The sequence below is a fragment of the Xyrauchen texanus genome, chromosome 2, assembly GCF_025860055.1.
Source record: "Xyrauchen texanus isolate HMW12.3.18 chromosome 2, RBS_HiC_50CHRs, whole genome shotgun sequence".
In the NCBI taxonomy this organism is placed as follows: Eukaryota; Metazoa; Chordata; class Actinopteri; order Cypriniformes; family Catostomidae; genus Xyrauchen; species Xyrauchen texanus.
Genome location: NC_068277.1, coordinates 59452391 through 59732754, shown reverse-complemented (window position 1 = coordinate 59732754; position 280364 = coordinate 59452391). Strand labels below are relative to the sequence as shown.

Sequence of the window (280364 nt, the reverse complement as noted above, 5' to 3'; positions counted from 1 at the left end):
TGTATGCATAAATTGTGACATAATGCAATTACAAATCGTGTATTACCATTTGCATTTTCCTTTACATGAACATACAATGTCTGCCAAATTTCAAATGAAAAAGCAAGTCCATTTGCCATTGCATTTCCTATGTCTCACAAGTTATGACTCTTTCATATCAAAATAGTAAAAGCAAAATACCCTGTTGCTATGGCGGCTAACGATACCACTAGCAACAAGGATACACCTGAAAAAGACAATATGGATAACTTGTCTATGAGTCAGCTGGTCTCCGAACTGGAAAAACAGCGGGCCAATATAAAAGAGGACATGGCAAGTAATTCAAGATTCAATCAAGCCGTTACAAGCCTCCCTTGACACGCTACGTGAGACAAATAGCTTGTTTCAGCACTGACTTGCATCTACTGAAGTATTTATCGGCGGAAATTTCGAAAGGCTAGTCGTCGCAGAAGCGACGTTTAATTCTTTGAAGGCACAGCATTCATCTCTTCTTGACCAAATTGACAACCTTGAGAATAGATCCAGAAGGACTAACCTGCGTATTATCAATATTCCAGAAGGCACTGAGGATGGAAAAGACCCCATCGGATTTATATCTGGGCTGCATAAAGATACCATGGAGAGCGCGTTTGACTAACCTCCTGAACTTCAGCGAACGCGTCATGCGCTTAGCCCCAAACCTGGAGGAGGGCAATCTCCAAGACCATTCATGGTCTGCTTCCACCGATTTCAGGAAAAGGAAAAGGCCAGTGAAGTACTGGGCCAGGCAACATGATATTAAATTCAACAGAGTTTCACTGAGGCTATACCCGGATACGAGCACAGCTTTAGCGAAGTAACGTGCCAGATTCAAAGAAGTCAAACAATCCCTTATCAGAAAGGCATAAAGTTTAATCTTATGCATCCTGCCCGCCTTCGTGTGAAATTCGGAGAGGAAATTTTTTTTCTTCTATCGCAAGTTATCTAAAACTTCAAGAAAAGACTGCATGTTTGTTTCTGTTTACTGCCTTAAAGCGCATTCAGTACAATGCGTAACAATGAAGCTATGCTGAACTCCATGTAAATATTGTGGTTTGGGGTCTCTCAAAAATATTGAGAGTAAAAGACTGGATAATCACGAGCCATGCAATTTAAATGGGGTTGAAAGTTAGATTTGTTAGTTGGAATGTCAAAGGCCCAACCAAAAGAGGCAGAATTTTGCATACTTAAATTTTTTTTAATCTGAAATAATATATTTACAGGAAACCCATCTGCACATTGTTTATCATCTCAGAATTAGGAAATCATGGGTGGGACAAGTTTTTCATTCTAACTTCCTCTAAGGCAAGGGGCACTGCTATATTGATACACAAAAGCATCCAATTTACTGGCTCTGCTTCTATTGCAGATCCTCAGGGAAGATATGTTGTAGTTTATGGGATGTTATATAATGTCCCTGTTATGTTAGTTAATGTATATGGTCCTAACTGGGATGATGTGAGTTTTATTAATAAGCTGGTTTATTTATTGCCAGACCTAAACTCCCATCTCATGATTTTTGGTGGTGACATAATCTGAGATATGGATCCATCCCTTGACTGTTCTAATCCCAAACCTTTATCCCGTTCTAAGATGGCCCAAGCCTTATCTACATTGATAGATCAAGTGGGGGCTGTTGACCCTTGGCGATTTCTGTTTCCACACAGCAGAGTATATTCCTATTTTTCACATGTTCATTACTCCTATTCAAGAATGTATTATTTCTTTGTAGATAAATCTCTCCTTCCTTCTGTTGGACAAATCAGATATTTACCCATTGTAGAATCAGACCATGCTCCCTTGCAATTAGACCTTATTTGCAATTTGAGGAATAATGAACAGACTTTGTTGAGACTAAATATGACTTTGTTATCAGATCCTGCATCCTGCAACAGCTATAGATCATTTTCTATTACACAGCAAGTCCCACAACCAGTGTAGAGATGAAACACCTCCCTAGGGAGGCCCCCAGGTGGCATCCTTACCAGATTTTCAAACCACCTCAACTGGCTTCTTTCGACACAAAGAGCAGCAGCTCTACTTCGAGCTCCTCAACGGATGACTGAGCTCCTCACCCTATCTCTAAGGGTGAAGTCCGCCACCCATCTGAGGAAACCCATTTCGGCCACTTGTACTCGCGACCTAGTACTTTCCGGAGTAGGGAAGTAGTTAAAGTTTAAGTACCTTAAAGTAGACGATCCGGGGACAATGACGGGCTCCGTTTCACCGGGTGAACCCCCTCAAAACCCCCCGCCTCCCCAGGACGCTTGCTTGTTTCCGTCCGAGCTCGGGATGAGCATTCTCTCCAATGGGTTATGTTTTCAGTGTGAGAACATAACCGCGGCAGCATTGCGATCTCTGCTTTCTCTTGTAGTGAGAGAGAGCCATTTCAGCTGCCCCCCGCGCCTCGCCTCCTTCCTACGGGATTGAGGCAGGTGCCGCGGGCGATGAAAGACGATCTGGGGAGAATAACGGGACACTTTCGCTGGGTAAGTCCCCTCGAAACCTCCCGCCTCCCCGGCACACTTGCCTGCTTCCCCTGAGCTCGGGATTAGTGTGGTCCGCTTAACGGCCTACTGTCCGGTCCCTCGAGCTCCACAGCATTGGATGATGACATCACCGCTGCATCGGAGAGCGTAACAGCGGCGTCGGATGCGGATAACTCGTCTGGGCCGCCACCTTCGGGTCTGCTATGCTTAATTGGTTCCGCGGGCATGTGCGCCGCTCACAGACGCACCCCCCCCGGTTCCTTCCCGGATGTGCATGACGAGCTGAGCAAGCCCAGCTTCCTCACTCCTCCGCTCTCGCTACCCTCGGTGGTAGAACGGTCCCAGACCGCTCCCCCCTGCACGCCATGGCCCCCTCCTGCACGTCCACCGGGCCAAGGCACTTCAAAATCTGCACTTGGGTAGTCCTGTTCTTGATGTGCTGCAGGAACGAACCGTGGTCCAGAAACGCAATGCATGGACAGGACCTGGTCGCAGTACAGGAGGCAGACAAAGCACGCTTTCTCAAAAACGCCCCCGTCTCCCAGCTCCGTCCATTCGGCGACACCACTTGACGACTCCGCCCAGCAGTCCTCAGTGGTGAAGAAACAGACGGAGGCTATTTCACACATCTTGCCCTGTCGCAAATCTGCCGCCAGGGCCAATGCCCTGTCTGCTCGCCGAGGGCGTCCTCCTGCGGCTTTCAAGAAATAAAGAAAGTGGTGCTCCGCCTCAACTAACAAAGAGAGTGGGCCCAGCTCTCAGCCCCAGCGTCGAGCTCCCCGCAGAAGTTGGACACGCCTCGTCTCACGGACCCCCTCGAGGACCCGGAAGGCTCCCAGGCACTCCTGAGATGACCGACCCAGAGACTGAGACGGTAGCTCCGGAGCTGGTAAGACCGCTCCGTTCCCTGGTGGAGGGCCGGGAGGAGAATCTTTTGATAAATTCTTTACATTCTATAGAGCTATTTCCTTTTTTCTCTGGGTCACCTGGCCCGCAAATGCCGTTCTCACAGCACTTTGCTTTCAGGTCTCAACAGTCCCGGCTTCTTGAACGCGGTGTCCCCGCCCTCAGCCCCACGACTGTTCCCCAGCCGGCTGGTTCAGATGAGTCCAGAGGACGCCAACACCAGACCTCCTCCTCAGTCACGAACCCGCCCCCTGGCGTTGACCTAAGACCGCGACCGGGCTACGTGCCCAAGGTTCCTACCACGCCCTTCAGGACCAGGTAGTGATCCTGCAAGCGCTGCCCCGGGAGGAGGCAGACCCAGCCCTTTCGTTGCTGTGTCCGGTACGTGCTTTGCATATCTATTTGGACCGCACGCAGAGCTCTAGACGTTCTGAGCAGCTACTTTGGGGGACAGCAGAAAGGGAACGCTGTCTCCAAACAGAGGCTTGCCCACTGGGTTGTCGACGCCATCTCACTGGCTTATCACACCCAGGCTGTCCCCCCCCCTTGCGGGTCCGAGCTCACTCAACCAGTAGTGTTGCGTCCTCATGGGCACTGGCCAGGGGCACCTCCCTAGAAGACATCTGCAGAGCAGCAGGTTGGGCAACACTTTCGTGAGATTCTAAAATCTCCGAATTGAGTCAGTATCGTCCCGTGTTTTCTCAGGTCCGAGCCCGTAGAACTCGATAACACGCTGACAATCTGGCCGGGTGAATCGCTTGCGCCTAGCGCCCTTTCCCTCAGCCGAGGTTAAATAGTGCGCCTTTGTTCCCAGGAGACCCCATCTTCGGATCCCTGGTTGATTCCTCCCTAGCCCTTTTGGGTCCGCAGTTCAGTGGAGGAACTCGCCGACCCAAGCCACTATGGGTAGTCAATCTACCCTTTACTGGAATAGGTGCTCCACAGGTTAAGGCCTCCTGTTCGGACTCCCCCTGTGTGTAATTCCGCGGTACTGTCCCCTCACGAGCGGACTCCCGTGTCTCCCTTAGGCAGTTACAGCTGCCTCGGTCGCCATGCTGTAAGCATCCCCCCTCTATGAGGCTGGATCTACCACCGCGCCAACTTTCCCACATAGGTCCTAAGCGGCCATGTGATGTATTCGCCACTCTTTGCCTCCCCTGCAGGGTAGATGTGGTCTCTGCAGGGTCTTCTCCCCCTGAAAGAATAGGAAACGGGGTAAGACCCCCTTCCCTTAATGCATGTAAGGGCCCCGGCCGTAGTTGCTCTATGTGAGAAACATAGAGAGAAAAGAGGCCCAGCCAGGCTTGGCCCGTTCCCAGGTTGGCAAGCATCACCTTGTTCCCCTCTCCAGGGTAACCAGAAGGATGGCTTTAATGGGGCATTGGGGAAGGGTACGTGCAGCCTGATACAGCTGGTCGCCTTTGCACGTAAGAAATACCTGCCCGCTCCTGTATCAGCAGTTCACGTACACGGCTCAGCGCATGGCATGTTTAAAAGTGGACCCCTAGTATCGCTTCTCTGACACAACGTAGAGAGAGCGACAGAAGGGGAACGTCTAGGTTACGTATGTAACCTCCGTTCCCTGACGGAGGGAACGAGACGTTGTGTCTTCCCCGCCACGTCGCTGAGCCGAGCCACTGTTGTGGCCGGACCATTTCTGGCTCCTCAGAAAAATCCTGAATTAACTCCTGTATTCGCCCCGCTTAAATACCCGTATGTCCGGGGGCGGGATATGCAAATACCGTCTGCCAACTTCTCATTGGCCTTTTTTCATAGAACAGAGGTATATATCGGCGCTCAAGAGAGACCCCTAGTGTCGCTTCTCTGACACAACGTCTCCTTCCCTCCATCGGGGAACGGAGGTTACATACGTAACCTAGACGTTACTGCAACACTTCGCCAGTTTGCTGAAGCTATGGGGAAATGTATACCATCATGCCATGCCACTGATCCGCACATATAAGCAAAACTAGCCGATAGTTAATGGCACAGACAGAGCCTCAGGAACAGGACAGGAACAAGGAACTTCGTTTTCAAAATAAAAGACATGAACAAAAACACACGAATTGATGTAACCTCCGATTAATTAAATGAATATATTCCATGTTCTCCATTTTGCAGGACCCCAATAGTAATTAAAGCAGCATGTAGTTTATTCTAGACTTATGATGCTTCCAGCTACGTTTATCTGCTTTTCCCCATTACTGAATCTCCAGCATCACAACTAAAGAAATATTACTGTACCCAAGTTTTGATGTTACAGTTAGAATGAGGATGTGAACAAATGTCAAAACAGCACATTTTTCAATTGTGTTCTTTGCTGCGCTCAAATGATGAATGGATCTTATGAGCTGGTACTTCGACAAATTTATTTAAACGACTCACGAGTTATTGGTTTGAATCAGTCTAACGAATGTTTCACAGTATGTGTATATATATATATATATATATCTAACTCCCCAAGCCTGTATATATATATATATACAGGCTTGGGGAGTAACAGATTACTTGTAACAGTGTTAGGTAATCTAGATAAAAGACTAGCAGGAATAGCTGCCAATACATGATTGCGCATCATTGCTGGTACGGCTTAGAAATCCCCTGGTTTGCATGGTTGCAAATATGAACTGTACTACATAAGCCAGGACATCCTGTATGCTGTTCTGTTATGTATCGAAGGTGAACAGTACTTAAAACTTCATCATTTTTTTTTTTAATACAACAGTACAAAAAACAACTGAAAAAATACCCCTGAAAAACCTGCTATGACTTTCTCTCCTTTTTCACCTCTCATGATTTTGCATCCCTGATCATCCTTTACAAATCCAAATTGTACACATAAATACCAAATTAATTGAAATTGTGTTTTAAGTTAACAGGAAAGAAAGTTCAATGAAGAATTTATCTGCTTTTGATAAATTATTGTTGAGAACAGTTTAAATGTCTGGGTGAGGGAGACATTCTTGCAAATGTAACGTGTTCAACACATAGTAATTAGGAATAAGTAATTGAAAAGACACACTAAAAGTTTAAATCTGTTTTGATCTATTCTTTAAAACTAGATTTTGTTTTCTTTTTGGAATCAAAACTTATACCCCCTTTAAAATCCTCCTTAAACAGAAACATAAACATAGAAATCAGACATAAACTGATAGATCATGAGCAAGCAGAGTAAAGACACTCTCCATTATTTAATTATGACAATAATAACGATGTAGATGACGATGATGATGATGATGATGATGATAACATGTGATCTACCTATTGAACACAGTCTGAAGTTAATTAATAGTGCAAATTACAATTGCCTAGACACACTAAATGCAATATATGGCAGAATTACACTTTGCAGTGTTTTTGAATCTGAGGTATATCAGATTTAGTTTAATGTTAACCAAGACATAATTCAGTGCATGTGTTCTTGTTATATTTGCTTTATGAGAAAGTTTCTTTTTCTGTAGCAGTTGGAGAACTCACCTGATTTCTATAAAAAAAAAACTGGTGTCCAGAGTTGTTCTACATTAACAGCTCATGTTTCTTTTCCTTACAAGAATAACAGCTACAACATATAATAACAGCTACAACAGTACTGATAATATTACTCAAACATGTTCTGTTTGCATTCAAGGCATAATTAAAATGTTTAGAGATCATATTGATTTTATCTTGAATTTATTTATATATTTGCCAATATGTGTAATCCAAAAGTAATGAAAACGAATCTGATTACATTACTTTCATATTGCTGTAATTTGGTTACATTACTGATTACATTTATTGTTACGTAATCTGTAAAGGATTACATTACAAAAGTAACCCTATTAATATATATATAATATAAATGCATGTATTAACAGTTAGGCCCTCACACAGTGAGTCTTAGTCCAATCCGGCACTCAACCTAAAATTAGTTTAACAACCCTGTATAAGAGGAAGCCCAGCCCACGGCTAGGCAGATATCCTCTAGAGACACACCATTAGGCCTTGCCTAAAAGTAGACCATGCCTCTGGTCAATTGTAATGCAAATGTGGCACTGCATGTCTTGCTATTCGCATGTGAGCACGATGGCATCCACGATCCAATGGGAAAGTCTTTGGTTGGAAACAGCCAAACTTTTTGAATGCCTGTGACACAGACAAAGAGCTGATCTGTCAGCCTCATTTGACATGTACGATCGACATATGTACAGAGCACCCTTACAGCTGACGTGTTGTCAGATTCGATCAGGCCATGAAAGCCAGAAGACTCAAGGCTAGAAAGACTGCAAGCAGTTCTAGGCGATTTATGTGCCAGGTCATCTGCACACCTGACCTGGTGCCAAAAGCCTTCCATAGCACAAGACTCCCCAGCACATGTTGGAGGCATCTGTTAAGACCACTCTGCATCTGGCAACTTGACCAAGCGCCACAAACTTCTGATTGAACCTGGCCATTTTTCAGGTGGTTAACATGACCAGACAATGCCGTGTTAACACAAGACATGAGTGAATGTGTTGCCATGTATAACATGGCACCCTCAATTTGAGCCAGCATTGGAGAGGTCTCAAATGTAGTAACCCCAGTGGGGTGACTGCTGCTGTGGTGCTTATGAAGCCCAGAGCCTGTTTAAAAAATCATTAGCAGGAATGCCTTATCCCGCTTGAAGGTCTTGAAGCACCGGATAATGGATTAAGTGTGATCCTTGGTCAGGCGCGCTGACAAGGGGAGCGACCCCTGGTGACTGGGCATCACTACACTTTTCACCATATAACCTCTGAGGCCCAAACGCTTCAAATGTAGCTATGTGAACCTGAGCGTATGTGAGACAAAATCTGTCCCTGAGTTATCATCTTGAACGGAGACTCAGCGAGTATCCAATTCAAGTGTCTCACATCCAGAATATTGCACAGTCCACCATTCTTTTTGGTGACTAGGAAGTAACAGCTGTAAAACCTGCTCTGAGTGTCTTACACTGGTACCATCTCAATCGTATCATTCATGAAGATATTTACTTCCTCTGAGTTGCCTCCACATCTGGTTTGCACACTGCCCACCTTTGAAGTGCGGTCGCGTAGTGAAATGATATTATGCTGTTGAAACAAGGCGGCCGCCTCGCAAACTGCAGCACGTAGCACAGCCTCATTCCTGGCTCATGACAGCGGGGAAAGCAAGAAGGCTACTAGGCAATATTGAGGCACATAAAATGTCTGCGTTGCTACATGGCCATATTCTGGCATCAACAACAATAAAAACAGGCATTGAAATGACTTGTGTTTTGACAAACTCACAGCGGTGGGGAAAACAAGATGTATATTATGTGACACGGAGTTGCCTAAAATCTTCGTGTTCTGACATTGGCCGTCTCCTAGCATTTCACCAACGATAGAAAAAACTGCATAAACTCTGCTGCATTACAGAAGAAATTACTCACTCTATTCCCGGCTCACAATGGCAGGGCAAACGAGAAGTGTGTTTAATAAGCACTGTAAGGCACCAGAGACCTGAACTCTCACTGAATAGGGAGAACGACAATCTGTTTGTGCCGCTCTGTAATGAGTGGCACCACATGAAGAGTCTGCTCTTGGGAGCTTCACATTGTTGCTTTGTGTCTGTTGTTTCTCCCTGGTATAGGGACTCAGAACTTGTTTTGTCTCCATTCTCTTTGTAATGGAGACTCAACATCGGATGGTCTGTTATTGTTTCCCTCTTCTCAGTGAAGCGGAGACTCTCTCGTGGAGCAAGACTGATCTGATTGACTGTTAACATCATAGGTGACCCACACAGTGTGGCCTACCCTTCCTTCTCAGTGTGGAACTAATTTGTATAGTCTTAAGTTTATTAATATAATTTAAAGTTTTACCTATACATTGGCCACTTTCCAAACAACTTCCAAAACACTCATGGCTCTGTGCTGAACTCAAAGTGTCTAAACAGTAGTCACATCAAATCAATAACTAAATCAGCCTACTATCATAAAGAAATATAGTGTGAATTATGTGTTTTTTTTTATCCAGTCAAGATGTATCAACCTAACAGACCTCTCAGATCATTAGGATCAAGAAATAATTTTTTTAGTATCTCCTTTTCTCCCAATGTGGAATGCCCAATTCCGACTACTTAGTAGGTCTTTGTGGTGGCGTGGTTACTCACCTCAATCTGGATGGTGGAGGACAAGTCTTAGTTGCCTCCGCTTCTGAGCCAGTCAATCCGTGCATCTTATAACATGGCTCATTGTGCATGACACCACAGAGACTCACAGCATGTGGAGGCTCATGCTACACTCTGTAATCCACACTCGACTTACCACACAGAGCGAGAACCACTTATCGTGATCACGAGGAGGTTACCCCATGTGACTCTAATCTCCCTAGCAATCGGGCCAATTTGGAGACCTGGCTGGAGTCACTCAGCACACCCTGGATTCGAGCTTGCGACTCCAGGGGTGGTAGTCAGTGTCTATACTCGCTGAGCTACCAAGGCCCAGGATCAAGTCAGTTATAAAAACAAAGGGTTCACTCAAAACAAGGAGAGACTGCATTTAGCTATTATGGCACTTGCAGATGGAATCAGCTTCCAGATGAGGTCAAGTGTGGTCCAAAAGAAGCCACTTTTAAATCCAAACTGAAAGCACATCGGTTCAGCTGTGTATTTATTCACTGTGCACTAAATGTGCTATATAAATAAACTGTGTATTTATTCACTGTGCACTGTGCTGCACTTTCTGATTGCACTGCATAATTTTGTCTGTATTCTTTTTATTTTTTATTCATTTTAAGAATTTTTACTTTTTAATTTATCGTATTACTCTTTATTCGTCTTTCTTTTTTTTTTTATGAAAGCACTTTCAATTGCTATTGTGTATGAAATGTGTTATATAAATAAACTTGCCTTGCCTTGCCTAAACATGACGTTGAAAGGTTGAACAATCACCAACGCATTAATTTATAGATTAACAGCTCAGTTTGTGTGAACTGTTGTCACAAATAGTTGTTACTATGCATACACCATTCTTTAAATGGATATGGACTATTTGTAATGTAGTTGTCCATTTGAGGATTAAAAGTATGTATGTAAAGATCTGCGCTTTCTTTTCATCTCTTTGTTTCAGTTGCTCCGGCCAAATAACCAGGCCAATCAACAGAACCTGCTGGATGGTCCTGAGACATCCTGTAGTCGTTCAATTAGGTCTTAGGGATGTTTAGCCTTGGCGAACAATGGGGGATCTGGTGATGGGGTCAACTTCACTCCAAGGCCCTTTGTATCACAAAGAGTGGCTGGAAATTATATTTTAATATTCTCTGATAGCAAAAGGCATTTGTTTATGTAAGGCCTTATCACATCAGAAACCTGTGTGCTTCTGTGGTTACTGAAATGTACCTTACATAGGCTGAAAATATTTGATTTCTATCACAAGTTCTATCTGGACTTGTTTTGTACATCAAATAGTGTTAAGAGTTCCTTTCTCCATCATTTTATCACTGACAGGGAAGCGTTGTCAGAGATTCATTTATTTACGCCTTTTATTTAATTTAAGTTTCCGCCCTTAACAGCAGTGTTTATGCTGTATTAATGGTATATGATTAATTGCGATTAAGAAAAATGAACACATTAAACTTTAATTAATCGCATTCGTCAAAGTGTTATTAGTAATATAAAATAACTAAAACTATAAAACTAAATTTATCTGAGAAATTAGGTGACACCAACGAACAAATTGAGATGAATCAATAAGAAATAGATCCTTTAGGTACTAATTGCAGGTTAAAATATGTTTAGTGTATGAATGATTAATTCCCTTAATTGTGTAATTTAAAGCCCTTATGGAAATAAACCATGGTTTTCTACAGTAACCATAGTTTAACCATGTTATTTGTAGTAAAACATGGGTAACCACAAAATTAGCCATGGTTACTGCAGCCACGGTTACTACAAAATTACTATGGTAAAACCAGGTTTACTATATGGATACTTCAGTATTACTGTAGTAAAATCGTGGCTAATTTGATCAAAACCATGGTTTCCACCAAATAACTTGTTTACAGTCAGTGGCGGTTCTAGGGTCAGTGGACATTCGGGGTTTGCCCAGACCTTTGTGGATACATATGGGGCCATCCTTCAATGAAATATCAAAATATAATACATATTACAATAAATGACTGTGAGATGTCATTCATGTAGTAAATCTTTAAATATTACTAAAACTAAAACTAACTAACACTAACGTTTGTCTTAGCTTCTGATGCACACAAAGACAAAAAATTGTGTGGTTTTAACACTTTGTATATTTTACTCTACTTACCTAAAATCATTCCTAGACTTTTGGCTGCATTGTACCTCATTGGACCTTCCCAACTCCAACTGTGAAGTAGACTCCCTCATTGTCATCAAAAAACTGCTACAGACAAAGCTTTTTTGTGAGCATTTACGTAAGCTGCTCCTGCACCACGAGATCAATGACTCCCTCAGCGTAGCGGTCCTCAGCCAGCAGCCACTTCCAGCAGGCATACCGGAACTGTTGAGTGAAGGCAAATGGGTGGCCGCGCCTATCAATCTTCATTGATAAGAGTTGTAGGTATTGCTCAGGGCTGTGACCAACCCGCTGCAGGATGGTCTTCCTGCAGACGTTGTTGCGTCACGAGTTGAGCTTCCCCAGACAACAGTGGGATGAATCTGGCCACCCACTGAGCACATGGCCAGCCCCAGATCTCAGCCATCCTCTCAAAGAGAGACAGGAAGGCCTCGGGATCATCTTCTGCCGCAATCTCAGTGAGGGCAACCGAGGGTATGGGGGCTGCTCGGTCTGGGGTTGCGCCCGGGGCTTTCTCCTTATGTAGTAGGCTCCGAATCACATGCCGGTCCTCTGCTTGAACTTGGAGTGCTTCCTGGAATTGCTGAATCTTGTCCTGGCTCAAGCAGGGCCTGATGTTGTGCATTATGCATACTGGCGAAGAACTTGATGACTTCCGCCAACTGTGAGGACTCCATGCCGGCATATTTCCTCCAATTCTTCCGGGTTTTGGCACCAATGTAACATTTAAGGAAGGGAGGAAAAGGAGGACACAGGAAACTTGGGCTTCAACTCAAAGGTGTAACTTTAATAACCAAACTTAAAGGGGCTTTTGAGCGAAACACTCTTTAGCTTAAATTCTAGACAGTCTCTTTCAGACAGGTAGCTCTCTCTCTCCCTCGTCTCTGGTGTGGTCCCTTTTCAGGTGTGGTCCCTTTTCATCGCTCTCCCCAGTGCTTACTGCAATCAGAAAGAGTGCTTATAGCACTCAGGTTTATTTATTTTGCATTTAAAACAATTGAGTTGACCAAAGTGCTTCACAGTAATACTATTTAAAAAATTACCAAGTACACAAACACCAGTAATCAAAAATACAAACGCTCCAAAACTGTGTCCTACACTTCATTTGTCAGACTCAAAGATCAGTGTAAAAACATGAGATTTCATACGTGACTTAAAAGTATTCAATGATCACCCTGGACCTTGTCAAGAACTGTTTATACATGAACTGTAAAAGTTACGTTTCTTGGCAAAAAACAATTTTCATAATAAAAGCACGATTCAAAATAAAATCTAGATGTCTGAAATTGAAGAAATGTTATAAAAATATATTACAACTGTATAGTAAAAGGTAATATTCACTGTAATAATTATAATGAATCAATTTCACAAGCAAGACAGCTGTTGAATAAAAGTTTGGCAATACAAAAATGCAATGATTGGTCAAAAAGTTCTATTTTCATTTGTTTAAAAAAAAATACGAAATTATTGATTAGACACCATTTGATTATGAAATTAAATAAACTTGAAAAAATGCTCTGGAAACTTCTGGAAAATAGTAATAATAATTATTAAACTATAATTATTTAATAATGATTAAATATTTTAAAATAACTAAACTTGTGTGTTCAAAAGTGCATTAGAATATTAGCATATTTTTGCTGTGTTATCTAAATTGGTATCGAGAACTGTGAAATTTCACTGGTATCGGTACAGACTACTGAAATTTTGGCACCGTGACAACACTAATTCTAGGTAATATCAACAGGCTGGAATTTTGAGATCATATGATGGTATGCCAATCCTAACTTGACCATTCTCTGCAGCGCTTTTCATGTGGAGTTAAAAGTTAAATGCGCTTGCAAAGTGGATAGTCACAGTCTGCTGACCCAGTAATACTGTGGAGGATGAGGTTTAAGAGATTTAATGTGCATTACAACAAATACACAATCTGTTGGGATTAGTTCTTTCAATTAGTCAACCTCCCAATAAGACTTTGCAAAAACGTTTATTTGTTACTTGAATCGGTACTATTTCAGTTTAATTCTATCTTTATACAGTAGAAGACTTTGTTTGGAAAATGTTAATAAAACATGAAACATATAAAGACAATTTTAACACTTTCAAAAAAGTTGATTACTCGTGATTAACAATGAAATATCATGCAATTAATCACAATTAAACATTTAAATAGACTGACAGCACTAATGTGTGTGTGTATATATATATATATATATATATATATATATATATATATATATATATATAAAAATAAAAAAAAAAAAAGAGTGCGGCCCAAATATTTCAAATTTGTGTAGCTCCGATCTAGTGAGTCCCATGAGCAAGATGTGACCATAGGATGAAGCCCAAGTGTGCTCAAGATAGGTAAACCTTAGTTCAGTCATGACAACTCTAAGAAAGATTTAGCATGTTAACATGTGTATGGCATTGATCTGCTATGCTGCCACTGCTGCTGCTGCAGAGCAAAAACAAAGACTTGGTACTGATTGAGTGTATACAAAGTAGGCTAAGGCCCAGGTGGAGGATTCATGTGCAGAGTTTTAATAAATCAATAACAAACAGTATAAAAAAACAATCCAAAAGAGAAACATCAAAAATCCAAGTGAAGGCAGTATAAAACAGTAAAAGATACAGACAACCAAATCCAATTAGCTAAGCAGAAGACAAATAGCAAAATTCAAATCATGAAGTAACAATAAAACATAAATCATGAAAAAGAACAAACGTTCATAAATATAGTAAGAACTAACAATACTTTGTAAACAAAACTGGAAGCAAGTGCTCTATGTAAAGTACCAAACAGAAGAGAAGGATAGCTGCAGGTAGAGCTCCAAAAAGGGGCTGGAGCTCCAAACCACCAGCAAAGACATAGGGAGCCCCTAACCTAAACCTTTCCCTAACCCCTAACCATGTGTGTAAGTGACGCCCCCTTTTGGGGTAACCCACCTCTTCATAAGTAACCCTGCCCTCTTTAGCGTTTCCGCCCCATTTGGAGATCTCCTCCTCCAACTATACTAGAGCCCATCTGAAGGTGGAGCCTACAAGTTTAGCATAGAACATGTCAGTGGCCAAATGATTCTAATAAGATATATATAACTTTGTAGCCAACTACGCCACCTAGAGTGGAAACTGAGACCCCAGAAACTCCATATTACAAATAGGTTCTTTATCGGAGGAGGGAACAGTGGAAAACAACACCCAAAAATAGCAGTATAAAACTATTTTATTTCAATAAAATTGTTAGCAAGAATGAATGATGAATCAAAGTATTAAAAAGCAGAGGAGCACAAGTCCAAAGTCCCGATCTTCAGTTCAGGGGACCGTCAAAGTTGAACTTAGTCTCTGCTAGGCATCTGTATTACAGCTGACGTCCATTTACACTCCAGTCTCACATAGAGGCCAGTATCAGCCCGATGCTGGAATACAGAGAGAAAACTGCCAGCATACGACGTCCAAATTACATCACTTCACGTCTCTACACAGTTTATTAAGTCAACGAAAACCTCCTTAAAATATCAGCCGATTCAAAAGTCACTCCTATAAAATTATGCAAAGCAGGCTTATTCTCGTCCGTTTATAAGGCAATAAACTGGATTTGATAGGCGCACCAGGATAGAAGTCAGAACGTACTCACAGCACGACTGGACAGCAACCCTGCTATCCAGTCCAATGTGTTCATGGCAGAAGAACCATGTCAGTTTTCTTGCCACTCGTCTCCTCAGTGCTCACGATAATCTCTCGCAGCCGATCATCAGCCCGTCTCACATGCTGCTACTCCGAGAGTGCTCCGCGAATCGCTGACTTTGTGGTTTCTCGTCTACAGTGTGCCGCAATCTCGCATAGCCATAAGCCACCTCAACGCACGTACAACCCAAACCTCTGCTGCAGGCACAACGTAACTTCTTCTCGCTCTCGCTGTGTTGACTTCAGTTACGGATGCACGATGCTGCCACCCTCGTCTTAGTCACAGTGCTTACATTTTTATAGGGGAACATATTCACCGCTCCACCCCAAAATCCATCACTTATTAGTTCATTGAATTATCCAAAATAGAGGTGTGGCTATGGGAATACTGCTTGCAAAAAGAAAACACAGCAATCGACACAAAAGAAACACAACCACTCACACAAAAGAAAACACAGCAATTAAATGTGATCATGCATATATATATGCCCCACAACACCCCCCAACAGTAAAATATAAGCAGTCCCTGCCAAAGTTATTCAATTCACTCTCTATATCTCATGGGTCGCTGTCCAACATTTGTACGTGTAGATCGTCTAACAGTCTCATTTTCCATATTTACAGGTTCAGAAGCCAGAGCAACCCAAACACTATATGGCACAGGGTTCCGAGCCATGACTATAGGCGTGGTATTAAAAGTACTCGGGGGTGCTAAAACTTCCACTTCAGATGCAGCACACAATTTAAGTGCATTACGGTGTAGAACCTTTTCCTTCCCTCCCTTTTCAGGTCTTACCCGATACACCAACCCAGTCTCTCCCAATGTTCCTATTACAACATGGGGCACTGGACCCCACCAGCCACACAGCTTTCCACGACCTTGCCTATTTCGGTCCCTAACCCAAACTCGTTGACCATCTAACAAGGGTACATCCTTAGCCCCACTATCATAAGTCTGTTTCATTTGCTCAGCAGCATGATCCATCTTATTCTTAGCTACAGTGTAGGCCCACTTTAACTTTTTGTAATGATCTTGGACCCACCCTCTATGATCCCACTTCTGCTGATCAACCACTACACCCAACCCTAAATCTACAGGGATCCTCACTGTATGCCCAAACATCAGATATGATGGAGCAAAACCTGTGGCACTATGTACAGTGTTGTTGTAGGCTTGCATCAGCTCAGGGAGGAAGTCAGGCCACCTATCCTGTTTCTCTTGTTCCAATGTACAGAGCATATTTAACAATGTCTGATTAACTCGTTCTATCCATTTCCTGCAGGGTGATAGGAAGTAGTTCGACTTTTGACCGTTCCATATAACAGGCAAAACTCCTGAACCAACTCAGACTCAAAATTTGGTCCTCTATCTGAATGGAAAAAATTTGGTCCTCTATCTGAATGCAAAGGGCCCTCACTGTGGTCTGGGCAGTCTGATCTTTTGTCGGAACTGCCCATGCGTAGCGTGTAAACATATCTACCATAACTAATATGTTTTGGTAGCTATCATTAGGTCGTCCCAAAGACAAAAAGTCTAAAGCCACCACTTCTAAAGGACAAGACACTGAGATGGGATTAAGGGGCGCTTTATGACTGTCCCTACCCTTTTGCAGGCTGCAGGCGACGCACCCAGAATGGAACCCTCGCATCATCTCCTCCATCTTGGGCCAGTAGAAGTGGGACCGCACTCTGGTCAGTGTACGTTCAACACCTGCATGGGCCAATGCTTCATGATATCGCCTCCACACCTCTTCTTGCTGGACAGCTGGACAAACAATCTGTAACTGACACTCATGGGTATTTGGATCAATCATCTTTTTGTACAACACTCCATCATGGATGGCCAGTCGTGATACATGGCGAAGCAACTGTTGTACAATCAGGGGTAATGCTCTTCTCTCAAGGGTGGTTGGTACACCGGCAGACCTCACATACCGCATAACCACCTGAAGATCCTCATCCCCTTGTTGTGCCTCTCGCCACTCATCGATCCCCAAAGCACCAAGAGCGGTGGCACCTCCGTTGACATCAATCTGCTGGACCTCTGCAAGCTGGTTCTGCTCTGTCGGGGGCACAGGGAATCGGGACAAACTGTCTGCATTGTCATTTTCTCGCCCCGCCCGATATTTCACTATAAAGTCACAACTGGCTAGTTGAGCCACCCAGCGCTGTTCCACGGCCCCGAGCTTAGCTGTTTGTAAGTGGACCACAGGGTTATTATCCGTAACCACTGTAAACTTTGATCCAGTCAAGTAATCTTTAAATTTTTCTGTTACAGCCCACTTCAATGCTAATAACTCTAGTTTAAAGGAACTATAATTTGCATCATTTCTCTCTGCAGGGTGAAGGCTTCGGCTAGCATAAGCAATTACATGCTCCCTTCCATCATGCACTTGTGACAGAACAGCACCTAAACCTTGGTGGCTGGCATCTGTATACAGAACAAATGGTAAAGCGAAATCTGCATAGGCTAATACAGGGGCTTTTGTTAGACAAGACTTCAAAGTCTCAAATGCAGCCTGGCATGTAGTAGTCCACTCAATCTGACGGGAACCAGACTTTTTATCTACAGGGATGCCAACCAAGAGAGCATTTAGAGGTTGAGCGATTTTAGAAAAATTTGCAATGAAACGCCTGTAGTAGCCTGCAAGGCCCAGAAAGGCCCTTACCTCACGGACTGTTGTAGGGGCAGGCCAACCTTGAACTGCTGCAGTCTTTTCAGGGTCAGGATGTACGCCAGCCTTGTCCACCACATGGCCAAGAAACTTCACCTGCTGTTGGAAGAGCTGGCACTTGTCAGATCTTAATTTTAACCCATAATGGGACAGCCACTGAAATATCTGTTCAAGGTGGCTAAGATGGGTAGAAAAATCAAATGAGTACACAATAATATCATCCAAGTACACCAGAGAAAAGTCTATTAAATAACCACTTAGGCAACGCTGAATTAACCGCTGAAATGTGGCAGGTCCATTGCACCCAACCAAAAGGCATACGCTGAAATTCATATAGCCCCAAAGGGGTGGCGAAGGCAGTCTTGGGACGATCCTCTGGGTCTACACCCACCTGCCAGTACCCACTTGCCAGATCCAGAGTGCTGAACCACTCAGCCCTCTTCAAAGTGGTCAAAGTCTCCTCAATTCTGGGAAGAGGAAAAGCATATTTGTGGGTGACGGCATTCAATTTCCTATAGTCCACACAGAATCGCCAACTCCCATCCTTTTTCTTCACCATCACCACTGGGGCTGCCCATGGACTAGCACTCACAGAAATGACTCCCTTATTCAACATGTCAGCCAACAAGGCCTTCATTTTTTGATACATCATCGGAGGCAATGGCCGAAATCTCTCCCGAATGGGAGGCACATTTCCAGTGTGAATTCTATGCTGTACTACTTCGGTGTACCCCACATCCTCCTCGCTCTCAGAAAAAAACTTTAGACCATTTTCTCAAAAGTGCATCAAGATCTTGGCACTGCTGTGTGGTCAAATCAGATCTTTGAGACAATTGACATATACCAGGAGACAATGCATCTTCTGCAAGGGGGCTAGCTTCAGTAAGACTCACCTCCACAATACCTTCAGTATCCAGCGTTAATCCAAGGTCTCTGCATCCATAAATATCAGGGCTATTGACTTCATATAGCCGTCCAAGCTTCTGGTATTTTCCGACGAAAACACTGTATGGATGTATATTACAGAGACTCACAGGGATTTTACCATCTCTTACCATGGCAATTGTTCGTGCAGCAGCCACAGGTTGTTCAGACACAGGCTCCACCAGTCCACAGTAATCATGCTGTCGCAGACCCATTCGAGCACGTCCCCAGACTATGACTTCACTCCTTGGTGGAACACGTACACCTCGTCTGTTAGCCAGCCACACATTTCCCAGTGAGCCATCTTCAGGAATGCGTGCTGCAACACGTTAACAAACTGCCGTAACCTGCTGCCATGCTTGTCGTTCTCTGGTACTCTGAAACAACGATGACGAATGCCCCTCATTCTGAAAGAGAGCACTCCAACATTGTGAAATTACGTTCATACCAATTATTAAAGGGTTTGTAGAAAATTCATCTTTTACAATGACAACACCCCGCTCTGGAACTTGGACTCCGGCAACATTAAAATCAAACACAGCATATCCAATATAGGGGATTTCAAGGCCATTTGCAGCTCGTAAAGTCAAAACAGGAGCTTGGCCCAACTTATACTGAGGAAACTTCTCCTCAAACATACTCTGTTGCATCAGAGTGACTTGAGAGCCGGTGTCCAACAGTCCTGTACACTCACCATTGGACAGCCACCAATAAAAGAAGAAATGGTGCTTGAATTTTCTGATGGTCTAACTGGCCCCACCGCCTGGACCTCTGCAGCAGGGCAAATTAGTTTAAATCTCCATTAGGCAGCACACTTTCCTTGCAATACCTTGCTATATGTCCTGACTGTTGACAGCCGCAGATCGGCCTCCCTCTGCATCCCACATATTCGAGGAAGACTGCCCCCTTCGTCGCCTAGAAGAAACATTTTGTGGCTGGAAATGTACATAATTAGGTTTTGCATGATTTAATTGTGCCACTGGACTAGACAACTTCAGCTCCTTCATCACTTCCTGTGTCAGTTCTCGCATCTGTCCTTTAACTTCCTCCAGAATTTCTCGCTTCAATTCAGCTTTCCAGTCAACCCCCTGTGAGCGAGAATCAATCCTACCAGGCCCACTAACAGCAGCACAAGCCAGTTCATACCTTGGTTGACTGTATTCTGCTTCCATCAGTAAAGCCTCTTGATGCAGATCTGTGAATGTTCCTTCTGGGTTTCGGCGTGCATACGTTCTCAAGGCTCTCAGAAAAGGTCCATCCTCCAACCCCAGCAACAACTGCTCCTTCAGTTGATCTTCAACAAGGGCCCCTTCTGGACTACGTTGCCACAACCTGCAATAAAACTCTCGTAGTCGCAACACAATGTCTTAAAAGGTTCATCTTGCCTCTGTCTGCAACTGAAGAAATGTGACCTAAGGACAGGAAGAGGTATTTCTCCAGCATACAAGGTGTCTAAATGCTCAAAAATCTTATTGGCTCTATCCCTATCTCCATCAGCCAAAACACTTATTTCCCGCTTTGCATCACCACCCAGGGCACCCATTACAATTTTAACTTTCTTTGCTTCAGGTACTTCTTGGGCTTCTAAAAGCCCTTGCATTTGTTCTTTCCAGTCTCCATACTTCAAATCACAATCCGTACCCGTAAACTTGGGCACCCAAGGGGCACCAGGAAACACGGGCATCATCATTCTCTTTTTTTTTTTTTTTAGATTTTAAAATATTCTATCAAGTGCTGTTCCACCGTTCCTGTATCCGATCCTGCCGACTGAGCCAAATTATGTCAGTGGCCAAATGATTCTAATAAGATATATATAACTTTGTAGCCAACTACGCCACCTAGAGTGGAAACTGAGACCCCAGGAACTCCATGTTACAAATAGGTTCTTTATCGGAGGAGGGAACGGTGGAAAACAACACCCAAAAATAGCAGTATAAAACTATTTTATTACAATAAAATTGTTAGCATGAATGAATGATGAATCAAAGTACTAAAAAGCAGAGGAGCACAAGTCCAAAGTCCCGATCTTCAGTTCAGCGGACCGTCAAAGTTGAACTTTGCCAGTCTCTGCTAGGCATCTGTATTACAGCTGACGTCCATTTACACTCCAGTCTCACATAGAGGCCAGTATCAGCCCGATGCTGGAATACAGAGAGAAAAACTGCCAGCATACGACGTCCAAATTACATCACTTCACGTCTACACAGTTTATTAAGTCAACGAAAACCTCCTTAAAATATCAGCCGATTCAAAAGTCACTCCTATAAAATTATGCAAAGCAGGCTTATTCTCGTCCGTTTATAAGGCAATAAACTGGATTTGATAGGCGCACCAGGATAGAAGTCAGAACGTACTCACAGCACGACTGGACAGCAACCCTGCTATCCAGTCCAATGTGTTCACGGCAGAAGAACCACGTCAGTTTTCTTGCCACTCGTCTCAGCGCTCACGATAATCTCTCGCAGCCGATCATCAGCCTCACACGCTGCTACTCCGACAGTGCTCCGCGAATCGCTGACTTTGTGGTTTCTCGTCTACAGTGTGCCGCAATCTCGCATAGCCATAAGCCACCTCAATGCACGTACAACCCAAACCTCTGCTGCAGGCACAACGTAACTTCTTCTCGCTCTCGCTGTGTTGACTTCAGTTACGGATGCACGATGCTGCCACCCTCGTCTTAGTCACAGTGCTTACGTTTTTATAGGGGAACATATTCACCGCTCCACCCCAAAATCCATCACTTATTAGTTCATTGAATTATCCAAAATAGAGGTGTGGCTATGGGAATCACAGCAATCGACACAAAAAGAAAACACAGCAATCGACACAAAAGAAACACAACCACTCACACAAAAGAAAACACAGCAATTAAATGTGATCATGCATATATATATATAAAATACATTGTGCAAAAATTTGCCCCACAACAAACAGCATAACGCAACGGTCCCATAGACATTCGATGGGCGGTACACTGGCAAGTAGACAAGAGGCCATTATTTTGAATGGATGTCTATGGACGAGATGCTTCTCGACACTGAATAAACGGCATTTGTGAGGAAAGTTTTACACTAAATCCTACTACGATAAAATTGCTGTTTTATAATGGAAGTCACAGAAATATACTATATATATATATAATACATGTATCGCAAACTCCAGACTCTCAAAATCTGGTCACAATATTCTCAGCGAGTCCATTGTATTTCGCTATGTGGGTGGAATTTCTGGTTGGCTTGCGGAAGAGTGATTTGTTTGCGTTTTGTAGGTGTAGCCGTTTACTGCTTGCTTGCGAGTCAAGCAGTTAGATTCTTGCTTTTTAAATGTTGTAAGGTGTCTTTAAAATTCCCCGCACAATGTGTTCAGATAATGGTTATCCTATAATAAAGCGAAACAAACGTTTTATCTAAAACAGCTATGTTATGATCAGAAACCACTCGCAAAGCACAGTATTCCAGTCCCACATGCTCCTACTATCGGCTGCCTAAAGAAGGATTGACTTCTTCACCATAATTCTGTGATCATTTGTTCTCAAGTTTCTGTCATTTTTAGTGCTGTGAACATAACGATTGTTTACGTTTAACCGGAAGTTCCGCCCACATCGTTCGCAAAACGTCATGGGAACATGGGAATATTGTGGATCAAAAATGTGTTAGCCATGTCTGGGACTTCAATTATGACACATTTGAACCTTTATTGGAATGACATTTCATTGTGTTGCCAATGTATGATGTTAAAAAAAGAGAACAGAAACAATATAATATCCAGTAATTTATTCTCTCTCTCTCTTTGTGGTTAAAGTTTAATAAAAAAGAAGCGTTCTTAAATCAGAATTATGTTTTTTTCTCCTATTGTAATATTAGTAATGAAATTCAGTTGGTCTTATTAGAATGAAGATTTTTAATATTCTAAGTATTATTTACAAACATTTATAATGTCCTAGAGACATGAGAGTAATGTACTTCTTCACTCTAGCTACCATTTAGATCACACTAGTAACCAAACCCCATTGATTTCCATTCAAAATCGCTTGATGATATCTCCAGATCAGAATGTCGTTGAGACTTCTTTGTTGGCTTGTATGACTCAGGATAGCAAGCAGCCTTCTAAGTATCACCCTGGCAACTACCTAGCAACAACATGTGCTTACCCTAGCAACCGTATTCCAAAGCCCATATATCAGCGCCACAAAATTTTTGAATGGAAGTAAATGGGATTTGGTTGCTAGGGTGCTCTAAATGGTTGCTAGGGCATGGCTAGACAGTAACCAGAGTGACTTATTGGCTGCTTAATAACCTGACTGAAAAGAGTCAATCCCAAAGTCTGTACGACATTCTGTTCTGATGATATCCTTCTGAGCCATTTTGAATGGAAGTCTATGAGGGTGGTTGCTAGGGTGCTGTAAATGGTTGGTAGGGTGTGGCGTTGCCATTTCCAAGATGATACTTAAAGACTAGTTGATAGACCATGTGAAATGAGCCCGCCCCCATGTCTCTACGACATTCTGTTTGGGAGATAAGACCCGACAAATGTCTTGCATTGACTTGTCATAGTAAGAAAACAATCCCATCCCATAGTAAGCTATGGGACTATTTGAGAAAGTTTTTATTGCTCCCCAGGGGTGCACCTTACCTCCCATCCCTTAGAAAATTCATAGCACATCTGTCCTCAATCATTTTGATACCTCATTTGTGGGTCTACGACAAATGTTTTGAAATATACCTACGACAAGGTATATTTCTATTTCTTCTGCTCCAAACTTACTTCAAAAGTACTTCTCTGTCTGCTCGTATGAATGCAACATATTAAGAAAGTGTTTCACCGCTGTTCAAATGCACTTTGGATCACATCATTTATATGTATAAATATTTTCCATCTGAAAGGACTAAATATTAAATGAAACAAATGAAAATAAAATGCAAAGTAATCTCTTCAGTAATCAAAATACTTTTTTGCCTAGCAAAAAAAAAAGCCTAGCTATGTGTGGATTTATTTAAACTAATGACCTAAGAAAGCAATGTGTCCCCGGTGCCTGATTTGTCTATGGATTACCTTGATAAAGACACACTTATCTGAGTCTTTGCCAAAAGCTGTTCGAAGAAATAAACCATGCTGCAGTGAAACTGGTTTACTTGCAAACTGAGCAAATTTAAATGTTAGGCAAAGTGAGAGAATGGAAATTTATACCAGTTGACACATAAAAGGACATATCAGTTTACACCATGTCATTGGATTGGCATGACATATCACATGATAGCAAGCTGATTGGCTGAAAGATAACAAGTTCAAAGCACCTATCAACTTGCACCATACAGAGTTTCATGCCTGAATGAGACTGTCTAGTAAGTGCGCATGGCAAACCATATTCTTTGAACCATGTGATATTTTACTTTGTTTAGAAAACCCATAGATTTCAGAAAATGATAAATATTTCCTTTAATCTCTAAATTATTTTAGTCAAAAATGTTATTCACAAAGATAGAGACACTCAAAAAAGCCTTATATACTACATTTTGCAACACTGATCTTAGCATTTATATTGTATATATCTGTTAGCACTTTTTGGGTCTTTGTTGACTGCAGCTTAGGTCGTTTACTTCCTGTGTCAGATGGGTGGCATCTATCTGATTAATCTGGCCAATGAGGTTGTGGGCCAGGTAGTTGGACACTTTTCCCAGTATGTCACTCAATATCACCTTCAATAATTTCCAGTGGGCCGTGAGGTCAGTTTTCAGCCACATGTTGACACACTGTAGTGGAAGACTAGGGAGAGAGAGCTGACACAGATATACACAGGGTTGAGGGCCTAATTGTGGTGTTACAGCTAGATGTTGGCTTCAATATGTGGGGACACAAATGAAGGGTCGTAACATTTAAGTGTTGTTTTCAGTGAATGTGAACAAACAGTGAAGTGTAAATGTTTCTTTTCAATCTGGCAGGATTGACACCATACACCAGTTTATGCGGTACAGTTGAACTGCTTACCACAGATGCCTCAAAGGCATGCAGGGGGGGGAGGAGGGGGGAGGGGGGGGGGGGTGGATTGCGTTGATAAAAACAAAGAAAGTAGTTGCGTGAGGTTAAGACTAGGGAGAACACACAAAATTTGGCTCTTGGTCGAAAGTTTGTTTTCGTCGATGATTTGGACCTCTGTAAGATTAGATAGTTAATGTCTGTATGAATGATGATGTTGGCTTTGAAGCGAGGCCTTCTCATGGAGGCTCCACAACTACTGTTGGGTATGTGAACCGTAGAGAGCGACGCTTCCTCGTGCAGTTCCAGAGAGGAGAGTCAGAGAGCGGAGTCCAGTCCGAAGCAGCGACAAGAAGCAAGAGAAGAGAAGAGGAAGACAGGAAGAAGAAGAGCAGAAGAGCGTTCTTCCTGTTTGGAAACATTTGAACTGCATCCCCAAAGGTGTCCTGCACCAATCAGAAGTGATTCGAGTCTTAATAAGAGTCTTACAAATCTGCCGCTCAAAAATAGTGCATATTTAATCATGAACTTTGATATCTTGAAAATGGTAAATGAGACATGATATTCATTGTCATCAGATTCCTCTATGTAACCAAGCAAGCTGTTGCATACCAAACATGACATTCTTTCATGAATGTTGTACATGTATGTAACAAAACATGGAAATCCCTGGTTACAAATAATACTGGTTTATTCCTTGTTTATACAACATGGATAAAACATTACACTTATTTTAAAGAGGTACATCAGGCTATAATTTGTCATTTATACAAGCTATCACAGTTCAAAGCAATTGTCAGAAAAACTTAGCAAGGCTACATATTGTATAAATTGTGGATTTAAATGTATTCTGTACATTTTAGACGGTTATATCGGTAAAGTACTGTGACTGTGTAAAATGTTCATGGATTAACATGAAATGTTTTAGTGATAGAGTCATGCAAATCTGATGGTCCTTTGGACACCTTTCAAAGAAAATTCCACTTTATTTCTGTGTGGAAGGTCATGCTGAAGGGGCCTTGCAGACTTGAATTATGGTGTTTAGAGTGTCTTGACCATTTTATTGTCCAAAGGTAGGCCTTCAGTAGGACTGCTGATGCTTGGTCCTTTAATTTATGATGTTGATGAATTCCAGGGTTAAAAAGGTTGGGTTTTTTCTAGATTCAAATAATTTTGATGCATCCTCCAAAATATGGCAAACATACATACATACAGCCTTGATGACGTGGCAGTCGAGATAGTCAACCTAACAAGGCTGCAGCCTTCCGATTGAGAAGCACTCCGTGTCTCCCTAACCTTTGGAATCCAGTTGATCCTCTCTGATCTGTTCAAGATGCAATTCGGATACTTTGGTGAAGGCACGGGCTGCCAAAAATCAGGCAGGTTTCCCCTCACTTTGTGCCTTTTGTGAGCTCTGATATGTTTGACAGCCTGAGACATGGCTTCAGCAAATATTAGGCCTTTGTCAAGTTATCAAAGGAAATACTTACCCAGAAGTCACTGTTTTTAAATAAAGCACAGCAGTTCTGTCACACAGCAGAAACACTGCCAGTGTTACAGATTTACACAAACCTGCTAAGCAAATTATCTGCAATGTCTTTTGTTCTACTAGTACATTGCAACATCACAAACAATTTAGTAATTTTCTTATCTTAATATAACTTTTTCTTGAATTTTTGCTGTAGGGCCTATAAACAATAGATGTGGCGAACATTATTTGCATTAGCAAAATAAACTTTAGGTACTTGCATGTCTATTCAAATGATTTGCAAAGCCAAGTGCATATGAATGAGAACACTTCGTAATCAGACATTTTTTTAAATAAGGGAGCAAGAGTTCTGGGAGATTAATGTACTGTAGCTGGAGCTTGAAAATCTTCACTTAAGCACATTTAGTGATTAACTTAATAGGGAGTAAATCCAGACTGGAGCGAAGACTGCTCTATTTACTCAAGCAAACTTAAATTCGGGAAAATAATTGACTCAATAATTGTGAAATTTATCTCATGATCTTAAAAATCTTCTGATGTGAAGGTGTATGCTTAAATGTTTGAAATTAGAGGAATATATTTTATTAAAAAGTAGACAAAAATATATTTGTGCAAACATATTAATTTATTTCATTATAAAACTAAAATGAAATAAAAATGGATGAAATGAATGACCTGGACCAAATAATTAAGAAAAGCAGCCAATAAGTGCCCAACATAGATGGGAACTCCTTCAATACTGTTTAAAAGCATCCCAGGGTGATTCCTCAAGAAGTTGCTTGAGAAAATTTAAAGAGTAAATTTCTGGGTGACTACTATGAAAATGATAAAATATAACACAGTTTTGAGTTATTTTGGATTTTGTTTAGTCAAAACATAATTCCCATAGTTCCATTTATGTTATTCCATAATTTTGATGACTTTACTATAATTTTAAAATGTGAAAAAAAAAAATGTTTTTAATAAAGAATGAGTAAGTATTTCAAAACTTTTGACCGGTAGTGTACATGAACAACGACCTACACACAGGGTTAAACTGTTGTGCATTTAACCAAAACATAGGCCAGTATTTACGAAAATGCTGGATCAATTTTACCTCATGAATTGAATATTATTATTTTCACTCTGTTATAGGGTATTTGACAAATGAACTCTTTTTTTTTCCACCCCAACATAAAGATTTAAGCTTAAAAATGTAAATATCTGAATAAGGGGAAGTTTATATTTTTAGATGCTTTAATTTTCAACTTGAATTTGTTTTTAACCTCTTTGTTAATTAACTTTATGATTTGAACACTATAGTTCATCACAATGATCCATGGCCCTTGCTGACCATCTCTCATTACTTCCATCATTTCATCGAAAACCCACACAGTATTCAGACACAACTATTTCTGGCTCTGATGTAGTATGTGAATCTTTCCTCCATTTCTTTAACAATAAAATGTAATCTACCAACTTTTCAACGTTTATCAGCCCTGCATCAATCCCCTGCACATTTACTCTCACCAACTTTTCTCTGACCACCCTCACCACTATTGCTGAGTCATCATATCCCTCCATCTTATCCATCTTTCCACTTCCCCTTTTTTTACCTATTTCACAACCCTCTAGTGTCTGTGCCCTCTTCCCTGAAATTGGCAGCTGTTAGACCAATCCTCAAGAAGCCTGGCCTGGATTCATCAATCTTACAAAATTGTAGACCTGTTTTAAAATCTTCAGTTTGTGGCCAAAATATTGGAGAGAGTTGTTGCCGCCCAGCTACAAGCTCATTTGCTCACCATTCACCAATAATCTCTATGAACCCCTGCAGTCATGTTTTCATCCCTATCATTGCACATAGACTGCAATTCTTAAGTTTGGTAATGAACTCCTTTCTTTAGCAGACATTGCAGCACTTAATATTCTTCTGCTCTATGATCTCACCTCAGCCTTTGAAACTGTCTGCCACAGCATTCTGCTCTCTTGCCTCTTTTCAGGCACAGCACTTAACTGGTTCAGATCATTTCTGAAGAAAAGACATCAGTTTATTTTTTATTCAGAATCACAAATCATCTACTGCTTCTGTCTCACATGGTGTTCCTCAGGGTTCTGTATTGGGTCCACTCATTTTTTTTTATCATTTGCCTGCTTCCTCTGGGGAAAATCATAAGGCAACATGGCCTTGGCTTTTAAAGCTATGCTGATGACACTCAAATGTATATCAGTTATTGCTCCTCATCAACTTTTCTGTCTCCATTTCTATCTGCATTCATTCAACATCTCAGACACTGGTTGGACTCCAACTTCTCAAACCCAATGCTGAAAACGTCTAGCATCGTTTGTGTTTCAGTTAATTTAATATATTTGATCTAATGTGATGCTATTCTGAAATTTTAAATGTGACTTTTAATTGTCTAAAAGTGTCCAAATGCTTTTGGGGGCCACTGTCCATGCCGGTTCTTTGCTGCCTTTATAGTAAATTTGGCATACGTCTTCAGTCAGAGAGAAAGTGAGAGAAACGGAGGAGAAGTAATCATGTGATTAAAAGGTGACATCCTCCTTTAGACTGATACATACACACTCACACTTCCCTTATCCCTTTTACAGTAACAACTTAGGTGTATAAGAATATGATGCGATTCTACAGGTGCCTGCTGCTTTTACTGTGTAAGTAATATTTACAAACATCTTATATGTGTATAATATTTTAAAGATCTTCCATCTGTTTTTAGTTTTACTTATAGTTCTAGAAGCCAAACTTGTCAATAATTAAATACAGAAGACTTAGAAAGGCCATCTAATGTGGTGTTTTTTCGTTACTTTATTTGTTACTAAGATATGTAAGATTTTTTTTGTGCAGTTCTATTTTAAATTTTGATTAATTCAGACTTTTCTATCCTTCTAGGTTCAAAGTATATTGTTAAATTTCGTTGTGTGCCATTTGCATTATGTGTTACTTTGCTAAACAAATCTAGATGTCGCATGAGCTCATCTGTTTGTCTAACTTTCTAATCAATGACTAAGATTGAGCATCACCCTGTGTTAATCATTTATAATCTCTTTACAAAGGGTTTTTCTCAGTTCCTGATGAGGCAGATGGAATGGAGGGTAAGATTTCATTAATTAAACTGTATTTTTTGTTTTGTTTAATTTTTTTGGGGAATTAAATTACTACCAAAATTTTCAGAGCTCTACAGTGCGAGTATTTCAGTTGCATTTATGAGAGAAAATTACGTAAAAAATATATTAATATTTAATAAAATTACTATTCATCATTCAATCTGAGTATGATTTGCCAGTTTATTAGGGTAAATTGTGAGTGAGGCATGTTTTGTCACATGTATTAGTCTTTAAAAAAAGACTCAAATGAAAGGCATACCTTTCCAACAAAACACTTTTTGCCCAGTAATAGATATGTTTGTGTTGCATATGATAGAAGACAATGTTAGCATCCTTTAATTTTAATTTTAGGAGAAAACATTTTAATTTAAGGATTTTTTGTCTTCCGGGTTTACAATCAACATCGAGCCAACATCACAGGACGTGATGTTTCCATAGAATACATTGCATCATCGTCTTATAATTATTCATGAGACTTTGTGGTCTTAGCTTATGATAATGCACTCATGATTATTCATGACACCAGGTGATATTCAAACGCTCAAGCGCTTCAAGTGAGTGAGTTGTTACCGGGCCGTGACTTTTGTTGTGAGCAGTTGAGACAATATGTGATGTGGTTAACTGCATTAGTTAAATAAAACTGACAGGAACAGACTCCTTTAAACTCCATTGCTGACTACGCCCAATTTTCAGGCATTTTTTAAAACTGTGGAGAAAACTCAACTCCCATCCCCAGCAACACTCAGTACTTTAAATGCTAAAGTTTGTAATTTTTTAAGTTAAAATATTTTCTCCTATCCCCGCTTAATATGCAGAGACACACATAAGTAGCATTTGTTGGGTGATTTTCCAAAAAGCAACTGACATAGAAACATCGCCTGAACCGATGATAGATATTCATTTTTGCAATTTCGTGTTGTGGCGCTAGTGGTGCAGAAATAACACTTCATCTGTCAGATAAAAATTCTAATCAGAACAGAATAAAAATGAATCATGTATGATCAATCTTTTTACTAATCCATGAAACATATTCCAGAAAATGCAGCACGATTGGGCACAACCACCCAGTCGTCATTATATTATGCCTGGTATCCCCAGTATGCTATTGATGGTATACGCACCAGCTGTACCCATACTCAAGCACAGACCAACCCGTGGTGGAAATTGGATCTGCTGAAGACTTACAGTGTGAACCGAGTGCTCATCACTAACCGAATAGAAGTTCCAGAGAGGTTAAACGGGGCAAAGATTTATGTTGGAAATAATGGTGAAAGCATTTACAGCAACCCCATGTGAGTCTCTATTATTTTATATTTTACCAGTGATTTACTGTATATTCAGGGTCCAAAATTAAAATCACCGGATGTGAGGTAAAATAGGTTTCAGGAAAGCAATAGTGACCCCACACTCTTTCAACGGCATTGGTTCCCGAAGTGTTTTTCATATTCATTTTCTCTAGTGATTTAAAAAAACCTTCAATAAATTGATCTAAGCCAAGAACCAAACCAAACATCTTAGAGATTAATAACAACATTTCATTTTGATTTGATTTAAAGGATACCAAATGGAAGGCAGGTGAGTGTTTGTAGGCCAGTGCAGGGTAGTCTCATTTCCTGCACCATCAGAATGTCATTGTTGTGCCATTTCTCAACTTAGTTCAGAAGATTTCATCACAGACTCTGCAATCTTCATATTTATCTCACTCTTAACCGTAATGTCTTTTATTATACTTCTAAATATGATTTTAATTAACATAGATTACACTATCATATTAATATTATAGATCCCCTAAAGCCCAAAGTATACTTTTATACTGTTTGACGCATCACTTAGCACCTGCGTACAGTCGAATATGAGCCTGTCAAAGTAAACTTCATTTTACTGTGCGTGTATACACTGGCATGAGATTCTGTACACTCCTCAGGAGTTTAGACACAAAAAGAAGTCTTTATATTTTTGGAATTTAAGTTACACAAATGCAGGTGTCTCCTGACCTTCTCACTGAAGCTCTCTTGACATGCACATCCATTGTTGTCATTTCCACATTCGCCTCCTAATGTTTAGCAGAGATTACATCTTCTAGCACTTCTTCCTGAACGTAATGGCTCAAATTTGAGTGCTGCCACCTTGTGGACCCACAAATGAGTGCAAATAATTTCAGGCGCATGCGTGTTATGTGCATTCAAAGACATGCGATTAGAAAAATTGGGCTGCACATGGTCAGTGATCGAGCACATTTTGCTAATGGCAAATATTGATCACGTCTGACCGACCAACTCATTCATAAGCCAAACCACTTATAAAAAATATAACAAGGCTGGACTGTTAAATGTTAGTTTTATCAACTAATAAGTCTGTAAATGTATCCAAACATTTTGTATATTTTTAGCAGAGGGTGAACACTGGAAATACGTGGAACAGAACGGATAGAAACATATATAGGCTATACATGTTTCTACCTGTTCTGTTGTACATATTTCTTGGAAATACGTGGGCACGCAATGGGCACGCAGACGCTGGCTCCTGGAAAGGGCCCCCGGTGCATTGGCACATCAACTGCCTGTTGCTGGCTGTATTTTTTGCCCTACGGAGGTTCCTCCTGCTAATTCAGGCAAGCACGTCTTGATTCGTTAAGACAGCACCGCGATGGTAGCATACATAAATCACCAAGGCGGCGTGCGCTCCCGTCATGTCACAACTCGCCCGCCATCTCCTCCTTTAGAGCCAACAGCAACTCAGATCGCTGCACGCCACTCACATCCCGCAACCTCAACATGGCAGCGGACGTGCTGTTGCGACAAGGTACGTTCAGCGGAGAGTGGAGGCTTCACCCCCATTCGGTCCAGCTCATTTGGGAATGGTTCGGCAAAGCACAGGTAGATCTGTTCGCTTCCCAAGAGACTTTGTAATTTGTAAAGAGAAAGTAAGTAAGGTCAGTGCTTCGAGGGCTCCCTCAACTCAGTCGCCTCAAGTCGCAGCGCCACTCCGCGATGCGGCACTCTTTGCCCAAACCCCCCAAACACCCAGCCGAGAAGCCCCACCACCAGGAATCTCGGATGCGAGCCTCTTGCCCGGAGTTTGGACACGTGGCTATCACTTTCCAACCTGTCACGCTGCTTGACCAGATTCATCCGACTCGGCTATGCAATTCAATTTGCCAGGCGCCCGTCCCGGTTTCGCGTGGTCACTTCACATCAGTGAAGGACACGTGCACCGGTCCTTCTGGAGAAGGGTGCAATATAGCCTGTCCCTCCTGCTGAGGTGAGGCAAGGGTTTTACAGCCCTTACTTCATCGTTCCCAAGAAGAGTGGTAGGTTGTGGCTAATCCTGGACATGCAAAGACTCCTGTTCAAGATGCTGACACAAAAGCACATTTTGACGTGCATCCGGCATCAAGATGGGTTCGCGACTGTAGATCTGAAGGACGCATACTTTCACATATCGATTTTACCTCAACACAGACCCTTCCTACAGTTTGCGTTCGATGTATCAGTGCAAGGTCCTCCACTTCGGATTGTTCCTGTCCCCTCGCATCTTCACAAAGTTCACAGAGGCAGCCCTTGCCCCGTTAAGGGAAGTGGGTGTTCGCATACTCAACTACCTCGATGACTGGCTGATTATAGTGCACTCTTGAGAGTTACTGTGTGCACATAGGGACCTGGTGCTCTCCCCGGTTCAGAGCATCTCTTTTCTCGGCATGAAGTTAGACTCGGTGTCAATGATAGCATGCCTCACAGACGAGCGTGCACAGTCGGTGCTGAACTGCCTGAACTTGTCCAGGCAGGAAACGTCGGTCCCACTGTAGTACTTTCAGAGGCTCCTGGGGCATATGGCATCCTCCGCAATCCCCAGGGGTTGATGCATATGAGACCACTACAGCACTAGCTCCAGACCCGAGTCCCGAGCTACACATGGCGCCACGGCACACATCGCGTGGCTCTCACGCCCGCCTACCACAGCCTTTTCAGCCCTTGGACAGACCTTGCATTCCTGTGGGCTGGACTCCCCATACAGCTAGTGTCCAGACACGTCTTGGTTATGCCTCCAAGACAAGCTGGGGTGCCGTGTGCAATGGGCACGTAGCCGCTGGCTCCTGGACAGAACCTCGCCTGCATTGGAACATCAACTGCCTCGAGTTGCTGGCAGTACAGCTCACCCTTCGGAGGCTATTGTCATTGATCCAGGGCAAGCGCTTGTTAGTCCGGACGACATTGATTCGATTAATTGATTATAATATGGAGTTTTTGCAAGAGTGAGACAATGAGTTCACGCTGAACTGAAGTGATTGCCAACTGCAGCTTTGGTTGCTTTCTATATATAAAATAATCACAATTTGACTCACAGTTGTTTTTCATGCTGCTAAGAGGGACAATGTGAAGTTGACCATTTAGTCACTGTCTTTTTACTGATGCATTTTCTGATGCATGAAACAGCAATTAACTAATTTAGGAACACATTACTCAGCTTGTTTGGGATGTGTAGCTACATAAATAATATGTAATGGCATGCAATACATTTATGTTAATCAATATTATTAATAGCAATTACAATATCAAGAGAAATAATCTTGAATTATGATTTTATTCATAATCGTGCAGGCCTACTCCCACCAACAACTCATAAGAATACCGGTCACTCCTGCTTACAATTCCCACAACATAACAAGCTTACCGGGTCCTGTGGCTACCGTGAGTAATGTCATAGCCTCTACACGGCAATTATAACAATATATCACTGTGGAGCGGAGGGGGGCGGGGCCGGGTCGGAATATCGCGCCCGGTCCCCAATCGGCCTGATGAGGCTCGCGAGGGATAAAGGCGGCCGGTGACGATTGTTCGAGAGAGAGAGAATTACGGGCATGTCCGCATGTGTGTTTGTTTATGTTGTGTTTTAAGTTTCTTATTAAATTATTATTTATGTTGACAAGCCGGTTCTCGCCTCCTCCTTGCCCATACTTTAACTGTTTTACATTGGTGCCGAAAGCCGGGAAGGAGGAGGGATGCCCGTCGCAGAGTCCTCGACACTGCCGTGGGGAGCGCCGCTGCCATCTGCCGGGTGACGGAGTAGCCCGACCGCCCGGATGCGGGGTACGGCCGTCGTCCGCGGGGCAAGTGGGGACTGGGTACCCCGACCGCCTGGAGCGAGGGAGCCGCTGCCGGGGTTGGAGGAGTGCCCTGCCATCCCCAGAGACGCGGAGGGGTCGAGGGAAGAACGCCGTCCGCGACGGGAGGAGGGAAGAAACTCTCCAACTGCCCGGAGCGGTAGAGCCGCTGCCAGGGGCGGAGAAGGGTCCCCATTTGCCGCCAGAAAAGCGGAGGCGCGTTCTACCCGCTGGGGGTCGAAGGTTTCACTCCGGTTCGCCCGGGGTTGGAGCGGCTGTCGTCCGCCTGAGTGTGGAGGAGTGTTCGAGGACCACGCGACGGTACATCAGAGAACCGGTGAGTGAGCTTTTTCTCTCTCCTCTCTCTCTCCCTTTTGCACCGTGTTTGCCTTTTCCCTCGCCTATTTTGTTGTTGTTTTTCCCCTCCTGTCTCCTCCCAGGGCGAGGAAGGAGGGGATGACCACGCGGGATGTGAGATACACCCCGCCCAAGGGATAGGGGGGGTGTACGTCATGCCGGTGGCACCCCGGCCTGAGATAACACTGGGAGGAATGTGGAGCGGAGGGGGGCGGGGCCGGGTCGGAATATCGCGCGCCCGGTCCCCAATCGGCCTGATGAGGCGCGCGAGGGATAAAGGCGAGAGATTGTTCGAGAGAGAGAGAATTACGGGCATGTCCGCATGTGTGTTTGTTTATGTTGTGTTTAAAGTTTCTTATTAAATTATTATTTATGTTGACAAGCCGGTTCTCGCCTCCTCCTTGCCCATCCTTTAACTGTTTTACAATCACTAATGACTACTTTTGTTGTTAGACCATACTTTTAGCATTTCCATCCATACAATAAGCGAGACTAGTTGTCACGCCAAATAGTCGTTGAAATAATTATCACATTTAGTGCACTGGTAATACACTGCAGTCTTGACTAAGGCCATAAGCCAAGACCCAGATCCAGACCAAGACACTGAATAATGAGACCCAGACACAGAGTAACGAGATCTAGGGCTGCGAGTCAATATAAACAAGAGTGTCCTGTTACCTAGGCAATAGAATCTGTATCTAGGTTTGGAACTGGAGTAATTCCAATTCCATTACAGTCTTTGTCACGCATTCAGTCATTATGCCACTCTCTGGCGATGTTTAGAAAAGGAGGGTGTTCTCCCTGCAAGAACATTTCACAGGATGATATTTTTCCTTTCTGACATTTGACACAGCTATGTTCTCACCCAGTTGAACAACAAGAAGGTGGTGTCTTACATCAATCACCAGGGAGGAGTGCGCTCTTGTGCCAAGCTGAGGCTGGCACATCAAACGCTTCTATGGGCGCAGGATAATGTACTGTCGTACATGTCCCAGGTCATTTGAATGTGGGGGCGGATCTCCTGTCCAGATAGGGTTTGATACCAGGAGATGGACATTGCCTCCTCAGATTGTGAAACAAATCTGGAGGAGGTTCGGCAGAGTGAAAGGGCAGGGACTTGTTCGCCTTGAGTGAGACATCACAGTGTTCCCTCTGGTTTTCTCTCTCTCCTCTGGCACCGCTGGGCATCTATGCGCTGGCTCATCAGTGACTGACAGCACGTCTTTATGTGTTTCTACCGATCATCCTCCTATTAGTGGTGCCATATTGGCCATCTCACATATGGTTTTCCACTCTGGTCTCTCTGCTAGACGGGATGCCTTAGGAGATTCCAGTCAGAATGGAAATGCTGTCTCAGGCATGGGGCAGCATTTGGCTCTCCTGGCCAGGCTTTTGGAAGTTATGGATTTGACACCTCAACGGGGCACTCTTATGAATGATGGTTTATCCCCCACTGTGGTTTGATACCATTCTCGAGAAGGCTATATATGTTAAGTGGAGTATATTCGCCTCCTGGTGTTCAGCGTGAAATGAAGATCAAATTCACTGCCCTATTGGTTCAGTGTTGGCAGTTTTACAGGAGCGTTTTGGAGCCGGGGTTGCCCCGGCAATGTTTAAAGTCTGTGCAGCTGAGCACGTGCTTGTGAATGGCAGACACTCTCTTGTTTCTCATTTTATGCATGGCGTGTGCAAGCTTAGACCTTTTCACCCTGTATGCGCACCCTTATGGGATTTATCTGGGATGTTAGAGGCACTCTTGGGTGCCCTGCAGAATATTACACTGCAGTCTCTCTCTCCTCCCCCTTTTGAGTCGGATGAGAGTAAAAGTTTACATATGCTGAGCCCTGTGGGTTTATGTTGACCGCACTAGCCAGTGGCGTAAATCAGAGCAGATGTTTGTATGCTTTGGTAGCGTTTCGGTATCCAAGCAAAGACTGTCTCATTGGCTTGTTGATGCAATTTCGTGGAGTGTGGAATCCTCATGGGTTTTGGTCTAGAGGTGCGTCCTTGGAGGACATTTGTATGGTGGCAGGATGGTCCTCTTCACATACTTTTGTCAGATTTTATAATCTGGGTTTGACTCCTGCTTCTCAGGTTCTCTCTGTTATAACAGCATAGTTTTTATATTTTTAAGCATTATTGTGCGGCAAGGTATGCTTATCACACGGGCTGAAACAATTGGCAGCTACTGTTCGCATGGGGTGAATGTATTTGTTCCCCATTGCATCACGCAATGTAGAAGTTTCAGAAGTGGCCATACTCACTAGTTGCTGCATAGGCTCATGCCGTTTTGCAGAAAATCTGAGAAAATCTGAGGATTTGCACCAAATCGGGCAAATTTAAGGAGCCCCTGACGTAGGTCCTTATGAGCGTTGCTTATTGTACTGTCCCAGTATTTTTTGCACACGTTTGCACATGCATTTTATATAGGTATGTTATTTAGTCTGTGTAGTCTCATGTGGTTTTGTGTTTGTCTTATGTTGTTTTATGTAGCACCATGGTCCTGGAGGAACGTTGTCTCGTTTCACTGTGTACTGTACTAACTGTATATTGTTGAACGACAATAAAACCACTTGACACTTGACTTGACTAAATGCCATCAGACAATGAATTGGCATGATTGTATGGGACATGTCCCCATTGTGTCATCACACAACATCTTGTTCTCTCTTAGGGAACCATTGTTACCTACATAATCAAGATGTTTTCGTTGTTTTATTGTTTATCATGTTCTAGGTCATAATTTGTTTGAAAAATAAAAGTCATTAGGGTTATTAAGTGTCACCTGACCTTTTTAGAGGCACTTGCACACCCTGGCACATCTGTGGCTATACTGGGAGTTATCACATAAGCACATTGTCAGTGTCAGGACAAAAATTAGACAATTTTCTTTCTGAAACATCACATGAACAACAAGACAATAAATTATCATAAATATAATTTTATAAGTGTCGAAATGTATATAAATATTGTTTATTCTATAAACATCAATGTTGTATTATTGAATTATTGATTAATCATCATTGTTTGCTACTGAATTGATTAGTCTCTCTCTCTGTCTCTCTAGATGTGCTGTCATTTTCAGTATTCCATCAGGTATGACCTACACATACTCATGTCGTGGAATGGAAGGACGTTATGTGTATGTAGGTGTTCCTGGAGATTTCAAGTTTCTAACTCTATGTGAGGTAGAAGTCTATGGGGTTATGCCAGGTAATTCAGTGCTATATAGCAATTTAGGATAATGCTTAAAACAAAATATATTTTTTTACAGGGCATAAACACTTTCTTGTGTGATGATACTTAACTTTGGTCTGTGTGTAATGTCCATGTTTTACCTGTAAGAGAAACCATCTTAACCAACATAGACTATGTATCACTCCACCTATCTCCTACCTCATAAAAAATGATCTAGAAAGCACATTTTTGAAGTGTGAATTCCTTTCCAGGTTCACTATAATGTGAGATACTGGTGAACCTGTTGCTTATTATTAATACAAATTATGATTGAGCTTGCATTTTAAGTTGTATTTAAATTAAGTACAGTTCTAGTCCAGGTCAGGTCTAGGCCTCACACAGATCTGGTAGAAACAGTTGGGAAGAAATTAATTCCTGAATGTATAAAAACCTTCACAAACACATTTAAAGCAGGGACTAAAAACGATTTAAGAATGAAAACCAAAAATGAATTAAATGTTTTTGCAAAATGTAATCGAAAACAGGAACGGAGTCTGGAGTGAAAAATTTACTTTTAAATGATAGAAACCAGATAATAACCAGTTAATTTCATTCTAAATTTTTTTATACATAAAAAAAAAGACCAAATGGTTTATCACACAAAACTTTTGGAACTACACCACTTCCTGTTGCTCAGAAAAATTAGCCTTTTCTCTTTTTAGTTCATTTACAATTATTTATTTAGCAGATGCTTTTCTCCAAAGTAGCATAAAGTTATTTATGCTAAGGAGGCAGTAATAAGATAAGTGCTGTAATACAAAGTTGCAAATTGCTCAGAGAAGCACAACTGGAGAAACGTGAGAGAAAGAAGTGAAATATTTATGTAATTTTTTTTAAAGAAGAAAAGACAGCTATTGCATTAGTAGAATTGGGTGAAGTACTCATGAAAGAGATGCATCTTTAGATGTTTCTTGAAGATGGCTAGAGATTCAGCTGCTCGGGTGGAGTTTGGCAGATCATTCCATCAGCAAGGAACAGTTGACGTGAATGTCTGGGAGAGTGATTTTGTACCTTTGCTAGGTCGCTGCTCACCCACTGATTGTAAACTTTTGGAGGCCGCACAGATTTAAAGTAGCGAGTGCAGATAGGGCGTTGCCGAGACAGTGGTTGTTCTGTAAGTGAGCATCAATGCCTTGAACTTGATTCAAGCATCCATTGGCAACCAGTGCAGTTCGAGGAAGAGATGGTATGACGTACACTGTTGGGTTCGATGAAGACCAATTGTGCCACCGGGTTATGGATCAATTGCTGAGGTTCAACTTTGCATGCAGGAAGTCCTGCCAGAAGAGCATTACACTAGACCAGTCTAGATATAACAAGAGCCTGGCCAAGGAGTTGTGTAACATTCTCAGATAGGATGGGTCTGATCTTCCTAATGTTATACAGAGTAAATCTGGATGATCGAGCTGTTCTTGAGATGTGATGTGTGAAGTTTAACTGATCGTCAAACGCAACCCCAAGGTTTTTGGCTGTCCTTGATGGTGTCATTTTTGACGATTCTAGTTGAATGGAAAAGTTATGATGAAATGCTGGGCTCACTTGAAAAACGAGAAGCTCCATCTTTGCTGGGTTGAGTTGGAGGGGTAGAACAGTAGGTAATGATGAGCATGTGCTTTGATTCTGAAGGAAATTGCTGAATCACACATTTCAGTGACTAGCATTCCGTGACAAGCTGAAGACCTTTTTAACAGCTATATATATTACTACATGCAGTATACAGTACATGCACATCTTATCCAGATACAAGGAAAAATATCTACCACCAAATTATTGTTAAATATGATGCATTAATACAGATTTGTTGTTTCTGGGTTTTAAATTAGAAGTCTGTAATTAAAATAAAATCATCCATACAGTAATTTTCTATATTTAGTTAGGCCTTTGTGATAATGTTTGATTTCATATAGTTTATTACAGCGAATGAGCCAAGAGCAATGAGTGTGTGCTTCCTTCTGTTTACTCCTATGCTGGTTATGAAATCAGTTGATTCAGGACTTCATTAGCTCTAGAAGAACATGTTCTGTGCATAATCTCTCAGTGGGTACACCAAGTTTTAAAGAATAAAAATAATTTGGTCTGCATTAGGTGATGTTTATTTCAAAAGTGCCCCCTCACAGTATGTAAACAGGAAATAGAGAGATTTAGGCTATTGATTTTAGATGGCCAGATGTGTATTTTAAATATTTAAGGGGACATATTAAATATTAAGAATGCATTTATTGAAATGACATTATTTTATATAAGTCAATGTATACAATGCTTGTTCTGATTTCTATGCTGATAATTCCCCTACATGGAAAAAAATGTAATTGCTTATTTTAAATAAGTCCCTTATTTTTAACTTGTTTTTCCAGACCAGTTCCCTGGTTTCTCTTGAGACACTGAAACAGGTATATCACCTACTCTCAGGAAAGAGTACTGTCATATTAAAATGAACATTATTATCCGGTCTTTTTGTTTAGTTTTAACCAGTTTCCATTTAAAAAGGATTCTGCGACAGTTCAGCTCAGAACGAACCGAAATTAAAAATATTTTGTTTTTAGTCCCATGCTGTGAAGTATGAAAAAAAGTTGACAAAAAAAAAGTTGACACACTTTTACTCCCTTTTGTAGGTTTAGTCTCTCAAACGCTTGTTACATTTTACAGGAAATTTGGCAGTAGGAAGAAATGCTACACAGTCGTCAACAAATGGCCTCTGGTTTGCAGAACAGGCCATCGATAGTAATCGAGGTCTCTTGAAGTCATCGTCTGCATGCTCCTCTACAAATAATGAGAATTACCCATGGTGGAGGCTGGACCTGCGTCATGTGTACGAAGTTAGCAGAGTGGTCATCACTAATAGAGTAGACTGCTGTCCAGAAGAAATAAATGGAGCAGAGGTTCGCATTGGAAACTCTTTGGAAAACAATGGCAACATCAACCCCACGTGAGAGTCTCTTTCAATAATGGTGTTGGGTTATCCATAAAAGTGACCGATTCCTCAAGCAGGAAAACACATAATAAATTGAAATAAATGAATAAAAACAAAACAGGCAAATATACGAAAGAATAGCATTGAGATAAAATGGAGAACAAAAGAGTCTTTTACTCACTCTCAACAATGTTACAAACTGCACTGTAAAAAGTATATAAGTATATAACCTAAAAGATGAGCTTCATATGGTAACATCTACCTGTGTATTAGCTGGTTTAGTTAAATTATACAGTGTGTGTGTGTGTGTGTGTGTGTCTACATTGAGAAGTCAGATCTTTCAAGATTATCTCAAAGTTCTCATTAAATTCCACCAAGACCAAATTATCTAGGCTGTGTTATCCTCATTAATTGTATAGCTCTTACATTGTAAAATGTTGTAATCTGCAATAAAGCGTAACAGTCTTGTTCTTAAAGAAAAACAAAAATCACATAATTTTTTTCCACAGACAAACTGATTTTCAATGATAACTTATAAAACTTTAAAGACAGACCTTGCTTGATCTCTGGGGTTGTTGATCGATGGTATATGCTTCCTTTGAAGCCATCCGTCTGCGGTATTTCAATTTCATTGTATAAAAATAGTGTTTGATGATGTAATTTATTGTAAACAACTACATTACCCATGAGAGCAGAGCAGAGAAAGCTTCACCAATCGGAGAAGCACGGCCAACCAAGCTGCAAAGCGTGCCTCAAGAGCGACCGCCCATTCCCATAACGCACCATGAATGACACAATTGAGTAAATGTCTCCTCACCCTTAAACTAGTTATTTATTTGTACATATCGGAATATTACACTTTGAGGAATAACATTGTCCTTTAAGAATCTATCTTTTTCTTCCCCTTTTTACCTGTTTTTTAATTATTATTTTTATCTGTCTCTCTCTTTAGATGTGCTGTGATTTCTAGCATTCCAGCTGGTGTGTCCACCACCTTCTTCTGTAACAATATGGAAGGTCGCTATGTGAATCTGATCATTCCTGCTGATTCAAGGGTTCTCAGTCTGTGCGAGGTGGAGGTCTACGGTACAGGTAATTCTGTAGTACTTTTCACAAAATATTCCCTGAATGTAACTACTAAAAATGTATAATATATAATAGTGCGTCATGAGAATAGAATTATAGCCTAATACTAATACAGTTTAGTTTAATTTGTATTGTATTTAATTTCATAGTCATTTTCTTTAACTCATTACATACAGTAGCCCCAAAAAGCATTTGAAAATTTAAGCCACACTTAAACATTTACATTTTTAAAATATAAAAAAATAAGTTATAAACAAAATGCCAAACCAAGTGACATTTATGTTAGAGAAATATAGCACAAATGCAATTTTGAAGCAAAAAGTCAGTGTCTGTTTGATAATTTGATTGTCAATTTAAAGAGAGAGAAAGAGAGAGAGAGAGAGAGAGAGAGAGAGAGAGAGAGAGAGAGAGAGTGAGAGAGAGAGAGAGAGAAATCAGCTTGATTTCTTTTTTTTTTCACTCATGGGTAGAACATAAGTGCTGAAAAATAATGACAAATGTTACATCATGGTGCGGTGGATGGCCGCCTCGGTATGGAGCTCTCTGTTTCTTTTGCTGTTTTTGTTTGTTTATCCTGTGTTTATTTTATTTCAGATCAGTTTTATTTTTATGTCACTTACATTTAAATGTATATGTTTGTGTACTGTATGTATGTATATGGTTGCATTTGCACTGGAAGCTTCTGTCATCATGACAAATTCCATGTGTGTGCAAGTATTTGGCAATAAAGCTCTGATTCTGATCATCTAAAGTTCTAAAAAACGTACTGCAAACTTGTTTACATCATCACTCATTTTGTTCACATGCAAATGAGCTTGCTATTCACCCAAATTTTGCCAGAATTTTGCAACTCTTCACCGGTAGTTGGGGCATGCAAGGACATGTTTGATTTCTGTGTGTACACGTAATATGAATTTCTTGGGTTTATGTTTCTTTATATGTGTGCTTGATAGGTCCTCTTTTAAAGGAATCATTTATTAAGATGCGTTTTAAGCACAGTGCAAGTCTGACTGAACCTGCAATTCAAGTCAACATACTTAAACAGGTGAGAGAGGGAAAAATAAAAAACTATTATATCCTGTTGTGATAGCATTATTAAATGCATACTTCACCCATCATTACACACACTCATGTCACTTCATTACTTTCTTTCTAATGTGAAACACAAAAAGAGATGTTTTAAATGGATAGCTCACCCAAAAATGATAATTCAGTCATTGTTTACTCACTATAACTCTATATGACTTTATATATTTTACATAACAAAGGGACAAATTATGGAAAAATGTTGTGCTCGGTGATGTCATACAATGGCAGTTTATGGTGACCACTTCTTCAAACTTCAAGAGAATGCAAAAGTATAATTCAGATGTCGAACAAATCGAAAAAGTATTCCACAAGACGCATGATTGTTATAAACAAACTGAAATCGAATGTATTATTTAATGAAAAACGTTCACTGTCCGTTGATCTCCTGTGCATGCTCATGATATGGAACGAGAGCATTAATTCACACAGCCCCTTAGTGACATTGGGGCGTTTATCAAAAAACAGGTCCACCACAGCTACAGCGACAACAGAACAAAACACAGCTGCACACAAAACAGAGAACAGAATTTTCTAAACCTGTCTGAAGAGTTGTAGTCTTAGAATTGATGCATTTCTATGCCCAGCCTTTTTTTTTTAACGGAGTACTCTGAAATCAAACAGAAACATAGAGGAGGCTACAGGCAGCCACAGTCACCATGTCCTAACCTGACGGCAAATGACACGCGATAAAATGTTTATTTTGTTTGGTAAACATAGTTTTATCCTAACCAGCCATGAAAAGCGATGGTACATCCATCAATCTATATTCGGCATCACGTGGTTAACTACATCTGCTGTTTCTTCGACTACATCTGCTGTTTCTTCGACTTTTCTCTGTTATGTGTGCAGCTGTGTTGTGTTCTGTTGTCGCTATAGCTGTGGAGGACCTGTTTTTTGATAAACAAAACAACGGTTGAAGGCCCCAATGTCACGAAGGGGCTGCGTGAATTGATGCTCTAGTTCCTTATCATGAGATCAATGCTCATTATATATATATACAGATTCTCACCAAACCTTATCGTATGCTTTCATAACAATCATGAGTCTCATGGAATAATTTATTAGACTTCTGAATTATACTTTTGTGTCCTTTTGAAGCTTGAATTGGTGGTCATGATAAACAGCCATTGTATGACATCACTGAGCACAAAAAAAATTCTCAATTTCTCGCTTGTGTTAATAAAAAGAAATGGTATAGGATTATAACAACACAGGGGTGAGTAAACAATGACTGAATTTTCTTTTTTGGGTGAACTAATCCTTTAATGAATATCACAATCCATCTTCTCAATACAATGTTTGTGGATAGTGCCTTCCTTTAAAGTTTAAAAAATACCCGAAAGTATCATACAAGTAGTCCGTGTCGTTGCTTTGGCCAGTGACAAATATAGAAAAATGGTGCCATTTTGTGATTGGTCAGGGCATTCTACAGCCCACCCTCAAAGTTTGCAACACAAAGCCCACTCCTAAATTTCTTTTAACCAATGCACAAATCGTAAAAAATTAAATATTGTATTTAAAACTGTGTTTGCATAATGTTTGATTGGGTGGGCAACCCCTGCCCATGCCTACACCTGTCTTGTGTTCAAGGGTGAATATGGGTGTATATCAATGTGAAATATGTATTAGGGGCCAATCCCAGAAGGCCCCTATTATTTTCGTTAGTGTTCTTGTTAGGGGCACCGAACATGCTGGAATCCTATAATATTTTACTTTTTAAGCTTGACTGTCACGATCAACTGCCATTGTATTGAAATGATGGACCAGGATATTTTATTTTCAGGTGAACTATTCTTTAAGAAATATGTTCATTTCAGCTTGAAGCTGCCATGGCTAAAATAGGGATATATGATGTGGTGTTACGTTGGTCTATGTTACCTAAATCGGATGTCCAGAATCAAGCTAAACAAGGTGAGTCTGTTCTTACAAGTAAACACTTTAAAATCATCATTCCTTTTAAGTAAAGTAAAAATGCAGTGTACATATTCCAAAATAAAATAGGAAACAATGTCTTTATGATGTAATTGACTATGTTTTGTTTGCAGGTCATTGTGTTCGATACAACTAGGGATTGGAAAATCGAAATTCTCTTCGGGACAGCTTCAATGTTCTCTTCATTTATATTGGCTTAAATATTCTCTGTTCCTTGCTATCATTTACAATGAAACTATTGACTTAAATGTTTTTTTTTATTTGGATCCATTTCTTGCATTAGATCGGCTTCTTTTTCAGCTAATTTTATTATATATGCTAAGGTAAATATCATTAAAATAGTGATTGCAGATGTTATTTTTAGATTGTTAATTATGTTGTTTAATTGTGACTTCTGATTAATAATAAGTAACTTTTGCTTGACTAAATAGTAAAATGATTTACCACTAATGTATATATTTATTTTATGTATTTGGTGTGCTCACTACTAGTTTAGATTTATTAAAAGAGCAAAATACATTGTAGTACACATGGTGAAGGTGCCCTTGTTATGGAGTGACATAAAGGGGTACAACATATTGGATGAATGCTCATAAAAGATGTTTTAATAAAGGAAAATAGTAACATAAAATTAATTTTAAGATCTGCAGCGTTCTGGCACTTTCTTTATTGCTTTGATCTCAATTTGACAAACTCTGTATACAAAATACAGTATTCAAGCACAAATCTATATCAATTAACATGACAATGCAATGTGTTCACAACATTGTATGTGTATTACACTGTAAGCAATTTCCATAAACTTCCAAACCTTTAACACACTTCTGGATTCTTTCAATATCACAAAAACACCATGAATTCAGGCGAATCACAGATTAATATTACCTTTTAAAATGTATTCAATGTCTGATTTTAACCCTCAAAAGTCTTTATTCTGAATGCAGACAAACACATTTTAGCTGCTCCACGTGGACCAAATGCATCAAATAAACTCAATATAACACATAATACAGCTCAACATGTTAGTCATTCACAAAATTCACATGAAATATCTGTAATTGCGTCACATTTCTATGTTTGAAATAACATTTTAGCAATATAATGAATTTTAAACTCTGTTCTTGGGAATGGCGTCAATTAAATTGTGAACAATACAATCAATTTCAAATCAGTTTACCTTAAATATGGAATATAAATCATTACAGTACATTTATGAGTCTCTTAAATGCCCATTTTGTGAAACATTGATACATGAAACAGATTTACATTAAGATCTGCAGCATTCTGCAGCATTGCTTTGACCTTTTGGGCAGAAAGTAACTTCCCCATCATTTCAGCATCATGCTCCACCTAGAGGCTGCTTTGTTTAACACAGTGAACTTGATCAGTGAAAGCGCAAACTTTTTTTCACAATTTCTCTTTTTGTTTTAAGAAAAAGAAAGTCACATGGGTTTATAACAACACAGGAGTAAGTAAACAATTAATACATTTTCATTTTTAGGTGAACGATCAGTTTAAGGGGGTGAACTTGCATACGGTGCAGTGCCGGAAACTATTGATGGGAGGAACAAAGCTTGCTACTTTATTTTAAGAATGTGAAATGTCAGAATAATATTAGAGAGTATTATTTATTTCAGCTTTTATTTCTTTAATCACATTCCCGGTGGGGCAAAAGTTACACTTTGTTAGTATTTGGTAGCATTGCCTTTAAATTGTGTAACTTGGGTCAAATGTTTTGTGTAACCTTCCAAAAGCCTCTCACAATAAGTTGCTGGATTTTTGGCCCATTCCTTCAGACAGAACTGGTGTAACTGAGTCAGGTTTGTAGGCCTACTTGCTTGCACAGGTTTTTTCAATTCTGCCCACACATTTTCCATCGGATTGAGGTCAGGATTTTGTGATGGCCACTCCAATACCTTGACTTTGTTGTCCTTAAGCCATTTTGCCACAACTTTGAAGGTACGTATGGAAGGGCGGAGGGCGGGGCGTGATCCTACATACCCGGTCCCGTATTAGGCTAATTAAGCCTCCGAGAGGGATAAAGGTCGACTGCAGAGGATCGTGTGGGAGAGAGAGATCGTTAACGGACATGTCCGTCATGTGTGTGTTTGTGTCTTTTAAGTTTCTCATTAATATATTATTTATATCGTCAAGCTGGTTCTCGCCTCCTCCTTTCCATTGAATACGTTACAGTACGCTTGGGGTCATTGTCCATTTGGAAGACCAATTTGCGACTGAGCTTTAGCTTCCTGGCTGATTTCTTGAGATTTTGCTTCAATATATCCACATAATTTTAAGTGCACTAGTCCCTCCTGCAGCAAAGCACCCCAACAACATGATGCTGCAACCCCCCCATGCTTCAAGGTTGGGATGGTGTTCTTCGGCTTCCAAGCCTCACCCTTTTTCATAACGATGGTCATTATGGCCAAACAGTAAATTTTTTGTTTCATTAGACCAGAGAACTTTTCTCCAAAAAGTTATATCTTTGTCCCCATGTTCACTCGCAAACTGTAGTCTGGCTTTTTTTTTTTGCATTTTTGGAGCAGTGGCTTCTTCCTTGCTGAGCAACTTTTCAGGTAATATCGATATATGACTCATTTTACTGTAGATATAGATACTTGTCTACCTATTTTTGCAAGCATCTTCACAGGGTCCTTTGCTGTTGTTCTGGGATATATTTGTACTTTACGCACCAAACTACGTTCATCCCTATGAGTCTCCTTCCTGAGTGGTATGATGGCTGTGTGGTCCCATGGTGTTTATACTTGCGTACTATTGATTGTACAGATGAAAGTGATACCTTCAGTGTTTGAAAATTGCTCCAAAGGATGAACCAAACTTGTGGAGGTCCACAATTGTTTTTATGAGGTCTTGACTGATTTCTTTTGATTTTCCCATGATGTCAAGCAAAGAGGCACTGAGTTTGAATGTAGGCCTTAAAATACATCCACAGGTACACCTCCAGTTCAGTACACTGCCATCAGAAGCTAATTGGCTAATTGTCTAAAGGCTTGACATAATTTTCTGGAATTTTCCAAGCTGCTTAAAGGCACAGCTAAGTGTATATAAACTTCTTACCCACTGGAATTGTAATATAGTCAATTAAAAGTGAAACAAGTCTGCAAACAACTGTTGGAAAAATTACTTGTGTCATGCACAAAGTAGATGTCCTAAATTACTTGCCAAAACTATCGTTAGCTAATATGAAATCTGTGGAGAGGTTAAAAAAAATGCGTTTTAATGTCTTCAATCTAAGTGTATGTAAACTTCTGACTTCAACTGTATCTGTCAGTGTTTAAAAAGTGGAGGTGGAAATTAAAACTTTTAAATAACATAGACATTAACCTTGCAACTTTTCTGGGACTACTTGACCCATATAAACTAGTAGTCATACAAGTCCTATGTATAAATGTATTTAGTAAACATTTCTACATTAAAATTTTATATATTACAATTTTATTACACTTGTGTTTGTCATAAAAGTAGGTAATTTGGCTGGGAATTTTCTTGCTGGTGGTGGGAGAAAAACACAGACATTTCAGATTCGGATGGCAATAAAATCAATGACTACCCACTGTAAATTCTGTAATTACTTCATGTCCCCATGTAAAATATTAAGCTTTAAGCTTTAAGACCACTTTGGACCTACTGAAAGAAATGTAGGAGGGTCCCAAAGAAGGTAAATCCAACGTGGTCCAGTATGTCCTCCAGATGAGAGAGCATTTGGAGGGGATGACAATACTGGAAACGTCACCAACAATATTTCCATGCCAGTGAGGTGAAAGAAAAAAACAGAACTTTCATGTCAATCTGTTCAAAGAGTTTCATCCCAGATCTGAGCCAGTACACTCACAGCTGTTTGTTGGAGCGGTTGGTGAAGTGGAAGAACCAGCAGAGCAGTATTTCCCCACAAGAGGCACACAACAAGTTGTGGACTTATATCATCTCCTCTAGAACCACCTCAAAAGGGTAAGCTTGAGCGGTTGTTGGACCCAGAGCTTTTCCATGAGAGCCCGGGATATACCAGCCTGGCACAGAATTACATTATCATCAAGGAGGCCACACCAGCTCGAAAGAAGTTACCCCATCCCTGAACTCCTGTTGGGAATACTGAAGGAGGAATTAGATCTGATGCTCTCAATGAAGGTAATAAAACCCTCGAAAAGTGAGTGGTGCAATTCTAATGTGGTAGTTCCAAAAAAGAAGGAAATATCCGGTTTTGTTTAGGGAAGAGTTTTTGGGGTAGACCTGACCTACTAAAAATAGACAGACACCATCCCTCCAGGGGAGGTGATGCTCTCCTATCTAGTAATTTGGCTCATAGACATAGATATAGACTCACAGGCCCTATAACAGACATAGGGGTAGTATTTGACTAACTGGGGCCCAGGTCAGGAAGCAGACAAACTGGTTAATCAGAACGTCTGCTAGCTGCCTTGTGATGTCGCACAGGTCACATAAACTACAACACATAGAGATTGTATTGCCTAAATTTCATATAGAGTTTGTGTCGGTTCCCCGAACTACCAAACACAAACCCCTCACTAAATAATTTAGAGCAATTTTGATTAAGGTCAAACTTGAAAAAAGATTAAAAATAAAATTAAATTGAAGATAAACATAATATAAAAGGTAGGGCTACTAAACATTAGATCTCTTTCAACCAAAGCACTAATTGTAAATGAAATTATTACAGATCATAGTTTGGATGTGCTCTGTTTGACTAAAACCTCTTAATCTGGATGAATATATTAGTTTACCCCAGGTTATTGTTATAAACATGAGCCTTGTCTAAAGGGTTGAGGAGGAGGTGTTGCTACAATTTCCAATTAAGTTTTTGGTGTTACTCAGAGGACAGGATATAGGTTTAAGTCTTTTGAACTAATAATGCTTAAACATGACACCATCAGATATAAATAAAAAATATCTGTCATTTTTTGCCCTTGCTAAATTATATAGATCACCTTGGCTGTTCTCAGATTTCCTTGGTGAATATGCACATTTTCTACCAGAACTTGTAGTTACAGTAGATAGAACTTTAATTGTTGGTGACTTCAACATTCACATTGATTAGCATTTATTGATATTCTCAAATCTCTTGTAGTTAGACAAAATGTTACAGGACCAACTCATTGGTATAATCACACGTTAGATTTAATTCTGTCATATGGAGTTGATGTTGATACTATATAAATTCTACTGCAGAGCTATGACATCTCAGATCATTACCACATCTCTTGTTTGCTGCGATCAGCTAATCTCAATCTACACCACGCTATCGTTCATGTAGATCTATGTTTTGGACCACTAAAGATAGCTTCACTAATAATCTTCCAGAATTGTCTCACATACTCGGTAAGCCAAAAAGTCAAGAAGAACTTTATGTAATAACAGAATATATAAATACAGTCTTCTCTAGCACTCTTGATAGTGTCACCCCATTCGATCAAATAAAATTAAAGAAAAAAGTCCAGCACGATGGTAGAATGATCACACTAATGCTCTCAAGAGAGCAGCTCAGAAAATGGAGTGCAAGTGAAATACAAAAATAGAGGTATGTCATGGTGCATGGAAGGATAGTGTCTGTAGCTACAGACAGGTACTAAAAGCTGCCAGGTCAGCATATTATAGAAAAGTCATAGAAAAAAAAACACAATGGACCTAAGTGTTAATTCAGTACTGTGGCTAATTTAGGAATAAAGCATTGATTGCACCAGATATTCCGTTGCAGCACAATAGTAATGATATTATGAATTTCTTTACTAATAAAAAAAGAAATCATCAGAAATAAAATTAGAATTATGCAATCAACTGTCACTGCACCTCAGAAAACAGTGTCTCATAAATTTCCTCATGAGCAACTTCCTTCAAAAAATCCTTCACTATCGTAGGTCATGAAAAGCTAAAATACAGTATATATAAAAAAAACAAAAGCCACAACATGTATGTTAGATCCAATACCAACTAAGCTCTTAAAAGAGGTATTCCCTGTAATCTCAGAACTGTTCTTAATATTATTAACTCCTCTCTATCCTTAGGACATGTCCCAAGAAACTTTAAAATGGCAGTTATCAAACTGCTTATTAAGAAGCCACAGTTTGATCTTGGAGAATTGGTTAATTATAGACTGATTTCAAATCTCCCATTTACGTAGAAAATACTAGAAAAGGTAGTGTCATCGCAACTATGTTCATTTCTTCTGGGAAATGGTATATATTAACAATTTCAGTCAGGATTTCGGCCCCATCACAGTACAGAGACTGCACAAATCAGAGTTACAAATGACTCTTATCATCCGATCAGCGACTGCATTTCTCTTCTAGAGTTTTTAGATCTTAGTGCTGCCTCTGACCTGATAGATCATGACATTCTCTTGAACTGGCTGGAGAATTATCTTGGCATTAGTGGACTTGCATTAGCATGGTTTAGGTCCTTTTTATCAGACTGCTACCACTTTGTATGTGTAAACGAGGAATTATGAAATCAAACAAAAGTTAAGTATGTAGTGCCACTGGTATCAGTTTTAGGGCCTCTGTTTTTCTCCTTATATATGCTTCCCTTTGAATATATTATCAGGAATCGTGGAGTACGTTTCCTCTTTTATGCTGACTTTTTTTCCTCTTTCATTGAGTGTATCAATGAAATCAAATATTGGATGGCCAGAAATTCCCTTCAACTCAATTCAGACGAAATGGAGGTACTAATTATTAGAAAAATAAGCAGATAAAATATAATTTGACTCACGATGGATGCACTGTTATGTTGTCTTCTACAGTGAATAATAGAAGATACCAATCAGTCCTTTGAAAATATTCCATCACGCTCATTATGATCACAAACTTCTGGCCTGTTAATAGTTCCTAGAATATTAAAATCCACAAAAGGTGATTTGTTTCCTATTTGGCTCCTAAACTATTGATTAGTCTCCCTAACACTGTTTGGGATGCAGACACACTCACTCAGTATATGTCTAGAATAAAGACTCATCTATTTAGCCAGGCATACACCTAATTTATCCATCAACTCAATTAGGCTGCTTTAGTTAGTACTGTCGGAACCAGAACATTTCTCAGTAACATTTCTCATAATCTTTAATTCTGCAATAAAATGAATGGCATCTACACTAATATTATTCTATTTGTTTCCCTGTCTCAACCCCAGGATTCATATCCTAAGGTTACCAGAACTGGGCAGATCCAGCTCCGTTCCTGCTTGGTGTCAGACTCCCCTGCTTCGTGTCACTGAGTGATGATGACAAAATACTGCCAGTGCTAGCCAGACATCACTTCAGTCTTTTACGGTGGACTGCATAGGATTAACTGATGCCAACTCCAACTGTAAGACATCGGATACATCAAATGCCACTGCCTGAAACTTGGACGTAGGATGGACCCCACCGAGCCTCACTGAAATGACCTGCTGGTTGAACTGCGATGCACCTCATTGATGTCTGCCTGTATCACCTTTGCCTATTGATGGACTACACTCTTGAAATGGAATACATCTATGTATCAGTTAATTGAAAACAAAAGCCTTCATCAGCCAAATAACAAAGGACAATGCATCTATGTGAACTTCTGCAGTTAATTCAGGATGGGCTTCAAAGACATTAGTCATTAATCTTACAGTTCATACAAAATCTTTGTTTAAACACTGGCCCTTAACACTTTCTTAGTTTACAAATTTTAAACCATGACTTGCATTGCACACAAATAACTAATATTGGCATTATATTCATGCTGTTTAGCCATAAGGGAACAGGCCCCAACAGTGAGCCTGGTTTCTCCCAAGATTATTTTTCTCCATTAACCAACATCTTATGGAGTTTTGTGTTCTTTGCCACAGTCGCCTTTGGCTTGCTCACTGGGATTCTAAATACAATTAATATTTAATTATCTATTTTTATACACAAGTTACAATCATATATAATCAAACTACACAATGATGACTCTAAGACTTTATTGTTATTACATGGTCATTGTCTGACAAAGCATGATTTTTTGTAAAGCTGCTTTGAAATTATTTGTGTTTTGAAAAGCACTTTACAAAAAAATATTAATTGACATTTTAATAGCCTAGACAATACAATTTTGACCTCTTTCCAATGCCCAGAAATTATGATTTGGTGGAAAGGCTGGGAAAGGCAAAATACCTCACATCCTTAGACTTGTGTAAGGGCTACTGGCATGTACAATTGACAGCCCAGACAAAAGAACTTAGTGCCATTAGGACACCATTTGGGCAATTCCATTTCCGTGTGATGCTGTTTGGTCTGCAGAGGGAACCAGACACTTTTTAAAGATTAATGAACCAAGTATTACAAGGCACCAGAGAGTTCGCTGCAGCTTACTTTGATGACATCATAATATTTAGTGAGACCTGGGAGGATCATTGTGGCTACCTGCACCAAGTTCTGGGGAGAATTAAGAAGGCGGGTCTCCCCATCAACCATAAGAAATGCCAGGTTGTAATCTATCTGGGGTTCGTAATTGGGGTAATTAGCCCACAGTTGGGAAAGGTGGAGGCTATCTACAGCTATCGTCCACCAACATCAAAGAAGCAGGTGAGATCATTTCTGGGCTTGGTGGGATGGTACCACAGATTCTACAGAGGATCTAACTTCTCTGCTAGATCCTCTATTCTCACAGATCTCACAAAGGCCACAGCCCCAACAAGGTGGTCTTGATGGAGCAGTTTGAAAGTCATTCATTCATTGCTTTTATGGTAGTAGTTAACTGCTCTGCCCAAATGGAAAGTAAGTCAGAAAGGATTAGAATAATAATAGAGCCGCAGGAAAATATTTGGATGCAGAAGGAATATCAATGGAGCAAGTAAATTACATTCTCAATGTACAGGTGTCAAATACACAGCCAGCATGTGGTGGTTGCTCTTAATTGTATTAAAACTACTCCAGTGGAATGCCAGAAGTCTAATTTCTAACGGACATGAATTTAAGAAGTTTATAGATGAATTAGAGAATAAACCTCATGTAATTTGCATACTGGAGTCCTGGTTAAAACCCCACTTGAATTTTGTGGATAGGAAAAGGATAGGAAAGTTGGTAATGATGGAGGGGTAATTACATTCAATAAGCTAGGTATAGGATTTACAAAAGTGGAAGTAAGTAACATAGCACATTGGGGGGTAGCTTGAGCACTCATCAAAATGGAAAAATAGTGGAAGACATTCTACATTTGGAGACCTTGATAGGTGTAAATAATGGAAGTGCGACAAGAATGGATGTGGCTACAGGGCGAAATTCAGCTTTAGATTTGACATATTTGTCTCAAAATTTAGCTAGGATAAGTGTATGGAGAGTGCTGGAGCATATTTGAATGGGAAGTGAACATTTCCCCATATTATGTAAATTAAGCCAATGAATGTTTAAAGAAAGAAAGGGAATAATTCATAGATGGAAGTTCAAATCAGTAGATTGGATTAAGTATAGTGAAAAAAGTGAGGATAGATTGGTGGGCTTAAATGAGGTAAATAAAGATATTGAAGAACTTAACAATAAAATATGTGGAACTATTGGTAAAACAGCAGAAGAGGTGTGATTGGAAAAAGCAAGGGAATACATAAGAAGAAAGTAGTACTGTGGTGGAAGCAGTGGCGGCTGCTGGTCTTTCAAAGAGGGGAAGCTCATTTTCGGCCTACATTATAAACTTATTTACCCTATTTTTTGCACTAAATCAATCTTAGGTGTTGATCTGCCCTGCTGTTTAATTCTAATTTTTTCCTCGTAAGACTTTCAAATGGCTTCGCCAAAATCAGGTCGACAATATTAGCACAGTCTGCCATCGTGCGCAGTTTCACCCGTACGACGCTAGCCTAGCCTACTGTATGAATGAATGAATGAACGAACGAACGAACGAACGAACGAACGAACGCTCTAAAACAAAATATATTAAACTTGGTAAAACTGAAACAAGGAATGTGGTGTATAATTGTGTGAAATGTATTATGCAAATTGACTAGCAATTTCGCCAAACAAATATAAAGAAATAGGTTGCAGCAGTTTGTCTTTCGACTACACTTGAGAAATCCGCGATGGGACTGAGCCTGAAATAGCTTCAGTGACAGTACAGATTCGCTGTCAATCAAAAGGAGATGCAGTCTTTCGACAGATCCTCCAACCATCACGCTGAAGCCCGGAGTCCGGCCAGCCCACTCCTCATTCACCCCCAGAGACGCTGAGCGTCCGTGGGCGGGACATAATCGCAGCATTTATCCAATGACCGCCTATTTTCGAGCACTGAAAAAACTGTTCATAGCAGCCCCATTGAAGTCAATGGACGCTCGGCTTCAACAGGGAAATGCACTGACGCTACGGGAATGTATGAGAAGTAAATCGAGTCAGCCGACCTGCTATATGTAATGTAGCTGATTCTGAACTAACTCGTCTTCGAGATGAACGTGTTCTAACGCATTTTTAGTCAATAAATTGTTTACACAATAGTACATATTTGACCATTATTTTTTTGACATTATAGGGGAAGCTGAGCTTCCCTTGCAGTCTTAAAGAAATCCCCACTGGGTGGAAGGAAGATTGTATTAAGATGATAAGAGCCAGAAACAGAGCATCAAGGAAATTAAGAAATTTTTTCTCATTTGAAGATTTTATTATGTATAAAAGAGCACAGGCACAGCTTAGGAAAGTGATAAGAACTGTCAAAATAAAGCATTGGAGTGAATTTTGTGACACAATTGGAGAGAAAATAGATATCAGTGATTTATGGGGTATAAGGTAAATGGGCGGGAATCATAGGAGCTGCAGTATTCCTGTTTTGATAAGTGAAGAGAAACAAATTTTCAGTGATGAAGAAAAAGCAGAAATGTTAACTAAAACCTTTTGTCAAAGTGCATAGTACTGGTAATGTATCAGATGAGGAGAGGAGATACAGAGAACAGTGTTTAAGAGAGAACCCAGAGGTTTTGAAGAAAACAGTCTTTCTGGATATACTACAGATGTATTTTTTTCCATATATGAGCTAAAACAGGTTCTTGTGAGGGTAAGACCAAGTTTGTAACGAAATGCTTAAACATCTATCAGATCCATCATTAAACATGATTTTAGACATTTTAAATAGGATATGGGAAGAAGAAAAGCGTGGTCCCAATAGCAAAGCCAGGTAAGGATCAGTCTATTGTAACGAATTATAGACCTATAGCACTAACTTCAAATCTTTGCAAATTAATGGAAAGAATGGTGATGAATATTTTATATAGATATAGATATTGCTAAATCCACATCAAAGTGGCTTCAGGAAAGTTTGTTTTATGTTTAGAAACAGATATTAGAAAGGCAATAGTGAATAAAGAAGTACTAATAGGAGTATTCTTTGATATTGAGAAGGCTTATAATTAGGGATGTCGATTTAACGCGTTAATTCAGTGCGATTCATTTTATTAAAAATAACGCGTTAAAAAAATGTATGCAATTAATTACAATGCCCCCGGATTGTAATATGGAAGATTCCTGAGAAATGCAAGCTTGTAGTACAACCTGTTTACTCAAGAGGGCAGTAATCGAATTTTCAGGTGTGTGGCAATGTGCAGTTTATACAGTGAATAAAACAACCATTCAGCAGACAGCGCAAAACAGACATTCGTTAAAACATTTGATAGATTCGAATGAGTTATGAGTTTTTTAATGGATCGGACAAAACAGGTAAGGGTGGGAACATCATATTCAAAAGTATACCTAATAGATAATGGTACGGCTCAAGGTAGTGTCTGCAGTCCCATTTTGCTTAATATTATGATCAATTAAATCTTTAAAAAAATTGGAACTGGGGTAGGAAGATCTCTATATGCAGACGACGGAGCATTATGGAAGTGGGGAAGGAATGTCAAATATGTGGAGGATAGAATGCAGGAGGCAATAGATGAAGTTGGAAAATGGGCTAACAGTTCTGATTCTCAGTAACTAAAAAGCAGATAGTATGTTTATCAAATTGGAAACAAAAAAATTATAATTAAGATGTACACAAATTATAGCAATACAGATGGCTCTTCAGTGAGTGAGGTTCAGCCACTAAAAGTGGTGGTCTGTTCTGACTCTCTTTCTGGCATTACCAGTTTAATGAATGGGAATCTATAATTCTAATAACAATTCAAAAGTGACTAAGGCTGTAATAGATTACCTAAAGACAACAGGTCTGATTAGAAGAATATAACATTAAGTCCTTGAGAAATATGATATTCAGATTAAACCATTAGATTTCAGATTTTTCCTTCCTCTCTCTTTTCCATCTTTTTTTTTTCTTCCATCAATAGCACACACTCATACCAGTAGGTGGCCGAAATGCACCTAAGCTGGTTTGCCAACCGCCAATAAATTTAAAGAAGAAGAAGACGACTTGTACTGCGCATGTGCGTGTTTCCCTTACGGATCGAGTAGTGACAGTGACACTACGCAGTCGTGTCTCGTTTTGAAGGCTGCGTCCTCCTGTCGGCCGCATTTGTCGGCCGCATACGTCATCGAGTCTGTCTCGTTTTGAGACTGAAGTTGGAGTGTCTTTGCTGGTTGAGATTGCTATTATTGAGAGTTGTGGAAACCTGCTTTAAGGTTATTTTTTTTTCTTCCATCTAAATAATTAGACTTTTTTTTGTATGCATCTGTAAATATATATAGGCCTATATATATATATATATATATATATATATATATAAAAATATTTATAATTTTCTTTTCTCAAAAATGTTCCATCGTTGTGGCACTTTTGCACATGCACTGTTTACTGGCTTGGGAAGAAAAAATAAATCCTGGCATTTACACATCTTCCGGTTTCCCCAGTATTTTTATTGACTTGTTGGCACATTATTATACTGACAGAGACTAAAAATGCACCAAAGTTTAAGGGGTTTATCAATAATGCAGTTTTTTAAAATATATTTTTTTTAGCTTTAATATACAATTAAAAACTTAAAAGAGGACTTAATCCAATTATAGTTTAATGCCAATCTTTATTCATGAATGGTCTGCATATTTGTTTTAACATTCTGTTGGTGTTAGACTTAATAGACTTAATGAATGAAGACAGCTTTATATTATTTATATATCTTTTAACAGGTTGGTGGGCTAGAGTTTTTATTGAAATGAAGCTTTGATGTACAGAATGTCAGAACCTTTATTTCTTTAGAAGATGTTGGCATAATGCAGCAGTATTAGCTCCCTCCACTCAACGTGCAATGTATTCATTGGGAAATTGTATGGAATCAATTCAACAAAATAACACCAAAGAGGCAACTTTCACGATTATTCGTAGAACTGTCCAAACATTGTCATCAGAAGTAAAATTAAAATAAATGATAATTGTGCATTCTGCAAAGAAACATTCACACGTGAAACAAAGCTGGAATGATGCGTGTAGAAAAAATGAATGGTAGAATGTTCTCGAAATAGGTTAAATAAATCATGTATTACCTTTCTTCATTTCCTTAACAAAGATGTCAACCTTTAATGTGTAATACATTTCATAATTATGTATGGAAGATTCTTTTTCCATGAGATGAACTACAGGTGAAACTCGAAAAATTAGAATATCGTGCAAAAGTTCATTAATTTCAGTAATTCAACTTAAAAGGTGAAACTAATATATTATATAGACTCATTACAAGCAAAGTAAGATATTTCAAGCCTTTATTTGATATAATTTTGATGATTATGGCTTACAGCTTATGAAAACCCCAAATTCAGAATCTCAGAAAATTAGAATATTACATGAAATCAATAAAAAAAAGGATTTTAAATACAGAAATGTCGGCCCTCTGAAAAGTATAATCATGCATATGTGCTCAGTACTTGGTTTGGGCCCTTTTGCATTAATTACTGCCTCAATGCGGCGTGGCATGGATGCTATCAGCCTGTGGCACTGCTGAGGTGTTATGGAAGACCAAGATGCTTCAATAGCGGCCTTCAGCTCTTCTGCATTGTTTGGTCTCATGTCTCTCATCTTTCTCTTAGCAATGCCCCATAGATTCTCTATGGGGTTCAGGTCAGGCGAGTTTGCTGGCCAATCAAGCACAGTAATACCATGGTCACTGAACCAGGTTTTGGTACTTTTGGCAGTGTGGGCAGGTGCCAAGTCCTGCTGGAAAATGAAGTCAGCATCTCCATAAAGCTTGTCTGCTGAAGGAAGCATGAAGTGCTCTAAAATGTCCCGGTAGACGGCTGCGTTGACTCTGGACTTAATAAAGCACAGTGGACCAACACCAGCCGATGACATGGCTCCCCAAACCAACACAGACTGTGGAAACTTCACACTGGACTTCAAGCATCTTGGATTGTGTGCCTCTCCATTCTTCCTCCAGACTCTGGGACCTTGGTTTCCAAATGAGATGCAAAATTTGCTCTCATCAGAAAAGAGGACTTTGGACCACTGAGCAACAGACCAGTTCTTTTTTTCTTTAGCCCAGGTAAGACGCTTCTGATATTGTGTAGCCTATGTTCAGGACCCGTCTGTGTGTGAGTGGCTCTTGATGCAGTAACTGCAGCCTCAATCCACTCCTTGTGAAGCTCCTCCACACATTTGAATGGCCTTTTCCTGACAATCCTCTCCAGGCTACGGTCATCCCTGCTGCTTGAGCACCTTTTTCTTCCACACTTTTCCCTTCCACTTAACTTTCTATTAATGTGCTTTGATACAGCACTTTGAGAACATCCAACTTCTTTTGCAATTACCTTTTGAGGCTTTCCCTCCTTGTGGATGGTGTCAATGATGGTTTTCTGCACAACTGTCAGGTCAGCAGTCTTCCCCATGATTGTGAATTCAACTGAACCAGACTGAGAGACCATTTAAAGGCTCAGGAACCCTTTGCAGGTGTTTAGCTGATTAGAGTGTGACACTTTGAGCCTACAATACTGAACCTTTTCACAATATTCTAATTTTCTGAGATTCTGAATTTGGGGTTTTCATAAGCTGTAAGCCATAATCATCAAAATTATATAAAATAAAGGCTTGAAATATCTTACTTTGCTTGTAATGAGTCTATATAATATATTAGTTTCACCTTTTAAGTTGAATTACTGAAATTAATGAACTTTTGCACGATATTGTAATTTTTCGAGTTTCACCTGTAGTTGCAACATTACCATACGAATTAATGATGTTCATCCGACGCAATGTACAGTAGGTGGCGGTACCGCTCCAGAGCAGTGAACGGCCACTGAAGAAGTAGAAGAAGAAGACTACTCACAGTGACAACAGGAGTTTTTATGTTGGATCTTCTGGAACGAATAAAATAAGTTTCAGCTGTAATTGCCGAGAGTTTAGTGATTACTCTTATAAAGACTCTTCCGTTGTTGTTGTAACTCATGCCATGAAAATGACAGAGGGAAACGGCGTTGTGGAACAAATCGTTACAGAAGAGGATATTCGTCTGCTTATCAAAAGAAAGGATGAAATTGAAGAACAGATCAAAGCATATTACGACACGCTAGAAGATGTAAGTATAAATAAACTGTGGTATTAATCCCAGAAGCGTTCTTGAGGTTTCAAAGGAAGCTGCTGTTCTCACATGACACGTTCTTTCCACGTTAAAAATATCGTTCAACTTTGAAAAACGAGTCTGCGTTCTGTTCCATTCCGTTGCTTCAAATATAAACACTGAACCGTTGCGTGTCTCGACGGCACAAGTTGTGTATTTGCCGCGCACGCGCTTTTAAAGCTGCACTCAGTAATTCTAATCCAATAATTTTTTTGTCAAATTCTGCAAATATCTCCTCACATTCTGTTAGCTGTCTGTTCTGTGGCGGGCTGAAACAAATCTAGTATTTGTACACAGCCCTTGCACTGAAAATGGGACAAAAACAAAGTGGATCGGAGCGATCCACACAACACTACTCCAGCCAATCAGCAACAGGGGATGGTTCTTGCGCTTGCACAGGATGGTGAGTGGGGTCAGGGCGAGAGGGAAATTTATCAGAAGAGTGAGGGCAAATCTGGCTGATGTGAACTTTGTAAACTCCAAGGAGAACAAATAGCTGAGAAACAGACCAAGTGAAAAAGGTCAGATGAATATAAAGAAAACAAAAAAGGATTCTGATAAGTTGAGGGCTAGGAGCCGCGTCAACATCGGCGAGGCTTTTCAGCAGTGAAGAGACCTCCAAGAGGTAAAAGACTTGAAAACGAATGCAGAAGTTGCTCTTTTTTTTTTTTTCTCAATAGGTGGGTAACATAAATTATGCTATGTGTCACAGAACCCATATGCTGTTGTTGTAATGTTAGATTTAGTAGCAGGAGAGTTGTGAGTGTCTGGTGATGGTGTGTGTAAAAGTCTCACTTGCATGAATTTGGGGGCGGAGCTTCCAAAGGAGCACTTAAGGGAGGGGTGTGTTTGTTTTGGCAGTTGTGTTCAGATATCAACAGTGTTTCTCAGGAATCGCTGAGTGCACCTTTAACACTATTTCAGGGTTGCCAGGTCTGCGTGACAAAACTAGTCCAATAACAGAACTAAAAATATGCCACTCCTTTTACCATATACACATTTTTCACAGGCCCTATTATGCACTTTCAATTTGTATTTCATTTGTAGGGTTAGTAGAGCATGCAAAGTCAGAGCATATAAAGATTTCTGAAAGTAAACACACATTTGAGAAATAGATTTTTATGATAAATTGGCTTAAATCTAATGTACACTTTTCAAAATATACAACAAACACTGAGGTTGATGATTAATGGCAAACACTTCTGTAGATTAATTTAACTTAACGTCATAAAACAAGTTTGTGTTAAATTACTGACTTCCTGATACAACTCTACAAATACAATCTCTATTGTAGAGTTGTATTTGTAGAGTTGTATCTGGAAATCAGCAATTAACCACAATAATACAAAAAAAAGTTTTGCGTAGATGAGCGCAACGCATGAGAGCAAAAGAGCAACTTAAAATAAAAGTGCTTCATGTAAAAGTTTTGTGTGAAATTATGAGTAAATATAATGCTAAAAAAGTTCATAAATTGTTTTAACCAATCGTTGTATATGTAATTTACTGTTGCATTCAGTGTTAAGTTACTCAAATCTCCATTATATCAGCCTATCAGCCACCCTGCTCTCTGGATATAAAAAAATTGTCAAAGCAAGACCGCTGCGTTTACATCAGATTTGAAATAATAAAGGTGTTTACATGGAATGCGAAATCGGGGTAATGGGCAAAAGCATAATCCGTGTAAGAACATAGTGTATATGAAAATATCTTTTAGAGACGTTATTGTGCTTCATATCGGTACGTTTACAATTGCTCCCCAGCTTAAAATCAATGGGCAGGATTCACAATTTTTTTTTAATTAAAACAAGTTCTTAGGATAAATTATAAGAATGTTCTTAATTGTAATTCATGAAGAACTCTCTTCATTACCCCTCTTTTCTAATGTTGTATATGAGAAACGTGTATAAATGCTCGTTGTTGTCCTGAAAATGGTTGTTAAGCTCTGAATGTGTTTTTAAAGATTTCATTGGCTTGCCCAAAATTAAAGGCTTATAACTAAAAAAAACAAGAACAAGGAGTAACAAGTGTTTTGTATAATTTTATATGTATATATATATATATATATCTTATGATACATGATGAGACTCTCAGCTTAAAAACTGCTGAACAATCTCAAAAAAACTTGTGCCAAAAATGTACTTATTTTCTTATTTTTCTATTTCACATTATATATCTCAAGGTGTAAATAAGGTAATACTTTTGTTTTGTTCCCAGTCATATCACCTGTAACTGAGTAAAACTTTGTAAATCAATCAAAAGTTATAGCATTACAAAAATAATTCATCCTAGTGTCCAAAATCATCTAAAAACAAATAAAGCATAATAATTGTTAATAAGAAGTAATTACATATACAAATACAACAATGACTAAAGGTATGCTCTCTCCAAAGCATGAGTAACAAGATCTCATTAAGATCTATTCTGTGTCATTTGAGTCATCATTGAGTCTGTGTCATATACTTGGTGCCATCTGGTGGCCAAATGTAATTAGAGTGAACAATCCTCTCTGCCCATATTTGGATGACTTCCACCTCTTGTTGCAGCAATCTGAATCCTAATACAATTTGTTTAGCATTCCATGACACTGGACAACATACTACATAAATTACGATTAAGTCATCTGATCCAGGAAAGCTAACGTGTTTTAGCCAGATAGCACAATATGTGCTGTGTACACATTGTGCTTTGTGTGGATTATCTAATGATGTATGTTTCTGATTATGTTGTGTGTGGGCTTGTTTTAATAGGAATCCCCTTAATGGTATGTGATATTTTATGTTCTGTTTATTTTCTGTGAAGTTGTAAGAGAAAACGCGGCTTATATGCAACACATGTTTACTTGTAACATGTATCTCAAAGAAATGTACATAGCTATTAGGCTGGTTGTATTCTACTCTTTGAGAACATTCCAACAACATATGACACATATCTATCCAATCAGTTTGATGTTTTTACAGATTACAATAACATGTACAGTGCAAAATTATTAATAAATGATTAAAACAAATTCATATTTCAAAGCACTTGTTCAGTTTTGGTCAGAATGCCTACATTGTAAATGACAGCTTCTAAGCTTTAAAACGATACCTATTTTGTGTTGGTTAAGACTGTAGGTATTAATATTTATTTTGATCCTAATTTATTTCACTGCAGGCCAATCTGAGCTTAAAGGGTTAACTTTTTACTCCTATATTACTCAGCAGGGTGATGTAGGCATGCACGGTCCTTTGGTCGATGCTGAGGGCTTTCCTCGTGCAGATGTGGATTTGTACACGGTCCGAACAGCAAGGCACAATGTCTCCCGTGAGTATTTAAATTTTTTTTTTTACCTGTGTGTTTAAGGATTGTTGTCAGAATATATGTATGATATATGGAGCATGTTATAAGTGGTAAACTTGTGACATCTGGCATGTTTTATAGCAAAAATGTTTATTTCCTGTTCAATTAAAAGTTTACTTGTTTACATGTTGACCTGACATGTGTAACATTTTTACCTAAAATGTGATTAACCCAATATCATTTTTTTTAACTGCGTTAACCTACTGTAGGGTGACCATACGTCCTCTTTCTTCCCGGAGTTTTCCTCTTTTTCGCTATAATTTTGCAGACTTTAAAGGCCGATTTACATCTTATGTGAACCACTTGAAAAATGAGTCAACCTCTTAGCATCAACCCAGACCACAACAGCTGAGATTGGCTGCTTTGTAACCAGAGAACATCAACCCGGATGATAAAAAAAAGATATTGCGTTTGCGTTTATTTCTTTAATCTATCATATACACTGATCAGTGATCGTGTCACGTTGTGTTTGGACTGATTTTGTTTATGTTTCATGAAGTTACAAGCGAAAACTCGAGAAAAGCTTACAACTTCTGAAGTGTTTACAACTTCTGGCCTTTTTCTGTGGGATTTTACTTTATATTTGGTTTGTGAGTGAAACAATATATCATCGCTGTCCAATGAAAAACATGTACAGTGCATCCGGAAAGTATTCCCAGCGCTACACTTTTTCCACATTTTGTTATTCCAAAATTGATTAAATTAATTATTTTCCTCAAACTTCTACAAACAATACCCCATAATGACAATGTGAAAGAAGTTTGTTTGAAATCTTTGCAATGACACTCAAAATTGAGCTCAGGTGCATCCTGTTTCCACTGATCATCCTTGAGATGTTTCTACAACTTGATTGGAGTCCACCTGTGGTAAATTCAGTTGATTGGACATGATTAGGAAAGGCACACACCTGTCCCACAGTTAACAGTGCATGTCAGAGCACAAACCAAGCCATGAAGTCCAAGGAATTGTCTGTAGACCTCCGAGACAGGATTGTATCGAGGCACAGATCTGGGGAAGGGTACAGAAAGATTTTTGCAGCATTGAAGGTCCCTATGACACAGTGGCCTCCATCATCCTTAAATGGAAGCAGTTTGGAACCAACAGGACTCTTCCTAGAGCTGGCCGCCTTGCCAAACTTAGCGATCGGGGGTGAAGGGCCTTAGTCAGGGATGGTCACTCTGACAGAGCTCCAGTATTTCTCTCTGGAGAGAGGAGAACCTTCCAGAAGAACAACCATCTCTGCAGCACTCCACCAATCAGGCTTGTATGGTAGAGTGGCCAGACGGAAGGCACTTTAGTAAAAGGCACATGACAGCCTGCCTGGAGTTTGCCAAAAGGCACCTGAAGGTCTCTCAGACTGTGAGAAACAAAATTATGTGGTCTGATGAAACAAAGATTGAACTCTTTGGCCTGAATGGCAAGCGTCAAGTCTGGAGGAAACCAGGCAGTGCTCATCACCTGGCCAATACCATCCCTACAGTGAAGCATGGTGGTGGCGATCATGCTGTGGGGATGTTTTTCAGTGGCAGGAACTGGGAGATCTGTCAGGATCGAGGGAAATATGAATGCAGCAATGTACAGAGACATCCTTGATGAAAACCTGCTCCAGAGTGCTCTGGACTTCAGACTGGGGTGAAGGTTCATCTTTCAACAGGACAACGACCCCAAGCACACAGCCAAGATAACAAAGGAGTGGCTACGGGACAACTCTGTGAATGTCCTTGAGTGGCCTAGCCAGAGCCCAGACTTGAACCCGATTGAACATCTCTGGAGAGATCTGAAAATGGCTGTGCACAGACGCTCCCCATCCAACCTGATGGAGCTTGAGAGGTCCTGCAAAGACGAATGGGAGAAACTGCCCAAAAATAGGTGTGCCAAGCTTGAAGCATCATACACAAAAAGACTTGAGGCTGTAATTGGTGCTAAAGATGCTTCAACAAAGTATTGAGCAAAGGCTGTGAATACTTGTGTACATGTGATTTTTGTTTTTTAAATACTTACCAACTTCTTTCACGTTGTCATTATAGGGTATTGTTTGTAGAATTGAATTGAGGAAAATAATGAATTTAATAAATTTTGGAATAAGGCTGTAACATAACAAAATGTGGAAAAAATGAAGTGCTGTGAAATCTTTCCGGATGCACTGTATCTCCACTTTTAGCCATTTTTACTCTTTACCATAGACTAAATGTCCCGAATGAACTCTTCCTACTGTTTGAACTGTGCATCGAAATGACCAATGAAAAGTTGTTTAATAAGTATCTCCATTGGCCTTCAGAAGTGTCCATCAGAACCGTGCATGTCCCTCTCTTATTTTTTAGAGAGGGTCAGCTATAGCGTCTACTCATCTATAACATCACTACTAAAGTAAAGTGTCTCTTGTTCTTTGAAAACAGTGTTAAAATATGTCAAACTATGAAAGAAGTCCAAAAGCATAGATTTGTTAAAATAACACTGTTGTTTAGTGAAGAGATTGTGCTGGCCTTGTGATTTCCCTGACAACCAAAGCTATTCATGTATCCAGGTGGCTTTAAAAAGTAGACTATACCAGCCATATACGGTTGACAGATTTCCATCTTCACTAAACCGTAAGTGAAAGCTAATTCTGACAGGCAGTTTATGCGTTGGACCAGAAATCACTTCTTGAAACTAGAAAACCCTAGTCATAAAACTGATTTTGATCTAAAATATTACGTGAAAGCTCAGATTATATCCAAAAATATATTCTCTCGCAATCGGTAACCTATCAACTGATTTTTGGGAACACGAACGGGTAGACTCGTGTCTGTAACTGAACATGCACCATTGGAACAAAAGAAAAGAAAACTGTGTATGCGTCCATGTTCGCTAACAAAAATCTAATCCAAAAGTCCAATTAAAATATCGAACAGTTGATTAATTATAGAATTCTATTTATGGTACTAAAGGTGACTTGTGTTATTTTTGGTTTATTTTGTAAGATTGTTTATGAAAGGTTTCAGTGCTCTTAAAAAATTTTTTTGGGAGATACTTGTCTTTCATCAGTATTCGATGATATGTTGTATTCTACTCTAGATCTTTCCGATCTGTATGATGTTTTTGACCATTTGTTTGACCGTGTGCCGTTCAGTAAATAATCATATTTCATAAGTTATGAAAATTAAATACTTCTTATATGTCAGCAAATTAATGAGCACCTGTTAAGATTTACAGTAGTTACTGTATATTGCTTATGTTCATTGAAAAGTTCATTGTGATGAGGAGGAGGGCCGGACCGGGAGGACACACGGCCGGCCCTGAATTGGGCTAATCAACCGGGAGGGGCCAGTTTGAGAAGGAGAGAGACCCACGTGGTCGTATTGCATTTGAGTCTGTTCGTTTATGTTTTATGTTGTTTTAAGTTCATTTATATCATGAAATCCTTATGTTGACTATTCAGCCGGTTCCCGCCTCCTCCTTGCCATTCTTATACGGTTACATTCAGCAGCAAGGAGCATCAAAGTTTGCCAGAATATTTATTATTATTTAAGCAACTCAAAAGCAAGCAGTATATGCCTGATTTATATTCTCTCTTCATGGCAGACAACATGTATATTAAATAATATGTACCTAAATGTCAACATGGACAGTAAATGGACAAACTCGACACAGAGGTATATATCAGCCTTAAAGCGTCCTGGCGAGATTTCAAAATTCCAGAAAATGTCCAGGATTTTTCTTTTCATATTGCTCTCAGAGCTTGCCATATATCACATATAGCTTGCCATAACCCTTCTCGGTTGATCCTGCCTTCTCGCACACCACAGTTGGTCAATTGTACATGTCCTGCACGCAACTATTGGTTAGACTGCTTCTCAACGATCTCTCTCAGCAAGCCTGTGCAATGCCACATGGCATCAAACGGGTTACTCAACAAAAAAACGCAAATGAATACTAGTGCAGGAAACACTATCATATTTAATTATGGTTTTCTGTACGAATTACTGGAAGAAGGCATGTTCAGTATCTGTTTACAAAATCAAACTTAATGATAATTATTCGGTTCTGGTATTATGCAATAATTACCAAAGAATTTGTGTGTGTGGTGGTGGGTAATTGAAACGTATTTGCACATCCACTCAAAATCCAAGAATGGTCCTCTCTTCTTCCCGATGGCATGAACGCTCCTCAACATGGACCCTTTTCACATATCCTGGTTTGGAATGTGAAAGTAAAATATTAGCAGGTTAAACTTGCCGATGAATGGTAGAAAACATCAAATATAACTTTTGTAATATTTTTGCTGTATTAGAAACCTGTCGCAGCTGTGGTAACTCGTTTTTTAAAATGAACTCCAGGTTAAGATACTACGAAGTTGTATTATAGTATGTATGTATTATAGTAATAAAGTACGTATGTTATAAATTTACAATTAACAATTTAATAATGGTTGCGTGGTCTTTGGACACACATGGAACAACTTTTACTCAACATGCAGTGAAATGATCTTGCTGCTGAATACTCCACCACTAAAATTACACAATTCATTCACTGGTGAGTGAAATCTAAACATCTAGCAGCATGTTGCCAAATATACATTTTTAGTCACAGCATGAAATTTGGTTGCAAATGCGAGTGATTTCCTGTCATTGAAGTGGGGGTTTGCACATATCAGTTTTTATAAAATCAGGTGTAACTTACGTTTTGCACTCGTATTTGCGTTTCTCAGATTAAGCAATCATTTTTTTAATGCTTTGGCATATCAATTTTAAAATGTGTGTCGTGAGATTCTTGCGCTGTCCCATTCTGTTGTACTCTGTCTGTTTGAACAGCCCCTGGGCTCATAGTCTGAGCCGCTTCACCACTATTTTCAGCGAAATAACACTACCATCTGGGAATATTACAACTGTAATGAAAGAAAAACACTGTGGTATCACCGTTATTATGAAGCTTGAGTGTGGATTTTTATCTGGTCTTATTTTGTACTTTTTTAAAAGGCTTACAGAATGATCACAAAACTGTCATGGTGGAGATAGAGAACGCCCTTCATAAGTTGCATGCCAAGGTGAGGGTCAATAAGCAGGATGAGGAAATGGCACCGGTGGAAGCCACTGACCATGCAGCATCCTTGCCATCCCCATTTGCCCGGGTAGACACCATAGTACAAGGCTCCCCTGCTTTTCTCGCGGTGAGTAACCGCCATAAACTTTCAAAGTCAACATGAAAAGAAGATTGAGACACAGTTTATTTCTGTAATGTGATGTATGTCCAATTGAAACAGGATATTTACTGAGAAGAAAGTGTTGGGGCTGTGGTGGGATGAACGAAGAGCATGAGGTGTTTATTTTCAATAATAAAGAATATACAATATTAAAAGAGGGAAATACATTTTTCATAGAGAAATAATGATAAATAAATGGGAGTGTAGTATCGTTGAGGTGATTAAGGGCTTAGTGAAGGTAAGGGGAAAAAAAATAAGGGGATGAAAAGTTTTGGTGCAGGTAAGGAGCAGGTTCAAGTGGCTGCATGTGCTACCCTCCTGGTTCACGTGGGGCAGTGGCTTACCTCAGTAACTCAGCTTCTCTGAGGCTGCGGTGAGTGAGGGGCATGCTGGATTTTGCCGATCATCATCTTGCCTGACAGCTGCAAGGTGTTCTGAGGAGTGGGTCCGGCGACTTCTTGGACCTGCAAGGAAACAAGTGTGCATGCACTGAGGAAAAGGAAGTCTCCTGAGGAGAGGCATGCTCTGAATTTAAAGGCAGTGGAGGCTAGGTGACAACTCCAGGTGCACCTCTACACATGCTGTGATGATGTGTTGTGACTGATGATGGGGAGGTGCTCTGGCTGGTAGGTGCCGTGGTGAGTACGGGAGATGACACTAGAGCCAGGGGTTGCAGAGAAGACGTTGCTAAACTTAGAGACCAAAGCTTCCAATTCTTTCTTTTGGGCCAATGAGAGACTAAGTAGAGACTTCAAGACTTGAAATGGATACGTCAGATCAGTGAGACATCCAAAAGGTGTACTCTTGGTGTGCCTCCAGAACAAGGTGGGAGGCATTTTATAAACAAGGTTTATCTGTCCGGTACAGTACAAAGTGGTCGTTTTGTTCATAGTTGTGAGGGAAATGGCACGGTTGAGAATTTACCTTTTATCCAAATTTTTGTAGTAATACAGGAAGCAGTGTATCTTCATGATTATTACACACAAAAATAAATTATTACAAAAAATATATGTAAAATATGTAAGTATTATAATTGTTGTTATTGTCCTGTATTTGCAGAAGCCATTTATACATATTACAGATCATTGACTTCTGCTTTCTTCTGTGTTTAGGGTTTGCAAATTGGTGATGAGATCCTTGAATTTGGGTCTGTGAATGCACGAAACTTCAAGAATCTGCATGACGTTGCCTCTGTTGTCCAACACAGTGAAGGGGTTTGTTTCATTTTCCAAGTATCCAGTTATGGAGAGCCTTTTCCAAAGTCTCCATTTTCGTTGAAGGAAATCACAGTTCTAGTGTAGAAATAATGCGTTTCCAAATTTTTTTTAAATGTATTAGTGGGGACTTTGCTCAAGTCATATCTACTTATTCTTTTTAGCATCCCACATTCCTGTTCATATATTGGATTTAGTTTGATTTTGTCTTATTGAATTTTTGTCTCCTGTTCTTACTGTAGAAATCTCTCCGTGTTGGACTGATTCGGAAAGGAGAAAAAGTACATCTTCATTTGACTCCACAGCAATGGTCTGGTAGAGGACTACTAGGGTAATTTTCTGCAACTTAATATAATAATATAACAAAACAAGGAAATGTTTTTGCATAAATAGCAGAATAATATGTGTTTTGGATGAATGACTTGAAATAAACAAGATGTACCAGAACAAAATGGCCTTACTGCCGTGGTAAAACTGTAGTCGTTACAATTAAAATAGTTCATATTGTTATTTTAATAGACAGAAATAACAATCTATTACAATTAAAGACAAAAAAGATTTTATCTAATGATTTCACACACAGAGCATTGGAAAACTTGTTTTCTATTTTCCTCCAAATTTGGTCAAATCTCCTCCAAACTTGCCTCATCATCAGAACAAGCCAAACTAAAGTTATTAAATGGATTTCTGAAAATGTGTAAACTGTTCCTTATGAAGAAATGGCCTTCTAAATTTGACTGTGAGGATGCCAAACAGGAAGTGAGGCTATACCTTGGCAACGCTTTGGCGTATTGACTACGAGTCATTATCTCCCAGTCTTTAAGGGTACATGAGCAGGTTTGGGACAATGCCACATAGTGGTTATGAAATCTAAAAACATTCCGTTGTGCTCGCTTGTATTCTATTTTTTTTTTTCAAAACTTTTGAATCCTTTTGCCTAAATATATAAGCATGGGCTCTTTGGAATTCATGAACCAACCAAGTTGATTGTTAACCAGTGTTTACATTAAATGCTGTATTTTATTATTAATCGCAGTTGTGTATCATTATGAAACTTGGTATGTGTCATCGGCACCATGTACTGGAAGTACCTGAGAAGTTTGGTGCAGCACCACCTGGTGAGCAGAGAATAAAACAAAATGTTTAAAAATGCAAGCATAATTTAAGAATTTGGCCTAATGTCATGAGACTGGTCTCTTACATTCCTTGGGTCATGCCTAGTGCATTAATACCAATTTTGCCATGTTTGCTATCTGCCATTTTGAATTTGATTGAAAACATTTTTTGCACTCTTTAACCTCATTTATTGGATATTCTCTGAATTTGCTCAAATCATCTTCAAACCACCCTGGACAAAAGTTACTCAAATCTTTTTGAAAGGTCCAACCATTCCTATTTAACGCGTCAACGAATTTGATGCCAAAAAGAATCTAAAGCTGTATCTCAGCAGCACTTTAATGTATTGACAACTTCTGTGTGTTCCATTGCAGCCATGTCCTGACAATAACATATACATTTGGTAACAGTGCTACCTATTGGTCAAAATATATAAGCATATTTATTTAAGTTTTAAGCTGTTCTATTTATGGCTATTTAACCACCTTGTTTATATCATCTCTGGTGATCATTTTAGGCATTTAGGCAAATATATTTGCCATTGTTGCTGTTGGTGTACTTGGCTCCATAATTGCTGCTTGCAGCTATATTTTTTAATAGCTTTGTGTGGTCTGATTTTTGTCAGATGTGTAGTTCAAATAGCCAGGATGTGTGGGCAGTGCTATGTACAGGAAGTACAAATGGTCACAAAAACAATGCCTTTAAACATATTTCATCACATACACAAGGTCTTGGTCATTCACAGTGTATGGACCAGAGCTTCATCCACAACCACAAAGCAAACAATGACACGTTAAGACACAAAGATTATTGGTGTGTGAATATATGAATATACTGTGCGTTGTTTCTCGGTGGCACTAGCAAACTTGCGAGAATGAGCTTTAATGGTTCATCCATTCTTGGATATTTTCCTATTGAAATAATATGCTGATTGTTCCAGCAAGTGCGGCAGTTAAAAGGACATTCTGGACTGGTAACATCTGTATGTTCAGAACTATGAAATTTTCCCATTATGTAAGCAAACAATAATCTTTATAATCCATCTCTTTTTATTCTTTTGTCAACAGTTGCAACTTAGTACCTCTTCGCAGATAACCAGTCAAAGAACAAGAATCATGCCAGACAATGAGACTGGTGAAGAGTCATCTTCAAGACAAAAAACTCATCTTTATTCTTTATATTCTTTTTTCTTTTGTAATATTTAATTGAATTCGTTAAACAAATGTATAAATGACCAAGGTGAGATGACAGACAGTTCAAAATTACAAAGGGTGTCGTTTAGTATGAATAGATTGATTATTTGAAAAATAAATTAATAAATCACCTTATTGTCATTTGACATTGAACTTTTTTACACTTCTTTAAATTTCCATGCATTCCAATTTATGTTCTTCCCAATTCATTTCTGTTTTGATGAACTATGGGACAAATTTGCAGAAGGATTTAATTGTGTAAAAATACAGTGCTCTCCATTTGGATAGTGAGACCCTTTTCCTACTTTTCATAACTCTGTATGCCACCACAATGGATTTGAATTGGTGATTGAAGTGCAGACTGTCAGTGTTAATGTAAAGGGATTTACATCTAAATTGAGTGAACGGTCTAAGAATTACAGCAATATTTTTTATACATAGCCCCCCATTTAATGGGCTTTAAAGTAATTGGATAATCAACAATCCATAGAGAAACTTTTTAATGGCCAGGTGTGGCCTGTTCCCAGGTTATTTCATAAAAAATCAAGCAGTTGAACAGCACATATATATATGTGTGTGTGTGTGTGTGTGTGTGTGTGTGTGTTATAGCTGATTTAAATATAGAATTTGCATTTGGAAGCTGTTGGTGTAAACTGTTTATGAGGTCCAAAGTGCTGTCAATGCATGCTGGCCATCATTATGCTGAAAATCCATTAGCAACACCTAAAGACTTGGACGACCACAGAACACAAATGTGGTGGAACTCTGGAGGATCAAAAAATGATTTCCTTGGTTAAGGAAAATCACTTCACAACCTCAAGTCAAGAACACTCTCCAGAAAGTAGGTGTATCATTGTCAAAGTCTATAATCAAGAAAATAATTACAATAATTATAAGTAAATACAGAAGGTTCACCACAAGGTGCAAACCACTGGAATAGGAAGGCCATATTAGACTGCCGGAAAGAAAGCCTGTCGAGTTCTGGAATACTTTTCATTGGACAGATGAAAGTAAGATGAACCTGTACAATGGGAAGAGAAGAGTATGGAGAAGAGAAGGAATGGCTCTCAAGATCGAAGCATACACATCACCTGTGAAACCCAGTGGAGGCAGTGTTATGGCGTGGGCTTATATGGCTTCCAATAGAACACGGTCACTATTGTTTGTTGATGATGAAGTTATTTTGAGCTTTGGAAAGATGCAATATAAATAATAGTTTTTTTATTATTATTATTATATAGCATTTAAAAGCATATAATATAAAAAAATCACTTTAACTCTATGAAATGAATATTTTGGTAGAAATTACCCCACTACTTTGGCTGTGTCTGGGACCTCGGTGTCTTGCCCAGTTATAAAGAGCTTATTTTGACTGTAATAAAAGAATATAATAAATCCTAAGCAAAGTACTCTTTCTGCCAACCTTTATGATAACTATTCTGAAATGTGCATTTCTCAGCCCTTCTGACTACTCACACCGTTTATGTGATTATTGTCCAGACCTTTGCTGGGAAGGAAATGTCTAAACCGGCCTCTTATAAACTTGAATTGAATGCACCTGTCAAAGGGGTCATGTCACAAAGAATCACATTTTTTTTTTAAATGTCAGAACTCAAAACTTCATCCCCAATGCAATAAAAGCATTCATTGAAACCAAGCTGCAAAAATGCCTCATTCTCTACTTCCGCGACTGTGCTGCGTCACGAGGGGGTGCATTAATTCATGACTGCCTCTACAGCACCAACATCAACGCCTACTTTACACCATCGCCCCCTTGGCCCTGCCCACTGGAGCTCATAAACAGAAAACAAAAAGAGGGCAGGACTGACGGGCCTAGTTTAGCCATCTAACTATTCCTGAACACCAAAGGGGACCAATCAGACGATTTTGAATTATTTTTGTATATAAAACTGCACTAGACAGATGTCTTTGACCGTCATGTATCTTGTGCCACATTTAAAAGTTGTGGTGTCAAGTTACAACTCCATTCTGCCACATTCTGTTTCATTCAGCTGCTGCCTCTTGCTGTGTTGAGCACAAACATGTGCTGGATGCCACCTTGTGCCCATCTGAGCTATTTTTAGTTGTTGGTGTATGAAAACATGCACAAGATGTGTCTTTGACCATTTTGATGCAGTTTTGGTGATGTGCACATTTGCAGGTCAGGATGAAACTGTATGTGTGCGCGTATTGATTCAACATGCTTTAGTGTTTGTGCACGTGTATGTTTTTATTTTGCTCATACCTGTGTGGATTGCTTGTGAACCTGTCATAATATGATTCAAGCTTTGCAAAGGAACTGTTATTGAAGGATGAGGCAGTTAAAACACTATTGGACCAATCGCAAAACTTTTAAGTAAACAGTTTCATTCAAAAATGTTTCATATGTCATGAATGTTTGATAGTTTATGGTGCTGCTGTGCTTGAGTGAACAGTTTAATATATTTGCAATGTGTTGGATATGCGTTATGTGTATACCCTGAAATTTTGTTTTATAATGTTGTGGAGCTTTCTCATTCTCTTCAGATTGAGTTTCAAATACATATGGCTGTGTATATGAGGGGTTGCACAATGTTAACCAATCACAACTTTGGGCGTTTACGTTGAAGTTTTAAGGAGGAGCTTAGGCCAAAACTCTAGTGCAAAGTTTCAGGAAAACATACCAGCTGCTAAACACATTATTACTGCCATTGGTCCAAGTCATCACTAGGTGTAACCTGGACCTGCACCTATTTTGAGGCTGACAACTACTTCCAATTAGTCAGTAGAGAATAAAGATCAGTTTGCACGCACAAGCATGACCTTATTAGCAAACTGGTGCAAACGTACCTACATTTGTACAATCGTTCATGTAGAGATATTTTCCAAGAATATGTCTTTGATTTTTGTTTAATTATTCTTCAATAGGAATACAATCTATTCAAATACTCTGAAGCAGCATCAAACAATAGAGTGAATGGGAACTTCACTCATGTGCTGTCTGCGGCCGAAAGCATTCACACATCTGCCCGCACATAAAGTAAGGTGTGTCTCCTATCATCACTCTTTTGTCTGTATTCTGCCCATTGACACTCTTTTATACTCCCATCTTTGCAGGAGTATCAGTGTCGTGATAAATTACAATAACAGTGTGTAACAGGTGAACATTATGACCGTGTATAGCAGGGGTCCCCAAACTTTTTTCTATGAGGGCCACATCATTTTTCCTTTCTATAATGGAGGGCCGTAGTCTAACAGAAAATGGCATGGGCCGGAGTGATTTATTGTGGAGATTTTATTATGATTTTAAATGGATTTACAGTATTATGCCTCCTAATGCTAGATTAATTTATTATTTATGCACCATACATATCAAGTGATATATAGCCTATTAAAAGAGTATTATTACTAACGTAATGACATTTTTTCATATTCATTGCTATTGAAATCAAATTATTTACTTACTCATGCGTATTAGGCTAATCAGTGTGAACTATGGGCTTGTTTCTGGCTGGTGAGAAGTCCAATGTCAGGTTCCATTCCTGTCACAGCCAGTCTCAAAGACTGATGCAAATGTTCATCAGTGAGTCTTGATCTCATCGGATTTTTCATCAGTTTCATGCGTGAAAAGGTTTGCTCACAGATATACATGCTGCCAAAAAGTGTGGACATCTTCATTGCATTCCTTCTGATGTTTGGATAGGTCTCGTTAGGGAGGGCAGTATAGAATTCAATGAGACTGTTGGGCTTAAACGCGTCTTTCAGAACATCACAGTTCTGTAACTCAGCCAACTCAAACTGATAAGAAGGCAGGGCTTCGTCAATGTCAGCAGCAAAAGGGTTCTGAAAAAGGCGGATTTCTTTAGCGTGGACATGTAGCTTTTCAGCTGGGAATGGGACCACTGGTTTCTCAGCTGAGAGGCTTTGGGTAACAGGGAGATGGGTGAAGTCTTGCTTTTGCACTTGTCCCACAAGCAGTGCTAGTTTCACCTCAAATGCTTTTATGTGGGAATACATGTCACATATTAGTTTCCCCTTGCCTTGGAGCTGCACGTTGAGGCCATTCAACATTTCTGTCACATCTGTTAAAAAGGCGAGGTCCCATTTCCATTTTGTGTCGATCAGTTCTGGGACAGTTTTGCCCTTTGTCAGAAGAAAAACATTGATTTCGGTAGCAGCTAGTAAAACGCCTCAAACTCTGCCCCGCTTAACCATCGGACTTCTGTGTGGTAAAGCACATCTCCGTGAGAAGACACTAGCTCGGACAGAAAGACTTGGAACTGCCTGTGTTTAAGTCCGCTTTGCTCTGATGAAGTTTATACATGACACCACCACTTTCATAATCGATTCCCACTTCAGAACTTTGCAGCACAGTGCTTGCTGGTGAATTAGGCAGTGTACTTGTAAAGGGGCATGAGACCTCTTTCCTCCATTTCTCTATTCATGCATCCTATCAGTCCCCTTGACGCGCCAACCATACTAGGAGCTCCGTCAGTCGTGATGCTGGCCAGCTTAGACCAGTCTAGATCCAACTCTTCTATCGCTTGGCACACTTTACCAAAAATATCCTCCCCTGTCGTAGTACCTTTGAGACTTTTTAGGGCTGCCAGCTCCTCGGACACTTCAAAGTTTGAGCTAACTCCACGAAGAAAAATGAGCAGCTGTGCCGTGTCCTGCACGCCATTACTTTCATCCAGCGCTAATGCAAAAAAATCTAATTCTTTCACTTTTTCCTTCAGCTGGGCATATACATTATACCCCATTTCTTCAATTCGCCTGGTGATTGTACTTGCGGACAGACTCACCGCGATTTAAGACGTCTTTCTTATCGGGCACACCTCCTCCGCAACAGCATTCATACATTTCTTTACTTAACTCACCATCACTGAATGGCCTACCGCAGGTTGTAATCAGTTTAGCTACCTGAAAGCTAGCTCGAATGGATGACTGGTTCAACTGGGTTTGCCGTACAAACGTATTTTGTTGAGCAGATAGTCCACTTTTTAGCTTCGACACTTTGTCTGCTCTCATTTGGCCTTGTAAACTCAGCATACTTGTCTCTGTGGCGGGTTTCATAGTGTCGGCACGAGATTGTATTCTTTGAACACGGAGACTGTTTCTTGACAGATGAGGCAAACAATCTTTGCATTGAACAAAAATAATCACTGTCCACTTTAATCTCTCTTCCTCAACCGTTTGGCCATTTTGTTGTCACTTTAAATTTTCTTGTTGGATCACGTGCACCCGCCGATCACGATGGAACGTTAATCCGGGTGAATCTAACAAATAATTTGGCTACTTTAATAATTATAACTAAGGGAAATTTTATTTTGAAAGCCAATATGTATTATCAAATACAAATATGATATGATTAAAACATATTTAAAATTAAATTGTAAAAATATTTCTCTGCATAGCATTGTTCAGAGGGCCGGTCCAAATGTGGGGGCGGGCCGTATTCGGCCCGCGGGCCGTAGTTTGGGGACCCCTGATGTATAGCATGTTAGCACATTAGTGCTATGAATGCAGAATAAAAACAAGACAAATTACACATTATCTACTGCATATATATTACTTTAAATCATCATTGAGTGGTTCAAACAGCTTCTTTTACAGATCTTGTGTGAATTCTACTCATAGAATGAGGCATGAAGTCAAGATAACACAATGTCACATTAGTTAAGGTTTTACATGTAGTCTTGTATGTGCTCGTATTTAAATGCTCCACTAAACGCCGCCTCCAGTGGCGGTGCCATGTCGGTATGCCGTTGCTCAGCTTTTTCGAACTTCTGTTTGGCTCAGAGCGAAAAAGTACATCTCAGTGAGTATGTCGGGGGCCTTAAAGAACTCATTTATGAAATTAGTATCAGGATCTTAAAAGTGTAAATAAAAGACAACTGGTGGCAGCAACTGACATATCGTCTTCCATGAAGTGGCCTGAGTTAAAATCTGAGATAAATGACAGTGGAACTGTTTAGCTGTTTTTTTCCATTCCAGGTTATTGACTGTGTTAGTAAAGTGAACTTGAACCTCTTAGAAAAATAAGATACAATTTCATGATTTTGTTCCTCGCATATTAATTTGGTGGCTTAATGAGAAATATACCACCCTGTTTACGTCAACATCTTACAGATATTTAACTAGGTAACTACGCTGACACGTTGCGATTTATATCTTTCTTGGTAAAAAATTTATTTAGCCAGAAAATGAGGCTAATTTTGGGTAAACATGAAATGGGCCATCAGGGTGCAGTTCTAGCATCTACCAGCAAATACTAACAGGAACCTGCTAACCAGCTAATTCCTGAACCCCTGGTTTAATCCACTGTTTCTCAATCCTTTTCTTGGAATGCCACTTACACTACACATTTTTGATGAGTTCCTTATTTGATACAATTTAGATCATGAGCCGCCTTTCCACTATTGGGCCAGTGTGAGCCAGGGAAACCAACTGCTCAGCCTGGGCCAATAGCCTCAGATCTTGAGACTAAAATCTATCTGCATTCCCACCATTGGACCAATAGCCCTTCAGCATTGCCCTGAAAAAACAGCCCTTAATATGCGGCCCTGGTGCCAATATCACACATCCCACCGATTTCACAAGCAAGAGGGAAGCTCAATCTGAGGTATCAGACTCTGGAGACTAGTTAGCCCTCGAAATGAACTTGGTAGAGACTGAAGCAGCCATTTGTTGCTTATTCGGGTCTTTGCTTGGTGGAAAGCGAGACCTGACTCAGTGAAACTCTGTCTTTGTCATTGACCCCGGCTCAATGCCCAGTTGGCATTCTTTGGCCCAAGGGTAATCGGCGGGCCAAATACACTTAGCTGTTGGCCCCGAGGAGGCACGATGAAGCCTTGGAAGTGACAGTGGCTCTGGCACACCCTTATTTGGCCAAACAGTGGAAAGGCAGCTAATGGAACACTCAACTTATTAGCTATCAGTAGAGTCAGGTGTGTTAGATTAAGGAGACATTGACAATTTGTGTTACTGGTTTATTCCATGTCTTCTGAAGCGATATGATTGGTGAGAACAGAATTGTAACTCCTGTATCACTATAAAGCTTGACATCCTCAGCCTTGGCACGATCATGATTTGAAGCTTGATTTGACACTTCAAGCGCAAGGAAGTGTAATTGAATAATTGTAATTTTTAAAACACATTAGCAACCACGTAACAATGCCCTGGAAAGCACTCGCAACACCGCAGTATTTTGTCTCAAGAACAAGGACCACTCACAGAAAATTTCGAAAATCAGACTTTTATTGAAATCCTTTTTTTTCCTGTAAGATATGAGGAACTAATATTAGGAACTCAAAAATGACGTATTACTTACACTGTAAAAAGTTTGCTGTAATTTTTACAGTAACTTACTGGCAGCTGGATGCCAGTAAGTTACTGTAAAATTATTTACAGTAATATTACTGTATTTACATTTACAGTAATATTACTGTATTTTCATTGACAGTAATATTACTGTATTTTCATTTATAATTAATTTAATTTAAATGTTATTTAGTTAAGATTTCATTTGTATTTTTTTTTTATTTTAAATGTATTGTAGCAACACCCCCACAACCCCAAAAAAAATCACAATTACTCACGCAGATTTTAAATTTATTGTCTTTGTTGAACATTTACTTAGTAAAACAAGTTCCAATGTATCTGTAATGTAACAGCTAAAACTTACACATTTTCAAAGTGATACAAGCCAAAATAAAATGCAATAAAAAAATCAGTTTGTTGTTACTTTTTAGTAAATTTGCCAATAAAAGCCAACAATCTCTCTGATGAGAGATGCCACAGGGAGATTCAGACTGATGCTTTTTCTTTCCATCCTCTATCCAGATTTTTGGCTGATGTGTGACTTTGACTGCTATTTGGTGCCATCAGGGTTGATTGTCAGAATGAACCTGCAACCACAAGAAAAAATAAATTATTTCTCATACCAGTGTTTCTCCAACTGTCATAACTCCGTAATGTATGCACTTTGGGGCCAATAAAAGCAATATGTACTGAATACCTACAGGTAAAGTGCATAATTAGTTGATGATCCATGACATTCAAATCACCATTACAACAAAATATATTTTGGGTTACCTTATGCTGCAACCCTCATTTGGAAAAAAATAAAAATCACTAATTAGCCTAACATACATGTGGGAAAAAGTATAGCAATGGGAGGAAACACAAAGAAAGGCCCTAGCTGACCAGCACATGCATACGCAGGATGTTCTTACTTCGAGGCAACAATTCTTACCACTAAGCTGCCCTTTTAATGCCAGACAGGTTGGCATTACAACAAAATCACTGTCCATTTTCCCACCAATACACTTCACATTCCTCATCTACTATATTGATGGTTAATATCAAAATGAGAAACAGAATCAACTTTAATGGCCAGGTATTTGTACACATACAAGAAATTTGACCACTGTTACTTTCATTGCTCTCAATGTGCTTACACAGGATTTATATTATATTTGATCAATAAAATATATATCAAAGTGGATTGACCCTAACCCAAATTAGGAATATAAATTCTGCGCAATTTGTTGTCAAACTGTCATTTAACAATTGGTGTTATGATGCTTTTGAAGTATTTAATGATGTACGAACCTCTGAATAAACTCCAGTGTACTGGCCGCCTCTTCCTGGTACTGCACATTGAATACATAGTAGCAGCCAAACAGGACAGCTAATGCTGATGAAAAATCTGTTAGCTCCTGCGGCTGGATGATGACTCTGCCCTCCATAGTTAGCATCCATGTTTTTGCTTGGAGAACAGAATCTCCTGTAACAAACACCATCACAGCAACTTTTTAGTATTGTTCAGCCTATGCATAAGAGCTTAAAGCTGGTGTTGTACAGACCCACCATCTGATCATAATCTCAGCCATAGTATCAATTAATTAAATTATTTTCATAGCCTTACCAAGTGCAATCACCTTGGGATTCTAGGAACAGTGAAGCTTCTCTCTACATCTGCTGGAGTTGCAGTGACCTAAGTGCAGCAATTAACAAAAAGTAGGAAGAAATTCATTAAATATATAGAGAACATACTTGTGTCTTTCTTTACAATACTTTCTAATAGGCTCCTCTGAGGTTATGCTTATATGTCACTATGTGTTATATCTTGTGATACAACCCCTTGACCAGCTCAAGTATGTCTGCCTATCTTGCAATTCACAGTTAAATTCTATAACAGGCTTATTACCTGTAAAGCTTGATTTTTGAATGATGCAAATAAAATGGACCCTCAAATGCATGACACATGTATACAAAACAGGAATAGTCTTTGAAATGTCAAACTATGATCCTAATTACAATCAATATTCTCTAAAAACAGCTGTTCAAATTAGCATTAATACTTACGTCAGCCAAAAGAAAGAGTGAATCCTCCCTCTCTCTGAAGTACGTCATTGTGGTAATCATAGATGAAAATTGCAAAGTCAAGTTGACAAATCTAGAATTATTCAGGTTCATATTTTGATATGGCTGTAAAACCAGGAAAGCGTTCACACAGATAAAATTACACTGTTTGCACACAAATCGCGCGGCCATTTTTACTGTAACCACAAACTAGTTGCTCGATAAATATCAACCACGAAACACAATGTTATGAGAGGCTGCTGATTTAATGGCAATGTTTTAATATTAAAGTCAAATACATTGGTTTAAGCACCAGTTTCTTTATCTTTTGTTTGTCTGCTTAACTTACCGTTACGACGGAAACACCAGAAAAGACAAAAGACACCTCCAATCTGGGACTCGAACACGATCCAGACTACAACCTTGAAAATAAAAAAGATGCACTTGAAAACACTGTCTCATAAAATAATAATAATAAACTCTGTTTGAACATCGGTGTTGTTAGGCCTAACACTCTTTAGTATTTCACATTAGCTATTTGCGTTGCGTTAAACACTCCTCCTGGTTAGCTAACGTTAAAGCGGCAGAGGAACACACAAATGTTGCGTTTTAAATCTCTCTTGCCTTTGGTCAGTTTTTTTGTGGGCAGGTTCACTACTGTAAATGGATTTACAGTACAGAAGAATTACTGTAGAATTACAGTAATGACCATATATTTTCCCATAATCCTTTGCTATTTACAGTAATGTACTGTATACACATTTTACAGTATCTTGCTGTACGTATTACAGTAAAATACTGTTCAAATTACAAAAATCAGTTACAGTGTACAGTAATCTTGCCAAATAGGAATAAAACAAGAAGGCTTTGTTGTATGTGGAGCCCCTCGCACATGTAACCCCCAAGCCCCTCCTCCCGTATTTCCATGGTGTTAGGTTTTATAAGGGAGGGTTACCCCACATTCTGTTGCCAGATGGCCAAGCCATAGGAGATTGCTCTTTCTGAAATTATTGAATTTAGAGGGGAGCCTCTCCCAGTCCTAAATTAAAGAGATCAACACTTGAAATGGTGTATTATGTATATGTTGCCACAAGAGTCTATGCATCACTTTTAATTTTTGTATAATTATTTTGTACATAAATGTATTGTGGAAATCAAATTTCCATTCATTTTAATCATCTAAATTAAAAAATGGTGAACATGTTCAAATGGTAAAAAAAATTAAAAAATCACTTTCTTCTTTAAATCCTTTATATTTGGTACATTTCTGTAACTCCTTTAAATTTTTTGCACAGAGACTTCTGACACATCACAGTGTGTGATCGACATTTCGAAGGAAAATTCAGAGTTCAAGCTCAATCGACAACATTTGTGTTAAAATGTTGATTACCTCAAAAATTAATTTTGAAATATACCTCCTTTTCTTATAATTCTTACATGAGCTGTAAAGTTGTTTAAATCACCGTTTTAGGATTTTTAGGGTTGCTAAAATGCTAGAAAGGTAAGTGATTTTATCACACAAAAATCATGTTAACACATTGTTTACGTCTTACATTTAGAGTATCTTATCGTCCACTGATTGGCCCCATTCACTTCCATTATAAGTGCCTCACTGTAACACAGATTTTTGCTAAAGTAAAGGAGGGACAATTAAAAATGTATATTATTATTATTTGTGATAATCAACATTTTGCCACAAATGCTGTCGATCGAGCTTGAACATGTATTGAACCCATAATATTCCTAAGAAATCACCCTTTGGCTAATTTCTTAAACTGATGGTGTTGCACTTACTCAGTTACAACAATCCCCCAGTCTCCCCTACTCACAAATGTATGCTGCCAGAGACCCTCTCTCCTTGGCACAAGCAAAAATAAAGTGAAATATTTTATTTTATTATAAAATGCAACAAATTGCACAGAGCAGATGAGAAATCACTTCTGCTCCTAATCTAGTCACTCTAATCATCCGTCTATTAGTCTAGAAAAAGGATTAGGAGGAGGAGGAGGGTGAAGAGCCAGAGGGCTATAAATGGAAATCGGGAGGACATATCATTGCTAATACTGCTACCACTCAAGCCAAGCAAGACAAGAAAGAAGGGGGAGGAGAACAGTAGTGTGTGCAGGGCGGAGGAAGGGGCTGGCTTTAGTTTGATATGAATGGGTATCAATGGCAGAATGCTAGAAAGAGGGAGAACAATTCAACCTGCTCCTATACGAACAACAGGATGGGAGCGCAGTGAGCTTCTTGGAGCAATCTTTCAAGGGAGGATTTTATATTTCTGCAATTAAAAATTTTAGGTGAACTTTCCCTTTCATACCAATTTTACATATGCAGTTTTACATGGTGTTTAGATATTTAACACAACAAAGGCACTCCTTAAAAATGTGATTTATGCTGTAAAACTGTCCGTTCACTTTAAACTGCCCTTCTTGTTGTCCACACCCACTGTGTTATGTGCATGTGTGACTTATGTGGAGGATACAATTCGCAGAGAGACAGATAAGAGGATGTGTCAACACAGTAAGGGAAACACTTTGTGCGGCAGAGGAAGTGATGTCTGAGGTTGAAACTGTGCTCTGCTAGCTTCACACTTCAGAGCATTGTTCCGTCACAGAGTCACTGCAGATCTTCACTGAGGATGTGCATAAGAGAGAGAGAGAACATGGAGACAAAGCCTAAGAGAAAATAGAACCAGATTCTAAAAGGTATGGGTTTTTTTTCCTTCTCATGTTATTGCGTTGGTAGCGTTCTTAGGTGAATGCTTGGAAGAAATTGTGTAGATATAAAAAGGAGGGTTGGGAAGGTTGCACAGATGATTTGCACACACATTAACTGCTTCCGCTACTGCTGTTATTGGGCTGATGGTGTTGTGTTCAAGGTGGCAAGGAAAAGAGAAGATGGAGACAACTCATTCAATCTCAGTCCTTTATTATTATTATTATTATTATTATTATTATTATTATTATTATTATTATTATTTGGGTTGGGTGGGGGCAGGTTTGTTGTCTGGGCCCGAAGGATATGAAGATAAAACTGTAGATGCAAATGGAACAAGTGGAATAAAGAGAAAACAAAGACTGGAAAGAGCAGACATATCTTATGTAAGCGTGCACAACATGTATTTTGCTGGCTGCACTTGACCCTGTTAAATGAATGGGGAAAAAAAGATTTAATTGCACATTGTGCAATTATCACCATATTCAGGGTTGGATTGGAAGACTACATTTTAAAGGGCACCTATTATGGAATTTAAAATGTTTCTAATATTGTTTTGGGAGTCCCCAACAACAGTTTTACATGCATGCAATGACAAAAAACACTTTTGTTGTCTTATAATATGCATTTATGTTTTCCTGATTTGCTCACCGACTCCCAAATGATTCGTTCAACGACTCATTTTTCCAAACCCCTCCTTTGCGTGACGCTAATCTGCGGTGATTGGTCAGATGACCCAATCAGTTGTGATTGGTATACTCTGTGCAGAGATTGTCGGAAGCGGACGCCCATCACCGCTTTGTAGTAAATAAATCAAAATCAGAGAAGGAATTTGAGTTGATTTATGTTTGCGATCATAGCCCAAAGTTCGGTGGTAAACACCCAATCAGTTATTGTTTGCGTTAGCCCAACGCATAAACATATTGATAAAGCACTGCATTACTACAAGTTATTGCTCTATTCTTTATGACAACTCCAATAACATCGACAAACATTTCACATATTTCAAAAACATTGACATTGGAGACCTAGAAGCTGCGCTGAGCGTAACTTACACAACACACACAAATACTTATTAAGCATGCTAAAAAAACACATAAAAGTAACAATTATTAATAATACTTACAGGTTGTGATTCGGAGGAGGAAGCTGATCCAAATAAACTTGGTACTGAACTTTCCTTCAGTATCAACCGGCTCATGAATCCACACTTGAAAGCATTCATGTTAAGTAAAGCAATCATCATTAAAATGGCCTGAACACAGCACAAGGTTCGGGCTATACTTGTGTGCTATAGTTGTAAATATAAACTCTAGCCACTGATTCTTCACATGCTCGTCCCTGGGCAGTGAAAAAAAGGTCGCTTTTGATACGCACTTCAGAACACAGCGTCTTGTTGTCGACATGATGTTTTCAAGGTTTCCCTGGTGTCTGCGCGCGCAATGAGTGGGTGCGGCCAATTTGATAATTTTTCGTCTTGACGTCACAACGAAAAGGAAAATGACTCATTGGAAAAACGATTCATTAAATTGACTCAGAGTCGACTCCTACTTTTGAGAGACAATATCTTTTTTTATGGTGAACTTTCATATATAAAATTTTGCAGGATGTTTTTGTTCACTTAAATCTATGTTACACACTACATGAAAGGTAATTTTCAAAATTCCATAATAGGTGCCCTTTAACAGGAATTTCCGGATATTTGTGACCCACTGGACATGGGTTTAATCATAGATATCTATTATCTTTATTATTATTATTAATAATAATAATAATAATTATAGCTGCCCCCGTGACCCGACTTAGGATAAGCGGTTGAAGATGGATGGATGGATGGATAATAATAATAATAAATGGGTTTGAAAAGCTATGTTGTATATAGATTGGTCCATGCGTCAGGACAAGCTGACTGATATAATTGATGACTCATTGAAATTGTTATAATTCAAGACACAGAACCTAATTTTCTTTTGAGTACTTTTCTTTATGCAAGAGCTTGAGGGTAAATAGTTTAATAGCAATAAGAAAAATGGGTTTAGTTATATGGTAAACAAACACGTTTATTATTTGGCAACATTCAAAATAAGTTTTTTCTACATATTTTATGAAGAGATCAATCTTGTTAATTTCAGAAACAGCTTATTCCCATATATGAAACAACTGCTGCCATCGAGGCCATACTGCACAATGCAAATCCAATAAATGATAAGACCACACACATCTCATGCCATGGCACTACTTCAGAGAGGAAAAACTCTTCTCACACACCAGTTCGATAACGCAGAGTTAGTAACTTGTTGGCCAGTGACATAATAATTGAGCATTCCGTCGCATTTAGCTGCAAACTTTTAATTAGTTTGATGCACTGTTTTTCTGCACCACCCTTTCTCTTGCTTCGATCCAATGTTTTTAAGTGATGACAAAGCTGGGCTTGTGAAACACTCAGGAATGAAGTATTATGGGAGCTGTTTGTATTTTCAAAATTAAATATATTGTATAACAATAATAATATGTACTTTACAATAAAGGTACATTTGGTAACATTAGTTAATGGCTTAGATATCATGAACTAACAATGAACTATATATTTATTACAGCATTTATTCATTTTTGTTAATGTTAGTTAATAAAAATACAATTGTTCATTGTTGGTTCATAGTGCATTAATGTAAACATAAACAACTTGATTTTAAAAATGCATAACTATATTTTGAAATTAAAATTAACTAAGATTGGGGCCTGGGTAGCTCAGCGTGTATTGACCCTGACTACCACACCTGTAGTCAAGCGTATCCAATCCAGGGTGAGCTGAGTGATTCCAGCCAGGTCTCCTAAGTAACCAAATTGTCCCAGTTGCTAGGGAGGGTAGAGTCACATGGGGTAACCTCCTCATGGTTGTGATTAGGGGTTCTCGCTCTCAATGGGGTGCGTCACCGGTATGTGGTTTGTCCCTCCTCAGACCACTGTCGGTAGGTACTCACCACTGCTGACTGGGAGCACCACACAAGCCTTACAGTTTCAGAGATGCTCTGACCCAGTCATCTGATCAAAACAATTTGGCCCTTGACAAAGTGGCTCAGGTCTTTACTCCAGCATTCAACACATTGACTACGTGAACTGATTGTTCGCTTACCATCTACCCCAACCTTGACTTGTGGCCTTGTTAGGAGATGATCAAAGTTATTCGCTTCACCTGTGAGTGGTCATAAAGTTTTGGCTCATCAGTGTATATAGTTAGCTCCAGGGATGGAAATCTCAAGGATTTTAATGATTCTGGTTCCAATTCCTCTTAACGATTCTTGCGAGAAATAACTTTCTACACTTTGTCATATGAACAAGCAGTCAGTATCTGATTAAAGTCCCACAGGTCTAACATAAAACATTACATAACAACAGTTATGTTCCAGACAGTTTAGGCTGTGTTACCGCACGTAGTCTAATGTTGTACTTCAGGCTTGTGAGACTTCAACAGTTCTAATTTCATTTAGAGTTGGACATTTAACTTAACTTGCGCATCGGAGATTAATTCAGTAACCGCTGGTCTTGTAGGGCTGTGTGTAATCCGTTTCAGCTATGTGACGCCCGAGATACAGACACCCTCTAAGTTGGTGTGGGTCCACCAAGAGGTTTATAATGTACTAGGTTTGATTGATTTTAGGGATTGGTCAGGATAGTCAATTAGTCATCCAACAATGGGCTAGTCGATTAGTGAAGTTGACTAGTTTATCTAGATCAGTGACTTTCAAACCCTTTACGCGTACCCCAGGGGGAAGGTAAGCAGGTTCCATGGGGTACGGGAAAAGAATGGGATGTATGTTGAACTTACACTCACTGAGCACTTCATTATGAACACCTATACACCTACTTATTCATGCAATTATCTATTCAGCCAATTGTGTGGCAGCAGTGCAATGCATAAAATCATGCAGATACAGGTCAGGAGCTTCAGTTAATGTTCACATCAACCATTAGAATGGAGCAAAATTATGATCTCAAGATCCTGAAAGACAAGATCCTGTGTTCTGTTTCATTCAGTTGTGCTTGGTCAAACTTTTTATTTTAATTCGGGTCATGAATTTATGTGAGAAAACGTATTTCTCGCTGTTGGCCGGGGATGCCTCTTGGCCAAATACCTTGTAAGGTGTGTACCTCATCTGCACTCTACTGTGAAGTATGTGCGCTACTACGACAACAAGATGACAGATGACAAGAAACCTTGTTGTGTAATGTGAGCAGTACCGCAATTCTGACAGTTGTGCAGTGAGGGCATGGCTTTAGTTGAAGCAATTATTAACACCACAAGAAAAGGTAAACACACTTGAAATGTTACAAAAATGTCTGATGGGAGATGGCGCTTGTCAGGAAACAGGGACCTTCAGTACCTAAGAATCCCATCTGATTAAGGTCTGGTCGACAATAAACAAGTTGAATTGTACAGGGCTTAATTAAGATTGAAACTCTGCCTCCAGTGGGCAGCAAGATGGCGCTGGTGTTTATGGCTTGCCATCTACTACCTAGTCTGCTACCCAGTTTGGTTGTTTTTATGTGTTTTATGATTTGTTTTCACCTCTCATGGCTTGGCATTTTTTTTTATTTGTAACTGAAACGTGGCTAAATTCTAGGGACTTAAGCCCATTTTCTGAACTTGTGTCCTCTGACTGGAAATTTTGTAACTTTGGTGGAGGGCTGACATCTATTTTTTTAAGAAGTTTCTGTTGCCGGACTTTAATGACTAATGACTTTTCTAGTTTTCAACTACTGGATTCAGTTCCAGGTTTCTACTGGAACTGGGAAACCCTTTGGTGATCGCAGTGGTATTTCAACCACCAAAACTTCAACAAAGACAAAGACCCTAATTTTGTCCATTACTTGGCCAAAGTATTTCATAGTCTTATTGACTTGTTTCACTTTGTTCAACTGGTGAACTGCCCCACTCATATACAAGGAAACACACTTGATCTTGTGTTATCGCATGACTTTTCTGTTTTTGACATTTAAATATGTGATGTTAGTTTCTCTGATCATAAGCCTTTTATGTTTACTGTTCCCTTTTTTTTTTTAAATAGCCTAACCTTACACGCCTGTTCGTTGGTCTCGCATGATTAGATCAGCCACTACTGGAGACTTTTCCGCTGCATTTAGTGAGGTTTCTTAAACTCTTGATTACTCTCCTCATGACTTGAATGTGGAGGAGCACTTTACACTTACCGTACATCTTGCACCTCTGAAGGCTAAACATCCTAAACTCATGTCTGAGCCTTGGCTAAATTATACCATTCGTCCTTTCAGGCAGGCCTGCAGAGGAGCTAAAAGAAAATGGAAAAAAAAAGATAACTTCAGGTTTCTTATGAACTTTTAAGGAACATTCTGTCTCAATTTCAGAGAGCTGTGAGAGCAGCCAAGTCCAAGTATTTTGTCGGATATCATTGAAAAAACAACTATCATAGCCCCATTTCATTATCAACTATGTTGTGAATCCTTCTGTTAGTGTTTATCCCGTTGTGTCGACATCTAACTGTGAAAGTTTCCTTAGATTCTTTGTTGACAAGATAGGGGGTATTAGATCGAATATAGTTTCCTCTGCTTATGATCCATCAGTCCATTCTATTTGCATGAGCGCTTCAAACCAGTTTGAACCTATTTCATTTTATTTTTTAAAAGAATTTCCTGATCAGCTAAAGCCTACTGGTTCTCTCCTCAACACTATTTCCTCACGCCTTCTTAAATGCATTTTTGATGCTGTTGGACCCAGAATCCTATTAAATATGAATAAGTGCCTTGTAAAAGGGACTGAACCAATTATTTTCCATCTGAATAAAGCTACAGGTGAAATAAGATTTAGGTGAGATTGTTGTATAACAATTACAGGCAAGTTTGCGTGCTTGTGTTTGTTGGTTGTCTCTGACAGGAGATCTGTGGCAGGTTTATTTTAGGCAAAGAAACACAGCAGGAGGCCTAAAGCCACATTTACACCAACAGCGATTAAATCGCTGAAGGTTGCCAACTCTGTGCTATTGGTTGATAGGTGGCGTTCCTACTCAACAACTGTGTCCAACTGCATCAGGTGGTGGGTGATTTGAGCTTCACTGTCTTCACTATTGGCAGTCTCTCCCTCTCATTGCTGCATCAAGTTGAATTCTGCTCAACTTTGTCTCATGACCAACGGTTGGTTTGCATATATCATTGAAATCACCAACTCTCATTGAAAATGAATGACTTCAGGTTGACTTGTCACTGCAAATAAATTTTTCTTACTTGTTTGAGCTTCCCAACCAGCCTGACACAGCTCACTGACTCAACCAATGTCATTATTAAGTGGCATGATTGTTGGTTTGACCAATGGATTTGACCAAATGGTATGTATTCAACCAAATATATCCACTGTCATGAAAAATAAAAATTCTTTGCTGACTTCCTGTATTAACAAGGCCTATCAATACCCTTAAAGGGCAAGAAAATAAGTAATGAAGTCATGTTTTGCATCATGTGCTTTAGGTTTATAGAAAAGGTGTTTATGAATTTATAGTAGCACTATTACTGCAAAATTGAACACCTAGTTTTAAATTTCCTTGTAAAGAAAACTTAACATTTCATGCAAAATATAAACACTTTTTTCCAGAACATAAAATGCATCTGGTTTTGTGGTGGGGCCAGTGAACATTTTGGCAAAGCAAGTCAAATTTTTAACCACTGGATCAACTGGGCCAGTCGAAAAAACCCTTATTGCTGAGCCCATGTGGTCAATGAGTTTTGCATTTGCACACAAATAGGGCATTTGTGCCTGGTTTCTGCCTATCTGACAATTGCTTGATTGTTTAAGTTAAATTTAGTTCTGGCTGTGATCAGATAAGAGGCCTTTCAAAAGTGTCCAGACTATTAAATACAGGCTGTGTGTGAGTGTGTGTGTGTCAGACTATTGAATACAAACAGTGTGTGTGTTTGTCAGAGAGAGAGAGATCTAGAGGGGAGGGTCTTATACTGCTTGTGTTTGCATATTTAAAATGCATCCATATGATACTTCTGCTAAATGGAAGATTATGTCTGACAGACATAGAGATTGATCAGTACTAAATCATCAAAACTGAGTGTTTTGAAGTCCTACAACAGAGATGCTTTACACTACTACCGTCATGGACAGCAGATCTTTTTTATAGTTACAATGCTTTTCTCAGTGCCATAAACACGCTCTCAAACATTACACTGCTTGTTTGTTATCTGAGAAATGCGAGAGCTAGAGATAAAGAAAGTGTGGAGGGGGTGGGGCCGGGTCGGAATATCGCGCGCCCGGTCCCCAATCGGCCTGATGAGGCGCGCGAGGGATAAAGGCGGCCGGTGACGATTGTTCGAGAGAGAGAGAATTACGGGCATGTCCGCATGTGTGTTTGTTTATGTTGTGTTTGAGATTTCATTAAACTATGATTTATATCGTCAAGCCGGTTCTCGCCTCCTTCTTTCCCATCCTTTAACTGTTTTACATTGGTGCCGAAAGCCGGGAAGGAGGAGGGATGCCCGTCGCAGAGTCCTCGACACTGCCGTCCACCCTGGGGAGCGCCGCTCCCATCTGCCGGGTGACGGAGTAGCCCGACCGCCCGGATGCGGAGAACGGCCGTCGTCCGCGGGGCAAGTGGGGACGGGATACCCCGACTGCCTGGAGCGAGGGAGCCGCTGCCGGGGGCGGAGGAGTGCCCTGCCGTCCCCAGAGACGCGGAGGGGTCGAGGGAAGACCGCCGTCCGCGAGGGGAGGAGGGAAGAAACTCTCCGACCGCCCGGAGCGGTAGAGCCGCTGCCAGGGGCGGAGGAGGGTCCCCATTTGCCGCCAGAAAAGCGGAGGCGCGTTCTACCTGCTGGGGGTCGAAGGTTTCACTCCGGTTCGCCCGGGGTTGGAGCGGCTGTCGTCCGCCTGAGTGTGGAGGAGTGTTCGAGGACCACGCAACGGTACATCAGAGAACCGGTGAGAGAGCTTTTTCTCTCTCTCCTCTCTCTCTCCCTTCAAACTTTTTATGTTGTGCACAAAACTTATAAATTTGCAGTTTAAAATGCAGCCAGCAGAATAAAAACGCTCTAAAGTTCATGTGTCTGTACATTTTGTTTTTCTCATTTCACATGCAGATATGCAACATTGACAACACCGTTTCATTTCAACCGCATAGAGGAACCGAGTCTTTAAACTTCCTCCTATAGTGCTTGACTTCGTTTAAGATTTTGTTCATTATTATTAAGCAGACCCTGTGACTGCAGGAACTAATACATTAGTTTGCCCATTAATAACTGAAAAATGTCCGAAACACTATTTGGATGGGATTAGTTTTCTAACCTGTTTGAGTTCAAATTCTTAACATAATGTGTCATTTCATGTACTGATTCGGAATGGACTGGGGTCTGTAGTTGTTACTGTGGTGGGAGCATGGCCAGGTCCAAGGCAGGGCCAGGGTGGACATTGCCCCCCTAGATTTTCCACTCCACATGTCTTCAAAGAGACAACCACTAGCCTACCCTAAAAGTAAAAATACACCCCTAAAGATCGCATCCTCGTACCTCTGGGTGGGAGCGTCTATTGTGTGGATGTAGGTGTTATGGAAGGTCATGTGCTCTGGATGCACGAGTGACACCATGTTCAAATCATACGACCTGCCAAATATTAATCACTTTATCTCCACAACCTTCTGGAACTGGACACTTACAGAACAGATCAATCATGTTTGACTGCGAATGGCATATTTCTACAATTGTGTCGATAACTGACGACTTCTATTCTGGCATAATTCTGCATCTATTTTGCTAGTTGTCAATGCAACATTTACAAAAATATTACTGTGTGAACATTTAAAGGTGAAATATGTAATTTCTGTGGTACTTGTGGCAACAAACGGAATTACAAAAAAGACTCATCACGCCCTTTCAGAATCTATGTCCCTGTGAACAAATTAGGCCATGCTAAATAAAAGGTGGTAAATGTTTAATGTCGTAATAAACAACACTGTAACATATACACACTGGACAGAAAGCATGGCTGAGGAATTGGGTCGTCCGATAGCATTGCCAGATTGAATCTGAAGCTGGGTGTCAAAATCCTCCACCTTGTAAATAAAGTTCACTCTGGTTTTACTGTTCACTCTCTCTGTGTCATTTAACAAGTCTTCGAATTTGGCTTTAACATCTGTAGGTGAATCTACATTTATTTCCTCTGTACACTTATGTCATAGTTGTTCATATTCCCCCAGCTGAAAAGCTTGCTACAAGTAGCAATGCCCAAACTCACTCTATAGGTTGAGCTAGAAAGGGATGGATGGAGCTGAGTTGGTCGCACAAAATATAAACATCAGTGTTTTAATAGTGCCTGGGATGCTCAGTGTTTATACTTTTTTGGGAGGTTAACCCACAAGTGGCTTACTTATAGTTGTCAGTCAACAGTAAACTGGTATAGTAGAAAGTTTTTTTAAATAAAAAAGTTGCATACTTCACCTTTAAAGTGAGGATCATACCCGATGCTTCTACTACAGTGGCCGTTCTGGGCAGTCTGTGATCAAACTGGCTTTATCACTAGGGTTGGGAACTTGCAGTGTAGCCTGATTGCCAAACAAATGACTCTTATGAGTTTTTTTAATCTACAGCACCAAACATCTGGTGCTTCCTGTGTAGACTGATTCTCTAACTAATTAGTCTTAAGAGCCGGTGCCGTGTCGAGATTTAGAGGAACCTGTTGGGGGAGGAGTTGTTCCTAAGCCACTCTTGCGTTGTCTTGGCTGTGTGCTTAGGGTCATTGTCCTGTTGGAAGGTGAACCTTCAGCCAGTCAGAGGTCCTGAGCACTCTGGACCAGGTTTTCAAAGTATATTTTGTTGCGTTCAGCTTTCCTTCAACCCTGACCAGTCCCTGCTGCTAAAAAAACACCCCAGAGCATTATGCTACCACCACCATGCTTAACCGTTGGGATGGTAATCCGCAGGTGATGAGCAGTGCCTGGTTTCCTCCAGGCATGATGCTTGTAATTGAGGCCAAACTATTCAGGCTTCATTTCATCAGACCAGAGAATCTTGCTTCTCACAGTCTGAGAGTTCTTTAGGTGCTTTTTTGCTCATTTCAAGTGGGCTTTCTTGTGTCTTGCACTGCGGAGAGGCTTCCATCTGGCCACTCTTTGGTTTTGCAGTGATAGTTGTTCTTCTGCAAGTGTCTCTCATCTCCACACATGATCTCTGGAGCTCAACCAGAGTGACCATTGGGTTCTTAGTCACCTATCTAACCAAAGCCCTTCTCCCCCATTTTTTTGTAGCCTTTCCCAGATCTGTGCCTTGACACAATCCTGTTTCAGAGCTCTGAAGGCAGTTTCTTTGAACGCATGGCTTGGTTTTTGCTCTGATATGCATTTTCAGCTGTGAGGCCTTATATAGACATGTGTGTGCTTTTCCTAATCATGTCCAATCAAATGAATTTGCCACAGGTGCAAAGTGTAGAAACATCTCAAAGATGATCCAGAGAAATGGGATGCACCTGAGCTAAATTTCAAGGGCCATAGCAAAGGGTCTGAATACATATGTCCATGTGATTTTTCAGTTTTTTTGTTTTTAATACATTTGCAAAGTCATCAAAAATCATATTATTGCTTTGTCATTATGGGGTATGTGAAATGATGTGACATTTTCTTTTGTATAATTTAAAGCATTTTAGTACATAACAAAATGTGAAAAAATTAAGGGGTCTGAATACTTTCTGAATATATTGTGTGTGTGTGTGTGTGTGTGTGTGTGTGTGTGTGTGTGTGTGTGTGTGTGTGTGTGTGTGTAGTATATATATATATATATATATATATATACTGGCAGACAAATGTTTGGAATAATGTACAGATTTTGCTTTGGTACTTTTATTCATCAAAGTGGCATTCAACTGATCACGATGTAAAGTCAGGACATTAATAATGTGAAAAATTACTATTACAATTTGAAAAAAAAAAAGAAATTCTTAAACTACTTTAAAGAGTTCTCATCCAAAAATCCTCCTCGTGCAGCAATGACAGCTTTGCAGATTCTTTACATTCTAGCTGTCAGTTTGTCCAGATACTCAGGTGACCTTTCACCCCTCACTTCCTGTAGCACTTGCCATAGATGTGCTGTATTGTCGGGCACTTCTCATGACCCTTACAGTCTAGCTGATCCCACAAAAGCTCAATGGGTTTAAGATCCATAACACTCTTGATACTTGTAAAAGTGTGGTTCTTTGAAAAAAGATCACATAATCTAAATAGTCATATAATGTGTATCATGTATGTCTATAGGCCCAAATAAAAAAAAATATTTCAAAGATCCACACTTTTACAAGAATTCGTTCATATACTGAAGCAAAATACCCCACACTAAAAAGAAAGACAAAAATTTACATTTGGATATATCATTAACCCTTAAATGCAAATTTTGTAGCCTGACACTTGCATCTGTCATCACAAACCAGATTTAAAAAATGCCGTGAACGTGAAAGCCTATTAATTACAATTTGAAAATAAAATGTATTTTCTTACATTTTGTTTATTTCTACAGTATATCGACAGTGTATTCGATGGTTAGTAGGGCGTGCCTAGGCAGTTGCCAGGGTGATTCTTAAGGACTGCTTGCATGCCCGAATGAAACGAGCCAACCCTGAAGTCTCTATGACATTCTGATATGTAGATGTGATCCGACTGATCCCTTATCTATGGGATTTTTCATCTGCCGGGTGAACATCGTATTCCCAGCTGCTTTTGAAAATCATAGCAGAATTCTCCTCAATAAGCTGGATGAATTGACACCTCATTCATGGGTGTACAGCTAACGGTGTAGGACTAGTAAAATGCTGAATATTTTACAGAAGAAGTAGAAGAAGAAGAACCATATAGTGAGATAATTATAGATTTATGGAAGTGCAAATATATTACACTATTACATTAATCAGTTACAATTTGTATTTCCATCTTTAATTTTGCCATGTTACATTATTCCTAAGCAGTGGAGGGGCAGGTGCCACCAGATATGGCGCTGTAGTGAGAAATGCATGGAATATTCATACCTTTTAATGGCTGTCGATTAAATATTATAATTGTTTTGCAGTTATGGCATCTACCAGCAGAAGCTAACTGGATGATGCTAAATCCAGCAAAACCTTGACCACTTGGGTATGATAGTTACTGATATATTAATTTGAACACATATTAATAATTGTATGCTCTCAGCAATGGGAAAATGAGCACAAATAATTGAACTCGGCAAGAACTTAGATCTGGAGAAGGCAAAACTAATTGTAAACATGGAAGTTTGGTTCACCTTGTTCTATCAAGCCATTCAGGATGGCATGACAGTTTTAATTCTCCCAGCACACTAAAGGTCAGCCTGCATATGATATCACTTCCTGCCAAACAGGAAGCAGCCTCTATAATAAGGGTGATGGTCAGTGTCAGACCTGAAGCAGGAAAAACAGCTTCTCTGAAACAAAGCCACAGCCCAACACATTGCCCCTTTACGCTGTTTCCCATTGTTAAATACAACACACTTTGGCCTTGTCCCTGCCATCACATATGTAAACGCATTGTGCTGACTTGCCATTTGATACCAATCCAGAATAGCATTTGGTGATAAAAGCAAAACTTTTAAGGTGAACGTATAGGTATATGTTCCTAGTACGTGCAGTTTGTGCATTGCAGTATAAACTTTAGTGAGGTCAATATTAAAGCCCTCAATCCTCAACGTTTTTTAAAGCCTTCTCTCTGCTTAATCCCTCGTAACAAATAGGGAATTCTAAAGCAGTGAGAAACACTGTGCGTCACATTGGAGCATGCTGTGTATCATAGCAACTTGTTTCTTTTTTAGGGTTTAAGTGTTTTGTATATGGGTCACTGCAAATGCAACAGGATCAGCCACATAATGCTGACTCACTGACAAGCGGCATCTCCTATCAGACTCTTTTGCACCGGCTCCCACATGTTTACCTTCCCTTGTGGCATGACCGGAAGCACATTGCGTCAGCAGCGTGGGAGACCCAGGATCAGGCACCACGCTGAAACCAGGAAGTAATTGCGATAGCAAAATCAGTGACGAGTGCGATTCGGAGGTTACATTTTTACTTCAATGATGGTTAGGTTTAGGTTTGGGGGTACAGTTTATAAAATATGCATTCTTCTTTATTGTATTACACCCTGTAGAGCTGAAAACAACTGGCTTCACAACTCGCTTTTGGTGCCCCTCTGTGGACATTACAAACAGAAAATGGAGCTCACATATGCCCAAACGCCCAACAACACTTACCACTTTGGCCACTGAGGCAGTGTTTTGAATTTCGGTAAACACAAACTGATTTTAGCTTATGAAACATCAACCTACTAATTCACTACTTTGACAATTTCAAAGGCTAAACCACTTGGCTGAAGTATGGTAGCCTATATGACTGATAGAGTTTTATAATTTAGCAACATCACTTGTGAAAGAGGACTGTATCAGTACATAAAGCTGCACTACGGAACTTTTGAGCTACTTGAGGTTCAGTGTCTTGCCCAAGGACACTTCGGCATGTGGGCCGGGAATCGAACCGCCAACCCTGTGAGTAGTGGAGAACCTGCTCTACCACCTGAGCCACAGCCGGCCCTTGTCTGTATCTAATATCTGTATCTAAAAGGTGATTGGTCCTTTTACCTGTAAGACAGGACTTCCTTTCTACATCTGTTAAAAGTTGGGTGTTCCAATTTGTTCCATTCATTTTAATAGAAGAATTCACCATATCATCTCAGAGAAATATTCACCTGTATGGTCATAGAAATGACATGTAATTTCCACATTGATAGTTATTTGATAACAGATTTTTTTTTACCGAGATATTACTTGATTTGATGAAATTGCTGTAAACAACAGTCTTATTTACATATGTTAATACAATAATTTTAATGTTTTATCCAACACACTTTTATGTTTGCATTGCACAACACATAAAATATCCCAAATTTAAGAGGTGAAACCTGTGATATGGCTGATATAAATTCAATGGAAGACCCTTATCTATTTTATAGTACAATTTACAGCCTCAGCGAATAATGCAAGTATCCTCGCTGATAACAAACGTACGCCATCCTGACGTCTTTTTGATGTGTGTGTTTACATCTTGAAGACATATTTTGATCGTTGATTGCTCATCTGCAATATGTCAATAAGATATTCAGCAGATGTCTTTGAGACGTTTATATAATTTGAATTTTTGTACATATGATCTTTTTAAGATGTTTAGCATATGTTAATTAGATTGTGATGCTTTCCAGATGAAAAGATAAATACATTTATATATGGGGGTGGGGGGTTACTTCCTGTAACAGTGTAGTACCCCCCACTAGCTCGCCGGTTCTCCGATACGCCGTAGCTTGGTCCTCGGCCACTCCTCCACCCTCTAGTGGATGACAGCCGCGCCTCCCCAGGCGGATTGGAGGCAGCTGACGGTATGTCCCGCCGTGCTCTCGGGGAACAGAAGGGGTCTCCCCCGCCCCTGGCAGCGGTTCTTCCACTCCAGGCAGTCGGCAGTGAGCCCCTCCCCACTCAAGGTCGGCGGTCTTAGACACCGCTCCAGATGGTTGGCTAAGAGCCCCTTCTCCCTTCGCGGTCGGCGACCAATTCCTCCGCTTTCAGGTGGCCGAGCTCCTCCGTACCCTGGAAGACGGCTGTTTTGATAAACACTTTACCATTGTACCATGCTGTGTGAATATGTATATTATTGAGAAATAAGTGTTGAATTGAGCTAGCGGCAACACAACGCTTGGGTTTTAAACGTCACTTCCGTCAGCTGTTAAATGTGCAGTAAAAAAGCAAGTTTTCCATTTGGGTTGCATAGTGTATAGTGTGTCATTTGGGGACAGATTTTTTCTTTGCCAGTGCACATTGATTTCCTGATACTTTTCTTCTAGTCTTTAAGCAAAACTACATGGTGACTGAGGCTGTCAGTCTGCCTAACATCTCCTTTTGGGTTCCACAGAAGAAAGGGTTTTCAGAAATGTGCATTTTTGTATAATTTTGAATAATGTATTATTACTCTAGTAATAAGCCCTATAAACAATAATTTTTAAACACAACTGGTGTGCACTAGCACATAGTTGCCAGACAAGTGGAAAGACTGATTAATCATGCATGAACTCATGACATTATCAAGACAAAAGAGACAGCAGGTGATGTGCCTGAAACACAAACAAATTAGAGAATACAGAAAGAGAGGTTGCAGGCCAGAACATAATACTGACACTACATATAATACATAGTCCAAATATATTAATTATGTTTCATAATAGTTTCAACAAAAATGAAAGATGCACGTCACACAAAAGTAATCATGCAATACTTACAAAAAAGAACCTTCAAAATATTCCTAATAATTCCTATAATTCCCATAATTAATATTTATTCCTAATAAACTCCCCCACCCCAAAAACACACTTACAATCAAAAACACACTGGCACATAGGGAAACTGGGGCTAGTTGTCACTTTTTTTATCCAGCGAATATTTCTCAAGATAGAACATTTCCATGTAGACACGTACCATAAGCTTGGCTATAAATAGCTTTTGAGCATTTCCACACTGACAAAAAAAGTGGAGGTGGGGTTTACACTAAATTTAACTGAACATATTTCAAGTAAAGGCTATACACAATTATTGATGGCTTTAATTAGAATAAGTTAAGTTTACTTTGCACTTCTCTGTTTTAAGTAAATTTTACTCACTCTTATTTTGGATGTTTTACTCAAGCATTGTAGCACTGAATTAAGTCATGCTTTTAATAGTGTGCTAGTATTGCAATGCTTTTTTAACATACCTTTCTTAGGGAAGCTTAATGTATGCTATGTATTCTATGAAGCAAAATGACCTTGCTTTCATGGATACAGAGCAGGGCATGCAGACCTGAACACATGCTGTACAAAACACGATGACTGTAACAATGACCTGGTAACTTTTTTGACCATGAATGGGTAATTTTACCAGTGAGATTTACTAAAATTAGCAAATAAATTAAAGGATTTCTCTCCAGCGCTGAACGCGCTTTATTCCCGCTCCAGAGAGAACGATTTCTCTCCAGCGCTGAACGTGCTTTATTCCCGCTCCAGAGAGAACGATTTCTCTCCAGCGCTGAACGTGCTTTATTCCCGCTCCAGAGAGAACGATTTCTCTCCAGCGCTGAACGTGCTTTATTCCCGCTCCAGAGAGAACGATTTCTCACCAGTGCTGAATGCCCTTTATTCCCGCTCCAGAGAGAACGATTTCTCTCCAGCGCTGAACGTGCTTTATTCCCGCTCCAGAGAGAACGATTTCTCTCCAGCGCTGAACGTGCTTTATTCCCGCTCCAGAGAGAATGATTTCTCTCCAGCACTGAACGTGCTTTATTACCGCTCCAGAGAGAACGATTTCTCTCCAGCGCTGAACGTGCTTTATTCCCGCTCCAGAGAGAACGATTTCTCTCCAGCGCTGAACGTGCTTTATTCCCGCTCCAGAGAGAACGATTTCTCACCAGCGCTGAATGCCCTTTATTCCCGCTCCAGAGAGAACGATTCCTCTCCAGCGCTGCACGTGCTTTATTCCCGCTCCAGAGAGAACGATTTCTCTCCAGCGCTGAACGTGCTTTATTCCCGCTCCAGAGAGAATGATTTCTCTCCAGCACTGAACGTGCTTTATTACCGCTCCAGAGAGAACGATTTCTCTCCAGCGCTGAACATGCTTTATTACTGCTCCATAGAAAACGATTTCTCTCCAGCGCTGAACGTGCTTTATTCCCGCTCCAGAGAGAACGATTTCTCCAGCTGAATCCTTTATTCCGCTCAGAAACGATTCTCTCCAGCGCTGAACGTGCTTTATTCCCGCTCCAGAGAGAACGATTCCTCTCCAGCGCTGAACGTGCTTTATTCCCGCTCCAGAGAGAACGATTTCTCTCCAGCGCTGAACGTGCTTTATTCCCGCTCCAGAGAGAACGATTTCTCACCAGCGCTGAATCCCTTTATTCCCGCTCCAGAGAGAACGATTCCTCTCCAGCGCTGCACGTGCTTTATTCCCGCTCCAGAGAGAACGATTTCTCTCCAGCGCTGAACGTGCTTTATTTCCGCTCAAAAGAGAACGATTTCTCACAGCGCTGAACGTGCTTTATTCCCGCTCCAGAGAGAACGATTTCTCTCCAGCGCTGAAGGTGCTTTATTCCCGCTCCAGAGAGAACGATTTCTCTCCAGCGCTGAACGTGCTTTATTCCCACTCCAGAAAGAATGATTTCTCTCCAGCGCTGAACATGCTTTATTCCCGCTCCAGAGAGAACGATTTCTCTCCAGTGCTGAACGTGCTTTATTCCCGCTCCAGAGAGAACGATTTCTCTCCAGTGCTGAATGTGCTTTATTCCCGCTCCAGAGAGAACGATTTCTCTCCAGTGCTGAACGTGCTCTCTGTTCAGCTCCAGAGAGAACGATTTCTCTCCAGTGCTGAACGTGCTTTATTCCCGCTCCAGAGAGAACAATTTCTCTCCAGCGCTGAACATGCTTTATTCCCGCTCCAGAGAGAACGATTTCTCTCCAGCGCTGAACGTGCTTTATTCCCGCTCCAGAGAGAACAATTTCTCACCAGCACTGAACGTGCTTTATTACCGCTCCAGAGAGAACGATTTCCCACCAGAGCTGAACGCGCTTTATTCCCGCTCCAGAGAGAACGATTTCCCACCAGAGCTGAACGCGCTTTATTCCGCTCCAGAGAGAACAATTTCTCTCCAGCGCCGAACGTGCTTTATTCCCGCTCCAGAGATAACGATTTCTCTACGGCGCTGAATGCGCTTTATTCCCGCTCCTCATGTGTATACACGTATGCTTACAAAAAAAAATGATTAAATAAATTACATTAAGTGCACTGTTATAACCCAGGGTGAATAATAATAATACAAATAATATAGTTTATTCATTTTCAGCTATTTAAACAGTAAAACACTTTAAAACAAAATCATACCAACAAAAGGCACTCTACTATGTTTTCTATTAAAAGTGAGAAGAAGTGAAGTGAAACATTAAATTGTAGCACAAACGTTAGACTTACATCGTCATTTATCATACCAGAAAGAGGAAACATATCACTTACATAACCCAAAATATATCAAACGTCCATTATAATGCAGAGCAAATGCTCTCTCATTAGAAGAAGATGGCCTGTCAGTCTGTGGAATCCAAAGATGGGTACTGTTGACAATGAGGAGGACCGTTATGCGTTCACTCTTCACAAATAGACCCGTCTTTTCGAATTATTTATTCGGTGCAACGTTTTGGCCTACAAGATTGAGATGAACTGGGACAGTCATGAGGGACCAAAAACGGACGCGCGTGTGAAATAGCCATTATTAGGACACTATAGCTGTGTGTGAGAGCGAGAGAGCGAGAGAGAGAGCGAGAGAGAGAGCGAGAGAGAGAGAGAGAGAGAGAGAGAGAGAGAGAGAGACGGGGGAGGGAGCGCAAGAGCTCGTTGCACCACTGCACCTGCCTCGAGGTTGCAAATCACAGGAAGTCGCTGTGCAAAAGCGATACATTTCGTCGATTCGTCCAGCTTAGATGAGCATAAATGACGTCAATTTGCGAAGAACTGCACGAAGGAAAAAACAGTGCGGAAGACACGATCCAGCTGTCAGACATCGCTTTGTTGTCGGTGAGTTTCATTCGAGACCGCAATGTCTGATGCGAGTGCCACCGAATGTCACTGATGCAATTGGTATGGAGACAGTTGCGGTAGGTTTTGCATTTGTCCTGTAAGTTAGAAGCGATGTACTCGTTTGCTTCTTTGTTCATTCGGTTACTTCGTTCTGTTGATGTCATTGCTGAAATCTAGCAGGCTGTATCATGATGTGTTCCTATGTATTGTTCATCTACAGGCGCGTATTATTGGAAACAGATACGCTTTATGAAAAGAAGAACAATGTATTAGAGTGCTCAGATGCAGGCAGATTATTAATGGCATCCACACAGCGCTCAATGAACAACATTTACTGCCCTCTTTAAGCGGCAATAGTGCAATAGTGCAGTTTGGCGCATTGATGCTCTGAAGAAACAAATGAAAGTGCAGCACAAATATATTGCAGGGAAAGATTTGATATATTGTGTCATAGATATTAAGCGTCCTCCTGTCTCTCTTTCAACCAGTCAGGACACTCTGAACAAGAGAGGGAATGTGCGGACGCTAATAATAATAACAAACAACGGAGTATCTATTTGTCTGTCACTAAGTGCAAATATCCCATCTTGTTGGCAGAGGCTATTTACACTAACTCCGCCCACCACTGCTCAGACCAAACTCAAGACATCCAGGACAGATTTATTTGTGGTCAACTGCTGATGAAATGGAGGCGGTATAGAGACATTAAACTGGTGAAAGGGTTAGGCATTTAGTGGATTAAGAGATTGGATAACTAAGTGACTGTTTGCGCTCCAATAGTCTGACAGAAACACAGGATTTTTACCCCCATAGCCATGTGCAGCTGTAGTAGTTCTTGGTGTAACAATGGTATGTGTATGTGTTGTCATGCTGGAGGTCACGGTTCGAATCCCACCCCTTAAAATACATTTCCCCATATACTCTTAATATTTCCTAAAATACTACTTATAATAGTAAATAAAAGAGATTCTTCACAGTGAAGGTCAGGGTGTTGAGATAAGGATTTGAACCGCATAAAATGAACCATGGTTTTACTGATTGTAGTAACCATGTGTTTTGGTGGAAACTATATAGTTCTGATGTACTAACCGTGGTGTTACAACAGTAACATAGTAGTTAATATTAACCATGTTTAATGCTGCAGTGATGCTTTTATACTGTATGATATTATTTAAACAGGGGTGTAAGAGTATCTGCCTCTATTTGCACTATTTTGCATTTAGTGCAAAGAAGATGCTTTTAGTTGCTTTTTACACTGCCTTTTTATTTCGAACACCAAAATAAAAAATGATCCAGTTAAATAAAAATGATCCAGCTGTTCTTTTACACCATTGTGTATTCACCATTAAACACATTTAATTAAAGCCAAATGTAAGCACACATTATTACGCTTTTATATTAAGTTATAAAAATTAGGGTTTTTATTGTCCACAGTGTTTTATTCAGCGATACTTTTAAATGTTGAGGACAACTGACAAATATTGATAAGGTCTTTGCAAGAGGTCATCCAATAGTGGGTTTCGTCGATTCGATAATTAAGGTGGGAAACCAGGCCGATAGCCAATTAATTGGCCGATAGTTTTTCAAATGTATCATATTAATGATAACTATCAATTCAAAATAGTGCTGAACTTTAGTATCCCTTTCAATGGCAATACTTTATACATATCTCCCACACTGGTACACTGTAAAACAATTCCGTAATTTTCACAGTAAAGGACTGTAAAAATGCTACAATATATATTTTTTTAATTGGTTAAGGAGTAGTTACAAATATGTGTAGTTTTATGATAAAATGTTGTAAAAAAAATTAAATAATAGATGAAAGAATTATGATTTTCCCAGTAATCGGGCGTTCCCAAAATTCCCTTCTTGACCCATTATGTTTCATTATAATTTATGGGAATAATTATGTTTCTTCTTATTTTTAATATCAGTTATGTTCTTTGGGGTGTTCTGCATTATATTTGATCTAGTTTTTTTTCATGTTTATTGCATTATTGTAATTTCACATGAGTTATTCTGATGGTGTTCAGTGTTTGTGTGAGTGATTCTGAGAAACTGTCTCCACATGTTTATTAGTCATTGCTCCTGGAAGAGCCTCTATTGATGAACTTCATGTCATCATGTGCCCTTCTTTAATTACTACAGTGACTAACAATACATTATAAAGTGAAAAGCAGATTTATACAGAAGGTTAATGAATTAAGTGTATCATTTAATTATAAAAACAATGTAAAATATACCCTAAAAACAACAGTTTTAAACTGTAAAATGTACAGGTTGTTCTGTACTGTATATTTACAGTAGTTCTTTACATAATTATTCTGGCATCCACAGCTGCCAGGTTTTTTTTTTTTTTTTTACAGTGTACCTTCTTCAAAGTCTTTGCCATTAGAAATTAATTAAAATATTACATAATATATTACAGGTCATATGTGTTTGTTGTTCAGCAGTAACATAAAACACTGCCTTACAAAGCCAAATAATGACTGTATGCTTAATCACTTTTGACAAAATAATTGTATTTTATTGTCATATATAGATATATATATATATATATATTTACCCTTACATGAACACGTTTTATTTGGTATTAGGGACACTTGAAAAATAAAGTTGTCCAAGGTGATAAAAATGAGAGATCTTTTAAAAATCTAGTTTAAAACAGATGTGGCAAGTTCTTAGAAATGTAGTCTTTGTGTTCAATTTGGTTTTATACATTTTTCACACACAAACATAAATAAATAAATTGTGTACTTCCGGTTGCTCTCCAATGCGCATCCACCAGGGGATTATGTTCACTCATCGGTTCACGTGCTGACATGTTCAAATGAAAGGAAAACCAATGAAGAATGTAAACATCTTTCTCTTGTAAACAAATCGAGCTGCACTTCCAGTTGTATCGCTTCATTTCTTGTGTGAACATGCCAACGTGCTCCAAACAGGCAACGTGCACCTGAGCTTATTTATTGCAACTGCTAGTCCTGATTGGAGGATATGGTAAAAATTGTGTTTGTACAAGGAGTTATGTTATTCCTAGTCCAATGGTGCAGTCTCTGTTTACAGCTTATAGTCCTGGAGTACACTAAAAAAATAGCTCTTTAGCTGAACTTGCTCTTTAGTGGTGCTGTGTTTTAAATTAGTTTTCCTAACTTAAAATCACACTATGTAATCTCAACACAAACATAACCTAGTTTAGTTGGGTAACCCAACTAAATTAGACGTGTCAATGTGAAACCCACAGTATACTTTGGTCAGACACGAACAGAAGGCATCTGCGTGACCTTACATGTGTGTGTATCTCTGACTCTGAGCCGCCGAAAGCTCCTTTAGATGCCTTTTAGATTTTATATGCTGTCAATCACATATGTCACGTTTCAATTATTGTTGCGAACTTCTACCAATTTGAAAGGTCGACTCAAAAATCATATAGAGAAGCCAGGCTTCCAGGCAGGACAAACATACATAGATTGAAAGCCCAATGTCCATTTGGCAAATGGATGAAGATTCAATGCAAATAATGCTCATGAGGCTCCATAGACTCCCAGATAAGCTTGATGTCCAGGCAAAACCCAAAACGACGTGCTTAGAGCTTCTTAACCAACGAACATCCATCTTTTGCACCCTTTTTTGAATGGGACCAGTATTTGCCATAGACTTGCCATAGTATGGCTTCAATGGGGCTCTATGGGTCGGGTGTCCACTGTCTTCTATGGACATTTCATTTAGATTGCATAACAAACAGTGCCATATTGATGTGTGACATTTGACACTTTTAATCGGTAAATATTGAAATGCTCAAAAAGTGATATGTAATTTAGATCGATTATTTGTACATATATTATAAGTCATCATCTCCACATTTCTTAAGAAAGTTTAGGACTTCCTGTGTAGTCGTAAAGCAATTGCCACTGCAAGGGATACATTTTATGCATGCATACATAATAGATATTTTTATATACATTATTATTCCCTGGGAATCCATAACTTTGTCATTGCTAGCACAATGCTCCACTAGTTGAGCAACAAGGACACTGATTTACAGAAACACTGAATTGTTGTCTGTCACAATAACATGCTGTCTTATATTATGTTCATTTGTGGGCTTTTAAATACCAACAATTTTTCTGGATGTTTATTTATTTATATATTTATTTATTTTTCAGAAATGCATTGGAGGATGCAGCCTTTGAGGGCTCAGAGCTTGTAGTCACCAGTAACCAGAGAGTCACTGCAAAGTGTATCTGAATCTGAATGCACCAGAACGAGCTTCATTAGGAGGTCCAACTTCAGCCAGTCCACACATAATCATTTTCAGCCTGATGGGGATTGGCCTATAACAGAAATGATGAGTGATCTTCAAGAGTGTTAGAATTCACAATGCCTAATGAGCGATTCAAATCATCTCTTGGGCCTATATGGCTATTATTTTATTCAAAAGCAGAAGTTTGTGCTCAGCACATCTGAATGTTTTGGTGGACGAGGAACCTATCGAACGGAGCTCTTCATGGCTAGAATAGAAACATTTGTGTCAGTCACTTGAGTTCCCCAAAAACTCCTGGTTGGTGTCTTCACACAGATGCAATAATTTGGTGGGGAGAAGTTAGAAAAGGTGGCAAGGGAAACTGTGATAAGTGAAAGATTCCCTCCACCTCAAATCATCTGGCATCATGCAGTCAGATGATCTCTTCATCCGCAAGTTTCGCAGGCAGAGCCCACGCCCTCCCCTATCGACAGTGAATTTTGATTCCAAGCAGGATGGTGGTGGTGTGCGGACACGAGTCGTGGCTGAATGGCCCCCCAGAAGAGAGGGAGAGGGATCAGACAGAGAGAGTGTCATATCCAAAACAGCTGAACTGAATCTGAGGACGGTGGGTCATGGACACATCATGCAGCGCAGCAACAGCGATGTAACCCTTGGCGATCTGGATTCAGCAGGGCAGGTCGGAAGGAAGATGCTCCGCGTAGGTGGAGACAAAACTGGAACAGGGGGTCAAGGGGAGTCCCTCCACCGAGAATATGGAAGCCTTTCCTCACTTGAAAGATCAACACAGTGCCCAGATCATGGTGGAGAGGATCAAGGAGCTCTCAGTCCCCAAGCATTGCGCTTTAAAGATCCCTTGATTCTGCTGGGGCTGCAAGAGACGCTTCCTGAGCCTGACGGGTTCTTTCAAACTCTCTCCGCTCCGACAGTTGACACTTCAAAACCGGCCAAGCCCCCCAAACCTGAGGGGCTTGGTAAGAAGGCCAAACCCTCCCCTCTGCAAGCCTCTCAATTCCAATGTGATCAGTTTACAGGTGGTGCTTGGGTACGCAATTTTGCCCACTATGATGTGCAGAGCATCCTCTTTGACCTGACTGAGGCTGCCACCAATCGCGATAGCATTGGGCGCAAGAAGAACATCACATCAGGTGCGTCAGCTGCTTCTCAGCTTCGGCCACTCACACAATCCACACCTTCCTCAATTTCTCAAGGTGGTGGGGGCAGTGTGGGAAGTGGGGCTAGCTCGGAGGATGTAGAGCAGTCTCTGCTGGATGAAGGAGATGGGAATGATAATGATCTGCTGCTCAGCTGTCCACACTTTCGGAATGAGATGGGTGGCGAGGAGAGTGGGGGACTCTGCCTGTCACGGGGCTGCAGAGGCCGGTGGAGGAGCCTGCAGAGCCCCAACGATGCTGTGTCAGTGTTAGAAGAGCCCAGGGAAAGCCATGTCCAACAACAGGGGAAGAGTAACTTCTTCATAGAGCATGCAGACCTAGGGGCTCGCTACTATCACAAGTACTTCTATATGAAAGGTGAGTGTGTGTGTGTGTGGATCCAAGTTTGCTGGCTTGGAATAGGTCTGTGTGTTTTGAAGGAGAGTATAAAGTGACAAATGGATGAATGAAGTATATATGTGGAAGGCATGACAATTGTCTAGTTGTATTGCACATACATTAAAAACAGAAAAATAAGCATATACATTTTCGTAAGTTGGTCGGTTGTTTGAAAGACTAGTTGAATAGTTGGTGTTAATGATAATAATAATTAGGCTATAACTAATATATATAATTAGGCTCCATTATGTTCACTTGACCCTAATCAGACATCCTTTAGAGGGATATAAGGTCAGTAAGTGCAGCACACCGACATGGTGACTAGCAGATATTCAACAAATAAATTGGACTATTAAATTAAAAACTATAACATCTTATTGCAGAAACTATCAAAGTAAGATATAAGAAAGGCTCCAATAAAGAGTGGCAGAAAAACGCGTATGTGCATTCTGAATGCAGAATGAAGAGCTTCAGTGTAACAGGAGTGCTTCAGGGCGATCCTTTCTGGAGAAGTTCTTCTGCATTGTTCGTTCAGGGGTAAAAAGAAGTTCTAAACAGCCGTGCAACAGTATACTGTGTCCGATCATTCAGACACTGGCCACAACCCTATGGGAGGTGTTCAGAGGAGCATTTAAATATGAGGATGCTTCATATAAAACCTAAACTAATGTAACATTAATATGTGTTATCAATTACTTTATGGCTCATTCTATGAGTAAGATTTACATGAGGTCAGTAAAAGAAGTTGATTTAACCACTCGACGATGATTTAAAGTAATATGAATTCAATAGAAAATGTTAAATTTGTCTTATTTCGATTCTGAATTCATGATGCTAATGCGCTAACATGCTATACGTGGCCATTATATGAACATAAACACTGATACAACTGCAAAGATGGGTGTATAAAGAGTTAATATAACCCTTTATACATAATAATATAATATATATTTCTATAATAATATGCAAAAAAAACAGACAAAGGAATAATGATAAGAAAGGCATATCTTACTTTGGACAGACTTTGAATGGCTTTCACAGCAGATGGCACATGAGTGAATGGTATTTGAGTAGATTTGTAATGGATGAACAAAAGGTGTTCAAGGAAAACAAAACAATATATATTTAGTACAGCACTATGTCAGAGCCCAAGCTTTTTGTCTTACCACAACCTGGAAAAGGATGAGCAAATAATGATGATGGCCATTTTATCTTTGCAATCGCTCAGTTGAGGTTTGCAATAAAACGGCACCCTGTTACACACACGTTTATTGATATTTCTCACAATTTTCACAATCTGTCACACTGCTTTTGCAGACTAATAATTTGTTCTAAAGCATTATGACTTAGAACAAAAAATGTACTAGGTCTGCTTTTAAAAAAACGTGTCAGCATTTTTATCATAATGACGAGTTAACAAATTATATTATTGTCTGTTTAAAGTTTGGATTTATGTTTTTAAGTGAATTCATATTTCATATCAACCTTACATAATTATTGCATCTCGAACTGTTACTACAACGCTATTTGAATTATTATGCATAGATGTGTGGCTACTTTATCATATATATTGTGAAATGCAGAATTCATGAACTTTGTTTTTATGTCATAGTTCACCTGTGGTTTCTCTTAAACCAACTTGCATCTGCATCAACTAGCTTTTAATAAATGAATGACAAAACATTTTACATTGAAAAGTTACAGCAGTTCTGTGGTAATAGTGTCACAATATAAGACAAAATATACACTGACAAAAATAACCATGAACTGGAATTTTTATGAAAAGTTAAAAAGCTAAATTTAAATCTTGACCCTCTGATATCCTTCAGAGATGTTGTTCTTTCTGGTTGAGCAAGGACCATTTTGCCACAAAAGGCTTTAGATATCTAGCATTTATCGTGCCACACCATCTTACATGTCTAAAGCATAAAAGTTGTTTAACCACTGCTAACATCTTTTTATTTATACACAGTGGTGGCCACAAATATTGGCACCCTTGTTAAATATGAGCAAAGAACGCTGTGAAAAATATGTCTTTATTGTTTATCCTTTTGACATTTCATTCAGAATATTCACAAACATATATTTCGTCTAATGGATATAAAACAATTGCAAACACAATACTTTTATTTTAATATTTTTTGTCAAATATATGTGCGGCAAAATTATTGGTGCCCCTAGAAATTCTTATGAGTAAAATATATCTGAAATATATTCCCATTCATATTTAAAATTGTTTAGTACACATGGGTGACTAGGAACATGAAATTGTTCAGCCATGATTTCCTGTTTCATAGGGGTATAAATATGAAGTAACGCGCAAGCCAAATTCCCTTAGTCATCTATCATAATGGGTAAGACCAAAGAATAAAGTTATGATGTGCAGCAAAAGGTTGTTGAGCTTCACAAAATGGAAAATGGCTATAACAAAATAGCTAAAGGATTGAAAATACCCATTTCCACCATCAGGGCAATAATTAAGAAGTTTCAATGACCTGGAGATGTTAAGAATCGACCTGGAAGAGGACGCGTGTCTAGATTGTCTCCACGCATGGTGAGGAGGATGGTTTGAGTGGCCAAAAACTCTCCAAGATCACAGCAGGAGAACTCAAAAATTTTTTGGGTCTTGGGGTCAGAAAGTCTCCAAAACTACAATCAGACGTCACCTCCATCACCACAAGTTGTTTGGAAGAGTTTCAAGAAAAAAGCAACAACTCTCATCCAACAAGTTCAAGCGTCTTCAGTTTGCCAGACACTACTGGAACTTCAAATGGGACCGGGTTCTATGGTCAGATAAAACAGAAATTTAGCTTTTTGGCAGCAAATGCCAGAGATGGGTTTGGTGCACAAAGAGAAATAGCCATATGGAAAAGTACCACGGTTCATGACCACGGTTAAATATGGTGCTGGATCTTTAATGTTGTGGGGTTTTTATGCCAAAGGTCCTGGACATCTTGTTCAGATTCATGGCATCATGGACTCTATCAAATACCAACAGATAAAAAAAATCTAAACCTGACTGCCTTAGCCAGAAAGCTTAAAATGGGCTTTGTTTGGATCTTCCAGTAGGAAATGATGCAAGACACACATACAAATCACACAAAAATGGTTAACTGACAACAAAATCGAGGTTCTGCCATTACCATCCCAGTCTCAATCCCAGGCCACACATATATTTGACAAAAATATTAGTTTTTTGATAAAATATGTGATGTGTTTGCAAATGTTTGAAATCCATTAGAGCAGGGGTGACCAACCCTGCTTCTGGAGAGCTACCTTCCTGCAGAGTTTAGCTCCAACACACCTGCCTGTCATTTTCAAGTAATCCTAAAGACCTTGATAAACTGGTTCAGGTGTGTTTGATTAGGGTTGGATCTAAACTCTGCAGGAAGGTAGCTCTCCAGGAGCAGGGTTGGTCACCCCTGCATTAGAGGATATATTTTTTGTGAATATTCTGAATGAAATATCAAAAGGATAAACAATAAAGACATTCTCACAGCCTTCTTTGCTCATGGCTGTACGAACTGTTTTAAGTGATCTCAACTGTTTATACATTAGTTAGTTCAATCCGCTTTCAAAATAGAGTTTGTCTGACAAAATGGAAGAATTTGTTTATACTGTACAAATTGAGGATTTTTATTGATTCAATTGTGAGTTTGACTATCAGTGTCAGTCAGTAACACTTTTGAAATACAGAAATGCACTGATTGATACCAGGCTCATAACACTTTTTAACACAGTGCAATTTGGCCGTTATACACTCTTGCTCAGTAACGGAAGTGAAGTTTGCACAATCATAGTTCCTCATTTTCTTGCTCTTAAAATTCTGGTATTTGTTTATATATTCAAATCTTCATTCTCCTCTTGTATCCCAGACCATCAGAATTTCTTTGGTATGGATGAGCGTTTGGGGCCAGTGGCCGTCAGTTTCCGCAGGGAGGAAAAAGAGGGATCAAGTGGGTCCCAGTACAACTACAGAATAATTTTCAGGACCACAGAAGTAAATATTCTCTCACACAAAAGACATTTTTAAACCTTTTCACAATTGCAAAGGATTCATATCATTTTTGCAATGCATGTTTTCCCCTCAAAGTCCAATTATTATGTTATTCAAGGTTTATTGCACATTTATTAAAACCATTTTCCATCCTCTCTCTGAATTTTACATTATGTCCTAAACAGATGTGTGGCAATAAAGTGACAAAAGCTTGTCTTCCATGTAAATGCAATGTACTGTAAACTAAAATTTGTCCTCACAAGCTGCAACATTCTATCGGTCACTTGGTTTCTATTTTTGTGTTGTCGTGCTTTATATACCCGTCCATTGTAAAACCTTATTAGTCCAAATTCCTGCCCCACATAACTGTAAATTAAACATTAAATATCTTATTTTGAGTTCATACAAATTGTTGCATCGTGTTTGGTTAGAACAACATATTAGAATTATATGGGCAATCTTTTTGAACTTTTATAGTTGTAATTGTTGCTACAGTGTTTTTGCTCTGTTATAATTAGCTTAACTTCTATGAAAAGCATATCAAGTTTTTAACAGTGCTTACTTACGGGTTTGCTGACAGGTCCAATATAGTTGGCTCTGCACCATCCTTCAGTAACAGTCTTTTGTAAAATGTGCATTACACAGTGATCAATCTACGCTACAGTTATCTGCATAAAATATTAAAGTCAAATTATTAAATTATTAAAATATGAAGCCAAACATTCATATTGGGTCATGTTGGGATCCATCAGAAGGCTATACACACACTATATAAACTATACATAAACTATAATGTAATGTCCTTTACGATCAAAAAAATGTCTTGGTGCTAAAATTGGTGTATTGTGAAAGGATTACATTAAATATTTGCGAAGCACAGACACAGTGAGTCTTAACACCGCATTACGAAAGTAATGTCTCTCCCCTACTATCCCACTTTCTTCTTAGTTCTTCACTGAGACAGGCTTTGCAGAGAGGCTTTTAATGTAATTTGGGGCAGTTCATTTACATTTATGCAACCTTTAGATTTAGTCCTTCAATCTGATTGGCCATGCAGTGTTCCAAAGATGCTGATATTTAATATAACAGCACCGGGACACTTCACAGTTTGTGCAGAGTAGTTGTGGAGTGGGGAGCAGGATTCTTAAATTGTGTATTTAGTCTCGTGAGCAAATTTCATAGAATGTAATTAGGCAATATCACACGTGCAAGAGTGCTGTTGTTCTAAATATCAGAACGGCTGAAATATGTCATTTGAACTGATATTTAGAACAACAGCACTCTTGTTTGTCATATTGCTTAATGGAATATTCCGGGTTCAATACAAGTTAAGCTCAATCGACAGCATTGTGACATAATGTTGATTACCACTAAAATGAATTGTATCTCCTTTTCTTTAAAAAACCACAAATCTGGATTACAGTGAGGCACTTTGCCATATGATTTCCACATTGGGAAAAACAAGGATGGAATCGCAGAATCCTGTAATAAAAACTGAATTAACTATAAAATGCAAATGTCATGGAATTTTTACATATTTGTGATGAAATTAACGTGTAAATGCACAATTAATCAAATAAAAAAATATGTCCTGGTGTGATTAAACCACAAAAGGCTGAGATTTAATTAACTAAATAGCCTACATGAACTACGTGCTTCAACAGTATGTGAATGTAAGAAGCCACGTCTTATACACTAACCGGATCATTAACATCATCATGTGTGTGTATTAATGACAAAGAGCAGATCACTTTATTCACTGTGAAGCACATAGCACATGCAGACTATATATTTAAATCATTGCCTTTTGCGGTTTAATAAGCGCATATATCCCTTTTCTAGAAGTCAAAAGTGAAGTTGTCAAAAACATCTGGCAAAATAAAAGCTCCATTTAATTCAATTTGTGTGAAATTGAAAAAATGTGACAGAAATATATTCGTTCTCTATAGTAATGTTATATTCCATAGTAATAATAATGATATATCAATAATAATTACATAATATTTAAGCAATAGCTCAAGCAAGATTTTCATCACAGCTTTCATTACTACTGTCAAGCTCTTCTGTGCAGCACTGTATTTGACCAAATAATAATAATAATAATAATAATAATAATAATAATAATAAACTTTTAGGAGTTTTGGATTGTGCTGTGAGGATCAGTATAGATGCTCTACGTTTAATAAAAAATAATGCAATGGTATGTTGAAAAGTAATTGTTCTATTTTCATTTGATTCAAATTCTATTAATTTGATTAGAAAGTTTTTTTAATCATAAAATGTAATTCAACTTTAAAACCCAGAATTCAGAGAAGGGAAAAAAACGGAAAACACAGAATTTCCGCCTTTTAAAAAATTGTCCCCATTCGTTTCCATTGTAAGTGCCTCACTGTAACCTCAGTTTTTGCTTTTTTTAAAGAGTCGAAATCACTTTACATTACATTTCCTTTCATGGGTCAGAGAGAGTTTTAATTTTTTTTAAAGAAACATACATTTTTGAGGCAAAAGAACTTAACTTCCATTATAATTGGACTTTAGAATTAATTTCTTTCACCTTTGTTATGTTGACAAAGCAAAAAACAGATTTTTTATAACTTTGCAAATTTATTCAAAAGCAAAAATTTTAATATCACATTGAAATAAGTATTCAGACCCTTTGCTATGACATTTGAAATTTAGCTCAGGTGCATCCCCATTTCTCTGGTTCATCTTTAAGATGTTTCTACTCTTTGATTGGAGTCCACCTGTGGCAAATTCAATTGATTGGACATGATTTGGAAAGATCTATCTATATAAGTTCTCACAGCTGAAAATGCAAATCAGAGCAAAAACCAAGCCATGAAGTCAAAAGAACTACCTGCAGAGCTCAAAGACAGGATTGTGATGAGGCACAGATCTGGGGAAGGGAACACAATTTCGGCTGCATTTCATGTTCCCAGGACACAGTAGCCTCCATAATTCTTTAATGGAAGAAGTTTGGAACAACCACAACTCTTTCTAGAGCTGACTGCCCGGCCAAACTGAGCAATCAGGGGAGAATGACCTTGGTAAGAGAGGTGACCAAGAACCCAATGGTTACTCTGGTTGAGCATCAGAGACCATGAGTGGAGATGGGAGACATTTGCAGAAGGACAACCATCACTGCAAATCTCCACGAGTGGCCAGACGGAAGCCTCTCCTCAGTGCAAGACACGGAAAAAGCAACTAAAGAACTCTCAGACTGTGAAAAACAAGAATATCTGGTCTGATGAAACGAAGATTGATCGGTTTGGCCTCAATTCCAAGCATCATGACTAGAGGAAACCAGGCACCGCTCATCACCTGTGCGTTACCATCCCAACGGTGAAGTTAATGAAATCCTTAATGAAAACCTGGTCCAGAGCACTCAGGACCGCTGACTGGGCTGAAGGTTCACCTTCCAACAGGACAATGAGCACACACCCAAGTCAACGCACTTGAACCCAATCGAACATCTCTGGAGAGACCTGAAAATGGCTATCCAACCTGACAGAGCTTGAGAGGATCTGCAGAGTAGAATGGCAGAAAATCCCCAAATCCGGGTGTGCAAAGCTTGTCGCATCATACCCAAAAAGACTTGAGGCTGTAATCGCTGCCAAAGGTGCTTCAACTAAGTACTGAGTTAAGGGTCCGCTTATGTCAGTGTGATATTTCAGTTTTTTCTTTTTAATACATTTGTAAAGTTATCAAAAATCAGTTTTTTGCTGAATCAATATGGGGTATGGAGTGTAGATTGATGTGAAAAAAAAAATATTTAAAGCATTTTAGTATAAGGCTGCAATGTAACAAAATGTGAAAAAAATGAAGGGGTCTGAATACTTTCTGAATTCACTGTATGGCCCTTTTAAATCTACATAATGTTTTTTTTTCTCATTGCCCCTGCCATTTTCCTGTAGCTAAAGACCCTGCGTGGTTCAATCCTGGAGGAGTCTGTTCCCTCGGCAGCACGCCACACCACGCCACGTGGCCTTTCGCCCAAGAGACTGCTGGAGTTCATATTGCCTGATCTCAATCTACACTGCCTCAGACTGGCCTCCACATCCCCTAAAGTCAAAGAAACACTGCTTAAACTGGATGAGCAGGGGGTGAGTGAGATTTGAGAGTTTCTTCAGTTCTGCTGTACTGAATGTTGAGATTTAGAAATTATTGGAAGGTCAATATAACAAATATAATAAGTGTTGGGTAAGTTACTAAAAAACTGTAACTTCCAAAAAACATACAACTCATCATTTAAAGTATTTAAACTATTTCACAATTCCAGTGGCTCAGAAGTTTAAATACAAGAAGTTAACTGTGCCTTTAAGCAGCTTTGAAAATTCCAGATAATGATGTCAAGTCTTTAGGCAGTTAGCTTCTGATATGCTAATTGGAGTCAATTGGAGGTGTACCTGTGGATGTATTTTAAGGCCTACCTTCAAACTAAAAAGAAATCAGCCAAGACCTCAGAAATAATATTGTGGACCTTAAAATGTCTGGTTCATCCTTGGGAGCAATTTCCAAATGCTTGAAGGTACCATGTTTATCTATACAAACAATAGTCTGCAAGTATAAACACCATAGAACCGCACAGCCATCATACGGCTCTACAGAAGATGCATTCTGTCTCCTAGAGATGAACGTATTTTGGTCCAAAAAAAGGCTAAATCAATCCCAGAACAAAAGCAAAGGACCTTGTGATGATGCTGGAGGAAACAGGTAGACGAGTATCTATATCCACAGTAAAATGAGTCCTATTTTGACATAACCTGAAAGGCTGCTCGGCAAGGAAGAAGCCACTGCTCCATAACCGCCATATAAAAGCCAGACTACAGTGTGCAAGTGCACATGGGGACAAATATTGTACTTTTTGGGGAAATGTCCTCTGGTCTGATGAAACTAAAATTGAACCATCGAACCATCGCCATTATGACCATCGTTATGTTTGGAGGAAAAAGGGTGAGACTTGCAAGCTGAAGAACACCATCCCAACCGTGAAGCATGGGGGTGGCAGAATCATGTTGTGGGGGTGCTTTGCTGCAGGATGGACTGGTGCACTTCACAAAATAGATGGCATCATGAGGAAGGACATTTTTGTGTATATATTGAAGCAACATCTCAAGACATCAGACATGAAGTTAAAGCTTGGTTGCAAATGGGTCTTTCATATGGGCAATGACCACAAGCATACCTCCAAATGTGTGGCAAAATGGCTTAAGCACAACAAAGTCAAGGTATTGGAGTGGTAGGGGGGCCTGGGTAGCTCAGCGAGTATTGACGCTAACTACCACCCCTGGAGTCGCATGTTAGGTGTGCTGAATGACTCCAGCCAGGTCTCTTAAGCAACCAAATTGGCCTGTTGCTAGGGAAGGTAGAGTCACATGGGGTAACCTCCTTGTAGTCGTGATTAATGGTTCTCGCTCTCAATGGGGCACGTGGAAAGTTGTGTGTGCATCGCTGTGTCATGCACAGCGAGCCATGAGATAAAATGTGTGGATTGACTGACTCAGAAGTGGAAGCAACTGAGACTTGTCCTATGCCACCCTGAGAAAAGGGGATATATATATAAGGTATTGGAGTGGCCATCACAAAGCCCTGATGTCAGTCCGATAGAAAATGTGTGGGCAAAGCGTGTGCAAGCAAGGAGGCCTTCATACCTGACTCAGTTACACCAGTTCTGTCTGGAGGAATGGGATAAAATTCCAGCAACTTATTGTGAGAAGCTTGTAGAAGGTTACCCAAAATGTTTGACCCAAGACAATCCAACCAAATACTAACAAAGTGTATGTAAACTTCTGACCCACTGGGAATGTGATGAATGAAATAAAAGCTGAAATAAATCATTCTCCCTACTATTATTCTGACATTTCACATTCTTAAAATAAAGTAGTGATCCTAACTGACCTAAGATAGGGCATTTATTCTGTGATTAAATGGTAGAAATTTTGAAAAACTCTGCATATTTAATTCTGCAATAAGAACAGGATTTATCTGGCACAACAAAAATTAGGATCTCAATTGACAGCATTAAAATGAATAGATACATTTAGACAAAACACAACTAATAAAACTAGAAAGCACCCTAATATTAACTGAGAATATTAACATAGTGATTAACAGCAGCATTAACTATAAATGAATAGTTCACCCAAAAATGAAAATTCTGTCATTATTTATGCACCCTGATCCATAAACACTCACCCACCACTCAGGAAATCTGAAATCATTGGAGATCAGACGTTACAGAAATACTCCAACCAGCCCATCTGGCACCAACAATCACATCACATTTGTCATATTTCCCTATTCTGATGGTTGATGTGAACATTAACTGAAGCTCCTGACCCGTATCTGCATGATTTTACACATTGCACTTCTGCCACATGATTGGTTGTTTAGATAATTGCATGAATAAGTAGGTGTACAGTTGTTCTTAATACATTTCTAAGTGAGTGTATATATGATGTTATTGTTTCTCTTTCTTGTCATCCGTTGTGTTGTTGTGTAGCATGTATTCTGTTACAACAACAGAGCGCACAATAATTGCACAAATTTCTAGATCTTTATCTATATTAGATAGATCTTTATCTACATGTTGTTCAGGTATTCCCTGAACAACCTTTATGAGGGCACATTTCCTTTTCTAAAATATAAATATGAATATAAATCACTTTGTGTGATCCTTTCATGCTAAATATGTCTATTTAATTTAAGTGTAATTAAAGTAATGTCATTGAAATAATTAGGATATTACCAATCAAATGAAAACATCAACTCATATGCTGTCCAATATTATGCATAACTAGGTCTAGGATAGGATATTAAGAACTACACTGCCTGACCAAAAAAAAAGTTGGCTTTGATTACGGTGCGCATTCAATGTGACATTGTTTCGACAACTTTATGCAATGTCACAACATTTATTTCCATCCAAAGTTTAATACATTTTTGGCCGGGATCTTGTATTGATGACGGGAGAGCCGAACCACTCTGTCAAGTCTTCTCCAGCACATCCCAAAGACTTTCATTGGGGTTAAGGTCAGGACTCTGTGGTGACCAATTCATGTGTGAAAATGATTCCTCATGCTCCCTGAACCACTCTTTCACAATTTTAGCCTGATGAATCTTGGTATTGTCATCCTGGAATATGCCCGTGCCATCAGGGAAGAAAAAATCCATTGATGGGATAACCTGGTCATTCAGTACATTCAGGTAGTCAGCTGACTGGATGCATCGCTTCATGCACTTCCCTTCTTACCCTGACTTGCCCATCGCTTCATGTAAACCCTTGCCCATCGGAATAGGGTAAATCTGGACTCATCAGACCACATGACCTTTTTCCATTGCTCCACAGTCCAATCTTTATGCTCCAGTCTTTTTAGCAAATAGAAGTAATTTGTTTCCAATTAGCCTCACTAAAACACAGCTGTTTAGTCCCAATCCTATAAGTTCTCATCACATTGTGTGTGTGGAAATGCTCTTTCACTATTAAACATAGCCGTGAGTTCTACTGTCGATATTTTATGATGTGACTTCAAGCGATTTAGTGATCTATGATAATGATCATTCAATACTTATTTCGACAACATTTCTTCCACAAAGGTGATGGTTCACCACTATCCTTCCAGGTTTTAATAATGCATTGGACAGTTCTTAACTGAATTCTAGTGATTTCAGCAATCTCCTTAGTTGTTTATGTTTGTTGAGAAGCTACACACTGCATCAGTTAGGGTTAAAACAATTGTTGCCAGCTGAAATACATTAATCACTGCAATAATGAGCCAATCATATGCTCTTAAGTATCTGCTTATTTAAATACAAATGGTGACTTTTCTTTTGGCCAGGCAGTGTATGTCGTATAAAACTGAGGAATTCATTAAAGAGGAACTCCTTAAAGGGATTCACATTTTGAATTTTAGGGGCATTTTGATAACTTTTGGTGACATATTTGCCCTGAATCCTGGTTAATTTCAGAACCTGTTGGCCATTCAAGTCAGTGTTAGAAATTAGCCTGTTTTGAAGGTTCACCCCCTGGAGGCATGTTTGCTTATTTGCATATTTTTTCATACTTTAATGTCAAGGACTTAAATTTTAATCAGTACATTTTAATTTGAATGCTGGTTATACAATATTTGTAATTGTATGATTTGTTTATTTGTAATTAAATACTGCTCTGCTTTCATCAACACTTGCTTCAGAAACACATGAACTAATCTGACAGATACTCAATATCTGCAGAGGTACTAAATGTACACTGAATGCTATAATACAATTTCAGATGACAGTAATTAAAAAAATTAATTGCATATGGCGTGAATGCATTGGCGTTTTAAATGTAAATATCAGGGAGAATTTTGCCCGAATACCCCTAGACCATGGTTCAAATTGTTTTTGACTCATTTCTTAATGGAATATTAATGAAGAAGAAAATGTAGAACATGATTATGTGGCAAAAATATTATTTTTGAAAGCTCAAAACTTGCTCACATCGCTGAACTGCTCAAACATAACGCACAGAAGTGACCAGAGCAAACACCGATTTTGGGCATACCTGTCAACATTTGGGTACCAAATTCCGGGAGACCTCTGAGCGGGTCTTAATGGACCGAGTAATGTTATTTTCCCCACCATGACCAATATTGGCCTGCCGACATTTCTCTGCTGCAGCAGACCTGTTGGCTTCACAGGTCACAGAGCCATTGTGGACTGCGGAGCGCCAATTGGTTCTGTCCTGGGCTGTCTCCCTGGGTCGATGCTGAATGCATTCAGCGAGGACTTCAGTGAATCCTTGAAGTGCTTCTTCTGACCTCCCTGGAACCCAGTAACTCTCCGTAGAAGAGACGCTTTGGCAGCCTGTGGTCTGGCATGCGAACGACATGGCCTGCCCATCTCAACTGGGTCTGCATCAATATGGCGTGGATGCTAGATATGCCTGCACGTGCAAGAACCTCTGTGTCAGTGATCTTGTTTTGCCACCTGATGTCCAAGAGTCTTCTGAGGCAGGTGGTGGTTAAATTCTTCCGTCCAGCTGTTGTTAAATTTACATGTATATTTAGTTTTTTCGCCGGAGCACCACCTGAATCTTCTCCTTCCATCTACCAGTGATGCTTGATTAAACTTCCTGCGTCTACTACCTGCACAGATGTCAACAGCACAACTGGGTTGTAGGTTGCCAGGTTGAGGTCACAAATGGGTTGAAATTTGTATGATGTGTCGATTGTGCAAGTAGGATGCGTTTCAACCTTGGAATAATATATTGATGTGATTATTCATATAATGAGGTTTGAGCCATACAAATTATGGGAGTTTCCTGGGAGAAATAACAAAACAGTAGGGGGGCGGAAGATGGGTGTGAAATATGGGAAACTCCCGGGAAAAACGGGAGTGTTGACAGGTATGGATTTGGGTGCGATCTGGAGTTTATGTCAAAGACCTCAAACATTTGTCAGCGACAGCATGGTCTTAGAGAAGTTACATAATTGTATTATATAATTTAACCCTTGTTCATGTGTGTTTGTGTGTGAAGCTAAATTTTCAGCGTAAGGTGGGGGTGATGTACTGCAAAGTGGGACAGAGTACTGAAGAGGACATGTATAACAATGAGAGTGCTGGACCGGCGTTTGATGAGTTTCTGGACCTTCTAGGAGACAGAGTGCGACTGAAGGGTTGGGAGAAATACAGAGCTCAATTAGACACCAAAAGTAAGGCCTCAACTCTGAATGTTTTTTTCAAAGTTTCAAAATTCTTGATACAGCATTTTAAAAATGCAGCATTTATGTGCAAGACAGCTGAATCAGTAAAACATGATGAGCACAGTTGGATTATTTATGTGTAATTGAAATTAATTAATTTGTAAATTACTATGTAATTAGATTTTTTTTTTAAATCATTGAATGACAGCTTTAATAATTGCATAATATTACAACCACATTACTGTTAATTTTATGTTCCATACATTAGTTTAAAATAATGTGAAAAAACAAATGTCAATACAGTGTTTGGACAAACAACACACAGATAATAGCAGATTTAGATGAAAACTGGGTCAAAGGGACCTAATGTGTATTTAATAGTGAATGTGTTTATTTGCAGCGGACTCCACGGGCACACACTCTCTGTACACTCGCTACCAGGATTACGAGATTATGTTCCATGTCTCCACCATGCTTCCATACACACCCAACAACACACAACAGGTAAGTTACAGAACAAGCGGACATCCCTAAAAATGAGCATTTCTTAAAGGTGTGAAATGTGTCATTTCTGCATAACTAGTTTCACCAAACAGGAATGGCTAAAATAATGACTATTTTCAAACAGATTCTCTGAACACTCAACCCAACTTCCATTAGTCGATAAATAGACAGTCTTGCCCCAAACTCATGCCACTTGTTGAGCCAATGTTGCTGTGTCTGGTCTGGTTGGGATGCTCAAATAGACAGATGTCTTGAAAGTGCCACAGAGATTAGTGTTTATACGGTTCAGAAAAAAATCAAACAACAAATAGCTTACTTATAGCTATTTCTGAACTCTGGACCATATATACACGTACATATTTCCACTTGTGAGTGATTTGGTGGCTCCAGTGGCTGAGTAATTCTAATTTTTGAGAATGTTGTGGTTCTTTTTTCCATGCAAAGGAATGAATGTTGACTGGAGATGTCAAGCCTCAAAAGGATGCCAAACCACCATGAAAATATCATAAACGTACTCCACATGATTCATGTTTTTTGTAATTAACATTTTTTTAGAGATTCAAAGAAAAAACAAAACACAGAAAAACAACACATAATCGACGAATCAACATTTACATTTTAACCCCCACTACTATCCCTCCCCAAACACCAACCCCACCCTAACCCTAATGAACACCCCCATGGTCACTTAAAATAATACAAACAAACCAAATAAATAAAATATATAATAACATACTTAATTAAACTAAACTTCTCTCTCCTCATCCCTTCCCAGAGAGTCCCCCAAAACAGCCAAATACCTACCCCACATTCTGAAAAACTAGTCCCCAAACCCCAGCCTTGTACCAGCCATCTCCTCAAAAGCTGCCACCCTCCCCATCTCAGCACACCATTCCAGAAATGGTGGTGCTCCGTCCGACTTCCAATCCCTTAAAATAATTTGTCTGCCAATCATAATACTAGTCAGAAACTAATTTTTTTAAGTATTTGTCCCCCAAATTTATGACTGCCCCATCACCCAAAATACAAAGTCTTGGGCAAAGTAAAATTTGAGTGCCCAAAACGTCACACAAATTACTCTTGAAACCCCCAAAAGACATGGGTTGTGTCTCAAACTTCTGATTGGCATCGCCAGTAGGTGGGTGTGTCTTTAAGACCAAGCCTATATAATCTAGAGGGAGTCCAGTAAAATCAATGTACAATCTTGAATTGCTTAAACGAACCCTTCCATCTCTAGATGCAGACTTGACATTTTTTTATAATCTTAGTCCACACTCCTTCTTCCAACACCAAGTTCAAATCATTCTCCCATAATCTCTTGATAGAAGTTAAGGCTCCATCCCCCAAACTCTGAATTAGCAGGGAGTAATACACTGATGCCTCATTACCAAACTGACTCCTTAGAACTTAGAAAAAGAATGAATGATTCTATGGAGGCAAGGCATGTATCTAGTGGTGTTGGAGACGAATAAAATGTAATCTGCGTAAAGCAGAAGCTTATGTACCAGATCTCCCACCATCAACATATTGTGAGGGATGCCAGCAGCTTGCAACATCCCTTCAATATCTATAAAAAATCCCTGATCATCAGCTTTAGGTGCATAAATAAATATTAGCCAAAATCAACCTTTGCCCCTGAAATTCTGCTAAAGCAATAACGACTCTTCCTAAATGATCTTTAATTTGTTTTGAGACATTTGAATTGTAGATTTGTACTTATCAATGTAATGACTCCCCTGCTCTTACTTGAGCCAGCACTAAAGAAAACATGTCCACCCCATATCTTCCCAAATTTACATTAACATTTTTTATATTTTGGCGTATTAGGAAAAAAATAGATTATTTAAAAATAGAATTATAATGACCACATTCCCCATTAGAGCAACAATCAAATCCCGAACTTCCCCCAGAAAAAAAAAAACAGAAAAAAGAAAAACGTGCGCATTAACCACACGCACAACAGCGCCAACCGGCATGAATCCTTCTAAACTCAAAAAGTCCATGTACGCCTGCGAGAGTCCCTGTGACAACTTTGCCATCGGATTGCTCAAGTCCGGTGCTTCTGTACAAATTTTTTGAGACAGAATTACATAACAGAAAATAATCTATAAAACAAACTCCAGTCAATAAGCAGAATAAACCCAAAGAACATTTAGATTCATTCACAAAACTGTCTCGAAGGTGTGTTCCTCCACAAAAAAAATTCTAGCCGCTATCTGAACCAGAACATAAAAAATTATAATAATAAATAAAAAAATATGTCCTCAGACAGACAAACGAATGTTTAGTGAAGCGGCTGTTCATGAGTGCAGCAGATGACGTAATCCTCCCAATGTCCTGCAAAAAATACTCCACAAAGAAACTCCTGCCAAACAAAAATGGTGCCCACCCTCCTCAGACAGCCGAGTTTATGTACAGCGAGACAGCACACTTGGGGGGCCATATGAAATTCACCAAATGGTTTACTCACCCCATTGTCTCTATGAAAGACATCGCTTGTTGTGGGCATGTAAATATTTTGCAGCCATCCTTAGTATCTATTCTCAATTTGGCCCGGAAACATCAGAGCAAATGTAATCTTCCGTTGATGTAAGAGTTTCTTGCATTCCTTGAATCGATTGCGTTTCTCTTTTGTCGAATTCGCAAAATCTGGTAAGAAAATTGTGATTCTTCCAAGAAAGCTTTCCTTTGCTCCTCGCCTCACGCAACACGAGATCTTTATTGGATGATTTTAGAAATTTGCTGATCTCCCTCAGCCGATCTGCAAGCCGGAACCCTGTAAGCTTGCTTATTGCCTGTTATGTCGAGCAGACTCGGGAAGAGCTTGTCTGGGAATTTCACTATATCATGCCTTCTTCATGTGTAGGAATTCCAACAATTTGGACGTTACTTTGGTCGCTAGTGGATTAGCAGCTAATTCCCTCTCTGATGACTCCAGATAATCAATCCATTGCAGTAATCGATTGACGTATTATAGCAAGATCCTCTATGTCTGCAATGACTTTCGTCAGCATCACAGACTTACCCCTGGTCTGTGGGCCTGTCTGAGGCCACAGGCCAATGCTCTGTTCTAGCAATAGCAAGTCTCTGTACTTTCTCTGCAGCAGCATCAGCAGTGTAGCTGATCGAGTCCGCCAAGACCAATATCCATACCTATGATTCAATATGTCATACCCTAATTAACATGCTAAATCTTTCAGATAGTTGTCATGACTGAACTAACAACCTGACATCTCATTTTCTCTACCTCTGTTTCTCTATTTTTGTCCTAGTTACTGAGGAAAAGGCACATAGGGAATGATATAGTCACAATAGTCTTCCAGGAACCAGGCGCTTTACCCTTCACACCAAAAGCCATCCGTTCTCACTTTCAGCATGTGTTCATCATTGTCCAAGTTCATAAGCCCTGCACTGACGATACTTATTACAGGTAAGAGAGTATACCAAACTTGCAGAAGGAAAAAAATAAAATAAAATTGTCATGACATATTGAGTATACAGTTGAAGTCAGAAGTTTACATGCACTAAGTTAACTGTGCCTTTAAGCAGCTTGGAAAATTCCAGAAAATTATGCCAATCCTTTAGGCAATTAGCCAATTAGTGTCTGATATGCTAATTGGAGGTGTACCTCTGGATGCATTTTAAGACCTACCTTCAAACTCAGTGCCTCTTTGCTTGCCATCATGGGAAAATACAAAGAAATCAGCCAAGACCTCAGAAAACAATTGTGGACCTCCACAAGCCTGGTTCATCCTTGGGAGCAATTTCCAAATGCCTGAAGGTACCATGTTCATCTGTACAAACAATAGTAAGCAAGTATAATCACCATGGGACCACGCAGCCATCATACCACTCAGGAAGTAAAATAAAGTACCGTAATTTCCGGTCTATAAGCCGCAACTTTTTTCCCACGCTTTGAACCTCGCGGCTTAAACAACGATGCGGCTAATATATGGATTTTTCCCGCTTTCAAATTTTATTTAAATTTTATTTCTCGCCCGTCCGGGAGAGAAAAGCGGTAAGGGCGCTTACACCTGAGCTAATGTCTAACACCTGTGTCTAATTTCAGTAAGCGTGGGGAGAGCGGCATAAAAAGGCAGCAGAGAGAGTGTGTGTGTGAGTGAATGAGTGAGTGAGTGAGTGAGTGACAGACAGACAGACACACGTCAGTCTAGTGTTGGCGCATAGAAGTCCAAGAATTGAGAAACTTACATTGCTGTGGCCATTAAAAGCCTTACCTGGAATGTCAAGAGCCCTGCTTCACGTGTCCTTCTTGGGAAAACTGTCACCCTGGCACCAGTGTGACAGTTTTCAGCACTTGATGTAAGCGCCCTTACCGCTTTTTTCTCCCGGACGGGCGCTTGACCACGCCCCCGCTGCCACACCGTGATTTGTTAAAGCCTATTTATTTTTGTTACAAGCCGTGTTTCGTTAAAGCCTGAGTAAAGTTCATTTGTTTCAATGTACCGGTAGGCACCTGCGGCTTATAGACAGGTGCGGCTTATTTATGTTCAAAATAATATTTTTTTGAAAATTCAGTGGGTGCGGCTTATATTCAGGTGCGCTCAATAGTCCGGAAATTACGGTAGTGATCCTAACTGACCTAAGACAGGCAATGATTTCTACGAATAAATGTCAGTTTAAATATATTTGGCTAAGGTGTAAGTAAACTTCTGACTTCAACTGTACATAGTAAAAATTGTACATAGTAAAAATTGTATTTATCTCCTTTTTTTGTAGAGTGGCAGTTACTCGCTCCAAGGACATCCCTCTCTTTGGTCCTCTGTTCCCTAAAGGTGCACGCTTCCCACGTTCGCTAGCCTTCCGTGACTTTCTCCTTGCCAAAGCCATTAATGCAGAAAATGCTGCTGAGAAATCAGAGAAATTCCGCTCCATGGCCACACGCACACGTCAGGAGTACCTGAAAGACCTGGCAGAGAACTATGTCACCACCACGCCCATTGATTCTTCCACCAAATTCCCACTGTTGTCTTTGGGTGGAAAACGTAAAGAAAAGTTAAAGGGAGCTAAGGGGGCAGAGCTTCACAGCGCTGGGGCTTTAGTGTGGGCCGTCACAGCAATTCAGGGTGGCCAGTGCAATTGGCTGAACCTGCCCTGCCTGCTGGGCGTGTCAGCAGAATCGGTGGTGCTCATCGAGCGATTCACACGAAGGGTGGTCTTTAATTGCAGCTGTCGTGATGTGATTGGATGGAAGGCAGTGACCGAGACAGGAGTTCAGGGTGGGCCTTGCCTGGATATCTTCTACGAGAGGGGTGAGGCGGTGACTGTGACTGTGCCAGACAGCCAAATGGAGGATATTAAGGAGGTGGTACAGAGGCTTGAGGTAAGAATTATAGTCATCTAATTCACTGTAAAGCAGTATTACCAGTGCATAGTCAAAGATTTGGGTTTCTTGAAACGATAATTAATAAACCTTTCAACTCAGATGCGCCTTAAGCACTGAGATGTATACTTATGATATAAGCAATGATAAATGCTTCTGTATTAGCCATAGGTCAGTGTGAACTTATTTTTATAAAAGCTTAGTTGTCAATTTCTCACTAAAGAAGAAAACTACCCATGAATCCTGAAGAAAGATCCATGAATTAGAAAAGCTGCTGTTACCATGGAAACATAGTTATTTGCGAAAGAGCTCAGCTACTCCCATGAAGCATTGCGAATGACGTAATGGAGTCGTTCTCCCTACACTCAAACTACTAAGTATATTTGTATATATTGGAATATTTTTCAATAAACTTAATGTAGTTTTTATAAAAAAAATTGTGATTATGACGATTGCCTGTTTTAGGGCTTTCACGCTTATGACAATTAACTGTTGGCTTTTACTATAATGATGATTAATTATCAAACATTTTTATTATGGCGATTAATTGTGTTTTAAGGCTTTTACTATTATGACGAACAATTGCCAAAAAATATTGCGATTATGATGATTAATTGTCTGTTCTAAGGCTTTCGCTACAATGATGATTATTTGTCTGTTTTAGGGCTTTCACTATTATAACTAATAATTGTCTGTTTAATGGCTTTTAAGGTTATGACAATTCCAATCCCAATTCTGAAAAAGTTGTAACAGTATGGAAACTTCTAATAAAAACTAAAATGAGTGATTTGTATATTATATTAACCCTTTGCTTTATTTAAAACACTACAACTACGGATTATAGGATGTTTTACCCTGTGAATTTAATTTAGCTTTTTTATGTAAAGTAATTTCAAATCATATGATTGCAAAACACTCCAAAAAAATTTGAGACAGTCAAGTGTTTAACCACTGTGAAACATCACCATTTCTTCTAATAACACTTCTAAAGCATTTGGGCACTGAAGACACAAGTTAAGTTTAGAAAGTGACATTTTCCCCATTCATTCATTATGCAGGTCTTCAGCTGCATAATTGTAAGGGGTCTTTGTTGCCATATGGTGTGCATCATAATGCACCACACATTCTCAATTGGAGATGGTCAGGAATGCAGGCAGGCCAATCTAGCACCCACACTTGAAATCTGTGCAGTATGTGGTTTCCTGCTAGAAAATGCAGGGGCGTCCCTGGAAAAGACTGTGCTGGATGGCAGGATATGTTGCTCCAAAATGTATACATACCTGTCAACATTAATGGTGCCCTCACAGATGTGCAAGCTACCCATGCCATAGGCAATGACACACCCCTTGTCCATACAAACACTGGCTTTTGGACCTGACGCTAATAACAGCTTGGATGTCCCTTTTCCTCTTTGGCCCAGATAACACGACGGCTTTGTTTTTCAAAAACATTTTGAAATGTGGACTTTACAGACCAAAAAACACAGTTCCACTGTTCTACTTTCCATCTAAAATGAGACAGAGCCCTGAGAACTCGTCAGCGCTTCTGGACAGTGTTGATGTATGGCTTCTCCTTTACATAGTAAAGTCTTAACTTGCATCTGTGGATGCAGCGGCGAGTAGTGTTGACTAACAAAGGTTTACAAATGTTATCCCAGGACCATTCTCATGATATACATTACAGATGAATGCTGTTTTTTAAGACAGTGACGTTTGAGAAATCAGAGATCACAAGTATTCAGACGTGGTTTTCGTCTTGCCCTTTACACACCGAGATTTTACTAGATTCCGTGAATCTTTTAACTATATTGTGCACTGTAGAGGGTGAAATACCCAAAATCCATCCAATTTGTTTTTGAGGATCATTGTTCTCAAAGTGCTGGATTATTTAGGGGATTATTTAAAATGATCGATTAACTGTCTGTTTTAAAGCTTTTACTATTATGACAATTAATTGTTTATTTTTAGGAATTTCACAATAATGATGATTAATTGGAAAACAAAATATTGCTAAGATGACGATTAATTGTCGGTTTTAGGGCTTTCAAGGTTATGATAATTACTTGTCAAACAAATAATTTTGATTATGATGATTGTCTGTTTTAGGGCTTTCACAATTATGACAATGATTTGTCAGTTTTAAGACTTTCACTATATTGACGATTAATTCTCAAAAACAATTATTGTGATTATGACAATTAATTGTCTGTTTAAAACTTTCACTATTCTAACGATTAATTGTCACACAAATTGTCATACATTTTAAGGTGAAATATGTGCATCATACACCTTAAGAAGTAATTTATTCCTACTGAACTTGGAAACATATGATAAAATAGGGATCTAAGAATTCCTTTAAGGCTTTAAAAATTATGAATGGCATGGAATATAATATTTTAAATATCAAAATATTTCCAAATAATTAAAATCTCTCTCTTTTTGGTCAACTTTAGTTTTGATACATTGTCCATTGTTGTTTTTGAATAGCTATTGTATTATATAGCAATATTATATTACATTATAATTGTGAAACTGGGGTTTTTGGCATTCATTATCAAAATCCTCATTCATATTTTCGCTGGAGTTTGCCGCAAATCTCCGCAGATGATGCATGCTTCATAGCGTTTCAGAAGTGGTTAATCTTCGCATGATCTTCAGGCTCTGCTCTGGGTGTTTTGTTTCGACAGTAAAATGTGATTGGAATAGTGCACAATCATCTATTTTGGTATTGTATTTGATCTAACTGCAGTTATTTGAAATAGATCAAATAGCAGCAATCAGATGATTATTTGATAATTGTGACAGGCCGTCGTGCAAGTGGCACTTTTCAAAGTTAAGTCATCATGGCAGCTGTAATTGTAATCTGTTATTTATTCAATTTATTGTGCTGTCCTCATTAGAAAGTTGCTCTGCATAGTCTTATATGCCTCAGCACAAAACCAATTTCATTTTAAGACCTGGTGCTTTTCATGATATATGCCATTTTAACATGACACTTCAATACTGTCTCACCAGCTGGTTACTAGAGGATGTGAGGCACGTGAGATCACACCCCTGAGGGATGGAGTCGGCCAACCTGGTTTCCTGATGAGTGAGGAAGGATTTGTAACTGAGCTCCAGCGTTTTGGGTATGCGGAGAGCGGGGGACTGCAGTTGGAGGCTCGTGTAGTTCGTCTCTGTGGCCAGGTCCTGGTACACCTCAGCCAGGATGAGAGAAGCATACTCCTGCGGACTGCACAAAAGATCCACATCACAGTCATTCCACCAGACAAGAATGGAAAACCACGCAAGTAATAGAAATGATGGGTTATTTCTAGAGCAGAAATTCAAATACAAAATGAATCAAATTAATTACATGATACACTGATCGATAATTACATTTACCACGGGTCTGTTGAATGCTTGATTCTGATTGGTTCACAGGCGTTCTAAGGTTTATTTTTTAAGTAAACGCACGGCTATAAAGTAGTTCCAGGTCTTGACCGCATAATGGTTCCATGTCACTTCACCAAATTATTTCAGTTATTTCAAAGAGTCCTACAAGCTACCAACACAAAATAACAACATAAACAAAGCCATTGGTTCAAGTAAATTGTTTAAGAACGTCAAACAATGTCTAAAATATTCAACATTTATTTCAATTTCATTTAAAAAGGGCCCTCGCTCTCCCTCGTCTCCCACGCACTTACACACACACGCACACACACGCACACACACAGAGAGAGAGACTACAGTCGCAACGAAAAATAGAGCCGCTCCCCCACGACTTGATCAATACAACAATTTCTATTTTCCGAAATAACTTTTAATGTTTCAATATATTTCGCCCTAATCAGCCTCACATAGCTGTAGTGTAAATCACCGCACTACCCCACCCCCAGTTTCGCTTACACACACACAGAGAGAGAGAGAGCCGAGAGAGCGCGCGCAAGCCTCTGTTGCTGGTTCTAACATGACGTTTTCAAATTAGCAACGAAGGCTTGAGCTGAATTAAAGCAAGATACACTTGGACAATACAACAGGTTCTATATTATCTGAGATATCTGTGGGAAAAACACTCAAGGACACATTATACCCATAACGCACACACTTGAGGCCAAAACATTCTCGCTCATAGAAAAATAGAGTCGTCATGTCAGCGCATTCCTGCATCTCAGTAGGGATGAAAAAAGTTGTTTAGGTTTATGACAAGAATATGCCGATTTTGAAGCGATGTTACCTGTGACGAGAGCTGCAACAAAAAAGGTAATCCCAGAAGTAATCTCTCTCATTTTCTTAGTTTCTTGCTTTCGATCCGTCAAACGCGAACTCTCACACACATGCACTAACGCACTAACTTTCCCTTTCGAGAGGTCTCTCCTATTGCGTAAGTAGCTTACGCTATGGGAAAACTCGGTTTCTCTAGAAATATTGAAGTCTTTATGTAAAACGCATTGCAGCTGCACAGCAGACAGCAATGAGCGAGGCAGCTCGGTCATTGGCTGTGCTGCGGCAACTTGCTCGAACCAATGACGGGGCGACTCTGAACGCGCGACCAATGAGCTAAATGGCTAAGGCTATATATTAGGCGCCCCGTCATGAGAGTTCTTTAGATTTAATCTCCTTCAGCAAAGACCTTCTCTTCGCTGGATCCTCCGGATTATTGGAGTCTTTTCGCCCGCCGTCGACAAGCCTACAGCAGGACTGCTACGAGGACGCCGGCGCCTTCAGCCGCCTTTAAAGCCTTCTGCTACGCCATCCGGCGTGCATCACCTTGATATCCTTTTACTAAAAGCTACTTTGCAAGTGTTCGCCTCTGCGACGCTTTTTGTCCTTCAGTGAAAGAGCAAATTCGAGGCGTTGTTTCAAATGCCTTCGACCTGCGCCTCGTGCAGAGGCCCTCTTCCTGAACGGGGACCGTCACATTTTCTGCGCTCGCTGCCTGGGACCTGACCATGCAGAAGCTGCTCTCACTCGAGGCGGATGCCCCGAATGTGACTCCCTGGGCCTCACCGAGCTGCGCGCTCGCTTTGCCGCCTTCGCCGCGAATGAGTCTGCTACACCGTGCTGCCATCCCCTCTGTTCGAGCCGCGCAAGAAAAAGCGCCGCTCACGGAGGCCGCCAGAGCGCGGGGACTGGCCCGGCGTGACATCCGCGTGCTTCACTACCACCCGAGGACTCCCTGCCGCCAGTTCAATTCACGCAGGCAGACCAGCACCCCTCCAGAGTGGTGGGTCTCGTCTCGTTCGGCGCGTCAGGAGACGACGGTGAAAAGGATGACAGCCTTTCCATTGACGCTGCATCCGACGACTGCCCGGGCTCGGCCTTCAACCCCGCGCCGTCGACATTAGCGGACATGAGCAGGGGCACCAGCATGGACTCAGAGATCGTCCGCATCCTGTCTAAAGCCATGGAAGACCTCGGGCTCGACTGGTCTTCTCCGGAAGAACCCGCCCGCAGCCGGCTGGACGAGTGGTTCCTGCAAGGGCGCCGGCAGGCCCCTCGACAGAGACCCTCCCCTTTCTTCCCCGAAGTTCACGACGAACTCACAATGTCGTGGAAAGCCCCGCACTCTGCTCGCCTGAAGCCTTCTTTCTCTTCCTCGCTCTCCTCGGTGGACGGCGCGAGAGAAAGAGGCTACGAGGGAACCCCGCCCCTCGAGGAGGCTATGGCCAACCATCTGTGCCCACCCTCCACCGCTGGATGGAAAGCCAAAGCTTCTCATCCCTCGAAGCCCTGCCGATCTACCTCAGCTCTCGCCGGTCGCGCATACGCCGCCGCCGGCCAAGCTGCGTCAGCGCTTCATTCCGTGGCTGTTCTGCAGGTCTATCAGGCCAAACTTCTCCGCACCATGGACGAGTCTGGACCTGAACCTGAGGCTTTCAAGGACCTGCGCAGCGCCACTGATGTAGCCCAGCGAGCCACAAAGGCCACCGCCCAATCCACCGGCCAGGCCATGGCTAACCTGACTGTCCTTGAGCGCCATCTGTGGCTGACACTAACAAATGAAGGACGCGGATAAGGCGCCATTCCTCGACATGCCTATCGCTCCAAGCAGCCTGTTCGGACCGGCGGTAAGAGAGTTCGCTGAACGCTTCACTGAAGCCCGGAAGAATTCGCAGGCTATGTGTCACTTCCTGCCCAAGCGCTCCAGCTCGTCACAGAGCCGCCAGAGACCGCCTCAGCTGCAGCAGCGAGCCAGGGCGGCGCCTCCCATCTCCCAGCCCAGACCTGAAACGGACGCTCGATGTCGCTCGCGTTCCGCTAACCGAAAGCAGCCGCCTGAGCGACGGGGACCTCGGCCCAAGATCGTGCTGAACCCGGAGCCTCATAAGTCTTCCTAGCCATAGGAAGAAAAAGAGAGAGTGCGTGTCTCGCAAAAGCCGGACCACTCTCTCCAAAACGTGTAACACATTACCCAGTCCCCTTACAGGTGGCTGGAAATGTCTGTACAGCAGTCAATGGGCCAGTCACAGAAATCGCTCACCTGCAATCAAACGCTGTTTTAACGGCAACACACAGAAATCACAAAAAGAGTCATTTTCTGCTTGTGTCACTAAGGGGTCACGTGTCCACACTAAAGTGCGCATTCCCACATATCAATACTGTCCAAACAGTGCCGAATACTTCCCCAGCTCAAGCTGGACGCCCCATAAATGTGGATCGTGTGCCTATTGTCATGTATGCACCACTACACACAAGCACTGTTCCCACAGTTATAAACACTTCCCCAGTAAAAGCAGGAAATACTATAAAGGTAGCGCGCGTGCCTGCTGTCATGCATGCACCCCTACACACAAACACTGTATGCATGCCCAAAAACTCCCCGCTAAGAACGGGAAGCTTTATGAAAGTGGTGTGCGTGCCTATTACAATGTATGCACCCCCACCCGTAAACACTGTCTATACAGTTTCACACATTTCTCCAGCTCATGCTGTGAGCATTATGGAGATCGCGCGCGTGCCTGTAATCTCACACGCACCCCTGCACTCGGCACTCAACAAAGCTGCTCAGCGTGCTCCCGCGCCTCTGAGAGCTGTAAGCTCAGTGTTAGCACAAGGCAATTCGCCGGCAGGGCCCATACGTCACTGCGACACGCCCCCAGCCAGCATTCAGCCCATATCTGTGCAAGTAAAAGCCTGGGAAAAAATCCCCGACATGCCAAAATGGGTTTTTGAACATAATAAAACACGGTTACTCGCTTCAATTCGCTCGCAGACCACCCCGCTTTTCAGCGGTGGTCGAGACGAAAGTGAGGAAAGATGTTTCACATGTTCTACGCACCGAGGTGATCAAACTGATAGAGAAGGGCGCTATAGAAACTGTTCCTCCCTCTATGAGCGAGGCGGGTTTTTACAGCCGCTACTATCTCGTCCCGAAAAAGGACAGTGGCCTCCGCCCCATCCTAGATCTCAGACATCTGAACAAAGCTTTAATGATTCGCTCGTTCAGAATGTTAACGACCAAACATATCCTCGCGCAAGTTCGCCCGGGGATTGGTTTCTATCAGTGGATTTGAAAGACGCTTACTTTCACATTCGATAGCGCCTCATCACAGGCCATTTCTGATATTCAGCTTCGAGGGACAGTCATACCAGTACACAGTACTACCATTCGGCCTATCATTGGCCCCCCGTACATTCACGAAATGTATGGACGTAGCACTTTCCCCCCGAGACAGCGGGGAGTGCCAATACTGAATTACCTCGACGATTGGCTAATCCTAGCACAATCAGAGAGTCAGTTAACGACACACAGATCTTGGATTATCTGCCATCTAGAATGCCTGGGTCTGAGAATCAATTTTGCAAAGAGCGTGCTATCCCCCAGCCAGAATATCTCTTTTCTGGGAATAGTGCTAGACTCAGTGCAGATGATGGCGCGCCTCTCATCAGAGCTTGCGCTCGCTATTCGGCGCCTTGCAACATCATTCAGAGCGGGCGCGCGCCCCCCCGTCAAACGATTTCAAAGGATGCTCGGTCTCATGGCCTCGGCATCAGCTGTACTCCAGCTAGGATTGTTGCACATGTGTCCTCTCCAACGCTGGCTCAAGAGCCGTGTCCCCACTCACGCGTGGTGCTCGGGCCACTTTTTAATCAGAGCGAATCACGGCTGTATAAAAGCCCTGACGCCCTGGAAGGCCGTCGACTGGTATCAAACCGGCGTGAGTCTGGGCGTGAACACACGGAGAAAAATGATCACGACAGATGCCTCCAAAATAGGATTGGGGGCCCTTTACGAGGGCAGGCCTGTCTTTGGTCAAACCCGGAAAAGCGCCTACATATAAACTGTCTGGAAATGAAAGCGGTCGCCTTGGCTCTCAGAGCCCTGCTTCTGTACCTGAAAAACGAACACGTCCTGGTCCGAACGGACAACATGACGGTAGTATCGTATATAAATCGCCAGGGTGGACTCAGGTCGAGCTCCCTGCACTCTATGGCCAGGGAGCTCATCTTATGGTCACAGCACAACCTGCGCTCGCTGAGAGCAGCGCATGTGCCAGGCGTCCTGAACCAGGGAGCGGACATGCTGTCCAGAGACAAAGTTCTCCCAGGAGAATGGTCTCTCCACCCCTGACGGTTCAGTGGTTATGGCAAACCTTTGGCGAGGCAGAGATCGACCTCTTCGCCTCCAGGGAAAATGCGCACTGCCCTCTTTTCTTCTCAAAGAGCACGGACGCGCTCGCCCAAGTCTGGCCGAGCCGCCCCTTGTATGCTTTTCCCGATCACGATGCTACCTCAGGTCATCAGTCGGATCAGGGAGGTGAAATGTGCAGTGCTCCTGGTAGCCCCACTCTGGAAGAACCAGACGTGGTTTCCAGAACTGATGCAGATGATGCAATCTGCCCCATGGCCGATTCCGTTGAGGCTGGACCTCCTCAGGCAGGCCAACAGGATGATTCTTCATCCCCGCCCCGATCTGTGGGCCCTTCATGCATGGCCCCTCAACGGGTTCCAGAGAACCTCCCCAGCAGAGTGTTGAGAACCATCACTGAGGTGCGAGCGCCCTCTATGAGGTGCTTATATGCCCTAAATTGGAAAGTGTTCAGTGACTGGTGTGATACCAAGAGCTTGAACCCCAAATCGTGCGAGATACCAAGTGTACTCGCCTTTTTGCAAGAGCTGCTGGAGGCGGGCCGCACACCCTCCACGCTCAAAGTCTATGTGGCTGCCATAGCGGCGTCACACAATCCTGATAAAGGACGCTTATTAGGGAAATACGACCTAATCATTCGTTTCCTAAGAGGCGCTAGGAGGATGAACCCTCCTCGCCCCCCCTCGGTACCGATCTGGGACCTGGCCACAGTCCTGGACGCACTCAAGAGTGCCCCGTTCGAACCTCTCCGAACCGTGCACCTTAAACAGCTCTCGCTCAAAACTGCGCTCTTGCTGGCACTCGCCTCAGTCAAGAGAGTGGGCGACCTGCACGCGCTGTCATCAAGCGCTGCTTGCTTGGAATTTGGACCTAACGACTGCAGAGTTGTCCTTAGGCCAAAGCACGGGTATATTCCTAAAGTGCTCGCCACACCCTTCAGAGTACAGTTGATATCTCTGGCAGCGCTATCGTCTCCAGCAGATGAAAGCGACGCTAATTTACTCTGCCCGGTCAGGGCGCTCAGAGTATACTTGGAACGTTCTGCCCCGTTCAGACAGACGGAACAATTATTACGTATGCTTTGGCGGCGCACTAAAGGTCTCGCAGTTTCAAAGCAAAGAATATCGTGCTGGATAGTAGATGCTATAGCGCTGGCTTATGAAGCCAAGGGCCTTCAATGCCCCTTAGGCGTCAGAGCTCACTCTATATTTCTCGAGAAACTGAGTTTTCCCATAGCGTAAGCTACTTACGCAATAATCATTCCCTCCTCTCAGGGAACCGAGGTTACGTTAGTAACCGAGTCGTTTTCCTCCATTCAGTCCTCGAGTAAAGCAGCGGAAGCATCCGTGACGTTTTCGAATTAGCAACGAAGGCTCCGACTGTATTAAAGCAAGATGCTGAATATGTGGCGGAAGAAATTAGTTCCACTCATAAGAGCGTTTTTGGGACAAAACCAGAAAATGTTTTGAGATTAAATCCCGAACGATGTCTTAAGGTGCGGTAACCATGCGAGTCGTGACCGCATTACCACCTCGGGTGTGCATTATTTTAAACAATTCAACAGCGCATCGTCAATTATTCCTTAATTATTGTATAGAATAAAAGAAATCTGCATATAAATAAAACATTTATATTAGTTGTCTTTAGCTACTATGTTCCTTACACTAAAATTATGCAATGTACTTACTGAGATTCGCATTTGCTGCTACTGAGGTTAAGGCACAGGTAGGTTTAGTGGTAGGGTTAGGGTACAGGTAGTTAATTTTAACATTGATTCACTTTAGAGCTGATTGGTGACTTAGAACTATTTAATGAAGGTACAGTATATATCTTTTAGATCGCAATGAGAAAAAATTATAATTCTGGAACTAAGCTGGCTGAAAAAGTGAGCAATGTTGTGCTTTGTTGTAAATATGTCTGAGATAGATTTGGGGGGCGTTCACACAGAATTCAGTCAATTGATAGTTGTAGTTATTTTTGAAATAAAATTTTTTGTAAACGTGAAAGAATGTGAAGAATAATTTAGTGATGATGTGCACAATTTTTTTAAATTTTTCTTTAAAGAAAAAATAAGCTTTTTGAGAAGGGATGGAGTGTGAGTGGGCAGAAAAGTAAAAAATAGAAAGCAGGGAGTGGAGGATGGAGTGCAGTTGAAAGGTACAAAGATGCAACAGAACAATTTTAGATTCAAAAATGTAGATTGTAGATGACATTTAGACACATCTACTCATTCTTTATTATTCATATTTTCCACATTTTAGAATAACATAAAACTTGCCTGAAAGTAAGCCTCATTACATCTAATTCGTGGCTTTGCTCCTTATTTTGTTACATTGGTGCTACAAAATCTTCCTGCCTTTGCTAGTAAGTGAAAAAAAAATATGAAATTGCAAAACGGGTACGTTCTTTTCGAGTAAAATCACTTGAGCGCACATCACATCATATTTACGATATCTGACCATTAGTACGATCTTCCTAGGAGGACTTGAAAGCACCATGAGCGTCTCATACCAAACATCTGAAATTCATGTTGATTGTTTTTTTTTTAAGAAACAAGAGAGAGTTGATAAAGACTGAAAGTATGAAGAAAAAAAGGGATTGATGGAAACAGATGGATTGGGGGGTGGGATGGGGGTGGCTACAACAGAATAGGGACAGACCTCCTTTTATTCTGTTCTAGCCGTGTCCAATCAAGGTAAATATTTCTCTTTCACACTCACTTTTGTCTTTTTCTGTGACTGATTGGTTATGCAAAAACATGCACGTACACTGCCCACAAATGGATCAAGGGGTCAGCAGTACTCAACATGAGTAAGTCTTTATGTAATATTATATAACAAAAGTAAACCAAAATACTCCCGTAGCATTGATGTTTTCTTCCATGACTAATGGTGTTCTACTGAAATGCAGAATATATTAACATTTTTACTATGGATGTCAGTTTTACATGTTCATTTAGCACAATCACTTATAAAACAATACAAGTTATGATTGTGTGGCAGTCTTTGGCTGATGTGGCTTGTTGTCTTATAAGCAGTGTGTTTTAAAAGGCTGTCAGAAAAGGAATTCAGCTTCAAAAAGCATCGCCAGATCCCAGTGTTCTGTTCCACTCTGCTCAAAATAGCTACATTTATCAGCCTGGCCAATCCATTGTTCTATCACTATTTGAATTTGGATTACCTTCATACATTACCTTTAATATGTCAGCTAATATTGGTACATATTGGCTATTCATTTGACTATTTTATCAGTGTATCATGTCATTTATTCAGTTAAATTCAAGCTTTTCACTTCTTGTGTTTCTATTGGTGCGAGCACAGGAGTTTCTCTGAGCTGTACCAGAAAGCCATTCAAGATGCCGAGAGCAAATCTGGAGAGGGATGCTCGGGTGAAGCCTGGGTCTTGGATGAGCGAGGAGAAGAGGCTGATGATGATGATGATGATGATGGTGATGATGATGATGATGGAGGGGAAGATGACAAGAAAGAGGATGAAAATAGGGTGTCAGACAGTGAAACTCAAAAGAAGGAGGGACGTGAAGAGGAGGTAGAAATTTCAGGGAGCGAGGATGCATACTCGCTCCTCTCTCCACCCAGCTTGCCCCTCTTGCGGGCAACATCCCTGCAGCACAGCGTAAAGAGCCAAACTTCAGAGATCAATCCCGTCTCTCTCACTCGGAGCTACTCGCTAGAAAGCCACCCCCCATTCCAGGATATCCTTGAAGGGTATACAGATTTTTGTTTGCCTGTTTCAAATTTCACTCAATCATTTTTCAGTTTGGTCGACATGTCTTGGCCCCCAGTCAGCAAGCCAAAGGTTACTGTGGTAAGGAAAAGTGTTTAATTAGTGAAGGGAAATTACCATGAGAGGAACCAGACTCAGCTGGGGGAGCCCATCCTCATTATTTGCCCAATGTAATTTATCTATATAGCATGTGCAATACAAGTCATGTATTCATTGAATAGATTAAGTGATCTAATTTTTCAATATAACGGTAAGGCAGTGTTTAACCTCTTCAACTCTGGTGCATTTTTTGGCTGCCGCCTGCATTTTCATGCCCAAATTTAAAAGCTTTCTTTGCACACATACAGTGGACTAACTACAAATAATTGGTCCTAACTTCATAAGCATGCAATTCTGGTTCTGTTTGCTCTACCTCCCCGCAAAAAGTATTATTCCACTACATGGCAGCAAGTATTAATGAAAAATATATTTTCCTCTATCACTTTCCATCTTAACATATAGGTCTGAAATGTAGTTAGTGCTCTAACTCAGCTGATCATTCACACATGCGCTCGTCCATAGACAACAATTGAAAATTTAGAAGCGTATAGACCTTCCTCACTGTTTCAATGAATATATCGGCTTCAATCCAGGTGTCATTGAAAAGCTGAGATCCTCAGGTTTGCGATGATGTATAACATTTTATCATCAATAGGTGAAAACATATTTTGCAGATTATTTGTTTAACATGATTTTTCAACTGGACTGCATATTTAGGACCCAAGCACTGAAAGTGCAGAGGCCCTATTCTTCTAAGAATTATTATTTTTATTCTTTTCAAGGTTTTGGGTGCTTTTGGGGCACTTAACATGCTTAAAAACTCATGAAATTTGCACTCACATCAGTGTTGTCAGCCATTATGCCTGGGAAAAATGTAACACATGGTTGTGGAGGGAAGGCTCTGTAGTGCAACCTTTTGACTAAAGTGGTGGTGCCATTTTAACCTACAGTCACCAAACTTGGTACATATATTATTCTCATCAAGCTGAACAACTTTCAAAATTACAGAATTTAGCTCTACACAACAAGAAGGCTGCCATTTTGGTTTGAATTTAGATTTGTTTGTATTATTATTATTATTATTATTGCAGGCCCTGAACTTTTAAATACTCCTCCTAGGCAATTCATGTGAATGCCAAGACACTGAAGATGCTAAAATGTGAACAGGCTTTTGATATATTGGACGGTGTTGCCATGGCGAGGCAATAAATGAATGGCAATTAAGTCTTATATCTTCTGTGTGCATCGTGTGATTTAGATCAAAATTGATTTTGATGTTTAATAATGAAGGCTGATCACATGGATGTGGCTATTGTGGCTCACAGTCATAGCGTGACCAACTGGCAGTAGGAAGTGTGGCACTTACAACAAACTTTGCAATAGTCCTGTTATTTTTATCCGAAACCCTTCAAAAGTTTTTAGATTAATGGCATGACCCAGATGATGTAAATTTGTGAATGGATTCTTGATATCTTAAATAGTGTTGTTATGGCAACGGACACATTATGTTGTAGTGTTTTCGTGTATTTGACAAACTCAGCCGTATGTTTAATAATGCTTATGAAATGAATGTGGCTGCGGTGGGTCATGGTCAGTGACACTTTGAATAGACTTTGAAAAAAAATAATTCTTATTTTCACCCATCACATCAAATTTACTCAGACTAGTGTCAAATTTAACAAGGGGATTCTTGATATCTTACATGATGTTTTCATAGTCACAAGTCAAATAACAATATTCATTTTTGGACTGTTCAAGGGTTGACACTTGCCATAATTACACATTTCATTTTCCACACACATCAAACTTGTTAACCTTTATGTCTGAGCAGAAGCTAAGACATGGTGTCTTACTTGTTTACTCGACCAAATGTAGGTGTCCATCATGAAGTGTTTTTCAAAAGCCTAATGGTTGAAAATTGACCCATGGTGTTGGGCCCGTCATCGTTGCTTGCAGCTATATTTTGTTCTAAACTTCTGAGACATAACATTGGATTTGTTTCCCAAGCAAGCTCACAGACAAGTAAAACCTTTTAAACAAAACAACCTAAGGTAAGAGTTGATATAGCGTTTGTGGCTTTGAGGCTTTCAGAAGCATTGATAAGGACAGGCATGAGACATTTGTCTTTATTATCTTACAGAGATCATATTTCACTTTGTGATTCTTTTGATTAACATTCAAACTCTGATGTTAGGTCAACCAAATACATAGTCATATTCCTGGAAAAAAGAGCTTTCATTTGATATATGGCATGTCTCTTTAAGTGCAATATGAAAAACTTTCATGAATATATTTTTATTTCTACATTATTACCAACGACATTAACTTTTTGCCACACCTGCCATTGTCAAGGTAAATTGAGAAATGTTACCAGCCATTTATTAAAATGTGTTGGCCATTAGTTCTTCTAATAATACTTCTGTAAGTTATTTCAAAATAATAATATAGAGATTTTGTACATTCTGGGAAGTGGATTGGATTTGCTTTTGTAAAGTGGGCATTCCATTTCAGAAAGAGGCTGAATACGAGGTTGCTAAAGCAATGCCTAAACAGCCCTTGGTCTAATATAACTTGAGATGTCAATGTAAAAGGAAAGTTGTTGGAAAAATTGATGTTTTTCTACAAGATGGTGCTGCGGATGGCAGCCTCGGTTTGGAGCTCTCCAATTCTTTTGTTGTTTTGGTTTGTTTATCCTGTGTTTAGTCATTTCTTTCAAATCAGTTTTACCATGGACGAACTGCTGAACATTCGGCAGCACATACCAGACAATCTTTTCTCAGTTTTGGACTATTCAGACATTTTGCTGGACATTTTAGTCAGAGGCGCAGCTGTGTTGTATAAACGCTCAATGAGACACAGGCGAGGGAAGCGAACCGGTGTGCTGGTCAATCTCTGACAGCGCAGCTTTCGAACAGCACTGCTGAGTATTCATCTCTGCTCTCTCCCTAACAAAACGGATGAACTACATCTCCTCACCCGTACAAACAAGGACTTTTCAAAATATGCTGCCTTGTGCTTCACAGAAACCTGGCTGAGTGAAGCCAATCCGGACAGCTCATTACATCTGCCAGGGATTTCAGCTATTCAGAGCGGATCACATTGTGGAGTTAACGGGGAAAACGAGAGGGTGTGGAACATGCCTTTACATCAATTAAAGTTAGTGTACAGATGTAACGACGTTAAAGAAGATGTGCTATCCTAATTTGGAAGCACTCTTTATCAACTGCACACCCCACACCTGCTCTGATCTTCACACAAACATGTGGAAGATCGCGTGTGGAGGAATATAAAAACTCACCAGAATAAAAAAGGAAAACTTAAGCAGTGAGTAGAAAGGCTTACAGTTGAATCACTTTTCTTCTCCCTGTATACCAATGACTGCACTGCCAAAGACCATGAAGTTCTCATGAAGTTGCTGATGACACTACTATCATTTGCCTCATCCAAGTTGATGATGAGTCTGTATACAGAAGGGAGTTTGAATGGCTAGTTCACTGGTGCAGCCAAAACAACCTGGAGCTGAACATGCTCAAAACAGTGGAGCTGATAGTGGACTTTAGGAGAAACATCCCAACACTGTCCCCTCTCACCATTCTAAAAAGCACTTTGGCAGCAGTGGAGTTATTCATTTGTCTGCGCACTACCATCTCACAAGACCTGAAGTGGGAGACCCACATTAACTGCATTATCCACATTGTGAAAAAGGCCCAACAGATGTTATAATTCCTTCGCCAACTGAGGAAGTTCAACCTGCCACAGGCACTGCTGATACAGTTCGTCTCAGCAGTCATTGAGTCTTTCCTCTGCACTTCAATAACTGTCTGGTTTGGTTCAGCTTTGAAATTGGATATCAGAAGACTATAAAGGACAGATCGGACTGCTGAGTGGATTATGGGTGGCCCCCTCCCCTCCCTTCAAGAATTGTACACTTTCAGAGGGAAGAAAAGGTCTGGAAAAATCACTCTTGACCCCACTCACCAAGCCTACAACCTTTTTGAACCGTTGCCTTCTGGCAGGCGCTACAGAGCACTGAGCACCAGAACCGTCAGGCACAGGAACAGTTTTTTCCCTCAGTCTATCCATCTCATGAACAGTTAAAACTGCCCCATTGAGCAATAATTATGTGCAATACATAGCTTAGTCCATTTATATTTATCCAACATACCCTACCTCTTCTGCCATACATTCCCTTGCATCCATATATAACAGATTTGTCTTTGTATTTGTACATGATCCCGATCCAAATCCGATACGTTGATAGTCGTGTTCATTACTGTCAAGCTCCAAAAATTACATGAAAGAACAACAAAACAAAAAAACACCATTAAAGTAGTTCATATGACTCATGCATTTTATTCAAATCACTTGAAGACATGCGATAGCTTTTTGAATCATAAAAGGCTGTGTTTAATAAGTATATATATATATATATAATTTGCACTTGCAGCGCCAGCACATTAGTGAATGGTGCTGCTCTGTTGACACACATAAGCACAACGCACAGGCTGGTGAGGCACTCGCAGCTATTTTCAGCCATCACGCAGTGTGCAATATTTGAACACTACTCACGAACAACATCTCAGATGTAGATGCTCAATAGTTCGGTTCACTTATAATATGCATTTAGAATGGCTCCAGAGGAGCATTTCACAAGAATGTGAATGAGAAACGAATTAAATTACTGTGAACATGCCCACAAACGGACACATACAGGACTTCCTGGAGAGTTCAGAATGTCAAAATAAAAGCCTGAGGGTTTTAAAGTTACAGCTATATAATTGAAATATATTACTGATGTATTTAAAATTCTAAAAGGCAATAATAATAGAAATAATAATAATTTATTATTATTATTATCATTATTATTTGTTTACAATTTATAACAATATTTAACTTGAATGGGTTGCAATAAATAACTGTGTGAATGAAAAGTGATATCTTACAACTAAATGAAACAAAAAAGAGATCTGAATCCTTTAGTCCAGATACAATTAGAATTTGTTTTTGCAAAGAAAACAGGCTTCTTTTCTACTTAAGACTTATACTTGAATTATTGTTAATTTGTTGCTAAATTATCCAGTAGAATAGTTAACGAAAGTTTTTCTTAATAAGTGTGACAGGGTGGAGGGCGGGGCCTGGTCGTGATCATACACACCCGGTCCCTTATCAGGCTAAGAGGGATAAAGGCCGACTGCGGAGGATCGATTAGCCTGAGAAGGGACAGGGTGTGTATAATCATGACCCCGCCCTCCGCCCTGTCACAATAAGCTATACATTTATATTAAAATAATGCGTAGTTAGGGGTTTGTGTTTCTTTACTTATTAAAGAGTACCCATAATTAGTTCTACACAATAATGTAAAGATATTCTTAACTGATTATGCAAAAAACAAGAACACTGGTATCGGCCGATACTGAGATTTCAGATATCGGATCGGAAGAGAAAAAGTGGTATCGGTGCATCCCAATTAAGAAAGTAAATATGGTCTATTTTGGTTTCACACTGACTTTAAAAATATAGATTTTTACCCTTTGACAATGTAATTATTTAACTGTTTTCCTTGTGACAAACAGTGCAGATCATTGTGCAAATTGCAACATCATGAATGTGCTTGTCTCTGTCTTTCGGGAAGACTGCACCTGTCACAAAAACAGGACACATTGTGGTTTTAGTGGCTCAACATGAGGAATATTATACATATAAGTAATTATATCAACAACAACAACAAAAATCCTTATCCAGTAAACAAGATTTAGTGGAAAAGCCATGAAAACCATCAAAATCCTAAAAAGTTTATATAGTGACCAAGATTTTCTAGTTATAATCAACTGTAAAATGTTCTTTGCCTAGTAGTTACTGTGTTTGAGTGCAATCACTAATGATATTTTAAAATCCTTTTCTAGTATGCTAATCACAAACAATGGGACAAGTTGTGGACAATTTAGAAAATACAAAGCATTCATGACAAGTTTTTTAGTAATGTAGTCTGTGAACTATTTAATTGGCTAGAAATCTCTCTTTGTGAGCACAATTAATAAAATGAGTCACTAACGACTGGAAAAGTCATTCAAATTCATTGGTCAAAAGGTGTAAGAACATACCTCTTTGGTGTCCATACACAACTGAGCAGCTCAGAGTGTACTCAAATCTTAACAATCCGTCTTTTATCTGTTTATCTGTCAGGCATGTGTATGTTGATGTGGGGCTAAAAGGAAACGGGCACATTTATGAAAACCCTGGAGAGCTTAGGGATGCGACCCCTGACCTCATACTGGCAGTCAAATCTAAAGTGCCTCAGGAGCACGAGGAACAGGTATGAAATGCACACTTTTATTTATTTTGTTGGCATTAGTGACAGCACTGCTGGAAGAAGTTTTGAAGTTTCATCATTTTGTTTTTGCTAACAGCTAGCAATTACTATGGCTTTGTTCAGACAGGCAGCAAAAAGCTGATAGGGTGTAGGCTCAAATCCATTTTGACTTTTATAATCTGAACAGAATCAAATCAGAATTCAGATGTTAAGATTTTCAATGAAATCAAAATCACATCCATATGTGGTTTGAAATCTGATTAAAATTTGTTTTATTTCATTTGAGTTATATACAGGTATAGTGCATAAGTGTTTGAAGCTGTGTCCAAGTATATACATTTTTGCTCATTCTTTCCTTATATAACAAACTTTGTGACATTCACCATGTAGTGAATAGTGAAAGGGTGAAGGAGTTGGTGGTTTTGGACACCGTATATGCATGAATACATAAAATGCCTCCCTCCCTTTAATCTGATTTTGGATTACTGTTGGATAACTTATTGCATTTCATTTCTTAAATTACATTGCCCATCTATCAACATTAGTGGAATGGCAATCTGTAGTCCTGATGGTGTTAAAAAAAAACACTTTTCATTGGGTATACTTACTTTTTCACTGCACTGTATACCTTTAGAGTGATACAAAATGACTCATACTGTAATATGGGATTTTGGTCATACCACCCACACCTGTTTATTCATAGTTCCTCTATCTCTTTTTCTCTCTAGTTTGGACCTGACAAGGGGATTGAGGAATGGCCATCAGGCAGCGATGTGACCCTGAGATCTGCCAGCATGGAAAGAGCAGAAAGAAACTCTAGAGCTCTTAGCCTCCACAACTCCATCACCAAGAGTATGTGTTTCTCTGAACTCTAAAATAAAATTCTGTTATCATTTACTTCAAGTCTTGTAAAGTCATATGATAGCTCTGTGTGACGAACAGACCAAAATTGAAGTTAATTCTCTGAACATCTTAACATCTGCCTTAGTTATCCTTGGCACTTTCATTACAGTTCATGAGAAGTAGTGATGTCTGATTCGTAAACAAATTGTTCTTTGTAGATTTTGCGTATCATTGAATGGACTTCTTTTATGACACTTATGGTGCTTTTGTGACATTTTTAAAGTTTGAATATTCCTGTCTCATTTCATTGTATTTCTTAGAATTTCATATTTTTTCCATCTTGGTTCATCTAGATGCCCCCTTCCAAAAAAAGAGACGCTTTTTAAAAACATGCAAAGTTACAGTCCAACATCCAAACAGTCAGAGTAATTCAGCAGACAAATCCAAATCATCATGCAAAAGGGAAAAACCAGGCAAGAGGTCAACAACTTAAGAACATAATGACAAGGATACAATGCTCAGAATTGCAGGATAAACAGCAAGACTTTGCAAAGCACATAATGAACCACACTGCATTTTATACAACCAAGCAGGAAGTAGATGACAGGTGAAGTGAGTCAAGACATTCAGGTTGCACTAAGCTATTATTCGGGAGAGGGTTTCCTCTGGTGGGTTGGAGGAGAAATGGCAGCCTCAGATGTCAGAGAGATATAATATAATTGTGTAGGATATCGCTCCGCCTTTGAGCGGATTCATCTGTTAATGGGTTTTACTGTGTAAATCACCTCAACTTCCTTAGTGTTCCTTCCTGTGTTAGCTACAGGGTGGCTCCATGTCTCCTCTTCCTCTGCCCTTAGCAAGGTGTCAGTTTCCTTTAGTCATGCATTCTAAATCAAAGCCCCCTCTTCTGTGAAATGCTACTTTAAATAAACCCCAATTCCCAAAATGTTGGGACAGTATGAAAAAATTATAATAAAAACAAAAAGGAGTCATTTGTAAATGAAATTCACCCTTTGCTACATTGAAAACACTACAACTAAACATTATATGATGTTTTACCTTTTTTAAATTTTTTATGTAGAGTAATTTCAAATCAGATGATTGCAACACGCTCCAAAAAAGTTGAGACGGGCAATTTTAGACTAATAACAATTTGACAAGTTAAAATAAGATGATGTGAAACAGGAGATGTTAAACAGGCGAGGCAGTCGTGTCATCGTATATAAGGAGCCTCCAAAAACAGCCTAGTCCTTCAAGAGCCAGGATCATTCGAGACTTGTCAATTCGCCAACAGACGCTTCAGCAAATAATCCAGCACTTTAAGAAAAATGTTCCCCAAAGACAAATTGGAAGGATTTTGGGCATTTCACCCTCTACAGTGCACAATATTGTTAAAAGATTCAAGGAATCTGGTCAAATCTCGGTGTGTATAGGGCAAGACGAAAACCACGTCTGAATGCGTGTGATCTCTGATCCCTCAGATGTCACGGTCTTAACGATCTGCTTGCTGTTGGATCTGACGGCGCACAACAGCGGCTTTCTCTGTACTTTGCACGGCGTGCATTGTTGCCCCTGAGCGCTTCGACAGCGCAGACACACACACACACACACTGTGTATTAAAAGAGCAAATTTCTCTAAAAGAGCAAACACAGCGGCGTTGAACGTCCTTTTAAGGACGCGTCTTTTTCAAGATGCCTTTCCACCCCTGTGTCGTTCCTGGATGCGGTAGAAGTCTCTCCGCTTCAGACGGCCACAGGCGCTGTCTCGTGTGTTTGGGCCGCGATCACACCGAGGCGGCGTTTGTGGATGGTTCATGTTCTCACTGCGAGAACATGACCATGACCACGTTGCGGTCGCGGCTTGCTTTCAACAGAAGGCAAGCCACCCCAGCTGCACCCCGCATTGCTCCTTCTTCCCACGGGATTGAGGACGATGCGGTTGGCGCTGGGGGCGATTTGGGGGCGGCAGCGGGTGCGGTTTCGCCAGGTATCCCCCCGCGAACCTCCCGTTCCCCGACACGCTCGCTGGTCCCCGTCCAAGCTCGTGGCGATAGCGGCTCGCCTCACGGCCTGGCCGTCTATCCTCCCGAGTCCGAAGCAGATGAGCTCGCCGCTGCATCGGAGAGTGCGGAGTCTGATGCCGAGGACTCCCCTGGACTGCCGCCTTCGGGCCAGCAGGCCCAGGCTGAGGCCGACACTCAGATGTCCGACATGCTTTCCCGGGCCACCGTGAGCGTGGGGTTGGATTGGAACCCTCTGTCCTCCCCACAGCCTTCACGGTTGGATGATTGGTTCCAGGGGGCAGCGCGCCGTTCGCTGCCTCGCATCCCCCCGGTCCCGTTTTTCCCGGAGGTGCATGATGAGCTGACGTCTACGTGGAGAGCCCCGCTCTCCGCTCGCCTAGGTGCCACCCGCTCCACTCTTTCCACCTCGACGGCGGAGAGCGCCACGGATACGAGGCGATTCCCCAGGCCGATAGGGCAGTTGCGCACCATCTATGCCCCGGTAGCCCTACCTCCTGGCGTGGTCGCCCCGTACTCCCATCCAAGCCCTGTAGGACAACATCCTCGCTCAACGCGAGAGCCTACAGTGTGGCTGGACGCGCTGCCTCCACCCTGCATGTGATGGCCCTCCTGCAAGTCCACCAGGCCTAAGCTCTCAGAAGCATGCACGGGGGTGGACCTGATCCTGATGTGCTGCAGGAACTGCGCTCAGCGACCGACCTCGCCCTGAGAGCGACGAAGGCCACAGCGCAGGCACTCGGACAGACGATGGCCACCCTAGTGGTCCAGGAACGGCATCTTTGGCTCAATCTGCAGAGGCGGCTCTTGACCCACTACGAGTAGCCGGCATCCGCATTCTCAACTACCTCGACGACTGGCTTATCTTAGCACACTCTCGAGAGTTACTATGCACACACAGAGACCAGGTGCTCCGGCACCTCAGCCGCTTGGGGCTTCAGGTAAACTGGGAAAAAGGCAAGCTCACTCCGGTTCAGAGCATCTCTTTTCTCGGGCTGGAGTTAGACTCAGTCTCAATGACAGCACGTCTCACGAGCGAGCGTGCTCAGTCGGTGCTGGATTGCCTCGCTTCCTTCAAGCCAGGCACAGTGGTCCCTCTAAAACTTTTCCAGAGTCTCCTGGGGCATATGGCGTCCTCCGCGACGGTCGCACCGTTGGGGTTGATGCATATGAGACCACTCCAGCACTGGCTCCAGACTCGAGTCCCGAGACAAGCATGGCACCACGGCACGCATCGGGTAAGGATCACCCCCGCCTGCCTCAAAACACTCCGACCCTGGACAGACCTCTGCTTTTTACGGGCAGGAGTGCCCCTGCAGCAGGTGTCCCGACGTGTTCTGGTCACAACCGACGCCTCCCGGTCCGGGTGGGGTGCCGTGTGCAGCGGGCACGCAGCAGCGGGCCATTGGAAAGGGGCCCCGCTGCGTTGGCACATCAACTGCCTGGAGTTGCTGACCGTCCTTCTTTCTCTCAGGAAGTTCCTCCCGTTAGTTCGGGACAAACACGTCCTCGTGATATCGGACAGCACCACGGTGGTGGCGTACATAAATTGCCAAGGCGCCGTACGCTCCCGCCACATGTCACAACTCGCCCGCCGTCTCCTCCTATGGAGCCGGCAGCGACTCAAGTCGCTGCGTGCCACTCACATCCCCGGCAAGCTCAACGTCGTAGCGGATGCACTATCATGACAACGCCTGCCCGGCGGGGAGTGGAGGCTTCACCCCCAGTCGGTCCAGCTGATTTGGGAATGGTTTGGCATGGCCCAGGTAGACCTGTTCGCCTCCCAGGAAACCTCCCACTGCCCGCTCTGGTACGCCCTAACAGAGGCTCCCCTCGGGACAGACGCGCTGGCACACAGCTGGCCCTCGGGGCTGCGCAAGTACGCATTTCCCCCAGTGAGCCTTCTTGCACCGGTGCTGTGCAAGGTCAGGGAGGACGAGGAGCAAGTCACGCTAGTGGCCCCCTACTGGCCCACTCAGACTTGGTTCTCGGAACTCAGGCTTCTCGAGACAGCTCCTCCCTGGCGAATTCCCCTGAGAAAGGACCTCCTCTCTCAGGGACGGGGCACGCTCTGGCACCCGCGCCCAGACCTCTGGAACCTCCACGTCTGGTCCCTGGACGGGATGCGGAAGAGCAAGCCGGCTTACCGGCGACCGTTGTGAATACAATCAACCAAGCCAGAGCCCCCTCTACCAGGCACCTTTACGCCCTAAAGTGGCGCTTGTTCGCAGATTGTTGTTCTTCCCGAACTGAAGACACGCAGAGATGCGCGATCAAGTCAGTGCTCCTGTTCCTACAGGAGAGGCTGGACAGGAGGCTGTCCCCGTCCACCCTCAAGGTGTATGTTGCCGCCATTGCCGCCCACCACGATCCTGTAGACGGCAAGTCTTTGGGTAAGCATGACCTGATCCTCAGGTTCCTGAGAGGCGCCCGGAGGTTGAATCCCTCCCGGCCAGGCCTAGTTCCCTCCTGGGATCTCTCGGTAGTCTTGGCAGGACTCCAGAGACCTCCCTTCGAGCCGCTTGAATCAATTGGACTCAGGGCCCTCTCTCTTAAGACAGCCCTGCTGATCACGCTCGCCTCTATCAAGAGGGTCGGGGACCTGCAAGCGTTCTCTGTCAGCGACACTTGCCTGGAGTTTGGTCCGGCGGATACGTCTGTGATCCTAAGACAGCGACCGGGCTATGTGCCCAAGGTTCCTACCACACCATTCTGAGATCAGGTAGTGAACCTGCAAGCGCTGCCCCGGGAGGAGGCAGACCCAGCCCTTTCGTTGCTATGTCCAGTGCGCGCCCTGCGCATTTACCTGGACCGCATACAGAGCACCAGACGCTCTGAGCAGCTCTTTGTCTGCTTTGGGGGACAGCAGAAAGGGAATGCCATCTCCAAACAGAGGCTCGCCCACTGGGTTGTCAACGCCATCACACTGGCTTATCACACCCAGGCCGTGCCCCTACCCTTGCGGGTCCGAGCTCACTCAACAAGGGGTGTTGCGTCCTCGTGGGCCCTGGCCAAGGGCACCTCCCTAGCAGACATCTGTAGAGCCGCAGGTTGGGCAACACCCAACACCTTCGCGAGGTTTTACAACCTCCGCGTTGAGTCGGTTGCGTCTCGTGTTTTGTCAGGTCCGAGCCCGTAGAACTCGGTAACACATAGACTGACCGGCCGGGTGGATCGCTTGCGCCCAGCGCCCTTTTCCTGACGTCAAGGTTAAGTAGTGCGCCTTTTTTCCCAGGGCGCCCGACTCCGAGTCGGGACCCTGGTCGATTCCTCCCCAGCCCTCCGGGTCCGCGGTTCAGCGGAGGAACTCACCGACCCAAGCCACTGCGGGTACCCTGATGGCTACCCTGTACTGGTATAGGTGCTCCACAGGTAAGGCCTCCTGCTCGGACTCCCCCTGTGTGTAATTCCACGGTTCTGTCCCCTTACGAGCGGACCCCCGTGTCTCCCTTAGGCAGTTACAGCTGCCCCGGTCGCCGTGCTGTAGCAACTCCCCCCTTTCGAGGCTGGATCTACCACCGCACCATACTTTCCACACGAGCCCTAAGGCGGCCGTGTGACGTGTCTACCACTTTTCCTCCCCAAGAAAAAGGGCAGGTGTGGTCTCCGCAGGGTCTGGGTAAGACCCCCTTCCCTATATGCGTGTAAGGGCCCCGGCCGTGATTGCTCTATGCGAGAAACATAGAGAGGAAAGAGGCCCAGCCAGGCTGGCCCGTTCCCATGTTGGCAAACATCGCCTTGTTCCCCTCTCAGGGTAACTAGAAGGATCCCGATGTTCGTATGGGGCATTGGGGAAGGGTACGTGCAGCCAGGTACAGACGATGCGCGGCACTGGATGAATCCCTGCCCGCCTCTGTATTGGCAGTTCACGTACACGGTTCAGCACATGGCAAGATTGGAATGGGTCCCCTAGTGTCGCTTCTCCGACACAACGTGGAGAGAGCGACAGAAGGGGAATGTTTGGTTACGTATGTAACCTCCGTTCCCCGAGGGAGGGAACGACACGTTGTGTCTTTCCTCCGCCATGTCGCTGAACCGAGCCACTGTTGTGGCCGGACCATTTCCGGCTCCTCAGAAAAATCCTGATTAAACTTCCGTATTTGCCCCGCTTAAATACCTGTATGCGGGGGCGGGGTATGCAAATACTGACTGCCAACTCTCATTGGCCCTTTTCAATAGGTCAGAGGTGAATATCGGCGCTCAAGCGAGACCCCTAGTGTCGCTTCTCCGACACAACATGTCGTTCCCTCCCTCGGGGAACGGAGGTTACATACGTAACCAAACGTTAGTCAACACCACTCGCCGCTGCATCCACAGATGCAAGTTAAGACTTTACTATGTAAAGGAGAAGCCGTACATCAACACTGTCCAGAAGCGCTGACGGGTTCTCAGGGCTCTGTCTCATCTTAGATGGAAAGTAGAACAGTGGAATTGTGTTTTTTGGTCCGATGAGTCCACATTTCAGATTTCAGTTTTTGAAAAACACAGCCATCGTGTTCTCCGGGCCAAAGAGGAAAAGGACCATCCAACCTGTAATCAGTGTCAGGTCCAAAAGCCAGTGTCTGTATGGGCCAGGGATGTGTCAGTGCTCATGGCATGGGTAACTTGCACATCTGTGAGGGCACCATTAATGCAGACAGATATGTACAAATTTTGGAGCAGCATATACTGCCATCCAGCACTGTCTTTTCCAGGGACATCCCTGAATTTTCAGCAGGACAAATTCAAACCACACACTGGTCGAATAACAGAGAGTGTGGGTGCTAGATTGGCCTGCCTTCAGTCTCCAATTGAGAATGTGTGGAGCATTATGAAGCGCTCAAAACAGCAAAGAAGACCCTATACAATTGTGCTGCTAAAGACCAACATATTGGATGAATGGGGGGAAATTCCACTTTCTAAACTTAACAAACTTGTCTTCAGTGCCTAAATGCTTTATAAGTGTTATTAGAAGAAATGGTGATGTTTCACAGTGGTAAACACCCGACTGTCACAACTTTTTGTCCATACAATACAAGTGAACGGTGGTTGGGACAATGAAGGTCCAAAAAGCACATAAAGGAAGTAAAAAAGTTATCCATATGACTCCAGTGGTTAAATCAATGTCTTTTGAAGCAATATGATAGGTGTGGGTTAGAAACAGATCAATATTTAAGTCCTATTTTACTATAAATCTCTTCTTACACTTACACATTCTTCTTTTGTTTTCGTCAATTTGCATTCTTTGTGTATTTTGCCACCTACTGGGCAAGGAGGAGAATTTATAGTAAAAAAGACTTAAATGTTGATCTGTTTCTCACCTACATTTATCATATCGCTTCAGAAGATGTGGATTTAACCACTTCAGTCATATGGATTACTTTTATGCTGCCTTTTATATGCTCTTTGGACCTTCAAAGTTCTGGCCACCATTCACTTGCATTGTGAGGACCTACAGAGATGACATATTTGTATAAACATCTTTGTGTTTAGCAAAGTTATCTTCAAGTCACACACATCTGGTATGGCTTGAGGGTCAGTAAATGATGAGAGAATTGTATTTTTTGGGGGTGAACTATCCCTTTAAGATTAAATTTTTTGTTTGTTTTTATAATGCATCTTATTTAAACTTCAGAAGCTATAAAACAATATATATATATATATATATATATATATATATATATATATATTTTTTTTTTTTTTTTTTCTTCTTCATCAAAATCACCCAGCCCTAATGAATAGCACTGACATTTTGAAAATGAGTGTAAAGCTTGGACAGATGGGGAGTAGGCCAGGGCTGGTTGGGATAATGGGTATTATACCGCCTCAAAATCAAGGCACAAGGCACCATCTGTTCTGTGCCTTGTCTGTGGAGCAATATCACCCCTCCAAGCTCTCTTTTAAAATGCATATGGCTGTTTATATGCATTATGCTTTATATATATATATACCAGACTGTCAGTAGGAAATGAATTCACAATCTGTATAATTTGGGCAAGGCAACAGTTCTTCTGTGGAATAAAAATACATTTTGAAGAAGGTTCATACTGCTTTCTTTCATACAATGAAAGTCATCTATCAAGCTAGAAAGCTCCAAAAAGGACAAAAGCACCATAAAAGTAGTCCATATAAATAAATAAAAAATAGGTTGTGCTAGTCTCGTCTAATAAAGGGCTGAATAGTTTGGGGGTTTCTTTGTGTTTTTAGTATTACTCACTTAAATTAACACAATGAGTTAAAAGAGTAGCAAATTATGACTTAAAAAAATTTAAAGGTGCACTCAGAAATTGTTTGTTCATGTTGTCTTGGACGTGTACTGACACTTAGTGGTGTTGATACAGCATCATCCAAACGCAATAGTTTTTAGTGCCAGATGTCATTGTAGAAAATCAATATTCACTGTCAGACATGATTGATTTAATCCAGGAGGGAAAGTGTAAAACAAAAACAGGGTTTAACTGAGATTTAGCAAGTAGTTTTGGACTGGTCATGTGATCCTAACATGGCAGCCCCATTTACTCACCCTTATGTCATCTGTCACCACAGAGTGGTGGTGGTGTAGTGGGCTAAAGGGTAATCAGAAGGTCATTGGTTCGAGCCCCACAGCCACCACCATTGTGTCCTTGAGCAAGGCACTTAACTCCAGGTTGCTCCCTGTAATAAGTGCACTGTAAGTCGCTTTGGATTAAAGCGTCTGCCAAATGCATAAATGTAAATATGTAAATCTCAAAAGCAAATGACTTCCTTTTGTCTGTGGAACACAAACAAAGATTTCTTTCATAAGGTGTTCCAGCATGCTTGACCAGAACTAAATGTTGAATGTTAACCAGTTCAACTAAGTTATCTCAACAAAGCCCTTTTTAACTACATATTTTTGTTGTTTTCAGTTCTCTCAGAGACAACGGATTCATCGGAGGAGGAATGGCAGTCTATTGCTGATCTGGCCACCGCCTGTCGGAACATTCTGGAAGCTCTGTCTAGAGAAGGTGAGAAAAGACAAAAGATGATTATAATACATACAATAAATTGTGCTGGTAGAGTGTCTAATTGGTGACAAGATAAGAGGATTGGTAATGTCGTTTCCTGCTGGGTTTCAGACCGGAAGGCCAGAGACGGCTCACAAGCATCCCTAGAGACAGACAGCAAGTTTAAAGACAGGTGAGACTCACTTTACCACGCATCACATTTTGAGAGTTAAATTCAAGGCTTGTTTAGGATATTAAATCACAAGTCCTGCAGTGTCAGGGCAATAAAGTTACCATGTGAAAACAAATATGCATTTAAATGTGTTTGCTTCTATGTTGTTTTTATTACTAGTAATATGGCATTATATCATTATAATTACTATACATAAACTAAACTTGCAAATGCAAGCCTAATATGTGAAGCAATGTGGGACTCATTGAGAGTGAAAATTATAGGTGTAATATAACGATACATAAATATAATGTATTTGTTTTATTTGTGTACCATCTGTTATGTACTTGTGAATATAGGTCTAATAGCATAAATTGTGTTTCAGTTCTTGAATATATTAAAGGAATAGTTCACCCAAAACATTCTCTCATCATTTACTCATCCTCATGCTATCCCAGATGTGTATGACTTCCTTTCTTCATCAGAAAAGATTTTTAAAAGTATATCTCAGCTCTTTTGGTCCATAAAATGCAAGTGAATGGGTGCCAACATTTTGAAGCTCCAAAAATCACTTAAGTCAGCATAAAAGTAATCCATATGACTCCAGTGGTTAAATCAATGCCTTTAGAAGTGATTTGATTGGTGTGGGTGAGAAAAATATCAATATTTATGACTATAAATTCTCCTACATGCTCAGACAACCACCAACTTTAACTTTCACATTCTTCTTGTGTTTTTGGTGATTCACATTCTTTATGCATACATCCCCTATTGGGAAGGGAGAAGAATTTTGTGCAAAAATGTACTTAAATATTGATCTGTTTCTCATTGATCTGACTTTTCACTAACGCGCCCTTCCTGTAATGGAAAATATGATTGCTTTGAAAATATTTCCCATCCTGGCTGAAATTAATGTTCTGATTAGTTGCTCCACTGAGTCTGTGTCTATTTTGTTCGTATCTTTATGACTTTGCTTTTGCGGCTCCTTGCAATTTTTAAAATAATACAATTTCAATTCATTAGAAAAATGCTATGGAATTTCTTCAAATGGTTTGAAAAGTTATGGGTCAAATGCCAGCTTTTGTTCTGTTTTAGCTGGACATACACAAAAAACTTTTTTATACTTCTAAAACATTTTTCCAAAACAACAGAACCATTTTACATGGTTGTTCTGTATGTAATAGAACATCACAAATTCATATTATGCAAACATATTATACATTATATTCTATAGTGGTTTAATGGATTACAAAAATGCCATTCAGACCACTAGAGAAAATAAATAAATATGTTTATATTACACTCCAGTGAGCAAGCTCAAGGCGACTGTGGCAAGGAACACAAAACTCCATAAGATGTTGGTTAAAGGAGAAATATAACCTTGGGGGGAAACCAGGCTCACTGTGGGGGCCAGTTCCCCTCTGGCTAAGCAGCATGAATATAATGCCAATATTAGTTGTTTATTTGTAGTCAAGTCAATATTTAAAATTAGTAAACTAAGTACATTTACATTTATTCATTTGGTAGATGCTTTTATCCAAAGCGACTTACAAAAGAGGAAAACATAAGCGAATCATCTCAAGGAAGGAAGTAAATGTTAGGGCAAAGTAAGTAAGTGTTAGGGGCCAATGTTTAAACACAAAGATATTGTATTATTCTATTTTAATAGTAAAGTGTCCATCCTTTGACCAAGGTGATGCAGGTTGAGGTCCGTAAAGGTGCGCTGTAGTTTGTCTGTAAGCTTGTGTAAGATTAATTTCTGGTGGAGTCCATCTTAAGTCTATGTTTCAGGCAGTGTCCAGTGAAGTATCCCATGTATGACGGTTGGCGTTGGCATCAGTTCATCCTCTGTGAAGTCCATCGTAGTAGACTTAAGTGATATCTGGCTTGCTCAGCCTGTATTTAGTCATCATCACTCGCAACACATAGTAGTGGGATTCGGATATCAGGCAGGACAGGAGTCGGACATCAGGCAGGACCAGAGCTATCCCGAGGTTAAGACAGGGATACAAAGTCATCATCACTCAGCAACACATAGTAGTGGGAGTCGGACATCAAGACGTACTGGAGTCGGACATCATTTCAAGGCTTTATAAATATTTTAAAATGAATATGAAAAGTTAACAGGTAGCCTATAAAGCGATGCTAAGATTGGCCTGATATAATCATGTTTCTTGGTTCTATTCAGCTCTCTAGCTGCTGTATTTTGAACTAACTGAAGTTTATTTATGGAACCTGCTGGACATCCTTCCAATAATGCATTACAATAATCTAGTCTTGAGGTCATGAATGCATGCATTTTTGAAAATGAAAGTTTTTCAGAATTAGAAACAGAGAGCATGTGTTGTATCTTAGCAATATTTCTGAGACGGAAGAATGCTGTTCTACAAACATTGGAAATGTGTTTTTTAAAGGACAGATTGCTATCAAATATAACACAAGTTCTTCACTGTAGATATATTCCATTTATATATTAGCATCTTATTTTAGAGGTTTTTGTTCTAATAATTAGTATCTCTGTTTTGTCGGAATTGAGTTGAAGAAAATTTCTAGCCATCCAATTTTTGATATCATTGATACACTCTGCTAACTTGGAGAATTGTGAAATATAAGTTGGGTATTGTCAGTATAACAGTGAAAACGAATTCCACGGTTCCTGATAATGTCTCTCATGGGAAGCATATATAAGGAGAATAGGAGAGGCCCTAAAACTGATCCCTGTGTCACTCCATATTTATCTTTAGTTTGATCTGACAATTCCTCATTTACACAGACAAAGGTAGCAGTCAGATAAATAGGACCTAAGCCAAGCTAATGCCTGTCCATGAATGCCAACATAATTCTCAAGCCTATCCAAGAGAATTTCGTGAACTATGGTGTCGAAGGCAACAGTAAGATCTAAAAGCACTAGAAGAGAAATGCAGCCGCGAACAGATGATAAGAGCCAGTCATTTGTAACTCTGATAAATGCAGTCTCTGTACTATGATGGGGCCTAAATCCTGAATGAAATTCTCCATATATACAATTTTTGGATAAAAAAAATTAACAGTTGGGAGGACACTACCTTTTCTAGTATTTTTGACTTAAACAGGAGATTTTAGATCAATCTATAGTTAGCCAACTCTTCAGGATCAAGCTGTGATTTCTTGATAAATGGTTTAATAACTACTATCTTAAATTTTCTTGGGATATTTGCTAAGGATAATGAGGAGTTAATCAAATTAAGAAGAGGCTCTGAGATTACAGGAATCACTTATTTTAATAGCTTGATCGAATTGAATCTATCTTTCATGTTATTGCTTTTGATGTTTTGATAAGTTTGTTTAGCTCTTCCTGTCCTATGACAGCAAAGGATTGAAGTTGCTCTTGGGGAATAATATGAGACACTGTCTTCAGAGGTGCTATTGCAGATGGTTAATGTGGCAGGGTGGAGGGCGGGGCTGGGTCGTGATCATACACACCCGGTCACTTATCAGGCCTCTGAGAGGGATAAAGGCCGACTGCAGATGATTGATTAGCCTGATAAGGGACCGGGTGTGTATGATCACGACCCGGCCCCACCCTCTGCCCTGCCACAGTTACATAATTCCAATTTTGTCTCTGATGATTTACATTTATTTAGTAAAGAAATTCATAGTCATTACTATTGTGCTGCGATGGATTATTTGGTTTATTCGAAGCTTTATTCCTTACTAATTTATCCATAGTCCTGAATAAACACCTAGGATTAATGTGGTTATTTTCTATGAGTTTGTTTAAATATGCAGACCTGGCAGCTTTACAGCCTTTCTGTAGCTAGAGACACTATCCTTCCATGCACCATGAAAGACCTCTGATTTACCCAGCAAACCACTTGCACTCATTTTTTTAAGCTGTTTTCTAGAACATGAGTGTGATCACTGTACCATGGTGCAGGGCTTTTCTTTTAATTTACTTTAATCGGGAGGGGGGCACTATCAAGAGTGCTAGAGAAGACTGAATCTATAATATGTTCTTCTAATTTTTGTTCGGTTTACTGAATATTTGAGACAAATTTGGAAGCTATCTTTAGTGGTCGAAAGAACAGTCTTACCTGATCGATAATGCGGCATAGATTGAGTGAACTTTGCTAAGCGCAACATACAAGAGACGAAGTAATGATCTGACATTTCATCGCTCTGTGGCAGAATTGCTATATTATCAACATTAATTACATATGACAGAATTAAATCAAGCATATAATTATGGCGATTGAGTTGATCCTGCCACATTTTGTCTGACCTCAACAGAGTTGAGAATATAGATAAATGCTAATCCCAGTGTATAATTTTCTTTATCTGTGTGAATGTTGAAGTCACCAATGATTAAGATGTCCACAGTTACTACTAGATCTGACAGAAAATCAGCAAATTCTCAAAGGAAATCAGAATATGGCCCTGGTGGTCTATATACTGTAGCAAGAACAAAAGACAACAGATATTTTTTTATTTATATCTGGTGGTCACATTAAGCATTATCAGTTCAAAAGGATTTAACTAATATCCTGACTTCTGAGTAACACCAAAAGCATCATTGTAAGTTGTAGAAAAACCTCCTCCTTGACCTTTCAGACGAGGCTCAAGTTTATAACAATAATCTTGGGGAGTAGTCTAAGATATTCATTCAGCTTAAGCCAGGTTTCAGTCAAACAGAGTCCTACCTTGAAGTTTATCTTATGTTTTTTGGTATTTTCAGGTTTGATATCAATCAATTTTTGTTTGGTTATTCAGAGAATAGACACATTCTCTATATGATATTTAGGTGATATAGTGTCTATGTATTGTAGTTTATGTGACATGTGTGATGTCTCAAGGCAGCTAGCAGATGTTCAGATTAGCCAGTTTGTTTGCTTCCTGACCTGGCCCCAGATAGTCAAATACTATCACTATTAAATGGTAATGGTAAATGATCTTCACTTATATAGCGCCTTTTTTTTAACCTTAGCTGCTACCAAAGTGCTTTACACTGTGTCCCATTCACCCAATCACACACACATTCACACTCATACACCAATGATTATGAGCCAAATTACTAGAGAGGAGAGCGGCACCTTTCCTGGAGGGATGGAGTCTGTCTCTCTTTAGCAGGTCAGGTCTACCCCAAAAACTCATCCAATTGTCTACATATCCCATGCTGTTCTGAGGACACCACTCCAACCATTCAGCAACACTAATCCTCTATAAGCCATATCATCATGATGAGCAGGGAGGGAACCAGAGCTTAATACATTGGCTGACATCATTTTTGTTAGTTCACACACCTCTTTAACATTATTTTTAGTGATCTCTGAATGGCAAAGTCGGACATCGTTAGTGCCAGCATGTATTACAATCTTTGAAAATCTATGTTTAGCATTAGCCAACACTTGTAAATTTGATTTGATGTCAGACACTCTGGTACCCAAAATGCATTGTACTATGGTGGCTGGAGTCTCTATTTCCACATTCCTTACAATTCCTCAACAATAACCAGGGTGTTTCCAACAGAATCTAATGGTAACCTTTAATTTATCACATGTAAAGCCCTCACTGCTGACAGATGAATCTATCATAAACAGGTGGAATGCAGTGGAAGTAGCAATAACTGATGCCATGATTTACCGTAATTGGGTTTGAGATCCATGTGAATCCCTCATGCAATTGTTTGTTGTTATTGTAGTTCTTGATAAGCAGTGCTTTGAGATCGATGCAATAATCTGTGTAACACAGAGGAGAAAGCGGATGTGCATGGTAAAATGCACGCAGTTAAATTGCGATAAGGGAATAATGCCAAAAAAACTGCAGAGTGCTGAAAAAAGGCAGAGATTAAAGATGAAAAGCCTAAAACAGAAAGATAAGAAGTGCTAAAAATGCTAGTAGGCTACAAACACAGACTCGAGCTAGGTGCCAGCAGCTTAAATTAACCATCAATTTTTCATATCAGAATTTTCATGCTGTTCATTAATTGCCCAATAAATATCGTTGGCTGATACATCAATGCATCCCTAGCTATAAGCCCTTAGCCGTCAGTTGCTGGTGGTTTTAGGTTTTTCCTCTTCATTTCACCTAAATGCATTTTACGCATTCCCATCTGTCAAACTGTCCGTCAGAGATTTCTCAAGTGTGTAGGCACCCCAAAACAGATAAAATCAGAAAAAGATGGTATGTTGTAGAATTTATTACACTGTTTCTTTGTGTGCCTCCATTCGCAGTGACTCGCCCTGTCACCTTGAGGAGAAAGTGTCCCAGTTGGAGGCCATGTTGAAGCGACTGCAGGACGACCTCCAAAAGGTACTTCACCTACCGTCGGTTTGTTACAACACAGATCCCCTGACCCCCTTCTTGCAATACACTACCCACACAGTAACCCCTTTTACTCCTCGCAAATGTCTCCCATTAAATACATCCACCCATCCTTGTCTGTATATCTGCCCCGTCCAGTCCTTGCCCTCTTCGATACTTCAAAGAGCCACTGCTTCACAGAGCCAATCACACAGAGGGACTGTAGAGGTAGGGCGGAACAAGCAAAAGAAACCTGTCTTGTCATTGAGCAGGGTGAACAGAGGAGATGAGAAGATTGCTGGAGGGACATTGGGCAGCCTTGCTCACTCTCAACACTAATCGACCAATGGCAGTAAAGGCAAGTAGTGCATGAGATTTTTTCCTCAATCAGTAACAAGAAACAACAACATGTAGTGAAACTCAAGCTATATAGGCAATGCACAGCATATACAGAAAACAAACCACACTTTCAATTTATTGACAGTTTGCTCATTTATATTCAGCATGATCTCATAACAATAACGTAACCATGGCAACATTTTTGCTAAATGAAATTGCGTGCCTTATTACACATTTGGCTACAGTTTCCCAGTGAAATGTCCAGCGGGGGCACCAAAAGCAAGTTAAATTATGCCGTAATCAGACAAGGTGTTTAAGGTGAATATTAGATGGAAGTTTTAATAAGTAAAATGTTCCTCCCTAACCTAAACATAACCAATAAAATTAAATTAGAAGTAGATATAAAACACATCCTTACCCTTAACCAATGCCTAAACCTAATTGATAGTTTCCAAAAACAAAATGCAAAATGAAAAGCACATTTTATTAAGGAACGACGTCATCTTGTGTCGCTTCTATGACACACTCATTTCATGAGTTTGCTTGCGTTCTTGATTGGTTTGGAACCATGTCTAAAGTCTAACACTCTATTAGGTGAGCTACCTTGGAAACTATTGACATTGGAATAAGTGTGCATTTTGGTGGGTCTGTAAATACAACCATTAAAATGTATTGTTTTCAAATTATGCATTAGAGTAAAGGTGTTTCGATGGCAGTTAACATAGCAGTGTTTTAGTAATAGTGCGAAAAATTTTATAAAGTCATAATCAGCCATTGTAGTTGTGATTTGTGAGCAAGTGAATAAAGCGCACAGTTGTTGTAGAATCTTTAGTATTAATTTCACCAGGAAACTGCGGCTAAATGTAGAAAGTTGTATGTAAAATAACTCCAGTCATCATTTAATTGAAGGAAGGCAGAGGCTGTTTGCACTAACCAATAGATGCTATTTGCACTAAGTGGAAATAGCAAAAAAGCAGCTTCTTTGCACTAAGTGCAAATAGTGTTAGATGCTATTTGCACCTCCATGCAAAATAGTGGCAGATACTATTTGCAACCCTAATTAAATGCTAAAATACCGTATAGTGGCATCACTGCAGTGTGATTATTGTGTTTATGTAGAGTCCCACAGACACCCTACACCAAACCCTAATCCTAACCTTCCCTTACACATTTTAACCATGGTTTTACTACAGTAACCATAGTATCACCATGGTGTTTTGTAGTAAAATCATATTTGCCAAACAATTAAACATGGTTACTATATTAACACCATTTAACAGTACTAACACCATGGTTAATTGCATTAAATTTATGGCCAAAAAACATGGTTACTACAGTATTACTATAGAAATAGAAAATATAAGTATATATAGAAATACACAATAAGACTCTCTCTCTATCTCTCTCTCTCATTATATATATATATATATATATATTACACATACATGTATGTACAAATATAATATTTTTCTATACAGATGCAAGGGAATGTATGGCAGAAGAGATAGGATATTTTGGATGAATATAAATGGACTAAGCTATGTATTGCACATAATTATTGCTCAATGGGGCAGTTTTAACTGTTCCTGAGATGGATAGCCTGAGGGGAAAAAACTGTTCCTGTGACTGACGGTTCTGGTGCTCAGTGCTCTGTAGTGCCATCCAGAAGACAATGGTTCAAAAAGGAAGTGGGCTGGGTGAGTGGGGTCCAGAGTGATTTTTTACAGCCCTTTTCCTCACTTTGGAAGTGTACAGATCTTGAAGGGACAGCAGGGGACAACCAATAATCCTCTCAGCAGTCCAAACTGTCCTTTGTAGTCTTCTGATATCCAATTTCAAAGCTGAACCAAACCAGACAGTTATTGAAGTGCAGAGGACAAACTCAATGACTGCTGAGTAGAACTGTATCAGCAGCGCCTGTGACAGGTTGAACTTCCTCAACTGGCAAATCAAGTACAACCTCTGCTGGGCTATTTTCACAATTGAGTAAATGTGGGTGTCCCACTTCAGGTCCTGTGAGATGGTAGTGGCCAGGAACCAAAATGACTCCCCTGCTGCCACAGTGCTGTTTAGAATGGTGAGCAGGGTTAATGTTGGGGTGTTCCTCCTAAAGTCCACAATCATTTCCACCGTTTTGAGTGTGTTCAGCTCCAGATTGTTTTGACTGCACCAGTGAGCCAGCCGTTCAACCTCCCTTCTGTCATCTTGGATGAGGCAGATGACTGTATCATCTGCCAACTTCAGGAGCTTGACAGAGGGGTCCCTGGCGGTGCAGTCATTGGTGTAGTGGGAGAAGAGTAGTGGGGAGAGCACACATCCCTTCGAGGCATCAGTGCTGAACATACAGGTGCTGGAAGTGAATTCTCCCAGTCTCACTAGCTGCTGCCTGTCCATCAGAAAGCTGGTGTTCCAGGGACAGATAGACGTGGGAACAGAGAGTTGGTGTCATTTAGTCTGGAGAATTGCTGGGATGATGGGATTTAAAGCCGAATTGATGTCCACAAAAAGGATCCTTGCATATGTCCCTGTTCTGTCCAGATGTTGCAGGATATGATGCAATCCTATGTTGACTGCATCATCCACAGACCTGTTTGCTCGATAGGCAAATTGAAGGGGAACTTGAAAGGGTCCAGTGATGTACTTAAGATGGGCCAACATCAGGCTCTCAAAACACTTCATGACCACAGCCGTCAGAGCAATTTGTCTGTAGTCATTGAGTCCTGTGATTTTGTGTTTCTTTGGGACAAGAATTATGGTGGAGCATTTGAAAAACTCCATACTGCTCCAGTGATCTATTGAAGATCTGTGTGAAGATGGGGGCCAGCTGGTCAGTACAGGATTTTAGACAAGTGGGTGAAACACTGTCTGGTCCCTGTGCTTTCTTTGTGTGTTGTATCCAGAAGACACGGCACACCTCCTCTCCACGGGGCAGGTTGAGTAGCAGAAGGGGGAGGAGGGGGGTTTCAGAAGGTGTTGATGTGTGTGTGAAGTGAAGATCAGAGCAGGTGTGAGGTGTGAGACTTGGCATTTAAAATCTACAGTAGAACACATTCAAGTTGTCAGCCAATTTTGGTTCCCTACAATGTTGGTGTAAGGTCTCTTGACGTTAGTTATATCATTCAGGCTGCTTCACACTGATGCAAGGTCGTTAGCTGAAAACTAGTTTTTCAGCTTATCAGAATACCTTATTTTAGCCACTCTGATTTCCATATTCAGTGTGTTCCTGGCTTGACTGGACAAGATTTTATACCCTCTTCTGTAAGCACCCTCTTCGGCCTGCCTGAGTTCTGCTGTTAACCATGGTTTGTTATTGCTGTATGTTAAATAAGTCCTAATTGGAATGCACATATCCTCACATACACTAATATATGATGTCACTGTCTGTGAGCTCGTCCAGATTGGTGTCAGCAGCCACAAATACACTCCAATCAGTGCCGTCAAAGCAGGCTTGTAGTTCCAGCTCTGCTTCATTGGTCCATCTTTTTGCAGTCTTTACTACAGGTTTAGCTGATTTTAGTTTCTGCCTGTAGGTTGGAAAAAGATGAACTAGACAGTGATCAGAGAGTCCCAAAGCTGCTCTAGGGACAGTGCGATGTGCATCCTTTATTGTTGTGTAGCAATTATCCAGTTTATTCCTGTCTCTGGTGGGGCGAGTAATGTGCTGTCTGTATTTGGGCAGTTCATGGGTGAGGTTAGCTTTAATAGATCTCCCAGAATAATAATATCCGTGTCTGGGTATTATTGTTCTGTGTTTGTAATGTGATCAGCTAGCTGTTGCAGCGCTGTACTTAAACATGCTTGTGCTACTCCTGCAGCGAGTAGAAAGGCTTACAGTTGATGAAGTGCACTTCCAAATTAGGACAGCACATCTTCTTTAACATTGCTACATCTGTACACCAACTTTCATTGATATAAAAGCATGTTCCACCAGCTCTCGTTTTCCCCGTTAACTCCGTAATGTGATCCGATATGAACCGCTGAAAGCCCGGCAGATGTAATGCGCTCTCAGAAATGGCTTCACTAAGCCAGGTTTCTGTGAAGGACAAGGTAGCAGTTTTTGAAAAGTCCTTGTCTGTACAGGTGAGGAGATGTAGTTTGTCCGTTTTGTTAGGAAGAGAGTGGAGATTCACTAGATGAATACTCGGCATCGCTGTTCGAAAGCCACGCTGATGAAGCCTGACCAGCATCTGGTCTGCCTGCGTCTCATAGCTCATTTAAACAACACAGCTGTGCCTCTGACTAAAATGTCCAGCAAAATGTCTGAATAGTCAAAAACCTGGAAAACAAATGGTCTGGTATGTGCTGCCAAATGTTCAACAGTTTGTTCCTGGTAAAACTGTTTGAAAAAAAAATACTAAACACAGGACAAACAACCAAAAACTACAAAAGAATTAGAGAGATCCACACCGAGGCAGCCATCTACAGCACCATCTTGAGCTTAGACTCAACTTTTCAACCAAATGTTACCAAATCACTGCCAGGAAATAATCTTCAAACTGAAGATTATACCCCAGCATATCATCACTCCTACTTTTTCGGATACAGGTGCAGCTGGTTAAAGGTATTATACAGTGTTCTTCAGGAACTCTAGGACATCTGGAATTATAAGCATGAATACATTTTAAATAGTACAATAGTACAAAAAAAGTACTGAGTATTTTTTCATTCCTGTTCCGGCATTCTGCAACCTTATTTCCAAATGGTAACCAGTTAGTTAATAGCGTCCTTAATTTAAAACCTTAATTTTTTTAAACCTTGGTGTACCCACAGACAGCACATGCACAGACCATGTTCTTCAGGAGCTAATAAAGTTCTTAATCAACTTTATACTGATTTAATAACCAGCATTAGGCTAAAACAGATGGGAGCACACACTCACTGCTCTTGGGTCATTATCTGTAATAGACCATTTGAAATCAAACATTATCACAAATTAACACCTAAAAAAAGTAATAAACTGTATGGAAATTGAATTTTAATTACAGTTCTGCTTCTCAATCAAAACCCGGCAGCTTCAAATTTGTAGTAATGCATCATATCTAACAGTAATTCAGTAAGGATTTTGAAACAACTAAGAAATTGACTTTTCACCTCTAATATTTGTCCTCATATCTGGATTAACCGTGCATACATGTGCAGTAATTATATATAGTTGTTAAAAAGGTCTTCAGTATGTTATGGAAGGCTTCATCCACAATGTGCAGTTGTGAAAGAAATGAGAGAAATTAATGAAATATTTGATGAAGTAGTTTCCTTTAGGTTCAAAGCACATGCTCATCATGCTTGACTAAAAATAGACAAACCTTTTTCAGGTCAACAGGAAGTGGTGTAATTCTGAAAATTTGCTGTGGCAATGAATGTGGACTTGACCGTTTGAGCTTCAAAAAGGATGCCTTTTCAAAAAAGTACCAAAAACGAATGATAGAAGTAGTCCATATGTCCTAATTGCCATATTCCAAGTCTTCTGGAGCCACACTTTAGCTGTTATAAGTCATTATTCACTACACACTGGACCACTTTTATGATACGTTCATGGTTCTTTTGTATTCCTTTTGAAGCCTATTCATTGCAATATTATGGAAAAGAGCAACCAGTACATTATTCAAAATGTTTCTATTCTTTATGAGGATGAGTAAAACATACCATAAAAAAAATTATGTTTAGGGTGAACTATTCCTTTAAGTGACTTTACATATAAATATAAAAATAAGTCCAGTGTATCAGCTGGTGATTATGCACAGTTTCACCATATTATAACATTTATGACTGATACCGATCCATGGTCTCTATTCTACCTGGTTCATTCCAGTTATCCACACACAGTAAGATCAGAAAAAGGGTGAGCATGGTTGACCACATTATGTCTCAGTTTTCCAGCACACTGGGTAAACCATAGTGAAAATGTGAGAAAATATGGCCAAACAAAAATTATTATACATGCACAGACTGTGAAACTTTCAATGGTTTTTTTAGAACACATGATCACCTTTGAAAATGCAGCAATTTTTTTCTTCTTTTTTGTCCAAATATCGCTTTATAAATTCTTCACATCACTGTTGCAGCCTGTTTATGCATGTACGATAATGTGTGATGATGCTTTGCATTAATCAAGAACTAATCTGCTAACCTCACTGATTAACTGGTATAAATATTCAGGCCCTGATTTACAACTATTCTAAATAAAAGGTACTAATTAGCTTGTGCATTGCAACAAATTGAGTGTGTAATTTGTGAGCGATTGGTGGGTGATTTACTAAGAATAATTGTGCAAATAGCCACACATGCATATAGGTTGTACACACTCGCATATAACGGAGGACATTGTGTGCTGTAACCAAATGTTAGCCATGCTGCTCTCACTAAATACCATGGATTTCAATAGTCAATATAATTTGCAATAAGAGATGGCTTATATACAGTATTCAAAACATGCACTCAAAAATATATTTTATCCTATTTCAAAGATGTACTCATTTCAATTTCATAACCTACCCTAACCTAAACCTAACCCTAAACCAACCTAACCCTAATCCTAATCCTAACCCTAATCCTAACCTAACCCTAAACCAACCTAACCCTAATCCTAACCTAACCCTAAACCAACCTAACCCTAACCTAATCCTAAACTAACCCTAACCTAACCTATCTCTAACCCATTCCATAAAAATAAATGGTTATGTTTAATAATTTTAAATGAATAAAACTTTTTTTATTTTATTATTATTATTTTGTATAAGTTTTCTCAGTTCATTTGTGTTATGAAATTGAAATGCGTAAATCTTAACATTATTTATTTTAATGTGTAAACTATTATGTAGACCAGTTTTTTTCTCGAGGACATTGGATTTACATCAGTTGGCAACCTAGCATTATACCAAGATTTTTTTATCATACAAAAAAGTAAACAAAAATGTTCTTGGTCAAACAGTTACATCTATTTAAATAATATTTTGAGTTCAACATAGGTTAAGCTCAATCGACAGCATTTGTGGCATAATGTTAATTACCACAAAAACTCATTTTGACTTATCTCTTCTTTTCTTCAAAAAATCTGAAATCTGGGTAACAGTGAGGCACTGATGTTAAATGAGATCCTACTGTCTTCGACGAGCAGTTAATGCAAGTTTGCATGTCTTTTATATACACAAAGCTTTAGTAAATCAGGACCTGAGTGTAAAAATCTATTTACATGTTTATATGCTTTTTGTATAGCGAGTGATCTAAGGATCTGTGTAATGGTGTGTGGCATATGCTGGTATCAGGGGTGAGTGATATGACCAAAATTTGATATCACAGTAATATATCAATATATTGTTTGTTGCACTGGAAATTTTATGAAAATGTTAAATCGTTCATATGCACACACACACACACACACACACTCGTGACCTCAAATCAGTTGAATTCTGTATATTTCGTAATGTGACAAGTCATAACGTCGGTAACAGCAAACAACTAAAATCTGCTTTACGTTGTCTCTAAAAAAACTCTTTAACAACAACTTTAACCTTTCCTTAACATGTCCTGCTCTGTGTTTTCGCACTATGTCGTTCTTACACTAGGCTGTCCACACTAGGCGCAGTGTAACACCATGATATTCATACACTAAAACGAAGATAATTGACAATAAAATATGAAATCAAAACTGTCTGTTTATTGAACACAACTAATTATCTCACTGAAGTTGTGTATGGCAAGTGTGTCTACATCTCTCTAGACGACAAGGAACACCCACTACACGACCACTCCAAGTTATGCTCCCTTGAATCACAAAGCAATTCCATTGGCTGAAAGAGCTTTTAAAATCCTAAGCAATCTCTGTATTATTCATATTGTCTCAACTATATAAATACGATTGTCATATCTTATTGTTAAACTAAAGATATAAATGGTGAAATTAAACTTTTCTCTGCATTGTTTTCTCCATTTGCCTCACAAGCTTACCGATTAGCCTATTAGCTTAGCATACCGCTAGCTATTTCTCCTCTTCATTTTTATCACATTTCTCCTCACTGTCGCCACCTAGTGATACAGCAGTATGAGTGTATTCAATAGAACTTTTACGTTGCTGTATATTATATTTGACAAACTTTAAATGTTTTAATCTTTGTCATTAGGGTTAGGTTTAGGGTTGCTGTGGGACTCAAAATAAACATAACAAGCACAGTGTATGAATGTGACATCCATCTGTTGCAAGACTCGCTCTTTATTGGGGGGCATAACTTGTAGTGGGTGTGCCCTGTTCTAATCTTGCAAGACGCAGACAGACCCTTCTTGCGTATACGCTTTCTGCAATTAACACTGAAGGGTGTTAATAAACAGTTATGTTTGCGCGGTACTCCTGTTGTTCTTTCGCCGATCTAATGACAGAGAAGCGGAAATTCAGAGCAAGTGAGAGGGGTCTGTCTGCATCCTGCAAAACTACTACAAGACATGCCCACTACAAGTTACACCTCCTCCAAATAACCAGGAAAATCCTGGAGTATTATTTGTTATTATTCAATCATACCGTTGTATCACTAGGTGGCGACAGTGAGGAGAAATTTAATAGAAGTGAAGAGGAGAAGAAGCTAGCTGTATGCTAAGTTAAAAGACTAACCGTATAGCTTGTAAGCTAACCGGAGAAAATAGAACAGATATATGTTTATCTTACCATCCATTTCTTTTATTTTTATTGATCAAGCAGAAAGTACAAACACCTTCAGGAAAGAGTGAAGAGCACTTAAACAAGATTCCACATTAAACAAGAAAGTTCAATTTACCATTTATATCTTCCATTTAATAATATGATATGTGACATATAATTTAAAAGTTATCCTTTGTCATATTTAATTAGTTAAGAGAAATTAATCATACAGCAATTGAATAGGATTTAAAAGTTCTTGTAGCCAATAGAATAGCTTGATGATCCAAGGGGGCGTTACATGTAGTGGGCGTCTCGTGAAGTGGGTGTTCCTTGTAGTCTTGCAGGATTCAGACAGATACACTTGGAGCAAGCCGCTATGGCTGTCATCCCTGATCCATCCAGTGTGTGTGTGTGTGTGTGTGTGTGTGTGTGTGTGTGTGTGTGTGTGTGTGTATTTATCACTTTGTGGGGACCAAATGTCACCATAAGGATAGTAAAACCTGAAAGTTTTGAAGTTGTAGGGACATTTTGTCAGTCCCCATTAGGAAAACAGCTTATAAATCATACAAAATTATGTTTTTTGAAAATTTAAAAATGCTGACAGGGTAGGGTTAGGGGATAGAATATATAGTTTGTACAGTATAAAAACCATTATGTCTATGGAAGTCCCCATAAACATGGAAACCCAACATACCACCACCAAACGTATTCACATGATATGGAGTGGATATGCCATACAGTCATCCCTACTGATGAAAGAAGGATATAGCTGCAGGCGGATCTCCAAAAAGGGAGGGAGCTCCAAACTGCCAACAAAGACATACAAATTCCCTTACCCTTACCCTAACTATGGGTTTCTCCACCCCGTTTGGATATCTCCGGGCTGCAGCAATATCTAATTGAATAAAAGTGAAAAATCTCAGGCAGTCAGGTTTGTATTGTGTGTCTATGCTTCCCCCTGCAGGAGAAAGAGGACAAGGCATTGCTGCAAGCAGAGGTTCAGAGTCTGAGGCAGAACAACCAGCGCTTGCAGGAAGAGTCTCAGAGCACAGTGGCACATCTCATCAAAGTCACTGAGCTGCTCTGCAACATCACCAAGCCCAGCTAGCAGAGAAGTCCATTCCATGGCAGCATACAAGACCAAGATTCAAGATACACATTGACACATCTGAAGGCCAGTACAGATGTTAGCAAACCCTACAAACGTGGCTCAAAAAATGACTCTTAAGGAGATTGTTCTGTAAAAAAAATATTAATTCTGTCACAATTTACTCCCCCTCTTGTTGATCTAGACCTGTATGGCTTCCATTCTTATTCGGAACACAAAGGAGATGTTAGACAAAATGTTAGCCTCAGTCACAATTCACTTTAATTGTATGTGACTGAGGCTAACATTCTGCTTGACATCATCTACAAATGTTAACAGGCATTGATAGCCTCATTGCCAGTGTCTTGGACTAGCTCTGGATCCATACCCTCAGCAGGGGGTGATATTGTTCACTTGCAGCTAAACCCTCAGACCAGTGCCATTCAGAACCATAGACCACAAGTTCACTGTAGTGTCTACGTCATCTTTAAGTACTGTTACACTGCTTTATAAATTAGGCTTTTTACCGTACCCCTACATCTTATGTATGCAAGTTAGCAGAGTGGACATAAACTATCGGCTCCAGATAACTAGCAATACGTTGACCCATATTTGCTATTGTAATAGGTGGCTTTAGGAGCTTCAGACCACAATTTAAATGCATAACCCTTTATTATCCTTCACAGTGTCAGATATTGGTAGAACCAATTCTCTGTTGGCAATAGGCCACAAGTTGGCTTCTCGCTTGTCCCTGATGAGTGATGCTATTGTAACACAGAGTAAAGGTCTATTCACAATAAGAGTACTAAGAAGTGGATTTTGTAATCGGTGTGCAGAGGTCCACAGGGGTGTATCGTTGACATCCAAATATTTGCATTCATTTTGAATGACCATTTGGGATATGGTCCTTTCTACTCTTAAAGTTGCTGCAAAATTAATTTCCAAGTTGGACAATATTGCATACATAATAAGTAATTGAAAAGTAATTGAATCAAAGAATTTTGGAATCATTGAAGAGTATTTGTGTTACCATTTTTCTTATGATAAATGTGGAATGAAAGAAGAAACTTATTGGTGTGGCCATTTGTCCAATTCGTTTCCGCCATCCATCAATTCCAAGCTAAAAGTCTTGTCAAGTCACATTCTGAGATACTTGTGCAAACGTGACTCCATTCAGGCCTCAGATTCCAGCATTGGAACAAGTCTGTTATTTAGCTAGGCTTGGCCCGGACCCTTATTAAAAACCTGGATCGAGAGATGCATTTTCCAATCTTCAGCATTGACATTTTTGCAAGCCTAGTTCAGACTACTGTAGTTCTCTAATCTGCCCATTTACAAGATAATGTGAAATGTTACTTTTTGATGTTTGTAATGGGACATAAACTATATGTATTTTACATCTGAACTTTGAATCTGCAACCTCTTCTCTTATCTGGTTCTTTTGTTATTTTTTTAGAGAGGGGAATCAATTCCAGATTAAGACTTGTTCAATTTATTGGAACCACCTAATTCAACAATGAGTGGAGCTCTTGACTTGAGGAGATAGGATTTCTTCCCACTAACTGTCAATTTGGTGTCAAATTATTAAGGGAAGCATGTCTTAAATTCCCATTTCTAAATATGGGAGCAATTTTTGATTAGTGTTTGTTCGCTGCACACAAAGATTTAATAGACAAGCCAGATGTGTGTGTTCTGCTGTGTTCACGTACTAATTGCTTCGAGTGCTTTTTGCTGAATTGTGAGATGGCACATGTTCTTAAAAATTACTATTTTGTCTCGTCTCTCTTCTATTGCACTCTAATATCGCCCTTTACTGAAAGGTGCACTGATAATATGAAATACGACAAAAAGAGCATAATAACTGGACTCTTTCCTCCACACACATACATATGCACCTGTACTCACACAGTTCGGAACATTCCGGACAGACCTTGAATTCACGTACTGCCAACGCAAACCTAATGTCATATATGGGACGTTCCCTAGTGTCCAGTAGAGGGTGCTACAAGGTTTCTTGTATGTCTTTTATTGTGAAGTCCTTGTTTCCTGTTTCCTCTGTTGATTGTTTCCCCAGGTGTGTCTTGTCTACTAGCCAAGTTATCCTTGGTGAGGCATGGTCACATTTACCTTAAAACGGCAAAATTCCACAGGCAAAAAAGGCGTGGGCGGACATTGAAGGCATTAGAAAACAGCAAAAAACAATTGACAACCCTTACAAAAACTGAGAGTTCATGGCAAATTCACTACTGATTATTTGTACATGCAAATGAGCTTTGCGGCAAATTTGCGGCAAATTGTCCATTGTTGCCAAAGGATTGCTGCAGGTGTACTACTACTGGAGAAGAGCTCATTTGCATGTGAATATAATGTGAAAATGTGTGGCAAGTTTGCGGCTAGTTTGCCAGAACTGTAGATTCTTTTTGTAAGGGAAGTGGCCTCTTTTTTAGTCTTCTTGTTCCTAGCGCTTTTCAGTAGTGTATCGCTGATTTGCAAGCTGCTCTCCATTTCTTTCAGTACAGAGCATCTTCTGGGTCGACTCCAATGGCACACTGGTCATCTTAAATACAGTCCATCCAACCAGTGGCGGAGCTAGTGGGTTGCCACCCCACCCACAATTGCGGTTTTAGTTATTTATTTTGTCATTTTTTTGGCACAATTAAGTTCTTTAGAGGTGAAATCATCTCTGTACAAATGTACAAACTTAACATGTGCGCACACCAAGGTCGCCAAACCTCTCCGTCCTGGGTGTCATTGTATCATCCCCCCCCAGTCCGACAATATAAAATGCTGTCCGAACATTTCTGTGCCACCACAGACTGAGGTCCTTAAAAGTGGTGACTTTATGTTCCTGGCCACCCACAGTGATAGGAAGTAGCCTCTTTATAATATAGAACTTTAAACTCTGTGAGAGTGACGTTAAAAAGAAACTCACCAATAAAATGATGTCCTTGTCCATTTTGAATATTCAGTGTAGCTGTGTATGAAGCACCACCCACACAGAGGTCACTGCCAAACCAAGCAACTTCCTTTTGTTCAATGTGGCAAAGTCGCCTGTTAAAGTTCACCATACTCGATCTTTGCACGAAGTCAGCGAGAGGAAATTCTTTGCAACCGAAAGTCCATTTGGTGAAATGTAAGGATTCCCATTGAAACAACTGTATTTCGCCCACGGGATTTTGCCGGGCGACGGTAAATGTGACCGTAACTTTTAGTCTGTGTATATTGCCCTCATGTTCTCCGTGTCTTAGTCAGTTATCATCCTTTGTAGGCTGTGGTGTTTCTCAAATTCTTGTACTGCACTTAGAGCCTACGAACTCTGGTCTCCAGCCAGCATTACAGACTATAAGAACTGACCAAGACACAGAAATTAACAAGGATAACAAGGTTAATGGACAAGACAAACCTGGGAGACAGTCAACAAGGCAAACAGGAAACAAAGGCAGGACTTCAAAATAAAAGAAACTCAAGTAACCTAGCGCCATCTGCTGGATGCTAAGGAACATCCCATGCATGACACCCACATGCAAAGGGAAACAAAGTTAAATGTTAAATGCCCTTCTTGAGCATTACTGTCTGTATGTTATTTTTTCATTTTCTTTTATAGTCACTGTGATAACCTGGTTCCAGGTTTCTGATGTACTACCATGAAATTATAAATCTATATCTTTATCCCTCTCTGTGAAAAAATGTAGGGCCAATATAAGTGTTACTTCCCTCCAATGTCTGTATGTCCTGATGGAACTGGAATCAAGACTGGAGATTACTGATTAGCTGTTACCATTAGTGTAGAGTTTGTTGAATGCAGCACGACTTTAGTGCTAATAATTGTGACAGGCAGCAATTTGAATACACTGGTGCATTAATGCAATCAGTCTTCAGTCATGCAGTTTGTGGGGTATACTTGGCAAAATAGCTATGTAAAGGAACTATCTTCTGTTCATCTGTGTGCAAAATAGTCTTTTAGATTGTTGGAGGTTGTGAAGTGCGCCAAGCAGTTCCCAAGCCACCTTCTGTATGTGTGTATGTATTTATAAAAATGTAATAACTTATTAATCTTGAAAATGTGGATGTTATTGGTAGATAGATATATTTGAACGGGAAGGGAAGGAATGCAAATCTTTGAGCCATTGAATGGGTTGGGTTAGGTAAAGTTATCTTATTTTTTTAAGAGCATTATGACAAGACATGATGGCAGCTCATAATTTGTCATTTGGTTTACTGGAAGAATAGTAACGTTTCTTTCTGGTTGTGTGTGTTGTGAGGTATGCCTTAAGTGGAAACCTGAAATTACCCTGGAAAATAACTCAAAGGGACAGTGTGAGTTTAACACTCGTGGCTACTTGAATAATTATGTGTGACATTCCATATGTTCATGTTCTTAACAATTATGATCATTTTTTGTTTTTAATTGCCAAAGCTGTATTATGAATTTACCTTCTATTGAAACTGTATTGTTAACTTGCTGTGTTGACCCAAGTGGTTTCCAGTTTAGAATCTCGCATTGTTATCGACCATTTCTTTAAACAACATTATCAGCAAATGTTTGTGTGGAACAAAAAATGCAGTTAGACTTGGAATTCATAAACGTATTTTAAAGGGACAGGTTTGTATATCAAACTAAACCCTCTTTTTATGGTATGGTATTTTTATGGTGCTTCAAGTGCTCCCCACCATATAGTTAAGCTTGTCTTTTGTTTTATTATAAATTATACAATTCAATTTTACTATTGTTTATGAACTATTGGTCTTTTTCTTTTTATATGATGTTTAAATATGCACTGAAACATCTGAATGGACTTTAAAAGTACAGCCTGCATACCACAGTCACTCAAGCCATGTAAATCATGCAGACAAAGCCAACTAGTCTTCAGCAAATAGGTGTGCTGATTGCTGTAGTATCAAATGATGTATTTTAACTTTATGAACAATTGCAGACTGTGCATTTAAACCCTCAATCGCTCTTATGAATGTCAATTTTTCACTTTGTTAGCTGTATCTGCAAAAACAAATATGTTGCTCTTTTTCATGTCTTTCTTGTTAGCCCTGTCATTGCTTAGTCCTGGACTAAACCATCCTATTAATTGTTATTCCACGCAGATGATCCTTGCAAGTCAAGGACTATTCTTAATTGCCAAATCCACCCCAGATTAGCATTACTGTAAATCTACCTATCCAATAAATGATCAGCTCTCTAATACACCTGTTTGAATCCTTAGTTAGCAGGCACTGTTTTGCATACTAAGCACTATTGTCATATTTGAAATAAATGCATGGGTATGTGGCAAACCACAAACCCACACTCTATGCACACTGGTCAATACTGACTGGACCATGGTTAGAGGAATGTGCTGTCCAGTCAGAACTACACTTGCTACACTTGTTCCTTTTAACTGATAGGGAAGTATTGTTTATGTGTGTGAACCAGAGGGATCCTGGCAATAAAAACTGAACTGGTATATGTACAAGCTGGAGTCTGAAGTTCGTCAAGCATGTCTGTGTCAAACATTGAACTAACAAACTGAGCTTACGGAATTTGTCAACCAAAATGTCAATTCTGTCCTGATTTACGCACCACTTTGTCATTCCAAACACATGTTCTCTCTGAGGAACACAAAAGGAGCTGAGCAGAATGTTTGAATCAACCACCATTTACTTTCATACTTTTCATTGTTTTCTTATACAGAGGGTTTGTATGTTTTGTAAACCCTCTTTCTGTAAATTTAGAATTCTACCATCCAAAGTTCATTTTCACTATCACATTTTTGTTGGGTAAAAACTATATTATGAAGGCAGATTTTTACCAACATGTTTAAATGTGTTCTTAAAGGTGCACTCAGTAACTTTTGTCTTTGTGTCGTCTTGGATTTACACTGACATCTAGTGGTTTGGCTGCTTTTAGTTTCAGATGTCACTGTAGAAATGTAATATTCATAGTCAGTCATGATTACTTTAATCTGTGAGTGAACATGTCCAATATCAGGACGGTTACTGAGATTAAGCAAGTAGTATTCTGCTGGTCAGGTCCCGTACAAGATGGCGGAGTGAATAGCCGCAATGTTACGAGCTCTCGGCATCAAACTGGTTTTAAAGCACATATTGGCCGCCAGCCTCTGCAAATGCAGCTGAAATAATTTACAAGAAAAGATTAACACAAACTCTCAGCGAAAGACTAAACGAACACGACTATAATGCCTAGAAAGTCCGGACAGAAGCGTCCTAACGATTCCATATCCAACGAGGAGGGGGCTAGCTGCTTAGCTAGCGACCACGACTATACCAACGACGGAATGGATTGCAACCAGCAAACAAGCCTCGAAGAAGAATTCCCACCCTTGCCCATAACGCCAAGTAAGCCTCCGCTCCATAAGAAACCAACTTTTACTAGAGAAGCCAGGCTCGGCTCAGACGAAGCAGTGCGCTCCTTGGCTGATCTTATTAACAACAGGAGCGACACCCTCGAAAAAATGGTGGAATCTGTTCGCGGCGACATTAAAGTCTTAAATGCAAAGGTGGTTTACATTGAAAAGAGGATGCAAAGGAACGAGGATTCTGCTTTGAAAACCATGAACCGGGTTAGTGAGCTGGAACGATACAGCCGCCGGTGGAACCTGCGGCTCCAAGGGCTGACAGAGGACAGGGAGGAGGATGTGCGGGCTCGAGGAACCAGTGTTTGTCAGGCGATTCTACCGGAGGAAAAGGAAAGGCTCCCTGCTGCTATAGACGTCGCGCACCGGGCGGGAAAACTTTGACAAGATGAGACGAAACCTAGAGGCGTTGTCATGAGATTTATCTCTCGAAGATACAGGGATGCAGTTTGGAAAGCAGCAAAGAACAACTCTTATCTCCAAAACAACGGTCTTCGCTTCTCAGAGGACTTAACCCAAGAGGACAGAGAGAACAGACAAAAACTGTGGCCGCACATAAAGAAAGCTCGGGATGAAGGAAAAACGGCCTATTTCGTGGGAGGAAAAGGATTCGTGAACGGTTCGGAAATTCATCTGTGATCTGTGAAGCTTAGATCAGAAGGTTTGCCTAAGAAGTGCCTCGTGTTCACGGCATTCCAGGTTGTGTACTCAGAATTGTTTTATCTCAGGGTAAAATTTTGTGTTACTTAGGTAGCAGGTGAAGTCCCTGCTGGTTTAAAAAAAAAAAAAGGTGTATAATGTTTATACGTTTCTTATTTATACGGTTATATGATATAGAACATTATTCATATTTTATGTGAGTGATGTCAAGGTTATATTATGGTGCTGAGTTATAATGCTAAATATGGTGCCGATCTCGACAGCCTATTGTTACTTATTAATATTAGTAGTATTTAACCAAGGCTTTTCTAAGGCTAAGTTCTTTATTTTTCATAGTTCTTATTTTTTGTTCTCATTAATGTTGTCAATTGTCTCACTAAATGCCAGGGGTCTTCGTAATAGTGTTAAGAGAAAAGCATTATTTTTGTTCGCAATTCAAATCAGACTTTACCTATTTTCAAGAATCTCACTCTAATGAGGACGATTCTAACTTTTGGAGGTCTCAATGGGGAAATACTATATGGCTCTCCCACATATATAAACTGATAGTTTAAACAAGGATTATGTTGATGTTAGCATCTGCCCTACTCCCTTAACTGATCATAAAGCCATATGCATATCTCTTAATATCTCAGCTGGTTCTACACTTGCCACACGCTCAAGCTATTGGAAGCTCAACTGTTCTGCACTCCAAAATGGGGTAGTCCAATATAAAATTAAGGACATGATTTCACTTTATTGGTCTAAAGCAAACAAAGAAAACTGTTTTGGGCTCAACTGGGACCTGCTCAAATATGAGATAGGAAAATATTTAAGAAAGTTTGGTGCTGAAACAGTCAAAGCCAGGAAAGCGGAGGAGTTAAAGATTGTCTCTAATATAACAAAATTATCCTGTAGAGAATTTGACTCCCTAACAAAGGAGGAAAAAGAAGGGTTATCTTACTCACAAATCAAACTTGATGAATTGTATCGGCAAAAAGCAAAGGTGCCTTTATCAGGTCTCGCTCTAAGTGGTTAGAAGAAGGTGAACAAAACTCTCGTTATTTCTTTAATCTAGAGAAATATCGTTCCACCAACAACAGTATCAGTAAGTTGAATATGAATGGAGCTATCACGGAAGATCATCGTAAACTATCAGAGTTTTGTTCAAAATTTTATAAAGACTTGTATAGCTCTCAATTTAGCCCAACTGCGTCTGATAATTTTTTAAACTCCCTTTCAGTGAAAATGATAAGCGAAATGGATAGAGAGCACTGTGACATGCCTATATCACTTGAAGAAGTACAGCAAGCTATAAACCAACTAAAAAATAACAAATCGCCGGGGTGTGATGGGCTATCCTCAGAATTTTATAAATCTTTTATTGCTGAACTGTCCCCTTTTTTATTGAAAGTCTTCATAGAATCCATTGAAAACGAATGCCTCCCCACCTCTCTGACCCAGGGAATAACAGCCCTAATTCCTAAACCAAACAAGGACAAATTATTTTTAGTTAATTGGCGCCCAATTTGTTTACTTAACAACGATTATAAAATCTTAGCTCTCTTATTGGCTAGAAGATTACGGTCTGTTCTGGACTCCATCATAGACGAAACACAATCAGGCTTCATGAACAAAAGGCATATAGGAAATAACATTAGGCTCATTTTAGATATTTTAGAGTACCCAGAGATGGTAGAGGAGGGTGGGCTCATGCTGTTTGTAGATTTTTTGCAAAGCATTTGACACCGTTGAACATCCATTCATTTTACAGTCCCTTAAAAAATTCGGTTTTGGTGAGTTTTTTTCCTCAGCTATTATAAGTCTATATAACAATAGTAATAGCTCAATTAGACTAACAGGTGGTATGTCTCCCAGGTTCAATGTCTCTAGAGGCATCCGACAAGGGTGCCCGGCCATCTTACCTCTTCCTATTGGTAGCCCAGCTTTTGTCTGATCATATTAAATCAAGTGAGATAAACGGCATCAATATATTAGGTAGAGAGCTTATTATATCTCAACTGGCGGACGACACCACTCTCTTTCTTAGAGATGAATATCAAGTCTCTGTTGCAATAAATACCATAGAAAAATTTTCCATGGCCTCTGGCTTAAGGCTGAATGTCAATAAGTGTGAAATCATGTCTATTAAGGACTGCATGAAATCTTCCATTTGTAGTATCCCAGTCAAAAGTGAACTTGTTCACTTAGGTATCACAATTACCAAGGACCAACAAAAAAGGACTTTATTGAACTTCAACCCTATTATTCAAAGAACCAGGAAAAAGCTGAACCAGTGGCTGTTACGGGATCTCTCCCTCAGAGGCAGAACCCTACTGTCTAAGGCAGAAGGTTTATCACGGTTAACATATCCATCTCTATCTCTGTATGTGGACAAAAAACATATTACTGAGATTGACAAGCTTCTTTTTAACTTCTTATGGAAAAATAGAACTCATCATGTGAAGAAGTCTGTTCTAACAAACGACTATGGAAAGGGTGGATTAAACTTTATCGATTTCTGTACTCTTAATAATACTTTTAAAGTAAATTGGTTGAAACATTTCTTTAAAAACCCTAATTCTATCTGGAATGTCATACCATGTCATATGCTGTCAAAACTGGGAGGGTTGAGCTATTTCTTAACCTGTAATTATAATATTGATAAAGTCCCGATAAAAATGTCAGCCTTTCACCGCCAGGCCTTCCTTTCATGGTCTCTTATTTTCAAACACAACTTTTCACCCAACAAATATTACATATGGAACAACAAAGACATATTGTTTAAACACAAATCTTTATTTATTGATTACTGGTTTAATAATAACATTATTTTTGTTGACCAATTATTTAACAGGGATGGTTGTCTTTACTCTTATAATGAGTTTCTAGAAGAATACAAAATTCCTGTGTCTCCTGGAGATTATGCCAAAGTCTTTGGAGCAATTTCTTCTGGTGTTTGCATGTTATATAGAGCTCAACCAAGATTGGACACACAACAAATAACTTTGTTATCGCTGACTAACACTTCAGTTGGTAAGATTTGTTTTTCTTGTAACAATGGTAAGAACAATAAACTAATTAGAGCCCTGTTCAAAACAGATATTATCACAGTCCCATATGTGGTTCCATACTGGAATAAATTTGTGAAAAACATTGACTGGAAGAAGGTCTGGCTCTTACCCAACCGATATTTGCTGACCAACAAAATTAGAGAAATATAGTTTAAAATAATTCATAAGTTTTACCCGTCTAATGATCATATTGTTAAAAAATTTAAAAAAGACATTGATGTAATGTGCACATTCTGCTCTATGAGTATTGAAACAGTTACCCATTTGTTTTGGCACTGCCCTTTTGTCCAAAGTTTCTGGTCTGATATTTGTAATTTTATTGCAGAAAAAATTGAGAAAGATTTCAAGTTGTTTTGGAAGGATGTTCTTTTTGGTCTTTATGACCTCAACAGAACTAAGACTAGGCCTAATGAAACTTTCATTATTAATCTCATTATTCTCTTGGCAAAATTTTACATTCATAAATGTAAGTTTGCGCATTCCAAAACATCTTTTATTGCTTTTAACAATGAGGTTAAGCAATATGTCAACACGCTTAAGTATTCTCTTAATCAAAAGGCAACAAAAACTGTGAATGTGTGTAAACAATTTGATATCTTTTTGTAAATCCGTACTTCCCCTAGCAAAATGTGATGTTGTGAGTCTTTTGTTTATGTTTTGTTTATGTTAAAACACCCGCAATGTTGGAATCTGCACAATGTATTATTTTTATAATGGAGATGAACGTTCCTGTAAACTGTGCAATTGTTGAATAAAAAAAAAAGTATTCAGCTGGTCATGTGATTCTAACATGGCCGCCCCCATGTGTGGACCCTCTCCATGTAAAATAAAACAGCTTTTATAAGGTTACTGATATGACTGGGGTCATATCATATTTTATATGTGAGTGCTCATGATTTCCTTCATATATTGCAAAATTACAATTCATGCCTTTTAGGATTTAAACATTTTAATGAGGAAAGATTTACTGAGTGCACTTTTTAAATGTTTTTTTTTTTTTTTCATGAGAGTCAGGTTGGGGCATGTTGTGTTTTAAATGTCATAAATGTATACAATTTATCAACTACAATACTGTATTTACTAATGCAAATCAATTATTTTATATATTTATACATATATTTTTTCTGTCATACATATTTTTCAAACATGTATGACATTCTTCTACTGAACACAACTATAACTGTAACTCCTTTATCGCTATAGGGCCCTATTTTAAGAGCACTAAGCACAGCGCTATGCCATAAGTCATAGGTGCAAAGTCAGTGGGCATGGCCATGATGTTTTGCTATTTTCACACAAGCACGAGATAAGTCTAGGCACAAGTTGGTTTGGCAAAGTCGCACGTTCAAGGCACAAATGGGCTTGGTCAAGTGCAATTTAATTCTGAGGTTCTTCTCCAGTTATTGCAGCATCTGCATTCTATTATATAGTCCATTCCCTCAAGCACCAGTGATATAAAAGACAGCACATTCTTAAGAAGTCGGTAAGTAAATGGACTGTATGCAATGAATGAGAAGAAGAGAAATATGGAATTATTTTGTGCATTTTCTTCTTCCTTGTTGAATGTGCTGTTATTGTGACGCTCCTTTTATACACATTGAAAACGTGGTTCATGCAGGCTTCGTTAAATTATAGACAATGTAAATATTATTAATTATTTTCATCTACTGACACAAATCATGGCTAGTATTAACAGTAATTGTATCGGCATGAGCTTCTACTGGTCGATTTTGAAAAAAAAAATTTATTGAAACCTAATATATTTCTAAATTCAAATTTCACTTAAAATGTAAAGAAAATGTAATCAAAATAATGCCGTTTAAAAACCCTGGTAAATGCTGTTACCCTCTGCAACTTCTACCTGCTCCTTTTGCAGTGACAAAGTCACTTTATGACAGCAGGTGGACAAATACCATTTTCAATATAAACGTAATAATAATCATTGAAAAATAAGCCATTACCTATAGATAGTTTAACAAAATGTCATACAATTTTTTTTCATCAAACAGCTACAACTGTAATTGTCATGGACATAATTTGATGTTCCACTATATTATTTGTTTGGACATGAACTTTATTACCACCTGCTGGTGGAATATCCAAACTGCAAATTGCATGAACTGAATTAAGACTGTTAGCGTCTTAGCGCAATAACCTATTTCTCAGGAAAATAGCAAATTGTGCTTTGCCATCTGCATTCTCTTAGCCGAGATCATGATTTGAAGCTCTTGATGTATTGAGAAAGTGTAGTCAAGCTGTCAATTATGATCGAACCACTCCAGTTTACAAGGGCTCTCTGTATCCACACTCAAAATATTTGTCTCTGTCATAGCGGCGGGACAAGACATTTTGGTGGCTTGTCACTAGGCAAACACCCATTGGTCAGTAAATTCTTAAGGGGAGCCAGATGGCTGAGACCCTCTCGCCCCATTACTGTCCTAGGACTTATTTGACTGAAATTACAAGAGTGCATACATTACTGTGATTAAGCAGTAGGTTACTGTGTTGTAGAATTACAATAATTAACCAATGAGGCTGGTACCCAGCATGCATTGCTGCATGAATGCATTATGCTGTTGACTTTCTAATTACTATTCGCAGATTTTTTTATTTCTGATTGTTCCAGTTATTTATTGTTGTCACTTTTAACAACTTGTTTTGTAATGCCCCTTAAATCTGAAAATTATTTTTGTTACTTTGTTTCCCAAATGTTGATGTCTGTGCCTGTCTAGAATCTTAACAACAATGCTTCTTGTGTTTTAAGGGGTTATTATGCAATTAAACATCATGGGAGTTGTCTCAATAATAACTTTTCAAAATATTGAAAGTTTTATTGGGTAACAGCTAAAATATATGCTCTCAAATTGATCGACTGTATAATTGTTTCACTTAGCTGACATTTTACAATCACAGTCACACAATAAGTGGTAATTCATGTTTTAGTCTGGAAAAATTATAAATCCTCCCCTTTTGCCATAGTGCTTTAATACACTCACTGACCAAATTATTAGGAACACCTGTACACCTACTAATTCCTGAAAAATCTAATCAGCCAATCATGTGGCAGCAGTGCAGTGCATAAAATCATTCATATACGGGTCAGGAGCTTCAGTTAATGTTCACATCAACCATGGGAATAAGGAAAAAATGTGATCTCAGTGATTTGGACTGTGGCATGATTGTTGGTACCAGATGTGCAAAATCTCCTGGGATTTTCACGCACAACAGTCTCTAGAGTTTACTCAGAACAGTGCCATAAACATCCAGTGAATGGCAGTTCTGCAGATGGAAACACCTTGTTGATGAGAGAGATCAACGGAGAATGGCCAGACTGGTTAGAGTTGACAAAAAGGCTACGGTAACTCAACTGTAGTTATAGCATCCCAGAATGCACAACACATTGAACCTTGTGGCGGATGGGCTACAACAGAAGAAGACCATATCTTGCTCTTTATTAAGGCCATAGTGTTTCTATTAAAGTGCTCAGAGAGAGTATGTGTTCGATTGAAACACTTTTAAGGTGCAGGGAAATGGCCACACTTAAATAATGTCTAAAGTCCCAACCTTAGGGAACACTAATCACCATAATGGTGACTTCAAACATTTCTTGTCATTAAATAACATTAAACAGAGCTAAATCTCCAACCTTGAACATTTATACATTTGCCATTAACAAAAGAAAGTAACAGTACATTCAAGGAACACATTTTACTGAGGTATGCGTTCCCTGGATTCAAACCCATGACATCTTGCAACAAGAACCGGTAGTGCACTATAAGAATAGGTAGGTTTGGGTCATTTACTTTGTCCGAGAAAATATCCTGGCAATATTGAACAGTATGTTAATAATAATTGTTTTATTAGGTTATAATAGTTCACAATTAGTTCTGCGTTGTTGCTACCTTTTTACATCTTCAAAGAAATGTTTCTTTTTTAACACTTTGTTGTATATTCCATAATAAACAGTTAAGAGCTGACATCTCCCAGAGTTCATAGCAAAATACAATAACAGACTGTAATAACAGAATACAGGATATTAATGTAAAAATGTGCTGTAAAATGTACATCAATTTGTTACAGTTATGCAAAAACAAAACAGCAAATGGAAACAGCATAGGATATTTGAAAAGAACATCTCAGTTGATTTGCATACAATCAGGAATACATGCCAGATATAATATATTTCCTAGACTCATTTCAAGAGTTTCTCAGACATTGACTTTAGTTATTAGAATTGATAAGTCTTGGAAAACACTACGTCTCAACAGCTAATGCTACAACACATAATAATAATACAAATGAAACTCAAAAATGACACAACAGAGACATGATGTTCAGTATTTTTGACTGAAGCATGGACCTCAAGGCAGGTTTTTGAAAGGGACATTCCACCTCATTTGAACTGCACAAACACAAGAGCACCTTGAGATCTTCAAGCTGAAGTATGTAACTTTTGCAGTGTTAAAATACTTTCTTCTATCCCAGCTTATTATGCAGAGACATCTATAAGTGTTAACCTTTCATAGGTTTTCTTGAAAACTGTACACAGTCTCTGGTGCAGTAAAAAATACTTGTTTGTTTTGAGCGACATGGCCCCTGGCTGATCAAAAGAACACATAGCCCCACCCCAACTAACACCATTGTTTGGGTAATGTAACACCATTGGTTGGGGCTATGTGTTCATTGATCATGGACATGGGTGCAGATTATGGGGGGATGGGGGTTGGTAACCCCCTCAATAATCAAGACCAGCCAGTACAACACCCACCCCCAAATGTACAAACCAAATCTACGCTCATGATCACGGCAGATGATGGGTATATTCAGAAAGCTGATAAATAAACATTGTTTATTTTTGAAGATCCATTTGGTGGCGCTAGTGTTGCTGAAATTACATACTTCAGCTTTAAAAAGATAGTTGGCACAAATTCTATCATCATTTACCCACCCTCACATTTTTCTAAACCCGTATTAAGGCCCCGATATACTTGATACGAAAAATGAAGGGGTATGATGTCATTTAGAACAAAATCTGGCCAAAACGAAGGTGTATTTGCGTTCGTTTCAGTGGTTCGTAACGGCTCGCCTGGGCGAAGTTTTAGGAAAACTTTGAACCAACAGCGAAACACTTTCTTGCTGCCATTGGTCCATGTCATCTGTAGGTGTGACCTAGAGTTCCACATAATACTTTGTTTACATAGTTCACTCAGTATTCAACATGAACACACCGGCGTGCAGAATTAGCATGCAAATGTACATCAGTACGAACATTTGCAACGACACATTTTTCCAAGAACATATCATGCGTTTTCATGTCTACAAAAGGAATCAAATCTACTCAAATACTCTCAAGTGCCCATTCAATCATGTGCCAGCAGCAGCGAAAGCAATACACACATCTGCCCAAAATAAGATATGCCTCTATCACCATTCTTTTCTCTGCATTATGAACATTAACACTTTTATACACTCATCTTTGCAGTAGTAGCCGTCATATTATGGCCGTGTGTAGCATGTTAGTGCATTAGCGTTATAGCCTCAGTCCCTTATAAGTGAATATTCAGGATGAACTCTCACACATTTGGCATGAGACAGAGCCTGAAAGCGTGTTATACTGTATGAAAAAATAAGTAAATAAAAATATTAACGTCACCCCATTTCTCCTCGTCTTCCACAGAAGAAAGAAATTCTTACAGGTTTGGAATTACATGAGGGTATGTATATGACATATGTGATCTAACCCATTCATTTAAATATGTAAAAAAAAATCTCTAGTTTATTACATCAGCAAGAGAAAAAAAAATAAATACCATGATGATGTCAGGCATTTATTGTGATTACATGCTAAATGTTTTCACAAGACTCTCAACAACACAAAGATTCATCCAGCTCACCTTCATCAATTATGCACATATAGCTGAACTATGACATTTAGTACTCTGCATGGTGTCCACTACAGTGGACAGATCTTATAAAGCCAATTTTAACCATTCAGGGTGCAAAGTTGTATCCAAACAATAAACCTTTATCTCTTCTTCATAGTTATACAGGTATATTACTGTCCGCTTTTTACTTATGACAACATAAAGTCAACATGGCTGATGAAAAATACACCAAGTCGACACATCTCTTAAAAAATGACAATTGTTAACTTATTGTATTGAAGTATAAAAAAACATGAAGGTATTTTTTCTTTTTGATATGATAATTCATGCATCAGAGTGTTAAAGAACACAATATCAACTATACATCAGGCACACACACACACACACACACACACACACACACACACACACACACACACACACACACACACACACACACACACACACACACATGACCAGATCTATCCCAACTATGACAGTTTACACTGAAATTCAGCCACAAGTCCTGCTTCAGTTTAGTGGCATTCGTTCATAAAAAAGAACTTACTAATACAGTAATTCTTATTTTAAGAAACATTTCGGTAACACAATAAGGTTGAATTCGTGAATTTGTTAACATTAGTAACTTAACATTTAACCAAGATTAATAAATGCTGTAAAATAGTTCATAATACCTAATGCATTAAATACTGTAATGTTAGCTTATAGAACCAAACAGAAGCTAATAGTAAAGTGCTACCAACATTTCTCAGGACATCTCAGAACACGACCACATAGACATTTGCACTTCTTTAAGGTCACCAAAGTCATATGTCTCATGAATCATTTCCCCCTTCTTTTGTATCTATTTTTCTTTACTATGCTTGTTTATATTTAAAAGGCCACTCAAAGAGCCTGGGGTAATAATGATAAATCCCAGAATTATGTTTGCAATTACATTCAGATGCAGAAGGGAAGAGGTGATCGGAAGTTGCAGCTTTAATCCAGCAGATGGCAGAATCTCATGATGGGAGTCAGACTGTGATGGTCGGTGAATATTCTAGCCCACAATCTGGCACCTATCCTGACTCTGATCAGCTTCAGTTTTCACTCCAATATTGATTAGGGGAAAGTGTGCTTGGAAGAATTTGCCCCAAAATCAAGCTCTTTGCTGACATGTTGATAGTTTGTGAATCTGTAATGAGCATCATAAAAATTAACAGTACAATATTTTGCATAGAAACATACTTAAACACATAGAATGATGTTCAAGGAATAATTCACCCAGAAATGAAAGTTCTGTCATTATTTACTCACCCTCATGTCATTTCATGAAACACAAAAGGTACTTTTGGAAGAATATCCTACCCACTCTTTTCCATTTATTGAAAGTGAAAGAGAACTGGATCTGTCAAGCTCCAAAATGACAAAAGATTGCCATAACATGATCATAAATAGTCGTCCTTATGACTTGTGCACTCTATTAAAAGTCTTCTTGTGCACTCTATTAAAAGCTATCCAACATTTTCCTGAATGCGGAAGTGTTCCATGATTCATCTGTTTTCAATTTCCGGTCTCCAGTGTTTCCACTTGCATCGGCATATATTCTTAGCGGGTAATGTAATGTGTAAAGTATTACATATGTAAAAATACAAAAATAAAACGTGCCGATTCTAAACAGAGACAGTGTCTCACCTGAGTGTGTAGATGACATGAAGTGATGCTCAGAGGTTAGTTACATTGATATCATTAATTATTCTGAGTTGTTATGACAGCCAACAATGGCACAAGTTCAGCCTGAAATTAATTTTTACACCAAGTAACACTTAAATGGTTGTTGTTCTTCTCTGGATCGCTAGTTTTGGCAGTTTTTACTTGGTGTCTCGAGAGCAGAAAGGCATTTAGAATCATCATGGCGCCACCCAGTGGTTGGTCAGGAAAACTGTGGATACGATAATCACGTGTGAAGAGCAGACTGAAACTTAAGCCTTTTAGTCATGTAAAATCTTGACATTCTTCCTAGTTCTCCTTGGTGCACAGGAATGTTCAACTGGTAAACTAATTTTTCTTTTGAGTCAGATCTTTTCAATGAATTAGATGATCTAGTTCACAAAACCTGAATGATTTTGTCACATGTTGGACTGATCTATGATAGAATGGTCTTCCACGGAAGAACGAAAGTCAAATAGGTTTAGAACAAATTATAGAAAGTTTCATTTTTAGGTTCGTATTTTTAAATTACTTCAAGTAATTAAATAAATTACAGTACCCTTACAACTCAGTACACTTGACAAGCGTTCTGCTAACACAAATGGGGAGTGTCCTTACACAAAACCTAGTTGAAACCTCTTTACAATAATGCCAATATTGGCTATGGTATTTGAGCCCCTCCCTTTTAGGTGCGAAGCTGTCCATTATAAAATCAGGCGTGCAAACACATTCCTCAGAATTTTCATCCTTCAAGACAGCGATTCATACTGCTTCGAAGTGGACTACATGAGTCAGCGGACAGCAACGAGAAGATGCTCCGCTCCCCTGCAGTGCTCCAGCGAACATCACTTTGCTGGAGCTTTTTTAGATTCGCGTTTGAGGGAACTGCGTATCAATTTGAAGTCCTTCATTTCAGTCTGTCTGTCTGTCCGTTCATGGAATGTATCAATGCGGCACTCGCCCCATTGAAAATGAACTTAGTGTGTTATTACTAGCCATTTAGAGGCACTACTGAGCGAACACAGAGACTTGCTGCTTTGACAACTGGAAAATATGTTTGCAGAACGCAATGTCTCGTTCCCTTTGTCTCAAAGCACACAAAGGCAGCATTAAAGTAATCCATTGACTCCGGGGGTAAAATCCATGTCTTCAGAAGTGGTATGATCTTTATGTGAGGTCTTTTTTTTGTTTTTACTGTAAATTCTCCTCCCTACCAGTAAGTGGCGATGTGCACGAAGAATGCAAATCACTCAGGGGCTCAGGAGGGCCATTTTTTTTATATTTAATAGATTTATAGCAAAAAAGAAAAGACTTAAAATGTATCTGTTTCTCTTCCATGGACATGAATTTAACCACTGGAGTCATATGGCAGAGATGCAAGACGGTATATCTGCAGGCCGGAGACCTCCAAATAGGGGCGGAATCTCCAAAAGGGTGTGCAGTTACTCCACAAGGGGGCTGCACCAACTCCAAAAGAGGGTTAAGAATTCTACTGAGTGTTAAGTGTAGGGGAAGGGTTAGGTTAGGGGCTCCCTTTATCTTCCGCCCCTTTTTAAAGCAATGTCAGAGGAGTTCGTCCATTAAAATGAGTCTGCTTCTGACGTCATAGCAATTCTTAGCAATTCCATTTGCTCATAGAGTACTATATTACTATACTACTGCCTGAGTAAAAATCCTACAAAATCCTTTTATGATGTGTCAATTTAACTTTGTAAAAATGACATTTAATGACTTTTAAATCTGTTACACATAATAGTATATTACCACAGCTATAGATTGTTATATTAATAATTTCTTCTTCTGTTTTTCAGTTTGCTTACATTTGGCAAGCTATGTGCCACAGAATTACTGAACCACAATATTATAAATATTTAACATATTTACACACCTTATATATATATATATATGCACACCAACAATTATGATGGAAAAAGAATTGTGTCCTGAGCAGGACTATGTGTTTTGAGCTAAACACATTTTTTTAATAAACATGTTATAGCAATTCAAGTTATGGTCTTTATATTGTGCTATAGTGCGTTTCACAATTTCAAAGCTGTTGCAAGAACAAACAGTCACCCCTGGGGAGTCATTTTCACAGGCAGACTCATTTGATTACGACAGCTATAGTCTTCATATGGATTACTTTAATGCTGCCTTTATGTGCCTTTTTGAGCTTCAAAGTTTTGGACTCTGTTCGTTTGCATTGTACGGACCTACAGAGCAGAAATTGTCTTCTAAATGTCTTTGTGTTCAGCAGAAGAAAGAAAGTCATACACATCTGGGATGGCATATGGGGGAGAAAATTTTCATTTTAGGGTGAACTTTTCCTTAAATCTCTCTTCCAAAACATACTACCACCACCAAAACACTTCGTAAATGTCTCAAAATCAACTCATAGCATAGCAAACATTCACACATCAAAAACACTTTATTATTTATGACACAATGACCTTAAAAAAATACTGTTATCATTACAAGATTGTTGGAAGTACACTATGTGGCCACACATTTGTAGATACCATACAGTTTGTGCTTGATGAACATTTCATTTCAAAACCATTTTGGTGCAATAATAGCTTCCACTCTTCTTGAAAGGCTTTTCCACTATACTGTATGTAGTAACATGGCTGCAGGGGTTCACCCCTTTTCAGACACAAGAACATCACTGAGGTCAGGCTCTGAGTGTTGGGAGATGTTTGAAAATGATTGTAAAAAACTGTACATATCAATTTATTTTTTTCACGTAATATTGCAGAGTATTGCAGGTGCAAAACTTTGGTTTACCTGTTTAAAGGTGAGAGTCAAATACTCCCTGTTCAACAGCCTCAATGTCCTCCTCTGTGATCACTGAAAACCAAAGAACAACAGAAAGAGAGAGAGAGAGAGAGAGAGAGAGAGAGAGAGAGAGAGAGAGAGTCTGGTAAAAACAGCTAATCTCAGTTCCTATGTGCAGTGTTTGCTTGTGTGTTGGAATGTGTGTGTGTGTGTGTGTGTGTGTGTGTGTGTGTGTGTGTGTGTGTGTGTGTGTGTGTGTGTGTGTGTGTGTGTGTGTGTATGTGTGAGCGTGTATTTATCACTTTGTGGGTACCAAATGTCCCCATAAGGATAGTAAAACCCAAAATCTTTGACCTTGTGGGGACATTTTGTCGGTCCCCATGAGGAAAACAGCTTATAAATCATACTAAATTATGTTTTTTGAAAATGTAAAAATGCAGAAAGTTTTCTGTGAGGGTTAGGTTTAGGGGTAGGGTTAGGTTTAGGGGATAGAATATAAAGTTTGTACAGTATAAAAACCATTATGTCTATGGAAAGTCCCCATAAAACATGGAAACACAACATATGTGTGTGTGTGTGTGTGTGTGTGTGTGTGTGTGTGTGTGTGTGTGTGTGTGTGTGTGTGTGTGTGTGTGTGTGTGAGTACCTGTGTTCTGCAGGTTTGACTGAGCACTGCTGGCCAGAGGAAAGCTGTGGGATCTGGACTGTAATAACGGCGGCGTCTCGTGACTGATGCTCTTCGTTCTTTTACGGCATTCGACCACCAGGCGAGCACGACATGCTTTATGACAGTTCACCCCACAAGCTGAGATAGAGACAGAGATGGGGTGCGAAAGGAAGCAGGAATAAGGTTGTCAGTCCTTTTTTAGATTCCTAAATGCGGTTACATTCACACACAGCACAGCAGATAACAGACTTTTTTACATAGGCTGACAGCTTATCCTTTTTCTGTGCAGACAAGTGAGAGGGACAGCATAGACAGTAAGAACAACACAGTGAAAATGCTTTACAAGACATTTACTTGTTTTTCCATTATCCAAAGGTCCTGAATTTTATAGACCAAAGCGACTTACTTACATTATGTATACATAATTGATGTCTGCACACCAAAACACATGGTTACACAAACAGATAAAAACATCTGTCAGAGACAGAAGTAGAGTTTTAAGTAGCCTATTTAGAATATTTTGCCCTTACAAAGTATTTTACTAATTTAAATGAAAATGCATATACTTTTAGTGTGAATTAAGTGTCCAAAACCTTTTGGAGGTCACTGTACATATATACATACAACCTCTTACCTTTGCACTTGTATCCTTGTTTATACAAGCCCCATATCTGTAAAAGAAGGATATACATATTTGTGTTAGTTTTTCAAAGAGAAAAAAGGGGAAAAAAAGCAGCGAGGATTAGCGGGAAAAAAGTACAAAGAACTGACATGAAAAAAGAGAGAATCACAGCAGGTAAACAATACTGTAGATGAAAGGAGAGTCCACAATATCACAAACACACAACATCAAAGGGTTCACACATGCCTCTTTCATATTCTCTCTCTCTCTCACTCACTCACACACACACAGATACACACAGGTCAAGATCTAAGTGTTACACACACAAACACATGCACACACACACACACACACTGAGCTTGTTTGCATGGACCTCAGAAAAACGTTTATTGAGAGAAAGCTGTTGAAGACTTAAAAGTGTCGTTCCCGTTTACATGCACTCCAATATATATGCGGCTCAGCAGAGACTATTTAGCCTGAGACAGAGCACCTGTATTAAAATTATTGGCTGAAAATTAAACACCCAATATGGTGATTATAGAAAAGGTCCAACCTTACAGGTAAAAGGGACAATCACCTTTTAGATACAGACATTGTGTCTTGAGTTCACTCAAGAACGCGCATTAGCTGGATCACTCTGGAAAACTCGATTGTTGTCAGATTTTTCTACTGATTTTAAAAACCATTTTGGAGATTTTCACTCATTCCCCATTCAAGTAAACAGGAACTGTATTTTGCATGTATCCATAGATTTCCACAAGTCACTAAAGTAAATGATGTCTGAGGACAATTTAGGTGTTTTTGTTCTCTGTTGCTTTGCTTTATTTCCAGATAATCCAGAGTTGTTACTGTGCACTGTAGCACTTACTACTGTCTCCTTGTGCGTCGGTATTCACTTCCACAGTTAATTCAGGAAGGACTTCTAAGATTTAGTAATCAATCTTAAAGTTAATATAAATCTTTTTGTTTAAACATTGGCCCCTTACACATACTTAGTTTAGTCATTTTAAATGTTGACTTGAATAACACGTAAAAAACTAATATTGGCATTACATTCATGCTGTTTAGCCAGCGGGGAACTGGCCCCCACAGTGAGCCTAGTTTCTTTATTTTTCTCCATTAACCAACATCTTATGGAGTTCTGTTCCTTGCCACAGTCGCCTTTAGCTTGCTCACTGGAGGTTTAAATACAAATATAATATACTTGTGCAATTAAAATCATGTTTTTTATTAAACCGCACTATTAAGACTTTGTAAAATTTCTGCAATGCTATTTTATACAAATAAAAATGACTTGACTTAAGATGAATCACTTATGATGTATTATTCCTCTATTGTAATTCGCTTTGGATAATAGCATCTGTCAAATGAATAAATTTTAATGTAAATGTGAACTGACCAGCCTTTCCACTGTTGTCTTTACCTCTCTTCTTTCCTTTCCACCCTGGAAGTAAACACTGCTACAGACACACTATGCTCTCCTTTAACAACCTGTCTAGACAGAGTCGGTCCTCTCTCCTCTAGGCCAGCATGTATGACACCACCCAACCCCTGGCACTCTGACATTCTTTGTGAACATCGGACTGACCTCAGGGCAGCTGAGAGGAGATGGTGGAAATCTAAAGTTCAGCAGATCTGAGTAAGTATCAGTCTCTGCTTGCTATCTTTTCTAATAATGTAGCATCTGCAAAAACTTCCTATAATCAGGACAAGAACAACATCAACATCACAACAACAACATCACAGACACTCGCAGCCTATTGAAAACATTTAACACCCCCCTCCACCACCTGACACCTCGCTGACAGCTGATGTCACTTTTTACTGATAAGGTTACAGCCATCAGCAGTACATCCTCAGCACCTCACATCTCAAACTCCCATCTCCAGTGCGCAGCTCTTCTCTCTCTCCATGTTCTCTCCTCTGACAATGAGGTCTCTAAACTCCTCCTCTCAAACCACCCCACCACGGGGTCATCATACCTGCACTCACAAACATAATTAACACATCTCTTCTGACAGGCATTTTCCCACCACATTTAAGCAGGCTCGAGAAACTCCACTGCTTAAAAAACCTGTGCTTAACCCCACACAAGTATAAAGGTACACACCAGTCTCTCTCCTCCCATTCATGGCAAAAACACTCAGTGGGTAGTTTTAAATCAGATCTCTGCTTATCTCTCAAAGAAAAAGCTGCTAGTTGAAAATCAGTCAGGTTCAAAGGTGGACATTCCACCGAGACTGTCCTGATGTCTGTCACTGAGTCGCTGAGACAGGCAAAATATTCCTTCCCTTATCCTACTGAACCTATCTGCAGCCTTTGACACAGTCAACCATCAGATCCTCCTGTCCACCCTCGCAAATCAGGGCACTGAGCTTGGCTGGTTCAAGTCCTATCTCTCAGGGAGGTCTTTCAAGGAAGCCTGGAGATGTGAGGTGTCCAAGTCACATCCACTATTTACTGGGGTACCTCAGGGCTCAGTGCTCGGACCACTTCTCTTCTCTATATACACACAACATTACTGAGACCCTTCATTCAAGCACATGAGTTTTCTAACCACTGCTACGCCGATTATACACAACTCTACTTGTCTTTCCAGTCCAATTACCCCACAGTGACAGCTTAAATCTCAGATTTTCAGCCTGGATGAACGAACATCACCTGTAACTCAACCTATCGAGAACTGAGCTCCTTTCCAGCCCATCCTGCTGGTAAACACAACATTACAATTCAGCTGTGTTCATCTACAATGACACCTTTGAAAACAGTCAGAAATCAAGGGAATTACCATCAACAACCAACTCAATTTCACTGACCACATCTCATAGACAGCATGATCGTGTAGATTTACACTCTACAACATCAGGAAAATAAGACCCTTCCTCTCTGAACATGCCACACAACTCTTTGTTCAGTCACTTGTCATATCTAGACTAGATTACTGTAATGCTCTCATTGTTCGCCTTCCTGCATGCGCAATTAGGCCTCTGCAAATGATCCAGAATACAGCAGCACGTCTGGTCTTCAACGAATCAAAGAGAGCACATGTTACACCACTCCTTGTCTCTCTACACTGGCTGCCGGTATCAAGTTCAAAGCTCTGATGCTGGCATACAGAACATTCACTGGATCTGCTCCAGCTTACCTAAAATCATTTCTGCAGAGCTACGTTCACACTAGAAGCCTGTGGTCGGCTAATGAGTGGCACCTTGTTTTATTAACACAAAGTTGCACCAAATCACTTTCCGGCCCTTCAGCTTTACTGTACCTCGTTGGTGTAGTGACCTTCTCAACTCCATTCATGTAGCAGACTCACTCTTTGTCTTAAAAAAATGCCACATTCTGCATGAGCACTTGAACATACACTCATAAAAAATATATACATTTGTTTCCATATTTCCTAAGCATTTTGACAGGAAAATTAGTAAATATAGTATCAAATTTCAGCACTTTCAAAATCTGAGATTAATAGATATTAACTACAAATCATTACCCGATTTTTCGCAATTAAATTTTTTTTATTGAATGACAGCATTAATAAAAATCCTAGGAGATCAGTAGTTACAGAAATACTCGAACCAGCCTGTCTAGTACCAGCAATTATGCCACAGTCGAAATCACTAAGATCAAATTTTTCCCCATTCTGATGGTTGATGTGAACATTAACTGAACTATTTAGATGGGACAAGTTCTCCATGATGAAGGAATTTCTCGTTGGGTTGCCTGGTGTAACCTCATTATGGATTTAAACTGTTTAGTCAACTCCTTGAGTTAAATAACAGTTGCTGGTTTAAGTACTGCTGGCATTCCATATGATCAATCCATTTTAGATTTAGATAGTTGTTAGGAGTTACATTTCAGACATTTACAGAATTTTCACTGTATTAAACTTAATTCCTTCCCCTAATTTTATACACAATGTTATAGTTCTATTAGTCTTGTTTATTTCAGTGGATTTTGTAATTCATGCATCCAAGCACATGACCATCTGCAATGCCCAAATTCAGACAATAGACACTTCCAATAGACTACTGGTAATTACAAAGATCCGAACATGAAATCGCAGTGATCCTATGCTAAGAATTGTAACATGGCTTGAAAACAAATCTAGTTTGTTTCTAGTCAAATCTGACTAGTGCTTTATAAAGAATTATTCTTTTTTATTTTACTACAAAACAGTTTTTACTCATTTCTGATTGGCTACATTTGCTACTTACAAAGCCGGTGCAGTGTTCACAGAAGGTGGGTTTCAAATATGTGGTCTCTGTAAAGCTGTGTATGAAGCCCATCTGACAGTTGAGCAGAGAACTTGCCTTCATAAAATAATCTATCATCTCTTCCATGCTGATCTTTCCATCCCTGAGAGAGAGAGAGAGAGAGAGAGAGAGAGAGAGAGAGAGAGAGAGAGAGAGAGCAATAGAGTAAGTGAAAAAGAAAGAAACACAGAAAAAGTGTGAGAGAAAAAAAAGAAAGGCATAAAAGGCATGATCCAAGCACAATAACTTATTTCGCTTACAAAATGTCATTCATATTCTCTGTTATTAATTCATGCACATTAATGAAACTCTTTCTACATGCAAAATCCCAAAATAATGTACGGCATGTGCCAGCAGGGGCTAATTGTCCATGTTAATAAGCCAAACCTTGACACCTGCTGTGTCCAAAATTGCACCTATCAACTATATTGTGCACTATTTCAGGTTTATGCCATTTGCAGATTTCTTTGTAGAACTGTCCAAATTCTGAGCAGAGGTGGGTAGTAACTTGTTACATTTACTTGAGTAACTTTTGGGGGGGAAATTTACTTCTAGAGTAGGTTTAAAAGTGGGTACTTTTTACTCTTTTAAAAAGAATAGTTTCGTCATGCAATGCCTTCATTTAACAACAAGACAAGCTGATATTTCACGATTAAAGTCACAGCTCCAACTCCAGGCAGCATGCTGAGGTAAATTTTTGGCTCTAGTTCTAAAGTGGGCTTTTCTGTGTAATGAGATTTTCTGTGTGATTCTGTAACTGGGCTCTTATGACATCAGTTTTTAAGTGTACATTTAAAAATCAGCAATGCATACAACTGAAGTATACTTTGGCCTTAAGACACAAAGACAAGAACAACAGAAGCATTTCTGATAGGTCTATTTGATGCCCAAGGAGAGGTACAATATGTGCCCAGCTGCCACTGTGTTACTCCCCTATGCTCTAAGGATGGGCTAACGCTCCTGAAGGACAATAAAGTTGGAAAAGAGCACTATGAAGACCTACTAAACAGGGACTCTAACTCTGAGATGGAGGCTCTTCATCACCTTCTGCAGTAACCAACAGAGGAGAAAATGGATGCACCCCCATCCTGTAAATGTAGATCAGTTCCAATACCTCAGCAGGCTACTCTCCTCCAAAGTCAACATTGATGATGAGAAACTCAATCACCAACTAATGTCGTGCGCCGTCCATTGACTACTAAAATAGTGTCACATATGATAGTAATGCGCATGCGTCGAACACGTTAGTATTCACTCGCGGTCAGAAAAGTATACTTTGGAAGGCAATGCGGTCGGACGGGTGCAATCCGATCCAGAACATGGAAAAACGAAGTATATCCAGGCCTTTACTGAGCACAACGTAGGCCAATCCTATGGGCTATTAATAACAGGTTGTAACTACTATATTTTATAATTTGAGTGCTGTGTCTTGTGTAGGAACACCTGTTCCGCAACCTACTAACAGTGTGTCCAGTGTGGATTGAGAGTTTTTATAGGAGAGCAGAGCTCATGGTCTAATATAATCAAAATGGATGTTTTGTGTTAAAGATAGCTTGCAACAGAAGTATCTTATCTTTTGTTTATCATCATTTTTAAGCTATGTCAGCTGTATGTCATAGTGTTTAAAGCAGTAAGCTAACACTGCAGTCGCACCCCAGTCTGGTATTTGAATCAGGTATTTGAAGACTGGTGTGAAAGCTATATTTATAATTTCCACTGTGTAGCAATAGTTAACAATAATAGAAAGAAATAATGTGTGAAATGTGTGTGTTTGTGTTAAATCAGTGCAGCAATATATCAGTGTGCTTTGTCATAAGCAGTATTTATGCATTTACTCCCTCTGTGTCCACTATTGTTCACTCATACACTATTTCCTATAGAGTGAATGGCAGTTAGTGCACTATATATCAGCAGTAAGTGAATGAAATGAGTGAATTCTGACGAGAGTGTCGGAGCTCTGGGGCTGGTGCTGAAACGTCACATATGAAATTTTAAAATACTTGGCCCTTATTTGTTATTCTTATTAAATATATATTAATACAATAAATCTTCATTCTGTTCGTCATTTTTAATATATAATGTGTTTTAATATAAAGAGTAAACACATTTTATCAAATAAAGAGTATATTTTGAAATGTATCTGTATGTTTTGTCTCTCTATATGTTATAATGTTATTTTAATCAAGTAATAATTTGTCAAAAAGTAATGTAATACATTCAGCATTAAATTAAATATTGCAGGAGTGAAGGAAACAGTAAACTCCTAGCTCGAACATCTTCCCCGTGGTGGATTGTGAGAAATTAACCATCATCGAGTGTACTTGAAACGTACACTTGAAATTAGAGTGCATTGTGGGTAAGAATGAGTGAACAAAACTAGGGAACGATTGGCTCACTCAGAATTCAGACACTCCTACAAAATAGCGGAAACTCGAAATAGTGCACTATATAGTGGATAGGGGGTGGTTTCAGACACAGTGAGTGTTCCACGATCAGGGTTGGTGCCCCTAGAGAGCAGCAGAACTGCTGTACAGAACTAACAATCTAAATACTTACGACACTGAAAACTGTAACAACACTGAAAAAGAATCCACACAGGACTTTAAAAGCTATGAAATTGCAAAAGAAGGCATTATATTTCAGCATTATATATAATATCCTTGTGGGACATTTTCACGTTTTCACTGTAATAATTACTAGAATTGTTTCCAAACCTTTCTTCTTATTGACAAATTCATCCAGATCTGACAAGATTCCTTAAAGGAATAGTTCACCCAAAAATTACAATTCTCATTATTTACTCACCCTCATGCAACTCCAGAAGTGTATGACTTTCTTTCTTCTGCTGAACTTAAATGAAGATTTTCTCAGCTCTGTAGGTCCATACAATGCAAGAGAATGGGTGGCAACATTTTAAAGCTAAACAAACAAACATAAGTCAGCATAAAAATAATCCATAAGACTCAAGTGGTTAAATCAATATCTTCAGAAGTGATGTGATAGGTGTGGATGAGAAACAGCAAAACAGATCACTTTCACATTCTTCATCTTGTGTTTTTGGTGATTCACATTCTTCTCTGCATATCAACTCCTGCTGTCTAGCAAAAAAGGACAAATATTGATCTGTTTCTCACCCACACCTATCATATCACTTCTGAAGACATGAAGGCACTTGGAGTTCTATGGATTACTTTTATACTGCCTTTATGTGCTTTTTGGAGCATCAATATTTTGGCCTACGGAGCTAAAATATTATTTTAAAAGAATATTTTTAAATCTGAATTTGTGTTCTGCAGAAGAAAGGAAGTCATACACATCTGGGATGGCATGAGGGTGAGTAAATTATGAGAGAATTTTCATTTTTGGGTAAACTATCTTTTAAAAGTGATAGCTCAGCAATAACTTAATATTCTGTCATAATTTCTCTACCCTCATGTTGTTCCTAACCAGTGTGAGGCTTTGTATTATGTGGAACACAAAATATGTTAGACAGAATGTTAGGGACTTACAGTCTCTACAGGTCACAATTCATTTTAAATATATATATATATACATATACACATTCACTGAAAGTAAATAGTGACTCAGGCGAACATTCTGTCTAATATCTCCTTATTGTGTTGCATGGTAGAAAGAAAGTCATATGGGTTTGGAACAACATAATGATGAATGTTGACAGAATTTACATTAATAATAATAATAATAATTCTGTAATACGTTCAATGTGTATTATGTAATGCAATATAGGGGAGAGTAAATGTCTATTATGTCATTTGTGAAAGTAAATCTTTTAATTGGATACTTTCTTACTCAAGTACTTTATGTTAGTACTTTTACTTCTACTTCAGTAATTATGTTTTTGTACAGTTTTTGGCTACTCTACCCACCTCTGATTCTGAGTGACCATATCCTTCTCTACATGTTAACTCAATCCACTCTGATTTCAAGTATACAACCGATATACACTCTTCGATTATATATTTCCTATAATACACCACAGGGGAACTAACGAGCTGGAATAGAGAGCATGTGTGCGTGTGTGTGTGTGTGTGTGTGTGTGTGAGAGAGAGAGAGAGAGAGAGAGAGAGAGAGAGAGAGAGAGAGAGATATTGAGTGCAAGCGTGCAAGAGACTTTGTTTGCAGCCTCCTAGTTTCCTGCAATTTTTCATTTCAAACTGGCTGTACTGTTTAACTTTATGCCAAATCATTATTTGATTAAAATAACTAATTAAACTATAGCAATCCAAAATCATACACAAACATTTTTCAACTGATGATTTTGATACATTTGGCAGACATTTTTATCCAAAGTGATTTACAGTGCATTCAGGGTGTACATTTGACGAATTTGTGTGTTCCATGGTCCTTAAACCCATGATCTTGGTGTTGCTAGCGCCATGCTCTACCAGCTGAGCTACAAGTTATGTACTTTTTTATTTTGCCATTAATTCAGCTTAACACAAAGTTATTTCTTTCTATTATTGTTAACTCTTCACACAGTGGAAATGATAAATATAGCTTTCACACCAGTCTTCAAATACCTGATTCAAATACCAGACTGGGGTGCGACTGCAGTGTTAGCTTACTGCTTTAAACACTATGACACACAGCTGACATAGCTTAAAAATTATGATAAACAAAAGATAAGATACTTCTGTTGCAAGCTATCTTTAACACAAAACATCCATTTGATTACATTAGACCATGAGCTCTGCCTACACTTTCCTCAGCAAGATGGAAAGTCAAGAACAACAGAGGCATTTATTCTCATGTTTTGAAAACTCTCAAACCACACTGGACACACTGTTAATAGGTTGCGGAACAGGTGTTCCTACACAAGACACAGCACTCAAATTATAAACTATAGTAGTTGCAATCTGTTATTAATAGCCCATAGGATTGGCCTACGTTGTGCTCAGTAAAGGCCTGGATATACTTCGTTTTTCCATGTTCTGGATCGGATTTCACCAGTCCGACCGCATTGCCTTCCAAAGTATACTTTTCTGGCCGCGAGCGAATACGAAAGTGTTCGACGCATGCGCATTACTATCGTTTGTGACACTATTTTAGTAGTCAATGGACAGCACACGACATTAGTTGGTGATTGAGTTTCTCATCATCAATGTTGACTTTGGAGGAGAGTAGCCTGCTGAGGTATTGGAACTGATCTACATTTACAGGATGGGGGTGCATCCATTTTCTCCTCTGTTGGTTACTGCAGAAGGTGATGAAGAGCCTCCATCTCAGAGTTAGAGTCCCTGTTTAGTAGGTCCTCATAGTGCTCTTTTCCAACTTTATTGTCCTTCAGGAGCGTTAGCCCAACCTTAGAGCATAGGGGAGTAACACAGTGGCAGCTGGGCACATATTGTACCTCTCCTTGGGCATCAAATAGACCTATCAGAAATGCTTCTGTTGTTCTTGTCTTTGTGTCTTAAGGCCAAAGTATACTTCAGTTGTACGCATTGCTGACTGCTCCATGCACATCTGCACAGGTCATTGCTCTTGTTTTAAGTACCTCACGAGGGTCCTTTGTACAGAAGATTACATAGTCAATATGTTGCCAGAGATGCCTCCAGGATGTTTTAAATTGGTTCTTTTGGTAGAAAAGTGCGTTGGTGATGATTAAGCCCGATTAGTGTTCTGAGCAATTTTTTAACATTAGAAAAAGGTAAAAAGGTCTTTAAAAGGTCTTAAATCAAAGCAACAAGTCTTAAATTCGAGTGTTATAAAGTGTCACATCTTGAACCAATCCAGTCTGGATGTGTCTCTATTTGAAGAAAAATGTCTTTATGTCTGTGTGTAGAGTCATTTTGAATGTGTGTGTTGAATGGCTAAGTGCAATGCCTATGCTAGTTTTGCTAGTCATGGTGAACATGTGGTGTACTCTGCGATGTATATGCTTTATAATGTGTTGTGCATGTTGAGTGGACATTTTCAACATTTAACACAGTCCATTTTGTATGTTATGTGAGTGAATCTGTAAAACTAAATCGTTTAAATTGAATTTTGGTTTATTTCTTATAAAAAGAAATGCTGTAATGTTGAAAAATATATGTAGCTTTACATATTTTGTGAACAATGTCAAAGTTCTTGTAATATAATGTTGGAATTAACTTGGAAATGTTAAAGAATAGACACCCTATTCTTTGAGTGAATCATCTGTGGCCTAATTGCACTTCTCTGGTTGGACATTCTTCCATTACTCTGTGTTCCCTTCAATTGATTTCTTTTTTTTTTTTTTTTATAATTATGTTTATTGAATTTTCTTAAAATACAAATATAACACAAGAAGAAAAAAAAAGGGATAGCTCAGATTTTTATATAAAACAGGACCATACCATAATATGGCAAATTTTCCAAAAGATGAAGAGGATGACAAAAATAAGGTTAAATGTCCAGAAAGTTACACAGTTACAATGTTCCTTGTAATATAATAGGGCGAAGACAAGGTTCCAAAGCGTCCAGATATGGGGACCAGACTTTGTAAAACTGGCCTGTTTTCCCATGTAAAACATAGGTAAGGCGCTCCAGGGGAATCAACTCAAAAATGATCTTGTGCCATCCTTTAAGGGATGGAGATTTATCACTGATCAAATTAAGTAAAATATTTTTCTTAGCAGATGAAGTAATGCATCTATTAGGTATACCCAACACCAGTGAGACAAATAAATAATAACCTTTCAATAGAAGAAATTTCACAATTTGTAACAAGTGTTGTGTTGTTAGTAATATAATGTCTCAATATAATGAAACGAAAAAAAATCTAATTTGGACAAATTATACTTCTGAGTTAACTCCTCAAATGACATTAATTTATTGTCTGAAAAAATATCCCCAAGCTTACTAAGTCCCAAACAACACTATCGTTTAAAACCATCATCCAAAATTCCTGGGGTGAAATCAGGATTGTTTAGTATTGGGGTAAAGAAAGAAGTCAATTTAAATCTATCTTCAAGCCTACATGCTGATCTCCATGCTTTAAGAGTATTTACTATAATGGGATTATCATATATCTCTTTTATTTTTTGAAAACTTTTAACAAAAAGAAGAGCTCTTAAAGGAAATTGTGAAAAGGAAGATTCGATATCCAACCAAGTAGAGGAAAAATCATTCCTGACCCACTCTGCAATGTATTTCAGATGGGAACTTAACTGATACCTCTTAATATTTGGAAAATCCAACCCCCCCCCCATAGAACTTGGCAGATAGAGAATTGACATTTATAATCTAGGCTTACGTTTACTCCATATAAAGGAAGTTAGCCAGCTATTCGGGCCATTTAATTGTTATGTTCCCTGTTGTCTTTTGTTTTTGTACTGTCATCGTGAAGTTTAGTTTAATTCCTGTTTTGGTTTTGTAGTCTTTTTGTAGTTTCTTTTATTCTGTCATGTTCACTGTTGTCTTGTGTTCTATGTTTCTCTATTCACTTTCTTGTCTTGGTTCCTTGTCTGCTCCGTGTTTTCCTTTTCACCAGTCACCGTTCACGCTCCATGTCACGTTTTCTTTGTTGTCCGCCCCGTGTTTCACTGTCCTTGTCTAAAACTACATTTCCCACAATTCCCGGCCTCCCTCACTGCCTGCACTCATCATTGTTTCCACCTGTGTCTCGTTCTGTCTCCACTTTGTCTGTGTATTTAAACCCTGGTTCTTTGTTGAGTCTCTGTCGATTGTCGTTTGTTTCTTGTATGTTTCCTAGCCTGGTCCGTGCATGTCACTGTGAGCCCACGCATGTCACTGTGAGCGAGCCTGAGTCCTCGTCAGCCACGGTGAGCGAGCCAGAGCCCACGCATGTCACTGTGAGCGAGCCTCAGACGTCAGTGAGCCAGAGCCTGTAGCCTCAAACGTCAATGAGCCAGTGCCTGTAGCCTCAGACGTCAGTGAGCCAGAGCCGTTAGCCTCAAACGTCAATGAGCCAGAGCCTGTAGCCTCAGATGTCTCTGAGCCAGCGCCTGTAGCCTCCACCGTCCCTGAGCCAGCGCCTGTAGCCTCCACCGTCCCTGAGCCAGCGCCTGTAGCCTCAGATGTCCTTGAGCCAGCGCCTGTAGCCTCCACCGTCCCTGAGCCAGCCTGTAGCCTCCACCGTCCCTGAGCCAGCGCCTGTAGCCTCCACCGTCCCTGAGCCAGCGCCTGTAGCCTCCACCGTCCCTGAGCCAGCACCTGTAGCCTCAGATGTCCGTGAGCCAGCGCCTGTAGCCTCGACCGTCCCTGAACCAGCGCCTGCAGCCTCGACCGTCCCTGAGCCAGCGCCTGTGGTCTTGACCATCCAAGAGCCAGCGCCAGTAGCCCTGACCGTCCAAGAGCCTGCGCCAGTAGCCATGACGTCCAAGAGCCAGTGCCAGTAGCCACGACCGTCCTAGAGCCAGCACCCCCCGAGCTTACCAGAGCTCCGCCTTCCGAGGTTCCCGAGCTTTCCAGAGCTCCGCCCTCCGAGCTTTCCAGAGCTCCGCCTTCCGAGCTTTCCAGAGCTCCGCCTTCCGAGCTTTCCAGAGCTCCGCCTTCCGAGGTTCCCGAGCTTTCCAGAGCTCCGCCCTCCGAGCTTTCCAGAGCTCCGCCCTCCGAGCCTCCCAGAGCTCCGCCTTCCGAGCCTCCCAGAGCTCCGCCTTCCGAGCCTCCCAGAGCTCCGCCTTCCGAGATTCCTGAGCTTTCCAGAGCTCCGCCTTCAGAGCTTTCCAGAGCTCCGCCTTCAGAGCTTTCCAGAGCTCTGCCTTCCGAGCTTTCCAGAGCTCCGCCTTTCGAGCCTTCCAGAGCTCTGCCTTCCGAGCTGTCCAGAGCCCCGCCTTCCGAGATTCCCGAGCTTTCCAGAGCTCCGCCTTCCGAGATTCCCGAGCGTTCCAGAGCTCCGCCTTCCGAGCTTTCCAGAGCTCCGCCTCTCAAGCCTCTCGAGCCTTCTAGGGCTCCGCCTCTCAAGTCTCTCGAGCCTCCTAGGGCTCCGCCCCTCGAGTCCCTCGAGCCTCCCAGGGCTCCGCCCCTCAATTCACTCGAGTCTTCCAGGGCCCCGCCTCTCGAGTCTCTCGAGCCTTCCACGGCTCCGTTTCCCGAGCCTCCTACGGCTCCGCCTCCCGAGCCTTCCAGGTCTCCTACGGCTCCGCCTCTCGAGCCTCCTACGGCTCCGCCTCTCGAGCCTGCCTACGGCTCCTCTCCCAGAGACTCCCGAGCCTCCTACGGCCCCGCCTTCTGAGCCTCCTACAGCCCCGCCTTCTGAGCCTCCTACGGCTCCGCCCCCAGAGCCTCCTACGGCTCCGCCCCAGAGCCTCCTACGGCCCTGCTCCCAGATACTCCAGAGCCTACTAGAGCTCCGCCCTTCGAGCCTTCCTACGGCTCCGCCTCTCAAGCCTCCTACGGCTCCACCTCTCGAGCCTCCTACGGCTCCGTCTCCTGAGCCCCCCTTGGCTCCGCCTCCAGAGCCTTCCAGGCCTCCGCCTCTGAAACCTTCTACGGTGCCACCTCCCTCAGCTCCGCCTCCAGAGCCTTCCAGGTCTCCGCCTCAGAAACCTTCTACGGCACCACCTCCCTCGCCTCCTATGGCTCCGCCTCTCGAGCCACCCGAGCCTCCGACGGCTCCACCCTCAGAGCCTCCCGAGCCTCCTACGGCTCTGCCTCCCGAGCCTCCTACGGCTCTGTCTCCCGAGCCTCCTACGGCTCTGCCTACCGAGCCTCCTACGGCTCTGCCTCCAGAGCCTCCTACGGCTCAGCCCCCAAAGACTCCAGAACCTTCCAGGTCTCCGCTCCTAAAGCCTCCTACAGCGGTGCCTACCTCGGCTCCACCTCCTGAGTCTCCCTCAGCTCCGCCTTCTGAGCCTTCTAAGCCATCACCTCCCTCGGCTTCACCTCCCGAGCCTCCCTCGGCTCCACCTCAGAGGTCCTCCTTGGCTCCGCTTCATGCGGTTCCGCCGGCCTCCCCAGTGGCCACTCCTCCTCCTAGGTCCCCTGAACCGGCCCTTGCCTTCTGGCCAGCCCCCGGGCCATCTAAACCTGTCCAGGCCCGGTCAATACCTCCCTGGCCTCTTAAACCTGTCCCTTTGTGCCCCCGTAGACTGCCTAATTGCCCCTTGTGCCCCCATGGACTGACTCCTTTCCCTTTGTGCCCCCGTGAACTTTCTCTTTTCCCTTTGTGCCTCCGTGGACTGCCCAATTGTCCCTTGTACCCCCATAAACTGCCTAATTGACCCTTGTGCCCCCATGGACTGCCTATTTGTCCCTTGTGCCTCCTTGGATGGTCTCTGTGTCCCTTGTTCCCCCTTTCATCTATCTGTTTTCTCCCCCGGTCTACCCCCTCACTCCTTGGTAATTCTGTGTTTTTGGTATTTCTGTTTTTTTGTTAGGACCGTCTGGAATCCGGTCCTTTTGAGGGGGGGTTATGTTATGTTCCCTGTTGTCTTTTGTTTTTGTACTGTTCGTTCGTTTCTTGTATGTTTCCTAGCCTGGTCCGTGTTCCCTACCCGAGTTCTTAGTTTTGTTTGTGTTTTGTTTCATCGTGTTTAAGTTTCCAGTTTTTCCCATCGTGGACTTTCCTTTGTGTTTACCTTTTATTTCTTATGTGTTAAAGTCATTAAAAACCGCATTTGGATCCGCACCTCTCGTCTGTCTTGTCCTGTTTCCTCACCCTTCATAATATTAATGTCCTATTTGAGAATAGTATAGGAACCATTTGAATAGGGTATAACAGTTTTGGTAGAACAATCATCTTTACAAGTGCTATCCAACCTAGCCAAGATACTGGCAAGGAATTCCAGCATTTTAAGTCTATTTTCTCAAATAAAGGAAAGAAATTAAATTTGTACATCTGCTTCAAGAACGAAGAGATAGAAATACCTAGATAAATAAAACCTAGAGGCGACCACTTAAAAGGAAAACAGGGTGTAATATTAGGTATGGAAATGAGAGTACCTAAAGGCATAGCTTCAGATTTAGCTAAATTAATTTTATAACCAGAAAAGGTACTATACTTGTTGATCAACTCAATCAGAGCAGGAACTGACTTCTCAGCCTCAGATAAAGCAATACATCATCAGCATAAAGCGCAATCTTGTGATGTTTATGTCCTATCTGCAAACCCGAAATAGATGTTGCCGATCTGATTGCTTCAGCTAGAGGCTCTATGGCCATCGCAAACAAAAGTAGTGACAGGGGGCAACCTTGCATTGTGCCTCTATGTATAGGAAAATAATCAGATCTAAAGCCATTTGTCAATACGGCAGAGCGTGGGTTCGTGTACAGCACTCTATTCCATTGCACAACATTTTTACCTAGGCCAAATTTTTCCAAAACAAACAAAAGGTAGGACCACTCAATACGGTCAAACGCCTTCTCTGCATCCAAAGAAAGCACTAGCCATCTATGGATTTCCCTTTAAAGGCATAGATAATGTTTAAAAGGCGTCTTATATTATCAGATGAATTCCTACCCTGTATAAATCCTGTTTGATCGATCCCAATTATTGTAGGAAGAATGTTTTCAAGGCGCATTCCTAAAATTTTAGAAAGCAATTTCCGGTCCACATTCAGTAATGCTATTGGCCTATAAGAAGAACATACATCAGGACTTTTACCTTTCTTTAATATAAGCATGATATTAGCTTCTCTAAGGGTCTTTGGTAATTCTTTAACCACAAACGAATAATTAAACATCTTAAGCAATGGGTCTACATGCAGCTCTTTAAACTCCTTAACTCTCCGCAAAACCCATCTGGTCCAGGTGATTTACCATTCTTTAGAACATTAATAGCATTAATAACCTCCTGTCTAGTAATAGGTCCATTGAGGGAGTGTTTTTGTGTAGCTGAAATTGTTGGAAGATTAATCTCAGAAAAAAAGTCAACCATTTGCCTGAGATGGTCATCTGTTTTCTCAGAAGAATATAGATTCATATAAAAATCTTTAAACAAGTTATTAATGTTCTTATTATCGTGGAAAATATTATCCTCTGAGACAACAATATTAGCGATAAGCTGAGATGCAGCACGTTGTTTTGCAATATATGCTAGAAATCTCCCAGGTTTGTCTCCATGCTCATAAAATCTTTGTTTTGAGTATCTTATTTTCTTCTCTGCTTCCACGGTAAGGAGACAGTCTAAAGATGCTCTAACTGCCTGTAACTCTTTCAATAAATCTGCTGATGGAGATCTGTTATAAATTTTTTCCTTAACCAATAACTGAGCCTCCAAAGCCCTGTGATTCATCATTCTTTGACGCTTTCTAGAGGAAGTGTATGAAATAATTTGCCCCCTTGCATAAGCTTTACAAGTTTCCCACAATAAAGATGGATTATCTGTGGATAGAGAATTAATAGATAGAAAGGATTTAAATTCAGAAGAGAAGTAAACTGAAAATGCGCTGTCTCCAAGTGTTGCAATATTAAGCCTCCACTGTATAGAACAGTCCGCTGTATTCCTGAATCGAAGCTCCATAGTGACACTGGCATGATCTGACAGTAAAATGCTTTCAATATTACAAAATAGTACTAAGTGCAGATCTGTTTTTGGCATAAAGAAGTAGTCTAATCTGGACTGACACTTATAGGAGGTAGAAAAAAAAATGTATATTCCTTATCAGCAGGGTGAAGATTTCTCCAGACATCTACAAAACCAAGATCTTTACAAATATTCTGCAGGGATCTCTCCTGAGCAGTTAGAGACGCAGAACTATGTGGGTGTCTATCTACAAGAGGATTCATTACACAATTAAAATCTCCACCCACAATTGTTAAATCTGCTGACCTGGCACTGAAGTCCAGAAACACTTTAGTAATAAAGTCAGATGGATGAGCCGGAGGATAGTACATGTTTAGTATGAGAATAGTTTTACCTTGCAACAAGCCTACAACAATAACATTATGACCGCTCCTATCTTTAATACAGTTTACAATTTTGAACGGTAAATTACATTTAATGAGAATGGCAACACCTCTACTTCTAGATGTAAAATAAGAAAAGTATACCTGCCCAAAACCACCCTGTTGTAATTTTAGATGTTCTGCATCACTCAGATGAGTCTCTTGTAAACGAGCAATTTCGATATTTCCTTTTTTCAAAAAATCAAGTATCGTTCTCCGCTTTATAGGACTATGGATACCTCCAATATTCCAAGTGCAAGTCCTAATCACTCTAGACATTCAATATTGTACAGGCAATCAGTGCAAACATAATACAGATGATTTTAGAGTATATTCCTGTAATGAAACCCTTAGGGAATCTGAGCTTCAAACAAAAATTTTATAAAATCAAAACAGAACACAGAAAACTATTCAAGGGAACAAACCTGCCAAACATGCAGGAAGAACTGTTCTTACTCTTTTCGTCTGCAGGCAACTGCCTACCCCCCAAACACCACTCACATCTCTGAACATAGGGTAAACACAAACCTCACCATGCTCTCAGCAACATGATACATCTTCACTCAGCATGTTATTTTGTTGAAATACCACATAACTGTCCGCGTAAGCTCGCCAAATTAGCCCAAGCTGTCAACGAACGCAGTCGCGTCATCTGAAGAGGCAAAGCGCTTCACTGTCCCGTTGATGGTCAGCCTCAGAGTTGCAGGATACAGCAGGGCATACTCAATCTTCATCTTCTGCAGTCGCCGTTTGATATCGTCGAAAGCCTTGCGTTTCTTTATCACCATCGCAGAGTAATCATTGAAGAATGAAATCCTCGGTCCTGCGTCAGTGCTCCTTTCGGGATCCATGCCAACACGACGAGCTGCGTCCAACACTCGCTGTTCGTCCGTAAAGTTATGAAACTTTATGGTGACAGGTCTGGGTCTCTGCTTAGGTCCTGGTAATGGCGCTAAAGAGCGATGAGTACGATCAAGCTTGATCCGTCCAGCCTTTGTTGCAATCTTTATGTAATCGGGCAACCACCTTTCAAAGAAGTGCACCGGATCAGTCCCTTCCACGCCCTCTTGAAGACCGACAAGATGCAAATTACACCTGCTCCCGCGATTCTCCAGATCGTGATGTGCGCTGACATTTCGCTCACTTTTTTATGAAGATCAGCCATGGTGGCCTGCAGGGATTCCGTTGAATTTTCCACACCAGCTATTCGTTCCTCCGCCTGGCCCACTCTCTCCACCAAGGCTTGGAACTGAACGGTTTGATCGTTTATTGCGGCTAGGACAGTATTCACTTTCTCATCTATTACCTTCGTAATGTTTTCAGTTAATTTATCCAGAGCTTGAGCATAGTTGGAGTTGGAAATTTCCTCCTCACGACTCATGCTTGCGTTGTTCATATTAGCACCCTGCTCGTCGCTGCTGATAGTATAACTTTTCAGCACAATCTTCCTAGCTTTCAGCATTCTGTCAGATCCTTTTGAAAAATATTGATCTAAAGACATGGCACAATAACCATTTAAGCTCGTAGAATGATTCTGCTGAGTGAAAATATAAATTAATCGAATATTTGAACTAACGTATGAGAGCTCGCCAAAAGACGTGTCCACTCTACGATGCTATCTTTCTTCCCCCCAATTGATTTCATACATTTTCTGAAATTTGGTCTTAAAAAAAAAAAGTCTTAAATTTAGCTTCAGAACCCTGATTGGAGGTAAATTGTGCCTCCCCATTGGTTATTATTTTGTCCTATCCTGACATTAAAATCTCCAAGCAGGATTACTGTTGGTTTTTCTTTGCTATGTACACTGTTGTCTGCTCAGTCTTGAATGTAACCCCAACCACTTGTTTGCCTTGTTATTAGTTTATCTGTTACACCTGCCTTCCCTCATTATCCTCCTCATTTCCTTCCCTATTTAATCTCCATGTGATATCTGTCTTGTGCCAGTTCATTGTGGATAGTCCTGTGGAATGTATAGTGGATTTCCTTGGGCGCTTCTCATTTCTTAAATTGTGCATTCTCATTTCCTTTTCTTGTTTCCTAGCTCCACCTTCTTAGGAAATAAGGAAAGGATCCAAGGAAAGATGTATTTGTAAAATGGAATGTCCTGTTCACTCATGCATCCCTTCAAAGCAGTGTCTATGTACAGTTGCAACCCGTCGCTGTTGAAACCTGAGTATAACTGAAGTGTAGTTTGGGCTTTATCCTGCTGTTTGTTAACAGCTTCTCTCAGTGCATAGGCTACAGCTCGTGCTTTACAACATTTTGTTTTGGTCCCTGTAACTGCCTCTCTGTCTGCACTTTGGAGTATTTTTCACATATATTGGAGTATTTTTCACAGATTTGCTCTACAGGGTTGATCAACTGAGCAAACACTTTAGATCAGTCTAACTTCAAAATGTGAATCCAATTTTGAACCATCAAACTAGGTCACACCCCTTTTGATACCAATAGAACCAACTTCTCTGTTTGTTCCACACACTGTACCTTCACATAGATTTTTCCAGTAATTGACCCTTCGCTAAGCTCCGCCCTCTTTGGTTATGGTTGCTTGCTCTGACAAGCTCTGCAGAACATCCCATAGGATTGAATGGGAGATTGCCGTATAGGGCACGGTTTTTGTCAAAATATTCTCATAAACGGAATGGATAATATTTTTAAGTGGGCTGGAAGACATTGAAACGCACATTTATTTGACATTTGTTGTCAAATAAATAGTCCAATTACACAGTAATTTGATTGAAAACTGTGCAGACTGTGTATCTGAATTGAGGTGAATCACATTCACTTGAAAAGAGAAAAGCATGTCATTTGATAGCAATTACAAACCTCATTAGTAACATAACATAAGTGTGAGTGAAAAGAACTGTTTATAATGTCTCATAACATGCTGTGAACTCCTTTAATCACCTTTACTAAGTCATGAATCAATCCCTAAATTAATAAATGTTAAGTTATTAGCTTGAAATTACCTTGGGGGAAATGTAGGGGTCCTAGGGTCATTTAGGAATGAGGAATGACGCACTTTAATCCAGAGCATGCTCTTCTCAAAATTTATTTAAAGATTTTTTTTTTTTAAAAGAAAGAAAAAAAACATTGTGTCTATCCTCTTTGTGTCACTATTACAAGTTACCCAGCAACAACGTTGAAATTTTTTGGGGGATAATTTCGAGAAAATCCCGTTTAGAACTGCTCAAAACACACATTACTCCCATAGATTATCATTGTAAATAAGCAAGCACTCTTCAGAGTGGCGGCGGGGCAACCGTTGCTAAGACAGCATTGGTCAGAAAAGTTTTTAAGGTGAGGCTTGGCGAAGGATCAATTCAATAGGCTCTGAACTGTATGTTCTCAATGTCACATCACATGACTGTAGTTTCCACTTTTTACCTGCGCTTGTACAGTTTTTCTGCAATCAGACACATAGCTACAGCTCTAGCTATTTCCATCCGAATTTTTACACCATTAAGTTCACACATAATCACAATCACCCATAACTGTCCTCACATAAGTCCTCACTCTTTTCAGTCCCCTGTACTGCCTTTGATGGCTGTAGAGTTTGCTGCAGATCAGTTGTTACAGAGAGACTCTGGTGGTCTGTTTAAAAATTCCAATGTCAAAGTCTTCTTTCTGTAAAGTCATATAACCCAATTATGTTTACCTATGTCTGTAATAGCCAATGACTGATTAATATATTTTTAAAGAAACACAACCATCTTTAAATCTTAAAATACCACACATACAGTAGTGTTAATCAGCAACTCAGCTGAGCATGGTCATTCTGGTGAAGCTGGTTGACCAAGGAAGTCTTGCTGGTTAAGCAAATAATGCAGTCAAGAATGGACAACACTATCAAAGCTGGTGACCAGTGTCCAAAACACAACATTTGCTGACAACCAGCACCAGGTGGATGGTATACATAGGACAGCACTCTTGTTTGACTTTGAAACACTTACTGATCTTTATCAAGCTCTCCGAACTTGCTGAGATAAGGGAAGTTATTCCTGATGCACTCAAACTCTTCACGTGAGATGTACCCATCACGGTCCGTGTCGAAATTCTTAAACACAGACTGCAAGGAAGGAAATACAGATTGGTGGATCTTACATGATGGAGGGAGTTTTAAATAAATAAAAACAAAAAAACATTTTTGTTTTGTTTAATTATTACATTTATAGTTACGATGAGTGAAACCAAATATACAGAGCTGACCCAGCACTAAGGTCAGGCTTTAAATGATTAGCCTACTGACAAATCCGACATTGGCAACTGTTACGACCCACCATATTGCCAGACAAACAATTGTTCTTGTTTAATGTAGGTCTATGTAAATCCTTTGTGTTGGAATGGAATGTTACAAAAATGATAATGTTGCTGATCCTGTTGCTGTGTCTTTAATAAATACAGAGAAGTGCATGCTATTGATAAGACTACTATACACATTATGAAATGAACATGTTACCTCAGTATGGACTGTTTAATTTGACCCAAGGTAAGCTATTTAATCTCACTTAAAGTTAATATGTTTACGTATCGATTCAAGACATAGTAGTGAGATATTAAAGGGATAGTTCACCCAGAAATTACAATTCTCTCATCATTTACTCGCCCTCATGTCATTTCAGATGTCTATGACTTTCTTTCTTTTGCAGAACACAAACAAAGATTTTTAGAAGAATATCTCAGATCTGAAGGTCCACAAAATGCAAGTGAATGATGACCAGAACTTTGAAGCTGAATCAAACCCATTGGTGTGGGTGAGAAACAGAGCAATATTTACTTTTATCTTTTTACTATAAATTCTCCTCCCTGCCCAGAAGGTGGTGATATGTACAAAGAATGCTAAACACCAAAAACAAAAGAAGGTGGAAGTGAAAGTGAAAGTGGAGATTTATAGTATTAAAAAAAGGACTTATACATTGATCTGTTTCTCACCCACACCTATCATATCGCTTCTAAAGACAAGGATTTAACCACTGGAGTCATTTGGATAACTTTTATGCTGCCTTTAAATCTGGCCACACTTTTTGGAACATCCTTTTTCATTTTTGTGTGAATTAGTTTTTTCACTTACATCCACCATCTTCTCGATATGTTTGCTGATAATAGCAGGATCAGCTTTAGGCTTCACTGATGCTGTCCACTCGTCAATCATCGAAGGTTGCTTAGGAGCTTGGCTGGGGGAGGAACCTGAGTTCTATAAACAAACATTATGTACATTGCAATGAATGTATGGTATTGTTTGACTAGCAAAACAAACATGAGACAATGCCTAAATTGAACCAAATAGGAATGCAACAATTAACTGGAAAACTGACCGCTGGTTTTGCAGCTCTGGGTTCTCTCTGTAACGAGAGCTGATAAATTTCTTCTTCTGTGTGGTACTGATCCAGTGACACCTATACATAAGACACAAGCACATCTGTCTCAGGATACAGTGCATGGAATTAATGTATAAACACTTTTAGCAAACGTTATACATGTGTTATTTCTTACAAGTATAATCCTGAAAATTGAGAGATTGCTGTTAACTAAATGGCATGTTTACAGCCTATCTACAGAATAGCTCATTATAATGGTAACACTTTAAAAAATGGTTCTATACATTAAAGGTGCACTCAGTAATTTTTTCCTCATTAAAATGTTTAACTCCTAAAGGCATGAATTGTAATTTTGCAATATATGTAGGAAATCATGAGCACTCACATTAAAATAAAGACTCATATCAGTAACTTTATAAAAGTTGTTTTATTCTACATGGAGAGGGTCCACACATGGGGCGGCTATGTTAGAATCACATGACCAGCTGAATACTACTCGCTTAATCTCAGTAACCGTCCTGCTATTGGACACTTTTACTCACTGATTAAAGTAATCATGGCTGACTGTGTATACTACATTTCTACAATGACATCTGAAACTAAAAACTATTGATTTTAAATGATGCTGCATCCAAGCCACTAGGTGTCAGTGTAAGTCCAAGATGACACAAAGACAAAAGTTACCGAGTGCACCTTTAGCCACACGTGACCACGTGTCCACATGCGTGGACGGTGTATTTTGGCTTCGCTATATGCAATAGATAATTTAAATGAATAAAAACCAACTGAATGCTGTTCACAAGACTGTAGACTCTCATTTAAAGTCAAGTGACACAACAGCATACCGATTTCCATGAAGCGCTTCTACGGACACAGCGCCAACATAAGTGCCTCTAGTAAGAAATATCTTTATGTTTTTTTCATTGAAAGCTGTTTGGTTGTAAAGAGTAGAGTCTCTCGTTTAGTTTGATATGCCGTTTTAAAATATCTGTTCATTTTTCGCGCATCAGCATCCTGATAAACACGATGTCCACATACGAGGATTTTGGGACATTACGCATTCCCTCAAAAGTAGAACAAAACATGTTATTTATTTTGAATAACTTTCAACATTAGCACATCTGTTGGTCATTTTGCTTAATTTTAATATACTTTATTTTGGTATCACTGTGCAATACGATTTGATTCATTAACATTAGTAAATGCATTCCTATATTAATGTGCATTTTCACATTGAGAATAAATGGGATCATCCAAAAGCTGAAAAACTTTGCTTTCAGAGGATTTATATGGAGTTAGGATGACAATAAGGTGCATTTCAAACTGTTCTGAGACCAGTGAAGACAGACAGCACACTGAAGGTTAAGTCATTCACTAAATAGGGAGCAAGGGATCCTATAGCTTTCTATGCAGCTAAGATCATTCAGTCCTAAAATCTGAACACAAGTTCAGTTTCAGGCTGCAGATGATGTTTGGACCACTCAACATGTTTGGCAGACATGGGGCAATGGTAATCGGTACATACTATAGATTCAGACATTTATAATGCAGCATTTTATTTTAACATGGTTGGCTGTGATTGGATGATGCTGGACATTCCTTTGAATATGAATAATTTATTCAGTTTTAAAGAAAATCAGCTGTAATGTCTGTAACGTCACAAAAACATGAATAACCAACACTCCTGAAACATTTTATGAAAATAATCATTCAGTCCGATTTGTGAAACAGTTTGTTTGATTAAAGAACCAACTCAAAAGAACAATTCACACACACAGACATCACTTTGGTTTGAGACTTTGAGCAAGCTTTTTTCTACTCAAGAGCGATATTTAGAATATAATATTTCATATTACTGTATGTGACGATTTGTTGTAGATGACAGGAAATACTTAATCATTACATTAATTCTCCTCTGTATGATGATAGACAAACAACATCCTTACATACACCTACCATATGGCAGGCTGAAATATCTGTAATTCAGATATCCAAATTTAAGCACTGCTGCTATTCCTCTGAGATGTTACTTATATGCATCATTTGCTGAAAACATACACATAAAGCTAAAAATAGCTTTTATAGAATAAAAAGTGTGTCAGAGCTGTTCAATAAAAAAATATCCCCCTAAATCACACTTAGATACTTCCTTCCTGCTGAAACACACACACACACACACACACACACACACACACACACACACACACACACACACACACACACACACACACACACACACACACATGTTGGTCTACCTATCATTATGAGGACTTTCCATAGACATAATGACTTTTATACTGTACAAACTATAGATTCTATCCTCTAAACCTAACACAACCCCTAAACTTAATCATCACAGAAAACTTTCTGCATTTTTACATTTTCAATTAAACATTGTTTAGTATGATTTTTAAGCGATTTGAATTATGGGGACACTACAAATGTCCTCATAAATCACATTTATAGCATAATACCCTTGTAATTACTAATTTGTAACTTACAAAATTGTCCTCGTAAATCACAAAAACACGCACACACACACACACACACACACACACACACACACACACACACACACACACACACACACACACACACACACACACTCACCGTGAGCAGATTGAGCAAGTCTGTGTTGGCCTCAATGTTAGGGGGAGTGGTCTGCACGAGGGCTAGTTCCTGAAGGATTGCATAGAGTTGCTGTGTTTTAGCCAAGTTGACACGAGTCTTCTCTGAGTCCATCCAGTCTGGCAGAGCGACATGAACAGCTATCAGGTCCTTGAGGTTAACAGCCAGAATTGGGAAGCGAAATCCAGTGCACTCAGCGAATCGGCGCCGATACTGACTGTAGTTACTACAAGAGGTCACCAGGTCTACCAAACTGTTAAAGATCTGAGAGAGATATTCGGATGAACAAGTGTTAGGTCCTATTTACAGTTATTGGTCTGAAAAATAGGTGTTGGGGCTGATGTTAAGGTCTGACGTACAGGGCTGACGTAGTGTCCCATGCACTATTGTGTCCGATATACAAGTGTTGGGCTGAAGTACATGTGTCGTATTTACCTTTTTGGTCTCATTGTTGATGTGTGCCTCCGTCTCCTTCAGCCTAGAGATGGAGCTGTTACTGAGACTGCCGACCACAGCCATCAGAGTGTTAAAATTCTGCAACTGCAGTAGTTTCTACAGGGAGTGAAAGTTTAAACTAGTTTTAAAAGTTTACCGTTTGATGGTTATACAGACATTAGAGTAATACATCCAGAAAGCTAGCTTTCTAGCTAGAGAGGTAGACAGATTGTTACATTCAGTAGCAAGATAAACCCTCAGATAGACAGACAGACAGTCAGACAGATAGATCCCAGGTTCCGTGGTACCCACAAAGGGACTCAGTATGCTTTTCCATTCCAGCAGAATAAATCCCCATGTCTCTACAATATTTGATTTTGCTGGTGTCCCTCTGTGGACATTTCCCCCAGACAAAGGAGCTCACATGTGCTTATATGCCCAACAACACTTCGAATTTTGTAAGCACAGACCGATTTTATCTAAAGAAAAGTAAACCTACTGTTTCCAATTTCACTGTGACATCAGTCTGGTAGACCCTAGGGGTCATCAATTATCTTAAGGGGCCCACAAAGAGTATCAGTAATCTCAGTACTCACCTAGCGATGCTTCAATCAAGGTATTGCGATCAATTCAGGTAGTAATATTTGTGCATACATCATAGGACCTACATTTGTTTTTGAATATTTTTAATTGTCTTTTGCATTTGTTGAGTGAAATCAAGGATATTTATCTGTAGAGACTACACCAGTCCCTAATAGACCTCATTAGGATGGTGTTTTGTCTAATGATGGATGATGAATGAGGAATGGATTACAAAGAGATAGAGAGAACCAGAGGTAAACAGAGGCTTCTGCAAAGGACAAAACCCTTGTGAAAGAGAAAGAAAGAGAGAGAGAGAGAGAGAGAGAGATGTAGTGGGGGTGGATGTGATATTTTGGAAGAGGAAGAGCTCAGGGCCCATAGGAAAGAAGAGAACAAGGGATCATCAGGAGGAACAAGAGCAGGGGGTGATGGAGCCCCATTGCGCATCTAAAAAATTCAGGAGACAAAGAGAAGGCAAGTCACATGGGACTAGCTGCCATCCTACTAAAACTGTACACCAGAACCTCAACTGTGATTTACAGGTTTTGAGTCAGATATTGGGATGTTTCGTTTTGTAACACTGTTTTTCCGTAGGGTCAATACTTTTTGACCACATACAGGTCAAACTGTATGGAGGTCAACCACATGTCGCTTTAGAAAAATTTGTTTACACACTGTTTGATCATGAATTTTGTCTATTTATTTTACTGTATTTTTGTAGTGGGCACTGCTTCCCTTGCCTCCCCAAATAAAATGCCCCATGAACAAACAGAAATCCTGTAATAAAGTTTTACTGGAAGTTTTAATACGTTTTCCTGACCTGTGCGACCTGTATGAATTGTGAAATCACAGCGGCTCTCTGTGGGGCAGTGGGTTTACTCAGTACCATCAGTTGAATCCATTGTGAGACACTGTTAAAAAGTGTAATAAATCTCTCCAGAATAGGGTTATCCACTGTACATCCATGCATCACGAAGCTGTGGTAATCCTGAAACTGGCACACACAGAAAACAAATGGTTTCAGATCACACATGAGGAAACTTTACTGGTCGGGCTGCTCAACCATTTTCTAGGAATCAACCTAAGAATGGCTCCCTTACAGTTGTCTTTACATGTTAAAGGAAAATTCCGGGTTCAATACAAGTTAAGCTCAATCAACAGAATGTGTGTCATAATGTTGATTACCACAAAAAAAAATAATCTTGACTTGCCCCTCCTTTTCTTAAAAAAAAAATCTGAGTTACGGTGAGGCACTTACAATGGGAGTGAATGGAGTCAATTAAAAGTATAGCCAGTAAAGACATACAAAAATATGTGTGCTAACATGATTTTAGTGTCATAAAGTACTAACCTTATCTGTGTAAAGTTATATCTGATTTTACAACCTTGTTGCCATGAACACGTAATGCTGTAAACCCTAAAATGACCACACAAACATACCAGGATCTTGCAGAAGGATTTGTACTCCAGATAAGTCAGGTGTCCAGCAAGCTCACAGGGGTCCAGGTGGTCAAACAAAAGGGACATCTTTCTATTTTTTGACATTGATGGAACTCTCCGGGTCACTTGTCGTTTCCATTTATACGACGGCCTGCACAAAAGACATGAAAATCTCCATCATCTACTGATCCTCATGTTGCGCCAACCCCATATGATTTTGCCACATTATTGCAAAAGCTTCAATAAGATTTGAGCTATGGAAGAGGGCAGGTTTCCAGTAATTAACCAATTGAGTTTAATGTCTGTTCTTCAGAAATAAGTATAATATGGCTTTATAACAATGGTTCCCAACCCTGGTCCTGGAGTACCGCCAACACTGCACATTTTGGAAGTCTCACTTATTTGACACACTCAATTCTGCTCATGGAGCCTCTACTGATGAGCAGATGAGTTGAATCTTGTGTGTTTGAAGAGGGAGATATCCAAAATGTGCAGTGTTGCGGGGTACTCCAGGATTAGAGTTGGGAACCACTGCTTTAGAAGACTTAGAATATCGCACACAAGTCGTGATGACTACTTTTATGACACTTTATTTTCTTCTTAAGCTTACAGCTGCAGTTACCATCCTCTTTCATTTTGTTCACAAATGATTAGTTGAAGTTTGATCTTTTCAATGGATCGATTGATCCAGTACACAAAAGCGATCTGACTGATTTATTAATCAGTTTCAATTCAATAAACCGGTTGCAGTGGTCAACAGCTCACTGGAGGGTAACATTTCGGTCTGTTCCTCACTAAATGCTATTGTATGACTTCTAAAAGACTTAAGCCCCCAAGTATACTTCGGTTTTTCGCGTTGCTGATCGCTCCACGCACAGAATGCATGATGCAAGTCCTTGTCAATAAGCAACATCATTGACTTTACTAAAATAGTATATCAAAGCAGTTGTAGTGTGCATGCGCGTGTCGAACGCATTGTAAAAGATCTGCTAGGATATTCCTTCAATTCATCATTTGTGATCTATGAACGAGAGAAAGCCAAACATGTTTGTAATGAAATGAGGGTGAGTAAATGACAGAATTTCGATTTTTGGGTTAACAATGTGTTTGCTTAACCTGAGTATGAAAATGTCTACCATATGAGTGTACACTTACACACTCTCTACATCTATAAGTTGACCCTGGGATTCATTACCACCAGAATTCAGGTTCTCTCTCAGATCTTTAATCTGGTCAGCCAAAGCAGGATTCAGATCAAACTCTACTGGGAATTCAGAAATCCAGTACCTACAGAGAGGGAAAACTGGTTAGGACAAATAGTGGATAAAAAGAAAAAGACCTCCCCATCTGTACCATGGAGAAATAGAGAGCGATATAGGACTAGTCTTACTTTACGAGGTGGCATATTTTGGCTCTGATCTCATCAGTGCTGTCCTCCTCTTGTGCCCTGCATGATTGTTAAGGGTGTTAAGTATACATTTTACACAATGGCTTTACATTTCTATTTTATACCAGAATTTTACAGCTAATCTTTACAACAGAACACACATCCAAACATGAATAAAATACACCTTAAACAAGTCCTTGGCATTTAAATGTATTTGCATCGCCCGAAAATGCTCACTCACTGACAACTGAACCAGAGACAAACACAAAACCCACACGCGAGACAGCCAGCATGTTTGCGATAGAGATTGAACGTTAGCCAGAGAAAATAATCGTTTTTATTTTATTTTATTTTTTTATTTTAAACATCAGCAAATGAAACTTCATATTTAAATTTGTTTTAGATCTCTGTGTATAATGCATTGGCAATATACACTTAAGTTAATCTTGCCAATAAATCTTGATACAAATTTAATGTGCCCATTTGATTCTATTATTAAAAAATTCCACTGATGAATGGCAGAGGATTTTGCTCAACTTTTAATCTCATTATGCCAATTGATTTTATGCCGCATGTATACATGCTTAGTTGTTAGTTCTTTTAATGGATTTTACATTGCAACTGGCCCTAAACTTGTTTAGCTTCGTGTTCCGTTCTGCATAACGCAGCGGCTCATTTTAGGTTATCGCGGCCCATTTGCGGAGCGTTGCATGGCCGATACATCAGCCAGCCAGGTTTTCCCGATGGCCAGAGCGACCCTGATTAGCCCCAAAGTGCGTCAGCCCACCGGGAAAATGCCCTGTATACCAGATTACCAGTCCAGCCCTGCTTTAAACCCTCCATAATTGAACACATTCACTTCAATTGTAAGTGTCTCACTGTTAAGTTTAAGAAACAGGAAGACCAACATCTGTTATAAACACATTCTTTTGAGGTGTTATATTTTATCTACTTCAATAGTGTTTAATCTTTTTAGACTATTTTCAAGTATACCTGATAGATGGCATGAGGCCTAATTTGTTTTCTATTTTTCATGATTTTTCAGTTGTAGTGTAGACAAATACAGAATGTAAAATACACAAATAAAATGATTAGATAACAACTGCTTCTGTTTCTAAAAAAATCTATAAAAAATCAGCAAAGATTCATTGTTTGACATTGTTATTTCATTGCAAAGCTTATTAATGTCCTTTTATAAAAAATTGTTTTAAAAGGAAACAATAAAAACCTTTCTTATTTTTGTAACTGGTTACCATTTGGAAAAAAGCTGCTCCGGCTAAACATTGATGAAAACCATTTAGCTTCTTATCCCTAATTTCAGGGTTGAAATGTATTGGTCAAAATGCATTTTGCTTAAGAAGAATGGTTGCTTCCAACATTAGCACAATGAACGTGTGTGTGTTTGTGTGTGTGTGTGTGTGTGTGTGTGTGTGTGTGTGTGTGTGTGTGTGTGTGTGTGTGTGTGTGTGTGTGTGTGTGTGTGTGTGTGTTTGTGTGTGTGCGTTTTGTAAATAAAGGATATTTTAGCAGCAATTTCTTGGCCAGCTCGGTGGAAGATATGTACCAAGGATGCATCATCAGAAACATTCTCACAAACGAGGAGCCTTTTATTGTGCCATCATTGTCTGAAAGCACAAACATCAGAGAACATTACTAAATAAACCACTTTTGCTTTTTGCTTTTTTTATTCTGGTGACTTCCTTGGTCAGCAGAAAGACCATGCTGGTCAACCAACAAAGCTTTCAAATGAACAGCAAGTATGGCTATGCTAGTCCACTATCTCAGCTGCACTTTTCAGCTATAAAACTCTTTGCGTTTACATGTACATGTTCTTCCTGAACTTTAGTTTGAAACATAAGAGTGTTTCACTCACCGAAAGATTGTATACAAGCATCCACCAACTCATCCACTGTTGTAGAATCCATAGGTAACTGGTCCATTGTGTATTTTCTTTTCCTCTACCTTTACTTTCTACACTGCCCTCTAGTCTTTGTCTTCTGTCCTTTGGTCTTCCTCTTTGTGTGTGTCAGGCCTGATTGTTTCTGTGAAGAGAGGAACACATTGACATGATTCAGATATTTCTGCTTCACACTTGACATTACTCAAAGCATCTTCTGATCTTAGGGGCCGTTAACCTTGCTTCTTTGTGTGCTATTTTTATTAATTTTGTGGTAAAAACGCCTTTGACTGTTGTGATGTGCTCACTGACAGCGTCTCGAGCCATGAGCGCCACGTTGAAGCAGTATCGAGTTTTAAGAAGAGACTTTCTTGAGGCTCCTGCATTATATTCCATTCTGTATATTCTGTACTGTTATAGAACGTAAGAACGTATACTGTGTGAATGGCCCCTCAGACGTCTAACAACTTTAGTTGCAGAATGACACTAGTATAACTGACAGTATGACAAAGACACCAGCTGTCTCAACTGATAAACTTCCATATCCAAAAGAAAACACATATATATGCACACAAACATCACAATGAGTGACTGCTGAGCTGTTGACCTCTTCATACAGCGAGAACCACAACTAATCCTCAAACATAACTTCCTAAAGCTCAAACAGTCACACCGGCAGAAAACCACAGTCTATGCTTCATGCAGTGCACACACACACACACACACACACACACACACACACACTTATGCTCATGGAATTTTAGCAGGGTTTTCAACTGGAAACCATGGCAACACACTCTGATCTACCCCTTATCAACCTCTCTGTATGTTAACACAAATTAGACTCCGTTATAAAGGATCACACGTACAAACTGCACAAATATACACATAAACACAATCCGATTGTATAGATTACGTCACACAACCAGCAATTTTACTGTCTAATAAAACAGATTTTGTGCTTGTGTGTGCATGTGCGTGTGTGAGTGTGACTGGATAATTTAGGCTCAGTTCTCTGTTTGGCAGAAACCACCAAGAATACAAAGAAAATCTGTCTTCTTGTAGACAGGTGGTGTGTTAAAGATCACAGCTGATTGTCTTGGGTAATGATACATGCATGGCCACACGCACACGCACACACACACACACACACACACACACACACACACACACACACACACACACACACACACACACAACACACATTCAGCTACCCAATTCAGTTTTATATATGGTGAGGCACTATTATGAAATGTGTGTGTGTGTGTGAGTGTACTGCAGAGAAGTGGGTGGACACTTTGAATTACAGCCCTCAGAGAGAGAGAGAGAGAGAGAGAGAGAGTGAGAGAAAGAGAGAGAGAGTAGTCAGTAGCCATGTGTGTGCATATGTAAGCATATTTTGGGGACACATTTGTAACCAGAAGTGAGCTAAATCAGACAAAACCTCTTATTGGGGAAATTTTTGGATGTCCACATTTGGAAAAACAACTTATACATGCAAAATGTTTTCAGTTAGGGTTAGGTTTAGGGTGTGGGTTAGGGTTAGTCTATAGTTATTATAATTAGTTAAACAATAAAAGTCTGTGGTACTGTATGTCCCCATTTTAGATATCTAAGTGAACTTGTGTGCGTGTGTGTCTATGGTCACACATCATATTAATGATCTTTTTGTTAAGTGTTTTATTAAGGAGTTCATTAATGACTAATACGTAATTGACAAATGCAGTATAAATCATTGATATGCATTTATAAAAACATAAAAAAGGGCAACGTTAATTATTTGCCAAATAGTGAGCGTTTTAACTTACATGTTTTTAAATGCTTAAGAAATACATTTATTCATACTTATATTAATCAAATGGTCCTAATCATGATTTATATCGATGCAGCAAATGCAGCATGGGCCGCAGCATTTGCTGCAAAAAGGGGCAAATTGCAGGCGGTCTGGAAAATGGCACACAGGTGACGCGCAGACGGTGTGCAAAGGGTGTTTGTACACCCAAAATACTGCCGGTTTTACGTGCGCGGCTCTTTGCGACAGGCGCTGGGAGAGATACAAATATTTTATTTTAACAAAGAAACATTACTAGTATGGTCCAAGATATTAAGGCAAGTAGTATCAGAGAAGTCACATTTGCTGATGACAGCAGCTCCACCACTCCAGGGGGCCGGCCGCGAGCCCCTCCTCCCCTCGCGGCTGGCCACAGCTGCTCCTTTGGGCGGACGGCAGTGGCGAAGACTCCATGACAGAGCATCCCTCCCAGTCTTCAGCGTCAATGTAACAGGGGGGATTCAAACAGGAAAGGAGGAGGTGGGAACAGGACGAACCATCAAATATTTAATGAAACTTAAACAAAAAGACACAATCATAAACACACACACACAGCAGCTGCGTGTGTGTGTCTCTCTCCAGAATTGCCACATCCGGCTTGTCTTAATCCCTCTCCTTGGCTTATTAGCCCAATTGGTATTGGGCACCCTCCTTCTCATCACACAAACATAAATGTAATGAAGCCCACCTGCCCACATCGTTTGAAAACCTTTTTATTAAAGGGTCAAAATTAACTAAATCACACAAATCACACAAATTTGCTGGGAGTAAAATACCTAAACACTTAATGCCCTGTTTGGGCCACTGGAAGGCGCCCGGCTGAAAAGCCGTTTCTGGGCAGTACGCTGTCCAATATCAGTACGCCAGTATCATCTGCGTAAAAGCTTAGGCACCACACCTCCCGCCACCACCCATGGAAAATCATCCTTTCTTATCGTGGTGGCAACCTGACAGATGCCCCTATCCAGAGCAAAATAATCCGAAATTAATCCATTTGTTTGTTCTGCCGTTACCGGGTGTCTATAAAGTAACTTAATCCATCCAATAAAAGTATTCCCTGAACCTGTACATTTCCAAAATCTTAAAAAGATAATACCTTTTTACCATATCAAATGTCTTTTTGGCATCAAGTGTGATGGCAGAGTTTGATCATTCGCCACTGACCACATTTCTCCCCCAGTGGCATTCGCAACCTGGTCATATAATCATGTTACAATAACAATTTCCTATTGGAATGAACACTAGAGGCGCTAAAACAAAATTGATTTATTCACTTTCACACAAGCCACGTGTAAAACGGCAGATTATCAGTCCATAAACACTTTTCTCTCTGTTCCTCACACAATGCTATCTTATAACATCTAAACACTTTTACATTTGCATAACAAAACCAACTACATTTACAAGATTGTTTAAGTAGCTCAAACAATAGAGTGTCGCAAATGCAACACAATAGCACCGGAGTTCAAGTCCTGAAGAGCACACAAGTTAAAATGTGAACCGAAAGTGTCATAGTAGCAGGGGTGGACTGGGAAGAGAAATCGGCCAGGGATTTTACATTGTAACTGGCCCAAAAGTTGTTTGGGGGGGGGGGGTTGCTGTCCTTTTCTGCATATCGCTGCCCCCTACGGCATATCGCGGCCCGTTCTGCATAATGCAGCGGCTCATTTCATCTTATCGCGGCCCATTCGGCCCGTTTCGTGGCCGCCCCGCCGCCTGCCCAGTTCTCCCGATGGCCAGTCCGCCCCTGTTTGGCACCAAAGTGCGTCGGCCCACTGGGCCCACCAATCCAGCCCTGCATAGAAGGACCACAAAATGACATGGTTGCTTCAGAAATTGTGTTTTTCATCTCACATTTGCATTTTATGACACCATTTGTTATGTTTAAGATTTAGGGTAGGGAGATCAGTTTTGTTGATTTAAATCTTGATAGAACATTAACCTGTCAGTTCTGGAGAATATTTCACTTGCTTTTATTGCCACACACAGGGGCGAAAATTTCATCAAAATGTTGGGGGGACAATAAACATAACAATTCTCAAGAGCAATTTTTGAAGGGGACACCAAGGGGTTTTTTGTTGTTGCCCCGTTTGCATTTGTATTATTTATTATTAAGTCTCTGTATTATTATTTCTTAAACAATTATTTTAAGAATATATCATTATATTATTTACAATACACATATTTTAATGATATTTTAGGGGGGGACAACCCTCAGATGGGGGGGGGGGGATTTCCGCCTATGGCCACACAATGCAAATTTCAATTCAGAATAGCCCTGACATGTAATGATCCACATAGTTTTATTTTTTATCTCAAACTTGGCTCTCTATAGGCCCAGCAAGACTACAGAGAGGTCCAATGAGGGAATGAGGTGTGGCCTAGGAGGATTCAAGCTCCTGGCGCCTCTATGGAACCTGATGACCAAGTCGTGCTTCCCCAAGAACTTACCATCTACATCAGGGGTGGGCAAAAAACTTTTTTAGAGGGCCATACTGACTTAGATAAAATAAGTGATGGGCCACACATTAGACAATTGAATTGAAACACGTTTCAATCATGTTAAACTACATTTGGTAGAAATGACAGATTGCTTTACAATACTGTATTTGCCAGTCCAGAAGGCCTGGATCATTGTTTCAAAAAATAAGAAATTTCTCTTCTACTTTTTTACATCTGTAAAGTAATTACTTTACTTAAATAATTTTCTGTTCTGTTATTACTTGCGTAACTGTGTGAGACTTGAGTGAAAACTGAGTTTTTACTTGTTTAGTTAACTCAAAAGTTAATACCATTGCACTACAGACTTGCATCACTGAATGAAGAACAGATTAGGCTAATATTTCCTATTCATGAACAAACACGTTGTCTTATAAATGAATACATTAATGAATTTTCTGTTCTGTTTTACTCATGTAACTGTAACTAACATATGAGAATGAATTATAACTGAGATATTTATGATTGACATGAAAAGTGTCGACATGCGACGTGAGCATAAACTGCCTTGCGATTTGCTACCGTCAGTGCTCACTCTTTTTAGTGTGGCTGCTGAAGCACCATGGGGCATTCTCTGCACTTATCTGTATGAGGAGAGAGAACCCACTGTAAACGCGCCATATATCTAAAAACTTGTGCACTTTTAGAGGTGAATGGGATGCCAGTGGGAAGCTCTACACTGTACGGCTCCGATGAACAAATCTGAATGAGTGGTTGCTAGCAGTCTCCTTTTATACCCATATGTCCGGGGGAGTGGCATGCAAATTCAACTCGCCAATCTCATTGGCCTTTTCTCAAATATCAGAGGTGTTTGGGGCTCAAGTTCGACCCCTAGTGTCACTACATCAACGTGTAAGTGACAGATAGGGAACTATATATTAATTATATACTTTACATTTTGTAATATTCCCTGATATTTTCAGGTTGACAGTGAGTACCCTGTTAAGAGCAATAAGTGTGTGCTCCCTTTTTTTTAACCCAAGATCCATTATTAAAGAAGTATAAAGTTGATTCAGGACTTTATTAACTACAGAAGAATATGTGCATGCACGCTGTACAAAACAAGGTTTAACTAAATATAATCTGCCCGCATCTTGCCCAAACAGGCTACGTAATGCTGTATGTTGATTAATAATTAAGACCCTGAGACCCTCCATAAGCAACCCCAACAAACCAGGCAAAACATATATAATTGGGGTCGCTTATTTCTTCTTGTTTTGGTGAGCCAAGTTGCTTATTTTGGGCTTGTTTTTGCAGACCAGGTAACTTATTTCTCTTTCATGATCTGGCAACACTGGTTGCCGCAAAATCCAGTCAACCAGCAAAGGAACAACATACACAGGCACATGAGTTACCACAAAAATACATGATTCACATTTCTATTTTTAAACCTTTCAGCCTGCATGCCTGTAAGCATCCCCTGCACATATGCACACCAGTGATCAACAGCATGCCACAAATGCGGAACAATAGTTGAAAATAACCTGGAATTCATTAAGAATGAAAAGCTCTGGTTATTTGCAAACATTGTCTGCGCTGGTTTACCGTCAGATTCACTCAAGGCATTGTTAGATCAGGCAACTGAGCAAACACACACACTCAAAATCAGTGCTGAACACAACTTGCACAGTGCAATTCTGATCTTGCGGGCCAGCCCTGAGCAAAGATATTGTGGAGGATGCAGCAGATCACAGTGATCTGACACACTCTGCCGGGACTGTAAAGGATCACTACATTACTGTGATCCAAAAACCTGAATCATCTCTTTAACATGCCTGAAGTATGCTTGGATACTCTTCTTCATCATTTCATCATTATTTGATTAATATGGTTATGGTAATCAAATTTTAAGCCTTAACGGTATTCAAAGCACTTTACACTGCGTCACATTCACCCATACACACACACACATTCATACACCAATGACGGCAGATGACGGCAGATATGCAAGGTGCTAGCCTGCCATTGGGAGCAACTTGTGTCTTGCCCAAGGACACTTCGGCATGTGGAGTCGTGTGGGCCGGGATTCAAACCACCAACCTTGCGATTAGAGGCCAACCCGCTCTACCACCTGAGCCACAGCTAGGAAGCTGAATAAGACTGAATTTATTTATTTATTTTCTACAGTAAAGAATGCAAATTATCAGAGATTCTGTTTTCATGGGGAAGTAAAACACTCATTATGTGCCCTGTATGTATGTATATGTTTGTGTTTGTGGGCGGGTTTGGGTGGTTTACGATGACATTTTTTTGGGTTACAAACTGGTAATTACAAGGGTATTATTGCTATAAATGTGGTTTTTGAGGAAATTTCTAGTGTCCCCATAAATCAAATCAATTAAAAAAAAAAAAACATACTAAACTATGTTTTTTTGAAAATGTAAAACTGCTGAAAGTTTTTGGTGAGGGTTAGGTTTAGGGGTAGTGTTTGGCGACAAATCATTATGTTTATGGAGAGTCCTCGTAATGATCGCCACACCAACATGTGCATGTGTGCATGTGTGTGTGTATGTGTGTGTGTGTCCAGTGTTTAATTGCAAAGGTGTTTTGAATATTTCAGTACCTTCTGCAGAGTGTGTGACAGTTCAGGGGTTGATATTGTAATAGAGCGACTTGAACTATGAAATACTGCAGCTTCTCGTTTGGAAAAGACAGTGTCTGTTTCCCTTTCGTGCTGTCCCTAATGACTCTGTACAAACATCTGACCAGACACACAGCACTCATTACAGAAAGAAAATGATAGCAATGATAGTGCAACACTAATGACTATATGCATCCTACTATTGATCTTACTCTCACACACAATGTCTCTCTCTCTCTCTCGCTCTCTCTCTCTCTCTCATTATTGGATGTTTCATCATTGCTTTCAAAGCTACAACAGCAGACTCTCAGGAGATAAGACAGCGAGAGAAAGAAAAGTGAGAAAAAGTAAGACACTCTAGTTTTGCTATTCAACAATTTCAATATTCAATTAAATATTCATATAATCCTTTAATAAGATAAAGGTACACTGATTTGAATTGCTAGGTGGCTCGATTCGAACACTTATTTCCCCCTGGACTATTTAATAATTGAAGTTGGTAATGAATAGTCTGGATCCAATAAAGGTTCAGCTCAATCAATAGTATGTGGCATAATGTTAATTACCACAAAAATATATTTCCACTCATGCCTCCTTTTATTTAAAAAAGCAAAAAAATCTGGGTTCCTGTGAGGCACTTGGAAGTGAAAATAGCTAATCCGTGAACATTAAAATATTTTTTTAAAAGTATAGCCACAAGACGTAAGCTATATGCGTGTTCACATGACATAAGTGTGATAAAATCGCTTATTAATCTTTTCTGGGTAAAGTTATATCCAATTTTACTTCTTTGCATCATGACTTAACTCTGTGAAATGTAATCCTAAAACCTTAAATAGACTGTAAAAACAACGATGCAAACTACTTTATATCACAAATACTAAACAGGTTTTAGCAGAAGAATTAATGTAAGTGCTTTTTTAATTTATGAAATTCACATTTCCGCCTTTAAACATTCCAAAACATTTCCGCAATCACTTCTATTTAGTGATGTTAGTCCATAAAATTTTTTAATTGCGTTTAATTGTAAAAATGTTCATAGTTAATCGTGATTAATCGCAGATTTTGAAAGTGCTGAAATTTGACACTTTATATTAACTTTTTTCCCCTTTGTTAAAATGTATTTATTTTCTTCTTAGGACACAAAACAAAATGTAATGATAATGCTATACTAACATATCCAAACAAAGCCTTGCACAATATAAAGATAGAAATGCACTAAAATAGCACTGATGCATGTAAAATTAAACGTTTCCCAAAGTCTAAGTAGGAGGATGAATAATTTAAAAAACTAGTTCCCACATAGGTGTCACGAACCCCGCTCCTCTGCCCCATCTCCGCTTCCTCGAGCACGCACCCATACACTCCGAGCGTGCTCGCTTCCCGCTCCCTCGCTCCGCCCCTTGAGCTCGTACGCTCTTTTTCCTCCCTCAGGCTTCCACGCCCGGTTTGCTATTACGAGCTCTCGCTCGTAAACTCTCTCCCCCCTCTGACTCATGTTCGCATGCACGCTCCGGTGGCCAGAACATTATGACCACCGGCACTTTCTCAATCACCCCTTTATTATGTACACCTGCACTCGTCCCATCACCTAGTTATTCGTTTCACCTGCACCGCTCGTTTGTTCCCCTATATATATCACAACCCTTTCGTTTCACTCGGGTTGGTTATTGTATGTATTTAGATTCCCGTGTTTTGACCCCCGCTAGTCTCATCTAGTTTCACCCGCTAGTCTCATCTAGTTTTGCCCCGCTAGTCTCATCTAGTTTTGCCCCTGCTAGTTTCGTCTAGTTTCGACCTCCCTCCTCTTGATTATCCTCTTAGCTTGCCAACTCGTTCCCCTGTCTTCGTTCCCACTCGCGCCATAGTTGTTAACTGTTTTCCCCCTTCGACCCCCGCTATCGTTGACCACTCTCTCCCGGATTTGCCCCTTTACCCTTTCTGATTCCCCGGCTCCGACCTTACGCACCCCCTTGACCATTCTTCACTGGACTTGCCCCTTTTTGAACTGTTGCCTGCTTTATGGACTAATAAAGCAGTCTTCCCCTCAACATTGTGACTGTCTCTTTTTGTGTGCGCGTTATAATAGGTTGCTTATTTATTAGAACTGTCAAAATTAATACGTTAACACATGCGATTAATTTAAACCATTTAACATGTTTTCTTAATCTAAATTTAATTTATAATTCAGTGAGTTCTAAACACTGCTTGGAATAGGGCAGAACCTTTGCGATGTGTCCATCTGGGGTCATCAAACTGATGCACACACACTAAACACTCACAACAGAGATTCTGTGTCAATGATCAAGTGATGGAGAAAGCCCTCCTATAGGGCTAACCGTTTTTGAGAGCTGAATAAAATTGTATATTCTAATATGAAAATGGGCAAATGCTTAAAAAAAATGAATGCGTTAAACATTTTAAATTAATCGCTTGCATTAATGAGTTAATTTTGACAGCTCTACTTCTTTTGTAACTGTAGCTGCGATTTTTTCAATTTATGAGTAAAATAAGTTCTGTGGAAAACATTACCTGAAGATACTTGGATGCTTTGTTCTACACAGCAAAAATTACGCACAGTCATATCTTAAACATGTAAATGTATGTTGTGAGCAAGAAGGACTACATCTACCACAAGTATGTGAGTGCACATGCCTGACGAACAGAAAACAGCTGTATTCCTTATCTAGTAACAGGTTAGCAACATACTTTACTAGTGTTGTCACGGTACCAAAATTTCAGTAGTCAGTCCCAATGCCAGTGAATTTTCACAGTTCTCGATACCCAAATTTTCACAGTTCTCAGTACCACCACATAAATATGCTAATATGATGTGCTACTGAACTCTGCTACTGCTCTGTCATCTCATACAACATATTGTGAATGATTCTCAATAGGTGTGTATGAGTTGAGTTGACTGCGCCTTGCCTCACCGATTGGCGAGTCTTGCCGGTGTCATAATAAATTGAGTCTGCTCTGTAAATTGAGACCCCATATAAAATCACATTGATTCCATTTGCACAAAGAGCTAGTCATGGGTACTCTATTCAGTGCCTGATTAAAAGTTATGGTATATGTAGATTTAACAATGTAAATACGACATTTAATGTCTTTATAATCATATGTCACACATAATAATATATAACTGAACTTATAGATTGTGAAGTTAAATATGTGTCATTTTTTGTGTTTTTCAGTTAGCCTAGACATCAATGACATGATAACACAATAACATGATGGTTTTTGCTCAGGCGTTACAAACGGTTACCACCTTTGGGACTCAATTTACCAGGCGGACTTAATTTATCATGACACTTGTCACAGTCGGGGGAGGAGACTGAAAAGAGAGCCATCAAGCTGGACATTTTGCACTTCCAGTCGCATGCTAAACCCACACCAGTCACAAAGATTGTGCGATGTTTGCTTTCTTTACAGCAGACCTGGAATTCAGATGTCTGAATTTTAAATAAAATAACTAGTCATAAACAAAATATTGGTCATTTCATGGTGCCGCGGCTACTTACCTCAATCCGGTTACCTAGTTGCCTCTGCTTCTGAGACGTCAATTTGCACATCTTATCACGTGACTCGTCCTGCATGTGGAGGCTCATGCTACTCTCCGCGATCCACGCACAACTTACTACGCACCCCGCTGAGAGTGAGAACCACTAATCGTGATCAAGAGGAGGTTACCCAATGTGACTCTACCCTCCCTAGCAACCGGGCCAATTTGGTTGCTTAGGAGACCTAGCTGGAGTCACTCAGCCAACCCTGGATTTGAACTCACGACTCCAGGTCTGGTAGTCAGCGTTAATACTCACTGAGCTACACAGGCCCCAGGAGTCAGTATTTTTAATCATTTACATTTATTTTTTTAATGAATAAACATGACATTACTATGAAAAAACTTTAGATAGCATTATATGAACATGATGTGCTGTTATAAAAACACGGAGTTGTAAGAGTTTTCGCGAAACTGGAGGTGTCAGAATAAACACCATAGTAATGGCATACTACTATACTACTCTTATTTCTGCCATGGACTGACATAGCAAAATTATTAAAAGTAGTGTGTGAAGTATGCAACTGCAAATGTAGCCCATGCCCATGTTGTCCAAAAGTGCATAACCATTGTCACATTGTGAGTCTGGCCAATCATGAATAAGCTGTGTTGTCATCAGAGCTTATGCAGCTCCTCTAGAGCAACTGCAGCAACTGCACCAGCTGGTTGCTCTCGAATCGCTCTTGTGGTACTTTGATGGCATATGCCACGGTGACGCGGCAGTGGCGCAGGTTTAAGTCTGACAAAATTTGTAACCAATATGCTCTGCTTCAAGTCCAGCATGGATTGGTTTGTGCAGCATTGCATGAAGTTGAACATACCTAATGTCTGTGAAGTTTCCAGTGTATGAGCGGTCTGAATTATACATTCATTCAAAGTACACATCTCTTCCACACTAAGATTACAGCCATTAGCAGTTTAATAAATCACACTAGGACATGTCATTATTTTAATTTGAATAAAGAGTAACAGAGCACATGCTCAAAATTAGCATTTGAAAGCAGCCGTGTGTCAGTCATATTGCGCGCTGGTTCCGGATTGAGTCAGTGCTTGGTACTACCGGTACTGCAGAAACAGTGGTATTGTTACATCTTTTTTATTTTAGTATCGACATTTTACCGAAGTACCGGTACTTTTGACTACACCATACTTTACTTAAGTAAATATGCTGGCCTCAAAATTATAGATGGGGTATGACCAAGGCTTGACATTTTTGGCTCACCAGCCACTGTGGCTAGTGGTATTCTGAAGTCACTAGCCACTCAGCATATTCACTAGCCAAAATCCCCCGTCCCACAAAAAATGATCAAACTAAATGGAGACTGTTACCGCAAGCATTTGTTTTGAACAAGAATTATATGAGTTCAGCCTAAATCATTACAAGCCTAATGATTTAAGTCATCTCTTAGAATATCTGAATATCTGAAACATGGCCAGTTTGAACAGGATGACAACTCTGTCAATAGTTTGTACATGGAAGTCCAGATTTTTAACCTCTTTTACCATTCTAAATTATACTTCCCTATATGAAAGTTTACCATTGTTCTTCCATGTTTTAAACAGTGGCATTTATAATAATAAGGCCACAAGCACAGGTCAGACTATGGATGGCTTCACATTACTGTGATTAAGCAAATGTAGATAGTCTTTCTAAAAAATAAACTGAATTTTTTATGAAATACTAATGGCATAAACACATTTAGAAACCTTTAACTACAACTTTCACAGTTAATCATTCCATTTAGTACAAAAGGAGATGTTAGGTATATTAAACTCAATCAAGATAAAGGTGAGTAAATAATGACAGAATAATTAGGATTAACAAAAGTGTGTAGATTTGTCCTAATCAATTTAATATGCATCTATACTAGTTAGTGTTACTTCAGTAAACATTTTAGTTTGGATGATGAGGTGTATTTTAACAACCTTGTAATCGATGTTGATGCATGCCATACTGTTGTCTCTTTACCTCATCAGTTTGAGAGGTTCAACTTCCTCAATATAGCATGTTAAAGTAGAAGATTCTCAGTAGAAATGGGTCACATAAGTTTTGTGGTCTCCGCCGGCTGCCGCAATACCTAAGAAAGCAAGATCCTGTCTGAAGGCGGATCCTACAAGGTTAGCATAGAATAGCATAACACAGCGGTCCCATAGACATTCTATGGGCGGTACACTGGCGGGGAGACAAGAGGCTGTTCTTTTTAAATGGATGTCTATAGAGGAGATGCTTCAGTGTGCTGAATAAACTGCTTTTGTGAGGAAACAGTTAATCACTTAATGAATTGACTGCTTGTCTGCAAATCTACAGCATGTTTACACAAATAAATCCTTTAGGATTGTACTATGAGTGGAGTTTACTTTAATTTAAAATTGCTGTTTTATTAGAGAAGTCACAGACGATTTTGCGACAGGTAGGTGTCAGTTTATGCTCTCCCCATTCATTTGCATGGTATACTCAAACTGTGTCTTAGTGTCGTAACATGCTGGTTGACTGTTACAGTTGAAGTCAGAAGTTTAAATACACCTCAGCCAATACAAACTCAGTATTTCACAATTACTGAAATGTAATCATAGAAAACAGTCCCTGTCTTTTAGTGTCACTACTTTATTATAAGAATGTGAAATGTCAGAATAATATTAGAGATAATTTTTTATTTCAGCTTTTATTTCTTTCATCATATTCCCAGTGGGTCAGAAGTTAACTTACACTTTGTTAGTATTTGGTAGAATTGCCTTTAAATTGTTTAACTTGGGTCAAACATTTTGGGTAGCCTTCCACAAGCTTCTCACAATTAGTTGCTGCAATTTTGGCCCATTTCTCCAGACAGAACTGGTGTAACTGAGTCAGGTTTGCAGAATTCCTTTTTCAGTTCTGCCCACAAATTTTCTATCATATTGAGGTCAAGGCTTTGTCATGGTCACTCAAATACCTTCACTTTGTTGTCCTTAAGCCATTTTGCCACAACTTTGGACGTATGCATGGTGTCACTGTCCATTTGGAAGACCAATTTGCGATCAAGCTTTAACTTCCTGTCTGATGTCTTGAGATGTTGCTTCAATATATCCACATAATGTTCTTTCCTCATGATGCCATCTATTTTGTGACATGCATCAGTCCCTCCTGCAGCAAAGCATTGCCACAACATGATGCTGCCACCCCCATGCTTCATGGTTGGGATGGTTTTCTTCGGCTTGCAAGCCTTGCCCTTTTTCCTCCCAACATAACAATGGTCATGATGGCCAAACAGTTACATTTTTGTTTCATTAGACCAGAGGAAATTTCTCCAAAAATTAAGATCTTTGTCCCCATGTAAACTTGCAATCTGTAGTCTGGCTTTTTTTTTTTTGGCGGTTTTGGAGCAGTGGCTTCTTCCTTGCTGAGCAGCATTTCAGATTATGTCAATCTGTTGTACCAACACAAAGTGGCACCAAAACACTTTCAGTTTCATCATAATATGTTGGTGGAATGACCTCACTCACTGTCTTAAAAAACCTAAACTTAAAACACATAATTTCCATGAGCAGTTAACCAGTCACAAAAAATATATATAAATAAAAAGAAAATATTGTTGCACACTAATCTGTTTTGAATACTATTCTGATGCTAGTGAAACTTTGTAGTATGGCACTTTCCATACCATTGTCTCCTTAAGATGATTCGCTTATGTGTTCCTCTTTTGAAAGTCGCTTTGGATAAAAGCGTCTGCCAAATGAATAAATGTACATTTAAATATAGGTCTCAGACTTGTGGTGATCCACAAATATTTTTTTCTGAGGTCTTTGCTGATTTCTTTTGATTTTCCAAGATGTCAAGCAAAGAGGCACTGAGTTTGAAAATAGGCCTTAAAATACATCCACAGGTACACCTCCAAATCAGTACACCTCCAATCAGAAGCTATCTGTCTAATTGTCTAAAGGCTTGGCATAATTTTCTGGAATTTTCCAAGATGCTTAAAGGCACAGATAACTTTGTGCATGTAAACTTCTGACCCACTGGAATTGTGATATAGTCAATCAGAAGTGAAACAATCTCTCTGTACACAATTGTTGGAAACATTACACAAATTAGATGTCCTAAACGACTTTCCAATACTATGGTTTGCTAATATTAAATCTGTGGACTGGTTAAAAAACGTCTCGGCTACTGTTGTAACCTCGGTTACCTCCCATCTTTGAGAAAAGGCCAATGAGAATTGGCGAACAGAACCTGCACGTTCAGACAGGTTTTGAGCTGAGGAGCCGAGAGTAAGGTCCCGGCCCTTTCAGCGGCTTAGTACAGTGTTGTGGCAAGAGGGACACAACGTCTTACTGAGGTTACGACAGTAACCAAGATGTTCCCCTTCTGTCACTCACTCAATGTTGTGTTGATGTAGTGACACTAGGGGTCCCTAAAAAAACCTGCTGATGCAGGTGCAAGCAAGCTGTTGTGTGTGAAAATAGCAGGTGCATCAGACTGCACATAACCTTCCCCAACACCCCAAGAGATGTCATATAGTTTCCAACATCTCTGAGGGAGGGAAGCGACTTAACTAGCCTGGGAGCAGCCCGTGCCAACTGTGGCCTTTTCTCTCTCTATGTTTTCTCTCCATAGAGTGTTATATGTGGCTGGGGCCATCTAACGCTATAACACGCAACGGGGAAGGCGTTCTTTTCCAATCCTATTCTTTCAGGGGGATCTTTCACCCCGTGGTGACCACATCCTGCCCAACAGGGGAGGTTAACATGTGGCAAATATGTCACATGGGCTTACCAGCCCCACATGGAAGTAGCGCGGTGGTAGATCCTGCCTCGACGGGGAGGAGCTCTACAAACACAGTGAGCGGGGGACAGAGGAAGCTCTGCCCAAGGGAGACACGGATCCGCTGACACTGGGACCATACCGTGGAAAATACATCACAGGAGATATTGGAATAATCAGAACCTTTGGAGCACCTATTCCAGCGCAGGCAAATTTGTGCCTAAGGTGGGTCTTGCTGTGAACTTCCTCTGCTGAGTTCAGAGCCAGAGGGCTAGGGAGGAAGGACACCCAGGGTCCGAGGGACGAGACCGACTCAACCCGGAGATTGTAAAATCTTGCGAAGGTATTGGGTGTTGCCCAGCCCGCCGCTCTGCAGATGTCTGCAAGGGGGAGGGCATGGCCTGGGTCTGGTAGGCCAACGCAATGGCGTCCACTATCCAGTGGGCTAGCCTCTGTTTGGAGACAGCGTTCCCTTTCCGCTGTCCACAAAATCATACAAAGAGCTGCTCAGAGTGTCTAAAGCACTGTGTGTGATCCAAATAGTTGCACAAAGCATGCACCGGACCATGCAAACTTAAGGCTTGGTCTGCCTTCTCCCGGGGCTGCGCTTGCAGGTTCACTACCTGATCCCTGAAATGGGTCATAGGAACCTTGGGCACGTAGCCCGTTCGGGGTCTCAGGATGACGTGAGAGTCTGCCAGACCGAACTCCTGGTAAATGTCACTGACAGAGAGCGCTTGCAGGTCCCCAACCCCCTTGATGGAAGTGAGCACGATCAGGAGTGCCGTCTTCAAGAAGAGGGCCTTTAGTTCGACTGAATCTAGCAGCTCATACAGGGCTCCCTGAAGGCCAGAGAGAAAAACTTGAGAGATCACATGAGGGGAACAGACATTGCCTTGTAGGGTTCAGCCTCCGGGCGCCTCTAAAGAATGCATAGTGCCAGCTACATAAACCTTGAAGGTGGAGGGGGACAGCCACCCTCCAGACTCTCCAACAGGAATGAGAGTACTGACCTGACTGTACAGCTCTGTGGGTCTTCAGATCGGGAAGAACACCAATTTGTGAAGAAGCGCCACTTTAGGGTATAAAGCTGCCTGGTAGAGGAAGGCTTGAGTGATCATGTCTACGACGGCTGGTGGTAGACCGTTTAGATCTTCCGCATCCCGTCCAATGGCCAGGCGTGAAGGTTCCAGAGGTCTAGGCGCAGATGCCAGAGGGTGCCCCATCCCTGAGAAGGAAGGAACTTCCTCAGGGGAATTTGCCAGGGAGGTGCTGTCACGAGGAGCATGAAATCCGAGAGCCAAGTCCGAGTGGGCCAGTGGGGGACCACGAGAATGACTTGTTCCTCAACCTCCCTGACTTTGCACAGGACTTGTGCAAGTAGGCTCACTGGGGAAAATGCATATTTGCGCAGCCCCTGGGGTCAGATGTGTGCCAGCGTGTCTGTGCCAAGTGGGGTCAGAGTGTACCAGTGGGGGCAGTGGGTGGAATCTTGGGGGGCAAACAGATCTACCTGTGCTCTGCCATACCGAGCCTAAATCAGTGGAGTCTCCACTCTCCGCTGAGTATTACCTGATGTGACAGAGCATCCGCTGTGGTGTTTAGGTTGCTCGGGATATGAGTGGCGTGCAGCGACCTCAGCCGCTGCTAACTGCAAAGGAGGAGATGGTGGGTGAGTTGCGACATGTGATGATGCAAAATGAGATTTATATACAGTAGTGTTGCCTAAGCGAATCAACACGTGCTTGTATTGGATCAACAGCAGAAATCTGCGCAGGGCAAGAAATACAGCCAGCAACTCTAGACAGTTGATGTGCCAACCCAGCCGGGGCCCCATCCAGGAGCCAGTGGCTGCATGCCCATTGCACATCCACCCCAGCCCAACTGGGAATTGTCCGTAGTAACTATGACGCATCTGAATACCTGCTATAGGCATACTCCTCTCCATAGAAAACAGAGGTCTGACCAAAGGCTGAATAAGCAGGAAGGGGAGAGGGTCACATGGTATGTGCCTTGGCACCATACAAATCTCGGGACTCGAGACTGAGGCCAGTACTGAAGCGGTCTCATATGCATCAACCCGAGCGACACGACCATCACTGAGGATGCAATATGCCCCATATGAGCCTCAGAAATTGTTTCAGTGTAACCGCTGTGCCCGGTCTGAACGAACTTGGGCAGTTCAGCACCGGCTGCATGTGCTCGCTCATGAGGAGTGCTATCATTGAGTCTAACTCCATGCCGAGAAAAGATGCTCTGAACCGGGAGAGCTTGCTCTTTTTTGCATGAGCACCAGGTCCCTGTGCTCACAGAGCAACTGTTGAGGGTGCTCTAAGTTTAGCCAGTCATCGAGGTAGTTGAGTATGCGAATGCCCACTTCACTTAACCGGACAAGAGCTGCCTCTGTGACTTTCGTGAAGACGCAAAGGGACAGGGACCGACTGAAAGGGAGGACCTTGTACAAATACACCTGGCCGTCGAAAGCAAACCATAGAAAGGGTCTGTGACGGGGTAATATTGAGATGTGAATGTACGGATCCTTCAGGTCAACCACCAAGAACCAATTTTGATACCGAACGCATGTCAGAATATGTTTCTGCATCAGCACCTTGAACGGGAGACTGTGTAAGGCCCGATTCAGAACTCGCAGGTCCAAGATTGGCCGCAACCCACCGCCTTTCTTGGGTACGATGGAGTAAAAGCCGTAGAAGCCCTTCTCCATCTCGGTTGGAGGGACAGGCTCTATCGCATCCTTGCGCAGAAGGGTTGCGCTTTCTCCCTGCACCAAGGAAACACGGACGCTGCTGAAATGGGACGGGCTCCTGGTGGACTGAATCGCGTAGCCGAGTCGGATGGTCCTGGCCAGCCACCGAGATGGGTTGGAAAGCATAAGCCATGCGTCCAAGTTCCTGGCGAGGGGCACTAAGGGGACGATCATGTGTGAAGTACCTGGAGGTGGGGCCAACCGTCAGGGGGAGCAGCCGATGTCACGTCGGAGAGCGTTGCTTCATAACGAGGTGGTTGTGTTGAGGAGAGGCTCGAAGCACTTACCTTGCTCTGCGTACCCAGCCCGGGGCGGGTAGGTGACTGAGGAGGAGGTTCTGTAGTAACGACCTCTAGACTCGTCACCACCTGCCGGCCTGAGGCGTCAGTGTGGTGCAGTTGGGCACGTGAAGGCAGAGGGTCAGCGTTCATGAGGGCCTGACTGCAAGTGCTCTGTGTCTGATAGCCGTGAGAACGGCTGTTGTGGGCACCTGCTAAGTGAGCCAGGGAGTGAGGAAACTGCTTCCTTTGCAACAACATGTGTACCGAAGCCCATTGGGGGTCCCGCATCTCGACCAGATTTAGCCACTGATGCCATTCCTGCAGCACAGCAGGACCAGGACTACCCAAGTGCAGATCTCTTAGCGCTGGTGGACTTGCAGGAGGGCCGTAGCATGCAGAGCGGAAGCGGCCTGTCCAGCGGCGCTGTAGGCCTTGGTTTCCAGAGACGACGTCAACCAACAGGCCTTGGAGGGGATTGACGGTCGATCCCGCCAGGTGGCTGCGTCTTGCGGGCACAGGTGCACCACAACTGCCTTATCCAGCTGGGGGAGTTCCATGTACCTGTGTACCTGTTAACTAGAGTGGCTTTCCCTTGGAAGAAGGAAAGCCATGACCGCAATGTTGCCATGATCTTGTTCTCGCAGTGAGAATATGAGCCATCCACAAACGCCGCAACTGTGTGATCTCTGCCCAGACACGAGAGGCAGCGCCTGTGGCCGTCAGAAGTGGAGAGGTAACAACCGCATCCAGGTATGAAAAAGAAGTGTCTTTAAAAAGATGTTCACCGTCAATGTGTTTACTCTTTTAGAGGGCTGTCAAAGCGCTCAGGGTCGTAGTCTGCTCCGGCGTGCAGAAGAAGAGAAAAGCTGCTGAAATGCGCCATATTTCCAACAGCGAATGCTCTTTAGAGGTGAGTGGAACAGCAGTAGGTTTTACTCAGCTTGCTGAAACACAACCGCTTGGCTCCGAAGAAAAAATCTGTCTGAAAGGACACAAGTTCTGTTCACCAATTCTCATTGGCCTTTTCTCTCAAGAGAGATCCCTATTGTCACTAAATCGACACAACGTCGAGTGAGTGACAGAAGGGGAAATAATTTTTTATGACTTCAATCAAAGTGTATGTAAACTTTTTTTTTACGCGATAGCACACTTCATTCACCCCACAAAGATGCGCGACTAAGTTATGAGTGGCATATTTACGCTTATAAAGCGCTGAACACGAGTTGAATACAATTACATTTGATCCAGCTGCGGCCATCCTCCAAAGTGGCTAGTAAGTGTGACGAAGTCACCCGCCGCTGGATTTCTACCCGAATTTGGTGGGTGGGCGGCTGTTAATGTCAAGCCCTGGGTATGATTGTTTGTTATTTATGTTGTAGAACAAAACATCCAAGTATCTTTAAGTTATGTTTAATACAGACCTAATTTTACTCACAAAAACAAAACTGTCATTATGAAAATACATAGGAAAATCTAGAGGTTACCCATGGCTTGAAAATGCTAATTCTCTTCTGGGTTTTTGGACTTCAACCTGAACAGCTCTATTATTAAAAAAAACAGCAATGTTTTCATAGAGACATACATGCTGATAAGACCAGCTAAAGTAGCAAAAAACCTATGCTTGTTAGTGCTGTTTTGGTACTGGCATAGCAGGTGATCCAGCATGACCGTGTTGTTCACTGAGCTGGTTGACCAGTATGGTTTTTCTGGTAATACTGGTTAACCAAGTACAGTAAGTCTTGCTGGTTAACTAGTCAAAAAGCCTTGTTGGACACCAGCACTCTAAAAACCCCAGAAAACCAGCATCTAGGTTGTGGATCAGCATTGAAAACACATCATATCAGGGATTAGGGAAATTATCCCTATTATCCCCCCCAGCACAAGTGAAGCAAAGGGTAAAATTGTATTGTCATGGCACTAAACCTAACATAATGTGCTGGAATGTGTGTGTGTGTGTGTGTGTGTGTGTGTGTGTGTGTGTGTGTGTGTGTGTGTGTGTGTGTGTGTGTGTGTGTGTGTGTGTGTGTGTGTGTGTAGAGAGAGAGAGAGAGAGAGAGAGAGACTGTCTCTGTTGGTTGTTCTATCTCAGGGCAGATGCTTCCTGTTAACTTATGTTCTGCTGAAAATGGAACAGTTTGACGGCTTAACAAATGGCGGAAATGAGTGTTTGTGTGTTTCACAGAGAGTGAACGAGAGAGAGAGACTTCCTTTCTTTAGTTAGAATTTTGAAACTTGTTTATTCACACAATGTGGAGAATTTACTATAGATGCACTACTTTTACCATTGTATTTCAGTGCAAAAACCTGCATCTTATTCACTAACCACCAACAATCTTGTTTAAGCAGGGGCAATCTTGAGTATTTAAATTTAAAAGAATTAACTTTTTCATCAAATATTGAATAACATGCTATAAATAGCGCCACAGGGAATTTAATTTAACGCAAAAATGTCTGATGTAGGTGGGACATGTCAGTAATTTTGGAAATGGGTATGGTGCTTGTCAGTAATTCAGCAAAATGGGGCCGATTTCAGGGCTCATGAACATTCGGAAGCATGTCGATGTCCTGTGTCTTTTGCACTTCATTAACAAAACTCCATGTTATTTGCCTGGTGCATTTAACATCACATTATTATTGAAAGCAGGCTGTAAACTGAATTTTATTAAAGGAGATATTTGTACATTTTCTATTGATCGTGGTAGAAGTAACTTATCAATTAATAATAAAATGATGAGAAGAGTTATAACCTGGCATATATCCACATTCACAAAAGCTTCAAGTGCACTTTCTGCATGCTGCAGGTGCCTTGATCTCAGGGGTGATGTTGTATAGTCCAGATCACAGTCATCTACTGCATCCTCTTTAACATACAGTAGAGCTATGAAGTGGTGCAAATTCTGTTCAGTAAAGATTTGGTGAGTATGTTTGTGCATACATATGCATATGATCTGCATAATTCCCTTGGAAAATCAGGCACTGAAACAGTGCAGACCGCACATACAAATAAACTGCACTTTCAGTGATGCCTGCATGAACCTATGTAATTCTCCCCAAATGTAAGATACAATGTGTAGGAGTCAGCATATGGGCTGCAGAATTCACTTCCACTGTTGGTGCGTACCCAGGTTCTTTTGACATCTGAGGTCAGTTAATTTGGTTAATGTGAATGCTGTTTTCCGAATTTGGGTATGCACTCATGAACTGCATCTGAGTCCACTTAAAAAGATGGTCTGGGGTATGGTTCATGTGAACTCTGATACAGTTCACTGCTGATGTGAAGGCAAGCATCCTAAATTGCAGAAGTGAACTGCAAAATAAGAGTCAAACATAACCTAGCGGCCCCTAATTTCTAATTAATTTCACAAAATATATAATAACAGGGCCGAGTCACAAAGGGCAGGAGACCATGGGGGTTCTGGCTCTGGACCAGGGGACCATAGATGAGCCGGTGGATGGGCTTGAGACCATGGGTCAGGAGATCAGGACCAACAGATCAGGAGACTCCAGGGGATCTGTAGGTACCAGTGGGTGAACAGGAGGCCACAGGGATCCAGCGGACAGCCTGGAGACCAAAGAGGAGCTGGCAGATGGCCAGGAGACTAGGGCGGCTCAGACGGGCTACCGGGAGACCACTGGGGATCCGGTAGGCGGCCAGTTGACCACATGGGATCCGGTGGGTGACCATGGAACCCACATTATGGCACCAATGGACCGGAATACTCTGGTAACAGCGAGGCAGCAAAGGGTGGATGGGCACTCAGAAGGCGATGTCAAGGCGGCCGGGGACTCAAAGGGCTAGGATAAGGCACTAGGAGACTCTGAAGGCAAGGCACTAGTGGACTCTGACGCTGAGGGCAAGGCATTAGGGGACTCACACCATGAAGGCAAAGCACTAGGGGACTCTGGCGAGGGCAAGGCACTAGGGGACTCTGGTGAGGGCAATAGAACCAGGAAACTCTTGGACCACCATAACTGGAACCACTGATCCAGGAACATCACCAAAGATGGGACCAATGGCACTACCTAAGCTGGTACCACCGGGACTGGGACCAATGACACCAATGAAGCTGGGACCACTGGGACCAACTAGGCTTCGATCACAAGGACCACCAAAGCTGGGACCACTACGACCACTAAGGCTGGGAGCAGAGGGGCCCCTGCCACAGGACCCTCAGAGACCACCATAGCAGGGAACAGTGGGCCTCTGCCACAAGGAATGGAGGGGCCTCTGTCATAAGAGTCTCCGGGACGAGGAAGGACGTCCGGAGCAGCGGCCATGGAGAGAAAGGAAGGTATTCCTAATATCACAAAAGGAATGGATGCTTTTCTTCCCCTCCTTCTCCTCCTCCTCCTCTTTGAGCTGACCACCTCTAGCGATAGAGTGCTGGGTGCCGCCTCCGTCAAGAGGGCACCGGGTAGACTGTGACCCGCAAGTAGCGTTTGAGCAACAAAATTATCACAGTCCAAAGGTACCAGTTCTCTGAAATGACTATTTAAACCAAACCAATAAAGAGTACAGAATACTAGCTCTGGTTTGTTGAATTGAGCAGCCAAATCCCAAATTTTTTCACAATATTGTGAAACCGATAAGGATAAGGAAACTGATAGACCTGCCAAAGGTCTAAAGTCTGATCCGCTGGGTTTATGAGAGGGTCTATCATTCTGTAATAATGTTGAACTGGCGAACAGGATTTTAGGTAACCAAGTGCAGAGCTTTATTAGGGAAATTAAAACCAAAAGCAAAAACTCAACCACTAACACCATAAGGCCCTTTCCCACCTACAGTCCTGTAATTTTCCTTTAGTATTTTTCTAGATGACAACTCTTAAGAGGAACAGAACACCCGAGGAGTCTTTTGCCTTCTCATGTCCAGAAGTTACCACCATATTGACGTAATCTAATATCTAGTATCTACCTTCTTCTGACAAGGTTGGAATGCACGATTCAATATAAACAACGACAACAATGAAATAAACAATACTGAAATCAACAACACAGACGGAGGATGCTGGGATCGGAGTTACACTTTTGTTAGAGCTGATTTACATGAGCTTTAGCTGCATCTGAAAATGAAGGCAGCTGTCTAATCAGTTAATGGCTTAAACGACAGCATTTTTGGATGAATGGATCTCTAAAGAAAAGTGGATAATAACACAACATAAATTACTGTACTGAAATACTCACTCATTGATTAAAAAATACATCATGATGAAAGTTACCACACAGTAACAGGCAGGTAATCCTCTCATAGAAACTAAACTAGATTTCATGACGGCTTAGTGTATAATAGACTTCAATTACACAATAAAAACAGTACAGATGAAAACTCAAAGCATGTCAAAGATTTTGTCAGTATTTTAATATTGAATTGCTATTGTTACTGCCCAAATTAATGCACTATTTTTAATTAATTAATGTACTACTTTATTTGATTACTCTGCTTTAGGCCTATGACTGACTCTTGTATAATTACTTTAAAAACTTAAAGCAAAGTTTAGGAGAAACACTTGAAGATATCATTGTTTTAGTTTAATTTGTATATATCAGTATTCAACTATTTTAAATAAAGAAGTCTTTAAATACATTTAAATTAATGGATTAATTGATTGCTTTTCAAATTAAACAATATTAAGATCATCAGAAGGTGAGACTTGGCTTTATTATTATATTTTTGTTCATTCGTATAACATTAACTTTCTAATTCGCTGGGTTATAGACAAAGCTATGTGATTTGTCTTTAGAAACCTGTGGTCATATTTTAAAGCTGGTGCTGTTGAATTTTTGTTATTTTGTTTTGCTACTATAATTTCTCTCACTAATTTAGATTTTTTATATCCCAGGGTGTGCTGAGTGACTCCAGCCAGGTCTCATAAGCAACCAAATTGGCCCGGTTGCTAGGGAGGGTAGAGTCACATGGTGTAACCTCCTCATGGTCGCTATCATGTGGTTCACTCACGGTGGGGCAGCAGAGAATAGCGTGAAGCCTCCATATGCACTATGTCTCCGCGGTAACGCGCTCAACAAGCCACGTGATTAGATGCGTGAAGGTCTCAGACACGGAGGCAAATGAGATTCGTCCTCCGCCACCCGGATTGAGGCGAGTCACTGTGCCACCATGAGGACTTAGCGCGCATTGGGAATTGGGCATTCCAAATTGGGAAGAAATAAAAAAAATAAAAAAAGACTAATTTATCCACACTTTTTTAAAAACACACCTTAATTTTTGTAAGAGAAGAATGGACCCTTTACACCTCAGACTTCAAAATGTTTCACAATTCCACCTGTGAACGACTGCTGGAAGTCCTTATCTTGAAAATACTGTCCACAGACGAAAGTGCGTCCTCGTTTAATAACAAAGTTATCTTCTTTGTGTTTAATTGTCTGAACCCACCAAGCTCATACAAAGTTCAGCATCTTTTGGACATTCATGAAAACACAAATTCAGATGTTTCATTTTAGAATTTGTGCAAATAGGAACACTATAGTGCCATTGGTTATTATTGTTTTTCCCAATCGCTGCTATAGTTTGCCCAAATATGACGACTTCCACTTCGCGAATGCAGAACTGTGAAAAGGGTCCATTTTGCCCAAAAAGAGTTTGTCTTCTAGATTAAAAAAAATGTCATAATAAACATGTAAATCAATTGCTGCATAACATTCTCAATACATCACCTAAATGCAAATTTAATTGTAAGTCTTATTTTTTTTGTTTTTGAAAATGTTTTTTTTTTCTGGAAAAAACCTGGTTCCCTTACGAGGGAACTCGCGATGCGGCGATGACGCTTTGGGAACGCCTTTGCGTGCTTTAAACTAGTTGACATACGTGCTTCAGGGGTAAACACGCAAAGGCGTTCCCAAAGCGCCATCGACGCATCGTCTTGTTCCCTTCTCAGGGAACTAGGATTACAGTCGTAACCTGAGACGTTACTACTTATTATTGAAAATGTAGAATTTCAGACAGGAGATGTACATTTTAAGATAATAATTAATGTGGGAGCCGAGGGACACAGTCATGAGGGGGATTTTTGTATTGACAGCAGTGCGAAGCAAGCAAGGAGAGCGGCTGAAAGTGTCAAAATAAATATTATTTTTGCAATGCAAATGAGGAGCTAAGTCTTAAATGGTTAATTTTGCCAGTGTTCAACTCTTTCTGTGCACGTAGTTCAAGCGGGGAAATCACAAACGTAATAGATTATTGTGGCAGGGTGGAGGGCGGGACCTGGTGTGTCTGATCACGACCCGGCCCCGCCCTCCGCCCTTTCCATTGACTGCTTTACAATTATATTCATAAATTCTTTCTAGATATTTCTACTTCTAAAAACATTCATTCATGTTTCTCTAAATGATTCTTCATCTGTTTGAGCTCTTTTAATATTTTGCTGTATATATTTTTGGCAAAACTTTGTTTGAATGAAAATCGTTAATAATCGCCATAATGCGTCATTATTCATTATTGGTGATGAAATAAAAAAACCTTTGTCAAATGAACATTTCTGTCAGCAATTTGACGAGATTAACACTGTGTGGGCGGCTGCCCTGCCACACAGCTAATAGTTACGCTATTGTTGCTAAAAGAGAACTAAAAACAAGAAAGTCACAATTGTAAGGTATAAAGTCAGAATTACTTTTTTTTAATGGAATGAAACTTCCAAAGGTTTGTTATGCCACCAAAGCACATTAAAACTGAAATGGAAAGTGAGAGTGATTCAGATGTCCTATGACTTTCTGCTGCACTGAAGTTACTGTAAAACTCCGGCACAATGAACGAGCAAAACAGGAAACTTTTATGATTTCTCTCACTCCCTCCCCCTTTCTCTATCAAGCTTCTGTTTCTCAGCATGCACCAAAATGTACATGACCAAAAGTCACTATCACATTCACGAAAGCCACAGAAAAAAAAAACCCATGTTGACTTTGTGTGGATGTGGGTATGCAATAATGTCAGCAATTGTTTGCAGTGACTGCTCATAAGGAGAAATCTCGCTCTTCTTGTTGTCCCAAAGAAATCACATTTACATTTACATTTATGCATTTGGCAGACGCTTTTATCCAAAGCGACTTACAATGCAATTATTACAGGGACAATCCCCCCGGAACAACCTGGAGTTAAGTGCCTTGCTCAAGGGCACAATGGTGGTGGCCGTGGGGTTCGAACCAACACCCCAGATTAACAGCCCTGTGCTTTAGCCACTACGCCACCACCACTCCAAAAATCAGATAGTGAAAACATCACTCACACAGTCCACAATGAAACTCATCCCTTACTTACACACACTCCAATGTACATGTCTTTACCCAAAAATATTGTTACAATCCCATATTTAGCTAGGCAGAATGTTAGTTTCAGTCACCGTTTACTTTCATTACTGTATGGTAAAAGATGCAATGAAAATTAATGGTGACTGAAATTCTTTTGTGTTGACAAAAAAGTTATATGAGTTTGAAACATGAAAAGAGTGGGTGCATGTTCTGACACAGCTGTACACTGTAACTTCCTGTTTACACGAGTCTCACAGTTTGACACTAGAAAAGGTCAAGAGTCAGGCAGTTTTTCCTGTGTCATGGCAAAATTATGCATGCCAGAGGTTTACGGGCATAAATGGTTGAGGTTAGTCAAATGGAGAGAAATATTTGCATGCCATGTGTGGCTGAGAATGATATTACGGGCGTGTTCATAATAGCAACATTAGCCCAATTCCGACAGAGTTCTTGTACTCCCCAAGTGGGACTTTCTGGAAGGAGAACTTTTTGAGGAACTACTTTCCTGAGGAGACTTTTCCCTCTTGTATTTGCACCTATAACAAAAAAACCCCTGTGAGGAATAATTAATTGTCAACTGTTTTTCTTCTGACATTGTTAGGACATACAAGTACAATACAAAAGCAACAACAACAACACAGATGGAGGACGGCAGGAGCTACACTTTTGCTAGGCCTGTTTTACACAAACTGAGTCTGCAGGTTACAGTATTGTTGGGGATTTTGATTAATTCCAATGACTCAAGTCTTTTGAATTAATTTACCAAAAAGATTATTTCAAATCCGTTCATTGATGTGGATGGTGATCAACAATTTAAAGCTCCAAAAAAGCACAGACAATCATTGTAAAAGTAATCCTTTCGACTCCAGTGGTTAAATTAATGTCTTCTAAAATGAAACGATGGCTTTGTGTGAGAAACAGATCAATATTTAAGTCCTTTACACTATGATTGTTTACTTCTGCTCTCCAGTGCACGTCCATGAGGGGAATGGGTTGACGCTGCCTGTCGCGTGAAGTAATCCCATTGGCATGTTCACGCGAGAACTGACATGATGCAACCAGAAGCGCAGCTTGATTTGTTTACAAGAGAATGCTGTTCACAAGCTTCATTGGTTTTGCTTTCATTTGAACATGCCAGCCCGCTTATGTCACGCTAGAGGTAGGGTGAACCGAGTCCCCTTGTGGACACGCGTCAGAGAGCGACCTAGGACTTTAAGGACTTAAATATGCGATCTCTTTCTCAATCGAAATGATTGCTTTGCTTTAGAAGACATTCATTTAACAACTGGAGTCATATGGATTACTTTTACAATGATTGTCTGTGCTTTTTGGAGCTTTAAAGTGTTGATCACCATCCACTTGCATTTTATGGACCGACGGAGTACAGAAGGTTCTAAAAACCTATAGCTCTTCCACTTTCCTAGCACTGTAAGTGGTTAGAATGAGTGACGGACGGAATGAGAGAAGGCCAGCGCTGGACTGGGACATAATTTTAGGCCGGGAGTCTCACACTCATCCAGGCCACCCATAAAGCCCACAACAAATTTGAAAACCACAGCTGATGTTGGGGATAATCGTTTAACAATACACTTTACACTAAGGTTGTATACGTAAATGCATGAACATGTAACATTCCAAATTAGGTTTAAATATAAAAGGTTGAATATTGTTTATGCGTTTGTACATCTTAGTTAATGTTATTTATACATATTGTTCATTTTTAGTTCATGTTAGTTCTTATTGATGTTAAATTACCAATTTTTTTTTATATTAAGCTGTATTAGTATGTGTAGAGATGGACATAAACCAAGATTACAAATGCTGTAAATGTATTGTTCATTTTCATGTTAATTAATTGTGTAATGTTAATGGATACACAATGTGTTACATTACATTGAATGAAAAGCAATTAAACATGGATAGATGTAAATATTATAATGCACTTTATCTACGACTTCTAACCTAACATTTGTTCATTGAATAGTAAACACCTGTCCTCTTTGTTCTCTTTCTCTGATTCATCTTGTCTTCAATGGTGACTGAAATATCAGTACAAAAGAAAGGAATTAGTCATTTGTTGTAAATATTACTCCATATTGCGGTAATTTGCCATCATTATAGGGCCTAATTGAACTATGAAAACATGGGGCTTTTGTGAATGTGTTTTTTCTTTACAAAACTACCATTAGAATATTTAAGAAAAGAAACATGAATTGATTTTATTTATCAAAATTGTATTCTTAATTTTATTCTATATGACATGAGAACATTTATCTGATTTTCATTTAAAATAAAGCACTACAGTTTTGTTTCTTTTTCTTTCTACCTGCAAAGATGATTCTGAGAGAAAACCCACCCGCAGACTATTGTTGCTATAGTAACGAATGCAACTTCCACACATGTCTGATTGACAGGTAAAACAGGCTGTTTTCAGTCAATTTTGTGGTTATTTTTAGATATTTCAGCAAACAGCATGCTTAATACATTCAGATCTTAATACATTGGTTAAAAAGGAAAAACTTTGTCATTTAAATTAACTGTGCACAAGCATTTAGATACTTACGTAAGCTGCGCTGTCCATGTACTGAATGAATGCAAGTCCTTAATTGACCAAGGTTTTCCGCACATTTACTTGAACCATTCACGCAATGGTATGACCCATTTTAGGGGTGGCCCAGATTAGTCCAGACTAGTTTTTTTGTTATTATTATTGGTTTATTAACGAATGCCAAATTCAGAAATCAGTCCGGGCCTGGAGAAGGCTCAAGTGGACTAACTAGTTTGTATATACTTTGTTTGACATCAGAAAACATTGCCACATCGCTGCATCAAAATAGTCAGATATTATGATGTTGAAAAGACTATTTGGTTCATTATGACAACTGCTTCAGTTCCTCTTTGCTAGTAAACAGCAGCATGAATGCAGATCACACTGGTTTGATCATACACCTCTGAGCCCAACCTAGTGTAATCACACCGGTTTGGTCGTATGTGCAAAACGGTTACCAAAAATAACATAAAACCAACAAAGTATCTAAAGAGGATTGCCTGTTTTACATTATGTTTGTGCGAGGTGTGAGCCGCGCTGCTGGGGTACTTTAACGGGAGACACAATTTGAGTTTATATCGCATCTGTACTGTGACAGTTGCAGCACTATACAGAAAATATAGTGACTTCTGGATTACTAAATTATTTTTTTCCTTTGATAATGGACATAAATAATAAGATCTTTATCAAGAGTAGATAATTGAGAACTTTTATAAACTTAACCATCATGAAATCTTATTTACATGAGGAAAGTGTTTCGGGTCTTTTACTGCATGTTTGACTTGCATTTGGTCAATGGGTGAGTTGTTCAGTACAGTATTTTATGTTGAATCATTAAAGCCTTTATTGTAATATATTGTGTTGATAAATACTGTATGTTCATTTTCAGCATGTGCTGCATGGGAAAATTAGCCTAGCACCTCATCTCTCCTCTCACTGCGGCTGCAAAGACACAGCACTGTGCGGCTCATGCACCCATTATAACCTGCAGACAGTTTGTGTAAAACAGCCCCAACAAAAGCATATCTCTGAACCTGGCACCCTACATCAGGAGCCCCCTGAGCTATGCCTAGAAATGGACCTGATGGCACCCCCTTTGTGTGGTACCCCTGTGCATTGCATACATAGCATATCAAGTTTTTGCGCTTCTGCTGCACAGTGAGTTATAGATGTTCTAAACTGACTAAGAAAAAAACGACACTTGTACAAGATCGGTATCAGATTCAGAGAGTCATCCCTTTAAAACCTCTTCATCTCTTTCTCCTAAAAATAACCTCTATTGCATTTTTTTTCCTAAGCCTGAGTTTAAATGTCTTCTTTTATCTCAAACATGCTGTTGTTTTCTCTGTCTCTGTTGCCTGACATAGACAACTGTTTCTTAATAGCAAGTGTCTATTTATTTTACATTTCACATCTTTCTTTCTGAGTTCAGGCCCAAGCAAGTCCTCCTTTCTCTTCCAGGTTTCCAGACATTCCAAAACGGCCACTTGAAGAATAGAGGGTGCTTTCACACTAACACTTTTGCTGCGCACCTGGGTTCTAATGAAGTCAAAATTTGGTTTGTTTGAATGATGTGAACGCTGTTATCGCACGTATCGCACCCGAGTCTGCTTGAAAATGTGGTCTGAGGTATGGTTCATATGAACTCTGGTACAGTTCACTTCTGAAATGAAATCAATAGTTCCTAAACTAAACTGTCAACAGCTCCTGTTCACAATTATTGTGGTATACTACATTTCTCATACCTGCTTGTCTCCATATAAATCTCCATCAGAGAGCATCTCACATATTCAGATGCATCTGTGGCAGATAAGCATAAGTGTGCATGTAAAGTTTTGGTGGTACATCCAAAGAGATGGATTCTTTAATAACAAAATGAAGTTGATGACTTCTTGAGTTACCTAGTTACAGTGGTAAACAGCTGCCTCTTGTACTCATGTTTATGATGCGGTCCGAAACCAAATAATATGATGAGAATGGAGACCATCGGGGGCAGGTGGGAGGGGGAGGAAACAAACTCTTGTTCGGTCCAAGAAATCAAACGTACTGTGAATGCTCCAAAAGGTCCAAATTAGTGAATATTCCTCTTTCTCGCTGTCTCTGAATCACTCTTTCTGTCTCTTTTGGCAAACCTCTCTGGCAACGAAGAGCCTAACTGCTGCTAAACCCTCCTGGCTCTATTCTAAGAGATGCTCAACCAAACCCCAGCCAACCTGTGTGTATGTGACTGTTTATTGCTGTTTATTTAGAGCTAATAGCTGTGCTAACAAAAAGACTGATTTAGTTACCATTGATTGTTTGATTGACAGACAGAAATAATTTCTCCCAGTGATCAGCCAGTAGTTTAAGGAATAATTCACCCAAAAATAAAATTCCCCCTAATCATTTACTCACCCTCATGCCATCTCAGATGTGTATGCTTCTATAAATACACCTCCCTGCCCAGTAGGTGGCGATATGCAAGAAGAAAGCTAATTTCCACAACAACAAAAAAAGAAGAAGAGTTTGTAAGTGAACGTGAAAGTGGAGATTTATAGTAAAAAAAACTTAAATATTGATCTGTTTCTGGTGCTAACAGGGTGGCAGTGGCTCATGTGGTAGAGCCGGTTGGCCACTAATCAGAAGGTTGTCGGTTCGATCCCACATGACTCCACATGCAGAAGTGTCCTTGGGCAAGACACTGAACACCAAGTTGCTCCCAATGGCAGGCTAATGCCTTGCATGGCAGCTCTGCCGTCATTGGTGTGTGTGTGTGTGTGGGTGAATGGGACACAGTGTAAAGCACTTTGGACACCGCTAAGTTTAAAAAAGGCACTATATAAGTGCAGACCATTCTGAAGATATGGATTTAACCACTGGAGTCATATGGGTTACTTTTATGCTGCCGTTATTTTTATTTTGGACCTTTAAAGTTCTGGCCACCATTCACTTGCATTGTATGGACCTACAGAGCTGAGATTTTGTTCTAAAAACCTTTGTGCTAAGCAGAAGTAAAAGCATACACAGCTGGGATGACAAAATATGTGCATAAATAATGAGAACATTTGGGGGTGAACTATCCCTTGTGATCATAAACATTATAATGAATTCTTTCCCATTTGATGTGCCCCTCATTAGTGAGTAAACACCTCTTTGAATACACAGCAACAAACAAATGAAAGGCAGCATTAAGGTAATCCTTACAACTCGAATGGATTAATCCATGTCTTCTGAAGCAATACGATTGGTTTTGGGTGAGAAACGGACGAAAATGTAACTCCTTTCTCATTATAAATCTCGACATCTGCAATCTCCTTTGTGCGATCAAGGTTTGAAGCGTGATTACACCTCCTCATGCTTGACATGTTCGAACTAATCATGGATTAAGTCCCTCTGCTGTATGGGTTACCTTTATTATGCTTCCTTTTTGGAGTTTGAAAGTGTTGGACCCTTTTAACTTGCATTGAATGGTCAAAAACACCTTAAATAGGCACTATCCATCAAAATATCTGGATTTGTATTATGCAGAAGAAAGTCATATGAGTTTGAGACAGCATAAATGTGAGTAAACAATGAGAGAATTGTCATTTTTGAGTGAGCTACTCCTTTAAGCACCAGAGCAAAGCTTGGTTTCACCCAATAGAGTTCAGATCAGAGAGTGGAATAGGGTTGCTCTCTTGAGACATGTCTCGCTTATTGTAACATACAAGACTTGTGAGCTGCTTTCATTGAATTTATTTATGTTTTATTTATTTATATTTCTCACTTCAATATCTGGCACACTGACAGACACACAGTTTTAATTATCTTGAGTCTCAGAAAATACCACATCCATTTAATTAATTAACCCACAATGGTCCCAGTAACTCTACCTCCAAAAACATATTCATCCTATCAAGAAGGTAAAGGGTCAGAGACGCTTTATTTGATGGTCATGTCCTAAGATGTCATGGTTCTTATAGGCATGTTTGCATTAGCTTCTCTAACTGTTGCAAGTGTTAGTGTCTCAGTGATCATAACCAAGAAAGTGCTACATTAAAACAATGGTTTTAGAGAAGCTATCTTAACCAAACTGTCAGCATTGTGCCATTGTGTAAAAAAAGCTCACAGGAAATGTAAAACACAGTAACAGAAGTGTTACTGAATAACATAACCTCATTGTGTGAGAGTAGAGTCTATGTTCGTCATCTACTTTTCTTCACTTATGCCTCTTTAGCTCTCTCCATCTGTTGCAGGTTCTTGCTCTGTTGCATTCTAGAACATTATGTGCGGTTTTACATTGTGAATAATATGAGTTCAAATCCCCAAAACATTTTGTGCTCTAGAGATATAGAAATTCAATAGTGTAGTCTAATACATATGCAAACATTTGCCATGTAGTCACCAAAATGAGCAACGATGTGTAACAAAGGCAGCCTGAAGCACAGGGGTGAGCGGGATTTTGGGGCCAAAACTACAGGGGTATACAGCGCATAGACTCTCCCCATTCGGCCAATGGGTGGCAATAAAGTTAACAAAACAAGTAAACCAGAGTCTCCCATGGCTCCTTCTCCTAAAACTCCTCCAGCGGCTCCACCCACTCCTCCTCCTGAGACTCTTCCTCCTGAGACTCCAGCAAATCTGCCAGCTCCTCCTCCTGAGCCTCCTGTGGCTCCTACCATCGAGTCTTCCACAGCTCTGCCCTCAGAGTCTTCCAAGGCTCCGCACACCGAGTCTTCCATGGCTCCACACGCTCCACCTCCTACGGCTCCACCCGCTCCATCCCCTGAACCTCCCGCAGCTTCGCCTCCTGAGCCGCATACTGCTCCGCCTCCTGAGACTCCCTTCCCTGAGTCTCCTGTGGCTCTGCCTCCTGAGACTCCTTCCTTTGAGCCTCTTGCGGCTCTGCTCCCTGAGTCCCCCTGAGATTCCTACATGCCACTCTGCCTTGTCAGGCCCTGTTCCACAGCCCAGGCTTGCAAGGCCTCTGGACCCCGCTCCCTTCCTGGAGACACGTCCCAGGCCTCCAGACCCCACTCCCTTCCTGGAGCCACCTCCCTGGCCTCCGGGCCACACTCTCTTCCTTAAGACACTTCCCTGGTCTGCCATGGACTATTGTCATTTTATTTTGGGGGCTTCAGGAGCCACCCTTTACGGGGGGGGGGGTGTTCCTCATCATCTTGTTAGCCCTTGTGTGTATATATGCCCTCTTGTTCCTTGGTCAGTTCTTTTTTTGTATGAAGTACGTTATATGTTTATGTTTACCTTCTTCATTAAGTTATATCTTTCTTCTGTTTATTGATCATTAAAAGAGCTGCATTTGGATCTTCTCTCTTGCCTCATCCCTGCACAAACCCTGACAGCTATCATATTTTACCTGTGTGTAAGTGGTTGAATATTCTGTTGTGATTCACACAAAAACAAGTTATTCATATCATATCATAGCTTTTCTCATTCTTAAAGGGGTCATATAATGCCATTTTTGTACAAGTTAATATGAATCTTTAGGGTCTAAATGAAAACTTTGTAATATACTTTTATTAAAAATTCTCATTTGTATTTTAAGAAAAAACTAATTTTACCTGCTCAAAAACAGCTCTGTTTTCAGCACGCCGTTTCAGTGCATATGACTTTAAATGATAATGAGCTTTGGTCACCCGCCCCTTCTTAGCAAAACCAGCTTTATACTGACCCTCGTTTATAAAGCAGTCTGGTGAAAAATTATTTGCGCAAACATGAACGCATTGGCGTTGCTCATGGGGAATATTCCCATCGTAAACAAAACTCAGCCACTGCGTCTTCAGCGGTTCAGATTTAGGAACATCAAAATGACTGCTGTGTTCGTTATTACACCGAAGAACAGGAAACCACAATCGCTAGAGCGCCATTCTGCTCCAGTGTATCAACAATGATGACGGACTATGATTGACAGCTTCGCTCACGAGCGAGGCGGTCTGTGTTGAAACACTGCTGTCAATCAACAATCCTGGGAGGCGTCCGACCGTGTGACGTCACACGGTCGAACGGCTCGATTTGAGGCAGGGAAAATATATAAGGAGATTAAAACAAAAACACTGGATGGATTTTTATCATAATAGGATGGTTGTGTACAGGCACAGCCAACACACATTTCAGTACAATCAACTTGAAAAAGTGCATGTACCATTATATGACCCCTTTAACAACTTTTCCTCAAAATCATTGGTGTCAATTAAATAATTTGATAAATATATGAGATTATTACAAAAAACAGTATAGGAAGAATCTTTGAACAGCGTAGATCAATAATTATTAAAACATTTTAAACTTTGTATTTGGCATGACTATAACAGGGTAATTAAATTAATCAAATGTAGTACACATTCGGGGTTTAAATATTTGCACTGACTTCGACTCAATATAGATTCTTTACCCAATGATTATGATGCATAGTGAAATCTGAAATTTGGTAATGATTTGATTAGATATTGAAGAATTATTCATTTAAAAATTATTAAAAGTGATTCATTTAAAAAGTTACACTCAGTTATAATTTTTTTTCTCATTAAAAAAGTTTTAATCTTAAAGGCATGAATTGTAATTTTGCAATATATGTAGAAAATCATGAGCACTTACATTAAAATAAAAACTCCAGTCATATTTATTCTACATGGAGACGGTCCACACATGGGGCTTCCATGTTAAAATCAAATGACCAGCAGAATACTACTTGCTTAATCTCAGTAACCATCCTGTTATTTGACACCTTCACTCACTGATTAAAGTAATCATGGCTGACTGTGAATATAACATTTCTACAATCATTGGCGGAAATCGCGAGGGGGTCGGGGGGGTCAGGACCCCCCTGTCTGAGGGTTGTCCCCCCCTAAAATATCATTAAAATATGTGTATTGTAAATAATATAATGATATATTCTTAAAATAATTGTTTAAGAAATAAAATAATACAAATGCAAACGGGGCAACAACAAAAAACCAGTTGGTGTCCCCTTCAAAAATTGCTCTTGAGAATTGTTATGTTTATTGTCCCCCCCGACATTTTGATGAAATTTTCGCCCCTGTCTACAATGTCATCTGAAACTGAAAATTATTAATTTTAAATGATGCTGCATCCAAGCTGCTAGCTGTCAGTTTAAGTCCAAGATGACACAAAGACAAAAGTTACTGAGTGCACCTTTAAAGGTAATAACCCTTGTTATTAGTGACACCTGTGGCCGTTAAGTGAACTGCAGCCAGCTACCTGTTGCTTGTGATCATGCACACACTCCATAGGGACGGGAGCGAGCATCGACCAAAACAATGACATCACGTACAAAGAGGCAACCTGCTGACAGATGAGGTAGCATAATTAAAATTACACAGTTATGATTGTTTTAATACAAACTTTAAGACTGTATATTATATTTTGCTCTCTAGTGCTGGAACAGGGCTAAAACAAAGTATGGATATCGATCTGACTATACGAGACTGTAGTTTGAAGTAATCACTTTTCTTTGCATGATATATTGACTGTACATTATAAATATGTTGACACAATTCAGTATTGACGTGATTCCATCACAACCGTCATTATGATATATTGATGCGCTATTGTTTTATAATAATAGATTGTATATATTTTCTGTATAGCCAAGTTATGTTACACTAATGAATGGAGCTTTTTGCATTATCTTGAACATTGTCTAGCATTCATTTAATGTGTTACTGAGGTTAACCTTGCTGAATAATTACAGATTAACGCTGACATTAACCTGACTTTTAGTATAGAGTGAAGATTGTTGAAATTATTTGAAAGTTACGAAGCAAGGTAGCTTGCAATTCGTCAGCATTAACAGGCAAGATCAAGTTAGCTAAAATGACACAGATCAATCCTTACGGCACTATATTTCACATGCTTTGCAGTTATGTAAGTTTCCCTGTCCAATAAGAAGAACACCAATTCAGGGTCAATTTTGATCCCCAAAACCGACATATTGCACCTTAAAATATGCAGAAAAATCACTTTTTACTGATCGGTCTTAATTAAGAGAACACAAGCATGCACCAGACTTAAGCACAATGTCACAGATGCATTTAGGACCAAGGATGTTTGGCTTATGTGTGGCTGAATATAGAAACAGTAAATTTATACTAATGTTACATGCATTATAGATCTTATTTGAATAAAGGATATCATAATGCAACATTATGACTTGATGCAAACACACACACACACACACACACACACACACGGTATGTAAACGTGAAATAAGAGGTTTGCATAACAGGTAATCTTAACATTTATTGCAACAATAATTATAAATTAAATATGTCATGTGCAGACAGATAAGGCCCATGGTTACTGTAAATCAAGCAGGGTCATAGAATTAAAAACGATTTATTAGTAGCGTATAAATTTGTTTTTATACCTAACTGCAAGAACTTTTTACGTTTATTCATTTTCAATGGGAGAGGCGGCAGAACGGAGGCGGCTCCGCTTGTCAAACAAGATGTATTTATCTTTTCGCGGCTGCCTCCTGTCATTGACCAATCAACAGGCATTTAGCTTTTAGCCAATTAGTTCCATTCAGAACAGACTGAAATCAGTCCCTTTTCCCTATACTGTATAGTGCACTACGTGCCATCCACTATAAAGAGAGTGAGTGAACGAGTGAGCGATTTCATTCATTCACATTTATTTAGGTTGTGTTCTATTCATGGTTAAACTGACATAAAGCGATATAAACTTAATATAATATAACTGAAGTAGAAGAAGAAAGCAATGGCAATAAAGACACAGATAGCCAAAAATCTGTATCACTTTGGGCATGTATAGTAATGATATTAGATTCTAAAATTCCTTAACCAATGCATCGACATTGTTTTGTTAGATGCATTTTTACACCCCTAGTAAGAGGGACGTGCTTCTGAAGAAGCATGCAACACATTTGGTGGAGATCAAAAATAGGTGGCACCATAAAAGTCAGGAATGTTAAAAAGCATATACTTCGATTATGAAAATATGGTGATTTATCTCTTTTATGTGCTAAGGGCTATCTGAGTAATGCTACATGCCCTTAAAGGCCCTGCTGCTTGCAGCTGCATGTTTCTGCTAGTTTCTTGTGATGAATCATATCATTGCAATATATATATTTTCAAGGAAAACTATTTCACTACAACATAAGACAAGACAACACAGCACATTATGATACACAAAGAAAACAAATAGCCATCGGTACTTTAAAAATTCATTATAAAATGTAGTTATTGTTTTAACTAAACGTTACTATGTGTTATTAAATATAATGCTTAAAATATCATGATGTACCTATTAGTTTATATTATGTAATATGCTACTTTAGTTTATTAATAAAAGTTAAGACGGTAAGATGAAGGCATATAATAAAACCTATCATTTAAATTGATATTTGTCTTTAAATCAGTGTGCGACATGTCGGCAAGATTTTTTTTTTTTTTTTTTTTTTTTTTGTATGTTGACAAATAAAACAATTATTTGTCCAGACCAGTAAAATGCTTTTATGCTAATGCAGTGTTTCTGCATTTTTCCAATGTTACAGACTTCAACAAAATAATTCCATACTGTAGGTCTCTGTGTGTGGGTTTTTTTGTGTGTGTGTGCGCGCGCGCGCGCAATGGAGGGTATTTTACAGTATGCCCACCTCTTCAGTCAACATTACACCACTGCAGAAACGCACTCTAAATGCGCGTGCCCACCGATCTCCAATCAAATTAACAGTGCTCTCTCACCTTAAGGATGATCAGTCGCGTTCGTAAAGGCTCTGGGTTTAGTTCAAATCAGCACATCTGTGCACTGTCAGGGTCTTTCCGAAGTTTGAAAATCCAACGCTAGTGTTCATAAGAGGATATTTAAACGTTTTCACGGACATCTGACAAACACAAAAGCCTCCTGTGCATATGAGTCCTCATCTCTGTGCCACAAGTGTCCTTCGTTAAGATCCGCTAGAGCTGGAGAGAGAAAAGAGAGGCGCGTCCGTGTGTGTGCGTGTGCGTGTGCGTGTGCGTGTGTGTGTGTGTGTGGGCGGGTTTGGGTGGTTTACGAGGATATTTTTTTTAGGTTACAAACGGGTAATTACAATTGGGTAATGCTATTTTGATAATATAAAAAAGGCAGAATGTTTTTTGTGAGGGTTAGGTTTAGGGATAGTGTTTGGGAATATAATCTTAGTTCGTACAATATAAAAATCATTATGTCAATGGAGAGTCCTCATAAGGATAACTGCACCAACGTGTGTGTGTGTGTGTGTGTGTGTGTGTGTGTGTGTGTGTGTGCGTGCGCGCGCGCGCGCGTGTGTGTGTTGAAGCTTCTCCGCAGTGAGGCATTTCTGCGAGTCGCGGTTACGAGCGTGTGTGTGTGTGTGTGTGTGTGTGTGCAAACGATGTGCTTTGAATGTTTCTTCAAATGCATCAGTGGAGCGCTTTTTTGGTTTACAGCATAGACAGTTTGATCATGCAAAACATTACAGTAAGTCATATGCATACACTGAGGAAGTAAGTTACACAAGACAGGGATGAGAGCATTCAACATGCAAAACTACAGCAGGTGTCAAACTCCGCCAGCATTTCATACGCCGAAAGACAAGCCACACTGTGGAACAAAAACATAACAGAATAAATCATAAACAAAACCAAATTTCATGCACAAAATTGACACAAGTAACTTTCATTTTTTGGTCAGATAGATGAATATAGTAGGTTACTTAACCAAAGGAGACCAAACCAGTCTCATGAAAATTCATATGTTTTGAGTTGGCAATGTCGTATAATTTTGAACGATTTCATCAAGCGCAAATGCCCAAACGAGTTTCACGCATGAGGCATTAAGGACATGCTCATTAATTTTATGCCCTTACCCAAACCCCTTCTAAACTTAACCAATCAGTAGAGTGTGTAAACATGATAGGAAGCTGTTGTGTGTGACAGGACCATATTAAATGGAAGTGTGTGATTGCAACTTCACTATATTTGTGCATGCATTTGCAAATACCTCGCTGGGAAATGTTAGTGTCTTTATGATACTCCAGTCTAAAGCACTCCTGAGCACTCGTAAGTTTTGGTAAACAGCCTGAAATTCTTAAGGCCCGTGTATACTTTGTTTTTGCGATCGGATTGCGCCCAGTCAATCATGTTGCTTTTCAAAGCATACTCTTTTGACCGAGAGTGAATACGAAAGCATTTGACGCATGCACACTACACTATATGCTTTGAGATGCTCTTTTAGTACAGACTGCCGCATGTGCAGATGATGCACACAGACGAGCTGTGCATGTGTTGAGAAAATCTGGGCCGCGCAGACTATGCTGATGGCGAAATATGCGTCATGCATACTGTGCGCAGACAATCGAAGTATACTTTGGACTTTAGATTAATAGTATGATTGTTTTTACGATCTACTTAGGCTTACAATGCTTTTGGGAAATGAGGCCCAGGTCGGATTTCGAGTAGTTTTTACCAATTCAAAAAATCGATTCAGATGATGCATTTGCGACTCGTACATCACAATCACAAAACCAGATGCAGTAACATTTGCAATAGTTTTCAGTCTCAAAAGTAACAAAAAGTGAAAGTCTATTCAATAGAAATATTCAAATTCAATTAAAGTAATTTTCAAAAATTGTTCTTAAGTACAGTAAGTAAATTATTTGTACCTCAGTACTACCCAGCTAAAGGGGCGGTCATTGAGACTTTGAGCATGCAAAACTATTTCAGACACAACAACGGACCAGGATATGATGTCACTTACGAGGGCTATTGGTTTTATTAAATAATAAATAAAAAATTATATTTAAGCCTGTCGATTAATGCATTAATTCAATGCGATTAATATATATTTTTTAAATAACGCTTTAAAAAATGTAACGCTATTAGTTACGCCACCGTAGTAAGGATTTTTTTTTTGTACCATCAGAGCAATTCAAGTTTTTGCGATTCTTGGTAAACGGGGCAGTAAGCCCAACTCAAGCTATGCAAGCAACGTGCAGCTGTATAATGACAACAAACCGACAGCTGATCACAGCTTCTTAAAAACTCAGTGAAATGTGACACAACAACCGAAAGAAGCATCAAAAGTGTCTGTCTGACACATCTGCAAAGACGGAACACAAGAATGCATCCTTCGAAAACATCTCTTAAGTCTATCTCAGACAGACTAATGAACTCAATTGTAAAATGGATTGTTGTGGACAGTAGGTAAAGGACTGTGATAGGCTTATGTTCAATAATATGGAAATAAACAATATATTGACTTCTAAAAACACTATTTGCATTGTATAATCCAGTGATATGTATACAACAGGGAATTGGATTTTTGTAAATTAAAATGTTTGAATTAAAATAAAAATAATAAGGATTAGGGTTTGGAAAATAAATACATTTTCACATTAATTGCAATCCTCATCTCTATATCGATTCTTACAAAATCCCAAGATAAATCTTTTATTATGCAATGTTCAGCACGGTGATCCTTTCACTGTGTGTTAAGAGTAAAAGTTTGGTTTGACCGATTCATTTAACACATGTCCAAATATGAGATCCACGCTATCCATTTGCCATTGATAATGTTTTTTTTCATAACATTTTTGCTCATAACAGTCAGTTGTTGATCAAAAATAAAAATAAACATTTATTTATTGCTTTACTCTTTACTTTACTTTAGTGCTTTACTCTCATAAATATGCGCTCAACCAAAACAAAAATGCTAAACTAGCACGTGTTCTACATATTATTGTATCAATATCAACAATACAGCAGGGTCATCGCAACCAGCTCACGTTACAGGTTTTACCTCATGTATCTTCTGTGAGTCGGTTGGCTCAACAATCACTCCTTCCAATCGCAGGAACAGAGCAAAGTTGGTTCAACCTTTGTGGCTTCTCTGGGTCGATTTAAGCCCATGACACCTCGGAAGGGCTCGACAGCAAAGACCAGCGTACTGGAACTGCCCCCTCCACCACAAAAGTCGATAAACGAATATATACAGTATAAAATATTTTTTGTGCATATAAATATGCAGGCCTTACTATATACAGTATATTGTTAGAAGGACCCCTGAAAAATGAACAGCAATACTCTGTTCTAATTTAGAGTTTCACGGCTTATATGGCCCGGTTTTTTTTTACTTTTTTTTTTTTTTTTTTTATAAATGTCAACTTCATCTTTTCAATTTGTATATCAGGGGAATTACAATATTAATGACATTAAAATTTAGCCTTTGGTACTAACTGACATTTTTGGTATTTGTCAATGAAGGGGTACTTAAGCCTTACTAATGGTGCTCTGGGGGTGTGTGCTGCAAAAATGTTTAGGAAACTCTAGTCTAATCAATGCTTTTATCGTCTGTCACAATAATTATTGTCTTTGAATTATTAACATTTGTATATATTTGAAATTATTTTGATTATATATTGAATTATCTTTATTTGGGGGCTTTTTTATCATATTATAGGGTAAAGTGTAGAGTGACCGCACCTTAACACAGTTTCATAGTGACAATGTAACCAGATCGGACCATATTGGTCATAGTGACGTATGCAACACACTCTCCCTGAGCAATTGTACAGATTCGTAGGAGTTAGCTATATCGTATGAAAAACTCTAAATTTTATTCTAAAATGCGACAATTATTTTCTTCCATTATACAATGCTTTAAATCATCCTTAAAGACTTACTCTATGGTAATTTTTAGATATGGGGTTTTGGGGTAGGGCATGAAAGAAATAAGCAGGTACACAGTGTCTAACATGTGGAACATTCACTTACATCTGCATTACACACTCAGGTATTTGCACGTCAAGAATTTGTACGTATTCGTCGAACAAACTCATCCGATTTCATACAATTTCACCCATTCATAAGATCAAACTACATTGCGCCAACATAACTTTGAGTCCCATATTTGTCATAGAAAAATTATTTGTGTACTGTACGTTTGGGCAATGTGGCAATGTACATAGAGTACGTTCCAAAGGCCAAAATATATTTTGTAGAATAACAACACCAGCATGTTTATTTTTACATTCAATTAATATAGTCATAAGTTTTAATTGCCACAGTAGACAACCCAGGTTGACCTTAGATTCTTGGCTGATTCTAAGAAAAATAGAAAATTAGATTTTAGTTGGGAAAAATTATGTTAACAACATATTTCTCCTTTCTTTTTTTTTATTCCAATTACTTGACTAAACTAATAAATCAGCCATTATCAGCATAAAAATTTTAAACCACAAAACACATTTAGTTACTAATTGTATATATTTACAGAATATAAAAAGGAATCTTAAGAGTTACAGCTAAATGAGGACAAAATGTCTTCATAGTGGTGCACTCCATGCAATATATCAAACATATTTTATCAAGTTCTAATCTAAAGCTATAAACTTAACATGTTAAAGGAAATATTACATTATGAAATTTGTGAATAAGTTGTAGTTTATATTCAGTGCAATTTATGTATTCCCTGAAAATGATAAGTTCTTTACTCTTGCAATATTCCGCTTTTCTCAGCACAGTAATATTTGCATTCTCCTAATTCAGTTGAACATATGCTAGACGAAACTCATCTACATTCTGTAAATGCAGAGAGGAGTCTGATGTGGTGTAGCTCTGTGGCAAAACATCTTTTAAAGTCTCTCTTTTAGTGTCATGGACCAAGCACAAGTTGGCAGACGGAGTATGAACAAACAACTTAATACAGTTAAAGTTTAAAAAATTAAAGCAAAAATTATATTTGCTGTGGTCTCCCATTCACCACTATAGACCTTATACACAGTTGCGCCATCTTTGATAGGAATGAAAACGAGGCTGTGAGGCATAGACCTATCATCTCTCAAAGCACTGTTTAAAGCTTTCAAAAATCTCCTAGATCACAGTACACAACTCATGCCTTCTAGAGTTTTTTATTTAACTGAAATTTCTCAAAAATATATTTTTGAATGTTTAATCAGCAGAACTATCCATAAACATGTTAAACTCTACAACCCATTGAAGAGCCTCGTTGTTATTCCCGTCAAAAATCACAGATGGCTCTGCTGTGGAAAAAGGTCTACTTTTTCCAAACTTTCCATCAGAGTTCGGGAGATACAGGACACGTGTTTGGAGTGGAGAAGACGCTGATGGGAGCATATGAATTTTGCTTTGTATATTGTAGTCACAGTTAAAAATATGAATATTCAAGGAGTTTTGTTTATTGTATGTGTGCGGTGCATTTTGCTTGATTGCCTTCTTTTAATTGTAAAGATTATAATTATCGCTAAAATATTCTGTCTAAATATCTACATGATAACAATGTTTATAATTGTAGCTCTCATGTCATTGCCGTCATGCATAGGGAATTCACGATTACCCGATTTCACAAATAACCGCGATTAAAATGGTCAAACCATAAGAATTTATCTACGGCTAAAACCGGGAAAAACAACCGTGTTGTCTATTTCACTGTGAGTCTAACTACTTACCCAGCCCTCTGCCTGGTTGGTCTGTGAGGCTGTTACTATGGTAACTGAGTTCACAAGGTGATTGTCAAGGTAAGGCGGGCGCGTGCAGAACGTAAACTTTCAGCGTACGCGAAACTCTCAACATGAAAACATGCCGGAACAACGCGGTCTCCCGAAATTGTATCCGCCGAAGAAGCGAATTAAATCAGCTATTTGGGAGCATTTTAGCTATCTAAAAAATGACACAGGAGTTGTTGAAGACGGTATCCAGTGTGCAAAACGTGCAGATGAAAAGTGCCAGCAAAAGCGGTGAACACATCTAATATGTTCCAGCACCTGAGGGATCACCATCCAGAGATTCATGACCAGATGAAGGTAATAATTTTACAAAACACAGTAAATAGTCAAGTCAAGTCAATTTTATTTGTATAGCGCCTTTCACAACACACATCGTTTCAAAGCAGCTTTACAGAATATCAGCATTAACAGACGATAAAACTGTAATGTCTCTAAAGTCGATTAATCATCATTGTGTAATTTAGATAAAATACGATTTTTAATAGTGTTTAAAAATAATTAAATATTATATATAGTGTACTACTTACCGTTTTGTAAAGTCAAACACTAAATTGAAATTGTAAATCCGAAGAGTTGTGTATTTTAAGTTGACAAGAGGAGGGGTTCAGCTTTATATTGTGAATGCAAATAGTTTTTCCAACTTGAATAGGATTTCAGTGAGCGCAAAAGTGCTGCGATTATCCGGCTGATCGTTAGAATACTGAATAAAGAAAGAAGGTTCTCCAAGCCTGACACCTTTTTATTTTAAACGTATGGTTTAAGTTATAATGTTTTATATATATATATTTTTTTGAGTTTTTTTTATATTTAATGTAATTGAATTAACTGAAAGGGTATACATACTTTATTGTTGAAAAGGTACAGTACGTTTTGGTGTCAGAGGGCAGATTGAAAATTGCATCTAATTTACCTACTTGTTTTCAGTATGAATATATATGTTAACTGCATGTCCTAACGAATGTTGCAATAAAACTTAAGTTGTGATATGTTTGTGGAGGTTTTTATTTTTGCATAATGGGTACATTTGCAGATAATCATAAAAACCGTGAAATCATGATTTATTTATTTTTTTATCAGACAATAATCGTGCCCCAGTCATGCATATTTAATGGTTTACATGTCCTTTAATGTCAGTATTTTACTGTTTGTGTAAATTGCTATGTTTACTTTTTCACAGTGTACAGTGTACAGTGTACATTCATTTGGCAGATGCTTTTATCCAAAGCGACTTACACAAGAGGAATAATACATAATTTATTATTTTATTTTTGTGCTCATGGAAAAGATATGTTTTTAGCCATTTTTGAAGACAGAGAGGGAGTCTGCTTCACAGATGGAGTTTGGAAGTTCATTCCACCAACATGGTACAGTGAAACCGAAAGTCTGGGAAAGTGTTTTGGTGCCTCTTTGTGTTGGTACATGTAGGCACCACTCATTAGCTGACTGCAGGCTTCTGGTGGGAATGTAGCTCTGCTGAAATTATTTTAGGTATGCTGGAGCAGACCCTGTTTGTATGCCAGCATCAGAGCCTTGAATTTGATACATGCATCAACCGGCAGTCAGTGAAGAGAGACAAGAGTGGTGTAATATTGCGCTCCCTTTGATTCATTAAAGACCAGACGTGCTGCTGCATTCTGGATCATTTGCACGGGCCTAATTGTGCATGCAGGGAGGCCTGCAATAAGAGTGTTACAGTAGTCCATACTAGTTATGACAAGTGACTGAACAAGAATTTGTGTGACATGTTCAGAGAGGAAGGGTCTTTTTTTCCTGATATTGTAGAGTAAAAAGTAGCAGTGGTAAGAGAACCCAAGTGCTTGAATGATGGGTCCCAGTGATGTTGTGTAAATGGAGAAGTGAAGTGGCCCAAGCCCTGTGGTGCCCCAGTAAGTAGCTGATGTGACTTGGACACCTCACCTCTCCAGGCTATCTAGAAGGTCCTACCTGAGAGATAGAACTTAAACCAGTCAAGCACAGTTCCTGTGATGCCCAAAATAGAGAGGGTGGACTGATGTGATCTGATAGTTGACTGTGTCAAAGTCTGCAGATAGGTCCAGTATAATCAGAACGGATTATCTACATCCAGCTCTCGCCTGTCTCAGTGACTCAATGACAGACAGCAGGGCAGTCTCTGTGGAATGTCCACTTTTGCAGCCTGACTGATTAGAGACCTAATTGAAAACTGTCCTTTCAAGAGTTTTTGCAATTAATGGGATGAGAGAGATGGGTCTGAATTGTTCTACTGTCGGGTTAAGTGCAGATTTTTTTTAAGCAGCGGGGTTACTTAAGCCTGTTTAAATGTAGAGGTAAAAATGCCTGTAAGTAGGGTGTGTTAATTATGTGTGTGAGTGCAGGTAGGATGGACAAAGTGATGGCTTGGAGAAGGTGGGAATGAATGGGGTCAAGGGGACAGGTGGTGGCATGGTTTGAGAGGAGGATTTCAAAGGCCCAATTGTTAAGTCAGACAGAGGAGAAAACATAGAGATAGAAGAGCTGCATACAGTAGATGGATGTTTGAGTGGGTGTGGTGCTGAGAATGTATTGCTGATGGCTGTAACCTTGTGAGGGACCATGCAGACAGACACGAGAACACAAGCTTTCCAACAAAGAAAATGGGTCTTTATTCTAACCCACAATCTGCCAAACAAATAATCAGAAAATATACAAAACAAATAAACTCAGTCAAATAACATAACTGAGGTCAACTGAACAGAACAAAACGCAAACTACTGCTCAACTGAGGAGAACTGAACAGAGTAAAACTGACCTCCTTACTGAGACAACAACCAAACTTATAAAGGAAGATGGCAGGTCCACTTAAACACGATAGGGGATAAACATTAACATGACATTTAACATTTATACATCTAGATTACATCCAGACAAACAAAGGAACAAACAAAATGACAAAATAATTCACTAACATTTCATAACTATAAATTATATATAAATATATTAAACACAAGAATATCAAAATCTATTTCCCTCTCCCTGTGATGTTTTTATCATTTGGTTTGCTCGGGTGGAACCATCAGGAGTGGAATTCGTGGTTTCCGCCCGGACCTCGATCTTTGTCACTCTCCAGAGCTCCGCTTCCGCTGATCATGACCGCGGATCAACACCATTGATCTCTCCACATCACCGGTAACTTAAACTCAACAGAACTAAATATAAGAAACAATGCCAAATAATAGTATAATGCAACTAGCATGTGTGCACTCCAAACCAGTTAACGATGTACTAAAATATAAAGAATTCAAATAGAAACCAGTTTGTCTTGAATAGTTATTATAAACGACATATAAATGAAAATGTTTACTATGCATTTAAAGTTTCTATCAAACTATATTACTGGGATATGCAAATAGGGAAGGTATAGGGAAGATTGAGAGCCGTATGTAAAGTGTACGGTGTGTATGTGTGTGTGAAGGTTATGCTGCTACATTACATCTTGTGCGGCCAGGCCGTCACACTCCCTCCCTCTTCAAGCATCTCACTGGTACAGGTAGTCGGCGGTCACATTGACTTTGCCAGGGACATGCTGGACAGTAAAACGAAAGGGTTGCATGGCCAGGTACCACCTTGTGATCCTCCCATTGGAATCTTTCATATTTTCTAACCACTGCAGAGCTTTATGATCCGTTTCCAATGTAAACTCCCTCCCCAGCAGATAGTATCTCAAGGAATCCAGGGCCAATTTCACTGACAAACATTCCTTTTCCACTGTAGAGTAGCGTACTTCTCTTGGAAACAGCTTGCGACTAATGAAGGCTACTGGACGTCGGTCATCAGGCGGTCCCTGCAGCAACACCGCTCCTATGCCCCCTCTCAGAAGCATCTGTCTGCACCACAAACGTTTGGTTAAAGGAAAGGTTATAAAGAACAGCATTGTTTGTCAGAGCTGTCGGTAGGCCTCGAAAGGCTTTCATCCCCTCCTCAGTCCACTGTAGCTGGTTTGGACAGCATGCCCCTACCATGTCTATTAAAGGGGCAGCCTTGCTGGAGAAATTGGGTATGAAACGGTAACAGAACCCAACCATACCCAAGAAAGATCGAAGTTTCTTACGTGTCTGTGGCACAGAACATCTTTCCAGAGCTTTAACTTTTTCCACCTGAGGCTGAATTATTCCAAGACCAATAATGAAACCCAGGTACTCTGTCTCTCTCCTGGCCACAGCACACTTGTTAGGGTTGACGGTCAGACCTGCTTTCTGTAGACGTATTAGGACTTCCTGATGTTGCAAGTGTCCTCCCAGGTGTTACTCTAGACAACTGTGTCATCTAAATAGGCAGCAGAGAAGGTTAGGCCATGCAGCACCTGATCCATTAGCCTTTGAAATGTAGCGGGGGCCCCATGTAGCCCAAAGGGTAACACCTTAAATGGAAAAGCACCCATGGTGTCCTAAATGCAGTCAATGGACGTGCTTTCGGAGTCAGTGGTATTTGCCAGTATCCTTTAGAAAGATCTAAAGTTGTTAAATATTTTGCTTGGCCCAGATGGTCAATTAAATCAAATCAATGATCCAGGGAGTAGGGTAGGATTCAAATTTTGTCAACCATCAGCTGTTTCTCTGCTCCGATCTGACAATAGTTTATACCTTGTAACAAAAAATAACTTTCAGTCTTGTCATTTAAAGGCTCCTCTACGGCCTCTTCTAATCTAGCTTGCGTTAGGTACCCTGCGAGACTGGGATCTCCTTGCTGCGACTGAATGATGTTAGTGGGCAGCTGGAAATCCACAAGCAAGTTACTTGCACTTTCTTTAGGCAACTGAGAGGCATTATATTTCACCTTTGCTTGCCTTTATTCTCTTCTTGACATTTTCACCTTCGGAACTCCTGTCTCTATGTCTGCATCAAAAAATGGAAAGGTGCTCAGTGTCTGTACAGGCTCATCTGACCATTTTTTAAAGGATAGATTGACCACGACATTGCACTGTTGTCCAGGTCGCAACAAATCTAGGAGTACAGGCAAATCATGGCCCAGGATGACCGGGAACGGTCCATCAGATATGTTTGGCCCCTTATTTTAAGGTATAGGTCAGTGTAACAACCCTCACGGGAAGGAGGACAGGAAAAGGTTTTGAGGCTTCAACAAAAAGGTAAGGCTTTAATTGCCATCTTTCTCACAATGGTTTACAAAGATACAATACAACACAATACAAGCACACTGGGTTGGCTTGTCGGGTTCTCTCGACTGGAGGCTCTGTGTCTGCTTTTATGCCGCTCTCCTCATGCTCACTGGAATTAGAGACAGGTGTTAGGCATAATTTAGCTCAGGTGTAAGCGCCCTTACCGCTTTCCTCTCCCAGACGGGCGCTTGACCACGCCCCCCGCTGCCACAGTCAGATGTAGGCATTAGTCTCTCGTCCCCATGAACACAGCAGACAGATACTTTATTAGATAAGCTAACTAAAGAGGGTGGCACAAATTTTCTGTTCACCAGGGTCTGGTCACTACCAGTGTCTATTAAGGCAGTCAGGGGCAGGGGTTTTCCATTTACCTCTACCTTAACTGTTCGAAGGGAACTGGATTTCTCTACAGGAGTCTCATCACCTCTGGGTACATAACACAAGTGCGTAAGCTTGGCGGTATTCTTTGGACAGACTGGCTTAGTATGTCCCTCTTGTCCACCTTAAATAACAAATGGGAGGGGGTTTATGAGCCATTTTCCACTTGGCTGCAGGGGGTTCCCCCTTGGGAGGTTTACCTGACCCAACCGCTTTCCGTTGTTGAAATTGGGGCATATTTTGTCGGTCGAGGTCACCTCTGGCTTTCCACACCCATGGCTGATTCTTGTGCTGCCACAAAGACGTCTACCAGAGAAGCCGCTTCTGCCACAGACCTGGAGCTCAGGAGACAGCATTCTGAGATATTGTTCAAGAATTAAGATCTCACTCACCTCCTCAACAGTTTTCCCCTTAGGTTTGACCCACTTCCCATAGAGTTCTCTAAGTTGATTATAGAGTTCTTTTGGACTCTCTGACGGGTCTACTTCCACGGAGCGAAACCGCTGGTGGTAGGTCTCACAGTTGATGTCATACTTCATTAAGATAGCTGGTTAACTTTATCGTAGTCAATAGAGTCATCCAAGTCCATATGAACATAAGCAGTTCTCGCTTTGCCAGTAAGTAGGGGAATCAAATGGAATGCCCAATCAGATTTGGACCACCAAAAGTGACTAAGAATTGTTCTGTATCATCAGAGTCAGAAAACTTTCCTAATCTGGGCTCTCTAGTCTCAGGAGGGCCTGGATAGTCCTCCGCATGATTGGAACTCCTCAAATGAGATGTACCAGACAAGGGAGAAGGTCTGTCTTCCGAATGCAACCCTGGCATTGACGGGGTCTGAGTCCACATTAGGCATATCAGGGGTAGGAGAAGTGCGAGCCTGAACCTCCATCTACAGTAACTTGAATTGATGCTGGAGGGTTCTGAAGCGTGCTCTGTAGACTCTTGCGTCCTCAGAACCTCTTGGCCCTCCATCTTGGCCATATGGGCTCAAAACAGGCTTGTCAATTTGGCTACTGATGGCTCTATACTCGCCCTTTCCTTGTCTCCCTCCATCCTCTCTTCTCCAGCTGGCTCCTCCTCACCTCGATCCTCATCCTGCTGTGAGGGAATGGCTTTAGGGATGCCTTTCTTCTGTGACCTACTCATGGCATCTAAAAAAAACAGCCACGTGGGGTAAACACAAAAAAAAATTGTGTTCTCTACTGGATAGATCCCACCGCTGCCACCATATGTGAGGGACCACGCAGGCAGACACGAGAACACAAGCTTTCCAACAAAAAAATGGGTCTTTATTGTAACCCACAATCTGCCAAACAAATAATCAGAAAATATACAAAACAAAAACACAGGATCTAAACTGAGATACTGAGGTCAACTGAACAGAACAAAATGCAAACTACTGCTCAACTGAGGAGAACTGAACAGAGTAAAACTGACCTCCTTACTGAGACAACAACCAAGCTTATAAAGGAAGATGGCAGGTCCAATTAAACACGATAGGGGATAAACATTAACATGACATTTAACATTTATACATCTAGATTACATCCAGACAAACAAAGGAACAAACAAAATAATTCACTAACATTTCATAACTATAAATTCTATATAAATATAATAAACACAAGATTAAATAAAATCTATTTCCCTCTCCCTGTGACGTTTTCATCATTTGGTTTGCTCTGGTGGAACCATTTTTGTCACTCTCAGGAGCTCTGCTTCTGCTGATCATGACTGCGGATCAACACCACTGATCTCTTCACATCACCAGTAACTTAAACTCAACAGAAATAAATATATAAGAAACAATGCCAAATAACAGTACAACGCAACTAGCATGTGTGCACTCAGTTAACGATGTACTAAAATATAAATTAAAAATTCAAATAGAAACCAGTTTGTCTTGAATAGTTATTAATAACGATATATAATTGTAAATGTTAACTATGCATTTAAAGTTTCTATCAAACTATATTACTGGGATATGAAAAGAGGGAAGGTATAGGGAAGATTGAGAGCCGTATGTAAAGTGTACGTTGTGTGTGTGTGTGTGTGTGTCTTGAGTGTGATGGTTAGGCAGCTACATTACATCTTGTGCGGCCAGGCCATCACAAACCTTATTAGTTAAAAATGTGGAAGACATCTGTCAGTGAGGTGTCAGGCAGTGGAGTGGGTGGACAGAGGAGTGTGTTGAATGTCCTAAATAAGCTCTGAGTGTCTGTGGTGCTGTTGATCTTGTCCTGGTAATAGCATGACGTCAATATGATGGTCATGAAGAACGTCAGAGAGCCAGGGGCTGGGCGGTGTCATATGTGCTGGCCTAGAGGAGAAAGGACAGATGCTGTCTATACAGTTTGTTAAAGTAGAGCCTAGTGTGTCTATGGTAGTGTTTACATCCAGGGTGGAAAATAAGTTTTGTGTGGGAAGAGAGGTAGAGACAGCAGTGGAAAGGCGTGTGGGTGAAAGACAGCAGCGGTTATGGTGAAAGTAAACCAAAGGTGGATTCTGTTTTAATATAGATGGGAGAGTAATGCTGAATTGAACACAGTCGTGATCAGAGACATGTAAAGGAGTAATAAGAATATTTGTGTTGGTACAGTTACAAGTAAAAATTAGGTCCAGCTGGTTGCCCGATCTGTGAGTTGCAGTAGTGCTTAGTCTTTCCAAGTCAAACGAGGCAAGAGGAGCATGAAGTTCAGTGGCCTGGGACTTGTCTTGGTGTTTGTTGAAATCTCAAAGTACCACAAGTGGCCTGCCATCTTCAGGGAAGGAGGACAGCAGGACATCCAGCTCCTCAAAAAAGCTTGCCAGCTGGCCTGGAGGGCGATATATGACAAAAACATGGATTTTTGTGGGTTGCATTGTTGTAATATCATAGAATTCAGGAAGAGAAGGAAAAGTTGTTGGAGAGAGCAGGGGGTGTTGCTGTATCCTTTAAACTTATCCATATTTCTGTCAGTGTGATAAAGCTGAGGGTGGACTGTGTGGTGAAGGCTGGAATGAAGTCAGCTTTGTTCATAGCATGAGAGCAGAGCTGGTGCTGATGTGCAAAGTTGCCGTAGGTTGTGAGGGTTGCATTGCGTCCTGCGTAAACTGTCTGTAACAGATAACAGGTATGTGCGTGAGGGCACATGTTATGCAAGGAGAAGACATATGTGAATATATCTAAGGAACATTTTTCCCAAGAATTGTACTTTTTTAAGTAGTTTAAAAATTTTATACTTTTACTTGAGAATATTTTAAGGTTAGTAACTACTTTTACTGCACTATTTTTCCACCATCTGTGAGGTCTACTTCCCTGCCCTGATTTTATTTTTATCTGTCAATGTGATTGACTTGGGAGAGTGTGAATTCCATCAAATCAAATCACACACTTTAACAGCAGCTGTAGATCTGGCGCTAACTGCGGAGGATGCCTCAAGCATTGCGTTCAATACCTGAAAGGGCTTTTCGCAGGGAAAAAGTTGCTTGACTGTGAAGTGAGTTTAACTTGCTCAAGCCAGATATCAGCATTAATCCTGTCTCAAATTTTAAGAAACATATTGAGGTAAATTTCATATTTCTGCTTACTAGATTCTGTGTGTCTATAATGTAGCCTGTAAATTAGCTTTCTATCACTGAGATTATTGGGTTGCTGTGAGAGATTAAGGCGATGTTATCAATAGGGCTGGGCGCTAAAACAATCTTGATGTTTATCTGAAAAAAGAAAAAGAGATCGATATTGATGATAAATTTTGAGTAATTTTCTATATTTAGCCTATATTCTACATCTCGAACAGGGGTGTTCATTACATTGATCGCGATAGCAAGAGCACAACTGGTTGGTTGATCTAGTTGAAATATAAAAGATTGACTTTTTATTTCCTGACGTCTGTAGCTGTGTGTTGTTTGATTGACCGGCGGCTGCTGGCTTGAGCGCTATTGCGGGTTCGCGCTTAAATGATCAGATACACTTTATAATTCCTCCAATGCTCGCCTT

The 280364-nt window shown here is 40.1% G+C and overlaps 4 protein-coding genes across 7 annotated transcripts; 3 read left to right on the top strand and 1 right to left on the bottom strand.

Annotated features, from left to right (window-relative positions):
• Window positions 1-30567: 30567 nt before the first annotated feature.
• LOC127655638 (uncharacterized) lies at window positions 30568-45396 on the top strand. Its single transcript, XM_052143541.1, has 7 exons — window positions 30568-30839; window positions 38073-38218; window positions 40889-41168; window positions 42106-42245; window positions 43193-43284; window positions 45146-45239; window positions 45374-45396. The coding sequence occupies exons 1-7, from the start codon at window positions 30568-30570 to the stop codon at window positions 45394-45396; spliced, it is 1047 nt and encodes a 348-aa protein (XP_051999501.1).
• A 15021-nt stretch (window positions 45397-60417) lies between these two features.
• psmd9 (proteasome 26S subunit, non-ATPase 9) lies at window positions 60418-72965 on the top strand. Its single transcript, XM_052091649.1, has 6 exons — window positions 60418-60710; window positions 63953-64055; window positions 69047-69237; window positions 70383-70484; window positions 70727-70815; window positions 72668-72965. Exons 1-6 carry the CDS (start codon window positions 60585-60587, stop codon window positions 72693-72695), a joined length of 639 nt encoding a protein of 212 aa, XP_051947609.1. The 5' UTR covers window positions 60418-60584; the 3' UTR covers window positions 72696-72965.
• An 11801-nt stretch (window positions 72966-84766) lies between these two features.
• Window positions 84767-179293, top strand: LOC127618813 (signal-induced proliferation-associated protein 1-like). Of its 4 annotated transcripts, none has more exons than XM_052091458.1 (17): window positions 84767-84849; window positions 107677-109306; window positions 113203-113327; window positions 117239-117427; window positions 122845-123019; window positions 123411-123514; window positions 126787-126944; window positions 128255-128858; window positions 131873-132147; window positions 140753-141157; window positions 147399-147528; window positions 148254-148377; window positions 157256-157354; window positions 157466-157526; window positions 163715-163793; window positions 163944-164142; window positions 173714-173862. In XM_052091458.1, exons 2-16 carry the CDS (start codon window positions 108181-108183, stop codon window positions 164121-164123), a joined length of 3834 nt encoding a protein of 1277 aa, XP_051947418.1. In that variant the 5' UTR covers window positions 84767-84849; window positions 107677-108180; the 3' UTR covers window positions 164124-164142; window positions 173714-173862. The 4 variants fall into 4 exon arrangements, 3 of the variants coding, with proteins under 3 accessions (XP_051947418.1, XP_051947410.1, XP_051947427.1); XR_007967512.1 differs by lacking the exon at window positions 84767-84849 and adding an exon at window positions 103360-103504 and having other exon boundaries at window positions 164057-164142; window positions 173714-173761; XM_052091450.1 differs by lacking the exon at window positions 84767-84849 and adding an exon at window positions 103360-103504.
• An 8489-nt stretch (window positions 179294-187782) lies between these two features.
• LOC127618977 (RAS guanyl-releasing protein 2) lies at window positions 187783-265336 on the bottom strand. The gene is given in 17 exon segments (XM_052091685.1): window positions 187783-190973; window positions 194273-194335; window positions 194910-195068; window positions 195565-195601; window positions 199770-199911; window positions 216593-216708; window positions 217711-217833; window positions 217955-218035; window positions 220568-220849; window positions 221021-221137; window positions 222423-222596; window positions 223043-223193; window positions 224198-224329; window positions 224433-224484; window positions 225950-226054; window positions 226303-226471; window positions 265094-265336. Coding segments are annotated over 15 exon segments (1797 nt in total). The 5' UTR covers window positions 226370-226471; window positions 265094-265336; the 3' UTR covers window positions 187783-190973; window positions 194273-194276.
• Between the last annotated feature and the right edge of the window lie 15028 nt (window positions 265337-280364).

Coding starts and splice junctions, on each gene's coding strand:
- LOC127618813 (XM_052091458.1), top strand. CDS start 108,181: ATGCAGTCAGATGATCTCTTCATCCGCAAGTTTCGCAGGCAGAGCCCA. Junction 117,428..122,844: donor TTAAACTGGATGAGCAGGGG/GTGAGTGAGATT, acceptor TTGTGTGTGAAG/CTAAATTTTCAGCGTAAGGT. Junction 123,515..126,786: donor CACCCAACAACACACAACAG/GTAAGTTACAGA, acceptor TTTTTGTCCTAG/TTACTGAGGAAAAGGCACAT.
- LOC127655638 (XM_052143541.1), top strand. CDS start 30,568: ATGAAACATATTCCAGAAAATGCAGCACGATTGGGCACAACCACCCAG. Junction 41,169..42,105: donor AATGGCAACATCAACCCCAC/GTGAGAGTCTCT, acceptor CTCTCTCTTTAG/ATGTGCTGTGATTTCTAGCA. Junction 43,285..45,145: donor AAGTCAACATACTTAAACAG/GTGAGAGAGGGA, acceptor TGTTCATTTCAG/CTTGAAGCTGCCATGGCTAA.
- psmd9 (XM_052091649.1), top strand. CDS start 60,585: ATGAAAATGACAGAGGGAAACGGCGTTGTGGAACAAATCGTTACAGAA. Junction 64,056..69,046: donor AGCAAGGCACAATGTCTCCC/GTGAGTATTTAA, acceptor CTTTTTTAAAAG/GCTTACAGAATGATCACAAA. Junction 70,485..70,726: donor TTGTCCAACACAGTGAAGGG/GTTTGTTTCATT, acceptor TTCTTACTGTAG/AAATCTCTCCGTGTTGGACT.